Source organism: Lissotriton helveticus, chromosome 7 (genome assembly GCF_964261635.1).
Source record: "Lissotriton helveticus chromosome 7, aLisHel1.1, whole genome shotgun sequence".
Lineage (NCBI taxonomy): Eukaryota > Metazoa > Chordata > Amphibia > Caudata > Salamandridae > Lissotriton > Lissotriton helveticus.
The window spans coordinates 944370357-944658714 of NC_136068.1; positions in this window are offsets into that span (position 1 = coordinate 944370357).

The following is a 288358-nucleotide window of genomic DNA, read 5'->3' on the forward strand; positions in this document are numbered from 1 at the left end:
TTGCTGTGTTACTGTGTCAGCCTAAAGAAAGACGTTGGGCTTGAACTTTAACATAGATATTATACAGGAGATGTTCATCCTGATGTGAGTCCTGCTGTGCTTCCAAGAAGCCTCATGCATAATGTATGAGTATCGAACCAGGAAAAAACCCATGTTCTGAATGCAGTGTTGTATCTAGGTAAAAGGTCAGTCCCTATGAACCGTTATGTATGAAATGTAGGGAAGGACATAGGTGAAAGTTTGCAGTGTTTACCTTCGCCTATATAGGGTACCTAAGTGGAATATAACAGAAGCAACAGAGGTACAGAAAGAGGCAAGAGTGGTACAGAAAGAGGGAAGAGAGGTATAGAAAGACGCAAGAGAGTTGCAGAAAATGTGAAGATGGGTGCAGAAAGAGGCAAGAGGGGTACAGATAGAAGAAAGTGAGGTGCAGAAATAGGCAAGAGGGCTACAGAAATTTGCAAGAGAGGTGCAGAAACAGGCAAGAGAAGTGCAGAAAGTGGCAAGGGGATTGCTGGAAGAAGCAACAGGAGTGTAGAAAGAAGAAAGAGAAGTAAGTGCAGAAAGAATCAAGTGAGGTGCAGAAAGAGGCAAGAGTGGTCCAGAAAGAGGGGAAAGAGGTGTATAAAGAGGCAAGAGAGGTACAGAAAGAGGCACGAGAGGTGCAGAAACAGGTCAGAAAAGTGCAGAAAGAGGCAATTGACTTGCAGAAAGAAGCAACAGAGGTGTAGAAAGAAGCAAGAGAAGTACAGAAAGAGGCAAGTGAGGTGCTAAAAGAGGCAAGAGAGGTGCAGAAGGAGGAATTATTGGTGCAGAAAGAGATGATAGGGGCGCAGAAAGAAGCAAGATAGGTGCAAAAATAAGCAACAGAGTTGCAGAAGGAGGCATGAGAACTGCAGAAAGGCAAGAGAGTTGCAGAAACAGGCAAAAGAGGTTCAGAAAGAGGGAAGATGGGTGCAGACAGAAGCAAGAGAGGTGCAAAAACAAGTAAGAAGGGTGCAGAAAGAGACAAGAAGGGTACAGAAAATTTCAAGAGCGGTACAGAGATAAGCATAGCTACCAACAGAGGTACAAAAGGAGGCATGTGGGGTGCAGAAGGAGGCAAGAGAACTGCAGAAAGAGGCAAGAGAGTTGCAGAAACAGGAAAAAGGGGTGCAAAAGGGAACAAGTGGGAAGACTGAAGCAAGAGAGAAGAGTGGTACAGAAAAAGGCAAGAGGGATGCAGAAATTTGAAACAGAGGTGCAGAAAGAAACAAGAGCAGTGCAGAAAGAAGCAAGAGCAGTGCAGAGAGAACCAACCGAAAGAGGCAAGAGGGGTATGGAAAGAGGCAAGTAAAGTACAGAAAGGAGCAAAAGAGGTGCAGAAAACACCAACAGAGGTGTAAATAGAGGCTAGAGGGGTGCAGAAAGAGGTAGGCGAGGTTCACAAAGAGACAAGAGGGGTACAGAAAGAAGCAGGAGGGGTGCAGAAAGACAAAAGAGAAATGCATAAAGAAGCAACAGAGGTGCTGAAAGAGGCACAAAGGGTGCATAAAGAGACAAGAGAAGTGTAGAAAGAAGCAACAGAGTTAAATAAAGAGGCAAGAGTGGTGCAGAAAGAGAGATGTAGAAAGAGGCATGAGAGTTACACAAAGAGGGAAGAGGGGTGCATAAACAGGTAAAAGGGGTGCAGAACGAAGCAAGAGAGGTACAGAAACAGGCAAGAGAGGTACAGAAACAGGCAAGAGGAGTATTGAGAGAGGTGCAGAAAGAGGCAAGAGAACTGCAGAATGAGGCAAGAGAGTTGCAGAAAGAGGTAGTTGAGGTGCAGAAGGAAGCAAGAGAACTGCAGAAAGGGGCAATGAGTTGCAGAAACAGAGGGAACAGGTGGCCAGACTGAGGCAAGAGAGGTGAAGAAAGAGGGAAGATGGGTGCAGAAAGAGGCAAGTGGGGTACAGAAAGAAACAACAGAGGTGCAGAAATAAGCAAGAGAAGTGAAGAAAGAAGCAAAAGAGGTAGAGAAAGAGGCAAGAGGGGTGCAGCAAGAGGCAAGCGAAGTACAGGAAGAAGCAACAGAGGTACAAAAACAGGCAAGAGAAGTGAATAAAGAGGCAAGAGAAGTGAAGCAACAGGTAGGAGAGGTGCAGAAAGAGGGAACAGGGGGCAGAAAGAGGCAAGAGGGGTACAGGAAGAAGCTAGTGAGGTGCAGAAAGAGGCAACAGAGGTGCAGAAAGAAGCAACAGAGATGCAGAAAGAGGCAAGAGAGGTGCATAAAGTGGAAGGAATGAGCAGAAAGAGGCAAAAGAGGTACAGAAAAAAAGAAAAGTACAGAAATAAGCAACAGATATGAAGCAAGTGACAAGAGAGACGTAGAAAGAAGCAACTGCAGTGTAGTTCCTATATTCCCAATAGGCTCTGCGCATTGGAATAATATATCCTATAGAAGTGACGTAGGACTTATGTCTACTAGGTCGCTATCGAATATATTACACTTAATTGTGAGTGCCAGCTAGCTCAGAAGTCACTAGAAACTTTCTCGAATTCACAAGAAGGGATTTCGTTTCTGACAACCGCATAAACATGACAACTTTGTTTCCCAAGATAAAACTGATCTTCAGAGTCGTGGAAACAATAGATAGATATTTGACTCAGTCATTCGTGCATGCTTAGTTTACCAGAGGTGCAGAGAAATAGAGAGACGGGCATTTTCAATAAAAGTATTTATTGAACAGTCTTCTTTCTCAAGCTGGAGAAATGAACCGCTACAATCGTGATACTGGATGCAAAGTATAATGCATACAGTAAGAAGAGTATTATAAAATAATACTGTAAAAGCGTTGTATGGTTCCTAGACCATAAATAAATACATACATAAATAACAAAGGCTAAAAAGTTCTCAACTGGTGCTTCTAAAATACACCTACCCTGATGTACCTTACCTAAGTCTAGTACGAGGGAAGAAGTGAGGTGTAGCATAAATTTAGTATTCTTTACCAAGAATCTATCCAAGATTTCTCTTAGGGTCTAATCAGCTCCGTGCCTTGGTTTAAAATGAAGGAGGTCTGGTATCTCTCTGTCTCAGGACTCGATTTCTCAACAACCCGCAAGGGTAGCTTGGAAACACTGGGGCTGGATTTCTCAGCCAGAGAAAAGACAGCGTAGCTCTCAGTGTGTATGCTGGAGGGTCGGCTTCCTTCGGCACTTGCTGTAGCGAGATGCGCCGGGCAAGTAGAAAGTCGAACTGCTCCAAACAACCGTGTGTTTGGTTGGGCAAGTGAGGGCATATTTATACCTGGAAGGTGCCGAGTTTGACGTAAAGGTGGACGTAATAACTTCATAAAAGAGTCTCAGTTCTTTGAAAACTCCATGAGTTCATGGATAAATCAATATTCAAGCAAGGGGAAGCCTCTAACTGCTGAAGCCGAGTTTTCCAAGAAATCGTTGTGGATTTTGCCGTATTTAGACTGCATGAGCTATCTCTAAATATGGTTATGATTTCTATTCCTATTAAGGATATGGTGATTTATACCTATATAAAGGCATGAATCGGGAAAATTACAGTAGGGTCCTAAAATGCTATACAACACATCAGTGGTTTGCACACCATTAGTATCAATTTAACATATACATTTAGCAATAAGTAACCGGTGACCATTCTAGGTTTGCAAAGGGCCTTCCACCACGCTGTAACAGTTGTCGCTTCATTTTTGGTAGTGTTTGAGCAGTTTGAGCCAGAAACAAGTTTATATTTTCAAATCTGCAGATTATGCAGCAGATGATGGATTATGTGGCAAGTGCTCAAATTGTATAATTGTGCGAAAGTCAGTGCAGCCAAACAGTCCCATAATTCCAGTGGCCCTGCTAATACCTCCGACTAGGTCCTTAAGTGCTCTTCAGTGGTTCCTTCTTTTTTTTGTCTCATTGAGTTTATGGTTTAGCTTCTGTGGAAATGAGGAAGACTAAACCTGAGGTTTCCACTACACAACACAGACTACTATACCACATAATTACTCTCCATAACACATAATCCCACTCTACATAATTCCTATACACTAAATAGCAAATACTTTCTATCCACATAATTTTACTGCACAACTTACCACATATTTTCCCTACACACAACATACATGCACTCCACTCAAAAAAATAATAGTTAAAAACGTTTACATTTATAACGCCAATAGCCCTAACTCTCGCAAATGCGAGACCTATTACATTGCAAATGCTTCTTTAATTAATAGTCGCATTTGCAGAGTGGTAGAGAAAGGGGGCAGGGCCTCCCACCAGTGCTCAGGAATTCCGCTGAATAGGACTTACAGGGGGTACCAGGAGGGATTCTTGGCACCCAAAGTCTCTCAGGAATAAAGTGGACTTAATCCCTCAACTAGTAGTGTGTCAGGAGGCGCGTTGGCAGAGTGGTGGAGAAAGTGGGGCATGGCCTCCGAAGACCTCTTAGCAATCCCACTGTGTGAGTCTTACTGGAGGTAACTAGAGGGGTAGTTGGCCCCCAAGGACATCCTTCGGCCCAACTACCCCTCCTTTTACCTCCAGTAAGTCCCACACAGCAGGGTTGATAGTTCTCATAGCAGGACACGTCCCCTTTGCTCACCAATCTGCAAACGTGCTCCCTGGCATGCTCTTGAATGGGAATTTTAGTCCCCTTCGCTGCTGGGGGGTTCATAGCCTCTACCTCCAGTAAGCCCCAATCAGTGGGATTGCTGAGAGATGGACACAGGTCCTTCTCCCTTTCTCCACCACTCTGCAAATGCACCTCCTGGCGTGCTCTTGGTTGGGGGATGAAGTCCCCTTGCCTCCTGAGTGTCTCTGGGGCCAACTAGCCCTCCTGTTACCTCTAGTGAGCCCCATACAGCTGAATTGCTGAGAATGGTCAAAGGCCATGGCTCCTTTTAACACCACTCTGAAAACGCGGTTCCTGGTGCACTGCTGCTCGGAGGATGAAGTCGACTTTAGTCCTGAGGTCCTCAGGACACAAGAGAACCTAATCGCCCCACCAGCAATGGGGCAAGCGGCCCGTTTGCAGAGTGGTGTAAAAAGGGATGTAGCCTCACACCACCTCTCAGCAATCCCACTATGTGGATCTTACTAGAGGTACCTGGTGGGCTAGTTGCCCCCTAAAGACCAATAAGATTTTAAGGGACTTCATCCCCCAACCAAAAACACGCCAGGAGGGGCGTTTGCAGAGTGGTGTAAGGAGGGGCGGGGCCTCAAGAGAGATGCAGCTTTTCTTTTCTTTTTTTTGTTGTTAGAAGAGGGCTGTGTAGCCCCCATCTCTTACTATTTTCTCTTACTATACCCCAGGGCATACCCCAACCCCGGGGACTCGGCCTTTGTTTTTTATATTTAAAGGAGGGGTGCTTGTGGCCCCCCTGCCCAGGCCAGTTTCGGCCCTGGAGAACCCATCCCCCGGGGCCTGGAAAACCTTTTTTAACAGAAGTAGGGCCACATGGCCCCCTTCCTGGGGCCTGCCCTCCCTATTTTAAAAAAAATGTTTTATGGGAGTGGAGCCGCGTGGCCCCCTCCCGGGCCACTTTTGGCCCTAGGGACCCCATCCACCGGAGCCTGGCCTCACTGGGACTGCGGGGGGAGCCCCAATGCCCCCCCCCCATCCCAGCCAGCTCCCTGCTTCCTGCGGGAGCCAGCATTGCTTTTGGACAAGGGGAGCTGCTAACATGCAGCTCCCCTTGTCCAAGAAGCAAAGTAGTGTTTGCTATGGCAGGGCTGGAGCCATGCTCCCACCCTGCCATAGCAAACGGCAATGTTACTGGGGTGGGCACCCGGGACATTGCAGGAGCCAGCCCTGTGAGAGCTGGTGGCCCCCAGATCTGGGTATCCGCAACGGACGCCCATATTTAAATAAAGTGCGCACGGGGAGGTGGTGGTCCCCTGGGCAGTGTACGAGGGTCTATCAGCCCACAAAGATTTTTTAATTGTAGCCCCGGGGAGATGGCGGTGCATGGGGCTGTGGGGTGGCTGTGTGGCCCTGCATTCAAAGCATATAGCCCCAGGGAGGTGGTGATCCCCGGGGCTTGGGGGGGGCCCACAAGGCCCCCCTCCCTAAAATATTAAATTTTGCAGGGAGGTGGCAGTTCCCGGGGCTGTGTGGAGGGGAAGGAGCACCCCCCATGCATTATAATAACAAGGCCCAGGGAGGTTGGGGGCCCCGGGCTACGGGGGTGCCGGGTGCCACGTGCACTATTATTAAAGCCCCGGGGAGGTGGCAGTCCCTGGGGCTGCGGAGGACCCCATGTGCCCCCACACCATAATAATACATGCCCACGGGACCTGGCCCACCCAGGGGCTTGAAGAAACGAAGTGCGGAAGCCTGCCTTTTAAAATTTTATTTTGTCAGCGAGATTCAGGGAGGGTCCACGAAACCCACCTAAATATTTTACAAAAATTGCTTTTTTTGGGACTGGGGGGTCCCTGTGTGACCCCCTGAGCAGTCCGAGGGGGTCAGTGTGTTTCTACCCTGCCCCCTTTTCTTCATTTTTAACTTTTGTTTTCCTTTTTCTAGTGACTCGATTCTATGCTTTTCCTATGGAAACTAGGTCCTAACTATAACTACCTACTGGCAGACGCCAATAGGTAATATATATATATATATATGGTCCAGTTGAAGGCATTCACCGAAACGCGTTGACCGTCCTCCTTGTTTGCACTATGGTGTTGTAAAAGAATAAAAAATACCTTAATCCTGAAGGAATCGCGTTTGGATTCCGTTTGTGCTGTGGTGTACTCGAACTGCTGGGCTACGGACAGGAGCTCGGCTGGGTTCGTTCCTTGTTGAGAAATATATATATATATATATATATATATATATATATATATAGAATTCCACAGTCCTGTAGTGAAAGCAGCCAGCCACGGATCCGACACAACACCAGGTACAGACCACAACGAGAGTTTCTTAATTCAAGTAAAGTGCTTTATTCCATCGATGGGAACGGCAACAAGACCCGTTTCGTCCGGGAAACCCGGACTTGATCACAAGGCTGGGTTTGTTCCTTGTTGAGAAATATATATATATATATATATATCCTTTTTACATATAGATTTAAAGTGCCTGTATTTTAATATTGTCATTGTAAAGCCTGAAGAAGGTGGTTGGCCCTGTGGATACCACCGAAACGCATTGCTTCTTGGTCGTTTTTAAATAGAAAGAACTTTCTATGTTTGATTTTTGAACCAGAATTTATTGTTTCATAGAATATCATCCTTAACTTTGATGGACTGCCAATACTTATTTTCATAATTGATGTGCACTTTGTTTTTAACTGGAACAAAACTTTATTAGTGGTTTAAGTCATCACAAAAGTACTTTTAATGTATTGTTTTGATATTGTTTTTATATGTTTGAGTGGATTGCTCTATTTTATCCATTTTCCAATTGTGTTATGATGAATTTTGAAAAATTAATGAATAAACATTGATATATTTGATTGATTGGCTAGTGTGATAGGCTTCGGATGTTTGAGTGAATAGTAAGTATTTGGTTTGCTATTATTGTGACTCCGAGTGACGTAACCCAGGTGCTCCCCATACTACTTCAGGCACTGGGGGGATATAAAAGACTTACCAAGGGACTGATAGCTCCAGTGGCACTTTCAAAACCCAAGGCATTTGATAAAGGTGTAATACCGAAACGCGTCATACCGATTTGAATAAATGATTTTTGCAAGCCTCCTCATCAACTTCAACGGAAGGCGGTGTGCTTTGGATGTATTGCGTGTAGCCACGGACACGCGAGGAAGGCCCTTCCACAAGAGTCCAGGGATATATGGCGTCTTCCCGGACCGCCCTGCATTCCAGGAAGAGAAGGGGACTTGCTGACAGTGTGCAATCCATACTTACATGGAGGGACGTGATTACTTTAATGGCGTCTCCGGTCCTGCTACAGATGGAATTGTAGGGCTGGAAGTGTGGGATACAAAGATCATCATTGCCCAGCACTGCGCTACAGTTTTCTCCAGGTCATGCACTGAACCGGTTTCCTATTTAGGAACGAAAAGAAAATACTGGTACAACAGAGTCACACACCGATGTAAAGAACAGACTGCATCTTGGATATTGCAGTCTTCAAACCACATACTGCCCACAGTGACTCCGTGTGACGTAACCCAGGTGCTCCCCATACTACTTCAGGCACTAGGGGGATATAAAAGACTTACCAAGGGACTGATAGCTCCAGTGGCACTTACAAAACTCAAGGCATTTGATAAAGGTGTAATACCGAAACGCGTCATGCCGATTTGAATAAATGATTTTTGAAAGCCCCGCTGTGTCTCCTCATCAACTTCAACGGAAGGGGGTGTGCTTTGATATATATATATACATATATATATATATATATATATATATATATATATATATATATATATATATATAAACACGAAGTTTGCCTGCAAAAAGGAAGGAGCCCACAAGCAAGGTGAAATCACGGCTTTTTATTCCTGTTGGGAGCAGCAGTGAAATGGATGCAAATTTCCAGCAACAAGCATCAAAGTCCAGCCTGACGCGTTTCGTAGCCTTACTTCATCAGAGGCTTGGGCTTGTACTCGGAGGCAAGCATTTTTATCAGGCAGCAACATACTTCCCGCCTCAGTGGGCATTGCCAATCAGATGGCCTTGTGGTCTTGGTAGTCACCTGTCTTACTCGAGTGAGTAGCCTGCCCCCAAGCACCTAGATAATGTCACAATAAAACCCGAGTGGGGTGTGCTGTTATGCTTCTCAATACAAAGCTGTCCATAGTCTGCCAACAAGTGCCCCATTGCTTCCATACCGGTGGCGTTTTTAAGCGTCTCCATGGGGGGCCAGCAAGCCCCAGGGCCTCCCTCCGCGGCTCAGGCTCACCGCTCAAACATAAACACGAAGTTTGCCTGCAAAAAGGAAGGAGCCCACAAGCAAGGTGAAATCACGGCTTTTTATTTCTGTTGGGAGCAGCAGTGAAATGGATGCAAATTTCCAGCAACAAGCATCAAAGTCCAGCCTGACGCGTTTCGTAGCCTTACTTCATCAGAGGCTTGGGCTTGTACTCGGAGGCAAGCATTTTTATCAGGCAGCAACATACTTCCCGCCTCAGTGGGCGTTGCCAATCAGATGGCCTTGTGGTCTTGGTAGTCACCTGTCTTACTCGAGTGAGTAGCCTGCACCCAAGCACCTAGATAATGTCACAATAAAACCCGAGTGGGGTGTGCTGTTATGCTTCTCAATACAAAGCTGTCCATAGTCTGCCAACAAGTGCCCCATTGCTTCCATACCGGTGGCGTTTTTAAGCGTCTCCATGGGGGGCCAGCAAGCCCCAGGGCCTCCCTCCGCGGCTCAGGCTCACCGCTCAAACATAAACACGAAGTTTGCCTGCAAAAAGGAAGGAGCCCACAAGCAAGGTGAAATCACGGCTTTTTATTCCTGTTGGGAGCAGCAGTGAAATGGATGCAAATATCCAGCAACAAGCATCAAAGTCCAGCCTGACGCGTTTCGTAGCCTTACTTCATCAGAGGCTTGGGCTTGTACTCGGAGGCAAGCATTTTTATCAGGCAGCAACATACTTCCCGCCTCAGTGGGCGTTGCCAATCAGATGGCCTTGTGGTCTTGGTAGTCACCTGTCTTACTCGAGTGAGTAGCCTGCCCCCAAGCACCTAGATAATGTCACAATAAAACCCGAGTGGGGTGTGCTGTTATGCTTCTCAATACAAAGCTGTCCATAGTCTGCCAACAAGTGCCCCATTGCTTCCATACCGGTGGCGTTTTTAAGCGTCTCCATGGGGGGCCAGCAAGCCCCAGGGCCTCCCTCCGCGGCTCAGGCTCACCGCTCAAACATAAACACGAAGTTTGCCTGCAAAAAGGAAGGAGCCCACAAGCAAGGTGAAATCACGGCTTTTTATTCCTGTTGGGAGCAGCAGTGAAATGGATGCAAATTTCCAGCAACAAGCATCAAAGTCCAGCCTGACGCGTTTCGTAGCCTTACTTCATCAGAGGCTTGGGCTTGTACTCGGAGGCAAGCATTTTTATCAGGCAGCAACATACTTCCCGCCTCAGTGGGCATTGCCAATCAGATGGCCTTGTGGTCTTGGTAGTCACCTGTCTTACTCGAGTGAGTAGCCTGCACCCAAGCACCTAGATAATGTCACAATAAAACCCGAGTGGGGTGTGCTGTTATGCTTCTCAATACAAAGCTGTCCATAGTCTGCCAACAAGTGCCCCATTGCTTCCATACCGGTGGCGTTTTTAAGCGTCTCCATGGGGGGCCAGCAGGCCCCAGGGCCTCCCTCCGCGGCTCAGGCTCACCGCTCAAACATAAACACGAAGTTTGCCTGCAAAAAGGAAGGAGCCCACAAGCAAGGTGAAATCACGGCTTTTTATTCCTGTTGGGAGCAGCAGTGAAATGGATGCAAATTTCCAGCAACAAGCATCAAAGTCCAGCCTGACGCGTTTCGTAGCCTTACTTCATCAGAGGCTTGGGCTTGTACTCGGAGGCAAGCATTTTTATCAGGCAGCAACATACTTCCCGCCTCAGTGGGCGTTGCCAATCAGATGGCCTTGTGGTCTTGGTAGTCACCTGTCTTACTCGAGTGAGTAGCCTGCCCCCAAGCACCTAGATAATGTCACAATAAAACCCGAGTGGGGTGTGCTGTTATGCTTCTCAATACAAAGCTGTCCATAGTCTGCCATATATATATATATATATATATAAGTCCAAAATGCCACGCAAATCAACCTGAACTTTGGCAGGGCGGCCGGTGTAACTGGTGCGAGGCTTCCAGGGAAACATAAAGTCGAATCCCCCTTTCCTTTCAAAGAGGCACACCGGCACTGGCTGGGTTGCAGTAAATCATTTATTTCAGTGAAACAACGCGAAGGCAAGAGGCTTCCTTATCCCAACGTTTCTGCTTGTAAAAGCCTTGATCACGGGAGGCAGTCTCTGTGTTTTGAATTACACCCACGTGGTTTGCTTTTAAACAGCGCGGGCCGTATTCTCTTCCAGAGTGCGCAAAGGAAAACTTTTGAGGCTTTAAATGAAAAAGAGCATTGTTTGCTCCAAACTTTCTTATTTTCATGCTTTCTCCAATGCGCAAAATTAATGTCAGCTTCATTGTACAGTTCGTAATTTTTAATGTTCCACTCACTTGATTGAAAGCAGCACCAGCCTGCATTCTCGGATTTACATCCTTCTGCTCCCAAACTCGCCACACACCGTCAACACAGGGGGCAAGCAGGTCAGGTTCAACTTCAAGTAAATAAGTCCAAAATGCCACGCAAATCAACCTGAACTTTGGCAGGGCGGCCGGTGTAACTGGTGCGAGGCTTCCAGGGAAACATAAAGTCGAATCCCCCTTTCCTTTCAAAGAGGCACACCGGCACTGGCTGGGTTGCAGTAAATCATTTATTTCAGTGAAACAACACGAAGGCAAGAGGCTTCCTTATCCCAACGTTTCTGCTTGTAAAAGCCTTGATCACGGGAGGCAGTCTCTGTGTTTTGAATTACACCCACGTGGTTTGCTTTTAAACAGCGCGGGCCGTATTCTCTTTCAGAGTGCGCAAAGGAAAACTTTTGAGGCTTTAAATGAAAAAGAGCATTGTTTGCTCCAAACTTTCTTATTTTCATGCTTTCTCCAATGCGCAAAATTAATGTCAGCTTCATTGCACAGTTCGTAATTTTTAATGTTCCACTCACTTGATTGAAAGCAGCACCAGCCTGCATTCTCGGATTTACATCCTTCTGCTCCCAAACTCGCCACACACCGTCAACACAGGGGGCAAGCAGGTCAGGTTCAACTTCAAGTAAATAAGTCCAAAATGCCACGCAAATCAACCTGAACTTTGGCAGGGCGGCCGGTGTAACTGGTGCGAGGCTTCCAGGGAAACATAAAGTCGAATCCCCCTTTCCTTTCAAAGAGGCACACCGGCACTGGCTGGGTTGCAGTAAATCATTTATTTCAGTGAAACAACACGAAGGCAAGAGGCTTCCTTATCCCAACGTTTCTGCTTGTAAAAGCCTTGATCACGGGAGGCAGTCTCTGTGTTTTGAATTACACCCACGTGGTTTGCTTTTAAACAGCGCGGGCCGTATTCTCTTCCAGAGTGCGCAAAGGAAAACTTTTGAGGCTTTAAATGAAAAAGAGCATTGTTTGCTCCAAACTTTCTTATTTTCATGCTTTCTCCAATGCGCAAAATTAATGTCAGCTTCATTGTACAGTTCGTAATTTTTAATGTTCCACTCACTTGATTGAAAGCAGCACCAGCCTGCATTCTCGGATTTACATCCTTCTGCTCCCAAACTCGCCACACACCGTCAACACAGGGGGCAAGCAGGTCAGGTTCAACTTCAAGTAAATAAGTCCAAAATGCCACGCAAATCAACCTGAACTTTGGCAGGGCGGCCGGTGTAACTGGTGCGAGGCTTCCAGGGAAACATAAAGTCGAATCCCCCTTTCCTTTCAAAGAGGCACACCGGCACTGGCTGGGTTGCAGTAAATCATTTATTTCAGTGAAACAACACGAAGGCAAGAGGCTTCCTTATCCCAACGTTTCTGCTTGTAAAAGCCTTGATCACGGGAGGCAGTCTCTGTGTTTTGAATTACACCCACGTGGTTTGCTTTTAAACAGCGCGGGCCGTATTCTCTTCCAGAGTGCGCAAAGGAAAACTTTTGAGGCTTTAAATGAAAAAGAGCATTGTTTGCTCCAAACTTTCTTATTTTCATGCTTTCTCCAATGCGCAAAATTAATGTCAGCTTCATTGTACAGTTCGTAATTTTTAATGTTCCACTCACTTGATTGAAAGCAGCACCAGCCTGCATTCTCGGATTTACATCCTTCTGCTCCCAAACTCGCCACACACCGTCAACACAGGGGGCAAGCAGGTCAGGTTCAACTTCAAGTAAATAAGTCCAAAATGCCACGCAAATCAACCTGAACTTTGGCAGGGCGGCCGGTGTAACTGGTGCGAGGCTTCCAGGGAAACATAAAGTCGAATCCCCCTTTCCTTTCAAAGAGGCACACCGGCACTGGCTGGGTTGCAGTAAATCATTTATTTCAGTGAAACAACACGAAGGCAAGAGGCTTCCTTATCCCAACGTTTCTGCTTGTAAAAGCCTTGATCACGGGAGGCAGTCTCTGTGTTTTGAATTACACCCACGTGGTTTGCTTTTAAACAGCGCGGGCCGTATTCTCTTTCAGAGTGCGCAAAGGAAAACTTTTGAGGCTTTAAATGAAAAAGAGCATTGTTTGCTCCAAACTTTCTTATTTTCATGCTTTCTCCAATGCGCAAAATTAATGTCAGCTTCATTGCACAGTTCGTAATTTTTAATGTTCCACTCACTTGATTGAAAGCAGCACCAGCCTGCATTCTCGGATTTACATCCTTCTGCTCCCAAACTCGCCACACACCGTCAACACAGGGGGCAAGCAGGTCAGGTTCAACTTCAAGTAAATAAGTCCAAAATGCCACGCAAATCAACCTGAACTTTGGCAGGGCGGCCGGTGTAACTGGTGCGAGGCTTCCAGGGAAACATAAAGTCGAATCCCCCTTTCCTTTCAAAGAGGCACACCGGCACTGGCTGGGTTGCAGTAAATCATTTATTTCAGTGAAACAACACGAAGGCAAGAGGCTTCCTTATCCCAACGTTTCTGCTTGTAAAAGCCTTGATCACGGGAGGCAGTCTCTGTGTTTTGAATTACATCCACGTGGTTTGCTTTTAAACAGCGCGGGCCGTATTCTCTTCCAGAGTGCGCAAAGGAAAACTTTTGAGGCTTTAAATGAAAAAGAGCATTGTTTGCTCCAAACTTTCTTATTTTCATGCTTTCTCCAATGCGCAAAATTAATGTCAGCTTCATTGCACAGTTCGTAATTTTTAATGTTCCACTCACTTGATTGAAAGCAGCACCAGCCTGCATTCTCGGATTTACATCCTTCTGCTCCCAAACTCGCCACACACCGTCAACACAGGGGGCAAGCAGGTCAGGTTCAACTTCAAGTAAATAAGTCCAAAATGCCACGCAAATCAACCTGAACTTTGGCAGGGCGGCCGGTGTAACTGGTGCGAGGCTTCCAGGGAAACATAAAGTCGAATCCCCCTTTCCTTTCAAAGAGGCACACCGGCACTGGCTGGGTTGCAGTAAATCATTTATTTCAGTGAAACAACACGAAGGCAAGAGGCTTCCTTATCCCAACGTTTCTGCTTGTAAAAGCCTTGATCACGGGAGGCAGTCTCTGTGTTTTGAATTACACCCACGTGGTTTGCTTTTAAACAGCGCGGGCCGTATTCTCTTCCAGAGTGCGCAAAGGAAAACTTTTGAGGCTTTAAATGAAAAAGAGCATTGTTTGCTCCAAACTTTCTTATTTTCATGCTTTCTCCAATGCGCAAAATTAATGTCAGCTTCATTGTACAGTTCGTAATTTTTAATGTTCCACTCACTTGATTGAAAGCAGCACCAGCCTGCATTCTCGGATTTACATCCTTCTGCTCCCAAACTCGCCACACACCGTCAACACAGGGGGCAAGCAGGTCAGGTTCAACTTCAAGTAAATAAGTCCAAAATGCCACGCAAATCAACCTGAACTTTGGCAGGGCGGCCGGTGTAACTGGTGCGAGGCTTCCAGGGAAACATAAAGTCGAATCCCCCTTTCCTTTCAAAGAGGCACACCGGCACTGGCTGGGTTGCAGTAAATCATTTATTTCAGTGAAACAACACGAAGGCAAGAGGCTTCCTTATCCCAACGTTTCTGCTTGTAAAAGCCTTGATCACGGGAGGCAGTCTCTGTGTTTTGAATTACACCCACGTGGTTTGCTTTTAAACAGCGCGGGCCGTATTCTCTTCCAGAGTGCGCAAAGGAAAACTTTTGAGGCTTTAAATGAAAAAGAGCATTGTTTGCTCCAAACTTTCTTATTTTCATGCTTTCTCCAATGCGCAAAATTAATGTCAGCTTCATTGTACAGTTCGTAATTTTTAATGTTCCACTCACTTGATTGAAAGCAGCACCAGCCTGCATTCTCGGATTTACATCCTTCTGCTCCCAAACTCGCCACACACCGTCAACACAGGGGGCAAGCAGGTCAGGTTCAACTTCAAGTAAATAAGTCCAAAATGCCACGCAAATCAACCTGAACTTTGGCAGGGCGGCCGGTGTAACTGGTGCGAGGCTTCCAGGGAAACATAAAGTCGAATCCCCCTTTCCTTTCAAAGAGGCACACCGGCACTGGCTGGGTTGCAGTAAATCATTTATTTCAGTGAAACAACACGAAGGCAAGAGGCTTCCTTATCCCAACGTTTCTGCTTGTAAAAGCCTTGATCACGGGAGGCAGTCTCTGTGTTTTGAATTACACCCACGTGGTTTGCTTTTAAACAGCGCGGGCCGTATTCTCTTTCAGAGTGCGCAAAGGAAAACTTTTGAGGCTTTAAATGAAAAAGAGCATTGTTTGCTCCAAACTTTCTTATTTTCATGCTTTCTCCAATGCGCAAAATTAATGTCAGCTTCATTGCACAGTTCGTAATTTTTAATGTTCCACTCACTTGATTGAAAGCAGCACCAGCCTGCATTCTCGGATTTACATCCTTCTGCTCCCAAACTCGCCACACACCGTCAACACAGGGGGCAAGCAGGTCAGGTTCAACTTCAAGTAAATAAGTCCAAAATGCCACGCAAATCAACCTGAACTTTGGCAGGGCGGCCGGTGTAACTGGTGCGAGGCTTCCAGGGAAACATAAAGTCGAATCCCCCTTTCCTTTCAAAGAGGCACACCGGCACTGGCTGGGTTGCAGTAAATCATTTATTTCAGTGAAACAACACGAAGGCAAGAGGCTTCCTTATCCCAACGTTTCTGCTTGTAAAAGCCTTGATCACGGGAGGCAGTCTCTGTGTTTTGAATTACATCCACGTGGTTTGCTTTTAAACAGCGCGGGCCGTATTCTCTTCCAGAGTGCGCAAAGGAAAACTTTTGAGGCTTTAAATGAAAAAGAGCATTGTTTGCTCCAAACTTTCTTATTTTCATGCTTTCTCCAATGCGCAAAATTAATGTCAGCTTCATTGCACAGTTCGTAATTTTTAATGTTCCACTCACTTGATTGAAAGCAGCACCAGCCTGCATTCTCGGATTTACATCCTTCTGCTCCCAAACTCGCCACACACCGTCAACACAGGGGGCAAGCAGGTCAGGTTCAACTTCAAGTAAATAAGTCCAAAATGCCACGCAAATCAACCTGAACTTTGGCAGGGCGGCCGGTGTAACTGGTGCGAGGCTTCCAGGGAAACATAAAGTCGAATCCCCCTTTCCTTTCAAAGAGGCACACCGGCACTGGCTGGGTTGCAGTAAATCATTTATTTCAGTGAAACAACATGAAGGCAAGAGGCTTCCTTATCCCAACGTTTCTGCTTGTAAAAGCCTTGATCACGGGAGGCAGTCTCTGTGTTTTGAATTACACCCACGTGGTTTGCTTTTAAACAGCGCGGGCCGTATTCTCTTCCAGAGTGCGTAAAGGAAAACTTTTGAGGCTTTAAATGAAAAAGAGCATTGTTTGCTCCAAACTTTCTTATTTTCATGCTTTCTCCAATGCGCAAAATTAATGTCAGCTTCATTGCACAGTTCGTAATTTTTAATGTTCCACTCACTTGATTGAAAGCAGCACCAGCCTGCATTCTCGGATTTACATCCTTCTGCTCCCAAACTCGCCACACACCGTCAACACAGGGGGCAAGCAGGTCAGGTTCAACTTCAAGTAAATAAGTCCAAAATGCCACGCAAATCAATCTGAACTTTGGCAGGGCGGCCGGTGTAACTGGTGCGAGGCTTCCAGGGAAACATAAAGTTGAATCCCCCTTTCCTTTCAAAGAGGCACACCGGCACTGGCTGGGTTGCAGTAAATCATTTATTTCAGTGAAACAACACGAAGGCAAGAGGCTTCCTTATCCCAATGTTTCTGCTTGTAAAAGCCTTGATCACGGGAGGCAGTCTCTGTGTTTTGAATTACACCCACGTGGTTTGCTTTTAAACAGCGCGGGCCGTATTCTCTTCCAGAGTGCGCAAAGGAAAACTTTTGAGGCTTTAAATGAAAAAGAGCATTGTTTGCTCCAAACTTTCTTATTTTCATGCTTTCTCCAATGCGCAAAATTAATGTCAGCTTCATTGCACAGTTCGTAATTTTTATTGTTCCACTCACTTGATTGAAAGCAGCACCAGCCTGCATTCTCGGATTTACATCCTTCTGCTCCCAAACTCGCCACACACCGTCAACACAGGGGGCAAGCAGGTCAGGTTCAACTTCAAGTAAATAAGTCCAAAATGCCACGCAAATCAACCTGAACTTTGGCAGGGCGGCCGGTGTAACTGGTGCGAGGCTTCCAGGGAAACATAAAGTCGAATCCCCCTTTCCTTTCAAAGAGACTTATTTACTTGAAGTTGAACCTGACCTGCTTGCCCCCTGTGTTGACGGTGTGTGGCGAGTTTGGGAGCAGAAGGATGTAAATCCGAGAATGCAGGCTGGTGCTGCTTTCAATCAAGTGAGTGGAACATTAAAAATTACGAACTGTGCAATGAAGCTGACATTAATTTTGCGCATTGGAGAAAGCATGAAAATAAGAAAGTTTGGAGCAAACAATGCTCTTTTTCATTTAAAGCCTCAAAAGTTTTCCTTTGCGCACTCTGGAAGTGAATACGGCCCGCGCTGTTTAAAAGCAAACCACGTGGGTGTAATTCAAAACACAGAGACTGCCTCCCGTGATCAAGGCTTTTACAAGCAGAAACGTTGGGATAAGGAAGCCTCTTGCCTTCGTGTTGTTTCACTGAAATAAATGATTTACTGCAACCCAGCCAGTGCCGGTGTGCCTCTTTGAAAGGAAAGGGGGATTCGACTTTATGTTTCCCTGGAAGCCTCGCACCAGTTACACCGGCCGCCCTGCCAAAGTTCAGGTTGATTTGCGTGGCATTTTGGACTTATTTACTTGAAGTTGAACCTGACCTGCTTGCCCCCTGTGTTGACGGTGTGTGGCGAGTTTGGGAGCAGAAGGATGTAAATCCGAGAATGCAGGCTGGTGCTGCTTTCAATCAAGTGAGTGGAACATTAAAAATTACGAACTGTGCAATGAAGCTGACATTAATTTTGCGCATTGGAGAAAGCATGAAAATAAGAAAGTTTGGAGCAAACAATGCTCTTTTTCATTTAAAGCCTCAAAAGTTTTCCTTTGCGCACTCTGGAAGAGAATACGGCCCGCGCTGTTTAAAAGCAAACCACGTGGCTTTAATTCAAAACACAGAGACTGCCTCCCGTGATCAAGGCTTTTACAAGCAGAAACGTTGGGATAAGGAAGCCTCTTGCCTTCGTGTTGTTTCACTGAAATAAATGATTTACTGCAACCCAGCCAGTGATGGTGTGCCTCTTTGAAAGGAAAGGGGGATTCAACTTTATGTTTCCCTGGAAGCCTCGCACCAGTTACACCGGCCGCCCTGCCAAAGTTCAGGTTGATTTGCGTGGCAATTTGGACTTATTTACTTGAAGTTGAACCTGACCTGCTTCCCCCTGTGTTGACGGTGTGTGGCGAGTTTGGGAGCAGAACGATGTAAATCTGAGAATGCAGGCTGGTGCTGCTTTCAAACAAGTGAGTGGAACATTAAAAATTACGAACTGTGCGATGAAGCTGACATTAATTTTGCGCATTGGAGAAAGCATGAAAATAAGAAAGTTTGGAGCAAACAATGCTCTTTTTCATTTAAAGCCTCAAAAGTTTTCCTTTGCGCACTCTGGAAGTGAATACGGCCCGCGCTGTTTAAAAGCAAACCACGTGGGTGTAATTCAAAACACAGAGACTGCCTCCCGTGATCAAGGCTTTTACAAGCAGAAACGTTGGGATAAGGAAGCCTCTTGCCTTCGTGTTGTTTCACTGAAATAAATGATTTACTGCAACCCAGCCAGTGCCGGTGTGCCTCTTTGAAAGGAAAGGGGGATTCGACTTTATGTTTCCCTGGAAGCCTCGCACCAGTTACACCGGCCGCCCTGCCAAAGTTCAGGTTGATTTGCGTGGCATTTTGGACTTATTTACTTGAAGTTGAACCTGACCTGCTTGCCCCCTGTGTTGACGGTGTGTGGCGAGTTTGGGAGCAGAAGGATGTAAATCCGAGAATGCAGGCTGGTGCTGCTTTCAATCAAGTGAGTGGAACATTAAAAATTACGAACTGTGCAATGAAGCTGACATTAATTTTGCGCATTGGAGAAAGCATGAAAATAAGAAAGTTTGGAGCAAACAATGCTCTTTTTCATTTAAAGCCTCAAAAGTTTTCCTTTGCGCACTCTGGAAGAGAATACGGCCCGCGCTGTTTAAAAGCAAACCACGTGGGTGTAATTCAAAACACAGAGACTGCCTCCCGTGATAAAGGCTTTTACAAGCAGTAACGTTGGGATACGGAAGCCTCTTGCCTTCGTGTTGTTTCACTGAAATAAATGATTTACTGCAACCCAGCCAGTGCCGGTGTGCCTCTTTGAAAGGAAAGGGGGATTCAACTTTATGTTTCCCTGGAAGCCTCGCACCAGTTACACCGGCCGCCCTGCCAAAGTTCAGGTTGATTTGCGTGGCATTTTGGACTTATTTACTTGAAGTTGAACCTGACCTGCTTGCCCCCTGTGTTGACGGTGTGTGGCGAGTTTGGGAGCAGAAGGATGTAAATCCGAGAATGCAGGCTGGTGCTGCTTTCAATCAAGTGAGTGGAACATTAAATATTACGAACTGTGCAATGAAGCTGACATTAATTTTGCGCATTGGAGAAAGCATGAAAATAATAAAGTTTGGAGCAAACAATGCTCTTTTTCATTTAAAGCCTCAAAAGTTTTCCTTTGCGCACTCTGGAAGAGAATACGGCCCGAGCTGTTTAAAAGCAAACCACGTGGGTGTAATTCAAAACACAGAGACTGCCTCCCGTGATCAAGGCTTTTACAAGCAGAAACGTTGGGATAAGGAAGCCTCTTGCCTTCGTGTTGTTTCACTGAAATAAATGATTTATTGCAACCCAGCCAGTGCCAGTGTGCCTCTTTGAAAGGAAAGGGGGATTCGACTTTATGTTTCCCTGGAAGCCTCGCACCAGTTACACCGGCCGCCCTGCCAAAGTTCAGGTTGATTTGCGTGGCATTTTGGACTTATTTACTTGAAGTTGAACCTGACCTGCTTGCCCCCTGTGTTGACGGTGTGTGGCGAGTTTGGGAGCAGAAGGATGTAAATCCGAGAATGCAGGCTGGTGCTGCTTTCAATCAAGTGAGTGGAACATTAAAAATTACGAACTGTGCAATGAAGCTGACATTAATTTTGCGCATTGGAGAAAGCATGAAAATAAGAAAGTTTGGAGCAAACAATGCTCTTTTTCATTTAAAGCCTCAAAAGTTTTCCTTTGCGCACTCTGGAAGAGAATACGGCCCGCGCTGTTTAAAAGCAAACCACGTGGGTGTAATTCAAAACACAGAGACTGCCTCCCGTGATCAAGGCTTTTACAAGCAGAAACGTTGGGATAAGGAAGCCTCTTGCCTTCGTGTTGTTTCACTGAAATAAATGATTTACTGCAACCCAGCCAGTGCCGATGTGCCTCTTTGAAAGGAAAGGGGGATTCGACTTTATGTTTCCCTGGAAGCCTCGCACCAGTTACACCGGCCGCCCTGCCAAAGTTCAGGTTGATTTGCGTGGCATTTTGGACTTATTTACTTGAAGTTGAACCTGACCTGCTTGCCCCCCGTGTTGACGGTGTGTGACGAGTTTGGGAGCAGAAGGATGTAAATCCGAGAATGCAGGCTGGTGCTGCTTTCAATCAAGTGAGTGGAACATTAAAAATTACGAACTGTGCAATGAAGCTGACATTAATTTTGCGCATTGGAGAAAGCATGAAAATAAGAAAGTTTGGAGCAAACAATACTCTTTTTCATTTAAAGCCTCAAAAGTTTTCCTTTGCGCACTCTGGAAGTGAATACGGCCCGCGCTGTTTAAAAGCAAACCACGTGGGTGTAATTCAAAACACAGAGACTGCCTCCCGTGATCAAGGCTTTTACAAGCAGAAACGTTGGGATAAGGAAGCCTCTTGCCTTCGTGTTGTTTCACTGAAATAAATGATTTACTGCAACCCAGCCAGTGCCGGTGTGCCTCTTTGAAAGGAAAGGGGGATTCGACTTTATGTTTCCCTGGAAGCCTCGCACCAGTTACACCGGCCGCCCTGCCAAAGTTCAGGTTGATTTGCGTGGCATTTTGGACTTATTTACTTGAAGTTGAACCTGACCTGCTTGCCCCCTGTGTTGACGGTGTGTGGCGAGTTTGGGAGCAGAAGGATGTAAATCCGAGAATGCAGGCTGGTGCTGCTTTCAATCAAGTGAGTGGAACATTAAAAATTACGAACTGTGCAATGAAGCTGACATTAATTTTGCGCATTGGAGAAAGCATGAAAATAAGAAAGTTTGGAGCAAACAATGCTCTTTTTCATTTAAAGCCTCAAAAGTTTTCCTTTGCGCACTCTGGAAGAGAATACGGCCCGCGCTGTTTAAAAGCAAACCACGTGGGTGTAATTCAAAACACAGAGACTGCCTCCCGTGATCAAGGCTTTTACAAGCAGAAACGTTGGGATAAGGAAGCCTCTTGCCTTCGTGTTGTTTCACTGAAATAAATGATTTACTGCAACCCAGCCAGTGCCGGTGTGCCTCTTTGAAAGGAAAGGGGGATTCAACTTTATGTTTCCCTGGAAGCCTCGCACCAGTTACACCGGCCGCTCTGCCAAAGTTCAGGTTGATTTGCGTGGCATTTTGGACTTATTTACTTGAAGTTGAACCTGACCTGCTTGCCCCCTGTGTTGACGGTGTGTGGCGAGTTTGGGAGCAGAACGATGTAAATCTGAGAATGCAGGCTGGTGCTGCTTTCAATCAAGTGAGTGGAACATTAAAAATTACGAACTGTGCAATGAAGCTGACATTAATTTTGCGCATTGGAGAAAGCATGAAAATAAGAAAGTTTGGAGCAAACAATGCTCTTTTTCATTTAAAGCCTCAAAAGTTTTCCTTTGCGCACTCTGGAAGTGAATACGGCCCGCGCTGTTTAAAAGCAAACCACGTGGGTGTAATTCAAAACACAGAGACTGCCTCCCGTGATCAAGGCTTTTACAAGCAGAAACGTTGGGATAAGGAAGCCTCTTGCCTTCGTGTTGTTTCACTGAAATAAATGATTTACTGCAACCCAGCCAGTGCCGGTGTGCCTCTTTGAAAGGAAAGGGGGATTCGACTTTATGTTTCCCTGGAAGCCTCCCACCAGTTACACCGGCCGCCCTGACAAAGATCAGGTTGATTTGCGTGGCATTTTGGACTTATTTACTTGAAGTTGAACCTGACCTGCTTGCCCCCTGTGTTGACGGTGTGTGGCGAGTTTGGGAGCAGAAGGATGTAAATCCGAGAATGCAGGCTGGTGCTGCTTTCAATCAAGTGAGTGGAACATTAAAAATTACGAACTGTGCAATGAAGCTGACATTAATTTTGCGCATTGGAGAAAGCATGAAAATAAGAAAGTTTGGAGCAAACAATGCTCTTTTTCATTTAAAGCCTCAAAAGTTTTCCTTTGCGCACTCTGGAAGAGAATACGGCCCACGCTGTTTAAAAGCAAACCACGTGGGTGTAATTCAAAACACAGAGACTGCCTCCCGTGATAAAGGCTTTTACAAGCAGTAACGTTGGGATACGGAAGCCTCTTGCCTTCGTGTTGTTTCACTGAAATAAATGATTTACTGCAACCCAGCCAGTGCCGGTGTGCCTCTTTGAAAGGAAAGGGGGATTCAACTTTATGTTTCCCTGGAAGCCTCGCACCAGTTACACCGGCCGCCCTGCCAAAGTTCAGGTTGATTTGCGTGGCATTTTGGACTTATTTACTTGAAGTTGAACCTGACCTGCTTGCCCCCTGTGTTGACGGTGTGTGGCGAGTTTGGGAGCAGAAGGATGTAAATCCGAGAATGCAGGCTGGTGCTGCTTTCAATCAAGTGAGTGGAACATTAAAAATTACGAACTGTGCAATGAAGCTGACATTAATTTTGCGCATTGGAGAAAGCATGAAAATAATAAAGTTTGGAGCAAACAATGCTCTTTTTCATTTAAAGCCTCAAAAGTTTTCCTTTGCGCACTCTGGAAGAGAATACGGCCCGCGCTGTTTAAAAGCAAACCACGTGGGTGTAATTCAAAACACAGAGACTGCCTCCCGTGATCAAGGCTTTTACAAGCAGAAACGTTGGGATAAGGAAGCCTCTTGCCTTCGTGTTGTTTCACTGAAATAAATGATTTACTGCAACCCAGCCAGTGCCAGTGTGCCTCTTTGAAAGGAAAGGGGGATTCGACTTTATGTTTCCCTGGAAGCCTCGCACCAGTTACACCGGCCGCCCTGCCAAAGTTCAGGTTGATTTGCGTGGCATTTTGGACTTATTTACTTGAAGTTGAACCTGACCTGCTTGCCCCCTGTGTTGACGGTGTGTGGCGAGTTTGGGAGCAGAAGGATGTAAATCCGAGAATGCAGGCTGGTGCTGCTTTCAATCAAGTGAGTGGAACATTAAAAATTACGAACTGTGCAATGAAGCTGACATTAATTTTGCGCATTGGAGAAAGCATGAAAATAAGAAAGTTTGGAGCAAACAATGCTCTTTTTCATTTAAAGCCTCAAAAGTTTTCCTTTGCGCACTCTGGAAGAGAATACGGCCCGCGCTGTTTAAAAGCAAACCACGTGGGTGTAATTCAAAACACAGAGACTGCCTCCCGTGATCAAGGCTTTTACAAGCAGAAACGTTGGGATAAGGAAGCCTCTTGCCTTCGTGTTGTTTCACTGAAATAAATGATTTACTGCAACCCAGCCAGTGCCGGTGTGCCTCTTTGAAAGGAAAGGGGGATTCGACTTTATGTTTCCCTGGAAGCCTCGCACCAGTTACACCGGCCGCCCTGCCAAAGTTCAGGTTGATTTGCGTGGCATTTTGGACTTATTTACTTGAAGTTGAACCTGACCTGCTTGCCCCCCGTGTTGACGGTGTGTGGCGAGTTTGGGAGCAGAAGGATGTAAATCCGAGAATGCAGGCTGGTGCTGCTTTCAATCAAGTGAGTGGAACATTAAAAATTACGAACTGTGCAATGAAGCTGACATTAATTTTGCGCATTGGAGAAAGCATGAAAATAAGAAAGTTTGGAGCAAACAATGCTCTTTTTCATTTAAAGCCTCAAAAGTTTTCCTTTGCGCACTCTGGAAGAGAATACGGCCCGCGCTGTTTAAAAGCAAACCACGTGGGTGTAATTCAAAACACAGAGACTGCCTCCCGTGATCAAGGCTTTTACAAGCAGAAACATTGGGATAAGGAAGCCTCTTGCCTTCGTGTTGTTTCACTGAAATAAATGATTTACTGCAACCAAGCCAGTGCCGGTGTGCCTCTTTGAAAGGAAAGGGGGATTCGACTTTATGTTTCCCTGGAAGCCTCGCACCAGTTACACCGGCCGCCCTGCCAAAGTTCAGGTTGATTTGCGTGGCATTTTGGACTTATTTACTTGAAGTTGAACCTGACCTGCTTGCCCCCTGTGTTGACGGTGTGTGGCGAGTTTGGGAGCAGAAGGATGTAAATCCGAGAATGCAGGCTGGTGCTGCTTTCAATCAAGTGAGTGGAACATTAAAAATTACGAACTGTGCAATGAAGCTGACATTAATTTTGCGCATTGGAGAAAGCATGAAAATAAGAAAGTTTGGAGCAAACAATGCTCTTTTTCATTTAAAGCCTCAAAAGTTTTCCTTTGCGCACTCTGGAAGAGAATACGGCCCGCGCTGTTTAAAAGCAAACCACGTGGGTGTAATTCAAAACACAGAGACTGCCTCCCGTGATCAAGGCTTTTACAAGCAGAAACGTTGGGATAAGGAAGCCTCTTGCCTTCGTGTTGTTTCACTGAAATAAATGATTTACTGCAACCCAGCCAGTGCCGGTGTGCCTCTTTGAAAGGAAAGGGGGATTCGACTTTATGTTTCCCTGGAAGCCTCGCACCAGTTACACCGGCCGCCCTGCCAAAGTTCAGGTTGATTTGCGTGGCATTTTGGACTTATTTACTTGAAGTTGAACCTGACCTGCTTGCCCCCTGTGTTGACGGTGTGTGGCGAGTTTGGGAGCAGAAGGATGTAAATCCGAGAATGCAGGCTGGTGCTGCTTTCAATCAAGTGAGTGGAACATTAAAAATTACGAACTGTGCAATGAAGCTGACATTAATTTTGCGCATTGGAGAAAGCATGAAAATAAGAAAGTTTGGAGCAAACAATGCTCTTTTTCATTTAAAGCCTCAAAAGTTTTCCTTTGCGCACTCTGGAAGAGAATACGGCCCGCGCTGTTTAAAAGCAAACCACGTGGGTGTAATTCAAAACACAGAGACTGCCTCCCGTGATCAAGGCTTTTACAAGCAGAAACGTTGGGATAAGGAAGCCTCCTGCCTTCGTGTTGTTTCACTGAAATAAATGATTTACTGCAACCCAGCCAGTGCCGGTGTGCCTCTTTGAAAGGAACGGGGGATTCGACTTTATGTTTCCCTGGAAGCCTCGCACCAGTTACACCGGCCGCCCTGCCAAAGTTCAGGTTGATTTGCGTGGCATTTTGGACTTATTTACTTGAAGTTGAACCTGACCTGCTTGCCCCCTGTGTTGACGGTGTGTGGCGAGTTTGGGAGCAGAAGGATGTAAATCCGAGAATGCAGGCTGGTGCTGCTTTCAATCAAGTGAGTGGAACATTACAAATTACGAACTGTGCAATGAAGCTGACATTAATTTTGCGCATTGGAGAAAGCATGAAAATAAGAAAGTTTGGAGCAAACAATGCTCTTTTTCATTTAAAGCCTCAAAAGTTTTCCTTTGCGCACTCTGGAAGAGAATACGGCCCGCGCTGTTTAAAAGCAAACCACGTGGGTGTAATTCAAAACACAGAGACTGCCTCCCGTGATCATGGCTTTTACAAGCAGAAACGTTGGGATAAGGAAGCCTCTTGCCTTCGTGTTGTTTCACTGAAATAAATGATTTACTGCAACCCAGCCAGTGCCGGTGTGCCTCTTTGAAAGGAAAGGGGGATTCGACTTTATGTTTCCCTGGAAGCCTCGCACCAGTTACACCGGCCGCCCTGCCAAAGTTCAGGTTGATTTGCGTGGCATTTTGGACTTATTTACTTGAAGTTGAACCTGACCTGCTTGCCCCCTGTGTTGACGGTGTGTGGCGAGTTTGGGAGCAGAAGGATGTAAATCCGAGAATGCAGGCTGGTGCTGCTTTCAATCAAGTGAGTGGAACATTAAAAATTACTAACTGTGCAATGAAGCTGACATTAATTTTGCGCATTGGAGAAAGCATGAAAATAAGAAAGTTTGGAGTAAACAATGCTCTTTTTCATTTAAAGCCTCAAAAGTTTTCCTTTGCGCACTCTGGAAGAGAATACGGCCCGCGCTGTTTAAAAGCAAACGACGTGGGTGTAATTCAAAACACAGAGACTGCCTCCCGTGATCAAGGCTTTTACAAGCAGAAACGTTGGGATAAGGAAGCCTCTTGCCTTCGTGTTGTTTCACTGAAATAAATGATTTACTGCAACCCAGCCAGTGCCGGTGTGCCTCTTTGAAAGGAAAGGGGGATTCGACTTTATATATGGCAATTCCTGCGAATATCACCACCTGGGGATCCCGATACTATTTTGGTGCATTCTGGGTCCTGTAGTTGTTGCACCGATGAGGCAATCTACATCAGGTGGAGCCCTGAGGGGGAGGAACAGAGACAGCCTATCCATCAAAGCGGGACATTTAAAGGCGTGGACATTTCCCTGCCCATTATTCCACACGGCGCTGATGAAGGCAAATGACGCCGAAATGCATTCGCCCTCTGTGGCATTTTGTGAAATAAAGAGACTCCGGTTTGTCCCCGATGTGGCCTCCGCCTTTTCTTTTGGGAAGGATTGCGTTGCATTTATCCACGCCGGCCAGAGGCGTGTCTGGAGACCCCCGCATTACCAAGTGGCCTCACCATTTCTGGCATCTGCTTCGGCAACTGTACTCGGTCAAGATATTGGCAAGGTTTGGCCCACCACGACGCCTGAGACGAAGAGAAGCGGTGCAGAGGTCACAGTACCTCTCATTGGGCTAGCTGCTTCGTCACATGCCCCCGCGGAGATGAATCTTGGGCTGAGCGGTTTATGCGGTTGGGGACTGAAGGAGAATCTTGAACTCGCAAGTCATGGGACAAGGGGAGGCGCTGCACGCCGTCCCGTTTGCTGGCAATTCCTGCGAATATCACCACCTGGGGATCCCGATACTATTTTGGTGCATTCTGGGTCCTGTAGTTGTTGCACCGATGAGGCAATCTACATCAGGTGGAGCCCTGAGGGGGAGGAACAGAGACAGCCTATCCATCAAAGCGGGACATTTAAAGGCGTGGACATTTCCCTGCCCATTATTCCACACGGCGCTGATGAAGGCAAATGACGCCGAAATGCATTCGCCCTCTGTGGCATTTTGTGAAATAAAGAGACTCCGGTTTGTCCCCGATGTGGCCTCCGCCTTTTCTTTTGGGAAGGATTGCGTTGCATTTATCCACGCCGGCCAGAGGCGTGTCTGGAGACCCCCGCATTACCAAGTGGCCTCACCATTTCTGGCATCTGCTTCGGCAACTGTACTCGGTCAAGATATTGGCAAGGTTTGGCCCACCACGACGCCTGAGACGAAGAGAAGCGGTGCAGAGGTCACAGTACCTCTCATTGGGCTAGCTGCTTCGTCACATGCCCCCGCGGAGATGAATCTTGGGCTGAGCGGTTTATGCGGTTGGGGACTGAAGGAGAATCTTGAACTCGCAAGTCATGGGACAAGGGGAGGCGCTGCACGCCGTCCCGTTTGCTGGCAATTCCTGCGAATATCACCACCTGGGGATCCCGATACTATTTTGGTGCATTCTGGGTCCTGTAGTTGTTGCACCGATGAGGCAATCTACATCAGGTGGAGCCCTGAGGGGGAGGAACAGAGACAGCCTATCCATCAAAGCGGGACATTTAAAGGCGTGGACATTTCCCTGCCCATTATTCCACACGGCGCTGATGAAGGCAAATGACGCCGAAATGCATTCGCCCTCTGTGGCATTTTGTGAAATAAAGAGACTCCGGTTTGTCCCCGATGTGGCCTCCGCCTTTTCTTTTGGGAAGGATTGCGTTGCATTTATCCACGCCGGCCAGAGGCGTGTCTGGAGACCCCCGCATTACCAAGTGGCCTCACCATTTCTGGCATCTGCTTCGGCAACTGTACTCGGTCAAGATATTGGCAAGGTTTGGCCCACCACGACGCCTGAGACGAAGAGAAGCGGTGCAGAGGTCACAGTACCTCTCATTGGGCTAGCTGCTTCGTCACATGCCCCCGCGGAGATGAATCTTGGGCTGAGCGGTTTATGCGGTTGGGGACTGAAGGAGAATCTTGAACTCGCAAGTCATGGGACAAGGGGAGGCGCTGCACGCCGTCCCGTTTGCTGGCAATTCCTGCGAATATCACCACCTGGGGATCCCGATACTATTTTGGTGCATTCTGGGTCCTGTAGTTGTTGCACCGATGAGGCAATCTACATCAGGTGGAGCCCTGAGGGGGAGGAACAGAGACAGCCTATCCATCAAAGCGGGACATTTAAAGGCGTGGACATTTCCCTGCCCATTATTCCACACGGCGCTGATGAAGGCAAATGACGCCGAAATGCATTCGCCCTCTGTGGCATTTTGTGAAATAAAGAGACTCCGGTTTGTCCCCGATGTGGCCTCCGCCTTTTCTTTTGGGAAGGATTGCGTTGCATATATATATATATATATATATATATATATATATATATATATATATATATATATATATATTTTTTTTTTGCACAAAGAAGGAAAACCAGCACTCCGCTCGTTGAATGCAGTTAACTTTATTCACCACACTGTTGTAGCCTACGCGTTTCGAACCAGATGGTTCCTTCTCACGGCAGTGTTACAAAGCTGTCCTATCTCACTTTCAATTATTTATATACTAGTGATTTCAATGGTGCATTTTGGGACATGCAGTCTTGTGCTTGTTATTTAGTTCATAACTTTACGTTTTGGCTCTCTCATTTATTTCACATCCATTTGTGGCTGAGTGCCCATTAGATAATTGTACAGCTCGCACATCAGTTAGGTGTCTTGGCAGTGTATTCTGCTGTGCACATGTTAGGAATAAGTTCATCCTTTTCAGACTCTGCCATTGGTCAATCATATATTCTACTGTGCCAACAGTTTGTGTTTCTAGGGCTGAGTGCCCTTGCCACTGCCCTTCTTCAGACTCCTCAAAGCATATGTCCCCTTTTCCTAAACGCACGGTTAATTTTATGTTCATCTTCTCACAATGTCTCGAGAGTCAGTTATTTTCAGTATAATTTCAAAATACATGAAATGTCAGAGATGAAAATAAAGTTCCTCATCCCCATTCAATCCTTTCGGTTGCTTAGTTCTGAACCGCATTATCAGTTTCGATTCCAGTCTTCTGAGGTTTAGTTTCCTGTTGCCACCACGCTCGTGCTGACGAATCATAGCTAGGCCAAAGAATTGCATGTCTTTCCATGTTTTATTGGTATGAGTTATCATATGTTTGGCCATAGCGTAGGTCAGGTCTTTATTTTGTATGGCACGTATGTGCTCCAGAATTCTTTTCTTCAAAGCACAGGTGGTGCTGCCGATGTACTGTTTTCCACAGTAACATTGTAGCATGTAAACCACGAAGCTAGTTTCACATGTTATATATTCTCTGATCCTGTATGTTTTTCCTTTTGGGTCAATTATTGTCTTGATATTTTTTCCTATTTTACAGGCCTTACAAACACTGCATTTCACAAATCCTTTCTTTGTTTCTGTTAGCCAATCATTTGTTTTCTTGTCCTCATAATGGCTGTGTACTAGATGATCCGAGAGGTTAGGGGCCCTTCTATAGGTCATCAATGGTCTTTCTCCCACATTTTTGCCTATATCTGGGTCTTTTTGGATCAGATGCCAGTATTTGTTAAGTATCTTTTGTATTTTGTAACATTCTTTGTTGTATGAGATGATCATCCTCGGTGGTTCCATCTTCGTTTGTTTCTCATCACTGTCAACAATCAGTGATTTTGGCAAAAGTGTGTCAGCTCTTGTTTTGTTTCTGGCTTTCCTTTCCCCTTGGATAATATCTTGATGTTTATATCCACGTTGTAGGAACCTTTCTTTGGTCTCCTCAAAGTTCTTTTCCATTTCCTTATCTTCAGAGCAATTTCTCCGCATTCTTAATAATTCACCATATGGAATGCTTTTTTTCAATTTGTTGGGATGGAAACTTTGTCCATGCAAGATACTGTTGGTAGCAGTTTTCTTCCTGAAAGTTGTTGTTTCTATTTTGTTGTTATATACATAGACTTTAGTGTCCAAAAATTTCACTTCTTTGTCACTAATGTTGTAGGTGAATTTGAGACCAACTGTGTTGTTGTTCAATTCATCAAAGAAGGTTAGGAACTCAGATTTCGTTCCTTTCCACAACACAAAGAAGTCGTCAATGTAGCGTAACCATAACGCCACATTGGCCATATGCCGGTCATTTTCCTCTCTCCAAGCTATGCTCCTCTCCCACCACCCCATCATAAGGTTAGCATAGCTTGTAGAGAAAGAAACTCCCATGGCTGTTCCACACCTTTGCATGTAGACTTTTTTATTGAAGAGGAATACATTATTGTATAAACATAGTCTGATCTTCTCAATCAACATTTTAGAATGGTCACTTTCTTTGATTGACCGCTGCATGAGAAAATATTGTACTGCTTGGATGCCTATCTCATGTTCTATGGATGTATAGAGAGAAATGTACGCGACAAAAGACTACTGAGGAACGAAACTAATTGCAGTTCCAAGTTTGACCTCGCTCGTTGAAAAAACACACACGCTGTTGATCAATGACATCCTGTCTAGGGGATTCATGAATGATTATTAGTAAATAACAAAGGTGAAAAGCTACCCTGACTCACGCCCAATTATCCGGTTCAAGAAAAACAGAACTGCGCAAACTACCGCGCTCTTTTCCTTAAAAATGCTATGGAGGAACGTGCAGCGAAAAGACAAACAGTCGCTGAAAGCTTATTTGAAAAAAGCACTGAAAAACCTGATCGAGGGAGAGAGGAGACAAGAAAAGAATCGCAACCCACATCAGTGACAGCCAAACAATTGTTCTTGCAACTAGAAAAAGTAATGCGAAAGGAAATATCAAGGTCCTGGGAAATAATCACCCTAGAGAAATACAATGAACACAAAATGGTTCCCAGAGGTCTACGTATATTTACCCTTCCCAATCACCCAGACACTAAACCGGAGATGTTAGAAGAATGGGGGAATGGGGGATGAATAATATGGACTGTTCACGAAATATGATGGCGGAAGGGAGGACGGTGGCAGAGTCTCCCCGACCCGCTTGTGTTATCTGCTGTGATTGTGACAGCGCTCTGCGCTCCCCACTAGCCGGTACCTGTTTGTGTGCTCCTGCACAGTTGTATTTTAAATCTGTATTTTAACTTGTGATTACTACATTTTAAAAATATTGGACACTCACTGCTAATGTTGTGCTGACTTCCTGGGCCTGTGCTCGATTCTTCCCCTGCCCCGCCCCGTTCCGACACGGCAACCAGTGCCGATTGAGCGGAGGGCGGGACAGGAAGAGCCAGTGACCCCACCCACACTATCGCGCTGTTAGCGCTCTAGCAGATCACTTCAGGCAGGGCATTTAAGGCGGCGAGGAGCTGCGGCAGCCTGCGGAAGGGAGGACGGTGGCAGAGTCTCCCCGACCCGCTTGTGTTATCTGCTGTGATTGTGACAGCGCTCCGCGCTCCCCACTAGCCGGTACCTGTTTGTGTGCTCCTGCACAGTTGTATTTTAAATCTGTATTTTAACTTGTGATTACTACATTTTAAAAATATTGGACACTCACTGCTAATATTGTGCTGACTTCCTGGGCCTGTGCTCGATTCTTCCCCTGCCCCGCCCCGTTCCGACACGGCAACCAGTGCCGATTGAGCGGAGGGCGGGACAGGAAGAGCCAGTGACCCCACCCACACTATCGCGCTGTTAGCGCTCTAGCAGATCACTTCAGGCAGGGCATTTAAGGCGGCGAGGAGCTGCGGCAGCCTGCGGAAGGGAGGACGGTGGCAGAGTCTCCCCGACCCGCTTGTGTTATCTGCTGTGATTGTGACAGCGCTCCGCGCTCCCCACTAGCCGGTACCTGTTTGTGTGCTCCTGCACAGTTGTATTTTAAATCTGTATTTTAACTTGTGATTACTACATTTTAAAAATATTGGACACTCACTGCTAATGTTGTGCTGACTTCCTGGGCCTGTGCTCGATTCTTCCCCTGCCCCGCCCCGTTCTGACACGGCAACCAGTGCCGATTGAGTGGAGGGCGGGACAGGAAGAGCCAGTGACCCCACCCACACTATCGCGCTGTTAGCACTCTAGCAGATCACTTCAGGCAGGGCATTTAAGCCCTCTCGTCGCCCAAGCGCGCAGCGGTTGCGCGCAGGGGGCGCCTTAGTCGCGCCTGAGACGAGCCAGAGAGGAGCCCGTCTGTGCCCGTCCGTGACCGAACGGGGCCAGGGGCCATGAACCCTACTTCTGCTGCCTCAACCTGCAGAGTAGTGGGCAGATTAAGGTACTCTTCCTGTGACTTACGTAATCTGTGGCACCCGCCGCCTAAAGGCTGCGCACAGGATGCCGGCCCATGTCCCGGGGGCCCGTTTTCCTGCAAGCATTGTCACTATCAGTCATATCCTTGTCCCCCCCTGGTAGGCACTCCGACCCCGGATGACCTTAGCCCCTTGCCCCCCAGGGGCAACAGCATACTCTGTAACGTACGATCTCTCCCGAAGCATCACTCGGAGGTCTGGGACTTAATACACTCTACCCGCCCTGACTATTGCTTCTGTACGGAGACCTGGCTTAAACCCCACCTGGTCCCTGCTATCACCTTGGGGGTCCCTACGGGGTATAAGATTCTTAGGCTAGACCGCCCTGTCAAAACCGGCGGCGGGGTCGCTGTAATCTATAAAGACACTTTTACGGTCACCGTTCTTGACCAATGTTGGACTAGCGACATTGAGATTCTGGTTTTTAAAATTGGTTCCTCATCTCTAGCCTGCTGGAAGGGAGCATTGGTATACCGCCCCCCGGGCCCCTATACTGAGGCCTCGACTATCCTTCTGGAGACACTAGCTCCCCATATCAGCTCAGGGACCAATTTTGTACTCCTCGGGGACTTCAATGTTCACAGCGAACTATCTGACAATGCAGAAGCACGCAACCTGCTGGTTGACTTATCGGCCCTAGGCTTTAAACAGTGCAACCAGGGTCCGACTCATCAGGCTGGTCATACCCTCGACATAATTCTATCCAACTCACATTCCCTGACCTGTTACCCCCCAACGCAGGTGGAATGGACCGACCACTTTATAATCAATTTCTCCCTCCCTACTCTCTCTGAAGAACGCCCCCACTCTGCCCCCCTTCCGCTATGGCGCAGGCAGTGGCACAAGATGTCCGCTGATGCTTTTAGAACGGCTTTTATACCTCCTGATTTTCTCCCCTCAGACTCCCCCAGTTTGGCCCTGTCCAAATTCAATGATGCCTTGAGTACGGCGGTCAACCTTATTGCCCCCCTAAGACGCTGCAATCGGCGTTCTGACCGCAAGCAGGAACCATGGTACTCGGACTTACTGCGTGCGGAGAAAAAGGCCTGCAGGAAGTTGGAGAAATCCTGGAGAATCTCGCGCAGCACTGTCGATAGAGACAGGTATAGCTCAGCAATGAGACTCTATCACAAAAACATCCGAGCTGCCCGTAAGTCCCATATTATCTTCCAACTCTCTGAGGCTGGCAACGACTCCAAACTGCTGTACCAGGTTCTCTGCACATTCACCAAGCCCGTCGCTTGCGACAGCCCAGAAGTGCTGACCCAAAAACTGTGCGATGACACTGCTGGGTTTTTTTCCGATAAAATTGATACCATTTATCGCAACATCTCCCAATCAAGCCCATCCGCGGATGAGAATGACTCCTCTTCCAGTCTCCAGCCTGGAACAGCCTGTGCTGCTCCAGCTACGCTATCCTTCATCCCCGAGATAACCTTGGACCAAGTCAACTCCCTGATTGGGACTATTAAATCAGGTAGCCCAGTGGATCCTGTACCAGCCCGTGTCATGCACCTTATTGGGAGTGTCCTCAGTCCCTCCATTCTGACGGTGATCAACCGCTCCCTCTCTGAGGGATTGGTCCCCCGGGAGTGGAAGGAGGCCATGGTCAAGCCTATCAGGAAAAACACCGCCATCCCCTGGTCGGACATGACCAATCTGAGGCCAATCTCCCTTCTGCCGTTCATTGGCAAACTGACGGAGAAGCACGTTAATTACCATCTCTCCAGCTACATTGAGCAGACCGGCAGTCTAGACCATTCTCAGTCCGGGTTCAGGCCTAGGCATAGCACCGAGACTGCTCTTCTCTCCGTCACGGATGCCATACGCCTGTCCCTGGACAGAGGGCTGTCAGTGGTGTTGGTGCTGTTGGACTTATCCGCAGCATTCGACACCATATCCCACGCCATTCTCCTCACCAGATTAAAGGAGATAGGCATTGGCAGATCTGCCTTGGCGTGGTTCACCAGCTTTCTCTCAGAGCGTACTCAGAAGGTGAATATGGGCCCTTTTAGCTCCACTTCTGCCAGTATCATCAGAGGAGTCCTGGCTTAGCCCTACCTTGTTTAACGTATATGTCTCCTCTTTGGCCAACATGACGAGGTCCTTCGGGTTTATGCCTATCTCCTACGCTGACGATACGCAGCTGCTGTTTACCTTTAAGACCTTTACCCCGGAGATAAGACAAGCTTTCTCCAACGGCATGACTGCGATCGCCAGCTGGATGGCCAAGAACTTTCTCCAGTGTAATGTGGGAAAAGTCTGAGGTCATGCTATTCGGAGAGGCAAGAATCCTGTGGATCCTGTGGACCCCCGACTGGTGGCCCTCCAGCTTGGGTCAGACCCCTCTCCCGAAACAGGTAGTAAAAAACCTGGGGGTTCGTTTAGACCATGACCTTACCCTTTTCCATCATGCCAGCACCACGGCAGGGTCCTGCTTCCACATCATTAGCCTCCTTCGGAAAGTGTTCCCCCTTCTACCAGACAACACACGGAAGACCCTGGTCCAGGCCCTCGTTCTGAGTCGCCTGGACTATTGCAACGGCCTATTCTTAGCAGCCAATGAAGGAGTGCTCAATAAACTGCAGGTGGTGCAGAACACCGCGGCACGGCTGGTAACTAACACCCCCCCCAGAACGCCGTCCCTCCCCCTCCTCAAGGCCCTTCACTGGCTTCCCATCCGGAAACGGGTGGAATTCAAGATCTGCTGTGTGATACACAAGAGTCTTCACAATCTGGGACCCCACTACTTGGCAGATAAATTTGTGTACCACCGTCCATCTCGCAATCTTAGGTCCAGTAACCAACTGTTACTTCAGGTTCCCAGACATCACAAGACCAGACAGGGAGGCCGTGCCCTCTCCATCATGGGCCCACGTCTATGGAACAACCTCCCCCTCTCCCTTAGAGAATGCTCGAGTCACTCAGCTTTCAGAAAATGCCTAAAGACAGTACTATTCTAGGAGGAGCTTGCTCGACCTGTTCACCTCACAGCTCCGCGCGGAGATACACCTTCGGGTGTGATGCCGGCGCGTTACAAGCCCATAAATAAATAAATAAATAAATAAAATAAATCATCATTAAATATGCAAGGAAGGATGTGGATGAATTCCATCAAAAAATAAGGGAAATTGAAAATCAAATCAGTGCTCTCAAAGAAGACAGCGTAGCTGAAAAAATTGCGTACTGACATGGACAAAAATCTAGACAAACACGAGGAGGAGGTCCAATTGAGAAAACAAAGAAAATTCCGTAGAGATCAAGACGACTATGACTTTGGTACAGTCTTGACATTTGCCAAAAAATATGACATATATAAACAACAATGGAAACCACAGGGCGAACCAACAACAACACCGTCATCCAGTGAACCTGAATCTGAAGTGAGTGAGGGAGAACAACGTACCAACAGAAATATCAGAAAGTTTTCTTTTTTAGACGAACTGACTCTGGTGTACCAGGAACAACAAGCTCCGAGAGGAAGAACCAGAAACAGAAACTACCAACCAATGAGACAAATGGGAAGGGGTACCTTTCAATCAAGAGGACAAAACGCAAAACAAGGAGAGGAAGGAACAAAAACAAGCGGTTACAATTTGCGGAACCGAAAACCCCCCAAAAAATAAATAACAAAAACAAATGTACAAGGAAACCACCTGATCTGATCACAAACCTATCCAGATACACACCCACTGAAGATGAATGTAGATTGCTAAATAAAGGCTTATCATTCTGTCCCGAGATACATCAAGACATAGTGGATACTAAGATAGATCTGTACAAATATATAAGGAAACTTAAACTACGGAAACATTTTATTAAATTTCCACAGAAAAAGCTCACATCCTCCGTATCCTTGAGTAAACAAACCGAGGACTCTAGAGACACAGGGAGTGATATTATGTCAAATGAAATTCCATGTCTACGTACTGCTTACGAACTAGCCAATGAAATAGAAGCCACTGATTTGACAGATACACAATTACTACAGGAAATGGATGTAACAACTGGTAAGAGAAGACCAACTGAATTCAAAAACAAATCGAAGTTTTGCCCAATTATGAACCCTGGCAATAAGATTGATATCTTTTATGAACTAGTACTGGCAGATTTGGAGCAAATGGAACAAACTACAGATACCAGAAGAGAAAATTTATCAAAATCAGAACGATTGGCAATAAAAACTTTGAAAGAAAATCCCCTGATAGAGATTAAACCAGCCGACAAGGGAGGCAATATAGTAATTATGGACAAAGTGGACTATGTTGAGGAAGCCATGCGACAACTAGGGGATACAAAAAACTATGTCTGTGTAACACAAGATCCGACACCCAGACTCAAAAATGAGTTGGGAATTAGATTACAAGCGTGGAAAGAAGAAGGACTAATAACGGAGGAAGAAAAGACATTTCTCATGGTAGAACATCCGATGACACCAACCATCTACTTCCTTCCCAAAATCCATAAGACTCTAAACAAACCCCCGGGGAGACCGATAATTTCCAGTTGTGGAAGTTTATATGAACATTTGGCTGAATACGTTGATTATTTTCTTTCTCCCATTGTACCAACTCTCAGTTCGTTCATTAAAGACACCGGGGATTTTCTACGTATCATAATGGATACGCAGTGGCAACCTACATACATGCTAGTAACCATCGATGTAATTTATCTCTATACATCCATAGAACATGAGATAGGCATCCAAGCAGTACAATATTTTCTCATGCAGCGGTCAATCAAAGAACGTGACCATTCTAAAATGTTGATTGAGATGATCAGACTATGTTTATACAATAATGTATTCCTCTTCAATAAAAAAGTCTACATGCAAAGGTGTGGAACAGCCATGGGAGTTTCTTTCTCTAAAAGCTATGCTAACCTTATGATGGGGTGGTGGGAGAGGAGCATAGCTTGGAGAGAGGAAAATGACCGGCATATGGCCAATGTGGCGTTATGGTTACGCTACATTGACGACCTCTTTGTGTTGTGGAAAGGAACGAAATCTGAGTTCCTAACCTTCTTTGATGAATTGAACAACAACACAGTTGGTCTCAAATTCACCTACAATATTAGTGACAAAGAAGTGAATTTTTGGACACTAAAGTCTATGTATATAACAACAAAATAGAAACAACAACTTTCAGGAAGAAAACTGCTACCAACAGTATCTTGCATGGACAAAGTTTCCATCCCAACAAATTGAAAAAAAGCATTCCATATGGTGAATTATTAAGAATGCGGAGAAATTGCTCTGAAGATAAGGAAATGGAAAAGAACTTTGAGGAGACCAAAGAAAGGTTCCTACAACGTGGATATAAACATCAAGATACTATCCAAGGGGAAAGGAAAGCCAGAAACAAAACAAGAGCTGACACACTTTTGCCAAAATCACTGATTGTTGACAGTGATGAGAAACAAACGAAGATGGAACCACCGAGGATGATCATCTCATACAACAAAGAATGTTACAAAATACAAAAGATACTTAACAAATACTGGCATCTGATCCAAAAAGACCCAGATATAGGCAAAAATGTGGGAGAAAGACCATTGATGACCTATAGAAGGGCCCCTAACCTCTCGGATCATCTAGTACACAGCCATTATGAGGACAAGAAAACAAATGATTGGCTAACAGAAACAAAGAAAGGATTTGTGAAATGCAGTGTTTGTAAGGCCTGTAAAATAGGAAAAAATATCAAGACAATAATTGACCCAAAAGGAAAAACATACAGGATCAGAGAATATATAACATGTGAAACTAGCTTCGTGGTTTACATGCTACAATGTTACTGTGGAAAACAGTACATCGGCAGCACCACCTGTGCTTTGAAGAAAAGAATTCTGGAGCACATACGTGCCATACAAAATAAAGACCTGACCTACGCTATGGCCAAACATATGATAACTCATACCAATAAAACATGGAAAGACATGCAATTCTTTGGCCTAGCTATGATTCGTCAGCACGAGCGTGGTGGCAACAGGAAACTAAACCTCAGAAGACTGGAATCGGAACTGATAATGCGGTTCAGAACTAAGCAACCGAAAGGATTGAATGGGGATGAGGAACTTTATTTTCATCTCTGACATTTCATGTATTTTGAAATTATACTGAAAATAACTGACTCTCGAGACATTGTGAGAAGATGAACATAAAATTAACCGTGCGTTTAGGAAAAGGGGACATATGCTTTGAGGAGTCTGAAGAAGGGCAGTGGCAAGGGCACTCAGCCCTAGAAACACAAACTGTTGGCACAGTAGAATATATGATTGACCAATGGCAGAGTCTGAAAAGGATGAACTTATTCCTAACATGTGCACAGCAGAATACACTGCCAAGACACCTAACTGATGTGCGAGCTGTACAATTATCTAATGGGCACTCAGCCACAAATGGATGTGAAATAAATGAGAAAGCCAAAACGTAAAGTTATGAACTAAATAACAAGCACAAGACTGCATGTCCCAAAATGCACCATTGAAATCACTAGTATATAAATAATTGAAAGTGAGATAGGACAGCTTTGTAACACTGCCGTGAGAAGGAACCATCTGGTTCGAAACGCGTAGGCTACAACACTGTGGTGAATAAAGTTAACTGCATTCAACGAGCGGAGTGCTGGTTTTCCTTCTTTGTGCAAAATTAAAACGGGACCCGGCCCTGGCCCCGAACCCAGCACCGACTCACGAAGCTGTTCCCTCTGTGACAGGACCGTGTGTGAGAAATATATATATATATATATATATATATATATATATATATATATATATATTTATTTATTTTTTTTATTTTTTTTTTTTTTTGCAGTTTACTGCCTGACTTGCCCATGTGGACTAAACTACATTGGGAGTACGATCCACCCGGCAAAAAAGATGGTGCTCGAACATATGAGGGCTATAACTACCCGTGATATGGTGTATCCTGTGGCACGCCACTTTCAAGAATTCCACAAATCTAATTTGAAACTCTTAAAGTATTTTTGTATAGATTGAATCCCGAAAGATGAGAGAGGGGGTGACAGACTTAGAAAGTTACGGCAAATAGCGTCCAGGTATATAATAGAGATGCAGTCAAAGAGTCCCACTGGACTTAACAATGAGGAAGAACTGTGGGCTCACATAAGATGAGACAGGACTGGAGCCCTCACAAAAACAGACATCAGGTCAATTGATTTCACCTAGAAAAGCGTACTGCCACACACCGAGGATCAGGGACACACAAGGGTCTTGCACACACATAAGGGACAACAAGGATTAGAGGAGCAGAGACACACATGCTACCCATGTTGAGTAGGGAAGGTTTGCCTTGTCATCTATACAGTGGTCATGTTAGGTGCCCATCCAGGGCTCGAAGAGTAATCAGGGATAATAATACCCTGTAGGCAGTGGGTCACGATGCATATAAGATCTTGATATGTGTTGCAAATTGCAATAGTTTGTCGAGCCACCAACATCATAGACCTTCTAATGAATTTGGTTTTCGTGTAATAAGCTGTATATATAGCTGTATATATTTGTACATATGTATTTCAAATCATGGATTTGATGTGGAGCAACATTGTATCACATTGAACTCCCTACACACTACAAGATGGCCCCCAGAGTCAGAATATGGAAGCTCGACCTAATTGTCCCCCATCGGTTTCAATGAATTCTAACATCTGAGATTTGTTTCACGCAATGAACTTTATTTGTATATAAAAATGTTTTGAATCACTACCTCCCCGACATTGACAAAGGCGTGTAGCCGAAACAAGGGTCTTGCACACACATAAGGGACAACGAGGATTAGAGGAGCAGAGACACATATGCTACCCACGTTGAGTAGGGAAGGTTTGCCTTGTCATCTATACAGTGGTCATGTTAGGTGCCCATCCAGGGCTCGAAGAGTAATCAGGGATAATAATACCCTGTATGCAGCGGCTCACGATGTATATAAGATCTTGATATGTGTTGCAAATTGCAATAGTTTGTCGAGCCACCAACATCATAGACCTTCTAATGAATTTGGTTTTGGTGTACTAAGCTGTACATATTTGTACATATGTATTTCAAATCATGGATTTGATGTGGAGCAACATTGGATCACATTGAACTCCCTACACACTACAAGATGGCCCCCATAGTCAGACTATGGAAGCTCGACCTAATTGTCCCCCATCGGTTTCAATGAATTCTAACATCTCAGATTTTTTTTCACGCAATGAACTTTATTTGTATATAAAAATGTTTTGAATCACTACCTCCCCGACATTGACTAAGGCGTGTAGCCAAAACGCGTCTGTCGGGCCATTTGTGTTGCGAAATAAATATTTGAAATCACCCTCTTGTGTGCGCCTCACTTTATGCTCCTGAGGAGAAAGGAGCGACGCACAGGAATATATATATTTATATATATCCCACACTCATTGCTCCTTCTGGCACTGTGGGACCCATGGAAAGTGGCACGCGTGCTGGCAGAGCTCACTGGCTTGCCATCATTATTTCAACAAGTTCAGTAAGCAAGATCTCAGGATGCAGCACAAAATGATCCGCTTGTAGCAGGAAACTGTTTAATCACACAACGCGTTTCGGCTGCCCCGCAGCCTTGGTCACATGTGCTTACACGACCACTGGGGTGTCCTTAAAAATGCATGATGAACATATAGAACTGACACAAGAGGAACAAAAATGTCCGCCATATTAGAATGGCATAGGTCTAGTCAGAGAAAAGGTATAAAAACCATAACATGTTGCAAATACAATCCACAAAGAAACATATTAAAGGAAATTCAAACATGTTTGCCACAAATGTACACTTAATAGCAAATTGGTACAAAAGTGGCACAATGCGTGTGGCATTCAAAAGCAACTTGAGGCCATGTACTTAAAGGCAGTTCTGACATAATGCCAAAACCTGGACCAAATAACAACATACAAACGGCCTATTGGTCTACCAATTTGCTATTAAGTGTACATTTGTGACAATCATGCTTGAATTTACTTTGATATGTTACTTTATGGATTGTATTTGCACCATGCAAGGCTGTGGCTTCCTCTTTGGCTGGAGCTTGGGTTAGGTTTTTTATTCTTTTGCAAGTGAAATTCTTCAGTGTAGATATCAGCTGACATTCCTTTTCTGCCTCAATGGATGCTTGTTGTTTCTCTAATAGGTTTGGGCTCTGCTTCCCAGGCGGTCTGCTCTGGCAGTAATCCTTTGGCACGAGTCCTTATTCTTTATAATTGGACTTTCATTTCGACCCAGCTACCTCCTGTTTGGGACTTTAGTTCCAAGGCTACGTAAGACCATTGTTGATGGGTCTTGTTGTCTTTCATGTTTGGTTATGTTTTTTCCTGTGGTCCAGTGCCATTATTCAGCCTGGTGCTGTTCTTCAGGTTGGGGAGTTTGGTTCAATACCTCTAAAGTCACAGGTCAGTTAGTGGGTCCTGCAATTGAGACACAGTTGGATTTGGCTGGGGTGTTCCTCATTTTGTGGTTTTGTTTCATGTGTTTGTCTCTATATTATTTTTGGAGGTTTATTGCTGAATGTCAAAATAATTGTGTTCGGATTTTGTTGATTGTCACTTTCGGGAGGGTTTCCTCCTTGGGCTGAGCTGCAGGCCTGGGGGTTGTTTGCATGCATTAGACTTTGTTGGGCTCATACTTTCACTCATGTAAGGCTGCTCATAATCATGGTCATAGTGGTGATACAGTTCCTGTACTTTGTCTGAAGATCATATATTGGGTGTCTCCATGCGTGATTCCCTCTTAGTTTGGAGGCTTGCTTGCATAGGGTGAGAAAGGGCATTTCTTGGTATCGTACTTTTCAAGATCATCTTGATCAGTTTGAAGTTGTACAATTGGGGGCTAGTGACGTTTTGTACTCTTTTCAGTATGTGGGGATATTTGTTACAACAGCATTCTTGCATTGGTTATTATATAAAGAATGGAAAGGGCAGTGGGTGGGGAGGCAACAGTTTCATTATTTCCAGGTAATATAACTACTTTGAGTCCATTCGTCCTCTTTCTACTCATTGGACCTACAGCCCAACATACAAATGGAGTTTGGGCATACTTTTCTGTACTGCGGGTGCTGTTAGGAAACACAGAAGGAACTCTGAGGGCACACAATCATTGCTCTTAAAGGGGCTTTATCTCTCCTAAAACCCAATTAAGCAATTTGATGTTGAATACATGTTTGGGAATAGATACTTAGATAATCATGTTACTGCTGTTAAGCATCAGCAAGGACAAGGTTCCTCTGCCCGCATTATGAACAATCATCACCAGGGCTCATTGTGATCAACACCAAACACCACTTAGATCATCTGCTTGGGGAAAGAGTCTGCCCTTGCTCCCAAATGAGATACTTTATTTAGTGGAATATCACTTGTAGGTATAAATCTTTATGCATTGGACTCCAGTCCAGGATTGGGGCAAGCTCTGAAACATCGGTCCAATAGAAGAGACCTGGCTACTTTTTAGGTGGAAACTAATTAGATTTGGATTAGTTTTACGTGGAAAATTATTGATGACAGAAAGTCAAGATTTAAATCTGAGGCTATCAATGTTATGGTATTGCACAGAAACATCCCAATAATACACAAAACTAATCAGCATGTTGAAGCCAGTACCCCTGCCCACTTCATCCAGTGGTCCATAAATGGTGGCTGTGAGAGTTGACAGTGACAGAAGCAATGTGTCCTTCAAGAATCGAAAACCCACACTTTAGAAAAATCTTAATCAATTATCTCCCATATGTTATCATAAATCTTTTTGCAAAACACATGAAAAGCTAGGGTACTACCCCACTCATCCAGTCCATATCCTTCAACGCAATCAACATACCTCCAAAATAATACAGACCAGATAGATGTGCATTACGCCATCTGCATCTAACCCTAGGTACATAGTTGGTGGGTAGACAAGCAGAAACTGTGGAAGACAAAGGTTGCAATATCCTCTGAGAGGCTTTGGTAGTCGAAGAAGTGGTTGAAGTGCAGTAGGTGTGTTGAAGTATAAGAGTGTTAAAACTTTCATTATTTTGCTTACTCTTCTTACTACTGTAACCATACTGGGCCCTTTACAATTAGATAGTCGGCATTTCTTCCATTTACCACATAGGCAATGATCATCTGACAAATCTTTCTTCATAGATAGGAGGGGTGGAAATTAGGGTAACCAAATACCACACTAGCTGTTCAAGGAGGACCTTTTATTGACAGCCAACTCAGAAGTTTGAGATTAGAGTTAGAAACAGAACTCTTTAAAAAAAAAAATTTATTAAACAAGCTCTTGAAGTTACATATACTGAAAGATGAGCACATACATTCAAATATTCAAATATATAATGACAAATTACATTCTTACAGGATTAGTACACCATTATCATTTCAGTCTAAATGTGGTAAGTTGCCACTCAGTTCGGTCTGAACCAATTAAATAGTCAGTTTGGCATCATGTCTCCTTCATTCACAGCCACGCTTGTACCCCATGACTCACTACTGTTGATTCCTCGCCCTTGTTTCTGTATGCCTCCCAGGGGGAGAATATTTCATCACATTTTTTATTGCAACCCCTGCAGTCATATATAACCTTTTCCGCTTGGTGGCACCAATCAGGATCGGTCTCCCATTCTGCCACCGTTGGGGGGATGTTTGACCCCCACCTGCGCACTATGTTACGTTTTGCCACTCCGATGGCCAAGGCCAGCCAGGGTCTTGTGTGTCTAGACCAGTCTTCCTCCCCCTTAATCATCAGTGAAAGACCCTTAGCATCTACAGGTACCTCTTCTCCCGTGACCCTTGACATTATCGCCTCCACTCCCTGCCAAAAGCAGTTGATCAGTGGACATTCCGATATAATATGGAAGAAGGGTCCCTCCGCCTGGAAGCCTCTTATGCAGTGCGACAACTGTACGTTTCTCCATGTGCACAACAGTGTGCGGGGGAGTATGAGTGGTGCAGGATCCTGAGTTGTATGAGTCTGAATCTTGACCTAATCGCTATATCTCTAGGACCCTGCAATGCATCAATCCATTCTTCGTCCTCTATATTGCTTTAATTAGCCACCCAGGGCGCTCGTATGGAGGTCAGGGGGTCTGGTGGGTTGTATATTAGTTTTTTTTATATATTGTAGAGGTCTCTTTGTCCAGTATGGGGTCTGCTAGTAGTCAGTCTTCCAAGGGGGGTTGTCTCTTCTCATTGTATATGTCTATTTAGTGTGTGTGCGAGCTGTGTGTAGGGAAAGACCTGGGTAGGTGCTGGTTTAAATTCATTTATCAAGTCCGCGAAAGGCATCAGTGCTGTTCTCCTCCATTTGTCCCCTAGATGGTCAATACCTATTGCCCTCCACCCCGAGAAGTCTGCCAAGGTTGTTACTTCCCTCAGTTGGTCTCCCCCCACAGTGGTGTCATCGCTGTCAAACGGCCATGCCATCCTAAATATTTGTTTGCTTCTGACCAGCATTCTACTACTGTTGAGCCGGAAGATCTCGTGAAGGCCTTAGGGCATATAGAAGGGCTTCATGATTCTTGTTGGGCATTGCCTCTCTATCCATTTTGTAGGCCAGTTCTTCCCTTTCAGTATATATCCACTCATTTATAACCATCAGCTGTGAGGCCCAATAGTACAGTCTAGCGTTGGGGATCGCAAGCCCACCGTCATAGACTTCTCTTTGCAATTTATTCAACACTATTCTAGATGTTCCTCCCTGCCATATTAAGATATATAAGCTCTCTGTCTAAAAAAGGAGGCCGGGACCAGGTAGGGTGTGTTTTGTAACACTTAGAGGAGGCACTGCAGAGTCATCATTTTGTCTAGTGCTTCTATTCCCATCAAAGAGAGAGGGAGCACGCGCCAATGTCTCGTATCTGTGGAGAATCTTTGTAATAAGGGATAGAGATTTTCCTTTTGAAATGACTGAGAGTTTTGGGTTATGTATAGGCCTAGATATATAAAGCCTTCCTCTACCACAGGGGCTGCACAGTTTGCCGGTAGTGTTGGAGGGGGTCCCACTAGGGTCAGAACAATCGATTTTGTCCAGTTGATAGTGAAGCCCGAGTAGCTAACAAAAAACTCAAAAATGTGGAGCACTCGAGCTATGGAAAGTAGGGTCTTGATAAATATGCAAGTATGTTGTAGGCACAAACTTAGATGCCCTTCTCCCAGCCTACCGGCGCCTGAATACCCCATATCATCGGGTCTCTTCTGATCCAATGTGCCAATGGCTCCAGTGCCATAGCAAATATTAGTGGTGACATCAGGCAGCTCTGCCTGGTTCCCCACCCAAGTGAGAAACGGCGCAATAGTGCCCCACTGTCTCTCACCTGTGCAAGCGGGTCCTGATATAGCAGTTTTGCCCAGCTACAAAATTTTGGGCCGCAGCCCAGCTTGGCTAGTACTGCAAATACATAGGCCAATTCTATTCTATCAAAAGCCATTGAGGCATCTAATGCCACAATTGCCGATTGGGGAGATGCGGGGATGCTGTCATATGTAGGACTCCGTAAAGTCGTCGTAAGTTGTGGCGGGTACTCCTACAGGGCATGAAGCCTGACTGGTCTATATGAATAATAGTCTTGAGGGCTACTGTTAGTCTGTTGGCTGGGCCCTTGGCTAATGTCTTCACTTCGAAATTCAGCAGGGAGATTGGCCTGTACCAGCTACAGCTCTCTGGGCGTTTCCTGGCCTTATGTATCACCACTATCGTAGCCATACATTGATCTACCGGCAGTGTGCCCAGTTCCCTGGCCTCTTTGAACATGCCCCATAATTAAGTGATTTTAGAAGCCATGGCTTTGAATAACTCAACCAGGAGGCCATTTGGGCTCATGGCCTTCCCGGATCTTAGGGATATCAACACCAGCACTTCTTCAATCATGTCAGCCTCTAGGGTGTTGCTCATTTCCTCAGTGAGTGTTGGGTGCGAAAAGTCGCCCAAAAGTTCTACACAATCCTGGTCTGTTCTTGGACTCCCGGGGGAATATAGAGTTTCATAGTAGGACGCAAATGCCTCTGCGATTTGGGCATTTGTTGTGTAAATGGCGCCTCCCCCATCTCTGATTCCTTTGACCAACGTTTTTTCTTTGTCTTGTTTGTCTAGCCAAGCTAGTAGCTTGCAGGCTTTATCTCCTACATCGTAGATCCTGCATTACAAAATAAACCCCTTAACTCCCCCCTCCCTGCATCCCTGCTAGGTGAGTTCAGTTTCAGTTTCATACGTCTTTATTTCGATTTTTTACATCATAAAAGACAATCTACATAAAAGGAATAAAACCAGGTCATACATACATATAATTAAAAAAACACCATATTGCTTCCAAAACAGTTCCTCATTTTAAGAAAAAGATTAAACAGTAGTTTTAAAGACGCAGTATAAAAAAATACCCATAATTAAAATTGGTAATCAAGATACATGAAGGTGTCTAGCTCTGATAACCCAAGCCCACCCTAGGTATTTTGCTACACCTATAACCACAATCTCTGAGGTATTAGTTCTTAGAGCCCACAATGCCTCTGTGTTCCCTCCAATATTCATCTGACGACAAATGGGCCTGATCCATTTGTTCCTTGGGGCTGAATAGGCAGGACAAGCAAAGAAGAAGTGACCCGCACTCTCCCTTTGATCATTATACCAGGGGCAGTATTCAGTAGAATGCCCATGCCATTTCTTAGAAAAGGACCTTACTGGCAAAGACCCAACTCTAAACTGATGGTATAATTTTTTTGTCCAGGCTCCTGGTAATAACATCCCAGTAGTTCTCCAGGAGGGGATCCAATTTGTTCACCAAGAATCTACCCGTAAGGGTGGCAGCATCTGACTGGACAACAGATTGGTATCTAACAGATGCCCAATAGAGCATTTTGAATTCTTGTTTGGAGGGGAAAGCAGTAGACCCCGGGTTAGCCCACAAATGGCTAAGTCCCATACTTTCCAAAATTAATTTCACCTCCCGGAGCCATGGAATATTACCAGAACCCACAATTGATCTCACTTCCGCGAGTTCATTAGTAAAGAGGCTTAGATCCGGGGACATCCAAATCCGTCTCCACAATGCTACCAGCCGGTACCGTGCCATCTCATTTATAGGCTTACAACCCATATCCAAAAGAAGTGGTTTAATTGGGGTGGACTGGGGTAATCCCACCAATTTGCGCATGAATTTGTTTTGGACTCTTACCAAGGGAGTTAGATCCATGAAACCCCACAGATCAGCCCCATACAAGATTGCAGAACTAATTTTTGCTTCATAAATTTTTAGTGCTGGTGTTACCCTTTTGGTTAAAGACATTCTTTGCTCCTGGATTAGGCATCCCGTAAGGCGTACAAATCTTAAGCGGAGAGCATCAACCTGGGGCTTCCAGCATAGGCGATAGTCAAGGGTCACCCCAAGGTAGGTCATGACATCCACCTGTTCGAGGCCGACTCCATTCATGCTAATGTGGCTTTTGATAGGGCAATTTTTAGTTAAAACCATAAATTTTGTCTTGCTCACATTTATTTGCAGATCATTTAATTTACAAAAATCCTCAAATCTGTTAATCGCCATTTGAAGATCACTACGTGTCTTGGAGAGGATTAATGTATCATCTGCAAAAATGAGCAGTGGGAACTTACAGCCTGATTCATGTAGCCAATAGCGCTCGCAAAAGGGCCAGATTCTGAGAATCTGGCCCTTTGCGAGTGCGATTTTTGCATTTGGTATTCACAATCCCAAATGCAAAAATCGCTATGTAAGAATTCGCATATTTGCGAGGAATAGCATTTAAGGAATCTCTAATAGAGATTCCTCAAATGCTATTCATGACACCAAAAAAAATTGCGATTTTGCACTTTTGGGGCCGCTATTTACCGAGAGGTCAGACCTCTCGGTAAATAGCAAATACTCAGAGAAATGCTTTTAAAAGCATTTTTCTAAGTTGCATGTTGCACACACACATGTCCTTTGGACATGTGTGTGCGCAACACCTGTTCAAATGTGCTTTTTGGGGGTGCTACAGGGTGTCCTTTGGACACCCCTGGCACCCTTAAAATCGCTATCTTATTTGCGAGTAGCAAATTGCTACTCGCAATTAAGGGATACTCCCCATTCATTCCTATGGGCCTCTTGGCCCATAGGAATGAATGGGGAGTTTTTGCGAGTAGCAAATTGCTACTCGCAAATAAAGAACATGTAGGAATCGCTATTTAATTAGCAATTCCTACATGAATGCCGTTTTGCGTGTCCTCAACAGCGAGTCGCTATGATTCGCTATTAGGGCCACGCAAAACGGCCTGTACATGAATCAGGCTGTTAGTCCCGCCCAATGTGGGTGCATCAGTGGGGGTGTCAGCAAAAAACTTCACCAACTGGTTAATAAATAATAGGAAAAGGGTAGGTGCCAAAACGCACCCCTGGCGGACACCCCACGTAACGGGAAAGCTGTCCGTCACCTGCCCCTGTCTCCCCCACCTCACCTTAGCAAAATTGCTCTTGTGCAATCTTACCATAAGTTCGAGGAGTTCGGGCGGCAGTCCTAGCTTACCCAGGACAGCCCACAATTTTGCCCTAGGCACAAGATCGAAAGCGGACTTAAGGTCCACAAAGGCAGCGTAGATGGACCCTCCGCCCAACAGCACCACCTTCCAGTATATCAGAATGAATCTGAAGACCTGGTTGATGGTGCTGGTGCCTAATCTAAAGCCAGCCTGCAGCGGTGAGAGAATGCTCTCCATCTCCATCCACCCTTGGACTTTGGCAAGGACCATCCTAGCGACAATTTTCTGCATGGAATCTATGCGGCTAATAGGGCGATAATTTCCAGGAACCGATCGGTCCCCCTTTTTAAAGATGGGAAGGATTTCCGCACCTTTCCAAGACTCTGGGATCCTTGCCCCCTTGGCAATAGCATTATCAATCTGTGTAATATAAGGAACCCAGAGTTGGGGGTCAGTTTTGAATAGGTCTGCCGGGATACAATCCATCCCAGGAGCTTTCCCTGCTTGAACCAAACGGAGAGCAGACTCAGTGTCATCATTCGTAAACACCAAAGAGTGATGGGGAGACAGAGGGAATAGTGCCCGAGTCACCGGGGCATCAAGGAATTCATACTCTGGGTCTTTAAACTGGGACAAAAAGAAGTCCACCCATGGTTCTGCAGAGACATAATTTACTGGGGTCTGCGAGTCAGGGTTTCTGCCCCATTTCACAACTTCCCAGAACTTAATCTGGTTAGAGGATAGGCAGGCCTCATAGAGGTCAGACCAATAACACTCGTCCCACTCTCTCATCGCCTCCCACTGAGCCTTCTTATACTTTTGCCGTGCCAGTTTAATATCAACGGTTACCCTAGATTTGATAGCTTTAATAAGCCCACTATGCGCCTCCCTGCATTTTTTATTATAAAATTTCTTGCTAGTACCAATTACTTTCTCTTTCCCATGCTTTATAGGTAAGGGAAGGAGGGCCTTCAGCTTGTTGAAACACTGCTCATGTAGGTCACTGATCTGGTGGACTGCTTCCATATTAGAAGATAGATCATGTATGGCACTCAAGGTAGATGAAACTTCCAAAGATATGCCATCTAACAAGGCGGGATCCGCCATGACCCTGCACCATCTGACCCTCCTTCTATCATTGGATAAGACAGCCTCTGCAGTAATGCACGTACCTACATGAGACCTGCCAGAGCCACCAGAAAGCTTCAAACTTAAAGACAACGGGTTATGGTCACTCTCAGGACGAGCCACGACTACCATGTCTTCCAGGAGACACCAATATTCCATTTTAACCAAAATGTAGTCGATTCTGCTTTTACTAACCCCATTGTCAAAAGTACGATGATCAGCTTTATCAGAAATCGTTCGACCATTGGCCGCTCTCAAACCCCACTCTAAGCACCACCCTAACCACTGCAAGGCAGCGTCTGTACCCTTTTTAATATAGTTCAGTGACAAATTCGGGATATTCCACACAGCATCTTCCTCAGACCACAAGTCCTCGCCCTCACTCATCAGGGGTTCAAAGGTGCAGTTTAGATCCCCCGCTATAAGTATTAAATTATCTCTCCCAATCAATTCAAGGTAGGAGTCCAACTCATCTATAATAGCCGGGCATCGCCCGCCGGGAAGGCCTCGAGCATATATATTGATAACAATAATATCCTGGTGATTTTCCCTACATAACTTAATCCCCAAAATATTGGGATTATTGACTAAAATTTCTACCGGTCTGTAACTGATGGACTGCCTAACCCAAATTACTAAGCCCCCTGACGCTCTACCGTTGGTACCCTGAATTGCAGGTTTGTAAAAATTAGGAAAGCCTACTCGAAAAATTGGTTCAGGAGCCCAGCTCTCTTGAAATAACAAAATATCAAACGTATCTACGAACTATCCCCAGTCATCTGAGCCTATTCGACCCTTTAGCCCTGCGATGTTCCATGAAGCTATTTTAAGTACCATATCCTGAATGAGAGGGGCATCTCGATTCAAAACCCTCAGCTCTCGGCCTAAGTCCCCGCCCTCAGTAGGCAGAAAACCAACCACAGAGTTACCATCTATAACGCTCCCAGCAACCTTGTCCTTCTTCTGATGCCCCCCCTCCTGATTGGCTATACGAGCCATACTGTGTGATCCAACTTCCCCATTTACAATGTTGTCAGAGTGACTCTCTCCGTCGAATACGGGGCGGAGTCAGTCAATGCCCTCCAAACCAGAGAGTGGTTCAAAGCGGTTAAACAGATGGGGAATGAAAGGGGTATGTGTGGTCCTATCTGCTGTAAATCTCCCATAAATTCTTTTAGGCATTAGGGGGTTGGCAAAGGGCACATTATTTCTTTTGGGATAAAAATAACTGAGACCCAATGACTGCACGTCACCCATCCTCCCAAATCTAGCTTCCCTACGTATGAAGTCCACCACCCAAGGATCCCTGAAATGTACTGATACAATCCCCATCCAGGTCCTTCGGGCTGTGTCCCACCCAGTTTACTCTTCTGACACTCAATATCTCCGTGGCAGAAGAGGGTGGAAGGGGTCTATTTTTGTTTAACCAGAAAACAACTTTATTTTTAAGATCCCCATAGTATTCTGGTATGTCTTCCCTAATGGCTGAGACACCTGTTAGGACAATCGTGTAAGGGGTAGCCTCAGGAGGTAAGTCAGTGAAAGGGGGACCCTGTTTATTAACCTTCTGAGCAAAGGCGATGGAGTTTTTGTCGTGACTCCCCAATGCGCTAGTGCTTGTCTTAGTCAGAGGGGTCGGTTTGGAACTACCCTTCGCTGGGTTCGAAGCTTGGGTAACAGTGGCAGACTTGATGTTAAGTATTGTGTCATCTTTCAAGCATCCACCCCTAGAGGTTACCCATACAGGATTATTTATGACAGGCCGAGTATTAGTTTGTTTGGCAAAGGCCTGAAGTGGCTGCTTAGTTGTAACAACAGCTCCCGGGGATTTTAGTATGCTAGATGGAATAGAGGGTGTGACTTGAGCATTTACTAGCTTATTTAATATGCCAGTATTAGAGTTAATAAGATTCTCCAATAAATCCAGTTTTGAGTTCATAAGTCTAGTTAGTTCTAATAAGGGTAGCATAAGTGTTTTTATTAATAATTCCATTTTACTTAAAAGGTCATCATCTTTACTATTACACTCAGAGCTAGTAGCTAGATTCCTAAATGGTACTTGAAGGAGAGGCGGAGAACTACTTGTGACCAGTGGGGGCTGGGGGCAGGTAATTGTTTCCGGGGCAAGGATGGGCTGGGGTATACTATTTATTTTAGGTATTTTAGAAGTACCCCCCCTCTGAGAGCCCTTCCTTCTCTTCCTCTTACAGGGCATGTTCCTTTGGGACTCTCCATTAGAAGAATCAAGTTGGACTGGACTAGCATTTAACACACTTTCCCCACCCCCACTGCTAATAGAGACACTAGATTGTGAGCCACCATCAGGTAAGTTAAAAAATGATCCCTCAGCCGCAGAGTGAACATCTACCAACACAGGGTCCAGAATCTGGTTAGGAATCATGGTGGATGCGTGGGGGCTAACCACTGATGCAATGCGACCTATAGAGGAGCGTTTCCCCGTAATGAGATCTAGGGAAAGATGTTTCTCGGCAAAGGCTATCTCCTTTTCCAAAATACCGGTCGCCTTGATTAAAAAGGCGTCCAGGGGACCAGTTACCACCCCGCTAGAAGTCTGCAATTGCACTGATCTTTCTTTTCCCGAACGTAATGGCATGATTCAAGATGACATAAGAGGGCAACAGTTTATAAAGGGAGTCAAAGATGGACAACAATACCTCCCAAGAAAAGTAAAAAAAAGACAGGATCAACAGGACAAGGGAGGTGGTCCAACCCAACCTCAGCCGACCTCGCACGGCCTCAGACGGCCCGCTCTTTGCCCGGGCTTAGCCCGGCACACGTCTGCGCGCGTTCCGCGTACGCGGATAGGGGTGGGCTTAATAGCGTTCAGCGAAGGCGGGAAGAGGACCAGCTGCGGCTGATGACAGGCCGCACTGCAGGCTGGTCCTCGCAGTCCCGTGATGCGCCTTCAGCAGATGATCGCCTCCCACGGGTCCGATTCACTTCCCCACACGATGGCACAAAGTTCAAAGGTCTCCTGCACAAGCGGCTCCCGCGAAGCGTGGGCCGCGAGAAGTGGCAAAAAAGGTAAAAAATCCAGCTATAGCCGAGATGCACTCTCCCAGGCTCAGCGAACACCAGTTAACAGCAGTGGTGAAGGGGATTATATCCAGGCGTTCGGCGGTGGCGGGAAGAGGACCAGCTGCGGCTGATGACAGGCCGCACTGCAGGCTGGTCCTCGCAGTCCCGTGATGCACCTTCAGCAGATGATCGCCTCCCACGGATCCGATACACTTCCCCACACGATGGCACAAAGTTCAAAGGTCTCCTGCACGAGCGGCTCCCGTGAAGCGGGGGCCGCGAGAAGTGGCGAAAAAGGTCAAAAATCCCGCTATAGCCGAGATGCACTCTCCCAGGCTCAGCGAACACCCTAGGTGAGTTACAAACACCCCACCACCCCAGCGTGCAAAGTGCCTGTCGCCCAAATAATTAACTTCATCACAATGAAATAATGAGGGAGGGCAGCGAGTACCAACTGCTTTAGAAATTCCAGAGCTCAATACGGATATGTTAGTGTCCCTAATTCTATATGGAGGAACGTCTGGTTTGGGCTTGCATTAAAACGGGGTGCATGCTCCAGATGACTTCTCCAGTCCTTTTTGGAGGTTTAGTGTCTAATTAGCTAGGGCCTCTGCCCCTTACCTCAGTCTCATCAAGCCCCAGAGCCCAGGGGTCCAGAAACCTGCAACCCATTTGAGTGTCCCTTGGATCCCAATGTCATTTATCTGTTTCACGTTGTCAAAGTTGCTTTTCTTCAATGCACAGGAGCAGAACGCTGCTAGTTCCAAATGCCTCACCAATAACCCTAAGCAATCAGCAAGTGTTAGCAAAAAGGGACCTCAGGGGGGAAAGGGGATGGGATAGAGAAGAAACTGTCACTCTCCGTCTGATTCTTTCTTCAGCTTCAGACGACTTCTTTTTCTGTCTTCTTTGGCTTGACTGACTTGTATTTAACTGTAAAGGAATTTACTCATTAATATCTATCAAATCCTCAATTTCTTCTAAAATGTAATTATGACTCCTTTTTCTACCTGCCCTGTCTTGCTGTGACTTATGCTCCTCTTCTGTTAGTTTAATTTGGCCTCTATATGCTGCAAAATAAAATTAAACAGTGTTATTTATCTAAGCTGGATATTCCTTATTAATCTACTTTTTCCTTTAATACGTTTCAGGTCCTCTCACCTATTGATTGTACAGCTGTTGCGTATAAGCACTCTGTGTGGTAAGTATTTACATGTGCTGTCTCTGTCTTGCTTCACCAAAAACTGTCTTCTCATGTTTTCTTTAACTCTCTATATTTATTCTTGCCACTATTTCAGATTCATAGTGTCTCTGTACATAAGGCAAATCTCTAGTAGGTATGTCACTCTAGTGTTGTGCCTTCTCTAATTCGTTTACTGTTTGCTAATTACTTCTAGCCTCTCTGAATTCTGCTGCTGTCAGTATGCCGACCTAAACTTGTTCTGACTCTACTTTTGGTTCACTCGTGAATGCGCTACACAATGAGCATGCTCTGTTTTCCCGAACACTAATCTACTGCACAAGACTCTGAGAGTTATGACTCCACTACCGTCTCAATTGCGCATGCCTCAAAACATGAGTTAATAAAACACGGAATGGTCTTACTTGAATTCTCCGGTATCTCCGACGGCTCTCGTCCGGTAAGAAAATGTATTTAGCAGTCGCAAGGCCAAATTCCCTGACTAACTTCGCAATGGCTGTTCTCATGCGACCATTGCTCCTCCAGTTCCAGGTGAAGTGCGCCACAACGCGGATTGGACACCTGGAACTCCGCAATTGCATTTGAAAGCTGAAGCGCTGACTCTGCGCTGAAAATAACCTCTCCTGGCGGCCATCTTAGATTTGCCTGAGCCGACTTCTTGAATTGCCTCAGTGATTTCTTTGTACCAAATCGAGTTTTATACACTATGATAGTTTACCTGATGCCCCCTGTTAATGTGTGACCTGACAGCCTTTGCCTGATGCCCTTTGCTACAGTGTGATCTAGACGCCCTTGTCTGGGGCTCTTTACTACGATGTAACCTGATAGTCCTGACAGTACCCTCCCCCAAAGTGCTTCCTCTATGTTTGGGCTTATGTGGAAATATGTTATGAAAATCTTGCACTAATCTAGGGGCATGAACATCCGTAGATAGCTCCCAAGATCTTTCTTCTGGTCCATAACCCTTCCAGTCTAACAGGTAATACAACTGCCCTTTCCGTATCCTAGCATCTACAATTTGCTGAACCTCAAACTCTTCTCCTTCTTCTCTTTGAATTGGCTGAGGGGGTTTGTTCATCTGTAAATCATCCGCTACCTTTTTTAGTAAAGAGACATGAAATACCGGATGAACACGTAACCCCTTGGGTAACCTCAACTGGTAATTTAAGGCACTTAATCTCTTATATATTAGATAGGGTCCTACAAATCTTGGCTGTAGTTTTCGAACTCCCTTAAGCTTGAGATTCTTGGTACTCAACCATACCCTATCTCCCTCTTGCAATTCTGGTTCTTTTCTTCTCTTCTTGTCAGCATAATGTTTGTAACTCTCTTTGGCCGTAGTTAATTTTTTGTGGCTACCCCATGCACTTTTGTCATATGTTCTACCAAATCTGTGACAGTCGGAACATCTACCTCCTGAAAATGTAAAGACTGATGAGGATGTCTTCCAGTATTTAAGAAAAAGGGGGTGTAGCAAGTAGACACATTCTTTGCATTATTATGTGCAATCTCCGCTGCCCATAAGTAATCTGGCCAATCACCCTCTTGATCTAGCAAACACAATCTCAGGTATTGCTCTAATTCCTGATTTCCAGCTTTATCAGAAATCGTTCGACCATTGGCCGCTCTCACACCCCACTCTAAGCACCACCCTAACCACTGCAAGGCAGCGTCTGTACCCTTTTTAATATAGTTCAGTGACAAATTCGGGATATTCCACACAGCATCTTCCTCAGACCACAAGTCCTCGCCCTCACTCATCAGGGGTTCAAAGGTGCAGTTTAGATCCCCCGCTATAAGTATTAGATTATCTCTCCCAATCAATTCAAGGTAGGAGTCCAACTCATCTATAATAGCCGGGGATCGCCCGCCGGGAAGGCCTCGAGCATATATATTGATAACAATAATATCCTGGTGATTTTCCCTACATAACTTAATCCCCAAAATATCAGGATTATTGACTAAAATTTCTACCGGTCTGTAACTGATGGACTGCCTAACCCAAATTACTAAGCCCCCTGACGCTCTACCCTTGGTACCCTGAATTGCAGGTTTGTAAAAATTAGGAAAGCCTACTCGAAAAATTGGTTCAGGAGCCCAGCTCTCTTGAAATAACAAAATATCAAACGTATCTACGAACTCTCCCCAGTCATCTGAGCCTATTCGACCCTTTAGCCCTGCGATGTTCCATGAAGCTATTTTAAGTACCATATCCTGAATGAGAGGGGCATCTCGATTCAAAACCCTCAGCTCTCGGCCTAAGTCCCCGCCCTCAGTAGGCGGAAAACCAACCACAGAGTTACCACCTATAACGCTCCCAGCAACCTTGTCCTTCTTCTGATGCCCCCCCTCCTGATTGGCTATACGAGCCATACTGTGTGATCCAACTTCCCCATTTACAATGTCGCCAGAGTGACTCTCTCCGTCGAATACGGGGAGGAGTCAGTCAATGCCCTCCAAACCAGAGAGTGGTTCAAAGCGGTTAAACAGATGGGGAATGAAAGGGGTATGTGTGGTCCTATCTGCTGTAAATCTCCCATAAATTCTTTTAGGCATTAGGGGGTTGGCAAAGGGCACATTATTTCTTTTGGGATAAAAATAACTGAGACCCAATGACTGCACGTCACCCATCCTCCCAAATCTAGCTTCCCTACGTATGAAGTCCACCACCCAAGGATCCCTGAAATGTACTGATACAATCCCCATCCAGGTCCTTCGGGCTGTGTCCCACACAGTTTACTCTTCTGACACTCAATATCTCCATGGCAGAAGAGGGTGGAAGGGGTCTATTTTTGTTTAACCAGAAAACAACTTTATTTTTAAGATCCCCATAGTACTCTGGTATGTCTTCCCTAATGGCTGAGACACCTGTTAGGACAATCGTGTAAGGGGTAGCCTCAGGAGGTAAGTCAGTGAAAGGGGGACCCTGTTTATTAACCTTCTGAGCAAAGGCGATGGAGTTTTTGTCGTGACTCCCCAATGCGCTAGTGCTTGTCTTAGTCAGAGGGGTCGGTTTGGAACTACCCTTCGCTGGGTTCGAAGCTTGGGTAACAGTGGCAGACTTGATGTTAAGTATTGTGTCATCTTTCAAGCATCCACCCCTAGAGGTTACCCATACAGGATTATTTATGACAGGCCGAGTATTAGTTTGTTTGGCAAAGGCCTGAAGTGGCTGCTTAGTTGTAACAACAGCTCCCGGGGATTTTAGTATGCTAGATGGAATAGAGGGTGTGACTTGAGCATTTACTAGCTTATTTAATATGCCAGTATTAGAGTTAATAAGATTCTCCAATAAATCCAGTTTTGAGTTCATAAGTCTAGTTAGTTCTAATAAGGGTAGCATAAGTGTTTTTATTAATAATTCCATTTTACTTAAAAGGTCATCATCTTTACTATTACACTCAGAGCTAGTAGCTAGATTCCTAAATGGTACTTGAAGGAGAGGCGGAGAACTACTTGTGACCAGTGGGGGCTGGGGGCAGGTAATTGTTTCCGGGGCAAGGATGGGCTGGGGTATACTATTTATTTTAGGTATTTTAGAAGTACCCCCCCTCTGAGAGCCCTTCCTTCTCTTCCTCTTACAGGGCATGTTCCTTTGGGACTCTCCATTAGAAGAATCAAGTTGGACTGGACTAGCATTTAACACACTTTCCCCACCCCCACTGCTAATAGAGACACTAGATTGTGAGCCACCATCAGGTAAGTTCAAAAATGATCCCTCAGCCGCAGAGTGAACATCTACCAACACAGGGTCCAGAATCTGGTTAGGAATCATAGTGGATGCGTGGGGGCTAACCACTGATGCAATGCGACCTATAGAGGAGCGTTTCCCCGTAATGAGATCTAGGGAAAGATGTTTCTCGGCGAAGGCTATCTCCTTTTCCAAAATACCGGTCGCCTTGATTAAAAAGGCGTCCAGGGGACCAGTTACCACCCCGCTAGAAGTCTGCAATTGCACTGATCTTTCTTTTCCCGAACGTAATGGCATGATTCAAGATGACATAAGAGGGCAACAGTTTATAAAGGGAGTCAAAGATGGACAACAATACCTCCCAAGAAAAGTAAAAAAAAGACAGGATCAACAGGACAAGGGAGGTGGCCCAACCCAACCTCAGCCGACCTCGCACGGCCTCAGACGGTCCGCCCTTTGCCCGGGCTTAGCCCGGCGCACGTCTGCGCGCGTTCCGCGTACGCGGATAGGGGTGGGCTTAATAGCGTTCAGCGAAGGCGGGAAGAGGACCAGCTGCGGCTGATGACAGGCCGCACTGCAGGCTGGTCCTCGCAGTCCCGTGATGCGCCTTCAGCAGATGATCGCCTCCCACGGGTCCGATTCACTTCCCCACACGATGGCACAAAGTTCAAAGGTCTCCTGCACGAGCGGCTCCCGCGAAGCGTGGGCCGCGAGAAGTGGCAAAAAAGGTCAAAAATCCCGCTATAGCCGAGATGCACTCTCCCAGGCTCAGCGAACACCAGTTAACAGCAGTGGTGAAGGGGATTATATCCAGGCGTTCGGCGGTGGCGGGAAGAGGACCAGCTGCGGCTGATGACAGGCCGCACTGCAGGCTGGTCCTCGCAGTCCCGTGATGCACCTTCAGCAGATGATCGGCTCCCACGGGTCCGATACACTTCCCCACACGATGGCACAAAGTTCAAAGGTCTCCTGCACGAGCGGCGCCCGCGAAGCGGGGGCCGCGAGAAGTGACGAAAAAGGTAAAAAATCCCGCTATAGCCGAGATGCACTCTCCCAGGCTCAGCGAACACCAGTTAACAGCAGTGGTGAAGGGGATTCTATCCAGGCATTCAGCGGTGGCGGGAAGAGGACCAGCTGCGGCTGATGACAGGCCACACTGCAGGCTGGTCCTCGCAGTCCCGTGATGCACCTTCAGCAGATGATCGCCTCCCACGGATCCGATACACTTCCCCACACGATGGCACAAAGTTCAAAGGTCTCCTGCACGAGCGGCTCCCGTGAAGCGGGGGCCGCGAGAAGTGGCGAAAAAGGTCAAAAATCCCGCTATAGCCGAGATGCACTCTCCCAGGCTCAGCGAACACCCTAGGTGAGTTACAAACACCCCACCACCCAGCGTGCAAAGTGCCTGTCGCCCAAATAATTAACTTCATCACAATGAAATAATGAGGGAGGGCAGCGAGTACCAACTGCTTTAGAAATTCCAGAGCTCAATACGGATATGTTAGTGTCCCCAATTCTATATGGAGGAACGTCTGGTTTGGGCTTGCATTAAAACGGGGTGCATGCTCCAGATGACTTCTCCAGTCCTTTTTGGAGGTTTAGTGTCTAATTAGCTAGGGCCTCTGCCCCTTACCTCAGTCTCATCAAGCCCCAGAGCCCAGGGGTCCAGAAACCTGCAACCCATTTGAGTGTCCCTTGGATCCCAATGTCATTTATCTGTTTCACGTTGTCAAAGTTGCTTTTCTTCAATGCACAGGAGCAGAACGCTGCTAGTTCCAAATGCCTCACCAATAACCCTAAGCAATCAGCAAGTGTTAGCATGAATGCAAAAAGGGACCTCAGGGGGCAAAGGGGATGGGATAGAGAAGAAACTGTCACTCTCCGTCTGATTCTTTCTTCAGCTTCAGACGACTTCTTTTTCTGTCTTCTTTGGCTTGACTGACTTGTATTTAACTGTAAAGGAATGTACTCATTAATATCAATCAAATCCTCAATTTCTTCAAAAATTTAATTATGACTCCTTTTTCTACCTACCCTGTCTTGCTGTGACTTATGTTCCTCTTCTGTTAGTTTAATTTGGCCTCTATATGCTGTAAACTAAAATTAAACAGTGTTATTTATCTAAGCTGGATATTCCTTATTAATCTACTTTTTCCTTTAATACGTTTCAGGTCCTCTCACCTATTGATTGTACAGCTGTTGCGTATAGGCACTCTGTGTGGTAAGTATTTACATGTGCTGTCTCTGTCTTGCTTCACCAAAAACTGTCTTCTTATGTTTTCTTTAACTCTCTATATTTTTTCTTGCCACTATTTCTTATTCATAGTGTCTCTGTACATAAGGCAAATCGCTAGTAGGTATGTCACTCTAGTTTTGTGCCTTCTCTAATTCGTTTACGGTTTGCTAATTACTTTTTAGCCTCTCTGAATTCTGCTGCTGTCAGTATGCCGACCTAAACTTGTTCTGACTGTACTTTTGGTTCACTCGTGAATGCGCTTCACAATGAGCATGCTCTGTTTTCCCGAACACTAATCTACTGCACAAGACTCTGAGAGTTATAACTCCAATACCGTCAATTGCGCGTGCCTCAAAACATGAGTTAACAAAACACGGAACGGTCTTAATTGAATTCTCCGGTATCTACGACGGCTCTCCTCCGGTAAGAAACTTTATTTAGCAGTCGCAACGCCAAATTCCCTGACTAACTTCTCGACGGCTGTTCTCATGCAACCGTTGCTCCTCAAGTTCCAGGTGAAGTGCACCACAACGCGGTTCGGACACCTGGAACTCCTTGATTGCATTTGAAAGCTGAAGCGCTGACTCTGCGCTGAAAATAACCTCTCCTGGTGGCCATCTTAGATTTCGCCTGAGCCGACTTCTTGAATTGCCTCAGTGATTTCTTTGTACCAAATTGAGTTTTATACACTATTGTGTTTGCCTGATGCCCCCTGCTAATGTGTGACCTGACAGCCTTTGCCTGATGCCGTTTGCTACAGTGTGATCTAGCCGCCCTTATCTGGTGCTCTTTACTACGATGTAACCTGATAGTCCTGACACACGTTGATTGACTTTGCCAGGCTGGGTGGGCAGGCCCTGGATTTTCTTCAGGTGGTCATTGTGGATGGGCAATTGTGCATGGTTCCTGTCTCGCCTAACAGTCTTCCAGCTCTCCAGCAAGTCCCACGCCATTTCGGGAGACATGAAGAAGTGCGATTTTTCATCTCGCAACACTTTGAGTTTTGCAGGGAATAACATATATTTTAAATTTCTTTCCCTCAGGGTCCTTTTCACTGAGTCCCTCCTCTGGCACTGCACTTGTGGTGTAAAGTCCGGAAAAATCGGATTGTGGCATTTTCAAATTGGATGTCAGCTCGTGTTCGAGCAGCTTGTAGAATGGCATCACTATCCCTATAGTTGAGGATACAGGCCACTAACGTGCGTGAGTGGGGGTGCCCCGGGATGTGGGCGCGGGCCCAGCGCACGTGCGCTCACTCCACTGAGAAGACATTTGACAAACTCATTGGCTTGAGGATGTGAGTGATCAGGTGTTCCAGGAAGAGGTCCACGGACGGTCCCTATGCCCCCTCTGGCACCCCCGCGACTCATATGTTATTATGCAGGGCCCTGCCCTCCTGATCCTCCAGTTGGGCCACAATGTCAGTGTGTTGCTTTGTGAGAATTGCAACCTTTTCTTCTAGGTGTTTAGTCTTCGCCTGTAGGTTTCCAATGTTCGCCTCAGCTGTCGTAGTTTTTTCGTAGGTCCACCCTAAGCAGTCCAGTTTCAGTTCAAGGGTGTTTCTGAGGCATGCTATCACTCTTGTGATGTCTTTTAGGAATGTATCCTCCTGTTCTTGCAGCGGACCGGCCTCCTCCGCTCCTCAGTCTCGACTCTTCGCAACTGTGTATTTATCAATTTGGTTCACTTGTCTTGGGCCCTTATAGTGCCCAATTATGATGTCAACCACCCCGTCACTAGGGGGCTTGTGTCCTCCCAGTAAGCCCAGGGGGGTTCTCGGCGGCGATGCATGGACTAGGATTTGTACTGTAGCCCCTACGCCCCGGATGATCTTTTGAATGGGGCGGCACCTCTCAGCCGAGGAACCCCTACTCTGTGGATTAAGGAGTGGGATGAAGAAAAGACCTCAGACTCGCACCCTTTGTTCAGGTCGCTGTACCAGGCACCCACCCGGCCCAGGGTGTGTGATGTTGTCTGTGGGCCCCTGGGCTGCCCACTGGCCCAGAGAAGGGTGGGAACACCAGCAGGACCATCGGGTATCTCTGCTCCGGGGCAGGCCCACCCTTCACCCTCGTGATTACTCTGTGTGGCCTTGAGTGTCTCCTAAGCTCGAAGATGTAATCCAGGGCCCGCGTGCCCTCACACAGTTGTGGTTACAATATTAAAATGTCTCTCACTTACGGCGCAATGTGTAGAAGCCACTGTTTATTCGCACCGGATGACGGTCGGTGCGCACCGCCGAGACTTTATGCCAGGCCGGGGCATCTGCTGGTGATCTTAGAGACCACTCCGTGCTTTCCCCCAATGGCCACAGTGCTCCAGCGCAGCTGGGAATTCTTTCTGGGCCGCTGTGCCCGTCGCTGTGTCACAGGCAGTTACACGCACTCACCTTGTTTGCTGTAGTGCTCGGGTCGCCACGTAGGTACGCGAAGTACAGTGCGCACTACACGAGCTACGCGTAGCACTACGCAAACTGAAAAGTAGCATGTTCGGGGATGATTGCACAGTGCCGGATGCTCGGCGGCACTGTGCAATCATTGAAAACAGCATCTTGCACAGTGCAAGCTGTCGTTTTCTGCCGCACGAGTAGATTTTTACTCGCACTGCAGCTTTCTCAACGCGGACTGGTAGTTTCTCATCGCGAGCAGTCGTCAGCATGCGCAACCACTTGCAATGAGAAACCTGACCTACCCGCGTTGAGAATCTCACCAGAAGGTTTATTTTCCATGCTCGCGATCGGCAACTTGATGTTGCTGAGCGCGAACGAGGAAAAAGTCTCGCCGGGATGTCATTTTGCTTGCTCGCGGTTGCCAATTTGATGTTGAGGACCGCGAGCAAGCAAAAAAATGACCGCTGCACTACGCTAAGCTACGCTATGCGTGTTTGCACTGTGCTATGTGCAATGCGCGTGGTGCGAAGTAGCGCAAACTTCGCAAACTACGCTAGCGTAGTTGTCCGCCGAGGCCTAGTCGCTGCTTCATCTACCTGCATGGGCCTAGAGGCCGCCGTCTTTCGAGGGCCGCATCCTGCAGGTCTGCTCCGGGTGTTTCCCTGCTGGCGGCTCTTCTCAGGGCACGGTTGGTGCCATCCTATAGTGCGATCGGGGCTTTTCCCCTCTCACTGATAGCCCTCTGTTATGCGCCGGATGGGCCATCTTTCTATCGCGCACCGCTGCCACTGCGATCTCAGCCCTTCAGCGCTCCCTTTTTGAATGGATTGTGTTGGATTTAGATGAGGAAATTGCTGATGGCTATAGGAGCGCACTCAGTGTGCGGCCATCTTAGTCAGGAGATACACCACTCTTAAAACCATGCTGTAGAAATACAGAGAAGCAACAGGAAGACCCAACCTCCTGAAGTTAAGTTGAGTTAGGATTATGCAGAGCAATAGCTCTGTAACAGCAACGCAAAACAAAAGAAGTAAAGCTTGATGTTCTGTCAAAGCTTGCTGGTTCTCCCTACAATACATTTAAATCATTAGTAAACAGCACAGTTTACATGGAAGAATCAACAGGATTCAATGATAGACTCAGTCAGAGACTAGATTAATTTGATTATTGCATTTAAGATTCAACGTTCCTTCCCACAAGCAATTTCTTAAAAAGTTCAGTTAAGAATATCACAGCTTTTATAACAATGCCAGTCCAACAGCTACCAACTGTAGCATCAGCAAGGCAGTTAAAAAATAAGAGAAATGTTCATTAGAAATTGGTCAGCATAGCATCCTCTATAATGGGGAAAAACAAAAGTATGACATTGCTCCTCTGGGGTTTCTCCTTTTATAGTCTCTCAAGCACTTTCCAGTGATGTGGCTTCACACCACCATTGGCAGACCATCTTATGTTTAGATTCACATAATGTCGCCTTGGACGCTTGAAACAATAAAAAAGTTTCCCAAGAGAAATGAAAGATTGAGAGTTCACATAGGCTCAGTATTGGTAAAAGAGATACAAAGTAATCATCTGTAGTAATAGCTGAAATTCTGTTCCCACAGGAATATTTCACTGTGCATCTTGAAGAAATATTCATGAATGTCAGGGTGTAGACATGCACCGGACAAATAAGCTACATTTCACTTTTAGAACATGAACTTTCCCTTTAAGAAGGGGGAAAGGTCAGCACTGGAGAAACATATTTGAAAGAGCCTTCAAGTCAGCATTACATTTTTAAATTAAGGGTGGGCGGAGCTGGCATAGTGCCTCTACCCGTAGTTCCAAGGAGTTTGAAAAAAACTATGTGGAGCTCCGCTTCGCTCCATTCCGCTCCCTCCCCCTCCCAAATTCTTTAAAAATGATAAAAGAAGGCACTTACCTGTGTGTCCGCCCTCTCCCCTGCCTGGCCGTGTAATGATGCTGCTTTAATAACCAGCGGACTGCTTGATAGGTTCTGGTAAGTATATTTATTATTTAAACAAGCTCTACAGTGAGGAGCGCCGGCCGGCGCTGCCGTTGCTTCTAGTCTCTCGGCGCGCAATGGGGAGTGCGCGCGCAGCGCGCCAACATGGCCGCCGCACGTCACGTCTGACGTGACGTGCATAAACTAGAATGCATACTCTACATATCTCCCCCTTTTAATCAAAGTTTGCTGAGTCACTTACAGTCCACTGTCCAATTCGAAATCTCGAAACCTGGAGGGCCTTACCACCGGCCTTCCACTTCTTGTGACCTTGACCGGGTTCTCCATAGTCTCTTGGCTCCGCGCCTCTTGGCCTTCTGCTCCCTCGCTCACAGCTCTATCTTCAATCGTGCCTCTCTCAAACCTGTCCCTTTCCGTATCTAGTCTTCCATTCTCTTCTTCCTCTTCACTCTCCATTCCGATACTTCCTCCGCCTTGCTGCTCGCAGGCTTCTTGGCTCATCTCCGCGTTCGATCCTTCCGTGTCTTCCCATTCGGTTCCATGTTGCTCCCAGCCCAATACTTTATTACACCTAGCCATCCGGTCCTGGGACCACACATTCCCATCACTCAGCAAGGCAGCTCGATCATACACCTCCACGACTTGCATCGGCTTGCTGTACTTGCTGTCTCCTTTCTTCTGTAGAGTGGCCAACTTTACTCTCACCCACTCTCCTTTCTCCAATCTTGTACTTTTAACATTCCTCCGTTTGTTGTAGTGATTACTGTAAATTGTCTGTGCTCTTTCCAGGTTGGCCCGCACCACTGCAGGGGACCATTCGCTGGTGACGACCTTTTCCTTCCAAATCCTGTTGTCATGAGTGAACGGTTCCCGTCCCCTCAATATTTGGAATGGGCTGTACCCCGTGCCGGTGGGGGTTATTCTGTAAGCCCACACCATGTTCTCCAACGCCTTCTCCCAACTCTGCCCACTGGATATCGCGGCTTGTATGGCTCCCATCACTACTCTGTTAAATCTCTCCACTAAGCCGTTACCAGCCGGATGGTAGATCGCCGTGTGCTTGACGGTGATGCCATTTCTTTGCATGAACTTGTTCCACCTTTCCGACGTGAACTGGGGCCCATTGTCACTCAAGATCGACTTGGGTATTCCTTCCCTGGTGAAGGTCTCTGACAGAAACTTTACAATGTTTTCTGTGTCCATGGACTCATCTATTCTCACCTCCGGCCACTTTGAATATCGATCCATGAGCACACACACATATTTCTGTGTGCCATGGTCGTCTAGAACGGGTCCCAAAATGTCTATCGATAGTTCTTCCCATGGGTTCGAAGGAGGGTCAAACTTCCCTATTGCTGGTCTCATGGGTTTTAAGGTCTTATCTGCCCGTTGACATTGAGGACACTCCCTGACATGTCTTTCAGCCCTTATGTCCATGCCTGGCCACCAGTAGTTTTGTTTTGCTCTCGCCTTTAGTTTTCCTATGCCTACGTGTCCTTCGTGTAGCAAGTCCAACAGTTTCGAGGTGAGGTTCCTGGGGGGGATCACCTTATCTCCTCTGTAGACGAATACCCCCTTGTCCCCTACTGACAGTTCTTCTCGCACTTCGAAGTACGGTTTGAGGCTCGCCCTCACGTTCCTTTTCTCAGTCCATCCTTGAATAATGTTCTCCTTTACTTCCTTCATGTCCGTATCTTCCTCATAGGACTCTGTCCATTCTTGTAGGCTTATCAACTTTTCTTGGTCCTCTATGAGAGCTACCAACTCCCCTTTGTTTTCAGGGTCTTCCTCTCCAGGTTCCATGGCAGCGGCCCTACTCAGGTAATCCGCCACTCGGTTCCGGTTCCCGGGAAGGTACTCCACGTCATACCTAAACTCGAGTAATTTTAGTGACATCTTGGATATTCTGGGAGTAGCACTGGCGTGTCCACTCGAAGTCAGCACCTTCACCAATGGCTTGTGATCTGTTTTGAGTAGGAAACGTGTTCCCCACAGAAATTGCCGAAATCTTGCCATGGCCCACACGACCGCCAGCATCTCCTTCTCAATCACGCTGTATTTGCTCTCTGTGTCTGTCAGTGCCCTGGACGCAAAACTGATTGTCTCCATTTCTCCTCTTCCTCTGTCTTGCATGAGCACAGCACCCAGGCCCTTGTCGCTGGCGTCCGTTGTTAGTACGGTGGTGCCTTGTGGGTCGTAGCCTTTGAGAGGGACAGCTCCTATGACATCCCTTTTGATTGCTTCAAATTCGGCTTGTGCTTCCGGCGTCCATTGGAACACAGTGCTTTCCCTGGTCAGCAGCCTCATGTTGTGGGTCTTTGAGGCGAAGTGGACCACAAACTTGCTGTAGTACTCCGCCATCCCCAAGAATGACCTGACTTCTTCCTTGCTTCTGGGTGGCGGAGCTTCAGCGATGGCTTTTACATTTTCCGACTTAGGGGTAACGCCCTGTTGTCCGATCTCGTGTCCTAGGTACGTTACCGACTGTAGGCCCAACCGACACTTCGTCCACTCCGCTGTGAGTCCTTTGGTTTCTAGTGTCTGTAACACGTGTCCCAGCTTCTGATCATGGTCATGCCTATCTCGCCCCATCACCAGGATGTCATCCTGGAAATACTGGACGTCCTTGCAGTCTCTGAATAGTTGGTGCATCATCTTCTGGAAAACTGCAGCCGCCGAGGCCAGCCCGAACGGCATGCGGCAAAATTGGTAACAACCAAACGGGGCGATGAAGGACGTGAGACTTTTGCTGTCCGGGTGGAGTGCTATTTGGTGATAGGCCGATGTCAAGTCAATGGTGGAGTACCATCTCACTCCTCTGGTCTTGGCCAACATTTCTTCGATTCTGGGGAGGGGGAACTTATCCACCACGATATTTTTATTAAGTTCTCTCAGGTCCACGCAGAGCCGGACCTTCCCATTGGGCTTCATCACGACTACTAGGGGCGCCAACCATTCTGCGCAGGTTATCGGTTCTATTATTCCCTTCTTCTCCAACTCCTGCAGTTCTTTCTGGACCGCCTCCCTTACCGCAATCGGCACTTTTCTCACTTTGTGAGCCACAGGGATGGCCCCTTCCTTGAGCACGATCTTGTGTTGGAATTTTTCCATCCGTCCCACCGTGCCTCCAAACACCTTTGGATAGTTCTCCTTCCACTTATTCAAGTCCGGCCATTCCTCTTGTTCTGTGAGTAGTATTTGCTCTTTTCCTCCTGGATCCAGTTTTATCCCTAGGTCGCCCTGATCTAACCATCCTAGGACGGAGGGTCCTTTCTCCGCAATGTACAGCTTGCACCATGCTGATCGGCCCCTAAATTCGAACAACAGGCGTCGGAACCCCACCATTGGAATGCGATCGCCATTGTAGGTGACTGGCCGAATGTCTAGTTTCTCCAGCTCTGGGCCCAACTTGGGTCTGAACGTTTCTTCCCACACTGCCCTCTGGATGATGGTAAAGGGGGATCCAGTGTCTGCCACTACAGTGATGGCGATTCCTCCCATAGACATGTCCAGAATTGGTTTAGTGGATTTCTTCCCTTCTACACTTAGTACTTGGTCGTATATGCATAACACGGTGACCACCTCTTCCTCTGCGATCTCCTCTAGATCTTCTTCGCCTTTGTCTATGCTTTTCACCATTTCCTTGGGGTTTTTCTTCCTACACACCTTTTCATAGTGGCCCAAGATGCCGCAGTGCAGGCACTTGGCTCGGAACGCAGGACATCTTCGATCGCGCGCGTCGTGGGACCAACTGCCGCACCTGTAGCACGATTTCTTGCCATCATTGCCTGCTTGCTTTCCTTGCCATCTGTTGGTTCCTCTGGCCACTGGGTCTTTGCCTCTCTGGTCCTTTCGGTGGTCTGCCTCTTGTATCCTGTTCACCATCGTAGGAGGTGCTACCTCTTTCTTGGTCGCCTCAGCACATCTCTTTGCGAGTTCCGCCCTTTTTACGATGACCATTACATCTTTGAGTGTGGTGTCGCCGCTTGCCCATAACTTGTCCTGGACATTTGTGCTTGTGGTATGCATCACAATCTGGTCCTTTATAAATTCGTCTTCCCACAATGCGTATTTGCACGGGGCAGCTAACTTCCTCAAGGCTGCCACATACTCCTCAATATTTTCTCCAGCCCGTTGTCTTCTCTGCTGGAAGTTAAACCTGTCCACTGATACACAGATAGTGGGGCGATAACGTTCATCCAGATCTTCCAATGCATGTGCATATACATCCTTGTCGGCGTCATCCCTCTTTTTGGGCACTAGGCTCTTGTAAATCCTGAGACCCTCTGGTCCCAGGTTCAGTAATAGGATCCGTTTCTTCCTTTGGGGGGTGAAAGCCTCTTCATTCTCATCCTCCAGGACCCCTATGAAATTCTCGATGTATTCTTTCCAGTCCTCCCATTTCATCAGGGGGTCCCCTGGTTTCGGTAGGAATTGCACCGGCGCAATCGCATAGCCTGCTGGCGTGCTCATTCTCACCTCTCTGGTCGCTGTCGCTTTGACGTCTCTGCTAGTGGGACTTCCTGGGGTGCTGTCCCTTATCTCTGTGTTGGTATCTTCCTGGGGACTCTCAGTGCTAGTCCCCGCCTCCTCCTCTTTGGTAGCCAGCGCTGTTTCTCCCAGGCACGGTGTGGTGGGAACGTTGGCACCGTGGGTATCTCCTGTGGGGCGTGCTGCTGCCTATCAGGCCGCTTCGCCGCCTCTCAGTGGTATATGGCTCTGCCACGCTCCTCAGCTTGTCTGGTGGCCCAGCTATGCCCTCCTTTATGCCCTCCGCTGTGTGGACTGTGTGGGGCAGCTCTGCATCATGCTGTTGTCGCATATATATATGTGGGTAGCCTACCCTGCTGCTGTCCACGTGGGGGTCCGTTTTTTTTTCTTTGGGAAGGTCAGCTGGGGCCTCCCGCCCTCGTCACCACTGTAATGATGCTGCTTTAATAACCAGCGGACTGCTTGATAGGTTCTGGTAAGTATATTTATTATTTAAACAAGCTCTACAGTGAGGAGCGCCGGCCGGCGCTGCCGTTGCTTCTAGTCTCTCGGCGCGCAATGGGGAGTGCGCGCGCAGCGCGCCAACATGGCCGCCGCACGTCACGTCTGACGTGACGTGCATAAACTAGAATGCATACTCTACAGGCCGCTCTCCTTCCTGCTCTTCGCATCCTTCTTCATTGAAAAAAACATTACATTGTATGTCTTGTGTGTGCGCATGTGCACTTGCCAGACGTACAACATAGTGTTTTTTTTTATGAAGAGGGATGCGAGAGGAGCAGGAAGGAGAGCGTGCAGGCAGGGGAGGCGGCAGACACACAGGTATGGGCCTTCTTTTATGATTTTTAAAGAATTTCGGAGGGGGGAGGGAGAGGCAAACTCAGCTCCGCCACTGAGGCAGAGTTTTGCCTACCTCCCTGTTCGCAACTGAGCGCGGAGTAGGAAAATCTCCGCAAACTCAGCTGGTAGAGAGGAGTTACCCGCCCAGGGTTAGTTTAAATGAAATGAGCTTTAAATCAATATTAAATATGTATTTAAATCAGTTCAAATGAAGAAGATATAGAACTTTCACAAATTATTATTACATGAAAATAACTAATGTTAAAAAATAACCTGTACCACAATTTTCCTCAACATTCATATGTGTATAATTTTCTAAAGTCACATCACAAAAATTGTTTTCCATTTTTCAAAAACTTTAGAATCTCTAGTATTATTATGTAAAGTTTCAAGCTTGTACTTCATCTCTACACATTTTTGCACCGACTTTTCTAAATTGTGCAGGCTGACAGAAAGCATCAACAACATTAGGCCATTTTACTTAACATAAAAAATTCATCAGTATATGTTAATAAGCAACATGTGGATAAGAAATGTAGTAGTGCCACTTCATTTATATGTACTAGTATTACTTTATATGTGTGTTTTTGTTAACTCACGTTTTAAAGCACACCTTTACGGTGCTTCTACTACACTTGTCTCAGTTTCATGTGTCTAATGTGTGCAATGGATACTTTTGGCTTTTCGTTTCTTCGTTCAATACATGTGAGGAGTATTGTGATTTCTAGAAAACCTGCTGCATCAGGTACAAGGTCTAAAACCTTACGCTGTCTATGTTCTACCACTTTTGCCCACTTCTGTCTGCCACATGCCTTGTGACCCAGAAGCTGCTTGTGTGTATTGCAAAAGGCTGAGGTGCACTCAGTGGAGGGCCAAAGAGCAAAGGGACTTCCCCTGCCAGCACAATGCTTAATTGTGCTGGTACTCATTTTGGAAAGGATGCCTTCTGTGGGTTGCGAAATCAGCAAGCGGTGAACCTACACAAACTAAAATAAGATCATGCTACTTCTTTGGTGAAAATGACTTACAGTCACCTATATTTTTCATAGAAATCTGCTGATTACAGAAATGCCTGATTAGCATTGTTATGACATGATAGTATTGCTTAGAATCATTAGAAGGGCAGCAACCACATGATGTGTCCCTTAAATATGAAAAGTTCACCTGTATCTTAAATTCTGTGTGAGGGCACCGAAACCAACCTAAGGCATACGTTGAGTAGACACTCCTAGGTAATGGTATAAAATCCTACATTCTTTGTCAAGACCTGTCCCCCTCGACCTCCATACATTCTGTTGAAAATAAATGGTGGTTTTGTTAGTTGTGAAGCAATGGGCCTCTTGCAACCACGAGCACAGCAAGCCACACCTTAGCATAAAATGTCACAAAAGTATTCATCCTCCCTATCTTATGCAATATTTTATGCATACAATTTGAAAATTAATTATACTGCCCTGAAATAAAGGCAACCTTGGTCACCGGTCATAGAAGTATCTTGTCAAGAGAAAAATCACCTTTCATGAAAGTCAGTGCTAATCTGATAGATATCACTTGACTGTAGAAAAATAATCATCCTGAGATTACAAGGGCCGATATTCCCTAATTTATGTTATGAGCATACCGTCCAGGCAGTTTCTGGCTAGGCATATTGCTGGTCTTTATAACAAAAATGAGTAAATGCATGTTCCCTCTATGACTGGTAGCCACACACAAAGGGAAATCTTCTACACCATTATTCTTAGTAACGCCTGCTGGAGACATATGCTCGTCCCTGAAATGTGCTCCATTTAGACTAATCCAATGATGCTGCCACCTCTTTCTAGAAGTGATATGGATCAAAGCCTGCCCACTAAGAAAACTGTGAAAGAATGTGATGATTGTAGGATTCTCTCAGAGTGTTGAAACAGGGTAGAAAGTGGAAAGGCTTTGTACCTTGTGTTGTCATGCATTTTAGACGCCCCTATAGATTTGGCCTGTTCCGCCACTGCAAGCGCTTGAACCCAGAAGCTGCTGATTGGCTACAAAGCAGGCTTAAGTATTGTGGTGCACAATTTCTTAGGTATGGCCAAATTGCACAGGGATTTCTCACGCCGTGATCTTGTCTAAATGCACAGCTTCCTATTCTTTGGAAGCATATTTTGTAACCGAGTCAGGGACTTCCAAAACTTTCTTACAACACCTGTAAACAATCATGGCAGTACACTGAAGCACGGTTGTGGGATTTACATGAGAAGCCATAGGGATGAAATGTATTAGTGATCGTTGGGAGTAGCACAAGGAAGCTTGCAATAGACATGGTGGTCGATGCTTGAGAAGGGGAAGGTTCCATTCCGCAACACAATTATGTAAGGCTTGAGACTAAAAAACGGTGTTGGATCTAGCCCTGATCTCTTGACTGGGTGAGAGTACTCTGCTTAATTCAGAGACTCTGTCCATCACCACCCCTTGTTGTAAATAAAGGCTTGAGACTGAGGCATTAGAACTATTCGGTAAAGTCAAAAAATTTGCAGGGAGATTAAGGAGGGTCTATTTCAGCAAACAGGAAAATTAATCCAATTAGACAGGATTGGAGGTGCAATTTTATCTTCAGTCAATATCCCTGTATCCATCACAGCGCCATATTACCTGATGGTAACATGCATATCACACCATGTGATCAGTCAATAAAAGTATGCCGGCACCAGGTGAACTCACAAAGACATTTCTCTAACACAAAATAATTGAGCTCCTAGAATTTGACATTTTTAGGAGTGAGCGAAATTCTCGTAATTTACTGTAGCGTGATCAGCAAAATTTCAGGTAAAATTACACTAGTTATAATCTCAAATCCTGACTCATGCGTCCTGGTATTGAGAAGGCTCCCAAAAACCCACTTTATCAGACTTTACATTTCAAAGTTACAACTGCTTCCCCTTTATCCGTGTTTTTTCCATGATGTGCACTGTTTAACACTTGCTCCGGTAATTCCTGTTGGTATCTGTTCCTTTTGTTATCCTAGTTACTGCACTATATATGCTCACCAAATAAGTAAATTATGCCAATTGGGGTGCAAATGGAAGGATGTGTCCAAATCATCAATGGCGCAGCAAGTGACATAAGGGCCTAGGGCCTTCTACTAATGTGTCTCAGACAAATTTTGTGATTCCCAAAAGGGTTGCAAATGACCTGCCTCATCAATTTTAATGAGTTAGGTTGCAATTTGCGACCCATTGGGAATGGGCAATAACACAGGGATGGTGGACTGCGGCGGTGACATCAAACCAGTCGCTCGTTCCTTTTTTAAGAGCAGGTTGTGGTCACTGGGACCACTGCCAGCTCTTAAAAAACGTATTCTCTGAAAATCACATAGGGGAAGGCATTTCCTGGCTACCCATTCCTGCTTGCGAGTGGTTTCATCATCTAGCCACGCCATATCCGACTCAGCTTATAAATGTCTGTATTAATTATATGTATGTTGATGTATTATATGTTTATGTTCAATCAATGTTTTTCTGAATTAAGTGCTCACCAGTCGTAACTTACGGTGAATACGTTGTATCCGATGTATAATGCACCAATCTGTAATTTCTTTGGCCTTTTTTGTCTTTTATTATGCCCCAATTTTGGATAAATTTAAATAAAGCAAGATTTCTACATGTTTTAAACAGTTCTCTATCTTTTGCACTGAGTCTGGGTTATCCCCCAAGTTATGCTAATAATATACTAATGTAATTTGAATTGCTGTAACTGCCTAGGAAATGTTATTCCATTGTGTCAGTGGGACCACTGCCAGCTCTTAAAAAATGTATTCTCTGCCAATCACATAGGGGAAGGCATCTCCTGGGTATTCATTCCTACTTGCGAGTGGTTTACCACTTACTTGAAGTAGGTGGTAAACTGAGATTGGCTTTTGACTGCATTCCAGTTGCAAAAAATCATAGGGACCCTGCCACTCACTATTAGGAAGGGATGCCCTTGGCACGCCTCTTCCCAATAGCGGCTACTAGGTTACCGGCTCGCAAAATTGGGCTGATACATGCTACAACCTTTATCATGGTGTCAAACCAGTTAGCTCTGGATTGGAAGAAGCCCATGATGAACAGCAGTGGGTTCTCCCCAGAAACCTTGTGTACAAGGGATGCCACTGGGCAGCCGGAATAATGAGTGCACAGGACTGAGGAGACGTTGTCCAATCCCGCTGGCCTGGAACCTCCTCCCTGCAGGGCTGGCAGAGCATCACTCAGCACCCGGGGACTCCAAAGGCAATTCTGAACTGCCTCCACCGCAGGAGTAATTTGGAATTCTGTTTGACAGGGCTTTTTTTTGTAGTTCTTAAATAAAAACTCACAGGTGGGATATTGTGCATGGAGATTATGAGTATTAATTACTAACTGCTTGGAGAGCTCGGCTGGGATCTCCTTCGCAGCTTTTCTTGACACTTTTCTTTCAGTGCCTTTCACTTGAGTGATGGCGCCTTGGAAGTGGCTATAAATGTCACTGTATCAGCAGCACACCACAGCTGTATCTGGCGCAGGGAGACACTTCTTGAGGGAGTCCTCTTGTGTCACAGCAAGTGCCTATTCGTGTCAGGTGAGTGGGCATTACTGAAGGCCGGAGGTTGTGTATTATTCATATATTATCAATAAGAGCAGGAAGCCAGGCTCCTTTAGAAGTCGAATGGAAGTATTACCTCGTGTCCTGATTTGAGCTCACCGCCATGCTGCTTCTTATTGCCACCTTTTTTCTTTGGAACAATTACCTAGTGTGAGACTCGCACTTAAACCTTAATGTTCTTTCCTGCTGTTTATATCTTTCTGAAACTTTTGTGATTTTATGCAATTTTTCATCTGTTTGAGATAGAAACTGATTTTTTGGGCGGCTGCAAATTATGCAACCGATTGCAAGAGTGGCAATTTCATACGTATACAGAAATACCTGCTGCTGCATAAATATATTTCCAATTCACCTGAAAAAACATAACATAACACACCATATTCTAACCCTATAATATGCAACATATCAGGAGGAGCAAGTATTCCAGATATCTAGGACAAAATAACCGGGAATCAAGGAAAGATATTTTGTCACAGAGGTCAACCACCATTGTGTGAACCTGTAAGTAAATTACAAATGATTGCACAAGATATGTGACCCAAACCGCGAGTCCCTTCACCACCTTTAGGTTAAGGGAAACCGAGCACACTGAAAGAGTAAACAGCATGAGTGGAATGCCTCAGTATGGAAACAGGAGTGCTCTGTGCAAAACCTGGAAGGGATCCAGGTTAAAATCTGAGTGATTTGTGAAAAATTGTAATGGCTCAGTGCAAAGGTATAAGTGCTCTGTGAGCAATTGTGTCAAGTGAAAGACGACGAATTAAAATGAGATTGGTTAAGGTGTTTTTTTAACATGCCTGCGCTCAGGAATGGGACCTGCGGTTTACAGTTCCCTCCTTTTGTGGCTGATGTTTCCTTTTACCGGCAGGCGTTTCTTTGTTGACTGTTATTCTAATCTTATAGGATATTTCATTTGATGTTGGCGGGTTCCCCTTTCTTTTAAGGGTGCTTCCTCTTGCTAACTGGTGGTTTCATGCTGTCTAAGGTGATATATTTTGCTGGTGGTGGTGTGGTTTCATTGTTATTAATGGTTCACGGTTAAAGTTTCTCAATCGAATTTCGTGGTTTCTTCTGCTCTTTGAGATTACTTCTCTCCTTTGATGGTTATCTTACTGCCAATAGTAATTGTGATTGCTTTACCTGTTTTGTCACCTTTTTCCTGCTACTTGCCAGCTGTTGTGAATTACTAAAAGTGTTTCTGCCACACTATTGCTGCATCTCTATTGATGTAGGTTGTGTTCTCCCAATGTTTCCCTCCTTATGTTTTGTTGTTCACTCTTGCTTATAATTTCTGTTTGTTTTGCTAACGGTCCCGGTGAGTATTAGTGGTTACTTCATTGTGTTGCTTGTGGTTCCTCTTGCTGCTGCAGTCAATGATCTGTTCTTGCTGCTGTAAGAACCTATGTGGGGTGGGTTGATTCTTCTTGCATCCAGTACTTTGCGCTTGATAATCAGATGTTACCTAATGTTGAAGATTTGTTTGCAAGTTATTGTTGAGCATCCTGTTGATGTTGGCTGCTTCACGCCACTGCTAGTGGCTCTGTCATGCTGCTGTTCTTAACTTTCTGTTTAAGGATCCCTCTTGCTTTGGCCCTCTTGGTATTGGTAGTTATCTTTTGTCATTTGTGGCTCCCCCTTGCTTTTAAATTATGTTTTCGTTTTGCTTTTGAAAGGTCCCTTTTATTATTTACACTTCCCTCTCGCTGTTTTTGGTTCCTGGTTTCTGATAATATTCTCTCTTTTTATAAAAAGCGTCTTTATAAGTGAAGACTACTGCTGTTATATTACTCTTGCCATTTAAAGAAGCCCTTTGCTGCTGTGCTTGGCTTTCTGTTATTGTGAGCAGAGTCATACTGTGCAGAGCAGCCTTCGCTTGGGAATGCACCCTGCCTGTTTGCAGATTCTTCTTACATTGTCTTTGTGTTGTGAGCACTGTCGTGCTGTTGTATGTACTGTCTTGCTTTTATGAATAACGTTTTGCTGTCAGAAAAATATTCTTGCTGTCAAACTCGCTGAAGTAGTGCGAGCACTTCCCTACTGTTGAGAATATGATTGCTCTATTTGTCGAATGGTCTTATCCCCTACACATCCTTGCTAATAGAAATGTTATGCTAAAGAGAGCCTTTTTGTGTGATTTGCATCTCATTCTGGCTAATGGAAGCCGTGTTAGCTATTTGGACTTGTTCCCTTTCAATGTTGAGAACACCAATTTGATTGACTAATTTTCATTTAATTTTGGAGGGGGTTATGTCTACTGTTAGACTTTCTTCTTTTATATTGCGAGTTTGTTGGAGATAATCTTTTTCTGTGTGGTCAGCCCAGATTGTTCGCCTGTTGCTAGGCTATATTTGTGCTGGCTTTAGAACTCGGTGCACTTTACCCGTGCTAAGCAGTAGTAAAATGCCAGTTTTCCCCCTTTAAACATGGTTCAATTGGCATATTACTATATGGTATATTTATCTTCCCGATAATTCTCTAGTATATAATACGAATTGGACCCAAGTACCTAATAGTTAAATACCACCAGTAGACTGCAGCATCTATTGTGCTGTCCACTATAGTGGCCGTGCAAACATGGCTTTAGGCCTACTACTGTAACCTGACTGTAACAGTAACTCCACTAAATGTTACCTATTGAGCTGTTAAATCTTTTTTTACAGATAAAAACCTCCCTTTGTATATAATAATAAGTCACCCCTATGAAAGCCTAGTCGCTCACAAGGCAGTTTGTATAGTATTTAAAGATGGGACCTGTAGAAGGGTAATGTTACTACGTCTCTATAGTGTAAATATCCTAAAAGCCATTTGCACTGTGGTATGCCTAGCTGTCTGTCCTATGTAGAAAACCAGAGTACTGATTAAAATACTAGTACTATATCTCGGAATGGCCCAGCTAGAAAAATAATTAAACAATGATATTAAACAGTTATTAAAAATGTAATTCCATGGTGAATTAGGACCTTCAAGAATTACTACATAAAATGTACTGTTAGAAAATGACTTTTCCCCGCTTGAAATTCATGTAGGTTATTTGCATTGTCTCTTCAGCTTCTCTCAGCTAGTGTTTAGCTTTAAATAGATGGGAAATACCTCACCAGAGCAAACAATAAGGGGAAACGGCCACTACAACGAAGCCGTTTCCACGAAATCCTTAACCACGCATGCAGTATAACGCATGCGTGGTTACCACTAAAGCCTTTACCACACATACCTTTACTACGAGATTTGTAGTAAAGGCATATGTGGTAAAGGTAAAAAGTAAAAAATTGGGGAGCTTGGGGGGTTTGGGGGGGTCTCCCCCCCCAAAAAAAAACCTCACCAGAAGTCACGTCGGGATTTGAAGATAATCAGCGTCGTTTAAGAGAAATCGGAAAAAAAAATCTGTTTCCTCTTAACGATGTATGACGTCACCACGCAAGTATACGAGGTAAAGGTTATGCGTGAAAAACGAATTCCGTTGTAACGCATGCGTGGTAAAGGCATGCGTTGCAACGGAATTCGTTGTAACGCCATACATTCACAATAAGCTGACCTGAATGGACAAAGATGACTCCTCTGAATGCCACAGAATATGGCAGGTGGATAGCGGGTAGAATCTTTCACACTATATAGTCAAATCTGGCTTGATTAGCTTTCTGGGTTCACCTATAAAAAGTGGAGTGCTCTCGAAAGGGTGAGAACAGGATAGAGACACCATTTTTGTGGCGCTGCTGTCAGACTGCTGAAGTAGCCTGCGTATCTCCTATCAGACATTTGCCTATGGATTTACATAAAACACTTGGAGCACACTTGAAAGGGGAGACCAGGATGCCAATGTTATTCTTAAATATTCACTTTCGGGTTGCTGAAGTACCTTGCTTTATTCCTACCAGACTTTCAACTCTGGGTTTGTTCCCGGTAGAGTACCAGCTTCAAACTAGATTTTAGTGTTTTTTGTTTCATTATTTCTTTAGTATTCTACAGCAGTCGGTTCATAGATAAACCCTGTTGAGTACTAAAATGTACATTAACATATTTCTATTGGGAATGGCCAGGCAACACATCAAACTGAGTAAGTTCCAAAAACATATGAAAGTAGTATAGGAGGCTGATATCTCCCTCACATAGCCTCTGACTACTTTGTACTTTATCTGTTGCAACTAGTTTGTTTCCTACCCAGTTAAAGCGAGTCTCTCTTTGGGCTGAATTGGAAAGTGTTTTAGGACCTTTGAGGATCTGTCACCGGCCTGAACTCTAAACATAAACAGATTTCTGTTTATCGCTTCCTCCATTCCACAGCCCCCCTTTAGGACAATGCTGAAGAGCTAAAATGGTTGAACCACGCCTGCTGGTCCAGTTTGTGTATCAGAGACATGAAATAAATTAACCACTTGTTCTCTAATAGTATCCTTAAATCTTTCTGTACCCTCTCTGAGCAGGTTTTCTAATAACAAACCCACGTGCTACTACCATTTATCACATTTCCTGACACTCAAACTGGGCTCAACCCTCACAACTTGGCAAGAAACCTCTACCTTAAAAATCTCAATAACTGGGCCGCCTATAATTGTTTGGTCTCAGTCCTCTATGGTGTGCTAATAGACAAGTTCTCTTTTAAATCTTCCACGGCCATCACCAGCTGATTTTGGCAAAATACCTTCTACATAGCTTCTCTGATGAGGGTGGACATCCCAATTCATAATGCACAACAGTTATATCAGGGTAGCAAGTCTCAAATGTGTATGTTTCAGTTTTCCTACAAAACTAGTACTCAACACCTCTATGATCACATAAAACTGGCCTCTTGTCCCATTCAGATTTCTGTGTGTGTCTGTCTGTCTATCTATCTATCTATCTATCTATCTATCTATCTATCTATCTATCTATCTATCTATCTATCTATCTATCTATCTATCTATCTATCTATCTATCTATCTATCTATCTATCTATCTATCTATCTATCTATCTAGCTATCTATCTAGCTATCTATATCTAGATATATATTAATATTGCTAATATACATAGTATATTAGTATATATACACTGTTCACTTGCATTATACGCTGTTTGGTTTTTATCCTCTTGGGAATAGTCTTTCTTCCTCTTTATCCTTTGGGGGCATGGTCCTCAGCGAGGCTCCTAGGAAGCACAAGATATTGGGGTATTTGGCGTTCTTTCATTTTCTGTCTTGACTAGGGGGACTAAGCACAACACTAGGCTGATCACGAATCTGACCAGAGATACAAAACAATATTATGGGCTATAAAGAAGTGTTTTCTTTTTCTTCATCATTCAACTCCATTTCCACTTCATTCTCCCCTTCCTCCCAATCTTGAGTGGAGACATTTGTGCTGCTCTTAGGCCACTATAATACTAATGTGAGAAGACTACTGCTTTTTGTTTGATTATTGTTCTACTGACCAGATGTGCAATGTAGGTGTGATCTCAGAGGTATGCGGTTCGCATACTAGCACTGCATGTTCTGTGACTGCATTCTTCTCCCGCCCCCTTTTTTAATAAAAAAATTTGCTTTGTGTGCTGTGGAGAGCAGCCTCTCGCTGTGGAGATTTGCAGGTTTCTCAGTGGTGGTGCATCTTGCAGAGGGTAGTTGCCATTTGCTGTTGAATGAGCACTCATGCTACTAGAATTCTCCCTTGTTGTTGACAGCTGTATCTTATCTTATCATTGGTAGCCTTGCGCTACTAGTCTGAAGTTCTTTCTACTCCTGAAAGTATTCCCTTGCTACTGAGATTCATCACTTGCAATTGAAACTGGCCTCCGACCCTCCAGACTTCCATCTTTTGTTGAGTGTTGCCTCTTTCTATTAGAGTTTGTTTTTGGTAGTTATCTCTTTGTACTGAATCTCCTTTTGAAGTTCTCTCTTGCTGGTCAACATTTTCTTTTGCTGCCAGGAGTACCCTCCTGCTGGTATGCATCGATTGATGACTTCACTCTCTTATTGTAAAGTGTCTCGTCTTGTTCTTGAATTCTTCCTGTGTTTGAAATGTGATCACTATTGCTTTTGATACTCTTGCGCTTTTTATGGAAGCTTACTCTCGCAGGTTTCAGTATCCTCTTCTTATTTTAATTGTCAAAAGACAATGTTGACAGGATTTGCCAACATTCAAGGACCAGCCTCCAAATTTTAACTTCGCTATTGTTGTTGAGATCAAACATTGGGAGATCTACTTAAAGCCTGCAGAGACCTGCACATGTAGGGGTTCTTTCTTGTTGACATCAATTCTTTTAACACCCCCTTTATTTTCAAAATCATTTGCTTTCCTTTATGGAATGTGTTGTACAACCATCTTGTGCCATCTTGGGTCTTGAAAACATCCCCCCGACTAAATAAAAAGTGTGCAGTTAATTGTCATACGGTAGGACAGGAACAAGGGAACACTACATATAGTTCTGTGTGAAAGGTGTCCCGCTGAAAAACGGAACCTGGAAAATTAGTGACATATATGTGAAATATATACACGGTTTCCAATGCTTCATATAAACAACCATTTACATATATATGTACAGTACTCAGCGCTAGATACAGTGATCAGTGATGGTGTACAATGGTTCGTTTATGCAACTTGTGGACGGCGTTTCGACCCTGTGTGCAGTGCAGGTTCTCTTCAGGACCTATGATCGTAGGGATACCTGAAGGGTAATGGACCCGCTCATGTGGAGGATGTGGCACTGTGCAAAGGATCTGAAAGGGATACTCACATGGCTCCCAGCCGGCAGCCCAAGTGTGAGGTGGGTGGTGAGCAGGCTATTGCGTGAATGTGCACAATGTAAGGATCCATGTGTGTGGAAGATGGCACGATGCAAGCGCTGTAAAGACAGGTTGAGGTCCGATTCTGAGCACATGCATGGAAGCAGGCTGCTTCTATCTGTCGTCAATCATGACGAGGCCATACTTTTATCACATGGAGTGTGAGAATATTCTCAGTTTGCTGTCTCTTATGGAGAATGAATCATCTGCAGCCTGTGGCAATCCTTACAAGTAGCAGGACAGCGCATGTCTGTCAGCGCTTTGATTATGCCATCTTCCACACACGTGGATCCTTACATTGTGTGCATTCATGTAATAGTCTGCTCACCACCCACCTCACACTTGGGCTCCCGGCTAGGACCCATGTGAATATCCCTTTCATATCCTTTGCATGGTGCTACACCCACCACACCAGCCAGTCGATTACCCTTCAGGTGTCCCTACGATCATAGGTCCTGAAGAGACCCTAGGCTGCATACAGGGTCGAAGCAGCATCGACAAGTTGCATAAACAAACCATTGTTCACCAGCACTGATCACTGTATCTAGTGCTGTATACTGTACATATATATGTAATTGGTCGTTTATATGAAGCATTGGAAACCTTGCATATAATTCATATATATGTCACTAATTTTCTAGGTTCTGTTTTTCACTGGTACACCATTCACTCAGAACTACATGCTCAAATGTATTACTTTGTAACAGTAATTCATTTCAAGGATTATATAAGTATTTTTGATTCAAAAACAAATCAGAGGTGTATTTGCTTCCTTCTCTATCCAATATCACTATAACCCAATATATCGCCATTGTGCTCATATACATTGAGATTACTTCATTAAGTGTCCACAGGAGTTAATTGTCATACAAGCATCTGTCCAGCCTCTCCATACCGACTCTGGAGTTTCTGTCAACTGCTGTGTGTTTCATCTTTCTGTTCCCACTGGATTAAATACTTTTTCTACTTTTTGTCATAGCGCTACTTAAGCATCACTCGGGAAAGTCGATCAGATGGGTACCTTTAAACAAATGTGCTGCATCCCTGTAGCTGGGTGGGTCCTTCATCCTTGCTTTTCCCACAAAATTCTGTGTCGCTCATTCCCATAAGCCGGGTGGCCAGATTATTGTATGTCGAAATTTAGGCTTCGCTGGAAGCAGCATGTCGGCCATGTTGGCAAAGCAGTTGAAGGTGTGATAGTCCCTTGTGCGCAATGAGTGTATGTACCTGTTCAGAATTTCCTTTGAGAGTGCAATCTTCCTTTGAGTCAATCTTGTTTCTATGATAAACCAGACAAGGTTGTATTGCTTCTGTCAGCTGGTCATTGACTGTTGGCAGCGCGAAGTGCGTATTCCATTGTTTCAGCCATTGGCCGGGCTCCAGTGACATCAACACAGATAACATTTGCTGACGCATCAGGCCAGATGTAGATCCCAGTAATGGGATTGATGGTTTCAAGGAGATTGATGCTTGCTTGATTGAGGCTTCCTAATGTTATGTGCAGTCTGACCCCAATCAGCATGTACCTCTAATAGTCGTCATACCAGTGTCTCGAGCTTTACCACCCCCAGTCCATCTTCCCAAGAGCTTTGTGGCTACTGTAGCATCGTCCCGCCTGACTTCCGGTTTGGTACAGGACAGGCAAGCAGGAAGAGGAAGTGAGGTCAGAGGAAACCTTTAGTCTGTAAGTCAGTGTGAGGCTGGCAGGGAATAAAGTAAGACGTACAAACCTTACCCCTGTGTCGGTGTGTCCTTGCGACGAGCGCCAGCGCTGCGACAATGGCGACGAGGGTGGGATGTTTGTAAAGCCCACAAGCAGCATCGCTCAGCCACCCAACGTGGCCGACCACCGAACCCTGCAGCGGAAAGAAAAACCGCCGAAGCCAAGAAACACCCGACTGCTGCCGGCGAGAAGCGCTCGCCGCTACTGCCCAGGGAAGAGAGGCGCGAAGGAACCAGAGCGCGGGTGCTCAAACGGCACCCCAAGCACCCCAACTGCTGCACCAGGAGGTAGACGCGTATGTCAGAGCGCGACCCCCACGTGCCGAGAAGTGAGCAGCCGAGTGTGCAGCGCCGGAGAACAGCACCCGATCCCAGGCGCGAGCGAGGAGAGAAGAGCCAGAACAGGATACAGCGCGAGGAGCGAGGGTGAGTCCAAACCCTGCCGCTTCCCTCACACGCTGTCTACCTGGTCCCAGGGACAGAGACACGAGGCATACTGTCCCGCGCGGCGGCCATCTTGGAGTCAGGCGCCCGCCCTCAAACAAACCTGCACTCTCTCCATGGCGGCCATCTTAAAGTCAGGCGCCACTCGCTAATAAGGACATTGCCAGTATAAAGAGGCAACTAAGACACGCTAATGCTCAAGGAGCTGAATAGTAACATATAAACACTGTGTACAGCCAATAATACGCCAATAAGCACTGGATAACGCTTTATACAGCCATTCAGAGCCAGCTAAGTGCAGATGTCCAATCCAGGCCCTGATAGCTCCTCAGGCACTGCCACCACAGCGTCAAGCACGTCAGGCACAGTGAGTTCAGGAAGCCCAGCTCCCAGTACAGGAAGCCCAGCTCCCAGCACAGGAGGCCCAGCTCCCCCAGCCAACGTACCTGCAATGGCGAACAACCCGGTTGGAGCCTCATTCATGCGCCAACCTCAGCCTTTACCACTGACGCCGGGCAACAGCATGGGCCCATCGTGGAAAACATGGAGTGAAGACTTCGAGGACTACATGGTCGGCTCCCTAGTACAAGATAATAAGCAAAAACTTGTGGCCTTGAGAAACCTGATTGGTCCTGACATTGCACAAATCATCAAAGAACTACCCAACGCTGCAACAGCTACCTATGATGAAACCAAAGCTGCCCTTGACAGACGTTTTCTCCACAAACACAACGTAGATTATGAGCGCCATATGTTCAATCTTGCCACGCAGGAGAAAGATGAATGCATGAGTGACTTCATCATGCGCATACGTAGACTCGCACGATACTGCGACTTCGACAACTTCAAAACGGAAGACGCCCTGAGACTCCGTATCATTGACGGCTGCTCCTCTGAAACCTTGCGCCGGAGACTCCTAAAAAAACCTTACACACTAGACGAAATTGAGGAGCTGACAAGAATTAATGACCAGGCGGAGGACTACCCGAAGTGGATGGGGACACAGAAATCATCGGACCACAAAGACCACGCTCTGCGCATTCAGGCACACAGGTCCTCCAAGAATGCCAAGTCCACCTCCAAATCCCACAGGTCTCAACCCTCGCGTCGAAGCTCGCGACACACGAGGTCCGCAAAAGCCACGCCCACCTGCTATAGATGCGGGCAGGACTACCCACACTCAGGACAATGCCCAGCAATCGGGCAACGATGCCACCGTTGTGGAAGAGACAATCACTTTGAGATTGCATGTCAAGCCAAGCAACCAAGTCACAGATCATCGACCAAAGGACATGAGCCACGTCATCACGCCCGAGCCATAAAAGAGAGGGGAAGCAGGTCCTCCAGCTCGTCCAACTCCAGCACGCAGTCAGCCTATTCGCATCACTCAAGAGGTCGCTCCGGAAGTAGCCACCGCACCAGGCGTCATGTGACGGACTCCTATCGGTCACGTAGAGACACCTCCAGTGAGTCACCATCGCGCACCCCCACATCACAAGACAGTGATGAATACATATGCATGGTAACCACCCCGGATCGTGATGAGTACATATGCATGGTTACAGACCCGGATCGACTGAAGCGGTATCCAAAACTCGACATCCTGATAGGCGACCACCCAGCTAAATTTGTTCTGGACTCTGGAGCATCCTTGAATTATATCTGTGCTTTAGAACATCAAAATATGAAACACAAGCCCAAATTGGAACCAGCTGCTGTCCGTGTGTTCACGTGGATGTCACGCAAGCCACTGCCGTGTTTAGGCCGTTTCCGCACCACTCTCACGTTCAAGGACCGGACAATTGACGCCTACATCCATGTGGTGGAAGGACCAGATCTGGCAGACTGTCTCCTCAGTCTACCCACAGCAGAAAGACTCAAACTCGTAGAACTCCTCTACATGACGGAGGACACTCCTGACATTGTTGCGAAATTCCCCAACTTATTCAAAGGACTCGGGAAGCTCAACCACTTCAAAGTAAAACTTCACATCAACGAAAATGTGACACCCGTTGCCCAACATCATAGGAAGGTGCCATTCCATCTACAAAAAGCCGTCGATGACGAGCTCCAAGATCTCCTTCGAACAGACATCATAGAACGCACGACGGGACCCACCCCGTGGGTATCGCCAGTCGTGGTAGTTCCTAAAAGGGGGCAAGACAACAAGGTCAGGCTATGTGTTGACATGCGCGCGCCCAACACCGCCATCGAGCGGGAACGCCATCCCGGGCCGCATATCAGTGACATGATTACCAAACTAAATGGCGCCACAGTATTCTCCAAGCTTGACCTTAATAAAGGTTACCACCAGCTGGAGCTCCACGACAAGTCGAGATATATCACGACTTTCACCACGCACCAAGGCCTATTCCGCTACAAACGCCTGAACTTTGGCATATCCTCGGCCGCCGAGATCTTCCAGGAGGCCATCAGGCGAGTCATCCAAGGCATCCCAAATGCCTTCAACTACAGTGACGATCTGCTGGTATTTGGAAAGGACCAAACAGAACACGACACAGCCCTGGACAGAGTCTGTCATGCACTGATGACGGCAAACCTAACACTCAATGCCAGCAAGTGTGAATTCCACAAAGACACCTTAAAATTTTATGGACACATCTTCTCGAAGGAGGGCATGAGACCGGACCCCGAGAAGGTAGCGGCCCTGGCCAACACTCAGAAACCCCGAGATGTCACAGACCTACGTTCCTTCCTTGGCATGGCAAGCTATTGCGCGAGGTACATCCGCGATTACGCCACGATCAGCTACCCGCTGCGGGAACTTACTCGCCAAGGTCAGCCATTCGAATGGACGGACGCGTGCCAACATGCGTTCTCCGTCATCAAACATGCCGTGGGGTCGGCCATCAACTTGGCGTACTTCGACACGAAAAAGAAAACTGAAATCACGGTAGACACCAGTCCAGTGGGCCTGGGTGCCATTCTGGCCCAATACCGCGAAGACTCGGACCAGCGACACATCATTGCTTATGCAAGCCGCAGTCTAACGGATACGGAGAAAGCGTACTCCCAGCCGGAGAAGGAAAGCCTAGCTGTGGTGTGGGCGTGCGAACACTTTCACCTTTTTGTTTATGGCAAGCATTTTACGATCATTACAGATCATCAGGCGCTCATTACAATTTTTGGTAACCCCAATGCGAAAATGCCACCACGCATTGAGCGGTGGGGCTTGCGCCTCCAAGACTACGTTTTCTCCATCATCCACAAACCTGGTAAAGCTGAAAACCCGGCTGATTTCATGTCAAGACATCCGCTGGCAGGTGCCCGTTCTGCACTTTCTGTGGCTGACGAATATCTCCATTTTGTTGTCGACGCTGCGTGTCCTCCCACTGTTCCTGTTGAGGCCATCCAGGAGGCATCCGCACTTGACCCCCTCGTCCAAGCAGTGATGACCCGCATTCGCTCCAACTCCTGGAGGGACGTGAAGCAGTCCTCCTCCGAATCAGCCCAACTTCGACAAGACCTAGCCGCATTCCAACGAGTGCGCGAGGAACTCTCCATCAGTGACAATGGTCTCCTTTTAAGAGGGGGGAGAATCGTGATTCCACTCAAACTGCGCCAAGGGGTCATCAACCTGGCACATGAAGGACACAGAGGCATCAATGCAACCAAGAAAGCTCTGAGAGAACGAGTCTGGTTCCCCACCATTGATTATATGGTCGAGACAACTCTGAAAGACTGTATCACATGCCAAGTAGTCAGCCGGGAAGAACCACCAGCACCGTTACAAATGTCAGAGCTGCCGGACGGAGTATGGCAACAGATTGCGGTCGACTTCTTCGGCCCACTACAATCAGGACAGTACATCATTGTTGCCATGGACGAATACTCCCGCTTCCCATTTGCACAACTGATATCATCGACTCGAGCAACGACAGTGATCCCAGTGCTTGATGAGATATTTGCAGCCTGGGGCATCCCACTGCGAGTAAAGACAGACAATGGACCTCCCTTCAACGGTCATGAGTTCACAAACTTTGCAACCCATCTCAACTTCAAACACCAGAAAATCACTCCGCTGTGGCCACAGGCAAATGGCATGGTGGAGCGATTTATGGGGACACTAAAGAGGGCAATCCAGCAAGCAGAACTGACTCACCGAGATATCCAGCAGACATTAAATGAAGTACTAAGAGCGTATCGAAATACGCCGCACAACACCACTGATCAGTGCCCAGCAACTGTAATGCTAGGAAGAACACCTCGGACGAGACTGCCCATGCTAAACGAAACTCCTCAACAACGAAAAGTCACGGTTGATCACAACACCCTCGTGGAAATCGATCACACCAAGAAGCATAGAATGAAGACATATGCTGATCAACGCAGACATGCCAAAGACTCCAACATACACGAAGGAGACTGGGTGATAGTGCGAAGCGATCGGCGATCCAAAGCAGACAGTCGATACCTCGACACTCCTATGCAAGTCACCAAGAGGAAAGGAACCATGGTCACAGCCAAAACTGACCACAAGCAAATAACGAGAAACATCTCACACTTCAGAAAATGCAACCGGCGCGGCTGCCATGAGACTGTGTCAAACTTACCCTCAAGTGACTCTTCCAATCAGAGTGACAACAGTGACCCACGCCACCACAGCCCCACGCGAATGGTGGAAATCACAAATCACCACAGTCCAGCACCAAGACACAGAGAACGGCCGCAACGTCTGATAAGGAAACCTCGACGTCTGGTCGAAGAGATATAGAGGAGGTAAGACTTTGCAAAACAGGGGAGATGTAGCATCGTCCCGCCTGACTTCCGGTTTGGTACAGGACAGGCAAGCAGGAAGAGGAAGTGAGGTCAGAGGAAACCTTTAGTCTGTAAGTCAGTGTGAGGCTGGCAGGGAATAAAGTAAGACGTATAAACCTTACCCCTGTGTCGGTGTGTCCTTGCGACGAGCGCCAGCGCTGCGACAGCTACCCACAACTACTGTTCCTTCTGTGTGCTAGTCTTGGGCTGATCTTGTTGGCAGTGGCATGACCGCCCTTCTCCTGCCAACCACAACTCGCTGGGGTGCCTCTGCTTTACTGTTGAAGCATTTGCTGTAACTGTCGTGTGTGTGTGAGGCTTGCTTGCTACAGAGGCAGTGCTGGATGCTGAGGAAAAGGTTGTACTGCTGGTGTTTTCAATGACGTGTTGCTCTGCTGGTAACCATGTGGTATCAGGAGGATATTTTCACTCTACAGCAGACAAAACAACTGGCAGTATCAGTGCTTAATTTAGCTTTTGCTCATGGTGATGATTTACTCTTTTCGATATGCTAGTTAGAATCATTCTGATGGAACAGAATTGGCACTAAACACAGGATTTTTGAGAAAGGCTGGAGAGTGTTGAGAGCATGCGTGAGGTTGGGTTCAGGCTTACTTCTGGGTTTTTTTTGGGCTGTTTAAGGGCCAATACCTAATCTAATGGGCCGATTTTTCAGTAGATTTCCCTGATATCAAAACAAATTGTACATGTAGCAGGCTCAAATCCATGCAGTCTTTCATACCTTGCAAAACACTTATGCAGCGAGCCTCTCCTAGTTAAAACTGTCCCAATTTGCAAATATGGCACACTTTTTTTTTAGGTATCTAATTTACTAATGGGGCCGCTTTTCTTTTGGTACCGGGCCTATTTCCTGTCCAAGTCCTACCCTGGAGTAGGCCTCAATGGAGAGCAGGGCTGGGTTTCCTCCAGCACCCCGGTCGTGATGAGCTGCACCTCTCAGCCGCCTTCATTTGCATGTGCTCCTTCTTCTCTGCTCGCCGCAGACGCTGCTGTCTGTTATTTGTGACTGCGTCTGATGCACTGACTGGAAGAAGCGAGTGTGATCTGCCTGTCACTGGCAGGTGTATAGGTGGGCGGGAAAGACTCATCGCCTGCCTGACGGGTGCGCATTGCCTTCTGTGGGGGAGTGACACTACGTCTCTGGAGAGGGACAGGTACAGAACATTCTTATTTTTGTTTTCGGAATTTATATTACTTTTTCTTTCTTTCAACATATTTTATTTGTCAGCTGTGTGCTGTCAATGATGGCAGGCTGACAGTGCGGGGAAGTGACGCTCTCTGTTTATCCACAGCTCAGTAGTAGTGGTGATGCAGTCCTGTCCTTCACTCCTCATCAGTGTACATCTAGACTGGAATGGAGGGAAGACAATAACGGAGGAGGGAAGGGGAGGGGGCTGAGTGACACAGAGAAGAGCCACACTGCAGAGCTGGAACTGCAGATTTATTTAATGCGCGCAGACACTGTAAGCATTGAGGATAGGTGAGCAGAAACTGAATCAAGAACCTGCTGTTACAAAATAGTCTAAATAATCAATATATTGTTCTCAAATTATATAAAAACAAGGGGACTTATTTACAAGCCCCTATCACCACCAGAACGTCACTTTTAGTGACGTTGTGGTGGTGATACTGGCTTCGCCTTATTTAATGGGTGTTGGAGTGGACGTTCCACTGCAACACCCATTGATTTTGAAGCTGCCCCATATTTACAAGAGTGCCTTAAATATGGGGCAGCGCCAAAATTAAGACCAAAAACACCTAGTGTTACGTTGGCGAAAGTAGGAGAAATGCTTTATTTCTCCTCGTTTTTGCTGCTTCGATGTGTGCTGCATTGTGCAGCACACAGAGAAACAGCAACATGCCATAGATTGTTTATGTGCAGGAAGGTGTCCCTTCCTGCACATAAACAATCTTTTAAAAAAATGATGCGTCACAACTTCTATGTGTACTGCATTCTGCAGCACACAGAGAAGTTACAAAACGCCATTGGTGATTGTTTAAGTGCAGGAAGGGACACCTTCCAGCACATAAACAATTTTTCCCTGCAAGGCAGGCACCCTTGCACAATGGTGCAAGAGTGCCTGCATTGGTGAAAGGCAGCTGCAGGTAGAATCAGCGCAGGGTGATACGCAGGGCTGCACTGTATTCTTGTAAATACAATGCAGCCCTGCTTTTCTGAAGTGGCATAGAGTGGGGTTAAGCCAAGAAGGCTGATGCTGCGCTCCATCACTTCATTGTGAATATGCCCAAAAGTGCCTATAAAAGCAATTGACAATAAAAAAGAAATAACAAAAAGGGGCATATTTACAAGCCCCTATCGCCAGCACAACATCACTTTTCAGGGCGTTCTGGTGGCGATAGGGGCTTCACCTTATTTACAAAGCAGTGTTAAGCCACTGGACCTGGCTTAACGCTGCCTTGTCAATTAGGCACCCTTTCACGCTATACTTAACATGAAAGCTTGAGGTTCCGAGATTTCGAACCAGACTCCATTTTGTTTGACTTGTTCAAGAAGCCATTTTTGTGTTGCCCTCACGTAGGCCGTGGAGGTAACCGAACGAACAAAGTTGCATTGGCCTCATTGTTCATGTATGCATTAACAGGCCCTTTTCTGACTTGTGAGTGAATTGCAGAGAAACTGACCTCTTCACCTGAAACTGACCTCGCAAAACAAATTTCCCTTAAGTTTGATTCTTGTCGAAAATTGCCAATCAATGTTCAGGATATCGTTAACTTTTAGTTTCTTGCACATATCTTATCCTAATCAACATCTGAATTGTTTCTTTCCTTACGACTTTTCATTAAATGGGTAGTGCTTTCAATTATGGCTTTGACTGGCTTGTGGAAATTGAATTTGGGACAGTCCTAATGATTAACTTTTGGGTTGGGTTACTGTAAATTGGGCTTTTGTTAATGTGATACTCAGTTAGAAAATGTGTCCTATTGGTCAGAATTTTGCGCAGTGGGTGTACATTTATAATGAGAATATGCTGTATAAAAAGTGATGTCTTGCTCTATGAAAATTGAGCAGAGTCCTGAGTTGTACACCGTGTTGTATTGCTTGGTTTACTGTTACTAGCTGCAGCTAATAAATTTGATCTATGATGCCATCCAGAAGTATTCCGTGTCTCTGTTTGCCAAGACAGGAGAACCCGAAGACTTTGGGCGTGTCCCTGGCGCCGCTGGGTTCTAAAACCCGGTTCTTCAGTTGGCGCCCAACGGTGGGGCGACTTCAGCGGTACCGGTCCAAGCCTGAGGATCGTGAGGAGCCACATGAGGAAATTCTGGAGGAAGGCCGCCACTTCATTGACCCCTGCATGTCGACGTGGACCGAAGGTCTTTTCTGCGAGGCTTCCCGCTTTCCAACGGCTACGAAGGACTGCTGCCCTGACTGTCGCCCTGTCTTGGACCATTGATTGCTCCTTTGTAGAGCGAGACGATAGGCGGTCTTCTGGTGGTGTGACAGATATTTTGGTTAAGTATAAGTGGGTCGCTCCCACAACTTTGTTTTGGTTCTTGGTTTTGATTCGGTTGTTGCAATAGCCGAAGCCGAGGGGCTCGTATATTTACGAGTGTATCGATAGTTGATAACCCCTTGAAGTTTGAAGCTAGATTACTGAGCTATAAGATGCCTGGTCTTAGCAAAATTAGGAAATGGTTTAGTTGTGGTTGCAACAGGGATTCCCGATTGGAGGATTTGTGTCCGATACCTCCGGTTGAAACTCCGACTTATGAGCTCTATTCAAAACACGGAGTGGATCCTATTACTTATAATGAAGTGTGGGTCCGCTATACTAAACAAGATGGTGTTTTACGATGGCCCCAACATGGTAGTTTCAAATTAAATATTTTAGATAATTTGGAAGTTGCGCTATTTAAAAAGACAGCCGGCCGGCAATGTTTGACTCTTTCCGCCTTTGGCGTAAGGAAGCCAAACAGCGAGAAATTAAGCAAGCAAAAAGAGATAGGAAAGATAAGAATATGTCAGTACTACAAGCTGCTAGGCAGTTTAGGGAAGATGGAGAAGAGCGCGCAAGTGAAGTTTTAGATAGACAGTGTTGCATGGCCATAGATAAATGTTATCCGGCCTTGTCGTCTTCTCCTCCAAAAGTAATTGAAGACCTTGAAAAAGATCCTTTGATCTCTCATTTACTGCTATTGCCACCCCCTTAGGTGCAGGGTGCTACTGCGCCTCCATTACCCCCGGTTGTTCCACCCTTTGTTGTTCAACCTCCTGCTGTTGTTCAGCCACCCGGTGCTCCACAAATGGTTTTGCCTCCTACTGCGCAACCCACTCTAGGGTTGCCAGCTTTTCTACCAGCTTTGCCTCAAACTCCTTTGCCTTCTACTTCTGCATCTTCGACTCCTACTGCTCTTGTTCCTACACCTCTTTTGCCTCAAAATACTTATTCTCCTGTTCTTATGTCTGCTTCTTCTCCTTCTGCTCGAAAACGAATGACTGAGACTGTTGTTAATTTGTTGTCTCCATTGTTTGGGTCACTGAATATGACCCCTGTTTCGGAACGTAAGCAGAGTCGTAATCAGTTTCCTAGTTCCGAAGAGCGAGCAGTGTTGGATTTGTTGGCTCGTAGATGGATTTTAAATGCTTCCAGGTATAAATTGCCAGCGGTTATGGATGTTTTCTTTCAGTGGGAGCCGCCTAAGCAAAGGTATGTTTTTGATGTGATGTGTGCTTTTCTGCGGCAGGAATGGGAAGATAATGAGTTGGGTCCGATCCCGCAGGAAGTGCTTGATGTTAAGTCAGAATTTGCTAAAGGGACGATAGTGGAATCTGATGTTACAGATGCCGTGGAGACGATACTTGTTTTTAGGTCTAGATTACCGCCTCAGACATTGTATGAACCTGATTCCTCTGTTAGTAGGAAAGTGAAGCAGTATCCTATGAGAGAGGTTCCCCCTGTATGGAGAGAGGAAGTTGTTGCTAGCGTTAATCAGGGTATTCAGGGTGTACCAGCTCATTTTCAGCGAGTATGGGTACATGTTCCTTGGAAAAGAGCAGAGGTCTTGGCTCTTAAGCAGACCTTACCTGAACCCCTTAAGAATCCCGCCGGTTATTACAAGGAGTTGTCTCAGACAGTTGAAGCGTGTATTATGAATTTAGCTGACATAGATATGTTAATGGGTAATGTAGTTCCTCAACCTTTGTGGGTGAAGATTCGTCATGAAAATCATGCGACAGAATTAGGAGATACGTGGGCTAATATTGTTGCTGCAGATGGTCGGCAGGTAGGAGGTGCCAAACCTGAGCCTTTAGTTGCAGAATTACCAGGTAGGATTAATAATTTGATGAAAACTATGATGCCTCCTTTGCGAGTGAATTGGGACAAGTTAGCAGCATGCAAACAAAAGAAAGACGAGAGTGTGTCTGATTTCTTCACGAGGTTTGAAGAAACGTTTATTGATTATAGTGGTCAGGACATGAGTATGGAAGGTGGTCAAAGGTTGTTCGTGGACAAATTTGTCTTTAATTTGCTTCCCGGACTTTCCAATAAGTTAAAGGACTCTGAGAGTTCATGGGCTGTTTCTTCGTTGGCCCAGATATTGGCTACTGCACAATATTATGAGAATAGGGATAAAAATGAGAAGGATAAAGCAGAGAAGAAAACTAAAGGTTTAAAGACGAAGGTTCTTTTGCAGCAAGGTTATCAGCCTCATCAGAATCAGCCTCAGTTTCAGCAACCTCCACAGTTTCAGAGATTGTTACAGAAGCCTGAGCCTTATGCTCAGCGATTCTTTCCTGGTCCTAATCAGTGTGCTTATTGCAGAGAGGAAGGTCATTTCAAGAATAGTTGCCCGGCTTTGTTACAGCGTGCGAATGGCGTATCTGGTCAGAGAGGTCGTGGTGGTTTCCAGCAAGCTCCTAGGGGTAGGGGACGTGGTGTGTTACCCCAGAATGAGCGTTCCTCTCCCCTACAGAATTCTGCGAATTATTTTGACAGACAGAATGTTCCGAGTGGTCAGTCTGCACAGTACTATGTTGATGATTATTATGTCGAGAGTGAGAGTGCTGGTAATAATGATAGTTAGGACAGCCATGGGCAAAGAGAGGGAGTAGTGTCAGTTCCAGTAGACCAGAGTGGACCTTATGTTGAAGTGATTACATCAGGTGTGGCAGAACGTTTTCTTTTGGATACTGGTGCAACGAAGAGTTCTTTTATGCACTCTAAACTTCCTGGCGCACCTTTGTCTGGCTTGACCAATGTTTCCGTAGGATTTTCAGGCGCCCCAGTTTGTAACCCGGTTTCTAGTCCTTTGTCCCTTTCTATTGGTCCTTGTGAATTGGAAGCTCCCCTTATTCTAACGACTGGTTGTGGTGAGAATCTGTTGGGTTTGGACTTGCTGAAAAGACTGCATGCGACATTACATTGCTCTCCTGCGGGAGTACATCTTACCCTAGGTAAGAAAGTGATTTCTCTGATGTATTTGTCTAAAGATTGTCTTCCACTGGAATTGCGTTCTCTTCCCGATACACTTTGGGCTACAGGTCCCAATGATGTTGGTCTTTTGCAGATTCCACCTTATGTTGTCACCCTCAAATCGAATGCCAGGCTACCTCGTATTACCCAATATAAAATATCTAGTGATGGCGAGAGAGCTCTATTGGCGATTGTTTATGATTTGGTTGAGAAGGGTGTAGTTGAAGAAAAGAGAGGTAATATGTGTAACAGTCCTGTTTTGCCTGTCCTTAAGCGTACTGATGCTTCTCAGCCACCTGTGTATCGGTTTGTGATTGACCTTCGAGAGGTAAACAAGATTGTGGTGCCACAGTTTCCTCTTGTCCCTGATATCACTGCTTTGTTGACTCTGATTCCTGCTTCGGCAGCCTGGTTTTCTGTTATCGACTTGAAGAATGCTTTCTTCAGTATTCCAATTGCCGAGGAAAGTAGAGATATTTTCGGCTTCTCTTTAGGAGGCCGAAGCTTCCGGTTTAAGAGAGCTCCTCAAGGTTATTGTGAAAGTCCCTCCATCTATAGTCAGGCTTTGAAAACTCAGCTTGATGATTTTGTGTTACCTACTGGTGCTACTCTTATCCAGTATGTTGATGATTTGCTGGTCGCTGCTGATAACGAAGAGATTTGTAAAGAGGCTACTCTTTCTTTGTTACGACATTTGTCTGACCTTCATCATAAAGTGTCACCTTCCAAGTTACAGTATTGTCGACAAGAAGTAACCAACTTAGGTAATCTCTTGTCGAAGGAGGGAAGAAGATTGACCCCGGAACAAATTCAAGCGATTGCGCAAATGAGTGTGCCATCCACACAGAGAGAAGTGCGTGCCTTTTTAGGTATCACCTCATATTGTAGACAATGGATCCCTAATTTTTCCCTGTTAGCGAAACCTCTGTTGGCGCTGACTCTTAAAGATACTCCGCATCCTCTCCCTTGGTCTGATGAGTGTCAGAAACGTTTTTCTGAATTACGTGATGCATTGTGTTCGGCTCCGGTATTGGGTACCCCGGACTACAGTAAGCCTTTCACGTTGTATGTTCACGAGAGAGAAGGTTGTGCATTGTCAGTATTGACTCAACAATTTGGAGACAAGCAGCGTCCATGTGCGTATTTTTCAGCTATGTTAGATCCGGTAGCTAAAGTGTTGCCGAGCTGTTTAAGAGCTACAGCGGCAGTGGCTGTTTCTATCCGACAGTCTGCTGGTTTGGTATTGGATAATACGTTGATTGTGATGGTTCCACATGCAGTGGATACCTTATTGAATAGGACTAAGACTCAGCACCTTACTAGTGCACGTCTGTCAGGATATGAGTTGACTCTTTTGGCTAGCCATGTTCATATCAAGAGATGTAATGTGTTAAATCCAGCTACGTTGTTGCCGATTTCTGTAGAGACAGATGCGCAAGAACAGCATGATTGCTTTCTTCGGACAGAGGAAGAAACGAAGGCTAGAGTTGATTTGAAAGATACTCCTCTTACGAATGTTGATGGTACCTTATGGGTAGATGGTTCATGTTTTAAGCTCCCGAATGGTGAGACGACTGCAGCGTATGCTATCACAACTTTACATACAGTCGTTGAAACAGCACGTATAGCATATAATTCTGCGCAAGCAGTCAAGTTGATTGCATTGACTAGAGCGTGTGTATTGTCAGAGGGAAAGCGAGTGAATGTTTATACTGATAGCCAGTATGCGTTTGGTGTTGCCCACAGTTTTGGACGTTTGTGGAGAGAAAGAGGATTTCTTACTTCCCATGGCACGAAAATTCAGCATGGGCAGTTAGTGAATGAACTTTTGGAATCACTTGCTCTCCCAAAGCAGATTGCAATTGTGAAGTGTAGTGCGCATAAGAAAGTTGTGGACGATGTAGGTCGAGGGAATGCGTTTGCAGATGAAGATGCAAAGGAAACGGCGAGAGACATGATGAGCCGTATGTATGTGGCAGGTCCTGCAAGATGGGTTGTGGAAAGTGGAATGTGTGAAGACACAATAGAAAGTGTGAAGATGATTCAGGCTGAAGCTCCGGAAAAAGAAGTGAGTGTGTGGAGAGGAACTACGGGTATGTTGGATTTGACGGGTTGTTGGGTTGAGTTGTCAGAACACCAGAGATGGTTGTTGCCTGATGCGCATGTGCTACCAGTGGTTACTATGGCTCATGGAATGGCTCACATTAGTTCGAAAGGGACTATGCAAGTTGTTGGCCCCATTATGGCAGAATGCTGGAATTCCTAAATGTGCTGAGAATGTGGTGAAGCATTGTATGATTTGTTTGAAGTACAATCCTGGAAAGGGAACTCCAACTCCAGCTGGTCATTTTGCCCCTCCAACGTATCCGTTTGAAGTGATACAGCTAGATTACATTCACATGGAGAGATGCAACAATTTGAAGTATGTCCTTGTGGTTGTTTGTGCCTTTTCCAGATGGATAGAGGCCTACCCCCTAAAGGATAATACTGCCTTGTCTACAGACAAGGTTTTGCTTAAAGAGTACTTCCCTAGGTATAGTTTGCCGAGAATTGTATGGAGCGACAATGGGAGTGAATTCGTGGCTCAAACCATGAAGAAAGTGTGTGTTGGTTTGGGTATTAATCAGAAATTTCATGCTGCGAATCACCCCCAGTCTGCTGGACTTGTCGAGTGCTATAATGGTACCTTGAAGCTGAAATTAGCTAAGGTACAAGCGAGCACTGGTCTTACATGGCCGGATGCTTTGCCGTTGGCTCTTTTGTCAACAAAGACAACAGTGCATTCTCGTGTGGGACTTAGCCCATACGAAATAGTTTTTGGTCGTCCAGCGAATGTTTGGGGTGTGCCTCGTCCCAAGGAATACAGCAATATTGAGTACCCTATGTTGGTGGATTACTTACATGACTTGACTGCTAAATTACGTGTTCTCCACCAACAGGTCTATGACAGTTTGCCGACAGCTACTGCAGATCCAGGCCATACGATTCAACCTGGACGTGCTAACGAAAAACTTCCAGCGAACTAAGAATTTGGAGCGGCGATGGACTGGTCCCTATTTGGTTCTGTTAGTAACTAGAACTGCTGTTAGAGTAGCTGGTAAAAAAAACTGGGTACATGCTACCCATTGCAAGAAGGTCCCTTTGCCCTTACCGTATGATAAGTGGGTGAGGGATGGTATAGCCGACGTTGAATGTGAAAGAGTTCCTAGATTTGTGCCTTTTAGTGATGCTCATTTGACATGGACTCGGTCAGAACGCGAGGATGATGATGTTCTGCAAGCTGCTGTGCCTCCACATCTGAAGCTCGACACGACGAATCCGGAGCTCCTTCTTAAAGACCCAATTGTGCTTGGTAAAGAACGCTACAATTTGAGACCAAGAAAGACTGTTCTCATGGACAAATAAAATCTGAATTTTTTTATATAGTGAATTACACCTTGTCTGATCAAGAGACTTTTTTTACTTTTTTCTTTTTCGAGTCACCATCTGGACTCAGCTGCAGGGTCGCGGTACAGCCTTAAGGGGTGAGCCGTGTATTGACATAAGGTCTGTGGTTCAGGGTCGTTAGTACGATCTTGACGCACACTTAAGTGAAGAAGGTAATAGCCGTGAGCAGTCGGTTCGAGGATGGAGTCTCTTGAGTCTGATAAGGGTGTTGAGAGAACTGATTTCAAAGTGAAGATGCGTATATCGGTCCATAGCAAATGTTTTTTAATACTGTGTTTTCTAATGCTTTTGAATATTATATTGGGATGTGTGGGTTGGATTGTCTATGTTATACAACAGACGCTTGCATCTACATCCCAACCAACTCTTTCTTTTTCTACTGTTTCCCCACATGAGTTTCATACGTTGTCTGAACATGAACAGACACGAAGATCAGAATTTGTGAACAATTCATTTATACAGATGTTGCATCAGCATCAGTTAGTTGTAAATACTACGAATTGCTGGGTTTGTGGTCTTATGCCACATACGACAGATAAGGGAATGCCATATTTGGTTTTGCCTTTTTCGCCTAATGGGTCAGTATGGGCACTCCAAGCAATGTTTATCTATGCGAATGAAGCATCTCCTGTATGTTCCGTCAAAGATAATGCGAGTAATAATGCCTTGATACAGGGAATAGTAGATATGATCAGAGATATTGATGCGTATAATGCTATCCCTAAAGATGAGGTACGAGCATATGTTGGTTGGAACAAGACGAGATATAGCCTTAGTCTGACAGAAAAGGTCTCCTCCTATTTGGATTGTACCCCACCAAGGTCATTTTTGTCTGCAAGGTAATGGTCAGAATCTGAGAGCTCAGCTTGGTAAGAGTGTGTGCGTTCACACCTATGTCTATACATCCCAGAAATCTCCACCGTTCGTGCCAGCTACATGCACGTATTTTGTTTGTCACGACAGAGCATATACATGGTTGCCTCCTGATTTTTCAGGCACCTGTTATGTGGCATTTTTGCTTCCCCCTACGTATACAGCTGCTTTCAATTACCATAAGACAAGATATGGTAGAGGTGTTATCGATGCGAAAGATACTGTCGCACAAGAAATTGGGGACTTCTTTAAGGGTTTTCTGCCCTTTTGGGGTCCTATGGCTAATGGTAGAAATATTCGCCAACTTACGACAGTGGTCGAGGCCACTATAAATGAGACTGCAGTTGCTCTTAGTAATATTACAGCTGAGCTTCAAGCGGATCGCCTTATGACATTACAGAACAGCTTTGCTTTAGATATTATACTTGCAGATAGAGGTGGAGTATGTAAATTGATCGGGTCTAGTTGCTGCGTTTTCATACCAGCTAACGCCCCGACAGTGTACCAAGCCGTCTTGAGGTTACATAAGTCCGCTGAGTCTATACATGTAGACGAAGGGAACTGGTCATTGATGGGATGGTTTTGGGAACTGCTGTCCAAATGGGGATGAAAGATTCTGATGTTTCTTGGTATGGCTCTAGCAATCCTTTTCTAGTGTTGCTTATGCATCCAGTGTGGTCCCGCCATTTGTGGCCTTTGTGCTACAATCTGTGTGAGAAGACCTGTCCCGAGAGAAGCGAAGGATAATAAGATGATGTTACAGCAACACCTTGATGACCTGATGAGAATAGATATAGACCTGGATTCAGATTGACGTGAGTTTAGGTTATCGCCAACGTTATGGCAAAAGGAGGGTCTGAGGTTCCTTGATTTGGAACCAGACTCCATTTTGTTTGAGTTGTTCAAGACGCCATTTTTGTGTTGCCCTCACGTAGGCCGTGCATTGGCCTCATGGTTCATGTATGCATTAACAGGCCCTTTTCTGACTTGTGAGTGAATTGCAGAGAAACTGACCTCTTCACCTGAAACTGACCTCGCAAAACCAATTTCCCTTAAGTCTGATTCTTGTCTAAAATTGCCAATCAATGTTCAGGATATCATTAACTTTTAGTTTCCTTGCACATATCTTATCCTAATCAACATCTGAATTGTTTATTTCCTTACGACTTTTCATTACATGGGTAGTGCTTTCAATTATGGGTTTGTCTGGCTTGTGGAAATTGAATTTGGAACAGTCCTAATAATTAACTTTTGGGTTGGGTTACTGTAAATTGGGTTTTTGTTAATGTGATACTCAGTTAGAAAATGTGTCCTATTGGTCAGAATTTTGCGCAGTGGGTGTACATTTATAATGAGAATATGGTGTATAAAAAGTGATGCCTTGCTCTATGAAAATCGAGCAGTTTCCTGAGTTGTACACCGTGTTGTATTGCTTGGTTTACTGTTACTAGCTGCAGCTAATAAATTTGATCTTTGACGCCATCCAGAAGTATTCCGTGTCTCTGTATTCCAAGACAGGAGAATCCGAAGACTTCCGGTGTGTCCCTGGCACCGCTGGGTTCTAAGAAAACCCGGTTCTTCAAGCTGACGGCAATGGGTGTTGCTGTGGGCACTCCACTGCAACACCCATTGATTATGATGCTGCCTCATATTTACAAGAGTGGTATAAATATGGAGCTGTGTCCAAATTAAGAACAGGGAAAACCTGGTCTTACCATCACAGAAACTAGGAGTAATGTTTAATTTTGCCTTGTTTTTGCTGTTGCCATGTGTGCTGCATTTTGCAGCATACATGAAAAAGCCAATGATTGTTTATGTGCAGGAAGGTGTCCCTTCCTGCACATAAACAATCATTTAAAAAAATGACCTTTTGCAACTTCTATGCGTGCTGCAGTGAGTAACAAAATACCATTTAGAGATTGTTTATGTGCAGGAAGGGACACCTTCCTCTACATAAATATTCTTTTTTTTTATTTCAACAATTTTTATTTAAAAGATTATTATATTTACAGTACAGTGTCTATAAAGGGAGGGTAATACAGCTGTGCATTCAACGCCGTTGGGGTTACAATTGGCGTGTTGTAGGAGCATGGTATAGGTCTGTGTTTGCGAATCTGCGCGACATGCTAACAGGGCTAGCTATGGCGAGCTACAGTACTACCCTCAGGTAGAGGAAGATGAAAGATAGTAAGAAGAAAGAAAGGTCGTGGGGAGGGGGGGGGGGCTTGGATAGGACCGGTGGTTCGGTCTTTGTAAGCCGGGCATCCGGGCTTTGTGCTGTGACGGTATGGCTTGTCTACGGGGGTTTGAAAGAAACCAGGTGTTTATCCAGGGCGCTCCACATGTCGCCTCTTGCTAAATAGTTGGTGAGTAGTTCGCTGTTATATTGTCTGCCCCCCTGAGGAAGGTGACCCAGTTGAGCCAACCTTTGAAGGTTGCCTTCCCGGTGTCTTTCCAGTTTGTGAGAATTGTTTTCACTGCAGAGGTGAGCAGGAGGTCGATCAGGTCTCTGTCCTCCCTTGTTTGGGGTACAGGATCCATGAATGCGGTGATCAACCCTATGAATTTATCTTGTATGGGGTAGCCCACTATGTTAACTATGAATTCCCTGACCTTGGCCCAGAATGCCTTGACTTTAGAGCAGATGAGGATCAGGTGTGCTAGATCGCCCTTCTCTTTGTGGCAGTTCCAGCATGTATCGTTCTCACGAATCCCGGCTGCGGCTAGTCCGGCCGGGGTCCAGAACGCTTTGTAAATTAGCCAGTATTTGGTTTGTGCCAGTTGGGCTGAGTTCCATAGGGAGATTTTTTCTATATCGCTGAAGCTTCTGCCTAGCATTGTTTCCCAGGATTCGAGGGCTTTAGCAGTGAGTCTCGTTTTTATGGGGCTGAGTAGTTTATAAAGGTGGGCTGTCTGGTGGCCAGTCTTGTTTAGGTTGGCCATGTATTCTAGGATGGATGGGGAATGTTTACTAAGGTTTGCCCTAGATACTGCAGCTTTGATTTTTAGGAATGCGTAGAACTCCATGTCTGGAAGGTCGTGCAGGTGCTTGAGTGTGTCGAAAGAAAGTGGTGTGCCTTGTTTCTCTAGCTGTTGGGGGATGGAGATCCCCCGACTGTACCAGGCCTTCATGTCTAGTGTCCTATCTTTGTATTTTATCCCAGTGTTATGCCAGATGGATTCCCATCCCGTGCGTCTGATGCTTCTCTCCATTTTCTTGTCTACCTTGAGGAGGGCGGCCCTTGTGTTCCTGAGAATGGTGTTGTTGGCTTCCGGATGTCTGTTTGCCGTTAGCATAGCTATGGGGTCAAGGCCTTCTAGGGATGCTCTCTCTAGTGCCAGCCAGACCGGCGTGTATTCTTGCCCCGGAGCCACCCAGTAGATTAATTGTTTGGCCAGGCATGCGGTGTGGAAAGTTTTAAAGTCGGTGAGGTTGAGTCCCCCTAGATTCTTGTTGAGTCTGAGTTTCTGCAGGCTTATCCTGGGCCTTTTATCCCTCCATATGAATTTGTTAGTCATCTTATCCAGCTGTTTATGGAAGTTGACCATTGGCGTGAGCGGGAGCAAACTGAGCATGTAATTGACCATGGAGGTTATCATCCTTTTTATTGACTCTACCCTTCCCCACCAGCTAATGAACCTCGGTGACCAAGTGTCTAATTTCCCTTTTAGTTTGTTCAGTAGGGTGCTTTCATTATGGTCCAGCGTGGATTTGAGGTCTCTGCCAAAGTACAGGCCGAGGTACTCAGGAATTTCGTTTGCCAGGCGAGCCCCGAGTTCCCTAGGACTGATTTGGTAGTATGGATATTCATGGGCTTGCATTCCGACTTGTCCTTGTTCAGCTTGTATCCTGAGACTTGCGCATATTCCTCAATGGTGGTCATTAGGGCTGCTATGGATGGGCCCGGGTCTTCTGTTGTGACTAGTATGTCGTCTGCGTATGCTGCCAGCTTGACCGTGTTGTCACGTATTGGGATGCCTTTTATTTCCGAATTGTCCCTAATCATGGTCAGCAGTGGTTCGAGAGCCAGTAGAAAGAGGGCCGGGGACAGTGGGCATCCCTGCCTGGTTCCTCTACCTAGTGTCAGTGGCTCAGACGTGCCTCCATTGGCTACCAGCTCTCGGTTCTTTGTAGAGTGCCATAACCATCTTCCTATAATTTTCCCCCAGCCCGAACTTTGTCATACAGCAATCCAGGAAGGGCCACGACACTCTGTCGAACGCCTTCTCGGCATCCAGTGAGATCATGACTGCTGGGGCCCTAGTGTTCGCGTATGGTTGATTAGGTGGCATAGTAGTCGCGTATTGTTATTGACCATCCTGGTCTTGAGGAACCCAACCTGCCTGCTGTGGATCTGGTTAAGGAGCTGCGTGTTTAGCCTTGTCGCTAGTACTTTTGCGTAGATCTTACAATCTACGTTAATTAGGGAGATTGGGCGGTAGTTTTGTGGGTGCTGTGGGTCTTTGCCTTCCTTGGGGATGACTATTATGTTGGCTTCAGACATGTAGTGTGTCATGCTCCCTTTTTGGATACAGTGCGTAAAAACCCTCACCATCGTGGGTTTCAGGGGGTGTAGGAAATGTTTATAGAAGGTGGCTGTGTATACGTCTGGGCCAGGCCGTTATGGCGCTCTCTAGTGATGCCTTCTGGTCCACTGTCAATCTGGGTAGGTTTAGCTTTTCTAGGAGGCTTGCACCCCCATCTGGCTTGAGGTCCTTGTCTATTTTGTAGAGCCCCTCATAGATGTCACTGAAGACCTTGAGGATCTCTTTGTTTGCTGTTTGTGATTTGTTTTTGCTATCTGTTATGGCGGCAATGGCGTGTTGTCTCTGTTTGCTTTTTAGGTAGGAGGCTAGCGCCTTCCCTGCTTTATTCGCAGTGCAGAGGTTTATTGCTTTGTATTTGTTAATCCACGCCCCGCTCTTTCGCTCAGGATTTTGTTTAGTTCGTACTTCTTCTTTGTTAGCTCTGTGAGGGTGTTACCATCCTTTAGGTTGGCACGGTGCCCACTTTCCAGATCCTTAAATTGGTTTTCTAGGTCTGTTACTCTTTTATTTCTTTCCTATTCACTCTGGCTTTAATGCTTAAGATTTTCCCTCTTAATGTGGACTTCAGGGCGTCCCACAATGTGCTTTTGTCTGTGTCCGCGTTGTCGTTAAACTTGAGGTATTCTTTAATGGCCCCCTCGATCTCTATGACATTGTCTGGGTGTTTGAGTATGTCGCTGTTCAGTCTCCATCTTCGACTGGGTCTCTCATTGTGTCTCCCACTAAGTGTTAGGCTGATGTGTGCGTGGTCCGATATTGTTATCGGTGATATTTCTGTCTTGTCTATCAGGTGTGTGTGGGATGTTGACATGAGGATGTAATCTATCCTGCTATACGAGTTGTGTGGGTGGGAGTAGAATGTGTAGTCCCTGGCATCTGGGTTTTGCAATCTCCACGGATCACTAAGCTGGAGCTTGGTACATACGTTCTTTAGGGTGCTTGGTATCTGGACTCCGAGCTTCGTTCTAAGCGGGTGTCTGTCTAGTGTTTGATCTAATACTTGGTTGAGGTCTCCCACCACCACTAGGAGGTCGTCCGAGTTAGGCCCGTAAATATTGGCTATGTGGATCGTCTCCTCCCCCCTTCTAAGGCTGGTGATCAGGAGCCTCCCTTCTTCGTCTGCATAGGACTGGTGTATTGTAAGTCTTGCTTTTTTATTGATCAGAGTGATGACTCCCCTCTTTTTGTGTACTGCTGGTGAGCAAGCCTGATCGCCTATCCAATTCGCCCTTATCCGTAACGCGTCCGCGGCGGAGAGCTTCGTTTCTTGTAAGACGCATACATCGCTCTTTAGTTTTGCTAAGTATTCTATCACCTTCATTCTTTTGGTTACATAAATAATCTTCCCCTGCAATGTAGACACACTTGCACTACGGTGCAAGGGTGCCTGCATTGGCGCTAGGCAGCTAAATTTAGCACCAGCGCAGATAGAAACGCAGGGCAGCACCATATTCTTGTACATATGGTGCAGCCCTGCATTTCTAAAGTGACGGAGAGTGTAGTTAGCCTTCTTGGCTTAATGCCATGCTTCACCACTTTACACTGTAAATATGCCCCTAGTAGATGCAAGTAAATCGGAAACATGAGTAAAGGAACCCCTCACCCAAGTTCCCAATTTCAACAAACAGATTGGTTAAAATATTTCTCTTTTACGTTTTCTGAACACACTATCACTCATACGTTGTTTGACCAATCAAAACCACGAGTTTATCATCCATGCACCAGCAGCGGTCGGCAGTAGGTGTTTCTGTAGGGCGGTGCTGTGGATAGGGGGAGGGGCAGGGTGGGGGGTAGTAATGTATGGGTTACGGAGTTTTACAGGTAAGTAAACATTTAAATAAATAAAACGAATTTCGTTGCGCTCACTGCATCACAAAATGTGATGCAGTGCGCAACAAAATTCGTTTTTTGCCGACCGCTACTGCCATGCACGTGTTTGAGCACCTTACACTCAGCGCCGGCCTTAGTGTCACTACTTAGCCCCTTTCACATATTTATTTATTTTATAGCACTCATCACAGTATAGACTGTCAGAGCGCTTTATATCTCAATCATTATTATAAAGAGACAATGAGTTATACAGTGTTTAAATCAATTTATTAGAAATGTTACTTAAGAGGATGAGAACCACAAGATGTAGGAGTCTCACATCATCCGTACTCATAGGTATAACAGGCCAGATGTACAAAGTGTTTGCCAATCAATAATCAGCCGTAAACTGATTACCGATCACAAAACTAATATGCTCCAATGTACAGAAGGCATTTGCTGTGCTTTTTTGCAAAGCAAATATCTAGAAAGTCATTATTTTAGGAACTCAAAATAGCTAAACCCATTTAAAGAATCTGTAATTGTGATTCACTATCCTTATGTTAAACTAATTCGCAAATTGTGATTAGCCAAAAAAATGATGATCTTGGACATGCAATTTACCACCAATTCGAGAGAAGTGGTATCTCTGTGCAAACTATAAACACAGCCCCAGAATGCGTCTGTATCTTCAACAATGGTGGCCTTATATGTGATGGCAAGAAGAATACATTTACTGGCTGGTTTCCAGAGAAGGAGGAAGTAGGACAGGACTTTTAGAATCAGAAAACCTATTTTCTAAAAGACTGAGGAAGAAATACGTACAAAGTGCAGGCTAAAGTAACTCTGTAATCTTGAACCTCATAGCTGATTTAAAGCCACAGTTTAAAAGTAGTGCTCTGCCAGTGGTGGCTCCTCTGTTATGGTGGAGCAGCGTCACTCCACGCTTTCACTCAGTGCAAGAAGCAAAAACATAAAATGGTAATAACTTGTAGTTATTACCATTTTATGTTTTCTTTGCAGGTGGGCTGCTCTGCTAATGGATTAGGGCTGGAGAGGAGTGTTTGCCCACTCCTAAGTGCGCAATGCCAGTTTGATCGGCCCTCTTGGCCCACCCAAACCAGTCATGCACACTTTCCCCATTCTCCATGCAGATTTCATTACAGCCTACATGGAGAACATGCCCACCCCTCCAGCCACTGGCGGCGCTCAGACCAATCAAAACGCTGCATTGCAGCATTGTGATTGGCTTAGGGGAGGGAGCCTGGCTGCCTGCTACCTTTTTCTGGAGTCAGAGACAGGAGAGCAGGGGCAGAGACACGGGGCCCGGCCTAATGGTATTTTTATTTAAATTATGCTCCCTCCCACGCCCCCCCGCCCCCCACGCGATCTCCCCCACCACTCGTGTGCCATGATGGCTGCAACTGTGCACTGCAAAGTAATTCAATCTCAGCCCATGTTTGGTTTTATGTTTTTTGCACCTTTTAGCATCTGGTAGTTACCAGGGTGTTATAGCTGCATCTGGTTGGTTTTAACTGAGTGCCCTGTCAAGAAGTGTTTATGCATTTTGAATGCAAGGGTAAAGCTATTAAATATGAATATTTATTTTCACAGCATATATAGGAATTACAAAATACTGTAAAAGAGTTTTTGTAGGATTGTTAATTATTTTCCACATGTAATTGGGTGTATAAATGGTGCACATGTGCATATATGTCCACCCTCTAACACGGTGCATTTATTTTGCAATCTAAAAAATACTCATTCACGAAACATACAAGTGGTGTGTTATGCAAATGATGTGATTGGCATGATTTCCAGGCAGCACCTATGATTATTTCATTTTCAGACATAGTGCCATTTACACAAGCATACAAAGAGGAGATGTTGAGGAAAGGTATTTATTGGGTAAATTTGGTTTAAATAATTGTACCTATTCATTTAATATTTTTTAGGGTTGTATGACAGAGGCACACATGGCTAAACTACGTGTGCCTCTACAACGCTTCCCTAACCACAAATACGTCTGAACAAAGCATTCTTTTACCATGCATGCATTTACCATGCATGCCTTTATCACTCAATTTCGTGTTAAAGGCATGGAGGATAAAGGGATATGTGTGGTAAAGTTCACACCCGAGCACTCCCCCCTGAGCCCTAAAAAATACCTCAACCTCCCCTAGCCCTAAAAACGACCCCGCCCCCAAGACATTAAAACTAACCTGACTACCCTGAGTCTTAAAAATTACCCCAACCCCCAGCCCTAAAAAGTACTCTGACCCCCAAGCCCAAAAACTACCTTGCTCCTCCTGAGCCATAAAAACTACCCTGCCTCAGCCCTAAAAACATCTTGACCTCCAGGAACCCTACAAAATTACCCTGATGTCCGGCTCAGCTCTAAAAACTACCCCACCCCTCTGAGACCTAAAAACTAACCCCCCCCCCGAGCCCTGAAAATTACCGAACCCCCCATTAGCCCTCAAAACTACCCAGACCCCGAGCCCTAAATACTTCCCTGACCCCCGAGCCCTAAAAACAACCCAGGCATACCAGCCCTAAATTTACTCCCCAACACTTAATTAACTTCCCCACCCCAAAACCCAGCCCCACTTACCTCACTGCATACTCTCCTGATCCTTCCTATTCCTGGCACCGCCCACTCCAGCATCTAATATAATTGAATGTGTATAGAGAATCCCCTGTTATCAGTGAAATGATGTTCATGGTTGTGACACTTGTTTAAATAAGAAATAATGTTAAATGATTCCTCTAGGGACATCTGTATCTTGTCACTCCAGCATCTAGGCAGCGCATATGCCATAAGCACGCATAAGGCATATGCATGGTTAAGGCAAGGGTGGTTGCACTTGCGGGGAAACCCCATGTGTGGCTTAGCCCTCAATGGTAGGGCCATTTCCCTTTTTTTGAGTGTTGTTTGTTGTTGTAGATGATATTGTCTATGCCTTACGGGCGTGGTAACTCCTTATCTATCCCCTGCTACCCGAAGTGAGTCTCAGTATAATGTTGCCCACAGAAGAACAAGAGATGTAATTGAACTTACCTTTAGATCATTTATTTCAGATGTCTACATAAGAGTGGTGGTGCTCCTATATTCACCAGAAACCTCTTACAAAATTATAGTGACATGTGCAATTCTATACAATGTAGCTACAAGAAATGGCTTTGGAAGAAAGGATGTCAGAGTCGGAGTCTAATGAGGAGAAACAAAGAGATGCCAACACCTCAACCACTTGATGAGTCAAAAGCAGCGGAAGAGCAAGTAAAACGTGTCAAAATAACCAATCATTATTTTTCCAGGTAAGTGCTAATGTCAAGTATTTAGCATATAATAAATAGAAAAAGGCTTTGCAGAAGTATACCATAATATTCCTTTATTTACAGGTATGATAATGTATGCAAGGTAAATAAATACGAACATTTTGTAATGTTTCTAATGTAAAACAAAAGGTATTAAATTTTCTGTGTACAAGCACAAAAACCTACTTGGTTTTGTAACATCGTTTTGTAAGGCTTATATTTGTCTCAAGCAGATGTTATAGCCACCGATATTGTCCCCAGTGCAACTGAGACTCCTGCTTCTAAGTAGGTTTGTACTATCAGTTGCAGAAATACTGCATACACTAGACAGATCCTCACTTTTGGCCATTTCTACTTGAATGCCATTTGCAATTTGTAAATTTTGTATTGTTCCCAAAGAGTTAGTTATTTGAATGAGGCATGTAATTACCTTATCCGCTATAATGTCCCATTGCAGCTTGTAAACTCACAGTGCAGCGTGACAGTGTGGATGTGGCATGTGCAAGGCAATTAATAGACCGACTTAAGTCATCAATACAGGCTATTTCCACCATCTTTGACGAAAGTTATCCTAATGTAATACCAAGCAGAAACTCCTCATAGCATGAGTCAACTTATCAAGTTTCTCATTCACGGATATCTGGTTTTTAGCAAGAGTATGTGCAATGTTTCTTTCACCTGATATTATGCTTTTATCCATGTTTATCAGTTTCTGATTGACCAGTTTTATTTCTTTTTGTTGCAGGCACGGAACGTTCAATATTGAAGCGTCCAATCCAAGAAAGAGTTGGACATTTTTTACCCTATTAACATTAGTTAAATTGTTTTGGGGTTCTTTGTTGGCAATAGGGCAAGTGCGAGCTCCAAATCTCCCAAGTAGTTGTCTAGGCCTCAACATAGGTTCCTGCGTGACACCCTGTGTGTCTCTTCGACACATTTTTTAATTGATTGTTTATATTATTTAACTCTGGGAATCATTGTCCTGGCTGCCAATATCAATAGCAATGTCGATTCATCATGGCCTTGGTTTATGAAAGATCACTTCTTTGAGCAGGAATATCTGTTTGAAAATGCAGTAGCAATAATTACTTTTTTTTCTACTTAACTATGGCTTCTTAAGATTAGGTTTGTTAGCACTAATAAAACTTGTGAACATTACCTAATGGCAATTTGTGTAAACTACATCTCACATGACATAATGTAATATGAAAGTACTAATTTAAATATGTATATATATATTTTTGATTGATTTGAACCACAGATCTCCCACATTTGGTACAGAGCAAGCAAATACATCATGAACAGGTATGACAATATACAAAAAAATTAGAGAAGACATGACATTTGGAGAGAAAAATGTGCAGAGAGACTCAACCACACTGTCCCAAAGACTCCGTCACCCCAACCACCATGCTAATTAGCCCTTTGCAACCATGTGTCTCCATTTAAGGACCAAGGTCTGGACAGGCAAACTTACAGCACAATACCCCTGTATTTGGCCTGATCCTTCCAGATCATATGGCCAGAGGGGGCAGCCTCTAGCCAAATATATGGAGCGTTCAAAACCCATGCAGTAATCAATCCCCACTGCCCATGTATGAGCAGGTGGGGCCTTTATACTCTTTCCCTTTTATGCGATGTCTCGCTTAGTGATCACCAAACCCAGCCAGAGCATTGTCCTCTCATATACCCTTCCAAGTTATCCATGAGATGCAGGAGGATCAATTTCGGTTCTCTGGGGATTGGCCAACCCAGTACTGACTCCAGAGTGCCTAGCACTCCATTCCAAATAAAGCAAAAGAGAGGGACAGTGCCAAAATGTGTGCACCTAATCGCCCTCAGAATCATCGCAGTGCAAGCAACTATCTGTTGCGATAATCCCCATACCAAATAGGCATGCTCTAGTGTATTATGTGTGGTGTAATAGTTCAACTTGAATCAGAGGGAACTGGGAAGCTATCACTGCCTAACGCCTCAATACAATCCTCATCCTCCAGCAGTCCCAGGACTTGCTCCCACAATGCCCTCACCCCCACCATTGGATCAGGTTGGTTACGAATTGGAGTGTGATAAATGGAGGATAATTTATGTTCCTTAATGTTAGTGAGTAAGCCCTTCACTTCCAAGGGAGAGAATTCAGGCAGAGATTCAATTGATTGTTAATAAGGGCTCAGCGCATGCTGGGGTTGAAGGTACCAGAAAAACTGAGTGCGATGCATCTGAAATTTCACTTGAAGGGCCTGAAAAGACTTCAGGAACCTATTAGAAAGCATGTCTCCCAGCAAGGAGAAGCCTATGGTGTCCCAGGCTAAGAACTCTTAGAGTGCCACGACCTGAGCAAGCTGATTCCCCATCCATTGTGAAGTCTCCAGGGTAGGGCCACCAGCCCACCCCATGAACTTCATTGCGTCAACCTAAAACTTCAGCACTACTTTCATAGCGATGACGGGGTAGGTGGAAGATTTACCCCGTGAAGCAATGGCAAAGGTTGGTATGACCAAAGATCCATCTTTCCGTTGTGTAGGCCAGATCCTTAAACCATCAGTCATTCACAATTAGTAGGTGTGTGGCCCATAGTATAGGAGGATGTTGGGAGCATCGATTCCCCCGTCAAAGGTAAACCTGCAGTGTGGGAAACATCCTTTACAACGCAACTTTTACCACACAGTGCCTTTACGACACAACTTTTACAACGCAAACCATTACAACGCATTGCGCTGGGGGGCGCTCTAGGATAGGGAATAGGTTTAATTTACTATCCAACACCTTCCCTACTATCCACGGGGACTGGAGTTGGAATAGTAAATTAAACTATTCTCTATCCAGCGCCCCAAAGCACTATGCGTTGTAAAGGCATGCGTTGTAAAAACAGCGTTGTAAAGGCATGAGTGGTAAAACCATGTATTGTAATGTCATACATCCCTGCAGTGTTTATGGAGGGTCTCCCCAGTTCCACACAAGAAGCGGATCTGAGCGTTAACCTTAACAAAGAAGGTCAGTGACACCGAGAATGGGTACTTTTGGAGCTCATAGCGAAGTCTGGGCAGGGAACCCATCTTAAGGATGGCCAAGCTGCCCAGTAGGGACTGCAGGAGGGAGGATCAAAACATACTGTCTTTGGAGAAATCACCAACCTGGGGTTGGAAGTTAGAATCATACACCCTTCACCCATTCTTGGTAACAAAGACTTCCTGATATTTAAATCCCAGGGGAAGCACCCGCATCTCAGGTGCCCAAGGCATGGTCAGAGCACATGGGGAGATGAAGTAAATGGAGGACTTGGCTTTATTCATGAGGAGACTGGAGTAAGAGCCAAATGCCTGAAGGCTCTGTACAGTATACGGCCCTGTCTCCTGTGGTTTATCTAAGAACAACAGCACTTCATCAGAATAAAGGGCAATCCTATGACTTACTTTCAGAAAACACTGAAAACCTCCAAAGAAGGCATCCACTTGCACCCACACCACCAAGGGTTCTATGGCCAAGAATTGTAATAAGGGAGAGAGGGGACATCCCTGTCGGGTGCCCCTTCTTATGGGGATCAATCATACAGTGCTCCTCCAACAGGTATCCTCACCAGGAGATCAGTGTAGAGGAGGTGCACAAACACGATGAATTCAGGGCCAAAACTGAAGCAGACTAAGAGGGAAAAACATAGTCCAAGTAGACCGAGTCAAACACCTTTTTAGAGTCCATAATCGACCTCTTAGCTCTATGGCATTGAGAATTTTGCGAATTTTGTATTGAGTGGCATTATGGGGCATGAATCAGGATTAGTTTGGATGCACTAAGAGGGCAATCACACCCATGAGTCGGTTAGCCAACATCTTAGCCGGATGACGAGCTTCATAGAGAGTCTTACTGCATGTCCACGCTGATTCTGTTTTGAAGGTAGACACCTAGTCAATTATTTCCTCATAGACACTAGCATGTCACTTTTCAGGAGGTGCCTGGCTCTGTATGCAAAGGCTGTTTGCTTGTTATTATTTCATTTTATGTTTTGCAATTTCACCCTTTTATTTTAGTTTGTGCTTCATTTACCACTACTATTCTTCTGCAGGTGAGCATGCATTAGGATAGAGGGGTTGCTGGACTCCAATTTAGATTTTAGTTCTCACTGTTTCTGACTCACACTGATTCAACATGCCCTCTGACACACCCCCCTAGAGATTGGCTTTACAGTGAGTCTAACTGCATGTCCGTCCTGCTCCTGGTTGAAGGTAAAATATACACAATTGATGGACGGAATGCAGAACAAATCAAAACATTCTCCCCCAGTTAAGAGATCTGGATTGAATCCATTGTTTCAGCTCTACATCCATTTTGACCTTCTGTTTGTTTTGTTCGCCCTAAGTTAGCAGGGTATTCCCAGGTGTGGATCGCTTGCTCACTTTGCCACTGGATTCAAGCTAGCCTGGCTGATGGGGGTGTTACCCCAAAACTGGTCCCAGGATGCATGTTTTCGGTCCAGGAAGCCCTGGCTTGGCAGTTTGGGCTGGACTGTTCCCATGAGGAAAAGCATCAAGACTGATTTGCATTTTGCTGGGTCTGAACTGAGGTGCTGAAGAACGATGATAGATTCAAACCAGATCTGTGACTGGGGGTGAGTTTCTGAAAAGTTTCAGCACTCCATCCATCATCTCCTTGTGTTTGCTTTGTTCACCCCAGATGTGGGTTCCTTGCTCACTTTGGAACTGGATTCAAGCTAGTCTGTCTGATAAGGGGTGTTATCCTGAAACCGGTTCCAGGATCCTTGTTTCCAGTCCAGGGAATACCTGACTTGGCAGTTCAGGCTGGACTGTTCAACACAAACAAAACTGTGCACATCAATGAAATGGCATTGCTGAGTCCAGTTTGGGGTCCTGGGGTCTGTAGGTGAGGATACCTTTGATTGTGGTTGTGTCATCAGTGCAGATCTGGAAGTGCATGTTTTCCATGAACGGCGTAATCTTGTCATCGTTGGTGGTGTAGGTGACTGAATCTTTGTGTATGATGACAATGCTGCCCGTCTCTGTTTGTGTGCTTGCAGTGTTTCATCTTGTAGCCAATGGGAATAGCTGTGGCAAATGTCTGGGACGGTTAAGAGGGTGAGCCAGGTCTCTGTTTTAAAGGTCACGTCAGGGTGAGGGTGGAGATTGTGTCCCAGACTTCAGCAGCGTATTTGCAGAGTGACCAGGCTGTGATCAAGAGGCAGCTGAGTAATTCCGGAGAGGTCTCAGCCGCCGGGGTTGGCGCGACACTGGTTGCTCTGATGGTGGTTGCCGCTGGGGTGGAGGTGAACTGCAGCAGCTGCAGGTGAAAGGTCCTGCTTTGGAGTGAGGTGATGTGAGGGAGCAGTTGTTGTTTTGGCCAGAGTTCAGGGCAAGGCTCGCCAGTGTTTCATTTGTGAAAAAAAGGAAAAAGAGTGCTGTGCCCGAAGCTCTACTCCGAATCCCATGACCGGAGCAATTAAAGGTCAGGGCGCGGAATACCAGGCCTGAAAAGCTTTAAAACCACCTGATGCCTCTTTAATCCACTAATAGACAACCAATGTTACTCTTGCAGGCTCCTGCTTTTCACCTTTGCAACGTTTTTTCCATCTTTCTCCTTTTCTATATTTCCATTTTCTATCTCTTTTTCTCAGGAAATGTCCTGTCAGGAACAATAAGCGATGGTCCCAAAAATTAAGTGCCAGGTGCCTTCACCGGCAACCAGTGGTTCAAATTAAGCACTGTATGTCATTGTCCCAGGGTGTGGTGTCCTGGCCTCTCTATCCGTCCCACTCCCTCCCTTAACTATCAAATCTACCTTTCTTCTCCGGTGAAGCTCAGGGTTGGCAAAACAAGTACCAGTTTTGCGATTCAATAGTGTTTTAATCACTCTCCTCTACAAGTCAGCTGCCGCTGCCCGTTGTAACCACTGTACCACCTTCATTAGTTTCTCGTGATCAGGATGATTTTGTCTTGCATCTGTCATATATTGTTCGGCTGCTAGCCATGTACCATTACTTCAGCAAGATTGCATATACAAAAAAAACTAAGCCTTCTTCAGCTCCTCTCTGAGCTCAGTTGTATAATCTCTCTCACATTACATTTCTCCTGATTCTGACTTTTATGGTCAAAGAACTGATCTTGATGTTTAGGGCACTGAAAGATCTGAGCTGTGTCATATCCGAGAAATTTCACATAGCAGTCTAAGGGGATGGTCAGTTCAGTACAATAACTAACCACCTTGGGTCTTTTTACATTTGCAAGGGGTGCTGAAATAACAGTGTTTTCAGTCCTAATGGTCAGTAGGATGGAGCACTTCTTGAGCACCATTTTCGTAGTGTTTTTGACTTCCTAAAAGCTGGTATTTCAGAGATAGGCTCCGAAGGATAACTAGTTTCAGAGCAGATTCTGGAAACCTACCTATATGCGTGTTGCCTGGTGTGCATGCCAATTTCAATACGCTCATTGCCTCTGTGGGGAGCCACTACAGATCAGAACAGTGCAGTTGTGGTCAAGTTTTCTTGCAACGGTGGCAGGTGCATAGAGGGCTTATTTGAACTAAAGTAGATGAAGTTTGGGAATACCTACCAGTAGGGTGATATTGATGCCCAATTTCAATAGTACAAGGGATTGAATTATTGATTTGAAATCCTGATCAATAGTGCAAGGGATTGAATTATTGATTTGAAATCCTGATTGGGAGTAAAAGCTTCCATAGAGGAGACCACGTTGGGAAGGTGCTTCATTAGTCATTATTTGAGGGTTGCTTAAAGCTCAAGAAATGTCCTAGAAGAAGCCAAAAGATTTGGCACACTCCTCAAGGGAGGGCTTACAGTTTAACACCAGAAGTGAGTTGGGCCACATTTGGATTGGAATGGGGCAATTAATAGGGTCAGTCAGAAGGAATTTTGTTTTCAGTGGGTTAACATTAAGAGGTGGCATGATAACCAGGTTAGAATGTTTTAAAGAGTTTAGGCATGAATTTAGGAATACTACAGAAATGCACGACATTTTGATGCACTCACTGTATTAAATACTACACAGATGTATAACGGAAATAACATGTAGCTAGTCTGAACATGGTCAATGTAGCCCTATTCGGTGATCCTATGAGATGATATATGCCTCTCTCATTCATTGGCATAGGGTGCAGGCATCAACACTTTTCTTTAAGAGCTCATTGCACAGCAGCACAGCAAAGAGGTTTCAAATCTCATTTTAGAAAGAGTGGCTGTGAAAGCTTGTCCACCTGTCAATCATGTCAATGGGCACAGGCATGCCAGTAATAGCAAATCTCAAGGCAAGATTTATTGGTGTTCTCCTCTTACCACAACTAACTTGTCACACTGTAGTAGTGTGAATATGAAAATACGCAGTGAATATAGTAGTAGTGGATATCTATGAACCAATCAAGCATATTCTTGTTATATTAATATGGCCGAAACTGTGTCAATAAGGGCCACTCCTTTAAAAAGATGCTTATTATATTCTTAAGGAATGGCTCCGCACGGTCTCAATGACCGAATGGAATTTTTATGTTATTTGTGATTACTTTATGTGCATGTGCATGCTTTCCAGGTTATACTCTTTCATAATTCCGTATACTTTATTTATTATTTGGCAATTTACACTATCTCCTCCATATGCCTCTTGCTCTCTCACACACTTTAACACACTCCAAGATGGCGCCTATGTTTTTCCTTTAACCGGCATGATTTGAACATCACCTAGCCTTCTTCACTGTTTAGCGTCTTTCACTCGCGCACTTAACCGACACACAGGGCGTCCGCTCGCTTGTTCACAGTGGGAACTCTTCGGAGCCCGCGTTTCGTTAACTTTTACGTGAGTACCTGAAGCTTGATGTAGATTTAGATATAATTGGGATGCATACGGTTTTTCACCACACTCCGCACGAGTTAAGGGTTTTTGATGTATGTATATTGGTGATGGTATGATCACAGTGTCTCACGAAATACCAGCAGCGTTTTTCACACGTTATCAAAATATGACTTGGTATCTTGGTGTTTGGCTGTTTCTTTGTCTTTAACTATTGGTCCATTTTTATTTACTTTGCTACTGAATAGCACGCATGCAGTCATTGTCTCTAGTTACCCTGGAATTGTCAACATGTAGATTTCTAATTATTCATTATGTTTTACTTGCTGAAATAGCGATTCTTTCGTTTTGTTTGTAGAGTGATCCCCTGAAGAAGGGCAGAGCCCGAAATGCATCGGGAATGGGAATCAATATAGCTGTGTACTTTACTCTGCACCTAAGCAGGATGCTTATGAAATAACGCAATTTGAAATTATGGACACGTTTAATTAAAACATGAAACCTTGAATCTCACCATTTGGAGTACATTTGTCTATGGAATAAGACCGGTGTGTCTTTTTACGTAGTGCTTTGAGTCGCTTCTCCCTAGCCAGGGGGAGGCATTGCATTAGTTCTCACTGAATTGTCACTGTCAGGCCAGGCAGCGACTTTCTCAGAGCACACCACAGATCATCACCAGTACGCCCCAGCCAGATTTACCCTACTGCTGTGCGAGTTCCACAATCCATTAGTATTATATTCTTAACACAGAACATACGAGTAATCAAAGTGCAGATGGTGAGGTGCTTGTAGTGGTAAGAAATATGTAAAACTTGACATAAAATCATAGTAACATTCGGGGGTTGTATATTCAATAATGGTAACTTGGAAGACCTTGTGTAATTCATAGGACTAATCCTGGTGTAGTTTTTATACATGTAACATTGACGTTTCAACCTAACCTTATTTATATGGGTCACATCAGGACCATGCTATCTGCCGTTTGCATTCCCTTAAAATTAATTGTGGGTGGTACAATGGTAAATGTCTTCGAATGTTGTGCACTTCTGCTGAATTACCGCTAGGGTATTATTTATTTAGAAGTTTTATATAGCGCTGGCTGGACCCAGAGGTATCAGAGCGCTTTACAGGGGTAGGAGAGAGGTCATATTATGGCACAATAAATAAACAGTAAAACCAAACAACAAGTAATTAAAGTCAAAAATACAGAACACCAAAAGAGAGAGCTAGGGCAATATACATCATGGATATCAAGATGTGGGTGATCATGTTTAGAATGGAGCTGTGAAACAGGGGGGAAAGGTAGGTGAACAGTTGGGGGTGATAGGATTGGATGATTAGATAGGAGGGTAAGGTAAGATAAGGTAACATTTATTATTTGTACATGGTTAATTAAAACCTTTACAAAATTGTAAAAACACCAATATATACATTTTAAAAGACGTGTGTACTTAGGCATATCAAGTTAAATTAGATAAAAAAAGGAAGAAGAATTGAAATCAGTTTGTGCTTATCCTCGGAGCCGTGTAATTTTCGTCAAGCACTGTTTAGTCTTTTCTTTGTCGAATCAAAGAACCTCACGACCTGGCAGTTCAATTTAGTGTTATTGGTGTTAAAACACTGTTTGACTACCTGCCTGCAGGACCGAACGGCATGTAGTTTAAAGAATGGTTGTAAAAAGTTATGCCTCAGGTCCTTTAGTCTAGGAAAGATGCAGATTACATGGACAATTTCCTCCTTGGTGGTTTTACACAGGCGACACCGCTGTGAAGAGTTATTTCTTTCCCAGGGTGGGAGGTGGGGGAGTATGGGGATCACCCCTAGGCGAAGTTTTAGCAGCTTTTCTTTGAGTTCCCTTTTCATACCGATGTTAAGGTATGCTTGCGGTTGTATTTTCCCATAGTCACCCAACGTTATCCAGCCGTGCGCCCTGTTTGCTAGATCATGCTTGTCTTCGATCACAGAGACAATGCGTGCCGATTTTTTTGCGATTTTCTTTAAGGACAAAAGGTCTATTGATGTTTCCCAGATGTCGGTCAGGCCAAGAACTTAAAGTGATTCAAATAGGTAGTCTCTGGGCGAAGATTTGTGGTGCCGAAGTAGCTCTTCCCATACGTTGGAGCTTAAGGAGCCCGTCTCTGCTATGCGGATCTTGTGCCAGCTGGCTATGCACACGCTCCGCCTCTCTAGGGTTTGTTTGAGGATGCCAAACTCTAAACGAATTTGGGCTGGAGAGACGTATTTTGGAAGATTGAAAAGAACCCTGTATGTGTTGGCTATGACTGTGTCCAGTAATGCAATTTGTATTACCCCTGTGCACTCTTAATGGTTTGTGAATAATTTCAGAATTCTTTTAACATTCAGGTTGGCGCTGAATCTGTCGCACGTCGTCAATCCGTGCCTTAACAACAGTGATTTAGAGTGAGGAAGCGAATCCTCACAAGATACGCGCTCAATATTACATGGAACAGGAAGTTCCTCCAAATTTCATCTGATTATAATCCAAATCATTACTCCATGTTTTTATGATTTCAGCGTTTCATTTTCATCTTTCAAATATTCATGATATTAATCTGATATTTTCTCAGCATTAAATTCATTTCTCAATCTTCTGGAAAAACCCAATGCATTTCGGGTCACAACAACAATGGACCCTTCTTCAGGGGTCTGTAAGGAAATCATACAGGACCAGGTTAGTAACCTACATTTCATCTGATCTGATCTACATTGTAAATTCACATACAACCATTTACTTTCTACAGTAACTCAAATATGCATGACAATAATGACAATATGAAAATAAAACATAAGGACTCTCCTAACGTGACGTGCTAACCGGCATACGTTGATTGTACTCAGTTGTGAAGCTCTAACTCATATGGCAGCGATATTCCGCGATATTCCATACATTAAACACATTTGCATGAAACCGCCATGTCGATCGTCATATATACGCTATTTCAAATGCATGCGTTAAAACTCAAAAGTATAGTTTAGAAGCAAGATATTCAACTTACTGCAAGATCGAGAAACAGAGCGTCTCCGTGAACGCTTCGGCAGCCATAGTTAAGAGTTTCACTAACACTTCATTTAACCAATAGCTGACAGGGACCTACACACGTGTGTCCAGTAATGCGGCATCCTTCCCGTGGAGCGATTCGCTGCCATATGTGAGAGTAGGCTGTAGTTTTGCACGCAAGATTTCAAGGAGCGGTTTAAAGGTGAGATTAGGTAGTTTGGCCTTTAATGGTTTTAGTGCCAGGTAGATCATCGTTGCCTTGCCTCGTAAGGAGTCAAGTTAAGCCCTAGACGTGTTTTTGGAGTCCAGGATAACTCCCAGATATTTATAAGAGGTCACCCGATCAAGCTGCTCTCCATTCAGATGCCAACAGAGATTCCTTTTTTTCCTGTAATCCACGGCCATGACCTTTGATTTACTGAAGTTAATTTGGAGGGAGTTTTTTACTGAAAAAGTGTGGGAGGACGATTTTCCCCAATTTGGGAGCGTGGTTAGGGCATTTGTCGAGGACCCAAGGTAGGTCGGCTAGAAAAAGATTAAATAGTAGTGGTGCTAATACGCACCCCTGCTTTAGCCCTTTTGTTGTCCTGATGGCGTTCGAAAGGTGCGTGCCTGGCCCAAGTTTAATTTTGATCCAGGTTTTTGAATGGAGCATTATTAGCGCATCTAGGAGGTGTTTCGGTATTCCCCAGTGGTCCAGTTTCTGCCAGAGATTTTTGCGGTCCACATGGTCGAATGCCGCGGTATAGTCGATAAACGAGAGGTATAAAGATGACTTGATCTCTTTTGCTGCTCCCATCAGCAAGGACAATGCCATGATGTTGGTTGTGATCCCTTGGCCTTTGGTGAAACCCGTTTGATTAATTGGGATAATTGAGTTTTCGGATACCATGAAGTTAGTTCCTCCAGGATGACTCCAGCGAAGTATTTAGCCTCCACGTCTAGTAGGGCAATGAGCCGTTAGCTGCTGGGATGCTTCTTGCTACCGCGTTTGTAAATCGGGCTGATGAATGACCCGTGCCAAGACTCTGGGAGAGTCTGAGTGTGTTCAATATTATTAAATATTGGCGCCAACGATTCACTCCAGAACTCCACGTCTGTTTTATACAATATCGGTGGTATGCCATTCGGCCCTGGTGGATAGGAGGGGGAGAGGCAAAAGGGGAAGCTTAGGAAGGAAGGGACAAGAGAGAAAGAGAACTTGGAGAGATAGAGGAGGAGGGTAGGAGGAAAACAGCGACAAAATGCTGCGGGGGCAAGTGGATGGGAGGGGGGGAAATTGGAACAAGTTGCAGGTTAGTAACCCTAAAATTTATAGAGGAGGTGTAAATTGAGATCTTTTTTGAAGCTGGAGTAAGAGGGGTTACAACGTAGGTCTTTTGGGAGGGAATTCCAGATAATTGGGGCGTTTTCTGTAAAGGAGCGAGACTGAGTGAATTTCTTTTTTTGTAAGGGAGGGACTAGGAGCAGAGCGTTAGAGCTTCTTAGGGGTCTTGTGTTGCCTGCTTTGTGGATTTTGTTGGTGAGGTATGTTGGGGAATTTTAGTGGAGGACTTTATGTGTGATGCAAGCAGTTTTGTAGGCGGACCTGCCTTCGATGGGGAGCCATTTAAGGAATTTGAGGGCAGGGGAGATATGGTCAAAGCATTTGCAGTTGGTAACAAGCCTTGCAGCCAGGTTGAGCACAGATTTAAGTGGCGCAAGGTGGATTTTGGGGATTCCAGTGAGGATGGCGTTGCCGTAATCAATGCGCAATAGGACAAGAGAGTGGACAACTAGTTTAAAATCTTCAGTGAGGATGAAGGGTTTAATCTTTTTTAGATGACGGAGGGTAAAGAGGGCTCCTTTAGCAGAGTTTTTGATGTGAACACTGAGGTTAAGTTTAGTGTCAAGGGAGATACCCAAGGATTTTACTGGGTTGGCAAGGGATAGGGAGCAGTTGAGGGCATTGAGGTCGGAGATCCAGGATTGAATGGGGAGGAGGTTGTTTTTGGGAGAGAAGAGAATGATTTCAGTTTTTGGGGTTTTAAGCTTGAGATGATTAAGTTGGAATCAGGATTGAATCTTGGTGAGGGTGTTGTTGAGGTGTAGGATATCTGCGTGGGTTTTGATTTTGTGGTAGATTTGAGTATCATCGGCATAGAGGTGGTAGTTGATCCCAGCTTGTTTAAGTAAGAGGGGTTCCATAAACAGGTTAAAGAGCGAGGGAGAGATGATAGATCCTTGGGGAACTCCAAGGGAGACCGGATTGGGGATGCATAGGCAGTTGTGTACTTTAATTTGTTGTGATCGGTGCTGGAGGTAGGAGACGAACCATTTATGAGCCATGCCATTAAGGCCGAAGCGATCTCTGAGAACATTAAGTAAAACCGCATGGTTGACAGTATCGAATGCAGCTGTGCAATCAAGGAGGATAAGTAGGCAGGTCTCACCTTTGTCAAGGGAGTGGTGTATGTCGTCGACAATGTTGAGCACAGCGGTTTCAGTGCTGCAGCCTTTCCTAAAGCTAGATTGTAGGGGCTCCAGTAAGTTGAATATATCAATGTGCTTCTCTAACTGGAGTAGGACACATTTTTCAAGTGCTTTGGAAAGCAAGGGGAACTTAGAGATGGGGCGGAGATTATTGAGGTCATTGGGGTCAGCCATAGGGTTTTTAAGAATGGGGGAGATTTGTCCAAGTTGAAGGGAGGTGGGGATACAAACTGATGCCAAGGAGATATTAATGATTGAGGTCCAGGATGGGGTAATTATGTGTTTTAGGTCTTGGACTAGGTTAGAGGGAAGGGGGTCTTTGGTGTGGGAGGAAGGTTTAGGTTTAGAAATGATGTTAAAAAAGACATCATGTTCAAAAACTGGTTGAAAATGATGCCAGGAGGCATTGTTTTTAAGTTGCGAGTTATTCAGATTGGTTTCAGGAGGAATGGAAATGGGTGAATGTGTGGAGTGATTATGGGTGAGCATTATTGAAGAAGTGTGTAAGGGAAGATGAGAGAGGGGAAAAGAAGTAGGCAGGTAAGAGGTGTGAGTATTATGGTCTGGGGGTGTGGGTAATGGGGAGAGGGTTATAGAGGGGATGTCTGGAGAAATTTGGATGTTTGAAGGGATCAGACTGGGAAGGCAGGAGTTCTCAATCTTCGCATCTTTATCCAAAAAGAAATTAGCAATTTCTTCACATCTGGCGGTCGTAGCCAATGGTATAGTGGTGTGGAAGAAGTTTGGTTACGAACAATGTTGAACAGTTCTCTGGGTCTGTTCTTTGCCCGATCGAGTTGGGATCGGAAGAAGGATGATTTTTCGTTAAAAATATGTAGGATGATCTGGCTAGTCTGAGTAGGGCTAGATGTGTGGGAGAGGGATGTTGTCTCCAGGTTCTTTTGGTCAGTCTAAGCGTATGTCTTTCTTTGTTAAGCTCAGTGCTAAACCATGATTTATACGGGAAGGTTCTTTGATTTCTTAGTTATATCGGGGCCAGTTGGTCAAGGGTATCTTAGCTGTGACTGCTTTATTAAAGTGCTCAGTAAGCTCATTTGCATTTTGTAGGAGGGGATAAGTAGAAGTTGATCATAGAGTTTGGACTCTAGTACTTTAAGGGGAATGAGGTTAAGATTTCTGGTCAGTTTCCTAGGTTTTATGGTTTTGGTAGAGAGGGGAGGTGCCATAGCCATAGCAGCTAGGGTGAACAGGACAAGGTGATGGTCCGACCAGTCTATGGGTACAATATTAGATGAAAAGGCCAGGTTTTTGTTAGTGATGATAGCGTCAAGGATGGCTCCTTTGGAGTGAGTTGGGGATTTACATAGTTGTACGAGGTCATTGATCTCAAGCAGATTGTTGAGGAGGGTGATGGAGGGATCGTCAGAATCATTCCAAGATCTCCAAGGAAGAGATTATTGAAGTTAGAAATTGAGGATTGTGTTAGAAGGTTGGATAGCTCATTGACAAAGGGAAAAGGGTCCCCAGGAGGGTGGTAGATATTATGTGGGCAAATTGGGAGGGAGCCTTGGACTTTAAGTTCAGCTTCAAGATATTCAAATGTGGGGTGTTCAGAGTTGTTAACAAGAGAGATCGGAATATCATTTTTGAATATGATTGCTAGACCAACACCCATTCTGTCAGTTCTATCTTTCCTAATAATAGAATATCCTGGAGGGGAGAGTAAGTCCAGGATGCTCGTAGAATGATTGTTAAGCCAGGTGTCCGTTAGGAACGCAATGTCGATGGATTCACTAAGAATAGTTTTGGCAATTTCGGTGGCTTGACGGACAGTGGAACGACAATTAACAAGCATGCATGTGAGGAGATTGGGGTTACATTTGGGAGGGGGACAGGAGTGGATGGTAGTTAGTTGAGTTGTTGGTATGGGGGAGCGGGAGAGAGGGGAATTCTGTTGGTCCCTATTATGACGGGGATGTTGGAATAGGGGGGTGACAGTTTAATGATTGGAGATTTGGGGGGTAGGATTTGCATAGGTCGTTGAGGTCAGCCAGGGGTAGAGGGCAGGAGGTGCGGAGAGGACTATGTAAATGGCAGTGGAGAGGAGTTGTGTTTCCCGGTTTGTCGTTAGGGATTTTTTTGGGCCCGTCCAGAGGGCGTGGCCCCTATAAGGGAGGGTTTAGGTCTTAAGGGCGTTGCAATCTAGTCTAAGACGAGAGAGATCATTAGAGAGAGTGGAGATGACACGTTCTATATTGTGTATCGATTGGGATATAAGAGTGAGATGGGACATAATCGGAAGGGAGGGGGATGATGGGGGAGATCAGAGTTTTCTTTGGGAGTGGATTTGTTAACAGGCATTGGTGGGAGATTCGAAGAGGGGGCAGGCGGAGAGCTAAGGTAGAAGGCTGTGAAAGGAAGTGTGATGCGGGGCAGGAGATGCGAGACCCTATGGGGCGAGTGAACTGAGGTTAGGAGAGTGGGACTGGTAAGGAGCGGGAACTCTTTAGAGGTAGGCGAGAATTTCTGTGGATGAGAACAGGTTATCGGAAGGGGAAGTGGAGGGGCTGGAGGAGGAATAGAAGAGGAAGGGGGTAAGGTGAGGAGAGATGTGTATTCATGTTGGGGAGAAAGGAAGGGAGGTGGAGGGAAGGGAGTCGGGGTAATAGGGGAGGGTGAGGAAGGGAAGTTGGAGTGTGTGGGGGATTCGGAGCAAGGGTGAGTGGAATGAGTGGTGGGAAGAGGAGAGGACTGAGGGGAGAGTGGAGGAAAGGAGGGCAACGAAAGAGAGACATTGGGAGGGGAGATATCAGTGGAGGGGGAGAGTGGGGAAAGTGTGTGGAGGGTGGTGTAATCTGGGTGGGAGGAAAGGGAGGGGATGAGGGGTGTGAGATGCATGGGAGTGGCTGGTAGGGCAGTTGTCAGGATGAGAGGAGGGAAGGTCCAGAGCGGATTTGTAAAGGTTGAGGGTTAAAGAGCTGAAGTGGTGTTCAAAAGTGGTAAGGTGGGATTCTGTCGGCTTGGATGAGGATGTTACCCGTTTTAAAGATGGAAATGTCGATTTCACCCGGAAAGGCAGGTGGGGGGGGGGGTGGTAGATAATTTGAAGCCGTATGGAATTTTAATAGAGTAGGTGACAGGGAGATGATGTAAGAAGATGTTTTTCTATTTGGAGGGGCGTTTAGAGTAAAAGATGTAGTTGGTTTTGATGGGGGATGTGACCCAGAAGTAATTATCAATGATAAGTATTTCTGGGTTTCGAATAAGTAATTTGTGTTCAAAGTTTTTCTTGCCATTTTTTTATTGATTCGGGTGGTAAAGAATGGACCAAGAGTTAGGGCCGTGATTGGAAAGAAAGGGCTCTTGAGGGCTGGGGGTATGATTGATGGGTGGCATATTGAGGGGGAGTAGGAGAGGGAAGAAGAGGTAAGGGATGGGGAGGGAGTACCTGATGGCAGTGTGTGGAGAGGTTAGGGGACGGAGGTGAGGCAAGCATAGAGAGGGAGATGTTTAGGCAGGTGCGGCGGGTAAGGGGGGAGGAGTGGGAAGAAGAGGTAAGGGATGGGGCAGGAGTACCTGGTGGCAGTGTGTAGAGAGGTTATGGGATGTAGGTGAGGTGCGCATAGAGAGGGAGATGTTTGGGCAGATGTGGAGGGGGAAGGGGCAAGAGTGAATAGTGTCAGAGAGGGGAAGAAGGAGAAGGGGTCAGAGCAAGGAAGGAGAGGTGGGTGAGAGCATGAGAGGAGAGGGGATAGAGGACAGTGCAGAAGGAATGAGACTGGGAGGGGAAAAGGCAATCTTCGAAGGTCTTAAGGAGAAAAAAATATGTGGTGACGGGAAATAGATGAAAGAAGGGGGAAGAGTGGGAATGAGAGAAGGAGGAATACTGGACCAAATCTCAAAGCAATACAAATTCAGTAAACATAGAGAATTTCAATAGACTAGAGCGGTAGGTGATAAAAAAATATCCAAATACCACGTAAATTAAATAAACATATAAAATACAATAAACTTGAGCAGTAGGAGAGTAACAGTAGGAGATAGACTAATTAAATAAACATAGAGAATACAATAGACTAGTGCTGTAGGTGATAGAACAATATCCAAATACCATGTGAATTAAATAAACATATAGAATACAATAAACTTGAGCTGTAGGAGAGTAAAAGTACGAAATAGAAGATGGAATAGGCATGGAAGACTAGCTAAATAGATACATGGATAAATTAGTCCCTGAGCAGGAAAGGTGTAAGATTGAAGATGGAATAAACATAGAAAATAAAATAAGTAGATATATAGGTAATTAGTTAGTCCCTGAGCAGGATAGGTGTTGAGGTTATCCCCCTGTAGTTAGGGTTTGTGGGGGGGTGTCCCAGTTCAGAGGCCAAACCTCATGTCATAACAATCGGCATGGGTTTAATCTCATAGGTTAATGCTAGCAGGGGAGCAGCGAAGTAATAAGTACACCCAAGGAGTAATAGAAAAAGATAAGGTGCCTTATTGATTGAGGGAGCATAGAAGGCAGCCCGTAAGGGAATGAAGGCGGTAGGAAAAGAGATAAACAAGGGTTGCCATTTTGAATCTTACGATCCCTGGGAGCCAGTAGGAGGCGGAATGAGAGGAGTTAGATAAGGGAAACCATTTTAAGTCATGCGATCCCCGGTAGCGAAATCTCCCTAGTAGGGGAGCAGTGTGATATCAGGCGCACACACCCATGAGGGCTTACATCAGGCAGAAAGCAGCAGATGGGACTAGTCAGCAGCTCCAAGGTCCAGCACCGCAATGTAGGCGGAGGGCTCCTGCAGCACAGGTCAAGAGACACAATGTCAGGCAAATACCTGTACTAGCGTGAAGCAACGCAGCCCAAGGTACACAAGCGAACAGGGAGGCATGTACAACCGGAGGCCCAGGGGGCACCCGGTCTCTGTTAATTCTTAGTGCCATGGTCTCCAGTTTCGAGCTCAATCTGCCCCTTCAGGAATGAGACAGAATAACTGAGTCAAACACTGTGGCAGTTTTAAGAGCTATTTGCTGACACTGCTTCAAACTAAGCCACTGTTTAGGGGAGTGTACATATTCTCATGTGCATCCTGTCAACCTGAGGAGCTCCCAGTCCTAGTCATTGCGAAGATAACTAATACGAACAAAGCCACATTTCTGTGTAAAACGCCATTTCCCCTAAAATGGAAGTCATCTCTGTGACTTATTCAGTGGTTTCCCCCTTTGCGCTCTCTCTCCCACAAGCTGTGCAGCACACAGTCAAGATGAAATATATTAGGATAGTTTCATTGTTATTTTTGTTCTGCTCATGATGAAGTTTCTCTTGCTGAGATGTAATTTGCAGCAAGTTACTACATTTCTGTTTCTTCACTGAGACCTATTCATTCAAATAGTGTGACACTCAGCAGCGGCCGGTGCAGGTAAGCGCGGTTGGGCAGGGGGGTGTGTGCAGATGACGGAATAGGGCAAATTAGATAAATAAAGAACGCCTATTATGTTGTCTGTCGGCATCCCTCCAACAGCATCCCCCCCGCCCACCTTCTCACCCTGCTTACCTGCACAGGGTGCTGCTGGTGACACTGTAATTGTATCTTCTTTGTTCGAACATCTCCGGACGATATTAGCTAGAGGGTCCTGAATAGTTATAAATGCATTGGGTCAGAGCTTAGGTGTTAAAGTCATGTGATATTTATTTTGAATGTCCTCCGATTTGCCTATGAAATGAAACATAGGCTCACACAAAGATTGTTCAGCAAAAGGTCTTATCTTCTATGCAAGAATTATGTATAAAAAAAGCCCTTGATTTTGGGGATGAGTCCGTGATTTGGAGAAAACATTTCTGCTCTTCTAGGGATGCTGTCCGATTTTATTTCTAATTTTGCTGCCCATTGGATTCAGATTTTTTCTAATTTGACAGCCTTCATGGCTTTTAAGCTGTATCACTTTAAAAAAAAAATGCAATACAATTTGTTTATCTTGTCATTAAACTAGAACTCGGTTGTTGTTAGTTGGGGTACTAGATTTCTATTCAATCTCAATTAATGAATTGTTTTTTTAAATAATTTCGATGTTTTTTGTGGTGCCTTATCACGGGGCACATTTCATCATGAAATTTAGGTTAACATCATCGCCGATCTTGTAAATTGTGAGAAATTTGACTAAGATTAAATTGGGGTTTCTCAATTTTGGGATATCCTTTTTTGTTCCCTCAGCTGAAAGGGGACAGACACACATTGAGGTGCACAACTCATACAGCCACTCACTAATGCCTTATGGTAAAACATATCCAGCATCTTCATGTGGTGCTCTAGGCATGACATGTACGCACACATACATGCACATGCAGAGTTGCATGCTTTCTCCTATGCTCGCTCACGGGGCTCAGAAAGGCCCAGAAGTCCTGCCATCCCTAATTGTACCTCGTGTTCCCAGTTAATGTAGGCAGTCTAACAACACAGTGATGGACACCAAATTGATGGTGAGAGCTGCATGTTTCATCCATAGGCACGCAGTTCAGGTGCAATGACTAAGTCTGGATGTCTTTTGGCAGGCACAAAGAAAGCCCTCGGTGAACTCGCATGAATAAATCTCGTTTCTACTGTTACTGAAAAGTAACATAAACAAGAGCTGGAAACAAGGATTTGTTAATGTCAGATAAACCAGGAAGGAGGTCAGAAGCACAGCAAATGACGCAATGGTCCTGTCATCTCTCCCTGGTTCCAAGCAAAGGATTCTCTCGGACCACTTAACCACAGGTAATATAAGGCCAACAAACTCAGCATCAAATACAACGTAAGATGTTAGGTTATACAAGAGTGTCACAATTATTATTCAAATGCTTTTTTAAATTAAGTTATGAAAATGGGAAATGGAAAAGGAAAAGAAAGACCAGACTATCAGGAGTGAAGAGGCCTCGAGCTCTGTCTTTCAGGATCCTGCTCATTAGGCCCGAGGGAGTCAGATGGGCTGTGATTTTGTGGCGCCAGGAATCTGTTTTTGAAGAGTCTCAGAAGAGCCATGAAAGAAATCGAGACTATTGCATATGTCCTCAAATAGCTTCAGTGGCCCTGAGTGTCTGTCAAGAGTGAAAGAACTATTTGCATCTGCAATGATAAGGAAAGGTAAGTCTTTTAGAGAGCGAGGGCTAACGATATAGACAGTGAATGGACTGGGCCTTGCAAGCTGAGAAGCTTTTCATTCTGTGCATCATGCTTCTATCAAGGATAAGAAATGCTCTGCAGGTAACCACGAATACTCTGAAGTCTCAGTTGCACAGAGTGTTCCAGTGGGCCTCTGGGACCAGCAGCCAGGACAAACTTTTCAGCACGTGGAGTTGAAGTGAGACTAAGAGATGTGAAAGGCTAGTGACAATGTCAACGATGAAACATCCAGTAAAGGATGGCACAAATTAAAATTATACAACAAAAGTGCAAGGTCAAATGCAATGTTGAAACATAGAGGAATAGGCTCAAACCATGCTTGAGATAGGATGCAATACAGTCCTGGAACACGGTCTAAAACAGTGAACAACCAAGCAAAGCTTAGCACAACCAACAAAACATATTGGGCCTCATTTATGAGGCCGTGCGTCACTTTGATGCCGCCGGTGCGTCACTTTTTGTGATGCACCAGCAGCGTAAAAAAGGTGCCTTGTTGCACCATATTTACAAAGTGACGCATCTAGGTAGATGCGTCACTTTGTAAACCCCTGCGCTACATTATACCTACGCCAGGTATAATGTATGCAGGGGGGCGTTCTGACGCAAGACAGGGTCATAGAAGTGACGCAGTGCAGTCTATAAGATTTCACTGCGCCACTTCTAGGACACAAATGCGTCAATTTCTTATGCCTGCCTCACAGCAGGCGTAAGACTGACGCAGGCCCTTTCGCATGGGGCTTGCCCCATGTGAAAGGACACATCGCTGGAGTTGCGTCACTTTTGTGACACACTCCATCAATGCGTCACTTTTGCGCCATACAGATACGTCAAAAATACTGACGTATCTGTAACTCCTTGCACCATGATGCGTCATACTGTAAATATGACGCATCATTGGTGTCGCAAGCAGGGCGCAGTGAAAAGTGACGCATAGCTGTTTTCACGCAGCTATGCGTCACTTTTCATAAATGAGGCCCCTTGTACGGGTACTTCATGTCCAAATAATAGCAGGAAAGATATGGATATTTTTTTCACTGTGCAAACTTGGTGCAAACTCGAATCTCTGCAAGTCCACTGGGGTGGACCTTTATGAAGCTAAATTCATAAGTTCAGCAATTGTTCAATGGCAGTAAAGCAGATTTTATCACACAAGAATGACAAAGAAGGGTACTTTTGCCAATCTTGAAGGTTTATTAACAAATTAGCAAGCTTCATTCTCGAAATCAGTTAGGCATAAATAGGTAGTCGGCTGAACACAGCATGTATGTATATAATCCAGGCAATCCAATTTGGTAAATGCAAGCACAGCTTATAAAAACAGTAGATGCAAAGTTAGATAAATTCTGTTCCCTAATGGGAAGTAGAACCAAATGAAAGTTTCGATTGAGAAAAAAAGCCATGTACTCAGTCTAGAAAGCAAGTCTATGAGCAGAAATGTTCGAAAATGGCAAGCGCAAGCAAGGAAAATCTTACTCCAGACCACCTCCAAGCATGATTTCACAATGCGGGCGGTTGCAGATGGCCATTACCGCTCATGCTGAGAAACGTTCTGTTTGCGTTGAGGAAGCTGCCACTTGATTAGAAAATCTACTCAAGCAGCAGAAAGAAGAAGCACCCTCTTGCACTGTGCATGGTTCAATTTGTGCTAATTTTCAAGTGCAGGGCAAAGATCTGGCACTAATAATCAGTGTGAACCTGCGCATAGCGCAGCAGAGTTTTTGGGTCACTTTGTGGCGTTCCGTTTAGTGGAACTCTGTGAACTTTGCCCAGGGCGAACTCCACCCAGGGCTAGTAGGAAATCAGAGCCATAAGCTCTCCTAGACGGCTCAAGAGTTCTATTACTGTTCACTTCAGTATGTATTTCGGTGGTAGTCAAGATACAAGTGTTGTTAGAGGTGATAGTTTGAGTAAGGAATGTTCAGTAGTGGTCAAAATCCTAGTTTAAGATTTCATTTTGGGATGGAATTCCAGCAGGTTGGGACTCATTACCTACTGCTATCTCCAAGGTAAAGAATCTTTGAGTGGTTTTTCGATGAACAGCTCAGCTTTTCCAAGCAGCTCATGCATATTTCTTCCTCTTGTTTTTGTATTATCAGATTACTGAGAAAGGTTTTATCCCTCTGGACCTAAAAAAAAAAGGTCATGGTCACTCCTTTCTAGGATTGAACATTGCATTGCAATTCTTTGTATTTAGGTATAACGAAATCTCATTAGCGAAACTACAATCATTGTAAAATGCTGCAGCTCGGCTGCTCTTGAAAGCGCCTAAATTCAGTTCCATCACTAAGGAAATACAGGACTTTCACTGATTACCAGTAGTGGATGGGTTTAGATTAAAATCTCTCTGCATTATTCACAACGCTCTGTATGAAAGGGGTCCTTACTATCATTGAAAAAAACTTCTTTTGGCACTGTCCTCAATAGGCTCTACAGTCTGCATCAGCCTATATGACAAAAGTCCCTAAGATAAAGAAATCTAGATTTGGGCATGGGTCTGCACTATCTTGGCTGTAAACTTTGGAACTCCCTTCCATTTGCCTTAAAGAACTCATTCCAGCTTGCCAAATTTACGAAATTGCTCAAAACTTGGATTTTTGTATCACACTTAGGTATAAATTCTGATGTCATTCGGAAGGGCTCCGATTCAGATTCGGGTTTGCCAAATCCGATCCGGAACCCTTGATGCTGACCGAATCATACACAGTACCCAACAACCAATTACGATACCTGAAAACCAGTAGGGCTGTCCGAATCGGTTCCAAAAGTCATTTGGAAAGGTCTTGTCTTTCGGAGCCAAATCGTACAGATCTATGGACTTGGTTTCCGAGTGAGCAAGTACGATGACTGATTCAGACACCTGTTCTGATTTGGTGTCTTCGGAACGAATCGGCTGCCAGAATCTGTTTTTGGGGGCCCATAGCATGCCCCCCTTCACCGAGGGAGGCAAAAAACAACAATTGATGGACAGAATGCAGAACAATGTCATACATTCATCCCAGTACACAGATCTGGGCCTGATTTGCATATGGCTGGGTCCAAACTGGGGTGGCGTAGTGTGCAAAAGAATGATGGATTTAACCTAGATCTTTTGACTGGGGAAGAATGTTTGCACTGTCAGCATTCCGTCCATCATTTGTTTGCTGTAACCCCTACACCCAGGGCCTTCCGAATCGGGCCCGTAGGGGTACCCAATGGACACCGCCTTCCCAACCATGCACAGTGTGGCAGGCACAATGGGGTGCCTGCCACAAGGTGCAAGGTTTTCCCCAGACAGTTCTTTCTTCAATGGATTTTGTGTTTTCGTTCGGAACACAGGCTCCCAATGAAGTCAATGAAAGTCCGGCCGAATCGAGTCTGGAAGCATCCGGATACTTCCAAATTGCTCAGTTGAACTCCTCAGATCAGAGTCGTCCGCAAAGCATTCCAGGGCCGATTCGGTAGGAATGATTGCCGAATGACATCCGAATCGACCCCTAAAAGTAAAAGGAGCACTTGATTGCTGCTAGCCAGTTTCTGTGGTTAGGCTAAGACCCTCGGTATTTGTGCACTTAATAAAAGTTTTACTTGCGCAATTGCAGGGACTGTACTTGTTTTTCTCTTTTCTGTATGTGAAAATGATCTATATTTGTATTTGTGAAAGTTAAAATTGATGTGGAAAATAGTCTTCATTTTAAAGTGTTTCAGTTTCTGATTCCAAGTGTTCTTCTCTTTTCATATATTTTTATAATTTATTATTTTGGTGACCGTGAAAGTTTTGTCTCCTCACATTATTGTGATTATTATTATTTAAAAGTTAATGGACCATTTCATTCTGAACCACACAGACGCCACTATTGCCAGAAAGCTCATAGGCTGCCTGGGGTTTGCTTTCTTAGCGCCCACCATCTTGGGTGAGGAGCAGGCGAGCGGACTAGTGCTCGGCCCCGCCCGCCCCAGCAACTACAAAAGACCCTTAGTCACGCCGGCACCGATTGATAGTGTGCTAAGTGATTGTCCTGATTCAGAAAAGGGGGTGGTGATGAACAGAGTGTCTGAATTAAGCAGACCACTCTTACCCAGTCCAAAGATCAGGGCTTGATCCATCACCGTTATTTAGCTCACTGCCCCATCCCAGCTCAGAACCTGGCTATATGCAAATTAGTCTGTCCCTGGCCCAGTGCATCATGGGAACAGGGCAGACCAAACTACCAAGCCAATTCTTCACCAGAAAGGATACAAGCTACCGGGGACCGGTTTCTGGCATTTCAGCCTCTTCGGCCCGGCTTGCTTGAATCCTGATGGAGCAGTGAGCAAGGGACTCATGTCTGAGTATACCCTGCCACACCTATAGTGGCCAAAAACGATTCAGAAAAGGGGGTGGTGATGAACAGAGTGTCTGAATTAAGCAGACCACTCTTACCCAGTCCAAAGATCAGGGCTTGATCCATCACCGTTATTTAGCTCACTGCCCCATCCCAGCTCAGAACCTGGCTATATGCAAATTAGTCTGTCCCTGGCCCAGTGCATCATGGGAACAGGGCAGACCAATCTACCAAGCCAATTCTTCACCAGAAAGGATACAAGCTACCGGGGACCGGTTTCTGGCATTTCAGCCTCTTCGGCCCGGCTTGCTTGAATGCTGATGGAGCAGTGAGCAAGGGACTCATGTCTGAGTATACCCTGCCACACCTATAGTGGCCAAAAACGATTCAGAAAAGGGGGTGGTGATGAACAGAGTGTCTGAATTAAGCAGACCACTCTTACCCAGTCCAAAGATCAGGGCTTGATCCATCACCGTTATTTAGCTCACTGCCCCATCCCAGCTCAGAACCTGGCTATATGCAAATTAGTCTGTCCCTGGCCCAGTGCATCATGGGAACAGGGCAGACCAAACTACCAAGCCAATTCTTCACCAGAAAGGATACAAGCTACCGGGGACCGGTTTCTGGCATTTCAGCCTCTTCGGCCCGGCTTGCTTGAATCCTGATGGAGCAGTGAGCAAGGGACTCATGTCTGAGTATACCCTGCCACACCTATAGTGGCCAAAAATGATTCAGAAAAGGGGGTGGTGATGAACAGAGTGTCTAAATTAAGCAGACCACTCTTACCCAGTCCAAAGATCAGGGCTTGATCCATCACCGTTATTTAGCTCACTGCCCCATCCCAGCTCAGAACCTGGCTATATGCAAATTAGTCTGTCCCTGGCCCAGTGCATCATGGGAACAGGGCAGACCAAACTACCAAGCCAATTCTTCACCAGAAAGGATACAAGCTACCGGGGACCGGTTTCTGGCATTTCAGCCTCTTCGGCCCGGCTTGCTTGAATCCTGATGGAGCAGTGAGCAAGGGACTCATGTCTGAGTATACCCTGCCACACCTATAGTGGCCAAAAACGATTCAGAAAAGGGGGTGGTGATGAACAGAGTGTCTGAATTAAGCAGACCACTCTTACCCAGTCCAAAGATCAGGGCTTGATCCATCACCGTTATTTAGCTCACTGCCCCATCCCAGCTCAGAACCTGGCTATATGCAAATTAGTCTGTCCCTGGCCCAGTGCATCATGGGAACAGGGCAGACCAAACTACCAAGCCAATTCTTCACCAGAAAGGATACAAGCTACCGGGGACCGGTTTCTGGCATTTCAGCCATTTCGGCCCGGCTTGCTTGAATCCTGATGGAGCAGTGAGCAAGGGACTCATGTCTGAGTATACCCTGCCACACCTATAGTGGCCAAAAACGATTCAGAAAAGGGGGTGGTGATGAACAGAGTGTCTGAATTAAGCAGACCACTCTTACCCAGTCCAAAGATCAGGGCTTGATCCATCACCGTTATTTAGCTCACTGCCCCATCCCAGCTTCCTTCCCAGTGTAAGAATTGGCTTTTGTAGTCTGGTCTGCCCTGTTCCCATGATGCACTGGGCCAGGGACAGACTAATTTGCATACAGCCAGGTTCTGAAACTGGGATGGTGCAATGAGCTAAAAAACGGTGTTGGATCTAGCCCTGATCTCTTGACTGGGTGAGAGTACTCTGCTTAATTCAGAGACTCTGTCCATCACCACCCCTTGTTGTAAATAATTTTGTCCACCCTAAGCGTGGAAGGGTATACTCAGATGTGAGTCCCTTGCTCATTGCACCATCAGGATTCAAGCAAGCCGGGCCGAAGACGCCTGAAATGGCAGAAACCGGTCCCCGGAAGCTTGTTTCCTTCCCAGTGTAAGAATTGGCTTTTGTAGTCTGGTCTGCCCTGTTCCCATGATGCACTGGGCCAGGGACAGACTAATTTGCATACAGCCAGGTTCTGAAACTGGGATGGTGCAATGAGCTAAAAAACGGTGTTGGATCTAGCCCTGATCTCTTGACTGGGTGAGAGTACTCTGCTTAATTCAGAGACTCTGTTCATCACCACCCCTTGTTGTAAATAAGTGATTGTCCTGAGGCGGAAGCCGGGACTTGTGTGCTCGTATTCATTGCATGTTTGTGTATTTTTAAAACTGCACTGTAATTTCGTTTTTGCACACACCTTCGTTTTTTAACTTGTGGCATTTGTAAATTGTAAATTTACCCTTGCGCAGCACTGACCTGACTTCCCTTGCCCAGCTACTTGGTCTTTGCCCCTTTAGCCCCACTGCAGCCAATTAGGCGCTGCCTGGGGTTTGCTTTCTTAGCGCCCACCATCTTGGGTGAGGAGCAGGCGAGCGGACTAGTGCTCGGCCCCTCCCACCCCAGCAACTACAAAATGGTCCCCCCTCATAGGGAGTGCAGCGGACGTGCGCAGCATCAAAGAGATTTTGCTCTTTGGAAATGCACCCCACAGATGGAGGTCTTCTGTTCCATCCAGTCCATTAACTCTGTTTTCATAACCATTAATGGAGGGGCGGGGGAGGGGGGCAGCACCAACAGCGACCTGACTCATTTATGTTAATCAGGTAGATCTATCTGTAACCCCCTGTAAATGGGCATTTTGTGACACATCCCAATAGGACATATGTTGCATCCAGTGCCTAATATACATTTTAAAGTAAAAATAACAGCAGAGGTGTGCAACATTTAATTAGGATAATTAAGAGGTAGTCACTATGGGAGAACCCATATCCACCATGGCACAAGCAGTGCTTAATTTATAATTTGTTAAAACAAATTAATTTCAGGGGCCTAAAGCTTTTTCTTAATACACACAACCAGTAATACTGAATGCAGGAGTTATCAAATACTAACACTGCTTCATTTTGATTCCACTGCATGCCTTCTTCTTCCACCACCCTAGAGTTCCTGCTTTTTTGTCTTCATCTTGGAGGTTCTTTTTCATTTCTGTTTTCTTCATTTGTCACTGCTTTTGTCATTTTATGCTTTTGACTCAGTTGTTCTGGGTCTAGGTCGGATAATGAAAAATCATCTTGGTTCCCAGAAATAAGTTCCAGTGCACATGACTATTGACTAACAGCACAAACTAAGCCTTGTGAATGGGGGTGTGGGGCGTGGGGATATTGAACTTAATTTAGGCTTAAAAATATGATTATGAAAGAAAGGGTGCTCATCGTGGAGATTATGCAAAAAGAACAAATGATGGATGGAATGCTGAACAATGTCAAACACTCCCCCCAAGTACAGAGATCAGGGCCTAAATCCATCATTATTTTGCTCACCATGCACTTCAAGTTTGGACCCAGCCATATGCAAATCAGGCTTGACCCTGCTCCCATTGGGAACAGTCCAGCCTGAACTGCCAGGTCAGTCCCTCCCTGGACTGGAAACAAGCATCCCAGGATCGGTTTTGGGGTATGAAGAAAAGAAACAATGGACAGATCTCTATACTGGGCGTGAGTGTTTGATATTGTTCAGAATTCCGTCCATCATTTGATGGCTTTTCAGCAGGGAGATTATGGCACTTGTTGTTGATGCTTCAGCCAGATGCTAATGAACTTACCTTATGTGTGACTGACTGATTGCCAGCCCTATCGGGCTTACATATGCTCTTGCCTATCCAAATATCCATTCCCCAAAGCAAAAATTCTTAACCTACGGTCCATAGACATCCAGGGATCTGCGCACCTGCTCAGGGGGACTGCTACTGTTCAGAAAATGAAATATGAGATGACTAATAAATTATATATATATATATATATATCTATATATATATATATATATATATATATATATATAGATATATATATATATATATCTATCTATATATATATATATATCTATATATATATATATATATATATATATACATTAACTATTGGGGGTCGCCAGTTTGTAGTTATAGTTAGGACCTAGTTTCCATAGGAAATCCGCAACATTCTATTTGGAATAACTTTGGCGCCGGTTGATGAATCTTCGTGAAATTCTCCAAGAAGATGGCCTGCTCCGCTCCGCTCCTTCTCTGAAAGTTTGGGAGTGATTCGTGATGTGGGGGCTGAGAAAATGTAGCAAACAAGTAGAGTTTGGTTCGTAGATTGTGCTTTTTGTTAAATGGTGTAAATCCGTTCAGTAGTTCCTGAGAAAATCAAAAGTAAAATCATAGATATATTTGCGAAGGTTTACCATACGCGTACCGTCCGAGGATTATACGCGTACCATTACGAGCACGAGCTGCATGTTAATTGGCTGTAAACTGTCTGTCAACAATGTACCTCCAGTATGCGCAAGGGGGCTGCGTTGCAGAGTGGCATGGCCTCATTACACCTCTCTGCAACGCAGCCTCCTGGTGCATACTGGAGGTTCCTGGTGGGCTACTTGGCCCCCAGGGACCCCCGGGATTCAAGGGGATTTAGTTGTCACTCTGGAAACGCGCCAGGGGGCTGTGTTGCAGAGAGGTATAATGAGGCCACGCCCTTTTTTACACGTCTCTGCAAAACAGCCCTCTGGCGCTTACTGGAGGGTCCTGGTGGGCTAATTGGCCCCCAGGGACCCCCAGTATTCAAGGGGATTAAGTTCCCCCTCTGGAAACGTGCCAGGGGGCTGCATTGCAGAAAGGTGAAATGAGGCCACGTACCTTTTTACACCTCTCTGCAACGCAACCCCCTGGCACATACTGGAGGTTCCTGGTGGGCTAGTTGGCACCCAGGGACCCCCAGTATTCAAGGGGATTTAGTTCCCCCTCTGGAACCGCGCCAGGGGGGTGCATTGCAGAGAGGTGCAAAGAGTCCACGCCCCTTTTTACACCTCTCTGCAACGCAGCCCCCTGGTGCATTCTGGAGGTTCCTGGTGGGCTAGTTGGCCCCCAGGGACCCCCATTATTCCAGGGGATTTAGTTCCCACTCTTGAAACGCGCCAGGGGGCTGCGTTGCAGCGAGGTGTAAGGACACCACGCCCCTTTTTACACCTCTCTGCAAAGCAGCCTCCTGGTGCCTACAGGAGGTACCTGGTGGGTAGTTGGCCCCCAGGGACCCCCAGTATTCAAAGGGATTTAGTTCCCCCACTGGAAACGCGCCAGGGGGCTGCGTTGCAGAGAGGTGTAATGAGGCCACGTCCCTTTTCACACCTCTCTGCAACACAGCCCCTTGGCGCATACTGGAGGTTCCTGGTGGGCTAGTTGGCCCCCAGGTGCCCCCAGGTACCCCCATTATTCAAGGGGATTTAGTTCCCCCTATGGAAACGCGCCAGGGGGCTGCGTTGCAGAAAGGTGTAATGAGGCCACGTCCCTTTTTAAACTTCTCTGCAATGCAGCCCCCCGGGGCATACTGGAGGTTCCTGGTGGGCCAGTTGGCCCCCAGGGACCCAGTATTCAAGGCGATTTAGTTCCCACTCTGGAAACACGCCAGGGGGCTGCATTGCAGAGAGGTGTAATGAGGCCACGCTCCTTTTTACACCTCTCTGCAAAGCAGCCCCCTGTCGCATTCTGGAGGTTCCTGGTGGGCTAGTTGGCCCCCAGGGACCCCCAGTATGCAAGGGGACTTAATCCCCCAACTTAGAACGCGCTACGGGGCGCATTTGCACAGTGGTGAAGGTAGGGGGCGGGGCTTGAGCTGATATGTGTGCAAACATGCCCTGTGGCACGTTTTAAGTTGGGGAATTAACTTCTCTTCAATCCAGAGGTCCCCTAGGGGCCAACTAGCCCAACAGGTACCTCCAGTAAGCGCCCCGGAGCTCCATTGCAGAGTGTTGTAAAAAGGGTGCGAGCCCTCTGAACACCTCTTTGCAATGCAGCTCCCTGGCGCAAACTGGAGGTTCCTGGTGGGCTAGTTGGCCCACAGGGGCCCTCAGGATTGAAGAGGAATTAATTCCCCAACTTAAAAGGCGCCACAGGGCGTGTTTGCACACATGTCACCTCAGGCCCTGCCCCCTTCCTTCACTATTGAGCTAAATATTCCTCTAAAAACAGCCGAACTACGAATTCCGATTTACTCACCTGTTATCACGAGAGACGTCAGTGCTTCATCTTTGAGCCCAGTACGGACCCTGAAAAGTAAATCTAAGCGTACTTACCAGTAACTTGTATTTCCTTCCATAGGAATCTATCGTGTGGTTTTCACCAGAAAAGTTTCTGAGTGTCTAGTTTTTGAAACGTACAAATATTCCTCTAAAATCAGCCAAACTACGAATTCCGATTTACTCACCTGTTAGCAGGAGAGACCTCAGTGCTGCATCTTTCAGCCCACTACTGATTCTGAAAAGTGATTCTAACCATACTTACAGTAACTTGAATTTCCTTCCATAGGCTAACATCGACTGGTTTCACTTGGAAATTCCTCTAAGTGTGGAGCTTTGGAACTTAAAAAAATTCCTCTAAAATCAGCCAAACTACGAATTCCGATTTACTCACTTGTTATCATGAGAGACCTCAGTGAAGCATCTTTCAGCCCAGTACTGATCCTGAAAAGTAATTTTAACCATACCTACCAGTAAAATATATATAAATCAAAAAATATAAAATAAAAATAAAAATATTACAATATCTATATTTTTAAAAACATTTTTTTTCTATTTATTTTTAAAATATGTAACGTATTTAAAAAATAAAATATCTAAAAATAAATACTTTAAAACAATGTAGTAGATCAGTATAAAAAAATATAACAATTAATACATTTAAAAATTATCATTTACAAAACCTTTGAAATTCACTGAAAAACCCATAGGATTCAGCCACATAAAGTTAGGAATTAGCATTTAAAAACCATAGGTTTCACACATGTTATAGTTAGCTGGATATTTCACTCATACAAAACCATTGAAATTCCCCCGTTATAGTTAGTTCAGCTAACTATAAATCGCGCGCGAGCAATGCACTGCTAATGACGTCACATATTACATCACTCATGACATGCTCAGTGACATCACTCATGACATCACTGATGACATCTCAAATGACATCACTGATGACAAGCAACCCCTCGCTCCGCCCCTGCCCTAGAAATTACACGTCATTGGTTCAAACACCCAGCTTTTAACCCTTCCAATATTTGGAATTTGCCCAACCTTTGATTCTTAAGAGGTTGATAAGGTGAAATAAGTATTCTGGAGATGGCCATTAAATGCCAGTTCAGATAATTCAGGTGGTGGCGCATATATTCTAAATGGCTACTGCTATTATTAATGGTAGAAATAATACGACTGTTGTTCTAATTTGTATTTTCATGATATCATTTTAACATCTGGTCTTCAGAACTTTACATGAATGCATTGTGTTTGGAATATTGTGACTGACCTATTGGTTTATTTATCATTTTTTAGGGCTCGTGGCGTTAACCGCGCGAAAGCGCGGTCTCGCCAGAGACCCTTTTGTTAGCGAGGCAGCTTTCCAGGAGACAGCACCTGGCCGCGCGCATTTCCGCTGCAGAAGGCGATATGAGCAGGCCACGCGCACGAGAACGCGCTCGCTGTGGCCAGCTCCTGTCTCCTGGAAAGCTGCTTTAACACACACGCATGCGCTAACTTGGGACCACGGGCACACACATCACACTTGGGACCCCCCTCCTGATGCTCGCACTCACCGGGACTCCTGTTGTGGGTGGAGGCCGTCACCTGGCTTCTTGCACCGGCGAGACTCCCTCTTCCAGGCGGGAGCCTCGCTCCCTTCAGCACTCCTCCGGTAGCTGCTCTGGTACCGCGGGCGGGGCTCCTCTACTCCAGAGGAAGTTTGGTGAGTTCCTGTTGTCCCTCGGTCCCGCCCCCCCGGCCTGCCTGACTTCCTACTGCGGGCCGGGGACAATCTTTTGTTTTTGTAACCAAACTCACTTCGTCTCAAGTAAAGCAAGGGGCATACATTTTTAGTATGCACAATTTGTCAATAATATTACAATATTTTAGTCTATTAAGCTGCACACAACGTATGTTTCATTTGTTTTGGGCTCACTCTGAATTGTATCGCTTCAACATGCGTGCAGATTTTGCAGTTACGGAAAGCGAAATACAGTGGGCTAAATCCGTTTTCTCCTGATCACAGTCTGGGTGACTAGTTAACTAACATGCCGCTTTGAGCCCAGGTATCATGATCTGAGTTTCCAGTTCAGCCACAGTGGTTATCTCTAGAGTTGTACAGGAACAGCAAATTGTTAGTGCATAGTTATCTTTCAAACACAACATTACTACACACTGATCAATGACTTTGACTTTCGAAGTATGATTATGTGGTGCATCTACCAAGCACTCTGTGAGACGTCTTTCTGGAACTATGAGCGCTAAATCGAAGGCAATTCCTTCAAAAACGGGCAGAAGAATACAAAATGAAACGTAGAGCGTCATAGCTCGCTCAAAAGAAATGCAACACATACCATGTATTAGAAATCAAACATTTACAATGCAATAGGTCTCGCAGTTACATTGTTTACAGCTATTAGCATTGTAAATTATATTGTTTTTTATATTTTTTGGGGTAAAAAGTAAACAGTATCTATTATCAATTATGCGCCATTAGACTGGAGATTGAGAGTAGTGAGTGCAGAGTAGTGAGTGCAGAGTAGTGTGTGCAGAGTGAGTGTGCAGAGTGAGCGTGCAGAGTGAGTGTGCAGAGTGAGCGTGCAGAGTGAGTGTGCAGAGTGAGTGTGTAGTGAGTAGTGAGTGCAGAGTAGTGAGTGCAGAGTAGTGGGTAGTGAGTGCAGAGTAGTGAGTGCAGAGTAGTGAGTGGAGAGTAGTGAGTGCAGAGTAGTGAGTGCAGAGTAGTGAGTAGTGAGTAGTGAGTGCAGAGTAGTGAGTGCAGAGTAGTGAGTAGTGAGTGCAGAGTAGTGAGTAGTGAGTGCAGAGTAGTGAGTGCAGAGTAGTGAGTGGAGAGTAGTGAGTGCAGAGTAGTGAGTAGTGAGTGCAGAGTAGTGAGTAGTGAGTGCAGAGTAGTGAGTGCAGCGTAGTGAGTAGTGAGTGCAGAGTAGTGAGTAGTGAGTGCAGAGTAGTGAGTGCAGAGTAGAGAGTGCAGAGTAGTGAGTGCAGAGTAGTGAGTGCAGAGTAGTGAGTAGTGAGTGCAGAGTAGTGAGTAGTGAGTGCAGAGTAGTGAGTGCAGAGTAGTGAGTAGTGAGTGCAGAGTAGTGAGTAGTGAGTGCAGAGTAGTGAGTACTGAGTAGTGAGTGCAGAGTAGTGAGTGTAGAGTAGTGAGTGCAGAGTAGTGAGTAGTGAGTAGTGAGTGCAGAGTAGTGAGTGCAGAGTAGTGAGTGCAGATTAGTGAGTAGTGAGTGCAGAGTAGTGAGTAGTGAGTAGTGAGTAGTGAGTAGTGAGTGCAGAGTAGGGAGTGCAGAGTAGTGAGTAGTGAGTGCAGACTAGTGAGTGCAGACAAGTGAGTGCAGACCAGTGAGTGCAGAGTAGTGAGTGCAAAGTAGTGAGTGCAAAGTAGTGAGTGCAGAGTAGTGAGTGCAGAGTAGTGAGTGCAGAGTAGTGAGTGCAGAGTAGTGAGTAGTGAGTGCAGAGTAGTGAGTAGTGAGTAGTGAGTAATGAGTGCAGAGTAGTGAGTAGTGAGTGCAGAGTAGTGAGTACTGAGTGCAGAGTAGTGAGTGCAGAGTAGTGAGTGCAGAGTAGTGAGTAGTGAGTAGTGAGTGCAGAGTAGTGAGTGCAGAGTAGTGAGTGCAGAGTAGTGAGTAGTGAGTGCAGAGTAGTGAGTGCAGAGTAGTGAGTGCAGAGTAGTGAGTAGTGAGTGCAGAGTAGTGAGTAGTGAGTAGTGAGTAGTGAATGCAGAGTAGTGAGTGCAGAGTAGTGAGTAGTGAGTAGTGAGTGCAGAATAGTGAGTGCAGACGAGTGAGTGCAGAGTAGTGAGTGCAGAGTAGTGAGTGCAGAGTAGTGAGTAGTGAGTGCAGAGTAGTGAGTAGTGAGTAGTGAGTGCAGAGTAGTGAGTGCAGAGTAGTGAGTGCAGAGTAGTGAGTGCAGAGTAGTGAGTGCAGAATAGTGAGTAGTGAGTAGTGAGTAGTGAGTAGTGAGTGCAGAGTAGTGAGTGCAGAGTAGTGAGTAGTGAGTAGTGAGTGCAGACTAGTGAGTGCAGACTAGTGAGTGCAGACTAGTGAGTGCAGAGTAGTGAGTGCAGAGTAGTGAGTAGTGAGTGCAGACTAGTGAGTGCAGACTAGTGAGTGCAGACTAGTGAGTGCAGAGTAGTGAGTGCAGAGTAGTGAGTGCAGAGTAGTGAGTAGTGAGTGCAGAGTAGTGAGTAGTGAGTAGTGAGTAGTGAGTGCAGAGTAGTGAGTGCAGAGTAGTGAGTGCAGAGTAGTGAGTGCAGAGTAGTGATTAGTGAGTGCAGAGTAGTGAGTGCAGAGTAGTGAGTGCAGAGTAGTGAGTAGTGAGTGCAGAGTAGTGAGTAGTGAGTAGTGAGTGCAGAGTAGTGAGTGCAGAGTAGTGAGTAGTGAGTAGTGAGTGCAGACTAGTGAGTGCAGACTAGTGAGTGCAGAGTAGTGAGTGCAGAGTAGTGAGTGCAGAGTAGTGAGTGCAGAGTAGTGAGTAGTGAGTGCAGAGTAGTGAGTAGTGGGTAGTGAGTGCAGAGTAGTGAGTGCAGAGTAATGAGTGCAGAGTAGTGAGTGCAGAGTAGTGAGTGCAGAATAGTGAGTAGTGAGTAGTGAGTTTGAGTAGTGAGTAGTGAGTGCAGAGTAGTGAGTGCAGAGTAGTGAGTAGTGAGTGCAGACTAGTGAGTGCAGACTAGTGAGTGCAGACTAGTGAGTGCAGAGTAGTGAGTGCACAGTAGTGAGTAGTGAGTGCAGACTAGTGAGTGCAGACTAGTGAGTGCAGAGTAGTGAGTGCAGAGTAGTGAGTGCAGAGTAGAGAGTGCAGAGTAGTGAGTAGTGAGTGCAGAGTACTGAGTAGTGAGTAGTGAGTGCAGAGTAGTGAGTGCAGAGTAGTGAGTGCAGAGTAGTGAGTGCAGAGTAGTGAGTAGTGAGTGCAGAGTAGTGAGTGCAGAGTAGTGAGTAGTGAGTGCAGAGTAGTGAGTAGTGAGTAGTGAGTGCAGAGTAGTGAGTGCAGAGTAGTGAGTAGTGAGTAGTGAGTGCAGACTAGTGAGTGCAGACTAGTGAGTGCAGACTAGTGAGTGCAGAGTAGTGAGTGCAGAGTAGTGAGTGCAGAGTAGGGAGTGCAGAGTAGTGAGTAGTGAGTGCAGAGTAGTGAGTAGTGAGTAGTGAGTGCAGAGTAGTGAGTGCAGAGTAGTGAGTGCAGAATAGTGAGTAGTGAGTGCAGAGTAGTGAGTAGTGAGTAGTGAGTGCAGAGTAGTGAGTGCAGAGTAGTGAGTGCAGAGTAGTGAGTGCACATCATCAGAGCTGTGTGAATAATAACTATATAAGCCCCTTGCGTGAGGTGCATCATTCACATTGCTCAGGTCACCCAAATTCCTGCACTCTCTACAACACTGCTTTCAAGTACAGCATACTCTTGCACACACTCTCACTGCTCACCAATTCAAAGTTTGCTAAACATTTTATGCAACGCATTCTCATACACAATGCCAATAACTCAAACTTTAATGCTGCGAGCCCTATTGCATTGTAAATGCTTGTTCTGTCTAATGCGATCTGTATTGAAGTAGCAGAAGCCTGTCCGCTTACGTTTTGTATTTTTTTTTTTTTAAATCATTGATGGGTTACTGAATCTCTGAGATCCGAGATGTGTGGGATTGCTTTGATAAAATACACTTAGTTGTATGGCAACATAACACATTAACTGATAATGTCTTTCTTTGCATGCCAGTAACTGTTTTAAGATATCTGATTTGAAATATGCTGGATGTATCCATTAAAAGAGGGGCTTAAGTGGTGTATACAAAAATAGACTTCGCAAAAGGAGTGAAAAATGTTTTTCCAACAACGGCTGGCCGTTACAAATTCGTATTTAGTAAAGAGACATATATCTTTTTAAGTCATTATTAGGCAAATTGCTATGCATGTCAACTAGAAGAGGTGCATTTTTAAAGAGGGCAGAATGCGGAGTTTGTTTATGCTGACATTTTCACAATTTCATGTTACTGTTGTTTCACAAAATGTCTGAGATTATGCCCCCTCGCATATTTTAGGTATTGGTTCAGTGAATATCCTTTCACAGGAAGAATGAGAACAATTTTAATGTGAGTGGCGGTTAGCATGATTTTATAAAAGTAAAATGCAGAAAATGTATCCTAGTGTCCAAACTAGACATAAGGATGCATTTTGAGTTAAAAATTAGCACACAGTTCGAGACAGATATTTCATGTAACAATGATTAATTTCACGTAATTTGTTGAGATTTGCACTTATTTCTGCAAACAAAAAAACACAAATTTCAACCAGGCCTAATTATATAAAAAAATGTTTTTACCAAATTGCACTATCTTTTGCAAATTACAAATTCCTCTGGTGCCTCCTCTCTGTTATGTCACCTAGTAGAAACACTGGGGGATATGCACAAGCCCTTGTCACCATTCAAATGTCACTCTTTTCGACATTCCAATGGCAGGAGGGACTTTGCGTTATATACAAGGCAGCGTTAAGCCACTTAACGTGGCTTAACGCTGCCTTGCAAATAAGGCCCCCTTGCACCCTATGCTTAGCATAAAAGGGGAGGGCGATAGGTGTTGCAGTGGCCATTCCACCACAACACCCATTGATTCTGATGCAGCATTCTATTTACAAGGGAGATGTAAATAGGAGACAGCGCCAGAATTAAGACCAGGGAAAACCTGGTCGTAACTTGGCGAAGCGAGGAGAAATGTTTAATTTCTCGTTGTTTTTGCTGTTTTCATGTGTGCAGCACAGATGAAAACAGCTAAAGGCCAATGATTGTTTAAGTACAAGAAGGTCCCGCTTCCTGCACATAAACAATCATTTTGCAACTTCTGTGTGTGCTGCATTAAGCAACATATAGAAGTTACAAAACAGCATTTCAAGATTGTTTATGTGCAGGAAGGGGGACCTGCCTGTACATAAACAATCTTCCCCTGCACGCAGAGACCCTTGCACTATGGTTCAAAGGTGCCTGCGTTGGCGCTGAGCTGCTAAACTTAGCGGCAGGACAGGGGAAACGCAGGGCTGCACCATATTCTTGTAAATATGGTTCTGCCCTGCATTTTAGAAGTGGCGGAGCGTGTCGTTAAACCAAGGAGACTAGCGAAACGCTTTGCCACTTCCCTTGTACATATACCCCACTGCTCACTGATCGACAGCCTTATATGTAGAAGCAGAGATGATCATTTATGAGGCGAGATACAGGAAGTGTAAAGTGTAAGCACATCTATAGCTAGCGGAACAGAGTGACCACAAAGTGTTTGTGCAATTACCTGTGTAGGTGCCCACACTAGTTCACAGTTCTAGAATTTGCATTCCTAGTACTGACCACCACAAGGAAGGTGAAACATTTTACAATATGTGTTTTTTTTTATCGGATTCTCCTTGTTCATATCTAATTGGTCTGTAACATTATTATCTGAAATGTGTTTCTTTTGGACTGGGTTTGAATGTAATCTGAGGACCAGCCACTAGGGCAGCAGTCATGCTCATGAGCAGGTCGGCCACCAACGCTCATTTCCCTTACCACCTTGCTGTGGTATCATCTCGGGGGTAGGCTCAGGACACAGCATATGCTGGGGATACAGGGGAAGGCAACCTGGTCTAAGAGGCAGCAGCATTATATATAACAGGGGGTGGCTTGATTGGCCCTTTTAAGACTTGGGCACATGCACTAAAATGAATGAAAATACTGAGTATTGAGGGATGAATATCATTTCGTTTGTGTCTGCAATAATATCTTAAATATTATTTAAGTTAGTCTATTCTTTAACAACACATATTCTATAATATCAATTATTCCAAACACTTTTATAATGTAGCTGTAGATACATTTTTAAATACATTTTATGTAGCAAATTTGATTATAACACATACACATACACAACAGGAAACACGCTGTCCTCACATAAAATCTTATCATGTATTGGTGGCACAGAAAAAACAAGCATTTGCAATTCAATAGGTATCGCATTAGGAAAGTTTGAGCTATTGGTATTGTAAATGACACATTTTGTATTTGTGTTGGTTTTGAAAAAAGCGAAATTATTAGCTTTGTCATTTACAATGCCAATAGTTTTAACTTTCGCAAATGTGACACCTATAGCATTTGTAATGCAATATGTGTTGTATTTATGTGACTTAGATGTATTGGTATTACAAATAACAATGGCTTTACATTCTTTAAATAATTAATACTTAAATAAAAGCTATTGTAATTTATAATGGCAATAGCTTAAACTTTTGAGAATAACTTTTGTGAATATTATGTTCAGTGTATTTTATTGTGACGAAAATCCAAGAACAGAAGTGAAATATTAACATATTTTTGTTACATTTGTAATGAAGCTTGAAACATTGAGAGAACATATTTGAACCAGGTGTTGTTGAATGGTTGCACAGATTGATGCTGTGGTGGCCTGAGTGATGTCGTGATGGCTAACGAGTGATGCTGTGGCGTTCAATGATGCTGTGGTAGCACATAGTGATGTTGTGGTGCCCCTGAGTGATGCTGTGGTGGTGTGGAGTGATGCTGTATGCTATGCTATGTTTTGTTTTGCTATCCTATGTTTTGTTTTGTTATGCTATGCTATCTTTTGCTATCCTATGCCTTGATTGTTATGTTATGCTATGCTGTGTTTTGTTATGCTATGCTATGTTTTGTTACGCTATGCTATGTTTTGCTATGCTATGCTTTGTTATGCTATGCTATGTTTTTTTATGCTATGCTATGTTTTATTGTGTTTTATTGTGCTATGCTTTGTTTTGCTATGCTATGTTTTGTTATGCTGTGCTATGCTATGTTTTGTTGTGTTTTGTATGCTATGTTTTGCTATGCTATTATATGTTTTTTTTTTGCTATGCTATGTTTTGTTGTGTTTTGTTAAGCTATGCTATGTTTTGTTGTGTTTTGCTATGTTTTGTTATGCTATGTGTTGGGTTTTGTTATGCTGTGTTTTGTTATGTTATGCTATGTTTTGTTATGCTATGCTGTTTTGTTTTGCTATCCTATGCTTTGTTTTGTTATGCTATGCCATGTTTAGTTTTGCTATCCTATTCTTTGTTTTGTTATGCTATGCTATGTTTTGTTGTGTTTTGTTATGCTATGCTATGTTTTGTTGTGTTTTGCTATGCTATGCTTTGTTATGCTATGCTATGTTTTGTTGTGTTTTGCTATGCTATGCTTTGTTATGCTATGCTATGTTTTGTTATGCTATACTATGTTTTACAATTGGGGGTGGGTTCGCACACTGCTCACACACCAGCGGTATCGCCCCATAGGACTATGGAAAATGTAGTTCCGTGTTCCGCGATGCATCTTCTTTCGATTCTCTGCTATCTTCGCTGTCTTCGCCATCCCTGGACACGTGTTTCGGGGTATCACCCTCGTCAGCAGGGATAGGCCGTGTTCTGGGGTTGCCGGTGGCTGCCAAATATCTGCCAGGTTTAGTACCACTCAGGCACGTAGGTGCGGGGTCCCAGGCTCGTCAGCCAACTGTTCGAGGGAGCTTTAACATTACAATTGGGGGTGGGGTCGCACACTACTCACACACCAGCGGTATCGCCCCTAAGGACTATGGTAAATGTAGTTACGTGTTCCGCGATGCATCTTCTTTCGATTCTCTGCTATCTTCGCTGTCTTCGCCATCCCTGGACTCGTGTTTCGGGGTATCACCCCTCGCCAGCAGGGAGAGGCCATGTTCTGGGGTTGCCGGTGGCTGCCAAGTATCTGCCAGGTTTAGTACCACTCTGGCACGTAGGTGCGGGGTCCCAGGCTCGTCAGCCAACTGCTCGAGGGAGCTTTAACATTACAATTGGGGGTGGGGTCGCACACTACTCACACACCAGCGGTATCGCCCCTAAGGACTATGGTAAATGTAGTTACGTGTTCCGCGATGCATCTTCTTTCGATTCTATGCTATCTTCGCTGTCTTCGTCATGCCTGGACACGTGTTTCGGGGTATCACCCCTCGTCAGCAGGGATAGGCCGTGTTCTGGGGTTGCCGGTGGCTGCCAAATATCTGCCAGGTTTAGTACCACTCAGGCGCGTAGGTGCGGGGTCCCAGGCTCGTCAGCCAACTGAGGGTGAGTGAGGGTGTGTGAGGGTGAGTGAGGGTGAGGGAATGTGAGGGTGAGGGGGTGTGAGGGTGAGGGGGTGTGAGGGGGTGTGAGGGTGAGGGGGTGAGAGTGAGGGGGTGTGAGGGTGAGGGGGTGTGAGGGTGAGGGTGTGTGAGGGTGAGGGGATGTGTGAGGGTGAGGGGTGCGAGGGTGTGGGGGTGTGAGGGTGAGGGGGTGTGAGGGTGAGGGTGTGTGTGGGGTTGTGAGGGGGTGAGGGTGAGGGGGTGAGAGAGTGTGAGGGTGAGGGGGTGTGAGGGTGAAGGGGTGTGTGAGGGAGAGGGTGTGAGGGGGTGTGAGGGGGTGTGTGGGTGAGGGGGTGTGAGGGTGAGGGTGGGTGAGAGGGTGTGTGAGGGTGAGGGTGAGAGGGTGCGTGAGGGTAAAAAGGTGTGTGAGGGTGAGAGGGTGGGTGGGGGGGTGTGAGGGTGGATGAGAGGGTGAGTGAGGGTGTGTGTGAGGGTCAGAGGGTGTGTGAGGGTGAGAGGGTGGGTGAGAGGGTGAGTGAGGATGAGGGGGTGTGAGGGTGAGGGTGTGAGGGAGGGAGAGGGGATGTGAGGGTGAGGGGATGTGAGGGTGAGGGGGTGTGAGGGTGAGGGGGTGAGGGGGTGAGGGTGAGGGTGTGAGGGTGAGTGAGGGTGTGTGAGGGTGTGAGGGTATGTGAGGGTGAGGAGGTGTGAGAGAGAGGGTCTGAAGTGAATGGTGGCAGGGCAGACATCATAAGACAGAGAGAAGAGACTGCGTTGTGACTGTGTTGGTCAGTTTCAGAATCAGGAGGGGCAGAGTCAGCACAGTCTGCGAGGGATCAACGTGTCTAGAGGCAAAGCATAGTGGAGGTAGCATTGCAGCTAGCAAGTCGAGTGTTTTCAAGCTGAGTGTCCCTAGATAGATGACAACACAGCAACAGCATTTGAGGAGCAAGGCTACTGTAAGCAAGCACGGTAGGCTTTCACTTTCGTCCATGAAAAAAAACGAGAAAGATGCAGAGAACGCCGAACAGAACACGGCTTCCCTGCGAAATGGATGCAAAAAAACCAAGCTCTCAGCATTGCTGTGGCGGGGGGGCGGGGAGCGGGAGAGCATTCCTTTGAAGTCTGATGCCAAGGCTCAGACAAATGGTGGAGTGCGATGTGCACGCGGGGGGGCTGGGGAGCGGCAGCCTTTGAAGTCTGATGACGAGGCACAGACATACGGTGGGGTGTGAAGTGACTGGCTCTGTGCACGCGCATAGCTCACATGAACTGTACGCGATCAGCAGGCTAGGTAGACTTTTCTTTTCCCCTTACTATAATCTTGCCTATTTATCCCTGCGGATAATAACGTTCTGTGTTTTGTCCATCCTAAGATAGTCCACTAGTAAATAAAATGATCCAGTTGCCTAATGTCCATATGTTGCACTTGTAATGTGATTACTCTGGTCATCCTTGTATCAAAATTTCTTTTTACATGTCTATTTACATATAGTAGACTCTTTCCATGTGAATGTATACAATGCAGGTGCTGAACACAGAACCAAATCTTCATGCACATAGGTGTCAAAATCTGTCCAATGATGACTGATTGCGGATACCATGCTCCAGGTACCTGTTGGGGCTACTTGTAGGTCCTGGCCATATTAAATCACCTGGAGTATATGTAAGGAGTGACCTTTCATTGGCCACCCTGGCTGTGGGGATGTCAGTGAGTGTTTGTCCCATGTTATTGCAAACATCGCTAAAGTGTTCCAGTACAGGTTGCAATTTCACATATTTATTTATTTATACATTTCTAAAGTGCCTGGTTACGCCGACTGGCGTGTCCCCGCGCTATATTGGACTAGTTACTAGAGACTCGGTGTAGGCACCTCCCAGAACTTACATGGGGGAGGAGGACCTGTCTTTATTTGCATCACAGTGCAGATGAGAAGAGCACAGTTTTCAGTTTTTTTCTAAATGTGGTTTCACATTGTTCCACACTTAGAGTTTCAGGGAGCTTATTCCACTAATTTTGTCGCCATGTATCTAAAGGACCTTGACCCCATTCTAGTAGTCCGTATTCTAGGGATTTTTACCAGTGCCCTTCCTTCTGATCGCAACTTGCGGCCTGGGATGTAGTATACTATTAAAGGGTGCAGGTATTGTGGTCCTTTTTTCGCAAGAATTTTATGGCAGTAACACAGTGCCTTAAATTGTACTCTTTTATCGACCGGCAGCCAGTGTAAGTCCTTCAAGGCTTTCTTTGTAGATGCTCTTTTAGGGAGATTCAGTACCAGTCGCATTTTGTACTACTTGTAGCTTGGTTAGCCCCTTTTTTGTTGCTCCCAGGTATAGTACATTCCCATAATCTATTTGGGAGGTTACCAGGGCATGCACTATGGTTTTCCTAGTGCTGGATGGCAGTAGGTCCAATATCTTCCTCAACGTTTTTAGGGTACCGAAGCATTTTCCCACTACCTTCCGTATCTGGGCATCAAAAGATAGTTTAGTGTCTAGCCAGACACCCACATTTTTTACCTCTGATTTTGGAGTGGGTACGGGACCCAGTACTTCTGGCCACCACGCAGAGGACCATATGCTAGGAGTGTTACCCACTATCATCACCTCTGTTTTAGTTCCATTCAACTTCAGGCAATGATTGGACATCCATTTTGCCACATCCTCCATGCATCTCGAGAAGTTGAGCGCTTTCTGATTGTTGTTTCCGGATAGTGTTACAATCAGCTGGGTATCATCAGCATATGATACTATGTTTACCTGATGCTTTTCCACCAGTTCTGATAGAGGATCCACATACAGGTTGAAGAGCGTGGGGCTCAAGATTGATCCCTGTGGGACTCCCTGGTATAGTGCCACACTTATTGATGTTTGCGATTGTTGCAATACTTGGAAACTTCGCGATGATTGAAAGGAAGTTAGCCATCGTAGAGCAAGGTCTTCTACACCGCACTCTTCTAGTCTGTGCAGCAGCAGCTTGTTTGAGACGCTATCGAAAGCCGCGCTTAGGTCCAGTAGGATTATTGCAGCTGTCTGCTCCACATCCACCCATTGTCTCATTGTGTCTGTAGCCAATAGCAAAGCTGACTCTGTGGAGTGGGCCGCTCTAAAACCAGATTGAGAGTGGTGTCGAAAGCCATTTTCCTGTATATGTACTGTTAACTGTTTGTTAACTAGTTTCTCCCCAATTTTTGCGACATACGGCAGCAGCGATATAGGTCTCAGGTTTTCTAGGACTGCTAGGTCAAGGGATGGTTTCTTTTTCAGTGGTTGTTTCCATTTGTTAGGGACTACACCACTCTGAAAGGAGGTGGTGAATAGTTCCGAGATGAAAGGTATGATAAGATCTGCTCCCATCAGTAATTTCTCTGGGCTAGCCGGATCTAATGGAGATCCTGACGTGCATGGAGTATGATAAGGTATCAGAAGTGGGCGTAAAGTGTCTAGTCCATGTGATACTAAATATTAGTTAGTGGGCACAAATGCGTGTGCATGGTCCAACAACATGGATCATACCTGTATTTAAAAAAAAACAATAAATAGCGGTCTCAAGGAGTTGGCCTAGGGATGAAACATCACACTCTTGACTGATACCTGTAGTTCTCTCTGCAGGGGACAAATGTTTTTTTGCTTTATTGTAAAGGCACAAGACTATGGAGAACTCACAAGAAAGGTTGAAAAGGCACGTAATATATCAAATGCCTCGTAGGTGCCACATGTTACTTACAGTTATGTTTTTTGTCCTTGATGCATTCATGAACGGCTCTTGTCTCGCCTAGGCTTATGGCATTTCCATCAGGATGCCAATGCCAATTCGGAGCTGGGGGATTAAGACAGCGGCTATCCGGAAGTGTGGCTTGTTGCTTTCCAGCCAGAGTATGGGGAACTAGAATGCCTTCGAGTAGAGTTCACTGCATATTCTAGCAGGCTCCATATTGGAGTGGTAATCCTGCAGTGTATTTGTTAAATTATCCCATAAGCGTATATCTATGTCCCTCATAGCCCAGATCCTTGTCAATTACTTATGATGAAGCAAAGCTTCGCATATTTTGCGGCTTGCCGAAATCAAGAACCTCGTTTATGTATAACAAGGTAATAAATGTACGTCTTACTAACATTTATATTAAGTTTGAGTAAAGGTTTAAGACGCTTGCCTATGTGTATTTCTAATGAATTTAATCTGTGTCCTCTAAAATGGCCGCCGCTTGTATTTTAGTTACTGCGCATGCGTCAGCCACACTCACGTGTCCTGACGCGTCTGCAGAAGTGGAGGGAAAGTTATGCGCATGCGTAATTCATAGCTGTGCTTATCATGTGGTACTGCTCGTGCCACTGCTCTTGTGTCTGTGTCAATGTAGCTAACATTTAATGCAATTAAGTTTATTTCTTGATGATGAGTTAAAAGTACAAACCCTGTGATGTGTTTTCATAATGACATTATTATGTATTAATTTGTTTTCGCTTACTTTTCATGTACCGCGGGAAATGGGGGTCTGAGTGAGAGGAGAGCCATATTGGAGGTCCCTTCTGCGCCTGTGCGACATTCGGCAGCACGAGGGACCTTGGCTGATGGAACATAGCCAGCTGGCAGTGATGGGCGAGATGCTCCTGAGAAAGTCACCTCTGCCCTGCGAGAACAGCGAATGTGGCTTCTTATATGATACATTGTTATATTGCGCTACTGTTAGCTCATGGGAACCCCAAATCTGCTAGGCGGTACCCAAATATGTTAATGAAGGCTTCAATTCGCGTATTGTGATTGGTGTGTTACCCAAACCCTACCTTAGGACCAATTGAAATTGAGGGATTCTGACACTTTGCAACATTGGGGGGTGGTACACTGTCCCCAAACTGTATATCTACCCTGGGTTCACCTAGTGAACCGTCCGACTTGTCTGGTTTAGCTGACCTGTCACTGACCCAACGCACTCAATAGGTGACTGAAGATACAGAGCGCTGCGGAGCACTCTGTCCGAATTTGACCATAGACTAAGGTTCTACTGAATCTTAAAGTGCTGGCAAGGCACTTAGCTGGGAGTTCGCTGACCCAATCGGGGTCTTGATCGATAGCTGCAGAGCGGGTGGAGCGCAGGCGTTGCTTCCGAACTGTGGGTTGCGGTCCTGTCCTGAAGAGGGTCCTGTCCTGAGGGTTTGCTGTCCTGTCCTGAGGGTCCTGTCCTGATTCGTTTTCCGAGGGTATCCTGTCCTGTCCTGGGTGTCCATTCTACACCTGCTGTCCTTTGAGGGGTATCCTTCCTTGAGGGTTTCCTGTCCTTAACTGACCCGTGGCCAGGGTTTGGTTTCCACACCTTTTCTAGGTAAATATTACTCTGAACCTCTTGAAATTCTTGCACCTTCTGAATTTTCTAACTTTTGCTTAAATAAAGTTCAACATTGCATATGTTATATTTCCATGCCTTTCCGCAACTATAGAACAGTCATTTATAATTTTGCAAAGTTATTCCTATGTCTTCTCATTTGTTAGAAATCATATTTTGCATAGCAGTGTGTCATTTTCTGATATGGTCTAGAACTTCGTTGCCTAGGTTGTTCAAAGGCCCCTTCACCTTAAGTGAAGCGTGTTATTCATTATAAGCTCTTCTATAGTCACACACACTTAGTCTATCCCTGTCTAGATAATACTGACTTACATAGTATTTTCTCGTTACATTTTATTTAGTACCTTGATGATTACTCTGTCATTATTTCTTTCTGCCTATGTGATTTACGTTATCTTGGTTATTGATTGCCTTATTTTACTGTATCTCATGCAAGAAAATATTGAACTTTAGATAAACATTTTAAAACTTCCAGTTGTCCGTGGTCATTTAAACAGTATTTGAATGATATTGGTTGGGTTTGTATTTTGCTGCCTTTCCTTTACAGCTAGCTCCCTGATTCATTGTGGTCATTAGGCACCCGCATCGGTGGATGGTAAGTCGGGTGCACCGAAATTTGGTAGCAGGGAACACACACACACCAACCTGATAGAGCTCGTGAAGTCACCTGATCGATGTATATGGTGGTTTGAAAAGTATATGGGCCCTGAAGCCGGAAACGGCGAAAACTGTTGGTCGGGTGGCCTCGCGCGCTCTATCAGTTTTCTGGTAGCTAGAGGATGGTTAGGGACTAGCTAAAGGTTAGGCAGGATTAGTTGGACTAGTTAAGTCGGAAGCTGCTATTATATTAATGCTGCTAAAAGAGCGGCTGATTCTGAGGGAACTGATCACTCTCTTGTGAATACGCTGCTGAAATTCATGAATTACTGTATTGCCATTATTCTTGTTCTTATATTGTTATATGTACTAATCCATGCAATTGTCAATCGTCTAGTTAAGTGTTGTCCGAACTCCCCGGGGAATTGAAAGGGCAAGTGGTGAATAGAATCCATTGTCCTGAGGTCACAGGTTCGAGGAAAGTTAGGTGCAGGTTAGGATAACCGGGAAGCACTAACTAGGGTTTTCTGAATACATGTGTGAATAAATGACAGTAACGGGGTTCATTGGCAAAATTCCCATAGTGGCGTAACCTAGTAAGGGTCACATCGGAAAAGTAGCAGGTTCCTCGGAGCTAGCGTGAAAGCAGAGGGGTCCGCTGAGAAACCTTAAACTCGGAATATATCCCGGAAAGAAGTGGATGAGTTTAGGGGAATAACAGGTTCACCGATGCTAGAGTGAAGGGTAGGCGGAAGAGATCTGCCCGCAGCGAGTGAAAAGTAAATGGAAGTAGTTTACTTGCTGTAAAAGAATTCTTTCTCTGTCTAGACACTTGAGCACTGTGGCGAATGTGTATTTGTTGTAAAATAACCAAGCACTGAGCACTTTAAAAGAAAGAAAGTTTCCGTTACCTTGTGAAGGGAGGGAGTCAGTCGCGAAGCGCCTCTGACGTAACTCTGTGCCGCGCTGGGATTGGTAGACGCAGCGGGCGGGTAGCGGAGCTGAAATTGTAAAGGAGGGGTGAGCGCCGGAGCGTGGGAACTGTCTCACGAAGGGGCCACGCACCCATTGGCGGAGCTTATTTTGTGTCGCGCACCCATTGGTTGCACGAATTTCTGAAGCGCGTTCTGATTGGAGATAGTTTGTAAACAAAGTTAGCGCAGAAGTCGTATGTGGCACTCGCGGACTACAGAGACGCGACCTGATCCAAGGCATTTAGGGTTTGAAAGGGATCAGTGGAAGGCTAACAGATACGATATTATGTACGGAACCAAGAGAAAAATGTCCCTTGTAAATAAGGTGAAAAATTATTTTAAAACGGACAAACCGATTAAATCTAGGGAAGGTGTTCTTGTCCCAGCACCCAATACTCCCGCCTCATTCATGATGTTTGACCGAGGGTATAATACCTGTGTGTGGCTGGAGAATTGGGTGAAGTACACAAAAGATGACGGAGTATTGGCTTTTCCGTTAGATGGTACTTTCAATGGTAGGATCTTATTTAATTTAAGAACCCGAATGAATGAACTGCATCCCAGACCGAGACTAACGCAGTATGAGGCATTAGAGGAATGGGAGATTGAGGCTTTTGAAAGAGAAAGACCCCGAATGGACAAGGGTTTGACCAAGTGGTACCCCAGGCTGAAACAGGAGTCCAGGGATAAAAGGATGAAACAGTGGAGGCAGAGCATGATTGTTGAGGGTCTGTTTCCCATGATGCCGGCATGTCATAACATTGGAGCGGGTGAGAAAAGCACTGAAAAATGTAAGCATTGGGGGGCCCTGGGGGATTCAGATGATGAACTAATAGATGACATCTGTACCAGAAGTCCGCCACCTTACAATGAGGGAACCCGACCTTCTAGTGTAGGAGATGTTCCCCGACGCCACTTCCTAAAGGAGGAAGACAGGTCCCTGGGACTGGGAGGGGGTGGTCAAGTATTACCCTATCCTGAGAAACCCGAACAGGTGGAAACAAGGGATATATATCCCAAAGTACCCACAAGTCAGGAAGAAAAATATCCACGTACGAAAACTTTTTTCCCCAGACCCTTGTATGAAAGCGAAGAGAAACCCTCGAATTCGGGACTGCCGTTTGTTCAACCTCCATATGGGGAAGAGCGCAGGTCCTTTAATACTGGAACTCTATTCCCGAAACCAAATTATGGGGGAGGACCAAGTGAAACGCATCCTACTGCCCCGAGTTTTACCCCTCCATTGACCCCACAGATATTACATGACACAACTCTAAGAAGGGTACTAGTGGAAAAAGAGCAAGAGGCTCTAGCTAGACAAAGAACAGAAATAATTCAGAAAATTTCTCAGATAAATACTAGTCCTGAGGCATTGACTATTCCAGTAACTATTGGACCGGTGGTCCCGTTATACGGAAATGGTCAGGGAAATCCGATTACTCCAGTCATGACCCCAGTCATAGCAACCCCGAGACAGGAACCGATCATTATAGATGATCAGTCCAGTGAGTGCGAGTCTGAAGTTGCGTTCTTGGAATTGCCAAACAAACAGACTGGAAAGGGAATACAGCAGAGGTATAATCCTTTTAATACAAAAGAAATTAAATTAGAGACAGCAACAGGTACTAGGAATGTCTCTCTGGTAACTCCGGATGAAATTGAGAGTTGGAGTCGTGAATTAGAGAAGCAGACTCCGCAAACAAAGCCTTTAGACCTCTATAAGCTGAGGGTTGAAATAGAAGAATTAATGGCAGGAAATGTGGGGTTGGATCGATTGAATACCTACTCTGAGGAAGAATTGTCGTTCATATGTAAAAGCTTTACAAGGAACACCAGAGTGCTCCACGAAAAACTGACCGAAACAGCAGTTAGTATGGGGGTAGATATCTCAAAATCCAAGCCCTTACAGAAACCGTACAGAGCAGACTTCTCAGACAAAGATATAGAACACCTGAATGTGGCAGGGAAGAAGTTGCAGATTAAAGAATTAATGGGGGTACTGCAGAAATGGGGAGATGTGGAAAAATGGAGAAGCAGGTGGGCGAAAAAGAGAGAAGAGGTTCGCTCCCGACAAGTGACTCCCGAGTTTGCTTTAAGAGAGGTAGAAAAACCTGAGCAGTTATGCCCCATGCGCGAAGTTCCAGGAGGGAAATATGTGCATGTCCCCTGGTCTAGGCAGGATATTGTGTCCTTCACGAACGATTTTCCAAAATTACGAGAGAAACCAGTTGACTGGTACCGGCAAGTGGAGAGGTTCGTGAAGGTACAGAAATGTCTGTGGAAAGACCTGGATGGGTTTTTCGACATTGTGGTTCCAGTAGATTTATGGACCCAGTGTAAAATAGCCATAGATTGGCCCAGTGAAGAGTATCCCAGAAACAAGGAAACAGGGGAGCCATCAAAGGATGTCATGCGAAAATATGAGCAGGTAATTCAGCACTTGAAAGAAAAGGTGCCCGCAAAGGAAACTGATTGGACAAAAATAGATAGAACAACACAGGAAAGGGACGAGACAGTGCACTCCTTCTATGAGAGGTTATTGCAGGTATTTAAAACATACAGTGGTATTGCCAACATCGACCTGAAGGATATGACGCACTTTATTTACAGGTTTGTAAATGGTTTAAGACCTGAAATTTGTCAGTGGATAAAAGACAATAAAATCTGTTGGCATACTAAGAAAATGGATGAGGTCCTGCGGTACGCTAAGTACTGCGAGGACGAGATGGCAGAAAAGAAAAAGGCCCTTAAGGAGAAGGTTATGTGGGCTCAGGTGAAGCTCGCAGAACAACAGGAAAAACAATTGAGTAACATGGTTAAAAATGCTGAGAACAAAAGTCCTGGGGGAGGGGGTGGAGGAAAGCCCCGGCCCAAATTTAGCAGGGAAGAGGCTATGAAAAAATGTCCCTGCCATCAGTGCGGCGAAATTGGACACTGGCGAAACGAGTGTCCCCAATTAGTCGATGTTAATGAGAAAACTCCTGATTTAATTCCACAGACGCAGAAAGAAAGACCAAGAAAGACTCAACCCCAGGTAAAAACAGTTCAGGTGCCTCGAGCACCCAAACAGGTATACAGGGGAAGACAGGCAGAAAATGAAGAGATAGAGGTTTGGGAAAGCGGGGAGAACAGAAATACAGCAACTTCGCAGTATCTGCTGAATGATACCTTCCTTTGTAATGAACAGGACTGACGGGGCCTGAGAGGGGAGGACGAGGAGTGCGTACTTGGCGCTTCTTTGCCGGTAGACCAGTCTGGACCATATATTGAAGGAAAGGTTGACGGAAATGATGTCACCTTTCTGTTGGACACTGGCGCTACCCGTTCTACTGTAAGAACAGTGGACGTTCCAAACCTACCCCTCTCGGGAGAAAATATCCAAGTAGTAGGTGTATCTAATCAATTGATTAGTACTCCTGTTACCGAACCAATGGAGATTTCAATTGGAAATTTTAAACAGATGCATAGATTTGTCGTCTGTGACACCAGTCCAGTAAATTTACTGGGACGTGATTTGCTGTGCAAAATGAACTGTACCATCTTTTGCACACCAAAAGGTGTTGAAATACAGACCCCAGATGAAGACGGCATTTATAAATTATTGTTGCTTAGACCTGACTCAGAAATTAAAAGATTGACCCTGCAGGACTTGCCCCAAGAACTACAGGAAGCCGTAAAGCCAGAGGTGTGGGATTTCACTGGAAAGGATGTGGGGTTGATGAAAGATGTGGACCCTATACAAATAGCCATCAAGGACAATGCAGTATATCCTAACACTAGGCCCTACCGAATGAATGCTGAAGTGAAAGCAGGTGTCACTCTGGAAATACAAAAATTATTGGAAGGAAACATCATACAGGAAGTGATGAGCAGCCCATGCAACTCACCGATTATGGGCATCAAAAAGCCTAGTGGCAAGTATAGGGTAGTGCAGGACCTGAGAAAGGTTAACAAAATTGTAGTTCCTTGCTGCCCTATTGTCCCGAACCCTGCAGTAATTCTGTACCAGATTCCTTGGGATGCTGAGTGGTTCACTGTGATTGATTTGTGTCATGCATTCTTTTCGATACCCCTGCACCCCGACAGCAAATTTCTTTTCTCATTTGCTTTTGAGGGTCACGTGTATTGTTGGAACAGGGTCCCTCAAGGGTATACAGAGAGTCCCTCTATCTTTAATCAGATCTTGAAAAAATGTCTAGAGACTTTGATCTTACCTGGGAACTCTGTATTAGTGCAGTACATAGACGACCTTCTAGTGGCGTCTAAAAGTCACAGGGACTGTGTAGTTGACACCATTGCCCTCCTAAATCACCTGTGTGAGAAAGGGCATAAAGTGGCCCCTGACAAACTACAGTTCTGTGCAAAATCAGTGAAATATCTAGGACACCAGATAGAAAAGGGTGTCAGAAAAGTCACTTCAGAAAGAGTGAGAATAATTCAAAAAATGCAGTTGCCCCGTACTCAAAAAGATGTCAGAATGTTCCTGGGTGTATTAGGGTATTGCAGGCAGTGGATTCTAGGATTTGCAGCCTTAGCCAGGCCCTTGATAAAAATGACCACGAGAGGAATGCCAGATGTTGTACAGTGGGACGATGAAAGTCTAATGGCTTTCACAAGATTGAAAAACTGTCTGTGTACAGCCCCTGCGTTGGGAATGCCAGATTATTCCAAAGAGTTTGCACTATTCTGTGACACTCGCGATAATTGCGCATTGTCAGTCCTGACTCAAGAACATGGCACGACCAGGAGGCCTGTGGCCTATTTCTCTGCCACACTGGACCCAGTAGCCGCTGGGTTACCAGGCTGTCTGAAAGCAGTAGCTGCTACCTGTGCAAGTTTGGAGCAGAGTGAGTCCATTGTCATGGGACATCCTGTGACCGTGTATGTTTCACATGGAGTGGTAATCCTATTGACCAGAACTAAAACACAGTATCTCACCCCTAGTCGGCTGACTAAGTACGAGAGGATTCTTGTGGGTGCAGCAAATGTGAGCATTGTTAGGTGCGGTATTCTGAACCCTGCCACCTTACTCCCCGACCCCTTGGAAATGGAAGGTGGGGATGATGATGAACATGATTGTATTGATCTGACAGAGTTCAGTACCAAGCCACGCCCAGACATAAAAGAAGTACCATTGCCTGAGCATGATAAAGAACTATTTGTGGATGGTTCCTGCCTAAGACATGAATTAGGAGGCTTGAGTGCTGCTTATGCAGTAGTGTCTTTCACCAAAATTGAACAAGCAGGTTACCTATATAACATCAAGTCTGCACAAGTAGCCGAATTGATAGCCATGATAATGGCTTGCAAAATTGGGAAGGACTTACGCATAACAGTGTATACTGACAGTCAGTACTGTTATGGCGTTGTGCATGACTTTGGCCAATTATGGCTACAAAGGGAATTCATGACTTCCTCAGGTACTCCCATTCGGAATGCAAAAGTTGTTCATGACCTTTTAGAGGCCATCCAGTTGCCCAAAGAACTGGCAGTGGTAAAATGTACTGCTCATCAAAGGAGCATGGACAGAGTATCTCTGGGAAACGATTATGCTGATCGAGTGGCTCAATGGTGTGCCAAAGATCGGTATATTGTAAATCCAAAACGAGGGGGGCCAGGAACCAGCTGCCAGCTTCAGGTGTTTGAGGAAGTGCCTACATGGGATGAGGTGAGAGAGTGGCAGGAGTCGGCTCCTTGGCAAGAAAGAGAGAAATGGAAGGAGGATGGATGTAGACCGAGACGTGTGGATGGTGTCATCATAGGTCCAACTGGTATGCCTGTGTTACCCCGACACTTGCTTGGCACAATGGCAAGATTAATACATGAAGGATCACACATTGGTAGGGATGCCATGATTCTGGTATTTCAACAGACTTGGTACAATAAAAAGTTCAGGAAGGTAGCAGAGTCCCTCTGCCAGAGGTGCCTGTCATGTCAACAGATGAACCCAGGCAAAAGGACAATGGTTGAACTGAGCAAGATTGGGAGGTCAGGGGGTCCCTTTATAAAAATACAGATTGATTTCATCACCATGCCCCTTTGTGAAAGAAAGCGATATGTCCTTGTCATTGTGTGCGTATTTTCGAAATGGGTAGAAGCTTACCCTACTCCCAAAAGTGACGCACTGACAGTAGCGAAGTGTTTACTAAAAGAACTGATACCTAGGTTCGGAATACCATGCATTATTGAATCAGATAAGGGTGGACATTTCCAGAATGACATACTGGCTGAACTCTGTAAGGCCTTTGGAATAAGGCAGAAACTCCATTGTGCATACCACCCAGAGGCTTCTGGAATAGTGGAACAAGTAAATGGAACTATCAAAAACAGACTAGCAAAGCTGACAGATGCTACTGGCATGAACTGGGTGAAGGCCCTGCCCCTGGTCCTGATGGGACTGAGAAGTGTTCCAGACCGCAAGACAGGCCTAAGTCCCCATGAAATCATTATGGGAAGAGTGATGAGACAAGCATGGGTGCCAGGAAGCAAATTGTTGAGCATTACTGATGATTTGGTGCTTGAATACTGCAGAAGATTGGGTGACCAAGTGCGTTCTATCTCTCGCCAGATTGGAGACGACGGCATCCTTAATCCAACGACTCCTCTCCACAACTTGGTTCCAGGAGACTGGGTCAAAATAAAGAAGCACACTCGATCAAGCTGTCTGGCACCAAGGTGGGGAAAGAAACGCCAAGTAATCCTGGTGACAACCACTGCAGTAAAAGTCGCAGGTGTTCCCCAGTGGATCCACGCCGGACACACCCAGAAGGTATTGCCAGACAAAGGATTTGAAGAACCAGGGCAACCAGCAGAGGACCCTGAAGAAGCCAGACCAGTAGCAACTGACAACGAGCAGCCCAGCACCAGTCAGGTTGCAGGAACAGCAGACGTTGGCCCAGGAGTAGTTGACTGTGAACTGCCAAGAAACCAGCCTGCTGAAGAGCTCCAGGAAACTGAGCCAGGAGTAGCTGAAGACGAGCTGCCAAGCATATGGCCAGAAGAATGGATACCGATGATTGATCTGACCGAAGATCCTATCAGAACAAGAGAACGACTTAGTGAAGGTAGAGAGTGGACTAGTCAGGAAAAGCAAGGCACAGGCGAAGAACCTCAGCCACTTGAGATTAAAATCAAAACTGAGGAAGGAGAAGGTCAGACAGGGACAGAGCACGTGATTGATACAGATCAAGTGAACAAGACTGAACAAGTACCCGATACTGAACAAGTGAAGGATACAGAGCAAGTGTTTGATACTCCTCCACTAACTCCTGATGTGGATAAGGGACAGACTAGACATAGAGTAATAGTTCGAGCAGAAGAAAATCAAGAGATCGAAGTGCTTGAACAGGATCAGATAGGGTTAAAAGAACGGGTTCAGGAAACAGAAACAGAAACAGAGACAATCGAAAGCCAAAAACAAAATATTCCTGAACAAGGCCAGATTAGCAACCAGGCAGAAGAATTTGATGCTAGCCCTGGAACTAGTCAGATAAGGGAAGTAGGAGAAGAAAGTGGAGAAGAATTACCACAAGATAAAGAGAACAAGAGAATAAGAAAAGAAAGTGAAATCCAAGTACCGACTAAGAGACTAAAGAAAAGAAACAACCTTGAGCCTAGGTTTGTAAAAAGACTGAGACTAAGGATAAAGACAGTGGAAGAAAAACGTGCAGAAGCAAGAAGAAGTGCTCGAATAGCAGAGCAAGAAGAAGACTCTTCCAAAAGAAGAAGTGAGCGAATAAAAAGACAAAACAAAAAGTACAAATCTCCTGAATGGACACTGGTTTTGGAAGAACTTGAAGATCTTGATATAACTGACGTGAGCGACGGAGAACCTGTCCCAGAGTACTCAGCTGAAGAGGAAGACGAGCCACCGTGAATTTGCACAAAGTAAGCTAGTTGTGTAAAAAGTAAAAAAGAGGGGTGAGAACACTCCTACTGAGCTAAAATGTCTGATTCAACAGTGAATGGTAGACCTAGTTGCAGCCGTTTTAAGACGTGTTGCAAGGTGTGTATATGTAGTGTAGTAGTGCTGATAGTTATCTGGATAGGATTAACAATTTTCATTCCCTTTGCTGTAAGTAAAGATACTAACATTGTCCCTACTGAAGTTGTAAATACTGACAATGAGGAGCTGACAACACAGAGTGTAGAAAGACATGAGAGAGCATTGAGACAAACTAAACGAGACTTAGAAGCATCAGATGAGAAAGGACTACATTATCATGGAATGAAAAACAGGACACATTTGAATGTTTTCGCAAACTTGTTAATACATTATGTAGAGACTATGGAAATTGAAGATTGCTATGTCTGCATGAAGCTACCTACTTCGGTGGCTGAAGGCGTGACATACCATCATCTGCCATTAACATATGGAATTTCCTGTAGCATTTTAGCTAGTTTATTTTACAAAAGGGGACCGTTACAGTATTATTACTCTAACAATGACGTGATCTTTTCTGAACTTCCTATACGTGGGAATTTGAATCCTGTACATACCAAAACTGACACCATAAGATATATGGGGGACTACTTTCTGACTATAGGGAACATTGACATAGCAGACGCACACAGAGATAACTTGACTTGTTCTTTGCGTGAGCAGGAAAAGATGTTCCTGAACATGGCAGAGAAAAGGAGAATTAAAATTCAGAAGAAGGCTAATGACGAAAGTCAGAAAAAGCCAAAGTGGGCAGAAAACATGGAAGGCACCTCATCTGGTGGAGCGGGTCCTGCTCTGTTGCTGGATTTTGAAAAGAAAGGCAAGCTATGTCTTCACCGCGAGAAGACTAGCTATTATAACAATGTTTTCATTGGTTCCAGTGAATGCGAACATAATTACAAGGTAATTGGAGGTTGGGGTTTCAAAAATGGGTCAGAGCCTGTGTTTCCTGGAATTTATTATATTTGTGGGGACAAGGCTTATTTCAAATTGCCGGATCACTGGTATGGAAGCTGCTACTTTGGCATTGTCTTCCCGAAAATATACCATGTGAATGGAAAAGCTGGAAGCAATGAAGATACTAATGGCTTAGTGCGTAGTAAAAGAGAAAGTATAGGTGAAATTATGGGTAGTATTTTCAGTGCACTGATACCTGGAGTGGGAGTGGTTCTGAACACTCACAGAATTTGCAAATTGTCTACTATAGTAGATGTGCTGTCTACTGAAACAGCTCATGGATTTCTGCTGGTCAATACCGAAATGGTTGCGATCAGATCAATGGTTTTACAAAATCGACTTGCTCTTGACACCTTATTAGCGAAAGAGGGCGGAGTCTGCCGCATGTTGAAGGCGCAACATTGTTGCACTTATATTCCGGATAAAAGTGTACAGATCAAAAGATATGTGAAAAACATTACTAATTTGGCAAAGGAACTCAAACCACTCGAGGTTGATAGTGCCTGGAAGAGACTGGTAGATGGTCTCTCAAATGTAGGTCATTGGCTTGCTAGCATAGGTAAAAGCTTATTATTCAAAATTCTGATGCCAATTGGTATTATAGGTCTTATTATACTTTCCATTTTCTTATGCTGTAAATACCGCAAGCGCACCAAAAAGCACGAGGTAAATGCAAGAGGAGTGAAACGAAGTGTGGATGAGATTGAATTAGAGGAAGTGAATGATCAGATATACAAAAAGGTGAAAACTTCTCACCCTGCTAAAACTGAAAGAGAAAAGTTAGAGCGGTTGCTGGAAGAAATAGAACTTTATAAAGTGTGAAAGAAAGTTGGCATCTGGTTCCATTATAATTTGTGATGATAGTAAATATCATCAAAGAGGGGATTGATGAAGCAAAGCTTCGCATATTTTGCGGCTTGCCGAAATCAAGAACCTCGTTTATGTATAACAAGGTAATAAATGTACGTCTTACTAACATTTATATTAAGTTTGAGTAAAGGTTTAAGACGCTTGCCTATGTGTATTTCTAATGAATTTAATCTGTGTCCTCTAAAATGGCCGCCGCTTGTATTTTAGTTACTGCGCATGCGTCAGCCACACTCACGTGTCCTGACGCGTCTGCAGAAGTGGAGGGAAAGTTATGCGCATGCGTAATTCATAGCTGTGCTTATCATGTGGTACTGCTCGTGCCACTGCTCTTGTGTCTGTGTCAATGTAGCTAACATTTAATGCAATTAAGTTTATTTCTTGATGATGAGTTAAAAGTACAAACCCTGTGATGTGTTTTCATAATGACATTATTATGTATTAATTTGTTTTCGCTTACTTTTCATGTACCGCGGGAAATGGGGGTCTGAGTGAGAGGAGAGCCATATTGGAGGTCCCTTCTGCGCCTGTGCGACATTCGGCAGCACGAGGGACCTTGGCTGATGGAACATAGCCAGCTGGCAGTGATGGGCGAGATGCTCCTGAGAAAGTCACCTCTGCCCTGCGAGAACAGCGAATGTGGCTTCTTATATGATACATTGTTATATTGCGCTACTGTTAGCTCATGGGAACCCCAAATCTGCTAGGCGGTACCCAAATATGTTAATGAAGGCTTCAATTCGCGTATTGTGATTGGTGTGTTACCCAAACCCTACCTTAGGACCAATTGAAATTGAGGGATTCTGACACTTTGCAACATTGGGGGGTGGTACACTGTCCCCAAACTGTATATCTACCCTGGGTTCACCTAGTGAACCGTCCGACTTGTCTGGTTTAGCTGACCTGTCACTGACCCAACGCACTCAATAGGTGACTGAAGATACAGAGCGCTGCGGAGCACTCTGTCCGAATTTGACCATAGACTAAGGTTCTACTGAATCTTAAAGTGCTGGCAAGGCACTTAGCTGGGAGTTCGCTGACCCAATCGGGGTCTTGATCGATAGCTGCAGAGCGGGTGGAGCGCAGGCGTTGCTTCCGAACTGTGGGTTGCGGTCCTGTCCTGAAGAGGGTCCTGTCCTGAGGGTTTGCTGTCCTGTCCTGAGGGTCCTGTCCTGATTCGTTTTCCGAGGGTATCCTGTCCTGTCCTGGGTGTCCATTCTACACCTGCTGTCCTTTGAGGGGTATCCTTCCTTGAGGGTTTCCTGTCCTTAACTGACCCGTGGCCAGGGTTTGGTTTCCACACCTTTTCTAGGTAAATATTACTCTGAACCTCTTGAAATTCTTGCACCTTCTGAATTTTCTAACTTTTGCTTAAATAAAGTTCAACATTGCATATGTTATATTTCCATGCCTTTCCGCAACTATAGAACAGTCATTTATAATTTTGCAAAGTTATTCCTATGTCTTCTCATTTGTTAGAAATCATATTTTGCATAGCAGTGTGTCATTTTCTGATATGGTCTAGAACTTCGTTGCCTAGGTTGTTCAAAGGCCCCTTCACCTTAAGTGAAGCGTGTTATTCATTATAAGCTCTTCTATAGTCACACACACTTAGGCCCACATGCATCAAGCATTTTTGTATTCGCAAACGGTGCGATTCCTTAAAATCGGCCGTTTGCGAATGCAAAAGTGCTTTTTGGGATGCATGAAGCAATTTTAGAATTCGTAACATGTGTGCGAATTCTAAAATTGCGGGTGCTTTTAAGAAGTCGCAGATGTGCGATTTCTTAAAAGCAATGCATCATTTTTTTAAAAAGTGTAAATTCGCAAATAGGGTGCCAAATTTACCGAGTGGTTGAACCACTCGGTAAATTTGGAAAAAGTGTGTAAAATGTGTAAAATGTTTTTTTTTCAACATTCATGTTACGGACACACATGTCCTTAGGACATGTGTGTGTGCAACATGATGCGAAAAATAAATTTCAGGGGTGCATGGGGGGGTCCTTTGGACCCCCCCCTGCACCCATGAAATTTTCTAAGTGCCACTCGCAATTTCCATTGACTCCTATGGGCCTTTTGGCCCATAGGAATCAATGGGAATTGCGAAAATTAAGTTAAGAAATCGGTATTTCTTTTGGATTCGGTAAAAATTGCGATTTTTACCGAATCCCAAAAGAATACCGAAAATATTGATGCATATCATTTTGCATTTCTTAATTTGCGATTCCTTATTTTTCGCAAATTAAGAAATGCAAAAAGACACAATGATGCATGTGGGCCTTAGTCTATCCCTGTCTAGATAATACTGACTTACATAGTATTTTCTCGTTACATTTTATTTAGTACCTTGATGATTACTCTGTCATTATTTCTTTCTGCCTATGTGATTTACGTTATCTTGGTTATTGATTGCCTTATTTTACTGTATCTCATGCAAGAAAATATTGAACTTTAGATAAACATTTTAAAACTTCCAGTTGTCCGTGGTCATTTAAACAGTATTTGAATGATATTGGTTGGGTTTGTATTTTGCTGCCTTTCCTTTACAGCTAGCTCCCTGATTCATTGTGGTCATTAGGCACCCGCATCGGTGGATGGTAAGTCGGGTGCACCGAAATTTGGTAGCAGGGAACACACACACACCAACCTGATAGAGCTCGTGAAGTCACCTGATCGATGTATATGGTGGTTTGAAAAGTATATGGGCCCTGAAGCCGGAAACGGCGAAAACTGTTGGTCGGGTGGCCTCGCGCGCTCTATCACTTAAACATACAGCAATTTATAATTATCGTTAGTTGGTAAAGCGGGACTCTACAATCTCTTGCTGTAGAGCCCAAAACATTCAAGTAATATGCTTGGGCGCCTTCAAGGAATGGGGGGCATATGTATCTGTGTAGGGAAATCTGAAGGCAACTCCTTTGATAGATAAATTGTGTAACCCCCATAAGGTGTTATTTCCGGACTGAGTGGTATCCGAGGTTGGTCTTGGTGCCTTAATAATGTTCATACAGTGCACAAATATTACAAAGTTGTTAAGCAAAAATAAGAGAACAAATCAAGTGAGATAAAATACAGAAAAACATGGGTACATATCAAACGAATTTACATGCAAACTGCCATAATTATAGCCACTGGTGTTGTGGATGAATACTTTGTTCTACTAGCTTACCTCATGTTCCAGTGTTCATTGATTGATACCCATACTTCATATTGTTCATTGAGACCTTGGATCGCTGTATGACATCTTTCAATAAGACAAGCTACATCCTTCAATAGGGTTCTCTCGATAGATTCTGCTCTGGCCACTTTAGGTGTCACGGGACTGTCCATTTGATATCATTTTGTGCCTGTCCTGTTGTTTCATAATGATGAACCAGGGGGGCTCCATGTACTTTACACCTCACTCGTGACCTGTGTTGTAAAATCCTGTTTTTCACAGGGTGGATCATCTGTAGGGCTGAGCAGAAATCGTGGAGTTTTGCTCACCTCTAACTTTTGCATCTCAGTGCACGCTCAGTTCTCCCACAGGGCTTTGCATGTGCATGCTCCGAAGGGTACCACAGATTCTGCTCACCAGCACTGCCTGGAATTATCGTCAGTAGCACTATCTAGTATAAATAGCTGGGTGACTTTACGGGCACTGCATAAACCAACATTGCTATGTAGTGCACCCAGGAAATAGAAACAGCAGAAATAGCAGAGCAGAAGAATTACCAATAATGACACATCACATTTGCTTTGACGCAAGATGAAGATTTTTAGTTACAGTGGAGTGGGAAAGAAGGCCATGGGCCCTAACGCAAGAAGAAAGAGTATCCTTCTATCCCCAGTTTTAGTAACGGATTGACATGACTGAAGTTCAGTTGGTCACCAACTCCCTGAGCGACTTTGGGACCTCACCTGCTGCGCTTATGATAGCTACGCTCCTAAGCATTTAATGTCCACACTCACTTTGATTGATGTGGTTTCCCTACTCCTTTTCAAATGTGCTTCTATCACGTGTGCGTCTGGACTAATTAAGCCAAAAATGAATTTGATGTCTTACTGCACATGTGTGGTTTTCATGCATGGCATTCTTGTTTTGGTAGAGCTTATGGTAAGTGGTTCTCGAGACGATTGGTGCATTTTTGCATAATAATCAACACTGCCTTCTCTCAGTGTGAAGGGAAAGGGTTGGATAAACAAGAATTTTAAAGTTGTAAAGGCCGGTGAACAAGGGGGCAGTTAAGTGTACTGAAGAGTACAGATGTTTCAAAACCTATGACATCTGTTGCTGTTGTTAGACTGGTGGCTATCGGAAAAGTTGCACTGTGTCCAGGCAGAAGCTGTGGGTCACCTTCCACCTGCGGGGTCGCCAAATGCAGCGCAGAATGAAATTCATTTTATAGATTTAATTGTCTACTTACCTGCATTCATCTATATTCCGGTGTTTAAGGCCCCTCCCCCACCCCACATAACAGCCCGGCAGCATTCCCACCAGGAGACGCTACTGCTTCCTACCCAAAAACAATCCTGCTTATGTTGGTGCTAGGCAACAATTTGTGGGCCAACACAAGGGGAAAAGACAGGAAAGTACTGTATTTCATAAATATGGTGCATTCCTGCTCTTTCACATTGGCGTAGGGCAGTGCAGCAAGTAGACTTGCAGTGCTGCCCTACTTCAATTCCTCATAAATGAGGCCCTTTGTTTTTAGCAACACCTCTGGCCACGCCTTCACGCTCACTGACTTTTTGTTGGCTAAACACTGTTTAATATTAATTCCCAACTGTAAAAATGATTTGCTGTGAGAATTGAGGGTGTTTATGGTTGTCGATGACGAAGGGTAACTTGTTCTAGAGATTTTTATCTGGAGGGGGTCCTTACGCCTAAAAGATTTTGACAAGGGGGTCTCTGCATCAACAGTTTGAAGACCTCAGTCCTATATGAACATAGGCGCCAGGTTGACATGCTGTAGGAGCTTGTACGTAGGCAATATTACTCTTAAGTCCTGTCTTTTTATTCTTCAGCACAAGGCTACTACTGGAGTTCCTCCGTTGGGTTCAAATGCCCTTCTGCAAAGTGACAAGCAGTAGAAATGTACTTACAGTTCTAGTAAACCGGGAAGCACACTCGTCCTGCCACATCCGCCTCATAGAGGCCAATGCGCACGGACACCGTCTTGATCTTAACCAGTTCTAAGAGCACTGTGACCAGTTTCGGGCCCTGTTCCTGTGTTTCTTCTGCCACCTCTCCGGAGCTCAACTGCTCGCCTCCTTGCTCTCGTTCAGGAGGTGCTTTAACACCCCCTAAGTCCCACAACTGCTGGTAGGCCAGCTCGATGCACAAGGAGTTGCTGCCAATGAAGTGCTGCTAGGTCTTCTCGTCCTACTGGTAGACCCAGTGAACCTCCTCCGGCCCCAGCTTACTCACAATCTCGTACGAGTGCTGTAAGCTGGTGGAGTGGCTCAGTTTCCTCCCAGGAAGGGCCAGACTGCAGCCCTCGCTGGAAACCACACCCTTCTTCTCTCCTGGGGTGCACACCTCAGAGGCAAAGTCAAAGACTGGCAGCCCGAGGCAGAACTCCAGCTGACTAAGTTGGGCAGTGGGTACTGGCAGTAGTGATGATGGTGGCGGGGCTGCTGCCTCTCTTCACCCGGCCTCTCCTGCAGCCATACCCTGACCCGCTCATCCACCCTAATGATCTTTCTTATAGCCGGCAAAGTTTTAGCCGTGCGGCCCGCCTTCTGCGGCAAGTAGTGCCAAAAACCCCACCTCAATAGCACACACCAACCCACACCTTCAAAACCTGCTGCTGCTCAGCTTGCAATGTAGGGGTGGGTTAGCAGGTAAACTCTGCCACACAGAGGTTGACGGAGTTTTGCCGAATTCCGTGCTGTGGTAAACCTCCACAAACCCTGCTTGCAGAACAGAGTTTACTACCCACCACTAATAATCTGTCCAATATGTACCTTATTGCAAGGAGAGTAAGCTACATTATTTGTATCACAGTTGGAGAACACATTGTTATGCCATGTTTGCACATTGAATGTTAAATTTTTGCTGTTTTTTGGTGAAGTTGCAGGCTGTACAATTATTGCACTTTTAATCTCCACTTACAGGTGGTAGTTCTAACATTTGTGATAAGGAACTTTCTTCAGTTTTTCTGGCTGCTTTGACCTGATGCGTTCCTTCCTTTTTTAAAGAAAATAAGGATTTGGGGATGTTATAGGTGTTAAGTATTTTGAGATTAGAATTAATGATTTTCTTGCTTTAGTTGGACATGGGGGAAAAAGGTCAAGACACACATCAGGGGTGTGTTGTCTCTTTCTTTGAGGGTCAACAATTTCTCCCTGAATAATGTTTCTCCATTTATGAAGTACTCCTTTTTGCTCAAGCAATTTATCCAGATTATTTAATAAGTGCCTGTCTATGGGTTTGGTGAATAGGTCTATGATTAGTTTATTATCTTCTGCCATAATCTATAACAAATTGATTTTTTTGTTGTTATATGTCATGGTGAAATGGAGGTTGATAGACCTTTCATTTAGCAAATTCAAAATAACAGACCTTATTGAATGGCTAAACGAAAGGTCCATGTCTCAAAGAACATGATGAAGAATGGGCACTAATCAATGCATAATGTAACATGAGGACAGACAGTTTAAAAAGATAACTGTTTATAGAACAATAACCCTGGGCGTAGTGGGTATAGTGGGGCTACGGAGAGCACCACAGAGTTTAAAAAAAACTCTGCATACTCCGCGTAGCTCCGCTATGCTCCACCTGCCTCCCACCCTCCATATTAACAACTGGGAAACATCGTTTAGAACGCAGGGTTTACACCGCACTACCTTTACCACGCTGCCATTACAACGCAAGTCGTTACTACGACTTGCGCTGGATGGCGCTGTTGGTTAAGGAATATTGTAATTTTATATTCCAACACCTTCCCTACTGTTACGTGGGCTGGTGTTGGAATATAAAATTATAATAAAACACAATCCGCGCCCACCAACGCAAGTCGTTGTAACAACTTGCGTTGTAGAAACCGCGTTGTAAAGTACCGCGATCTAAAAGATCGCGTTGTACTGCCATACATCCTAACAACTATTTAACAAATTTAAAAAACACAATATAAAGTAGAAAAACGCCTTACCTGAGCTGTGGCGTCACCAGGCTGCCTTCTAAGCTTGTAAAATAGTTGTTAATAGGGCAGGTGGCAGGTGCGGGGCTGGTCAACTCCGCCCCATCGCGGAGTGTGCAGAGTTTTGCCTACTCAGCTAGGCGCGGAGTAGGCAAAACTCCACACACTCCGCAGGCGGAGCATAGCTCTCTGCCCACCCTTATAGAACAAAATATTCAGCCACAACACCAGTGGCTAAAGTTATGGTAATTTGCATGTAACTTACTTTGCTTTGATGCTGTGTCCATGTTTTTATGTATTTTAAAATCCTTGATTTGTTCTCCTATTTTTGCGTGACAATGTTGTAATATTTGTGCATTTTATGAACATAAATCAGACTCCAAGACCAACCTCGGATACCACTTGGTCCGGGACTAACACCTTATAGGGACTGCACAATTTATCTGTTAAAGGGAGTTGCCTTCAGATTCACACTCAAAGCTACGTGTGTCCCTCACTCCATGATGGCACCCAAACATATAACCTAAAGGTTTGGAGTTCTTTAGCGAGAGATTGTAGATTCAAGCTTTACCAACTAAAGATTTTTAAAATTGCGTTACTTTTAAATATTTGACAAGGATCTGTGCTTTGTGCGACATAGAGATACCCTTATGGGATCTTTTAACTTGTACACCTCCGGATTACCACTCCAATATGGAGCCTGCCAGAGTAAGTACTCAAAGGCAGTCTAGTTCTCATATACTCTGGCCGGAAAGCAACATGCCTCACTTCTGGACAGCCGATGTCCTAATGCCCCAGCCTTGAGGTGACATTGGCAACCTGGTGAAAACACAGTAAGCCTAGATGACACTAGAGCCGTTCCCATGTTCATTGAGGAAAAAGCCCATAACTGTAAGTAACGTGTGACCCCCTCAAGGAATTTGATATTACGTGCCTTATCAATTTTTCCTTGTGATTTCTCCCTCAACCTGTTCCTTTACAATAAAACAAAAATATTTTTCCCCTGCAGAGAGAGACACTGGTGTAGGCTGAGAATGGTGATTTTTCACCACCAGGATGACGTCTTGTGACTGCACTTCTCTATTTTGAAAAATGATACAGATATGATGCATGTTGTTAGACCATGCACACCCATTTGTGCCCGCTAACTAATATTTAGTTTCACATGGACTGGAGATTCCACATACACTTGTGATAACTTTTGATGCACCATGCACTTCATCTGATTTTGTAACTCACACTGGAATTCTTTAGCGATGTTTCGAATAACATGGGACAGACACATCACACACTGTAGCCCCCAGAGCCAAGGTACCCAATGATGGATCATTCCTTACTTACAGTCCGGGGAGATTTAGTATGTCCTGGACCTACAACTGGTCCTAATAGATATCTGGTGCATAGTATCCGCGGTCGGTCATCCTTTGGCAGATTTTTTTCACAACATATTTTATTGGATTTTGGAACAGTATGGTCATGCTGGATCCAGATAGGATACAGTAGATCCATTTGTACATGAATATAACTGAATGTCCAGGTCATGGGTCATCGTTGAGAAGACAATTGACAAAAAGCAAAAGTAGAATATAGCAAATCAGAGCATTGCACAATAACCCTCTTGAGTCCCCACCTTCCCCTTCTTTGGCTACCCTTCACATGTACAAACAATGGTTTTGGGAGTAGTGTCTGAATCTTGCCCATCCCATATAATTTCTGCACCAACTCGTGATCAATTGTAGAGTGAGTCAGACCTCTATAATCTGCCCATCTTTGCCATATTATTGAATGTTTCTGTAGGCAGCCTCTTGCCTTAAACATCAGTATCACCAAGCGCATGTTGAAATCCATACCCCTGTTACACGTGCCCAAGAGGGGTGGGCGCTCCACCTTCCATAGTGTGGCTATAACTTGCTTAGCGAGTGTGAGGCCTATAAACAGCAGATGTTGCATATATCTGTTGCCCCCCACCTCATCGGTACTGTGCAGAAGTTTTGATGACTTGGGGAGATCCCATGCCAGTACCTCAGCTAGACATGTGACCACCCCTTCCAAAATCTATCCAAAGCAGTACAGGACAAAACTGTGTGTATGAAAGTGCCCTCGTCACTACCACACCACAGACACATAGGGGAGGCGACCAGTCCCATCCTCTAAAGCCTATGTCTAGTATAGTATGACCTATGCATGTATTCGAATTATATCAGCCGCAGATGCAACAAGATTGCTGTCCCACTTGGAGATTCCAGTGCTTCCTTCCAATCATCGTTATCTATGGGGCCTAAATCTGTCCCCCAAGCTGCCCTCAATCTGCCCAAGGTGGTTGACCTGTTTAAAATTAAGGACTGGTAAATGTATGTCATTTTATGGCCGCTCAAGTGACCCATCAAGAGTTTACCCTCCAATGGACTGAATTTGGGGAGGTCCGGGAGGTGTCCTTTGACAAATTTTGTTGCCTATGTGCATGCCCTGTTCTTGTGTGCTCAGGTTATAAAGATTCAGTTCAGTGTACAGCACCTGCATTGTACATATTCACATGGAAAGAGTCTGCACTATGTTAATAGACATGTACAATTTTTATTTAAAATACCCATACTGACATGGGGTAGTTTTCTTTCAAGTCACAGGATTCACACTCGTTATAAAGGCCTGAGGAGGCCAGAAGTTGACTGGCTGAAAAGCGTCAACTACTTCTAAAAAGGAAGTCCACACCAACAGAAAAGACATTTTGATGCAAGAATGACCTGCCTAATCACATTACATGTGCATCACTTGGACATTAGGCAACTGGACTGTTTAATTGACCAATGGACTACCTTAAGGTGGACACAACACAGAGGAATATTTTTTCTGGGCAACCTATACAAGATAAGATCATATATGAGGACAGTGTGGTTTGTGTTGCATATGTGCATTTGTAATAATCATCAAGTTTACTTCATAAAATGAATGCAAAAAATGATCTACAGCTACATTATAGAGCTGTTTAGAATAATTGATAGAATATGTGCTGTTAAAGAATAGCCTAAGTCCAATAAAAATTTAGTGATCATTGTAGACACAAATCGATAGACAATCAGCCCTCAACAGTCTGTTTTTTTGTTCATTTATGAGGAAGCAGCATGGCAGGAACAGGCCTGTTGTTGCTACTACCAAACAAATGTGCCGTTACTCAACCAAGTCCTGGCTGTACGTAGATTCTGAGATCTGTCTTACAGTCTTGCCCAACCCTAGCTAGGCCACAGAGCAAGCAAATTTTGTTTTTGAAAAACAATATTGCCAGCAGGACCTAGGACAACGAGCTCCTCATGAGAACTAGACCTGGGCGGTGAACTTCGCTCCCTTTGCGGAGTTTGCTGAGTTTTCTGCACTCTGCACTCCGCGGAGCACGCAGAGAGCAGAAAACTCTGCTTCACGATGTGCAGCGGAGTTTTTTACCCACTCGCAATCGCGAATGGTAAGTTTGCGTGCATGAGCTGCAGCTCTGGTAGAATTTCTACCGGAGCTGCAGGAATACCAGCACAAACTGCCGTTCGCACTGCACTCCACCACTCGCGTAACTTCGCTGAGTTTTTTTTTGTAACTTCGCAGAGTTCTCCGTAGCAAAACTCTATGTACTACTCCCAGGCCTAATGAGAACTCATGGGACTTCAAAGCAAATTATTTGACACTGGTGACGCGTCAGATCATCCAGCCGAATATCACCTTCATTTATTTATGATGCGTCTTCTATGTCTGGCACTGAGCTGGGCATTTGGAATGGTCAGACATGGGGACTTTCTCTAAGAATTAAAACTTTTCTGCAAAGTTTTTGGAGAGCTGCATCCATAAGAAAAAGAAAAGTGGGAGAAGGAAAAAAAGTCTGCCTCTTGGGAGAAAAGAATGGCAGTACCACCCACTGCATTCACTGGTTCAAATTAAATACTGCTCACATTGGTACTGTTTTTAAACATTGTGTGATGTAAAGATGTTTTAATTGCAATGATTTTTATTAATCGAGCATTAAAGATGTATTACTATTACTGCTCACACTGCCAAAATTAAATTTGATACACAGATTGCACCAAAAATTTGCAACCTTGCTTTTCATATATTAGTTTAACATATTCATGCTTTCATTCAACAAATCGGTGCATTCTGGGCTGGCACTGTCTGCCTTTGTTTACTCTAATTGACCAAACAGGACTAAAGCCCTGATTTAGATCTTTGCAGAAAGGGAACTGTGTTGTAACAATGATGGAGTTCCCTCCCTAGCAACACTATGGTCCTCCGCGCGATTTAAATGAGAATGGACCATACTTTGATGACCCAGGAGACTACTCCGTCTCCACCGTGGTCAAACTTCTCCAATGGCCCGACAGAGTAAGTGTCATAGGAGGTTTGACTTTAAATCCACCCTCCTAGTTTAGATGGGCAGACATATAGCTGTTTTTCAAATCCCATCACCCCAGGAATACCTGGCTGTAAGGGGCACTGAATAATTAACTCCCATGGCAAGAGGAGCTTTGTAATTTTTATTTTCAAACAGAAAATTGTGGTTTGGGATTTTCTTTTTGAAAATAAAAGAACTTTGTAAGTTTCCTTTATGACTCCATCATGTTGACAGAGCCCTATGGCTAAATGACAATCTATAAACAAGATCCACAGCAGGGTGGTCCCTGTCAATGCTAGAAATATCAGCTGAGTCTGCAAACATTTCTAAATGTGGCAGGTGGGGACTCCTTCAGGGCGATGGAGTCATTTACTATGTCACCTTGATGGAGTTAACCTCATCCGCCAAATGTTTAATTAGGACGCAAGTCACCGCATGATAAATTATAGAAAACCTAAGGCTGGAAACATGGTGTTGGGATGTTTGTAACTGGATCACCTTTTCAGCTAGTTTTTTCTAGGAATTTAATTGTCATTGCATTTGTCGGGGCCAGACTGACCAAATCAAGCAACAGGCATTTCCCCTGGAGGCTGACAGGGTGGGGGACAGTTTTCCAGTTGTGGGGTCCAGTTTTGCTACTGATGCTAGGTTGTGCAGCACCACTGCAATCTCGGCCCCCAGCAACAAAGGCAGCAAGAAAGCGTTTCCAAACTCCCCGACCAAGCATTGGTTCCCCAGGGGCTGGGCTGTGAAAAGTGCCAGGGCGTTTTTTGAGTTCCTAGTCCGGCCTTGGCCTTTGTACTATCTATCTGATACAAAACTCAGAAAGGTGGGTTGCTTCCAGTACTGCTTTAACGTCAGGGCCTGGATAGATCTGACAGGTAGCATGCTAGCATTTTTTACAGGTGCTTTTTTAGGGTGCCGATAGAGGTCGTACTGCTCCACATAGGTACAAAACCTTCCTCTGTCATCTTTATCTGTTACCGCCCAAATCTAATGGGGTAAGTTGCGAGCTTCTTCAAACAGTTCAGGTTATACTCATCCATTGCGATTGTTTTCCAAATCCTATTCTATATGCTGCTGATGTGAGATAGACAACAATCACAATGCTGCTGACACACAACAAGACTATCTAGTAATTTATTAAAACTGAAAGAAAGGTAGGCCCTCAGTGTAAAAATAACAGAAATGCCATTTTAATTTGCAGTTGCAAAAAGAACAGGAGCAACCAAAGTGTAGTGTGTTAAATATTGTGATGGGGAAGAATGTGAATCAAAAGAAACAGATGTTGACAATGGAGTTACCATCTAGACACCCAGCATATCTTTGGCATGCAGTTGTCCAGAGAACGCATGGCTGACTTTTTAATATTTCAATGCAATGATTGATAAGAAAGGAATCAAAATAGCATGCTTTAACATCGGGGGTGGGGGTCTCCGGGATGGCCCTCAAGTGGTTTGCCTCTTTTATGGAGGGTCGGACATTTGAGGTATGGGAAGGCCATGAGAAATCATCTTCAGTCCCTCTCCAGTGTGGTGTGCCACAGGGCTCATCGTTGAGCCCTACTTTATTTAACATTTACATGGCCCCTCTGGAGAGTGTGGTACTGCCTCTGGGTATTAAGATCATCAGCTACGCTGATGATACTCAGTTGGTGGTAGGGCTTTCCCAGTCGGCTTACCATCCCGACCAGCTGCACACGTGTCTGGATAAGATCTTCACGTGGATGTGTAGCTCAGCACTCAAGCTCAACGGCTCCAAGACTGAGCTGATGCTGCTGGGGAATTCCCCTCCGTCCTTACCACCTGGCAGCTGGCCTAGCTGCCTGGGAGCTGCACCCATCCCCAAGCAGGAGATCAAGAGCCTGGGGGTGTGGTTGGAGCAGGACCTCTCCTTCAAGACGCACGCTAAAAAGACCGCAGGCGTGTGCTTTGGTCTGCTCCGATCAGCTCGGAAGATCCTACCTCTCCTCCCAGTCGCCGCCAGGAGGCTACTTATTCAGGGGCTTATCATCTCGCGGCTGGACTTCAGCAACGCGCTGTTTTTGGGTGCTCCTGAGTCCACCCTAAACAAACTGCAGCAGGTGCAGAACGCGTCCGCCAGGCTCCTGACAGGTCTCCCTAGGCGTCAGTCAGCACGTCCTGCGCTGAAGGCGTTACATTGGCTCCCTGTGAGGGAGAGGGTGAGATTCAAGGCACTTTGTATGGCCCACAAAAGTTTGCAGGGGAAAGGCCCTCCGATCCTTCGGGATTTGGTTCAACCGTATAAGGCCTTCCGCTCCCTCCGTTCTGACCATCAACACCTATTGCAGGTTTCGAGGGTAAGGAAGGCAAGAACTGGTGGTAGAAGGTTTTCTATAAACGTGGCCACTCTGTGGAACTCTCTCCCTTTTTACTTGCGCTCGGAACCGAGCTTTTTACGTTTCCGTAAACTTTTAAAAACTTATTTGTTTCCTGCCTAAATTTTTTTGTGCCTAGTAGGGTGACGCTATCTCTCTGGATGAGCGCGGGGATGCCCAAGGGTAACCAGGCGCTATACAAAATTCATTAATAATAATAATAATAATAACATAGATTGACCGCTTACCAAGGAATCCTTCTATTGATCCTGATAATCTTTCTAACTGTGGACTGATCTTTCAGCTTCCCTTTTTGGCTAAGTTATTCGAGGAAGCTGTTTTCCACCAGCTCTACAAGTTGGCAGAGGCTAACAATGTTCAACAACCTGCCGCAACGGGATTTAGCCTGGGCGGCTATTTACTTAGGGCAAAAGGGTCTCACCCACCTCTTGAAATATTATCTCCCACTTTATTTTTAAAAATGTGCAGCCATTGAACGTTTTGGAACATCTGACCCTCGTTCTCTGCGAGGGTCAGGCAAAAGCAGGCACTTTTAAAAGACACATGCACTAGTGCGCACATGTCTTCAGTCACATGTTTTACAGAGCTTACCCGATTGAGCCTGGCCCTATGTACCCTCTAATGCTGTAAGGTCACTGCCTCCTACGACACACTGCTGCCCTGCTGAATAAAATATGCCAGGCCATTTCAGCTTATGCCCCTGGTTTCATAAGGCTGTTAATCAATCAGCGAGAGTGCACTGCACCACACCCATTTCCGACCTTGTCACAGGGTGGGAGGAATAAGCAAGCATCCATGGCCCAAACTCATCCTGGGAGGAGTTTGGATATGTGTGAGATGCACACAAACCTGGCTGTGCATAATTGGATATCTTGCACACATGGCTCATAAGGAGCGAAACTTCAGGGGCTTTATCCCAAGACACAAATTGAGAATCTAAGGGGGATATTCTCAAGAATGTGTGATAATTATCACAAAATTAGCTTAACGGAACTCTGCACATCGCAGTCTATTGCGACAAAATAACTGTGTTAACATTGTATTCCCAACCCGGCTGCACCGTCCGATAGTCTCAGGATAACGCGCCAAATGACCGAGTAATATTCAACACTATGCCGAAAAAATGCAAAACACGAACGCGAAAATAGTAGCGATGAGGCCAATCACAATACAAAAATCAGGGATAACCAGCGACAGGCCTGCAATTCCCATGCGTCATGTGGGAAAATGCACCATAAAAGCAGAACAACAAAAAAGGGAGAAAAAAATAAACTGGTTAATATCATGGATGCACCCGGACCGAGCGCAGAGGCTAACGCGAACCCAACAAGCCCCACAGACCACGAGCAAGGAAAACCCGGGGTCGGGGAAGGCCAAGGAGAAGAGGAAGACGGGGTTCAGTGCGCAGGAAAACCGGATATTCGTCATGGAGGAGATAGAACACTAACAACAACTGTTGGTCACCTCCACTGCGTCATTGACAACACAAACAGAACCATGCCAGTCCATCATGAACAACGTCAATGCAGTCGGAGTGTCGAGGAGGTCAAGAGGTGCTGGCATGATGTGAAAAGCCAAACCAAGCTGAAACCAGCTGCCAACAGGAAGTCAGCCAAGGTGACTGGAGGTGGGAGCCCTGTGCCACTGGAGGAGCTGGAGGAAATGGTGGCCTCAAACACATTTCATAACCAGGCATAACAGTGCTGCATCGTGGAGCACCCTCAAAGATTAATAACATTTAGAACACCTTCTCCTACTCTCTCAACCCCCTCATCCTCTGCCCTTGTGTAGCCAGTCATCATCCCGGAGTTTCTTACTCAAAGCTACTATATCTGTAGTAGAACTATTGATAAAGTGGTATGTGTTCCCTTTGCTTTGTTTTTCTTCAAAACCAGGTCATGGCCTAACTGTTTCCTGGACCCAGGCACTCCTTGTTGCTTGCCATTGGTCTCTGCTGCTGCTCTGTTATTGGCACATTGGTGCAGAGCGGTGCAGGAGATGCTATCATCAACGCTCCGGTGAAGCACTTTTGAATACAATGATTATGTGCCTTCTGCCCATAGCTGGCAAGTTTCCCAGGTCCATGCATGAGGTGTTACTCTAGTCCAGGTCTTTTCTTTGAATTATGGGCCGTGTAGTCCTGTTTTCTAACGGAATAAACACAACTTGAAGTCCCACCATTCAAAGGAAAAAACCTGGACTGGACCAACGCATCACACTGCCCTGGGAAACTTGGTAGGGTGGTTTGCCCTTAATTGGTGGTGTACCCGGGCTCGTGGAGGAACCAGGTCATGTTTTAGGTGTTTCACACTGGTATCCTCTTGGCATGTTCTTACCAGATTACCTTCCTAAATCTGCAATGCAGAATCCCTCCCAGTGTTCAAAAAGGTGATGAAGACTTGGCTTTTTTCATCTTAATCAGCAACTCTGGATTCTTCTCTTTCTTCTCTTCCGCTCAGCACCATGGCACCTGCCAGTATTAGTGTGCTTTATAAATCCTCATCCTAGCCTATCCTACCGGATCAGTTGTTCATTCGGCTCCGTAATGTTACTTTTTATCCCCTGTTGCATAGCTCCCATGTTTCCTAGCTCCATGTGTGTCTAGCAAACCCAGTCCAAGTTCTTTTTCTTAGAATTCTGGGACTTGTAGGCATGGTTTATACTAAGTTAAATGAGATGTAGAATTCCAGGATTCTAAGAAAAAACAGGAATGGCCTAACTAGTCATGCATGGATCCCGGAAACTTGGCAGCTATGTGCTTGTTACAGGCAGCACTGAGTGACTGGCGATCGTGACTGCAGGAGAACTTGCTAGAAGCAGCACTTGACGCTCTGAGGATGGTGCCTATAATAGCTGTAGCTAGGTGCGGGGCAAAATAGCAGTACATGGCTCTTGCTCTTTTCTTCTACACCTTAATGTGCGTTTTCAGTGTTTGACTGCAGGAGAACTTGCTAGAAGCAGCACTTGACGCTCTGAGGATGGTGCCTATAATAGCTGTAGCTAGGCGCGGGGCAAAATAGCAGTACATGGCTCTTGCTCTTTTCTTCTACACCTTAATGTGCGTTTTCAGTGTTTGGGTTGGTTGATACGATTTGGTGTTTGCCTTTTCACATGGGATCAGAGTTCATGCCTGGTAGTGTTGAAATGTTCATCATAGTAGTCTAGTTTTGACATGCTTTTTTTTGTTCTCATTCTGCCATTTACTCCGCATTTTATTCCACTTGTGTGGTAAAATGTGTTTTCTGCATTTGACTACTGCCATCTCCCGAGTGCATGATTACAGTGTCTCCGCAGTGCGCCTAGGGCTGTCACAGTGGCCCCGTTTGTTACAGTGCATAGGGTCAGTGACTGTCCTCAGTCTTTGTATAGCTGCAGGGGGGCGAGGAGGACTCGAGGCTACAGTCCGAGATGTAGGTGGATGTGTGAGTGTGTGAGATGTGTGTTTATGAATGGGTGTGAGTTAGCCTAGTGTTAGCATGTGGCTTCTAATAATTGCTTTTGTGTGTACATGTGTATGATTGTTTTTCGACTGCGAGGGTGAAGGGGAAAATAGCAAGAATATCAGCAAGACAGTGTAGCAAACCTTCTTTAACATATCTGCGGGAGAACACGCATGCAGGTTATCCATTTAGGCTCGAGAGTGTCCAAATGTGTGTCATGCCAAGCAATGGGACCACGGTTATCAGTGGAAACAAAAACAACAAGTATGGACCTGGGTGCTGTTTAATCGTGAAGTTATTGCATGAGGCAGGCCCGTAAATGTGATAACTGCTAATAGAGTCCTGGAACTTCATTCGTAAATAAACCATTCTAATCAGATGAACGGGGGCAACGTAGGGGGAGCTAATATTTGAGAGCTTGCGATACATGACAATAATGTATTGGTTTAAATTTGTAATTGATTTTGCCTGATGGACTTTTGTTCTTGCTTGCACTTAGTGACATTACTTTTCTGGGAGTGAAGATGCATTTTAACTCCATCCTAAGGATGCACTGGCGGCCCAAGAGTGTGAAGACCATAGTTATTTTAAATTCTTTCTTAAACTGTCGGGTTTTAGTATGGGAGCAAACACAAACTGTTATCCAGCTACAAGAAGGCATGATCTTACAGCGAAAATAATCATCTAAGACAAGCAATGACTTGAAGCACCTCTCAAGGTGACTGTAACTTTCATGCACACTTCATGTACAAGAATATCACTGACTGTTTCACAGAATTCTCTTGTGCAGTTAAAGAAGGGTGAAGCTGTAGATTTGTTTAAACTGAATGTGCTTAGGCACAGTTACTGCTGTCACCAAGGAGTAGGAAGTGGGGAAAGGGTGGAGTCAAATCTTAGATTTATGTGTGTATGTGTGCGCAGTGTGTGTGTGTGTGTGTGTGTGTGTGTGTGTGTGCATGTCCGTGTGTATGTGTGAGACTCGGCATTTGTGAGTGTCTGTGAGTATGCATATGCGAATGTGTGAATAGGAGCGTTTGGTGAAGGAAATGGACACAGCCATACCTAATGGGACTCATCCTTGAAAGACTTTTCTTGGGGAGAAACTATCAAACTGGATTTGAAGGGTCATCCATGATGTCTTGTGGGCACTCCAAACCTATTGAAATATATCATTAGTGCCTCCTTAGAATCTGCTAATCTCATTTTTTAGGTCTCGCCTTAGCCAGAACATGCATTGTCCTGGCAAGACATTTAGAAAGTGGGGTTTAAAAGTCTCACCACACGCTTTTGCTGGCCTCAAGCTTGCAGATACACACGTGCAAGCACGCGCAGAGCTGCCAACTGGCTTTCTGTCATGGCTCATTAAGACTTACAACCCTACAGCGCGCGTATCACTTTCTATTTCTATGCTACTCCATTCCCTGCTCTATGCTCTCTCTACCCTCTCCCTTCTCCCTCTCCCTCCTCGTATACCGGGCTACAGATAGTTTTTTTTAAAACTATCAGCGTGAGGCGCACCGCTTGTTTTTTTTTGTTTTGATGCGCTTTCTTCCCCAGAAGCTATTGGCATTGCTATCCGTTGGATAACAAATACATTCTGGCAGGAAAGGAGAACCCTAACTCGTCATCAGTTTATTATTATTTTTTTTACTGCACGTGTGTACATCAGTACAAAACATTGTAAGGCATCAGCAACCAGCCAAGAACTGGGGTGCCCGCCAAGGCATCTAAGCACACATCCAGTATTATAGCGCCTAATTCACCTCTCCTACCTATCTCCGCTAGCTCTTTCCTCCTCACCGCATTTCTCCCGCCAATCCTTTCCTCCCAGTCTCCAAACAACACTGGCCTTTTCCTGTTTGCTCTGTTCTTGTGCGATTCCAGTTGTCAGATGTCAAAAGCTGCGCAGCGTTTTCTTAATACATATCTTCTGATAACATTGAATCCGAATTACAGGAAGAGTACGTCCACTCTGAAAACAAAGGAAGTGCGGCCTATAGGGGCCGCTTGCCAGCCAATAATAACAATTCCTAATACATTCCAAGCACGTTTCTTGTTAGCCGCTTCGGGCCTTTTAGACTCGAAAAACGGGACCCTTTCACTGTTTTTTAGGGCAACACGCATTTTTTATTCATTTTTTTCTGTGATGTTAACACTATAGATGTGTAATGACCTGCCATTAAAATTATACCCAGTTATAGCTGTTCCTGGGGTGCATAGACATACTTGGAGACCGATTTAAAGGTGCAGAGTACAAGAACCAAAGGAATAATGGCCCCAAAATCACAATTGCCAGTCTCTGTACCCTGCAATTGCGGTACAAGGGGGGAGGATGTGGCCTAATGGCTAGAGCGGTAGCCCGGCAGGGACCTCAATATCCTGTGATTCTGGGCAAATCACTTTATCTCCCTGCGCCTAACAAAAACATTTTCCTGCTCGCGGTCGCTTTCACTTTGCCAGACACACGCCTTCGGAGCAGCCAGTTCAGTGGGGCAGGTAAGTCGCAGACCGTACTCTTTCTGACCTTTTAGGGAACATGTTAATTGTTAAGATGGACCATATTCCCGCAGCATCATACGTTTTTGGGGCCCACATTGTAACATGTTGGCATAGTGAGCATGTTTCTATGTGGATGCGTGTTGTTTGTCTGCTTCCTCCTGTTTGTTCAGATGTGATGGCCAATACAGGGATACTGCTGTTCATTTCATGGTGAAGGATCTTATTCTACGTGATGTCTTTGTTTGGTTTCTGGAACACTGGGCTTGCATATACAAATACATTGGTTTTTTTTTTAGTTTGCAAAGCACATGCATGCTTTTATTTATTCTGTGTTCTGCAGGCAGTGCATTTTTCAGTCGTTTTGTTAGTGTGTGTGGGATATCCACAGCTGTATTTGCTTTTTGGTAAATGCCTCATTTGTAGGCTTCGTTATAACTTTACACATTTTTGTATTACCGCTGAATTGGCTGAAATGTCACATTTAAAGTATATATTTTAATAACAGATGGCATTAACATATCTAAATCGAGTCGATTTAATAGCATTTGTTCCCGTTTTAGCCATAGTGCCTGTTTGAGGCTGAATACAAATTGCCTTCGCTTCTACTGTGCTCACGTACATGCCACCAGGTGGTAGCTAGTGCTAAAGGCATGCTCAGAAAAACAAACAAGCGAGCTCGAATCATCCTTTCATGTAGTGTGCATCCATTGATTTATTTCTTGACACGTTGTATCTCGATCGCAAGAGGAATCAGATTACATGTCATGATATAGGCAGACAATTTCTACTAGTGGGGGCCATTATTTGATCCATTTGTCAAACCCACTTGCACCACATTGGTGTTTGCTGTCCTTGTGGTTCTGAAAGCGGGCTTAGTGTCGTTTTCTAGATTTTCACAAAACATTATTAAGAGTTTGTTCAAATGGCTGGAAATTAAACTACATATATTCTGCATCACCTCTTTGTCTATGTACCCTTCCTGTGCGCACCCTGCCCACACCCGCGTCTTCAAGGTTGTAAAGCATTGCGCCCTGATATTGTGGAGTTGCCTGTATCTCCTTTTCCATCATATTCTTTCCTATTGTACAGTCAACCTATTGTGAACAGTTGTTTTGCTGTGTTTTTCTGAAAGGTGCACTTATACCAGTGTCCACCGCTGCTGTACAACACTGCTAGGTAGAAGGAGTAACATAAGTACATGGTTAGTCATTTGTTCTACCTGTTCTTAAGCTATAGCAAGGACTGCCATAGGAAGGGTACCAGGGGTCACGATGCTAGCACAGAAAATGGGCCTTCAGCACCGTGGCATGGAAGGGAAAGGCTATCTATAATTGGGTTGCAGTGACTGCTTATCACCTAGAGGTTCTTCTGTCACTGCATTTGCGGCACTGTTTATAACTACATCATTGATAATGCAGCAATTCAGAAATATTTAATTATGTAAGTACAATTTCCAATTCTCTTAAGTACCCAATGAAACATTGTTTTATTACTTAACAATTATAAATCGTCATATTTTTCTGCCTTCTGTGTTTTATCTGTGGAGGTTTTTTTTTGTAAACTGGTGCACCTGTTGGTATTTATACTCTTGTTGTCAATTTTTTATTAAACATTTTGTCTTGGTACCTAAAATCTTATTTTTTTTTTACTTAGCACGGTTTCTTTTATAGTTTATACAGTAAAAGAATAACAAGCACTGGCATAACCTATAGGTCTCACTTTTGGGACCTTATAAGTACTTAGTTATGCAGCACAATATCCTTAGTGCAACAACATCAACTGTTGCATGGCTAAACAGTAATAAGTTCCCAAAGGCGAGACCTGTTGGCTATGCCAAAGCTTGTTTTCATGTGTTGTAAAATACACCAACTAGCCCTGATTTTTATGCCAATATTTCCTCGAAAGTGAGAAGACTCCTGGAGCCTCTGAATGTAAGCTGGTTGTGCACTTTTGCTCGGACTAATTCAGGGAAGGTATTTACACCCCATCATGTGCAAAGTTTACCAGTCACCACTGGATTTCTCCCAGGGCATAGCACAGAATTAACTGCCTTGTCTGCGCTGTATGATTTACGTTGCTCTGGAGACTCATACATCTCAGCCACCCTGATCTATTAGATCTCTTGGTGGGTTTTGACATTGTGAGCCACCATTTTATTCTGACCGCGCTTTCTAACTTAGGGATAAAATACCTGTGTCTGTCACTGTTTTCAAGCGTTATATCCAAGAGATCTTTCCAAACCTTGCTTCCACTTTTTGCTTGTTCTGTTAGGCCATGTATCTGGGATGTTCTCCAACGTTCCATTTTGTCACTACTGATGTTTAACCTGCATAGGATCCTAATAGCACATTTAATTCAGTATGTTGATTTCTGTCTTTTCCTTAACGCAGATGATACCCAAAATACTGTTATCAGGGAATCTTTGCTCTGTCGCACACCAATTGCATGACTTCATCCAACAATGGATGAGCTTCAAATGTTTAAAACCAATGAAACCATTGACTCTTTGGGTACTTCATTTTTGGTCCACTTGCTTGGGACTCCTGCCCACCCCTGTCTGGTGCATCGAACCTCTTGGTATAAAACATAGATCCTTCTCTTACAATGAGATCTCTTCAGTTATGAAACCCACTTTTTTCTTAATGCATGATCTTTATCTTTTTTTCTTCCACCACAAGATCCAGATCTTGGATCCTTTTGAGTCAGCTTAATTGGATTAATGCAACTGCATCAACAATGACCTTTCATCAGCCGATTCATACAATGCAGTAAATTCAGAATTATGTTGTGAGACGTCTACTAAGCCTCTGCACCTGGGACCATATTTCCCTGTCCCTTGCCATGTTACACTGCCTACGAGTAAAAGAGCTGCTTTTTTAAATGTATTTCTTTGGAGCAAAAATTAGTTTCCACACATAACTAATCTCCTTTACAACACTAGCTTCTCTGGTATTCTATTAGCCACATATTGAGATCCAAAAACGAATTTCTTTGGGACATCCCCAAATTTCATCCAGAGGCTGTGGGAGGTAGGACTTTATTCCATAGCAGCCACCATTTAATGGAATTTCCCGCTATTACACCATTGCCAAGAATCCAATCTGTATACAGCCAGGAAACTGTCGTACGCATGGCTGCTTCTTTCTCCTTGTTAATCAAAGGCACATTATTCCAGTATGCTACTACTTTCACTAGTGCGTCAGTTCGGTAGAGTGAATTTGCGGTTTTCAGTGCCAAGATGCCTGATGTTGGGAGTTTGTTGCGCAATTTAAATGCCTACCGTAATTAGCATATGCCGGAGTGTCCACCGCAGACCTCAACCAACATCGAATGCACCGAGGCAGACAACCAAGACCCGCACAATGGTCTGTGCAAGTGCATACCCCTGGGAACCCAAAGCAGCCCTGGCAATTTAGTCGGACCTGCCCTCACCCGGGTGGGTGGTGCAAGTGTAAAGCACTGCTGCTTGAGAAAAGGGGGCTGATATTGCTGAATCACTGCAAAACCGGGCCCCAGTAACACAACCTGCCCCCACTGCTCCAAAACCGGCCACCACCCTTCCAGCCTCCCGGGGAAATGCCTGATGCCAGCTATGGCCAGTCTGGCCCTGCTGAGAGTGACCACAGATGAACCACAAACCAGTCTTTTTGCACTCTCTTTTACTGTTACAACACATTAGTATTGCCAATAAATGAAAAAACAGTATGCACAAAGATGACAGGCAGAAACAATTCAGTGAGTCTCCTTCCCGCACACCTGGATTCATGTGGCATATTTGCATTGTGCAAGAAGATCTTAAGCAGATAAAAACTAACCATGGACGAACTTAACCCGTAAATTAAAAGCACGTGGTGAAGCAGACGGGAATAGGAGGTCAGCAAACATAATGAACGGCGGCAAGACGCCTGCTTGTCTGTGAAGCCGAAAGCAGCGGGTCCTTCCGCCTAATAACGACTTTGTCCTCATTCACAGCGGCAGGAAAACGTCCAGCTGACAAGCGGTGACCGGGACACAGCATCCTTAATTAGGACCACGAGACTCGGGGGGTCGGGACGTGGCTCCCAATCCAGGTGTTAACCAGCAGGCCTGTGCTCGAGTCACGCCATTAAACCGAACGTCATGCTGGTCCCTAATGAGAACTAACAAGGTGATGGACCAAATGTCACCCAGCGTCACGATGCATCCAACATGTGGCTTTAGGTAATTACACTCACCAGAGCCTTAGAAGGTGGCTGGGCACATGGACCTGGCATTGTCATGGCCGAAATGAAGCTACGACACCAGGAGCTGCACCCAAAGACAATACCTGGACTGAAGTTGAACCCTAAGGGGCAGATTTACAAGCCCCTTGCGCCTCATTTACGCCGCCGTTGCGTCACTTTTGTGACTCAGCGGCAGCGCAAACCCTGCTCCATGCTGCAGAGGTACTTACAACAGGACGCATCTGGGAGATGCGTCACGTTGTAATGCCCTGCGCCACATGTAGGCGTTCCTGTGCAGGGGGGGGGGGGGGCGTTCCGGTGCAGGAACACCTCCTAAAAGTGGCTGAGTGAAATCTAAGGGGCATATTTACAATAAATGGCGCATCCTTGCAAATCAGCAGGGATGCGCCAGTTATTGTGCGCCACAGCTCCGCCATCATGGATGCGCCGCATTTACAATGCGGCGCACCATGGTGCAAAAACGGCACAGATGCATGATGCATCTGTGCCGTAAAAGTGACGCATTGCTGGAGTTGCGTCGCAAGGGCGATGCAGCTCCAGCAATGCTCTGGGGGCCCTATCTAGTTAATGCAGCATCAATCCTTACGCCTGCTTCAAGCAGGCGCAGGGTTTTGACGCAGCATGGGCCTAAAAGTGACTGAGTGAAATCTTTTAGATTTCACTCAGCCACTTTTAGGAGGCGTTTCTGCGCCGGAACGCCCCCCCTGCAGAGGAACGCCTACATGTGGCGCAGGGCATTACAACGTGACGTATCTCCCAGATGCATCACGTTGTAAGTACCTCTGCACCATGGAGCAGGGTTTGTGCCGCCGCTGCATCACAAAAGTGACGCAACGGCGGCGTAAATGAGGCGCAAGGGGCTTGTAAATCTGCCCCGCTAAGATTTCCCTCAGTCACTTTTAGGCCCATACTGCGTCAAAACCCTGCGCCTGCCTGAAGCAGGTGTAAGGATTGACGCAGCATTAACTAGATAGGGCCCCCAGAGCATTGCTGGAGCTGCATCGCGCTTGCGACGCAACTCCAGCAATGCGTCACTTTTACCGCACAGATGCGTCACACATCTGTGCCGTTTTTGCACCATGGTGCGCCGCATTGTAAATGCGGCGCATCCATGATGGCGGAGCTGTGGCGCACAATAACTGGCGCAACCCTGCTGATTTGCAAGGATGCGCCAGTTATTGTAAATATGCCCCTAAATGTTGCAAGGTTGATGCATACATAGGCACCGAACGCAGCATCCGCAGAATCGGACAAAAAAAAAATGATTTTGCTTCAAGTTCATGCAGTACTGTACAATGTTTAATGGACGGCAGAGCATGCAAGCAAAGGTCTGTGCACTTGAAAACACGCATTTTTTTTTTTTTTTTAATAGTAACACTATTTGTTCCGTCTTCCTTTGATAACCTTTGTCAAACTGAAAAATGTAGACTTGTAACAACATCTTTTGCAAAGTTGGACTTCGCGACAAGAGCAGTTTAGCATAAGGCAATATTTTGAATAAGCTATGGAATTGATTTGATGTAAGCTATCATCAGTGCAGCTGTTGCTAGTGTGTCTGGCCCAAAAGTCCGAGGCATGGTACAGGCTCCAAGTCCATAAAAAAAGACACGTGTCGTCCATTGTTCACCCCCTTAAGCTCAAGAATGATTTGCATGAACCTAACGCAAGCAAAGCCAAGGCAAAACAAATGAGAATTAATTTTTTTCTATTAGGAGTTAATTATCCTTGTAATCTTCCAGTTTCGTTCTGATTACTAGAAAGTTCCAAATTTCTGCCCAAGATATGTGAAATTTCATGCTCTCGTTAGCTCCTCAAATTATATCATTTTGTTGACTAACTCCTCGTTGTTGAACCGGGCAAGGACCGCAGCCCCAGACTCCATCGGGATTTGCTGCACCCGGGCCGCGTCATCCCTTTCACACCAGAAGGCGCTTAATTGAAGCTCGGGAGCCCCGCTGCACGGGACGCGACCGGGCGAAGCATGGGCCAAGTGTCGGCCCATCCTGCACTCATCAGCAACAGGAAGAGGTAGGGCAGGACCACCCCCTTGGCTCAACGCTTGGACCCCAATGGACTACTGGAGGAACGCTTGCGGTCGGCGGAGGAGGTCTGTGGCGCCTTCTGTTCATGCTATGTACATTTGTAGATTTTATCCAAGCACCACGAGATAGAGCACTTTATATACAGTTCAGAGTAGGTTCACTCCCAGTTCGAGAGCTAACTGCAAACTGGAGCGCCCAATACCAAACACCAGCGGGGTGTCCCTGCTGCAAAGCGCCGACTGAGAGCGTAGCCCATCTTATGTTTGCCTGCCCTGCCTACAAAAATGCAAGAACAAGATGGCTATAGCCCATTTGCAGACATTTGGGCATGCATGAACATTGCACTGCAGTACGCATTTTAAAGTCAGATGCACCAACCCTTTTTGCCTGCAGCGTGGCCAAGTACCTTTGCCGTGTCTGGATAAAAAGGTTCAAATTTATGCGCGGGGCATTTTAATGAATAACTATGTTTTTATGTTATCTTTTATCCTAAATGGTTTGCACAGCTCGTATTGCAATGTCACTTTAATATTGCAGCCCTCCTTTTATAAAATAATATCAAGGGAAAAAAAACAAATGTTTATATTATGTGGGGAGGGATGGAGTCAATTTTAGTTCTAGCAGTGTTGTCAGGTACGTCTGCCAAAATTCTCTGTCAGATCGTGCTCTTCCGATTTGCACGGAAGCAGGATGTCACAAGTTCCCAGTTCTCTCCTGAAACTCCCCAGCCACACACAGTTCGTAGCGTGAAGGCTGACAGAGTTCCATGGGGGAAAGGGGATGGGACAGAGAAGAGACTGCCACTCCGTATCTGATTTTTCTTTCACTCCTTCAGACGTCTTGTCTTCTACTAACTTGAAGTGTTAGCTGCAAGAAATAACACAAATTAAATACAAATCACCCTACGCGGCGCTTCAAAAAGTAACGTCCTCTCCTTCTCGCTACTCAGGTGAAGTGCGCCACACAGCGGGCGTTCCACCTGTATCCCTGTAAATTGTCTCCACTGTTAGACCGCTAACCTGCCGAATCTGCATAAGATCCTTAGCTGCCATCTTAGGGTTAGATCGTGTCAATCTTTTAATAGTCCTGCATCTCTTTTTGTTTCTTCTGCTAACTTTGAAGTACACTACATTAATGGACTGTCTTTTATGTCTTCTAGATTTAGCGATCCTGACAGTACCCTACCTCAAAGTGCTTTCTACCTGTCTGGGCTTGTTTGGCAATCTTCTATGGAACTCTCTTATTAGACAAGTGGCATGAACTTCTGTAGACAATTCCCAAGACCTTTCCTCAGGACCGTAACCCTTCCAGTATAACAAATAATACAATTTTCCTTTCCGTATCTTAGAGTCCAAAATTTGTTGTACTTCAAATTCCTCTCCTTTCTCTGTTTGGATTGGTTTTGAGGGTTTGCAAATTTGTATAGCAGAAGTCACCTTTTTTAGTAAGGAAACATGGAAAACTGGATGAACTCGCAAAACCTTAGGCAGCTTCAACTGATAGTTTAAGGCACCTAATTTCTTCTCAATTTGGTAGGGGCCTATAAATCTCGGTTGTAATTTTCTGACTCCCTTAAGCCTAAGATTTTTTGTGTTTAACTAAACCTGGCCTCCAACCTGTAACTCTGGTTCTTTTCTTCTCTTCTTATCTGCATAGAGTTTATAATTTGACTTAGCCTTAGTTAGATTTTCTGTAGCTAAACTATAGACTCTTGTCATATGTTCTACCAGATCAGTAACTGCAGGAACATTCACTTGCTGAAAATGTAGTGAGTGAGGTGGATGCCTTCCTGAGTTCAAGAAAAAGGGTGAATAACCCGTGGAAGCATTTTTTGTGTTGGTATGCGCTAACTCTGCCGCCCACAAATAGTCTGGCCAGTCTCCCTCCTGGTCTAGTAAACATAATCTCAGGTAATGTTCTAATTCCTGATTGGTTCGTTCTGTTTGACCATCGGACTCTGGATGATAACTAGTGGAGTATCTAGTTTCAATATTCAACCTCTTAGTGAAGGCCTTCCATAAATGGGACAGTTATTGAGAAACCCGGTCTGATATTAAAACCATGGAATGCCATGAGCTCGAACTATGTTTTGACTAAAGGTGCATGCAAGAGTCTTAGCAGTGGGCACTCCCTTTAAAGGTACAAAATGGGCCATTTTAGTGATAGCATCCACACACTAGAATGGTGTCAAACCCATGACTAGAGGGTAAATCCACTATTAAATCTAATGTAACCGTATGCCATGGGTAGGGTGGTGTGGGTAAAGGTTGCAGTAACCCTTGTGGAGCTCACCGCTCTGGTTTTTCGTTAGCACAAGTCTCACACGTGGCTACATATTGATGAACATCTTTTATCACATCTGGCCACCAAAAGCGTCGTCTCACCAAATCTTCTCTCTTAGTTATGCCCTTATGTCCTGCTAAAATACTATTGTTACATTCCTCAAATGCCTTTTATTGCATAACTGGTGTAGGCAGGAAAAGAGCTCCATCATGATACTGTAGACCTTTTCAAAGCTCCCATCTTGAATCTTCCTTCAACCAGATCTCCATCTCTTCCCTGGTCATGACATTCAATTTCTCCAATTACTCTTTCAGCTGGGATTATCGTCTGATCTGCAACTTCTTCTGTGATTCCTTCTGTACCAATTCTGGATAAAGCATCTGCCTTACCGTTTTGGGCTCCAGGACAGTAGGTAATGACAAAGTCATATTCAGCGAAGTACAGACACCAACGCAACTGCCTGGGTGTCAATGTTCTTGCTGACTTCAGGAATTTCAAGTTTCTATGATCAGTATAAACAGTCACCACATGTTTCACACCCATTAAATAGTGCCTCCACTCTTTAAAAGCATCCTTGATGGCTAATAACTATTTTTCGGTGATGGTGTAGTTGACTTCTACTGCTGTCAATTTTCTAGAACAAAATGCCACGGGATGTAACTGTACCGTGGTCTTATGTCTCTGTGACAACACTCCTCTCAATGCCAGATTAGAGGCATTTGTCTCCACAAAGAAGGGCTCTGCCGGATCTGGATGCAGTAATATTGGTGCTGTGGTGAAATCTTCCTTTAATTGGATAAATGCTTCCTCAGCTTCACTTGTCCAATTGAACTGAACTCCTTTCTTCAAAAGTCGGGTTATGGGAGTCAACTTTTTGGAAACATTTTGAATGAACCTTCGATAAAAATTTGCAAACCCAATGGAACTCTGCACTTCTTTAACTGACTTAGGGGACTCCCATTCAATCACTGCTTTGATTTTTTTTTTGTCCATGGGGATTCCACCTGGTGGCAGTACAAACCCTAGAAACTCTACAGTGGAAACATTGAATGCACATTTCTCTAATTTGACAAATAAACTGTTTTCTCTCAATTTCCACAGGACATTCTTTACATGATCTTCAAGTTCCTCTTCTGTGTTAGAATAAATTAGCATATCATCCATATATACTATGGCATACTGATCTACACACTCTTTCAACACATCATTGATAAAATATTGAAAGGCAGCTGGAGCGTTGCATAAATCGTAAGGCATTACTTGGTATTCATAGAGACCATGCTTGGTACTAAATGCCGTCTTCCATTCATCTCCTTCACAAATTCTGACAAGATGATAGGCCCCTCTCAAATCCAATTTAGTGTAAATTTTCGCTCCTTTCACCTGGTCCAATAGCACAGATATCAAAGGCAAAGGGTATCGATTCTTGACAGGTTTTTGATTGATGGCTCTATAATCGATGCACATTCTCAATTCCCCACTCTTCTTTGGAATAAAAAAAAAGGGGGGAAGAGACCGGAGACTGGGAAGGTCTAATGAAACCGTTCTCCAAATATTCCTATAGATACTTTTTCAGATGCTCATCTCCCCATTCTATCAATGCATAAATTCTACTGCAAGGGAGATTGGACCCTGGTTCCAGATCGATTTTACAGTCAAAATCTCTATGCAGAGGAAGTTTCTTGGCTTCCACTTCATTAAATACCTCTCGAAATTCATAATACTCTTCAGGTAGAGGTATTGTACTTATTACACAAATCGTGGTCTCATTTTTACTTAAATAGAACGCTGATGATTTCTCGGAATTCTTCTGACATTTTCTGTGACAATTCTCTTCACAGTACTTGGAATTCAAGGTGATGGACCTAGCTCCCAAATCTATGGTAGGGTTATGTTTCGTCAACCATGGGAGACCTAGTATTATTTTGGAATTGTGGGACATCTATTATATTGAATTGTAAAATTCAAGATGCCCTTCTTCAGTTTCCACCTCTACAGGTTCGGTATGACTTACTATGGGTCCTGACGAGAGATTTGTGCCGTCTACCGCTTGGACTGCTTCACTCCTGTCTTTCTTGATTGCCCTCAATCCAATCTTATCGGAGAACTTCAAATCACAGAAATTGCCCGTGGCTCCTGAATCAATCATGACTGTTACGGATTTCAAAATCTTCTCTCTGAACCGCAAAGTCATCATTAGCACTAAATGTGGGGCCGCGGATTGCAAGGTATTTGCCAAGGTATGGGCTTCTGGAGCTGTCTTTGAATGTGCAACCACCAGTCCGACTCCTTCTACTGGTGGTGCAAAGCGTTTCCCGCCGATGTTGACTTGGGCTTCTTGGGGCAGTTTCTATCAAAATGTCCACTACCTCCAAAATAGAGACATTGCTTATTTAAACTTCGTTTCTCTTTCTCTTCCTTAGAAAGAGGTCACCGAATTGTCCCAATTTGCATGGGTTCTCCATTCCTGCTTGAGTCATGTTCCTGCCGCTTTCATTTCTGACTCTATCAAATCATGGCACACTGGAACGATACTCTCTTCTCCTCTCTCCTTTTCTTTCGCTCTGACGAAAATCAACCTCTAAAACCAGATCTAATAAGGCTGAAATCTCTGTCGGTCGATTTGGTACCTGCACTAAGGCATCCTTCAACTCATCCTTTAAACCTTGATAAAACACAGCTGCTCGTTTATTTTCTGACCATTCTGTTTCCACAACTAACTTATTGAATTTGGCCAGATAAGCAACCAATTCACGATTGCCCTGTTTTATTTCCAGCAACTCATTGTCGGTAGCTTGTGAGACCCTTCGTTTATCGAATATGCGATGAAATTCTTTCTTGAATTCATCCAGATCATACCATATAGGATCATTATTGGTGACCAGAGGCATAGACCATGATGCTGCGTCTCCGCTTAAGTACGACAACATAAATGCCACTCGAGATTGTGCGTCAGGAAAAACTGCTGGCCGGCACATGAAATGTAATGTACATTGTGTTAAAAATACTTGAGCCTTCTGTGGGTCCCCTATAAATCGCTCTGGTGGTGCCAAGGGAATCACTGGGGACAGAGAATGTATGACTTGTGTGGTAATTTTGGGTTGAGGGACTGGAACCTCACCTACATTCTCTTCAGAAGTGGCAGAATACCTAAAACTGGGACCAGTTGCTAGACTATTCATCTGTAAAGTCAAGTCCATTGTTTCCTTTCTGAGTTCTCTATTCTCTTCCCTAACTGAAATTAATTCTCGTTGTATTCCTTCTAATATTTCTCCTAACTTCTTCAAATCCAGACCTTCCGCCATCCTGCTTAGGTGCCAATCTATTTCGTAGGCACTTCCCTCTGTCAGGTACGTCTGCCAAAATTCTCTGTCAGATCGCGCTCTTCCGATTTGCACGGAAGCAGGATGTCGCAAGTTCCTAGTTCTCTCCTGAAACTCCCCAGCCACACACAGTTCCTAGCGTGAAGGCTGATAGAGTTCCATGGGGGAAAGGGACAGAGAAGAGACTGCCACTCCACGTCTGAATTTTCTTTCGCTCCTTCAGACGTCTTGTCTTCTACTAACTTGAAGTGTTAGCTGCAAGAAATAACACATATTAAATACAAATCTCCCTTTGGTTTTTCTATGCTAAAGGATGTTTGCCCTTCTCACCTACCCGCCTTGGATGTGGCCTATGCTCCTCTTCTGTTTAGGTAGTCTTGTTTTCTTTCTTTTCCTCAATCTGCTGTAACTAAAGGTTTTTTAAATAAAGGTTAATGTAAATTTGTATCTTGTCCTTGTCTTTCTTATTCTGTGTCTTTTTACCCTTACAGGTCTTCTCACCTATCAAGTCACAGCTGATGCCTTATCTTTGGATTCTATTCGGTAAGTATTGGTTTTTATATTGATTACAGTGTTGTTTCACCTTTGCAAGTATTGTACTAATCTTTCCTCTGTTGAATTGTTCGTGAAAAAATAAGAATTAAAACTAGGCTGCAGTTAACATCACTGTAATGGGTTTGCTTGTGTTTTTTCCTTTTCTTCACACTGTGTATTTGGTGCAAATACTATGCGAGTCCTTAACAAATTAAATAACACTCGAACTAAATTCAACTCAATTCTTCGGAAGTTAAATATACACAACCCGACATTTACTAATGTCGCTTGTGCTGACTCTTGATTATTTGTTAGCATGCCGATTACTCCACGCATGCTCCTATTCGTGATACTTTCAATTTGGACAGCGCAAGCCTCGAATTACTCTCTCTTCAGAAACAACTTGCGCATGCATCAAGGAACAGTCTTGCTTGAAACTGCTGACGAACTCTGCAATGAAAACGAACTCGGGAACAGTTCCAAAGGTGACTGAAGCGTGACGCCGTTTTTTCCCTAACTGTCTACGCGGCGCTTCAAAAAGTAACGTCTTCTCCTTCTCGCTACTCAGGTGAAGTGCGCCATACAACGGGCGTTCCACCTGTATCCCTGTAAATTGTCTCACCTGCTAGACCGCTAACCTGCCTAATCTGCATAAGATCCTTAGCTGCCATTTTAGGGTTAGATCGTGTCAGTCTTTTAATAGTCCTGCATCTCTTTTTGTTTCTTCTGCTAACTTTGGTGGACACTACATGAATGGGCTGTCTTTTCTGTCTTCTAGATTTAGCGATCCTGACAAGTGTCTCTGTTACAGTTTGCTTCTGTCATTCTTTGGGTAATGAGAATTTAATTAATTTAATGAACTGACAGATTTCTTATACTGTAAATTGGTGCTTTTTGATAACTTGTATTGTTTTTATATATTGGTGAATGTAAGATTGGTAATGCTTTTAAGATACCTGTTATCGAATAAAGCTATTTTGATTAACATTTTAAGTTGCCATTGACTTTCTTTGGATCTTACCAGTGTTTTATCAGGCCATTTGTAACTGTAACTCCTAGGGGAGAGATTTGTTGTTCACTGTGTCAAGACGTTTTTTGATTGTATAAGGGTGTTAATTATGGTGAAGAGGAAACAGCCTGGGGGGGTGTCGGGAAAATCACCCGCCTCAGCCTGACCCTCGTCCTCTATTTTTAATTATATTACTGGGGTCATGGTGACGATTGAAAGCAGATAATGAACATGGAGGAGTCTCTAACCATTTTTACTGCAGAGAATCCAGGGCAGAGAGTGACTAAGGGAGATCAAAATTCCTCTGCCAAACCTGGGGATCAGTCAGGTAACATACTGCCAGGAGAGATGGATTTGCATGAGAGCGATGATATTTCCTCCTCTCCCAGGCTCCCGGCAACGCAACTGCCAAGGAAGCAATCTAAAACCCTTTCTAATGCCCTCACCCAGACCCCCTTACTTTTTAGGTCTCGCCTGACCTAGCACATGCGCTGCTCTGCTAGACATTAGTAAGTGGGTTTTTCACAGTGCTACTACACACTTTTGCTGGCCTAGTGCTTGCAGTTAAGTGCCCGTGCATGCGCGCAGCCAACAGCTTTCAGCACCCACGCTGCACGTGCACCACTCACGTGGCTTTTTTTTAACTTGAGCCTCTGGCGCGAACTCATTTCCGCTCCTGACTCCCATGCTTTCCCTTTCCTCCCCAGACCAGTCCCCGCCACATCTTTTGTGAGGTCGTCCGAGCCTTGGCGCTTAATGGAGTTTCTGAGCGTGAAGGCTTTTGTGGGCTCTGATTGGCTTGACTCTGTTCACATAAGAATCCCCCATTTTATTGTTGTGACCACTGCTACATGTTAAAAGTAAGTGTGAAATAGGAATAAAAAAGTGATTTATCTTGCTGCTTTTAACATTTAAACTCTACACTATGAACTTTTTGAAGAGGGAAGAGTTTTTGGCTCTTTAGACAACAGGCCAAATTTATTTTCTAATAATACATGTCAGATGCGTAACAGAAAATACCCCCACCCCGCAGACTATGATGAGAGGCTTACGAGACGGTCATGTTTGCACAGATATTTATTTGTGTTGAGATGAATAACCGCCCCCCACCCCCTAGAGTTGGGGGAGTCTCCCGGCACTGCAGTGGGGAATGCTCGACACCCCTGATACACCAATGCCGCATTATTACATGACCTGTGCTATACCTATGTGTTCTTCCGGGGTCCTTTGAATTTTAACTTCTACAGAGCAGCATTATGGTATCCTTCAATCCCAAGAAGGTCACATTCACAGCCAATGAGAGAAAAAACAACACAAACAAAATTAACACATGACACCCTAGCCTGGTGCTCATAGCGACAGCCACCTGAAAACTACCAGAATCAAAAGTTGATGCGAAAACCGAGATTGAAATCAGCCGTCTTCTGGCACATAATACCATGAAAAGATGCGTATGGCGCTTGCCACACCCCCTGACCTCACTGGGTTATTATTTGTAGACCTGTCACGTGGTTTTCTGCGCCGTTTTGCCCTTCTCCTGCTGAACTCTGTAATCTGGTCATGCTTCATAATCCTTTGAGGCAACCCCAGTACTCATAGGCAAACAATGCCAGGTGATTCATCCGTGGCAGGTAAGCTACGCCCACTCTCCTGCACCCCATTTTCCTGACAATAGTGTTTATGGGAAACCCTTTCTTCATCTTAACTGGGAGCGCATGCTTACTTGAGTGACAGCCACGCACCACGGGGAGTGGAACTCCCTGGGGTGGCAAATCAATGGAGAATACCTGTTAGACATCCAGAATGTGCTGCAATAACCAACCTGGCGGCTCAGTGGGAGACATGCAAATACCTGATCCCTAACCGCATCCTTACAGGCCAAGAGATATATATATATATATATATATATATATATTCACTGAAAAAACCATAGGTTAGAGACCATATATAGTTAGCTGGACATTTTATTGACATAAAACCAATGAAATTCCATATATAGTTAGTTGCACTAACTATATATCGCGCACCCGCAATCCACTGCTGATGATGTCACATATTACATCATTCATGACATGGTCAGTGACATCACTGATGACATCACTGATGACATCTCAAATGACATCACTGATGACATCTCAAATGACATCACTGATGACATCATCTAGTGTCTGTGTGTTTTTGTAAAGTTTAAATATGTTTTACATATTGAAGAATGAGTGGATGTATGGAAGACTGAGTGTGTGTGTGGCTGGCTGGGAGGTGTGTGACTCTGTGCATATCAATGTGTACTTGTATCAGTGATTGTATAAGAGAGTAAGTATGTGTTAGTATATGTGTGAAAAGTATGGTGTTCTGTGTTTAACTGTATAGATGAGGAAATCGAAGTGTGATTGATTCTTCACAGGACTGACTAGGTGTATGAGTGCATATGATAGTGTTGTAATAATGAGTGACTGTATGTATGATTGATTGTATGGGTGAATGAGTGAATGTGTGTGTAGACGTAGGAATCAGTGAGTGCGTATGTAGTAACTGGTATTGGTGTGTCATGATGTCATCAGTGATGTCATTTGAGATGTCATCAGTGATGTCATTTGAGATGTCATCAGTGATGTCATCAGTGATGTCACTGAAGTATGGTGTTCTGTGTTTAACTGTATAGATGAGGAAATGGAAGTGTGATTGATTCTTTACAGGACTGACTAGGTGTGTGAGTAACTCCATGGATGAGTGGCAGTGTGTGAGTGTCTGCATAGGTGTATGAGTGCATATGATAGTGTTGTAATAATGAGTGACTGTATGTATGAGTGATTGTATGGGTGAATGAGTGAATGTGTGTGTAGACGTAGGAATCAGTGAGTGCGTATGTAGTAACTGGTATTGGTGTGTCATGATGTCATCAGTGATGTCATTTGAGATGTCATTTGAGATGTCATCAGTGATGTCATCAGTGATGTCACTGACCATGTCATGAATGATGTAATATGTGACATCATCAGCAGTGGATTGCGGGTGCGCGATATATAGTTAGTGCAACTAACTATATATGGAATTTCATTGGTTTTATGTCAATAAAATGTCCAGCTAACTTTATATGGTCTCTAACCTATGGTTTTTTCAGTGAATTTTCAAGGTTTTGTAAATGCAAATTCCTAACTATATGTGGTCTATAACCTATGGTTTTTTCAGTGAATTTCATTGGTTTTTTAAAAGCTAATATCTATAGCTGTAAAATATATTCTTTATTACGTGACGTATCACGTAGCCACGTGAGACGCCTCATGACGCGTCGCATAACCGTGACGTATCGGCTCTGCAGCGCAAACAAAACCCGTAACGTAAGCGTGCCGGAGCACGCTTACAGATATATATATTTTTTTTAACCTTAATTAGACAAAATCCACACGTGCACATATCTTGAGGCCTTGCAAAGGCACATCAAACAAACAGTACCTACAATTTTGCCAAGTTTGCTGGAAATCTATTCCCTTAATTTTTTTTTTACTGTTTCTCTTGGTTTTCCCCTTGTTACGCTTACCGGGACGCTACCCGGTACGCGAACCGGACGCTCCAAAAACACAAGATGGCGGACTCCCGCTACGCTGCCGGTTAGCTGCCCGGTTCGCGTACCGGGAAGCGCCTCTACCGCGAAAAATCGCGGGGGACTTTAATATCCCCCTCATCAATCCTAGGGGGTCAGGAGGGGTTTACCTTGCCCCCTTTCCTTCATTTCCCCCTTCTTTTTTCACCACATCTTGTCTCTCGAACCTACCGAGAGACAAGATGGCGGCCGCTCCGGACTGTTTACAATGTTGACAGCTACGCTGCCGGTTAGCTGCCCGGTTAGCTGCCCGGTGAGCTGCCCGGTTCGCGTACCGGGACGCGCCTCTACGGCGTAAAATCGCAAAAAAAAATATTTTTTTATTTTTTGCCCCGCGGGGCACTTTAATATCCCCCTCATCAATCCTAGGGGGTCAGGAGTGATCTACCTTGCCCCCTTTCCTTCATTTCCCCCTTCGTTTTTCACCACATCTTGTCTCTCGATCGTACCGAGAGACAAGATGGCGGCCGCTCCGGACTGTTTAGAATGTTGACAGACACCGGAGAGCCAATCAGCTTCGCTTCGTGAAGTTCCGTTACGCGTCAGGTACGCGAACCGGGGCGCTAACCGGAGCGCTGTCAAAGATATATATATTTTTTTAAACGTTAATTTCTCAAAATCCACTGGAGCACATATATTGAGACATAGCAAAGGCACGTCGGGCAAACCATATCTACAATTTTGCCAAGTTTCATGTAAATCTATTCAGCCGTTCGAGCTAAAAGTGAGTCCAACCGCCCTATGGAAAAATGAATGGGAAAAACGCATTTTGGGACCCTGCTTTTTTCTCGGCCCCCCCTTGACGAAACGCCCCCAAATTTTCAGGGGCTGCTCAGAAACAACATGTGCCATTTTCCTGGAAAGTTCAGCCAATTCCGTCCACAAACGCCAAAGTTATTAGACATAGAATTTTCAGAAATCCCATTGAGTAAAAATCCTAACTATATATACCCACTGGGGGTAGTGTTTTAGGGTTTAGGGTTGTGTTGTAGTGTTTTCGTAGTGTAGGGTCATGCTGGGGGTAGTGTTTTAGGGTTTAGGGTAGTGTTGTAGTGTTTGCGTAGTGTAGGGTCATGCTGGGGGTAGTGTTTTAGGGTTTAGGGTTGTGTTGTAGTGTTTGCGTAGTGTAGGGTCATGCTGGGGCTAGTGTTTTAGGGTTTAGGGTAGTGTTGTAGTGTTTGCGTAGTGTAGGGTCATGCTGGGCGTAGTGTTTTAGGGTTTAGGATAGTGTTGTAGTGTTTGCGTAGTGTAGGGTCATGCTGGGGGTAGTGTTTTAGGGTTTGGGTAGTGTTGTAGTGTTTGCGTAGTGTAGGGTCATGCTGGGGTGTAGTATTTTAGGGTTTAGGGTAGTGTTGTAGTGTTTGCGTAGTGTAGGGTCATGCTGGGGGTAGTGTTTTAGGGTTTTGGGTAGTGTTGTAGTGTTTACGTAGTGTAGGGTCATGCTGGGGTGTAGTGTTTTAGGGTTTTGGGTAGTGTGGTAGTGTTTGCGTAGTGTAGGGTCATGCTGAGGTGTAGTGTTTTAGGGTTTTGGGTAGTGTTGTAGTGTTTGCGTAGTGTAGGGTCATGCTGGGGGTAGTGTTTTAGGGTTTTGGGTAGTGTTGTAGTGTTTGCGTAGTGTAGGGTCATGCTGGGGGTAGTGTTTTAGGGTTTTGGGTAGTGTTGTAGTGTTTGCGTAGTGTAGGGTCATGCTGGGGGGTAGTGTTTTAGGGTTTTGGGTAGTGTTGTAGTGTTTGCGTAGTGTAGGGTCATGCTGGGGGTAGTGTTTTAGGGTTTTGGGTAGTGTTGTAGTGTTTGCGTAGTGTAGGGTAATGCTGGGGGTAGTGTTTTAGGGTTTAGGGTAGTGTTGTAGTGTTTGCGTAGTGTAGGGTCATGCTGGGGGTAGTGTTTTAGGGTAGTGTTGTAGTGTTTGCGTAGTGTAGGGTCATGCTGGGGGTAGTGTTTTAGGGTTTAGGGTAGTGTTGTAGTGTTTGCGTAGTGTAGGGTCATGCTGGGGGTAGTGTTTTAGGGTTTAGGGTTGTGTTGTAGTGTTTGTGTAGTGTAGGGTCATGCTGGGGCTAGTGTTTTAGGGTTTAGGGTAGTGTTGTAGTGTTTGCGTAGTGTAGGGTCATGCTGGGCATAGTGTTTTAGGGTTTAGGATAGTGTTGTAGTGTTTGCGTAGTGTAGGGTCATGCTGGGGGTAGTGTTTTAGGGTTTTGGGTAGTGTTGTAGTGTTTGCGTAGTGTAGGGTCATGCTGGGGTGTAGTATTTTAGGGTTTAGGGTAGTGTTGTAGTGTTTGCGTAGTGTAGGGTCATGCTGGGGGTAGTGTTTTAGGGTTTTGGGTAGTGTTGTAGTGTTTGCGTAGTGTAGGGTCATGCTGGGGTGTAGTGTTTTAGGGTTTTGGGTAGTGTTGTAGTGTTTGCGTAGTGGAGGGTCATGCTGGGGTGTAGTGTTTTAGGGTTTTGGGTAGTGTTGTAGTGTTTGCGTAGTGTAGGGTCATGCTGGGGTGTAGTGTTTTAGGGTTTTGGGTAGTGTTGTAGTGTTTGCGTAGTGTAGGGTCATGCTGGGGGTAGTGTTTTAGGGTTTTGGGTAGTGTTGTAGTGTTTGCGTAGTGTAGGGCCATGCTGGGAGTAGTGTTTTAGGGTTTTGGGTAGTGTTGTAGTGTTTGCGTAGTGTAGGGTCATGCTGGGGGGTAGTGTTTTAGGGTTTTGGGTAGTGTTGTAGTGTTTGCGTAGTGTAGGGTCATGCTGGGGGTAGTGTTTTAGGGTTTTGGGTAGTGTTGTAGTGTTTGCGTAGTGTAGGGTCATGCTGGGGGTAGTGTTTTAGGGTTTAGGGTAGTGTTGTAGTGTTTGCGTAGTGTAGGGTCATGCTGGGGGTAGTGTTTTAGGGTTTAGGGTAGTGTTGTAGTGTTTGCGTAGTGTAGGGTCATGCTGGGGGTAGTGTTTTAGGGTTTAGGGTAGTGTTGTAGTGATTGCGTAGTGTAGGGTCATGCTGGGGGTAGTGTTTTAGGTTTTAGGGTAGTGTTGTAGTGTTTGCGTAGTGTAGGGTCATGCTGGGGGTAGTGTTTTAGGGTTTAGGGTAGTGTTGTAGTGTTTGCGTAGTGTAGGGTCATGCTGGGGTGTAGTGTTTTAGGGTTTTGGGTAGTGTTGTAGTGTGTGCGTAGTGTAGGGTCATGCTGGGGGTAGTGTTTTAGGGTTTAGGGTAGTGTTGTAGTGTTTGCGTAGTGTAGGGTCATGCTGGGGTGTAGTGTTTTAGGGTTTTGGGTAGTGTTGTAGTGTTTGCGTAGTGTAGGGTCATGCTGGGGGTAGTGTTTTAGGGTTTAGGGTAGTGTTGTAGTGTTTGCGTAGTGTAGGGTCATGCTGGGGGTAGTGTTTTAGGGTTTAGGGTTGTGTTGTAGTGTTTGCGTAGTGTAGGGTCATGCTGGGGGTAGTGTTTTAGGGTTTAGGGTTGTGTTGTAGTGTTTGTGTAGTGTAGGGTCATGCTGGGGGTAGTGTTTTAGGGTTTAGGGTAGTGTTGTAGTGTTTGCGTAGTGTAGGGTCATGCTGGGGTGTAGTGTTTTAGGGTTTTGGGTAGTGTTGTAGTGTTTGCGTAGTGTAGGGTCATGCTGGGGGTAGTGTTTTAGGGTTTAGGGTAGTGTTGTAGTGTTTGTGTAGTGTAGGGTCATGCTGGGGGTAGTGTTTTAGGGTTTAGGGTAGTGTTGTACTGTTTGTGTAGTGTAGGGTCATGCTGGGGGTAGTGTTTTAGGGTTTAGGGTAGTTTAGTTGTTTAGTGTATGCTAAAGGCATATTCGTTCTAAAAGTTTTCGTTATTTTAATTTGCGGCCTAATAGTACATGCGGGATTTTTTTTGCGGACTGATGGTATGCGGGATTTCGTCATATATTCGCTAATCATACTTTCTATGGCAAAATGAACCCCCTCATTTTGTTCATTTTTAAATTAAATGTTTTAAGAGTTACCACTTTATTCCAATCAAGATGGCTTCAGGTGTGCCATACCTTTTTAATAAGTAGGACTGTTAGCACTCTAGTTGTTCTTTAGAACACTCTGGGACATTCTGTCATTGGGCTATAGTTGGGCTACATCTGGCTGATATTTGGGCTACATTTGTTTTTGTTGTCTCTGGTGGCCATCTTTGGGCTACATTGGGCTACATTGGGCTACATTGGGCTACATTTGGGCTCCAACATATATATAGCCCAATGTAGCCCAATATATATTTTTCAAAGTTAATTTTCGTAAAAACCACTGGAGCCTATATCTTGAGACATAGCAAAGGCACATCGGGCTACCAGTCCCTACAATTTTGCCAAGTTTGGTGTAAATCCATTCAGCCGTTCAGGCTAAAAGTGAGGCCAACCGCCCTATGGAAAATTGCATGGGAAAAACACGTTTTGGGACCCCCCTTTTTTCTCGGCCCCTCCTTGACGAAACCCCCCCAAATTTTCAGGGGCTGCTCAGAAACAAAATGTTCCATTTTCCTGAAAATTTCAGCCAATTCTGTCCTCAAACGCCAAAGTTATTCGACATAGAATTTTCAAAAATCCCATAGGAAAAAAATCCTAACTATATATACCTACTGGCTATCGCCAGTAGGTAATATATATATATATATATATATGTATCGCAACAAACTCCTCTGCCAGCCGGCGTTTGTAATTCCACAAGAAACAGGAGCACGGACCACCATTAAGTGCACAGAATCCTTTATTAGGTTGCGCTCAGTCGGCCATTACACGTTTCAGCACCAAAGTGCCTTGATCATGTATATATATATATATATATATATATATTGCAGCTCCAAAAAACACCAGAGCGCCGCACTCCCAGGCGGGTGCTTCCGTTGCGAGGGTGCACTCGCAAATCCAGTACTGCTCAACCTCCCAGTAGCGTATCTCCCGCAGGGAGAAAAGAAAGCACTCACGGAGGTACAATTTTCCAATTTATATATATACACACACACACTCTGTACATTGACTGTGCCTACAAACTACTTACACACACACACATCCATAGCTGACTTCTGTACACTGACTGTGCCTACAAACTACTCACACACACACATCCATACTTGACTTCTGTACACTAACTGTGCCTACATACTACTTACACACACATCCATAACTGACTTCCGTAAACTGATTTTGTCTACAAACTACTTACACACACACATCCATACCTGACTTCCGTACACTGATTCTGCCTACAAACTACTTACACACACACACACACACACACACACACACACACGCATCCATACCTGACTTCTGTACATTGGCTGTGTCTACAAACGTCTTATACACAACACATCAATACCTGACTTCTGTACATTGACTGTGTCTACAAACTTCTTATTCACAACACATCCATACCTGACTTCTGTACACTGCCTGTGCCTACAAACTACTTACACACACACATCCATACTTGACTTCTCTACACTGGCTGTGCCTACAAACTACTTACAGACACACACACACATCCATACCTGACTTCTGTAACTTGACTGTGCCTACAAACTACTTACCCACACACACATTCACATACACATCCATATCTGGCTTCTGTACATTGACTGTGCCTACAAACTACTTACACACACACACACCCTTACATGACTTCTGTACATTCTGTGCCTACAAACTACTTACACACACACACACACATCCATACCTGACTTATGTGCAATGACTGCACCTACAAATGACTTACAGTCACACACACATCCATACCTGAATTCTGTACATTGACTGCGCCTACAAACTACTACACCCACACACATGCATACCTGACTTCTGTGCATTGAATGTACCTACAAACTACTTACACACACACATCAATACCTGACTTCTGTACATTGACCGTGCCTACAAACTACTTACACACACACATCCATACCTGACTTCTGTACATTGACTCTGCCTACAAACTACTTACACACACATCCATACCTGACTTCTGTACATTGACTGTGTCTACCAACTACTTACACACATATCCATAACTGCACACACATCTATGCGGTACCAACATCACTATACTCAAACAAGCGGGAATAACAGCAAAAGTGCCTTGAATACACAGATCACCACGCTGCTAACCTCGCCCTGTCTACTGGCCTCGCCCTGTCACACCCACATTTCAAACACCGAAGTTCCACACACACTCTTCACACCAGTACAACTCAATCTACAGTGAAAGCACGCCACCCCTAGGTGTAGAGAGGAATCCGTGTTGCATAAAGATGAGCATAAGAGGCACGTGCGTCGCACTAGCAGCCCCAGATTTTCATACTACAGAGCAGCAACAGCCACAAGTCCTAAAAATGCACAGTGGCACACCACAATTAACAGTCTGTATTCAATTACGTGCATGTCCCACCTCACACAAACACATTGGCTCGAAATACCACCACAACTCAAGATGGGCTCACGTCCTTGGTCAGGAGCATATGTGTTCCAAACACTCACATATGTGCAAGGCGTGCAGGACGGGCATTAGTGTCCTAATTCCTAAACACAAAATGGCACAGAATTATTTAGATATGGGCGAGCCATTGACTGCTCAAGACTGAAGTGTGACTCTGGCTCAGCTCGAAGTCCTGTTGGAGCCTCGAGACAAGCTTTTATATCGCTTCTGCCTGCCTTCCTCCCTCTATCCCTGATGTGGCCTTGGGGCTAGGACTGGGGAATTGGGGTCCCAGGTTCGAGTCTCTCTACCCCTCTCTCTCTACCCCTCTCTCTACCCCTCTCTCTACCCACCTCTCTCTACCCACCTCTCTCTACACACCTCTCTACACACCTCTCTCTACCCACATCTCTCTACACAACTCTCTCTCTCTCTACACACCTCTCCCTCTCTCTGTCTACACACCTCTCTCTCTCTACCTCTAAGTGGCAGCCAGAGCCTGATAGCACTGCTTGTCCTTTTTTAAAATAAAAAAGCATTGGCATAGCCAATAGGTCTCTCCTTTGGGGCCTTATAAGTATTTAACCATACAACAGTTAATGTTGTTGCACCAAGGATATTGTGCTGCATAACAAAATACTTATAAGGTCCCAAAAGCGAAACCTATTGGCTATGCCAATGGTTGTTCAAGGTGGAGGGAGGCACCCAAAGTTAACTACCACCCGCAATCGAACGACCATTAAGAAATCCTGCAATGAGCTTGCGAATCCCTCAGTAAACCCTCCACCTGTACTCCTAGAGGATCCTTCCTGCCTGGCAGTGTCAATCCAGGCCCTCTCAGACTTGATCAGGCTCTCCTTTAGCACTCTTACTGAATGCCTAAATGTCATAGAGAATAGTGTTAAACTGGGCTTGGATCAGATGGGGAAGGGCAATGTGTTATCTCCCCGGACTCTCCCAGTTAGGGATGATGCGCAGCATCCTACTGGGCCTAACACTCCGTTACTGGCCCGAGCTGAGCCCTCCTTAACTTTTATAGATCCTGCTATTGCCCCAGCTGCACTTCCTTCTAATATATTACCCCCTAGAACAGTTTACAACAGATGTAGTCTCAACCCCTCTTCCCTGGATTGTCAACCTCACATCGAGTCTAGCAACCTTTCCAGTATACCACGTGGCACCTATCCTAATTCATTATTAATTAAGGATGTTAATAACTCATCCATACCTATTTTTAAATTTGAACGCTTGAAACGCCCTCCGGCAGCCAGACCCTATGTGGTAATCCTAGCTAACATCCCTCCTGCCCCCATTTCTTTACCTGAATCATAGGTTTTATTAAGGAACAAATCCTTAAACTGGATATATACGAGCTTTGGGCTAGATGGAGTACTATTTTCAGATCTTAAGATGATCAGGAGGGTTGAATGGGTTGGGTCAGGGAACAAACAATGAAAGGTGATTGTGTGGTGCTTTACATCACCAAATCTAGTTGATACTACATTAGAGAAGGCCAGTTTCTTACCATGTGCCATGAACCAAATAGTAAATAGTAGTCTTTACTCTTGTTTTTTTCTATCGACCCGTGGTCTTCCAAAACTCCTCCCAACAGATAGTTCAACTTAATCAGGCTCAGTTCACTGCACCTTTTCCTTCCTTCACAACTTACAATAGATTTGAATGTCTATCTACTCTTAATGGAGTAGACTGTCTGAAGGATTCTCCCATTTCCGGCAGTGACACTCAACGTGGGAGTTCTACCTTTTCGGACCCTGTTTCGGAGGTGTGCCTGAACGCATATGTTGAGAGTGACGTTTTTTCCCCCATTCTTATTCTAGCATGGCCCTTATGGGTAAACAGTCTCAACTACCTCAGGCTGCGCTTCCTGACCGCGCCTTTTCGGCAGTATTTTAGAATGTCACAAGGCTACGTGTGAAAAGCCTTACTTGTGAATGGGTTGCGTTTGTATCCAGGTTTCATATGCTTTGCCTACAAGAAACATGGGCTCTGGATCCAATACATCTTTATGGCTTTAAAACTTTCCACAACCCGGCAATCCCCTCAACTTGTGCGAGACCTAAAGGGGGATTATGCATTTATGTGTCTAATAAGATGCTCTTACTGAATATTGTGACGATTGTGACCAGATTGTGTTATCACATTATCTCCATACAAATTAATCAAGTTTCTTCTCTGTTCATAATTAATTTATACAATAATGCCCCCACGGGAGAAATTCCTAGAGCCCTTCGACAACTGGATGCTGACTTGGAATTAGCTTTCCCAATTGGGTGCAGGGACCCCATTTTTCTTTGGGTTGGCGATTTTAACTTACGTACTTGTCCTCACCCATCCAATAAGATAAGTCGGCTAACAGCGATTGATAATGGCGATGTCACTCATTTTTTACATACAGAATATGGGTATACTTTAAATGATTTACTTTTCAAATATAATCTATCCTTCTGTAACAAGCTTACTAATTCTCCAACGGAAGCAAAGTGCACGTTTAACGGCAGAGGTCTGCATAGTGTTATTGATTTTTTGCTGTTTCCCGTTATTCTGAGTTGGTTTTAGAATGTATAACCCACGACTTTGCAATTAGCGACCACTTTCCTCGGAGTGTAGCATTGAACATTAACTTACTTTCCCAACAGAGGGATCCTCAAGGTGTGTCTACCATGGCGAACATGGAGATCTCTCGGCGTAATGGGTATGCCTTAAGATGGTCACTGGTTAATCCCAATATCTTCTAGGAACAGTTAATTTCCAAGCAAAAGGTGGCTTTTGTCACCTATCTAGATGAGAACACCAAGACCGATTCAATCATCACTGCCTTCGAGCAAATAAAACAATGCATTACCGAAGGCCTTTTTGCCAATCAGAACAAAGCTGGAGTAAAGAACCGCGGGTGGTTTGATTCCGCCTGTTCGAAGACCCTGAGAATTTTAAAGTAAGCAACCAAGGTCTACTCAGGAAGTGCAGGACTGTAGGCTTGCTTATAGGCTTGCCAATAAACATTGTATGAAGACTCTGAAAAAGGAGACCTGGAACCAATTACTCGAGGCTAGTGAGTTTAAATGATAATACAACCTTCTGGTGCATTATTACTTCTCCTTTTTTTTAATACCGTTGAGAGCCCTCGCTTGGAGATTGCCATTACTGAAACAGAAAGGGTAAACCATTTTCCTACTCTTTACTCAGACCAAGAGGTCATGACTGCACCATGTCCTAGCTCTAATTCTGTACATATAACCTCTTACATTTCCATGGGGTCGGTTCCTACTTACCCCGTATTTTCATTAGAGGAGGTAGAAATGGCCCTAAAAATGAGTAAAGGTGGGAAAGCACCAGGACCTGATGGGATTTCCATCGACCTGTACAAATCATACACTGATCTTTGGGCTCCTCTATTAACTCTACTTTTTAGAGCCTGTGGGAACAAAGCAAAGGTTTTTTACATACCTGGTCAGGGTCCGTCATAGTTCCCATTTTTAAGAGAGGCAATCACAACAGCCCAGCCCAATATCAACCTATTTCCCTGTTGGACTAATTAATCAAAGTGGCGGGACGTATCCTACTAGGCAGACTGCAGTACTGGGCTGAGTCCACAAGTGTTAGTTCTGATCTACAGTATGAAATCCGCCCACGTTTGGTGACAACTGAACAGGCTATTAACTTAAATTTACTTATAGGGAAATACATGCTTATTAAAAAAGGGAGCTTGTTTTTAGCATTTGTTGATATAACCTCCGTATTCGATTTTGTGGTACACAATAAACTCTGGTCGGTTATGGTTAGTATGGGTGTAGACCACTCTAATTTAAATTTCCTTAGAGGTTTACATGCATTGGGCCGGGGTAGCGTTTGCTATGGCTTCGAAGGTGGGTGAAGCAAATCTTTCCCAATAGAAAGAGGCGTACGCCAAGGCTGCATACTCACTCCATTATGGTTTAATCTTTATCTTCACAGCTTAAGAGACACCCTCGCAAACAAGTGCACCGACTTGGCCCAAGTAGGACAGCGCCGATCCCAGCACTTTTATACGAGGATGACAACATTTGAATGGCCGGCACCCCATCAGGCTTATAGCGAGTACTAGATGAGTTTGCACATTTTATGCGGACCTGGGGTTAAAAATTAAAATCAGTAAAACTTTTATTATAGAGCTTGGGAAGAAGTCTTTCAATTGTAGAGAAATTTACATAGAGGGTTCGAAGATACTAGTTACACCCACATTCTGTTACCTTGGCATTCTATTTAGCATAGATGGAAGTTGGTCCAATGCAATTAAATCAAGGAGGCATAATTTTGTTAAAAGTACCACAGCCTTGCTGGACTTTGCCAGGAAATTGAGCATAAAATTCCCAAGGGAAATTATGCATGTTTATAAGGCCAAGTGTAAAACGACTGCCACGTATGGGGATACTTTAATGTTGAACCACTACAGTGTGCAGAAAATGATTTCCCACACACTCTTCATGCACTGCCAAAAAGCAGTCCTACTTATGTGTGTCACCCGGAATTGGGAGTGCCATACTTTACAGATATGATCAGGGTACAGCCAGTTTTGCTCTGGCATAAGATCTGGTCCCCAGAACATACCACTCTTAACCGCTCTATTATTAAGGATTGTCTTACATTTATATCAGCCCTGAAAATCCCAAGGCTCAGATTCGTACGTGATGTCTTGGTCGACATTGGTCACTCTGAAATTTTTGTACATCCGGAGCTCACCAGCGACATTCAAAGAAAAGCTCTTAAATTGAAATGCTTTTCCCATCTAGAGGATCTGAGGTTATCCACCGAAATTATGAAACCGCCGGTTAAGAAGAACCAGTTAAGATTGTCTAGCTATGATATGAAGCCTTACCTAGTTAATGTAACCAACCATCGGACAAATTTGTGCTGACTAGGTTTCGGCTGGACATTTTCCATTATTTAACGACCTTCCCAAATGTTAATAACCGGGCCTCTGATCTCCCGTCATGTCCCTGTCATAATATCTCCAAGCAAAGTACCATTCACACTCTGTTCTTCTGTTTGTTTTATAAAGAGTTGAGAAAAGTTTTATCAAACAACTTGTGTTTGTGCAATGTCGCCCAGCTTTCATCTATTTGCAAACCTTACCAAGCCTGTACATATGTTTTATGCTGTCAAGATGTTTATCGGCTGTGATAAAAGGAAAAAAGCAGTTATAGAAATGTTATTGCCCCTCATGGAGGTGCATGCTTGTTTTTTGTCCATTATGCACATACTTTTCTCATTTAATGTGATTAATTCCTCTTTTTAATCAATAGTTTTTAACCAAGTGATGATGTTTTATGGAGCTTTTATGATACACAATGAGTTTTCGAATAAAGCTTATTTGGCTTGAGTTGACTTGGCTAAACTATGTCTGATGGATGAAGTTACCTATTCTGCTTCAGAAGACCAAATATTGATTTACGTTGAAAGTGCATGGGCCCATGTTGCTAGTTATCTCAAGATAGTCCAATTTGCTTCTGGATAAGTCTCTGTTGTTGTGTTACAGCTCACCAATGCCTGGGTGGAGCCCCCAAAACCAGAAATAGTAAATTGGGGATATGTGTCTGATGCTGATACTCAAGAATCAGTCAGCATAATGCCACATTTGTGTTCAATGTGTAGGTTCCAACTATTGGTAATTCTCATACAGAATCTGAGGCCATTAAGATATATTTAGTGTTCATTAGTATCATCAATATACTTGTGTATTTTAAATGCAAAGAGAATAGAACTTAAAATAGAAGGAGAGAGCGTAGCAGAGATATCATGAAAGACTGAACTTGATTGAAAGATGATCGGCAGAAAACGTTTTGCCATATCTGAGGTTGTGATGATTACTTTACTGAAGTTCCTACAATGGAAAGGGAAGTGAGTTCAAAGCCAACATATTTGTACCCTTAGGTGCACAGGCCTGGGGCATTCTCAAGTCTCCCAAAGGGACGTATGATGCGCTTTACTAAATGTCAAGGCTGGAGGTCGCTTTAAATTAGCTAACTCGCGGCCGGTAAGTTTTGGAGGGAGGGGGGCAGACGGTACACACTCTAATGCACACACACACACACATACACATAACACTCAAAGCAATGTATTCACACACACACACATGGACACAAACACATCCATTCACAACACTCTTCACCAAACATTCATACATACATGAACGCATGCACACACGCACACACACAAACACATCCATTCTCAACACTCTTTACCAAACATTCATCCATAAACGCACGCACACAAACACATCCATTCGCAACTCTCTTCACCAAACATTCATACATACACGCACGCATACACCAAAGAGTTTAAAAAAAAAAAAACACTTACCTGCAGCCAGCTCTGCCTCGGAGGTTCCAGGAGACTTGGGACTGCTGCCTGAATGAGGGAAGGCAGCAGTCCCAACGTTATCCCAGAGTGAGATGGGATCAGTAGTAGTAGTAGGTAGTACTTATAAAGCGCACTGTGACCAAAAATGGTATCCTGGAGCTAGTTATTACCAATATGTAAGAAAAAAAACTGATGGAGATCTGAAGCTAAAACTGGTAATTAACGAGGAAACAGCCAGGTTTTCAGTGCCCTTCTGAATTTTAATAGGTCAGAGTGAGATCTTAATGCAGCTGGTAATTTGTTCCATATCTGAGCTGCATTCGCGGTAAAAGCATTTCCTCCATGTCGGACTTTGTGGAATCTGAGTTCTTGCACATCGTCGCCTGTGGCCGATCAGAGGTGTCTGCCAGGAGTATATTTTATTGGTGTGGCTTGTAAGGGTTTTGGTCCTTTGTTGTGTAGTGCCATATGTACAATACAGAGAGATTTTAAAATGATCCTCTGTTTTATGGGTAGCCAGTGGAGGTCTTCCAGAGCCTTTGAGGTAGAAGAGTATTCAGGTCTGTTCAGTGTCAACTTTACTGTAATTATCTAAATGTGCTCCAGCTTCTTTAATAAATAGCTGGGAGTTCCTAAAAAAAGAGCATTGCAGTGGTCCAGTCTACTTAGTATTACACCTCTAGAGATCAGTGATCGGAATGGCAGGTCGAGCAGAGGATATAGTTTCCTATGGGCCCGGATCAGTGCGAAGCAAGTCCCGGTAAGTCACTTCACTTGTTTTTCCATAGAGAATCCTTCATCTATAGTCACACCTAAGAGGGAAGAGCCCTGGGGAACACCATTTGATGTCATTCTAAATTTAGATAGAAAAGGGGGAAGAGATACCGCCTGACAGTGGCCGAATAGATAGGACTTTAGCCTGTTTAACATTGTGCCTCCCACACCCACTGCTGTAAGCCTGGACAGCAGAGTGTAGTGCTCCACCATGTCAAATGCAGCCGACAGATCCAGGAGGAACAGTATAACAGATTGTCCATTGCCTGTTATCCTCCGTATTTTATCGGTAGCACAAATCAGAGCAGTCTCAGTTCCATGACCATGATGGAATCCAAATTGTTCTATCTCTAGCCAGGCATAGTCCTCTAAGTATTGCAACAGTATTGAACTTACATGGCGCTCTAAAATTTTCATTGGAAAGGGAAGAAGGGAGATAGGTCTGAAATTAGCTAGATCTGAAGGGTCAGAGAGGGCTTTTCTTAGTAATAGCTTTTTTCCAACAGTCAGGCGCATTCTCAGTTACAAGGGAATGGTTACAAAGCTGTAGGAGAGGGCCTGCCAACTCATCTTCTCATTTTAGCCATTGCTGTCATAGAAACCCCTGATATCATGGACCTATACAAAGTTTTAAAAGACTCACCAGAGATAGGATCCAGTCTAGTCAATGTCGCAAAGTAAAATCTGAAAGGAGAGGAAGCCCAGATTGAGCGGGACTATTGGTGTGTAAAATAGTGTTTTTAATGCAGTGGGTTTATCAATCCCATCTAAAATTGTTTTGATCTTATTTTCAAAGTATTCCTAGAGATCGTCACATAGTTTCTGTGAGGGTTAATTTCTCGCTTACAACAGGATGGATTAGTGAAATGTTTGTTTTGCTTTATTAGGGGGTCAGTGAGACTGCTGACCCCTCCCCACTCTGTGATGAAGTGTTACTGATTGAAACTCGCACCTGGGCACTTCAGGGCTTAAAACTGAAGCTCCCAGTGCGCCCAGGTGCGAGGAAATCAGTGATGCTGTCCCTCGTCACTGGGGGGAGGCCTCAGGGACCTTTGCTAAGCTGGGGACGTCACACCCACAGGAGCTGTGACTTCCTAAGTCCAGCAAAGTTCAGCGCAGTCAGCCAGGAGCCTGCGCTAAATGTGCATGTCTGATTTCTGGCTGCTAGAACTGAAAGTGAACAGTGTCTGTCAGGCTGACTTTTGTGCAGCCTGACAGACACTCTTTATGAGGGGCAAAAGGTGGAGTGGTGTGGCCCCGTAGCCCCAATTGACCAGCCTCTCCTGTAAGAGAACTCTCAATGAGATGTAGGGATCACAAGTTTTTGTTTTTTAAGTCTGTCACCATAAATCGTGTATATTCTTTGTTACAATGCTTTTGCATCTGTTGTAGAATATGGAACACAGTTGCTCAGCATTTCTTTTTGCATTTGGCTAACGTGACTGTTCTCATATGTTTTGAAGTGGAGCTGCAACACACCCAAACCTCACATCCCTAAACTACAGGCAATTACTCTGTCACTTGTTGTCCTACCCCTAGCAGTCCCTCACTAAACATATGTTCATGCATGTACCTAATTGCCACCACAATGATCACAGCTGTTTCCACCTGACAGAGGGACTGACAACCTAGAAACTCTTTCAATTACATTTATTCACCTCTGAGCAATTTTAGCTTTTCACATTTTGAGATTATCTCTGCACCCTTCCACCACCATCTCTGTTTAGGTAATAGACTGCCCTTCCTCCCACCGCCCACTCCTCAAGATGACTCTGGGAAACGTTACTTCATTTCTTAGCATCAGTGTATTATGGAAAACTGTCTAATGGGAAGGAGGATGTGCCTATGTCAATGTCTTTGGGGGTTGGTTTTTTGACAGTATCAGACTCGGGATCTGTAACAGTGCCATACCCCATACACATTCAATAACTTTGTAAATATAAACACATACACTCATAGGATCAGGTTTTTGCCTGCTCAATTTGTGGCATGGGCAATCAAAACTCGGAAATGGGAATACAATATGAAATTGAAATTGTTAAAATCTCTACCCAAGGGACAGATAAAAAGAGTGGAGACACATCGGCTGAGCTGAGATCTGTTGAACACAAGCAGTTAAGGTGTATATACCCTTACAATGTTGTGTGACCACAGAGGGGGGGATATTCACAAGAACGTGTGATAATCATCGCCAAAATCGGTTATTGCAATGTTTCAGATCGCCATCGATCGCGGGAAAATAACTCTGTGTAAACGTCCTATTCACTCAAGAATTTTTTTTTTCTTTTCGGCTAACAGTGGTTGGTTTCCACCCAATTGGTGAACCACCCATATGTCCTTGGCTGGGTTCTTTTCATCCGTCATCCACGGATCCTTTTTGCTACGCTTTGAACACATAAGAGGGTGAACCTAGCCCCCTGTTTTTGATTGATATTCAACAGCGCAAGCTGTGGGAGTTCTTCCTCGAAATCCTTTGACATTCGCACTACCAGACGCCATGCACATACAACAACATCATGGCAGAAATAACTTGCCTGACATTTACAGAGGAGAAGTAGAAAGGATTATATCCTCTATGACTCGCCTTGTAGATACACCAAACAGAGACAGCAATAAAGCAGCCCATTGTTGGGATGAGTTAACAGAACTCAAAAGAAATCAGGTAAAAATGATCATCCATGGAGTCATGATGACCGAGTATCTAAGGGTAAATGCAGCCTCAAGGGGACTAATTGTGCGTAATAAGGCTTTCAAAAGAGACTGGTCGTTAATCTCTTGGCATTGAACAAGAGATTGGATAGCACTAATTATTAGAACCGCAACCCGCCTTTCACAAGAAATGAAGGAAGGAATACAAACCCTAGAGGTTAAACTTTAAACATTCCAGACGCAGGCAGAATTGAAAAAACGTTTAGATGAGCTAAACAAGACCATGACAGGATTTGAAATGACACTCAAAGAGACCAAATACCAAAAGTTTAAAAAAGATGGAAAAAACGTCAGCCACAAGAAGGCCTACCCTTACACCAGCGATGACTATCACCTGTCGGGGAGGAATCCGGGATACAACACGACACAGACGGGTCGGACACTAGCTCAAATGGCTCTGATAGTAGTTCTGGACAAAGAAACAACTCAAGAGGCTGCCGCAATTTCAGAGGGAGGATGAGAAACAGAGGAGGCCAGGGAGGCTACCGATGGCCCCCTTACCAACCACCTCCATTCCCAGCCCCACTGTTCTTCCACGGGCCTCCACAATACCAACCACAACCGTATTCCTACTGGGAGTCAGCCCCTCAAGCAGAATATTCACCAGCTCCTTTTTTAGGACAAGGCAGAGGGGTTCAAAGAGGCAAGACGAAAATAGGACAACAGGTACAATGGGCACAACCACTGGAGTCAGCGCAGTCACACAAGGAGTATGGGCCCACCGAATCTACCAAGCACCAGCAACAACCGAGTCTAGTTGTAAACTGATCTGGAATTACATTATCCACAATACAACTAGCAGTTTTGGAGAAAGGACTGGGTTTCGTGCCCATCCCAACATTAGACAAATTCCTACTCAGCTGTGAGCTGAATGAATTCATCAGGAAAATAAAATTACGGGTGTTCTTCGAAAATAAAGAAGGTTAGTGAGATCCAGAACGGAGACACTGGCCTACACCGAAGTCAATATTTACACCTCCTGCAGCCAACCTGCCGGTTGAACTACTGTCTTTTGAGAAAGCGTTCTTGAGAGAAGTGGGAGAAATGGACCCGACAACCATAAAAACATTACATACTACAACAAAACAGGAACACAAAGCCATTAAAATATTGGCCAACAATAGGGACGTTACCCTAAAACTTGCAGACAAGGGTGGAGGCATTGTCTTACAATGTACAGGAGCATACCGCCAAGAATGCCTCAGACTCTTGTCGGATGAAAGAAACTATAGACGCATCAGAAATGATCCCACTGAACGGATCAGGATCGGAATCACCAGCATGGTCGAAGAAGCACTCACCCATGACTGGGTAACAAAATAAGAGGGGGAGTTTATGATCAACACCCACCCGACAGTTCCCTATCTCTACACAATCCCTAAGATACATAAATCAGTGGAGAATCCACCGGGACGACCTATTGTTTCCGGGATCGGATCCATCCTGGAACCACTTTCCAAGTTTGCAGATGCCTTCCTACGTCCACTGATACAAAACACTAACACCTACCTGAAAGACACAAAAGTAGTACTTGGCCTACTGAGGGACCTCCAGTTTGATCCTACATGCTACATCCTGATTGGCCTAGATGTGGAGAGTCTTTACACAAGCTTGCTACACAAAGAAACTGTGGATATTCTTGAGGAAATCCTGTATGGGTCAACATGGCCCTACCATACACCACAGCATGTGGTCCTAGAATGCTGCAAATGGGCGCTGATAGACAACTACTTCCATTTTGAAGACTCCCTTTTTCAACAACAACACGGTACCAGCATGGGTAGTACTTTCGCGCCGAGTGTGGCTGGATTGTACGTCCATCATCTAGAGAAACAAAAAATCCTATCAGACCAAAACCCACTTTGCCATAAGATTGTGGAATGGAAGAGATATTTGATGACATCATGGTAATATGGAGGGGAGATGAAACAGAGGCCAACATCTTCCTGGAGTGGCTCAACATACAAGACCCCTTTCTAAAGTTCACCCACACAATGAGTAGGTCTGAGTTAGTTTTTCTTGACCTTAACATCTATGCAGTATATGGTACACTCAAAACCACAATACACTTTAAACCAACAGCGAAAAACTGCCTCTCACTTTACGACAGCTTTCATCCGCGACATATATAAGATAATCCCCCTTTGGACAGTTCCTTAGAATTAGGAGAAACTGCACAGAAATATCGGATTATGATAAGCAGGCAAAAGACCTAACAGAAAAACTAAAAAAATTAAAATACCCTTCCAAATCATTGCAAAGTCAAGGAAAAGGGCACAAAATAATAATAGATACACCTTTCTGGAAACGTATGATAAACAAGAGAATGAAAAAGACAAAAGACCCATCTGTAATACTACTTTCAGTATAGCATCAGACAAAGTCTCCAAGCTAGTAAAAAAAATTGGAGGATTCTAAATAGTGGTAACTTGAACATACCAACACCAATGTTCTCACATAAGAGGGGCAAAAATCTGAAGGATATATTGGTACACACACGTCCGAAGCCACAAAACAAAAGTAACCAACAGGTAATCAGTACTTTACCAACAGACCACCACCCATGTGGTAACTGTAGTGTACGCCATCCCACCACAACTACCAAGAGGGTCACTTTCAATATATGGAAATCATGGGAGTTGCAAAATATTACCATTTGCAATACTATAGGAGTTGTATATCTGATTACATGCTGCTGTGACCTACCCTATGTGGGTATGACCACCAGGAAAGTGAGCACAAGATTTTGCGAACATTGGAGCAACATCTGATGCCATAGGACAAGTACCAGCATGACATCTCATTTCAATGAGAAGCATACACCCCAAAAGACATGCAGTGGGTAGTGTTGGAACACATTAAACCCTATGATAACTCGGAACAAATGCTCTTGGAGAAGGAGCAAAGATGGGTTTTTAAGTTATGCACCAACATCACTGGCTTCAACGAGAGTATACCATGGTGCCAATTCACTAGATAAATGAACCCCAATACCTCAGACAGATGGCAATCTCAAATTTAAGATGAAACCTCATCAATTAACAAAACTTTCACCCAGCAAGCGTACAACCATAGGACAATTGCTCAATATAAAACCTATCTTAAGACTAACAGACCGAAGTAATAGCCGTATTTTTGAAAGTAGGTTGTTTTGTAATAACCAAACTTATGTGTGAGAAAACATCCGCAGGCTGTCTATTGATGTACAACCACACTAAAACAGCCAGTATTTTTGAGACCCAAATTCCTATACCTCAGACATGGGACCACTCTACAAGAATAAAAAAATAAGGAACTTTGATATTTACACCTCATTCTTGTAAACTGGAAGCTGCATGAGGAACAGCCTCTTGCTATTTATGACCACTCTAATATGGCCGCCCTTGTAGAGCCTCACAGTGTCCCTAAGAATAGGGTTTAATACCAACCCCCCTCCATTTTTTTATAATGTTACATGGCGTCTCTCTATAATTCGAAGGAGGGACTACTGTACATAATTAAATAATTTAGACTTTCAGAGATGACTCAGTTTTTGCAGTAAGACGAGAAGAGACACAAAAATACTAGCAACATGGCGGACCATTTCCAAACGAAATGAGACACACACTAGTCTTTAATAGCATGAGGACATGACTCAGCTTTTTAAAAGACTATTTCTACTGCTACCGAGGCACAGACACGCTAAGATGCGGTCCACCCTGGGAACGAGTAGGTCGTATTTACGGAGGGTTGCTGAGCACAGTAAGACTTTTCCTCCCTACAGGAAATTCAGAAATTCTTTTACCAGTATTCTCACCGCATTTCTTACCATTTTTTAGGACCTGTTCAAGGGATGCTTAAAAGAGAGGAATGGTTTGAAACACATCCCTATAATTGCACTTCTTTGTGTATTCTTCTTATTACAATCTAGGGTTCTACAGGCCCCTCCACTCAGACAGACCACGAGGCAATATGGCCATAAAATAAGTATGTTGCAAAAAGAAATTGTTATTATTTTTTTTTTTAAATCTTTATTTATTAAGTTTTTCCTCGTTGAACATCACAAAGAAGAAACAACCAAATAGGTCACACTTGTACATATCACAATCGTTTGATTAACATATAGGCACTATACATGGGCGAGTGGTCAGCCCGGGCAGACAACTGTCACATAGGAGAACTTATGCAGTACATTGGAGCAAACAATACCTAGTAATAAGCAATCATGGACATTCATATAGATATGTAACATGGTCAGTGGCATCTAGCGGTCACACAACTGGTAACAGCATTCGAAAGTCATTTCAAGAAGGCAGATCCTTACGATATCAAGGCATGAAGAGTGTAGCGTGTGTAGAACCTTGAGTAGCCTCCTATCCCGGCTGTGGTCTGGGATGGGCCATTTCCTCCCCGTAATCTATTCCCTACAGCGTCTCGCAGCAGTGTACACCGGTGTGCCTCCTCAAGTGTCCTCGATGAGGGTCTCGTCTAAGTGATAGTTATAGCCGTAACACTCAACTGTCGGCCTCTGAGTCTGTAGAAGCTGCCGTGTTTCGTAACAGATATATTTGCAGCGGCCCCCAAATATCCTTCGGCCTGCTCTGCACTGGTGTCAATTCTGCATAAGTAGTATTCTGATCCTGACAATAAACCAGGTCATCAAGCCATTCCTTAAACTTAGGAGCTCTACCCCGTCCCCAGCGACATGCAACTCGCCTCTTAGCTAGTAATAGTGCGATATCCGTGAATTTCCGAATAGACTTAGGCACATCCCAAGTGTATCCCAATAGCATAAGTAGCGGGTCTTTGTCAATTGCCCCGGACGTCATAACCTGTAGCGCGGCCTGCACCCGCGTCCAATAGTCAAAAACCCCTGGGCACTCCCAAGCTAAATGGAAGAATCCCGCCCCTGCTGTATTGCAGCGGTCACATCTATCGGTATCTGCCAAATGAGAGCGTAGTTTTCTCACAGGTGTATAATAGAAACGTTGTAAAAATTTGAAATGAATGATCTTTAGCCTACTGCTAGACGCAATATTGGCTGTGACAGCACAGCAGTAGTGCCATCGGTCGTCAGTAATGTCCCGGTCTAAGTCTACAGTCCAATGCCGCCGCGCCGAGCTCTCAGGCCCTTGGCGCTCTGTCCTTATGTTATTATATAGTCTAGAAACAAGATGGCGGCCGTCCGACAAAAGCATGGTATGCAGTGGCAAGACCACTTCCGGTTCCTACGGAAAGTTGGGCAACACTTCCCTCAATCCCTGTCGAAGGCGGATGTAATAGAACACCTCCAAAGGCGTAGGTGCAACTGCATGAAACAGCTGTTCCTTGGTACGGAACCGTCCGTTGATGAACAAGTCCCCCCACACGGAAATTTTCGTGCACCTACACATCAATTGAAATCCCGTTTCCTGCAAGAGCGATATGCGAGGGTGGTACATAAGAGGGAGTACCGGGGAATATAATTGCGTGGCACCGACGAGCCTTACTATCCTACTCCACACGTCAATGGTGCAGGTTACCGTGGTAAACGGCGTTTCTATTTTCTTGACCGTACCCATTATGAGGCCATTAAGAGGAAGAGGACGCGCGATCCAATCCTCTGCGGCGATTTGCGGCATACATGGCGTGGGTTTCAACCAATGATACGCGTATTGCGCTTGGGCAGCGACGTAGTAAAGTTCAAAGTCCGGCACATCAAAACCTCCTTTCTCATAAGGCTGGGTAATGATGGTCCAACGCAGCCGAGGTTGTTTGCCTCCCCAAAAGAGACGTAGGAGCTCCAAGCGCAGTTGTTTAAAGAAAAAAACGCCAGGAAAATATGGTACATTTTGGAATAGGTATAAGAATTGCGGTAACACCACCATCTTTATAAGCGACGCCCTCCCTGCCATTGACAGCGGCAAAGCCTTCCAACGCGTTACATTATCAGCTAATTTCGTGATGGCCACTCCATAGTTCGATCTGAGTGTCGCGTCCTTGTCCAAAGATATTACGATACCCAAGTATCTAAGATCTGTATCACACCATTCGAGCGGATAGTCCAGCTGGAATTTCGTAACGGCACTCGTGAGCGGGAAAAATTGGGACTTCTTCCAATTCACGTGCACCCCAGACAGCCTACCAAAGACATTGAACTCCCGTAGAATAGGATTAAGGTTGGTTTGAGGATGTTTCACATATAGAGTGATATCATCTGCATACAGCGATACCCCAATTTGGCGTTGAAAGCAGTGAAAGGCACTGGCTCTATGCAGCTGACGGACTCGACATGCCAAAGGCTCGATTGCCATAGCAAAGAGCAGAGGGGAGAGAGGGCACCCCTGCCTGGTGCCCCTCGTTATCAGCATCGGGGCCAACAGTAATCCGTTAACTACCACTTTGGCAGTCGGTCTGGTATATAACAGCTCGATCCAATTAACAAAGAGTTTGGGGAACCCCATCCTATGTAATATAGTAAATAGGTACGTCCATTCGACCGAATCGAACGCTTTCGTGGCGTCTAAAAAGACAGCAGCGACAGGCAGTTCCGGGGCAATCGTCTGAATCAAAGAGAACAGTGTTCTAAGATTATGGGTAGTGGCGCGGCCCGGCACAAGTCCAGCCTGATCCGGCAGAACGATTTTAGATATAATCAGCGAGAGTCGTGTTGCCAGCACCTTGGCAAGGATCTTCACATCGCAATTGATGAGAGATAGCGGTCTATATGAGTCCGTGTCCGTTGGTTCCTTACCCGGTTTCAACAAGGAGGTAATAACCACCTCCCTCATCGCTCCCGGCAATTCCCCAACTTCCAGCAACTCCTCATAGACTTCCTTAAGGACCGGTGCCATGATATCGATATAACGTTTATAAAACTCCGCGGGGAGTCCATCTGATCCCGTCGCCTTTCCATTGGCAAGCGACATAATTGCGTCTCGGATCTCATCAGTCTCCAATGGTGCACTAAGGAATTGTCTATGCATATCGCTGAGCCAGCACAGTGCAATATCATCGAGAAAACTTCCCATATCTACCTCGGTAGTTTGTTGAGAAGTATACAGCTGCTTATAGTGTAAAAGAAATTCCTCCTGAATCCCTCTCGTATCCTGACAGCGTATGCCGTCTGTTGTGACAATTTCTAACATAGTGGCACTGAAACGTGGCTTTCTTGTTATCGTGGCCAGTACCTTGCCAGGCCGTTCCCCTTCGCAGTAACGCCGCGCTGTCCAATACTTTCCCTTAAACTTAACTTCTCTCGCTGCTTCCTCTCCAAACTCGGAAAGTTTTTCTCTAAATGTATGATGTAGTTCCGAGTCACCTCTTCTTGTCATCTCGAGTTCAAGCTCCTTAAGCTCGCGCTCTAACCTGCCCAACGTCCTCTGAATGTCTTTCAGTATCCCCCCACCCTTGGATATGCAAATTCCCCTGACCGGGACCTTGAATGCCTCCCACACCATCTCTACACTATTAACTGAATCCTTGTTCCTGGGGAAGAACTCCTCGATTTCGGCACCCAGCTCTGTTCTAAAGACTGTGTCTAGGAGCATAGTAGGGAGCAATCTCCATGGAGGTCTTATTCTATCATGACCCGGAATCCTTAGGGACAACAGCACTGGGCAGTGATCTGAATATGTTCTGGGCAAGTGTGTTACCTTATCTATACCCGTACAAAGCCCCCTCGACACAAAGCAGTAATCTAATCTAGCCCATGTATTAGCGTATGACGTGAAGTGCGTGCCCTCTCTTTGTGCACGATGTGTGTATCTCCAACTATCCACCAGCCCCGCTTCCTCTATGACGCCCAATAGCACATCCCTCGCCTGCCTGTTATATTGACCACAACCATCTGATCTATCCATGCCAGGCACTAGTGTAACATTAAAGTCCCCCCCCCCAAATAATATGTGTAGCACCCGTCCCCAACACATGTCCCCAAATCGTGGTGAAAAATTCTGGTGTGTCGACATTCGGAGCGTAGCAGTTTACTATAGCAACCGTATCTATGCCAAGTCTACCCCACAATATCACAAAGCGTCCATCAGGATCAAGAATCTCTTCCAACAACTGAAAGGCAATTGATTTTTTGATTAGAACAGCAGTACCTCTAGAGTACGAAGAATATGAGGAGAACTTTCTGACCGAGGCCCATTTACTAGCATATTTAGGATCAGATCTAGGGCAGAAATGTGTCGCTTGTAACAAGGCTATATGCACATTATGCCTATCCAAATAGGCAAGGATATTTCTACCTTTCCTAGGATCGTTAATGCCTCGCACGTTCCAGGACAGTATCATCAGTTTGCTCCCTGCCATATCAGCCATCATCATTGGCATCAGCTGCAACAATAGTTACCCCCACCCGTACTCCCCACCGCCCATACGTGCCAGCCCATATATTCCAAGTACTCTGCAATTTCGTGTGGATCCTCTGTACAGTGCAACCAAACTCCCACGCTCCCCCCTTCCCCTGACTCCCCCCAACTAGCTCAGGCATACCCCAGACCAGCTCCCAGTCCAGACCATTTACCCACTCATGTCTCGTGCAGTCTATCATCTTCCGATTACTTTCCCTTTCAAACGGACAGGGCCCATCCCACCCAGCCCACCCAATCCGGTGAGTCCAACTCCTCGTAGTCTGCAACATCTTCAACCATTCCCTCCCATCCCGCCCCTTGAACAGCCCCAGTATTTTAAAGGATGAAAGCCCAAACGCCTTACCAAGGGGTCCTACCCCACACAAAGCAGAGGATATATCAGTGCTGTCAGGAATAAGCATGTCAACTGACGCCTGAGATGCCGGTAGCCCAAGTTCATTGGTTAAAAGGCAATAGTACTTAGCTAGGAACCAGGCATACGCATTCACTCCTGTCTGCAATACTGTAACAACACTACCTGGAACAGAAGGCCTCAGGTCATGCATTTCGATCATTTCCCCGCCCACCTCCCACTGAAGCAACCCCAACTTGCCAGAATCCCCGTCCCACCCTCCACCCCACACAATTAGTAACCACCCCAACAACTGCAATGCAGTAACCATAACCAAAGGGGTACACCCTATTGGGGTCATCTAGGGAGACACATAACCACCCCCTACACCTTGCCCTCCGTCCTATGCGGCCCCCTGAGGGCACAAGTAAGGGAAGGGGGTGGTGCCTGAGATACTTCACCACCAACAGTACAATTCTTGTCCACGGTACACTCGATCAGCAGCGGTGTTCATGTCCAAACGTAGTCATCCTAATGGCCCCCGGCTAGTGCCAGTGAGTGAAAGATGCATCTCCTCAATCGGCCCTCTCGCCTAGCCATCTCCATTTATCGAGTGCGCTCCGTCTTGTTCTTCATCGTCATTCCTTCCATTTCCAGCGCGTGTATGTCGTAGGGTTTTCAAAAATCTTGCACTCGTTGCGGATTTGTGAAGAAGTGCTACCTTGCTTGGTGGGTCACTCTGAGCTTTGCTGGGTACAGCAGTGCGTAGTCTATTTGTAGCGCCCTAAGTTTCCTCTTAACATCAAGGAATTTACGTCGCTGTTCCTGCACAACGGGCGTGAAGTCTGGGTAGATGGAAAAGTTGACACCATCACATGAGAGATTTTGGGTAGTGCGTGCAGCCCTCAAAGCAGTATCCCGATCTCGGTAGTTTAAAAGCCGCGCAATAATTGGTCTTGGTGGGGCTCCGGGCTTGGGTTGAGGGCCAATTGATCTGTGTGCTCTTTCAACGATGAACTGTTTGGAAAAGGCTTCGGGTCCAACCGCTGTAAGAAGTATCTTCTCTACGTACTCTTCCATTCGCCCCGTGTTGGTGGATTCGGGCACGCCTATGACGCGGATGTTGTTGCGGCGGCTTCGCGCTTCCAACTCCTCATTTTTGGCAGCTATAACTCTGAGGACATTATCCATCCTTGAAAGCTGTGCGGTATGGGAGGCCGTGATATCGTCATTATCGGATATTCTTCTTTCCGTTGCCGTGATGCGCTCTTCATGGACATCAATCTTCTGCGCAATGGCGTCCATTCTTGATGAGATTCGGTCGACCTTGTCAACTATCGTGGCAAATCCTTGTCGCATTTCCTGCATTAGTTGTTGTATGTCCGCTGGAGGGGAGCTAGAGCTTTCTCCTGAGTTCGCTGGACTTTGGGCTCCTCCCGCGTCTGTCACATTTCGCAGTCCTTTTTTGGAGGCAGCGTGGTCGAAGGATAGCTTCGATTGCCTGTTATCGGGTTTGCCCATAGTGGATATTTGCAAAACTTTGTGATGGGCAATTAATGTTCACAGATCCGGGTCGTTTTCAGAGAGATCAGAGGCAGGCACGCATGCGCACCAAGCAGAACATCAGTGTGCACTCTCCACTGGAGCGCCAATCCAAGCTGATGGTGCCCTATGTGTCGTGCAGGCGGGAAGGGGGGCACAATATACTTTGTACAGTGAATTAGGCTCAATATCGTGTAACTCCGTGGGGTGCAAAGCGAGAGCAGGGGGGGGGCAAAGGCGCGACGTGCAATGAGGCCTCCGATGTGTTAGTCCTCAGCTCAAGGGGACAACAGGGGCCCAACCGTGAGGGTAGTTGTGCAGGTCGAGGATTCAGTTGAGATCTGTCTGCAAAAATAGGCTCCTCAGCTATCAATGCCAGCGCCCTGCCCACACACTGCGCAATATCAAGGACGGTGTCAGTGGGACAGCAAATATGTCAATGTGGCGGACCAACCAGACAGCTCTCAACCCCCTGACTCACATTTGTCTGGCGAATGAGCAATGTAGCCTTATAAGGAAGAGTTCATGGGTCCTGGCATCACACTTAGAGCATTGTCCTTCACAGTGCACCCCCTCCTGGCTGCAGATTGTCGGATCTAGGCCCTAAACCTTAGTGCAAGAGCACAATGCAGGCTACATATAACTTGCTGTTTATATTCGTGTCTAGATCTCGGTTCGCCCCAGCGCTGTGCACATCCACCAGTCCTCCATGCCAGCCGTGTTATCAACTCTAGCATCTGCCGCCTCTCTCCACCACATTCGACCGTGTCCTCAGGATTGCCTGTAAACCCCCTCTCTCTGGGAGTAAGTTTCGCCAGTAGCTGAGAAATAGTGCACTGCGACTCCGCATAAGCCGTACTTCTGCGGGCCGAGCCTCACCTCTCCGACGTGGCCCAACCGCGATCGCCGGCCCCAGGCAGACGCGGGCCGCACACTGGAGGCTCCCCCCTCTCCCCGGACAGATAACGCTACCAGGTGCGGGCCGCTCCCGCCGATGCCGTTCACAGGGTGGGGGGGAGAAGCCGGGCCTCCCACAACGTCCGCTACTCGCCTCCAGCCAGCGAACCCCCCAGCCCGGGGGGCCTCCCGTCAAGCCTTCTGTGTATCCGCTCGCTGCAAAGCAATGCTCCGGTCAGCCCAGTCTAGCCGTAACTTCACTCCTATACGATGGTCAGGAGCTTGGCGGTCAGCGAGCACATTTCAGTGCCGATGTCTTGGCCCAGCGATGCGGCTACTCGCGGGTCTGTTGGCGCCTGGTCCGCCGCGGCCTGCACGCCTCGTGGTCCGCCTCGGGCTAGCGTAGCCACACGCCCCCGGCAGCGCGTACCTGCAGTTTCCAGTCCAGCTCCCGGTCCCACCCTGCTACAGCTGTATCTTCACGGCGGAAGGTCGGATCGTTCCCAAATTTGCACCGAGTCTGCAGGTCAGTGTATCACGCAGTCATGCAGTGCTTTCAAAGTGTTTGGTGTCGGCGGTGGAGGATCATGAAAGGATAAATGGGACAGGCAGCAGGAGCCTCACTAAAGTGCGGCCATTCTGCGTGTGCGCCCCCTAGCGCCCCAAAGAAATTGTTATTATGTTTCATGTTGTGTGCTTCCTGTTTTGTCCATGATCACAAGTGTTTTTAAAATATTTTTTAACCTTGCTTTCTCACAATAGTGATGTCAAGTCTTGTATATTAATACACACAGGATCTAAGCACTCATTACTGTTACTTTCAAGGGCACTTACACCATTTTATGAATTACCTTCATTTAGGCACAGCGGAATGCCATAACCTGCCCACAGGAGTGGTGGGCAAGCAGTATATATTAACTTGCATTTTGCTTTTTCTTCTCCATGACAGATACTATGTGTTCAGAATCAACCCTATGTATTTTTTTGAAATGCTCACACAATATGTGTGCATTCATTATCTTTATTTTCATTTAACTATAGGTCCTGCACGGAGTGGTACACAAGGGGCTGGTTCCTTTGTTGTCCTGAAGAAGGGGTTTTTGGGATACCTCAAAACATGTCAATACAATACTAGGGATTATAATGACATAAAAGTTATTTTTCCCTTTTATTAACCCCTTTTTATCCTTGCTAACTGGGAGCATGAATAAAACTTTGGCTCACAAGTTAGGTATATTTTTAAATATCACTTACACCACTCCCCCTACACTGCACTACACGTATCCTCACAAAATAGGTGCTCCTATGTAACTCCGCAAGTCGCAGCATGCCCCAAGCAGTAGATGCTTGGGATGGCCCCAATGATGAAACATGTCACCTAGGGGCAACCCTGGGTGAGTGAGGGGACTCAAGAAAATAATTTTTTCTTTTCCGCTAACAGAGGTTGGTTTCCACCCAATTGGTGAACCACCCGTATGTCCTTGGCTAGGTTCTTTTGATCCGTCATCCACGGTTCCTTTTTGCTACACTTTGAACACATAGGAGGGTGAACCTAGCCCAATCCTCCTTCTCCCCCTGTTGTTGATTGAACGTCCTATTCACAACATAGCGGTAACGGTAAATGGTCAAAATATCGATTCCAAAATATAGACAAACCAAAATATCGAGTCCAAAATATAGAATGGACAAAATATCGAATGGACAGAATATAGACATCAAAAATATCGTTTTGAAGGTAAGTAATGTAATATCGATTTTAAAAATATAGACAGTCAAAATATCGAAGTACATAATATAGTTTATTAAAAATATCGAATTTTTAATAATATTGAATTTTTTAAGTGTTTTTTATGTTAGTATATGTGTGAAAAGTGTATATATTTTTATAATTTATTTTAAGTAATTAATTTTATGTTATTTAATTATTGCGTAATTTAATTCTGTAGCGGGTTGTGGGTTTATAGGGGAATAGGGTGGGAAGTAATTTAATTATAATTATTAAATATGTTCATTAATTAATTGGTATTTATTTTGATTAAATTGTTAATTAATTTTTAATTGGTAATTAATTAATTCTTAAATGATTATTTTTTATTAATTGATTAATTGATAATTATGTGAATAATATTAATTTATTTTCTGTAGCGGGTTGAAGGTTTATAGGGGAATAGGGTGGGAACGAATTGAATTATAAATCATTAAATATGTTAATTTATTGGTATTTATTTTGAACAAATTGTTAATTAATATTTAATTGATTAATAATTAATTCTTAATTGATAATTAATTTGTATTAATTGATTAATTGATAATTATGCGAATTATATTAATTTATTTTCACTAGAGTGGGGATAGTAAAATTTACCCCTATGCTATCCAACGCTTTCCCTACTGTTGCACTCTCTGGAGTAGGAATAGTAATTTTTACCCCTACGCTATCCAACACTTTCCCTACTGTTGCACTCTCTGGAGTGGGAATAGTACATTTTACCCCTATGCTATCCAACGCTTTCGCTACTGTTGCACTCTCTGGAGTGGGAATAGTAATTTTTACCCCTACGCTATCCAACGCTTTCCCTACTGTTGCACTCTCTGAAGTGGGAATAGTAATTTTTGCCCCTACGCTATCCAACGCTTTCCCTACTGTTGCACTCTCTGGAGTGGGAATAGTAATTTTCACCCCTACGCTATCCAACGTGTTCCCTACTGTTGCACTCTCTGTTGTGTGAATAGTAATTTTTACCTCTACGCTATACAACGCTTTCCCTACAGTTGCACTCTCTGGAGTGGGAATACTAAATTGTACCCCTACGCTATCCAACGCTTTCCCTACTGTTGCACTCTCTGGAGTGGGAATAGTAATTTTTACCCCTACGCTATCCAACGCTTTCCCTACTGTTGCACTCTCTGGAGTGGGAATAGTAATTTTTACCCCTACGCTATCGAACGCTTTCCCCACTGTTGCACTCTGTGGAGTAGGAATAGTAATTTTTACCCCTACGCTATCCAACGTTTTCCCTACTGTTGCACTCTCTGGAGTGGGAATAGTATTTTTTACCCCTGCGCTATCCAACGCTTTCCCAACTGTTGCACTCTCTGGAGTGGGAATAGTAATGTTTACCCCTGCGCTATCCAGTGTTTTCCCTACTGTTGCACTCTCTGGAGTGGGAATAGTAATTTTTACCCCTGCGCTATCCAACACTTTCCCTACTGTTGCACTCTCTGGAGTGGGAATAGTAATTTTTACCCCTACGCTATCCAACGCTTTCCCTACTGTTGCACTCTCTGGAGTGGGAATAGTAATTTTTACTCTTACGCTATCCAACGCTTTCCCTACTGTTGCACTCTCTGGAGTGGGAATAGTAATTTTTACCCCTACGCTATCCAATGCTTTCCCTACTGTTGCACTCTCTGGAGTGGGAATAGTAATTTTTACCCCTACGCTATCCAACACTTTCCCTACTGTTGCACTCTTTGTAGTGGGAATAGTCATTTTTACCCCTACGCTATCCAACGCTTTCCCTACTGTTGCACTTCCAGGAGTGAGAATAGTAATTTTTACACCTCCGCTATCCTACTGTAATAATATTGTGTATTTTTTATTAATATTATGTTAATATATATATATGTTTTAACAGATATGATTGTATTTTTTTATATAAGTTAAATTAGTTATTTCATAATTTTAAGGTACTTTAAGTATTTTTAAGTATATTTTAGCTATTTATTTTTAATATTTTTTTAATTTTACATTAATTTTAAGAAATTCGATATTTTTATAATGTATATATATATAAACAATATTTTGGGGTCGATATTTTGGTACTTACCTGTTTGTAGATAGGAATTCAATATTTTGTCTGTCGATATTTTGGAATCTATATTTTAAGTAGTCTATATTTTGTCCCTCGATATTTAGTCAGTGATCAGCGGTAACATGCGACCTCGGGGTCAGGGAAGGGCAAGGAAAAGAAGAAGAGGAGGACGCAGTTCAGTCCGCAGGAAAACAGGATCCTGATAACGGAGGTGATAGAACCCCATATTCTACTGTTCGTCACTTCCACTGTGTAATTGGCAACAAAAAATGGAATATGGCAGTCCATCGTGGACAAGATGAATGCAGTCGGAGTGCTAAGGAGGACAATGGAAGAGGTCAAGAGGTGATGGAATTATGTGAATCGCAAAACCAAGCTGGAACTCAGCAACAACCAGAAGGCAGCAATGCAGACTGAAGGTGGGAGTCCAGTGTCACAGGAGGAGCTGGATGAGAGGGAATAAATGGTGTCCACAGTCATCAGTGTGAAGACGGTGGCAGGAGTAGGGGGACCGGACACTGCTCAACATGACCTGACACAACATCACCAGGGTGAGTAACGACCAGGGACTGGTGGGACAGGGGTGAAGGGCACAATGGCACACATGCACAATTAAGTATAGCACATCTGCAGACAAACCATGCCCCAGACCCCCAACTCACACCAAGTGAACAATGTACCCAAGTATGCAACATCTCAGCACTGTATAAGCACAGAAGTGAAAGGCACACCACATGAAAGGGATAAGGGGCAGCAAAATCAGAGCTGCAGGGGCGACTTTCCCAAAATGCAGCACACATAACATGCAGAGCACATCAACATTGACAACAATGTGGTACAAACCGCAACAAGTACACAACAGAACAGAGGACACAACTGGTGCCACGTGTGTGTGGAAACTGGGCAATCAATTTGGCATTGCAGAGAAATGTGAGTTGATAATGCACAAGTACAAACACATATTTGTGATGTTGTCGAAATGTCCACTGTCCCCATCAAATAGGCAGCTCCTCCCAAACAGTCACAATGTACCATGTCATGTAGCCTGTATGTAAACATGTACAATGCGTCCACATACATTTGAACACAATGTTAAACTGCATCTCCCCTTCACATTGCAGAGGGAAAATCAACACCTCCTGCAGAGCAGACCGAACCTCTCTTCTTTGATGACAAAGAGGACCACCACACCTTCGACACCGACGCCCTCCAAGAGTTCCTTGACAGCTACATCAACCCACCTCCAGGAGCAGGGCAGCCCAGCTGCATCGAGGAGACCCCCACCCCCTGCACAGATCACAAAGCAGGCAGCACCCACCACCACGGCTGCCTCCCAGGACCCCCACGAAGAACAAATGACCTTCCAACACCATGTGTTGGGGTGCCAGGAGAAGCTGGCTGAACAGGTGCGGGTGGGGTGCTACCGCATGGCAGCCAAACTAGATGCCATATGTGGGTTTCTAAGTCCCATCAGGGACCACTCACAGTCCCAAACAGACACCCACTGTCCGCTCCATGGTCTCCAATGGTCCATGCCTGACATCACTGGAGTCCTGACTCTGAGACAAGAACATCTGTCTAGTCAGAGTGGCTCCAGTGATGTCACACGGGAGTTGGGCGGAGGATCATGGAGAACATGGAGCGGACGCAGGCGGAAAGAGCGGCTGCCATGGCTGCACACCAGCGGGAGGTAGCTGGATTCCTCAATGCCCTAAAGACCCTGCTCATGGCATGGCTCAGGATGCAATCAAGAGAACAATTTCAATAACGTTCAAACCACTGTTTCTTGAATTTTCTTTGTTGCATTTATTCAAGTTTTTTCTCTTCCACAATGATTGCATTCATCAAGTATTTCATATAATGCGCCCAATGCATTTCACATACTTAGAATTCATTATGTCTTGGTATTATCCAAATTGGGAGTCTTTCTTCCCCTTTTTGATCTTTCTACCGCGTTATAGTCTATCCACTGTTTTTACCCAGTCATGTGAGACAGACCCGTAGAGGTTCAAATCAGTGTTTGTAAATGGTAGAACACCTACTTTGCGGGACCCGAGGAATCTCGCGTTTACAACACTCGGGGTAAGCACTTAATATTTCTTGCTATATATACGTCGCGTAGACGAGAAAGCCAGATGGATTATTCACCCTATATCTTTTTATTCAACAGCTGACTCTGTTTCGAACTTGTAACATTATGGGACACAACGAGCAGCAGAACACTACACCATGAGTTGTTCTTTTCAAAACTTCTTGAACTGCATTTGAGACTGACATCTAACTGCTGACATTCTTATGTTCCTTTAGCAGTTTTTATATTATGTTTTAGGTTCCATACTGTGTAGTTTGGATATTATACTTTCCATGACATTCATGGACTAATGATTAAAAAGTGTAAGTAACCAGTTATTAAAGATTGAGTAATTTATTCTTGGCGGTGTTTTGACTGCTTTTTGACGATAACGTGAAGCACCGTTTATTCTTGAATTCACTTTAAGTTGCACCGCGTTACTACTTCATCTATTTCTTGCATGACATATACAACTGTTGTTTTTACCAAGTTCGTTTTCAAATCGCACTCACTTTTGTATCAGGTCATCTTCTTGCATGTTTCATCATCTTGGAATCTCGTTTCACGATTTCTTTACTCTTTCTTTTTTCAAAGAAAACTTTATTGAGTCACACTCAAAATAATTTAAATCTAAAGACCATCACAATGGATTTCACACCACAGGGCTATAAGGTTTCTACCAGCAATTGAATGGTGAACTCTTTCCGACATTATATAATAATGGTATTGGCAATTTAAATTGAAAAGTTGAGGCTGTATGTTTAACATTTGCAGAAAATAAGTCCCCTGAAGAAGGGCAGGGCCCGAAATTCATTGGGAGCAATTTTTGAAATACATGCAACAAAGAAAATTCAAGAAACAGTTGTTTGAACTTTATTGAAATTGTTCTCTTGAGTCCATCCTGGGGACGATTTCCACTGGAAGGGATAACGCAAGCCTTGGCATAATTGTTACCCTCACACTCAGGAGGGTTTAACATGTTGCACAGACCCACCTTCATCACACAATCTACCTTTACTTACCAGGAGTGCGATTGCCCTAAAATTGACTGGAAAGATTGCTGCCACAAGGCCTGGTGCCGATGAATGCTGCTACTACCACGCCATCCACATCTCTGCCCCCTGAAGTGTCAGTGCCACACAGTGCAGCACACATTCCACCTCCTGCCCCTGAGGTATCACTGCCACACAGTGCTGGTGACAGAACACCACCACCCACATGTGAGGCGCACGAAACAGCAGAGGACGGAGATGCGAATGATTCTGCCTTTGTAGTAAGAAGGATGCAGTAGCATTCTTCTCCGCCATATGGCCGGTTTCTGCTTGGTTCTGCCCTCTGCATCATCACCTTCCACTTTCCCCCGATACACTCTGCGACACTCACCTTGGACCTCGATATGGACTGCCATATTCTGTTTGGTCTCCAATGACACAGCATCAGACTGCGGACTGAACTCTTCCTCTTCCGATGAACTAGTCATTCCCTATAGGACTCTGGCTGGCCCTCCACGGGCCAACAATGTAAAGTGGGATTGGCATGGCCCTGTACTGTTCCAGCTAATAAGCTCAGCTGAATATGCATTAAACATTCATATTCACACAGAAGTGTCATGTCTATGATCATTCAAGTGTGGAAGTATGGATGAATGAAGGGTCAGTGATTCCTCTTTACGTCCATGGTGCTCATGTTGTGGGACTTGAGTCACAGGGTGACACATTGCCAACTGCGGTCCGGGTGGCGCCGACATTACAACAGAGACATACGCATTAGCTAATTCCTTGCCAGCCCTAGACGGAACCACGCCCAGAGCTCCGAGGTCATTTTTCACACCCTTACACTGGACTGGCATACGCCAGGCCAGCCCACTACGCTTACGCTCATGGGGGGACGGACAACACTACATGTCCCAGGTCTCCTCTGTAGTAATCTGCTGATCACAGGTCTAGTTATCAGCATGCCACAGCCACTCCCTCACGGCTGGTTTACACCCACACCACACTCATCCAGTACACGCATCACAGGACATGTGACCCTGCCAATTAAAAGGGCCAGGTGAACGTGCTTGACGCCATTTCCACTGTCTATCTTGATGTATACGTATATTATTATTAATGCATGAGGGCCTTGGGCCCTACCACATCACAGTCCCCACTGCCGGAGGTGACCTGATGGCATCCGCACCACAAGACCTAATAATAAAGGGTCCATGACTTGCGTTGCACAGACTTGGTGGCACTGAATACACTGCGGCAGGTACGGGCCTACCGCCACTGGACGGTGACTTTCGGTGCACTGAGGTAGGGGCCCCTTAAGTGCTGAGCTAGTGTGTCGCCTGTGATGATGCCCCGTCCTGGCAGGCCATATTGGTAAGGATTTGTGTGAGCCCTGCTGGACCGCATGGTAGGCTTGAGCCAGCGGGCAGCGTTGGCCTATCGCAACGTGGCATTGCCTCGCGGTTCACAGAGTTAGTGGCACCTAAAGAGCTGAGCAAGTGTGCAGCCCTCAATGATGCTGTGTGTACTGATATGATCCCTGCCCTTGTGATATAAAAACACAGAATCAAGTGTGTGACCAGGTGGCCCGAGGTGCGGGCTGCATAATGTGGAGGCTGCCAAGGTCGCGGGCCCCGTGCTTGGAGCTTGCACCTGCACATGGTGGGTCCTCTTGGAGATACACCAGTGGTGGAAGTTGAGCAGTGAGGCCTGAGTGCGCAGGGGCGGGAAGTCACAACTGGGCAGCGGGAGGGGCTGGGGTGCAGCAGCCTGTGTGCCCAGGGGCAAGCAAGCGGTGACAGTGTGTGCAATTGTATGAACTCTGCCATTCATGAATCTGGACTCTGTTTCAGATAAGGGACCTGCTGGACTGCAGTGTTTACCGGAATGTGGTTGAAGACACACCTGTGGCAGCAGGTGTGCAGTGAGGCCTGGGTCTGTAGTGTCAGCACTCTCTCTCTCTCTCCCTCTCCCTCTCTTCCTTTCACTGTCTCTCTCTCTCTCTCCCTCTCTTTATCTCTCTATCACTCTCTCTCATTCACTCTCTCTCTTTCTCTCTCTATTTCACTCTCTCTTTCTCTCTCTCTTTCACTCTCTCTTTCACTCTCTCTCTCTCTCTTTCTCTCTCTGTCTCTCCCCCTCTCCCTCTCCCTCTTTTCATTACACTGTCTCTCTCTCTCCCTCTCATTCTCTCTCTTTCACTCTCTCTACCTCTCTCTCTTTATCTCTCTCGCCCTCTCCCTTTGTTCCTTTCCCTGTCTCTCCCTCTCTCCCTCTCTCCCTCTCTTTCTCTGTTTCACTCTATCTTTAACTCTCTCTCTCTCTCCCTCTCTTCCCTCCACTGTCTCTCTCCCTCTCTTTCTCCCTCTTTCACTCTCTCTTTCACTCTCTCTCTCTCTCTCCCTCTCTATCTCTCTCTTCCTCTCTCTTTCTCCCTATCTCCCTCTCCCTCTCCCTCTCCCTCTCTTCCTTTCACTGTCTCTCTCTCTCCCTCTCTTTCTATCTCTTTCTCTCTCTCTTTCTCTCACTCTTTCTCTCTCTAACTTCCTCTCTTCCTTTCACTGTCTCTCTCTCCCTCTCTTTCCCTCTCTCTTTCTTTCTCTCTCTCTTTCTCTCTCTGCCTCTCCTTCTCCCTCTCTTCCTATCACTGTCTCTCTCTCTCCCTCTATTTCTCTCTCTTTCACTCTCCCTTTCACTCTCTCTCTTTCTCTCACTCTCTCTCAATTTCTCTCTCTTTATCTCTCTCTGTCCTTTGATGAGCGCATGGCGCACCTTCTTATCTTGAATTTTGTCTTGCAGGCTGTGACTTACAGATTGTCCAGCCATGACTCTTCCAAAAAGTTGTTTTGAGTTTGATTTGAATAAAATGTTTTGTTTGGTGATTCAAAGATGAATGAGTTATGTTTATGTTTATGTTAGCAGATTTCTAGAGCGCATGGCTGCCCGCGAGCGTCCCAGCGCTAGTGATAGAGTAAGTGAGACAGATGAGACGGAATTAGGGGAACAGCCAGGTCTTCAAGAGTCGGCGAAATGAAAGCAGGTTAGGCTGAGCACGGATGTCCATTGGGAGTGAGTTCCATAGTTTGGAAGCATTGTATGAGAAGAGGCGGCCTCCTGATTGCATCCTTTTGATCCTAGGTACTAAGGCCAGGAGGAGATGTGTAGAGCGAAGAGTTCTATTGATATTATATGGAACAATGAGATCTTTAAGGATGGGGGGGCCTTGCCCTGCATGATTTTATTGGCCAAGCAGAGAGCTTTGAAATATACTCTTTCACATATGGGAAGCCAATGAAGTGACCTAAGGACTGGCTTGGCGGAACTGCGGTTGGTGGCGCCCGTGAGGAGCTGGGCAGCGGTATTTTGCACAGCCTGCAGTTTAGCCGTCACTTTCTTTGGAGCACCGAGATAAAGGGTGTTCCCATAATCCAGTCTGGACAATATGAGGCCGTGGATCAGCATCTTCCTCGACTGGGCAGGAAGCAGGGGAAGGATTTTGCGGGAGGTACGGAGAAGGCCGTAGCACATTCCAGCAGTTTTTCTTGCTTGGGTGTTGAGCGTAAGCCCTTGATCCAGCCAAATCCCTAGGCTTTTAATATCAGACTTTGGGATTGGAGGTGGACCCATGCAAGGGGGCCATAGAGTCTCGGGTCGGAAGTGTGCCTGATTGCCCATGACTGAGATCTCCGTCTTACCGCTGTTGAGCTTAAGATGGGACCTGTCCATCCAGCTCGTTATATCCTCCAGACAGGAGTAGAGATCGATGGAAGGGTGATCATGTTGACTTAGTGATACAACAAGCTGGGTGTAATCGGCATAGGTCAGAAGTTTGATACCATATGGCATGACAATTTTTTCAAGTGGGGACATGTACACATTAAAAACCGTAGGGCTCAGGGATGAGCCCTGAGTGACGCCACAGTGTACTGGGGTTATGTTGGAGGTGAAATTGCCCTCTGCCACCTGAAATGTATGGTTGTGTATGAAAGACTTCAACCAGGACAGGGCCAGTCCAGAGATACAGAGATCCCTGAGCCGATGGGCCAGCGTGAGATGGTTCACGGTGTCGAAAGCCGCGCTCAAGTCCAGGAGGATCACTGCCACTGATCTCCCTGAGTCTATGATCTTTCTGGACTCTTCGACTACCGCGATCATGGCGGTCTCCGTACCCTGGCCCGGGCGCAAACCGGTTTTTGAGGGTTTAAGTAAGTTACTTGATTCCAGATAATCAGATAGCTGGTGGTTGATAATTTTTTCTGCCACCTTGCTGATGCTAGGCAAGAGGGAAATAGGCCGGAAGTTGTTCAATTCCAGGAGATCCAGGTTGTTGTTTTTTAATAAGGCTTTAACTACGGGCTGCTTCCAGCTCGGTGGTACGATGCCCTGTGAAAGGGAGGTATTGATCAAGTTCACCATAGGGGCCAGGATGTTAGGTGCCACTAATTTTAAAATCTTCAAAGGAGCAGGGTCTAGTGGAGAACCGCTTTTAATTGACTGGAAAATGGGAGAGAGAGTGTCGTATGTAATGGGGGCAAACGTATCCAATCTGGGTTCAGCTTGCTGTGCTACTAGTGAAGGCAGCTCGAACAAGTCATCAGAGTGATGCAAAGGGAGATGCTTCAGAATTTTTTTAATCTTCTGATCGAAGAACTCCGCTAGTTCATTACAGCGGCTAACCAAAGGGGCCACGGGGCTCGGGGGATCAGGGGTTTTTAAGAGCTTTTTCACGATTTGAAAGGTTTCTTTTGATGAGTTAGAAAAGGATCTTATCTTTTCTTCAAAGAAAGAAGCTTGCGCTGATTTGAGAGTCTTTTTATAATTTTGGATCATACGTTTGTAGTCATGCTTTTTAAGAGAATCAAAGTTTTTTCTCCATACCCTTTCGGATTTTTTACACAGTTTTTTTGGGAGACGGACCTCCTTAGTAAACCAAGGTGAGGTCATTTTGCCCCGTGGTTTGAGGGTCAATTTCTTCGGGAGAACTATGTCCAGGGAGTTTTCAACCCACTTAGAGAACATAGAATCCTCTAATACTGGATCTGCTTCACAATTTGGAGAGGAAAGCTCCAATAGTTATTCTCCTTTTTATGACAACACATGAATGTTAAGTGTTGTGATTGAGCGACATCAGGCGAATTGTTTTGTTCATGATTTTGTAAAGTGGATGTAGCATATCTTTTTCCAGTCGGGGGGAGCCGGGGGGTGGCGAGCCTGGGGGTGGTGGCGGTGGGTTTTGTGGCCCTCTTAGGTGTCCGAGCTGCATGATCGTTGGCACAATGGCATCTGTTGTTCTTCAGGTGTAGCTCTGGGCTGGGCTCCCTTTTATGGTGCAGGTTGTCGTCCGACTTTACACCAAGGAAGAGCAGGTGTTAAATCCCTGCTGCTAACGTGTCTTATCGCCTGTTTTGGGATCTTATCGCCGATCTGTCTGGTCGTTGAGAATATTGCGAAGTGCTGTTGTCGCCGCTTTTTACACGGGATCGCCTACTCTGAATCTCATTAGCGAAAGTTGCCGGGGTCATCTGTGGCTATGTTTTTTTGCAGCTGCTATAGCAGGTAAACTGGTAATATCGGCTGTTAGCACCAGCTTGTGAATGGGGCGATACATTTATCGACACTTTGGCTATGATAAAGTGCCGATAACTCAGTGATAAGTCCTTGAGAATATGCCCCAGTGTTTTTTATTGTCTATTAGAAAGACCATAGGAAGGAATCTTGACTGTGTTTCAGTGGGTCTTATACTGAACATGCATTGTACATCGGGGGGCTGTTTTGTGCCAGAGGACGAGTTTACTATGTCAAAGTGACATCAGCTGTCTTCAAGTAGTATATAATGCCCTGTCATTTTTGTATAAAAAAAATACGTAAGAGGGATATACAGTTGAGCCACTTCCACTTTGGCTATTTTCAAAAAGTTGCAAATCTCTCGTTCTGTTGTTCCTCAATTGCGTGCAGCGCGACGCAACTCCAGCAATGCTCAGGGGCGCCCTATACCTAACATGTTGCGTCACTCCTTACGCCTGCTTCAAGTAGGCCTAAGATTTTGACGCAGCATGGATGTACAAGTGACTGTGTCACTTTTACGGAGCTTCCTTGCAACGGAACGCCCACCCTGCATACACTATACCTGACGCAGGTTTAATGTAGCACAGGGCTTTACAATGTGACGCATCTCACTAGATGCGTCACGTTGTAAATTTGTCACATAGTGGCGCATTGCTTATGTTGCCGCTGTGTCACTTCTGTGATGCAACGGTGTAGTAAAGATGATGCAAGGGGCTTTTTAAGCTGCCCCTTAATGAGTACACTGGGAACTTTTCTTCCCCAGAAAGAACAAAAACTGAAAGGGAAAATGTGCGCACGTCCTTCACAGGAACTATAATAAACGTTTACGCCCTGAATACTCCTTCACCGGAACTATAATAAAAGTTTACGCCCTGAATACTCCTGCGCCAGTACGGGTTCCCGGGTCACTTTTTATCTCTACAATATTCATCTTTGACTGCCATCTATATATATAAAAACGAATGTATGTCTGTCTGTCTATCTGTTTGTCCTTTATGCATTACTACACCATTCATCCGATCGCCGTGAAACTTTGGGAAGTGGTTGAGTACACTCCCGCAAAGGTTTCTGGCATATTTTTTTTTTTTAAATAAAGCAAGATTAGAAGCTGCTCGAATACAAATTGATCAAGACCGTTCTTCTCAAATGAACGACCATCGAGAATCGCTCCGAAGGTGAATTCCTCTAATGTAACCCGGCCCTCCGAAGGTGAATTCCTCTAATGTAACCCGGCCCTCCTCGAGCGCAGATACGCGCGTTGAGGGGGCCGGAGAAGCTGCACAAACATGTCGAATTAGTCTTCGTTGTGCCGAGACGGAGTGTTGGCGAGATGGTGCGGGATCAGGAATGAACCCGAGTTGTGATGGGGGCGCAAGGTATGAGCGTGTAAGCGCGGTGCTCTCGCGTTCCTAAGTATACCAAATGCGATGAGACCTAATCCGGTTCGACATAGAACCGGAGGGAAAGTAGTCGGTATGAGCGTGTAAGCGATGTGCTCTCGCGCTTGCGTTCAAAAGTATACCAAATGCGACGGTGTGGGATCGGGAATGAACCTGAGTCGTGATGGGGGCGCAATGTATGAGCGTGTAAGCGCTGTGCTCTCGCGCTCGCGTTCAAAAGTATACCAAATGCGATGAGGCCTAATCGGTTTGACTAAGAACCGGAGGGGAAGTAGTCTAGGGTGAAAGACACAGGGGCCAATATCGAGTGCGAGACACAAGTATCATTTGAAAGCGTACACAAACCAGAGAAAAAAGTTAAACTTTAACCTTAAAAGGCCATTCTGAGATATTCAGAAGATATAGGCCAATCACAGAAAACATAGGAAACTCTTAATACTAAATAACATCCTAGTTACATATATAAAGACTGTTAATACTAAATGACATCCTATTTACATATATACAAGTATCAGATAAGCAAAGCAGAGTAAATCAATAACAAGGATGTCGGAAAGATACTTCTCTTTCTGAGCAGTAGAAACGTTCCTTTCTTATAAGATCGCAGCAACGCGCGACGGGTAAGCTAGTCTTTTATAAAAGAAAGTTACATCTAAATATGTTACTACTGAAAAATGAGTGTCAGATTAAATGTTTCACGAACGTTTTAATTCAAACAAAAGAGAAATGTTGAGCAATGTAGCTAGATAGCAAAAAGCCTCTAAAAACTGAGAACCCTCTTCCTTCAAGGCAGACAGGAGCACCTGTACCCGAGTATGCCACCTTGTGGCAGTTTCTTTAGTTTGCGTTTACAGAAGCTTAGGTTCAATACAATTACAATACAATACCACATTGAGTACATTATTGTTAGAAATGGGGGTCTCTAGTTGGCAGAGGTAGGTACCTCAGGGTAAGGGTGATACACTCCTAGAATAACCCCCACTCACCCCCTGGTAGCTTAGCATGAGCAGACAGGCTTATCTTAGAGGCAGTGTGTAAAGCATTTGTGAACACATACAGTAATACAATGGAAACACTGCAAAAGTGCACCACACCAGTTTAGAAAAAAAATGAGTCATCTTCATCTAAACCAAACAAGACCAAATGACAAAAATACATAATACAGTAATATAAATATGACTTTGAAATAGTAGAAATAGTTCAGTTCAAAGCAAATTGCAGATGTGACACTTTTCTCACAAAGTACCTTGGATATGTCATGCACACAAAGGTCTGCAGGGAAGGTGATGTGTCGGTTCCTTACACTCAGGGAAGGTGATGCGTCAGTTCCTTCCTCCGAGGGGTGTGATGCGTCAGTTTCTTACTGCTGCACAGGGGAGGTGATGTGCCGGTTTCTTACCAGAGAGGAGGTGATGGGTCGGTGTCTTAATGCATGGGGAGGTGATGTGTTAGTTCTTACTGCGTTCCCCAATGATGCAACAGACCTGGCGCCCCCATGCAATGCAATGATCCGGAGCGATGCGTCGGTTCTTGCATCCGCACAGCACGGATTGCGTCAGAATCGGTGCGGTGATCTCGGACTTCGGAGATCGGTGTACTCAATGCGGAGTGCGGGAATTTCTCGAGTCGCTGGCAGGCGCTGCGATGATTTCTTCATTGATGCATTGGCAACAGGTGCGGATTTGTCATGCTTCTCATTGTTGCTTTGCTTTTCCAGCTCCCAACAGCAAGAACAACCTCCAGAGGCCCAGAACAGCTACAGGCACCTCTTGGCAGATCAGAACTACTCCCATCAAGGATGTTCAGGGGAGCTGGGGGTGAAGTCTTTGTGTCCCTGAGACTTCAAAACAGGTGGCAAGCTCAGTTGTTTCAAGCAGGGGACACAGCAAACAGCAAAGTCCTTTTCCCCTCCTTTGGCAGAAAGTAGCCACTGCAGGCCACCCCCAGCCAGCAAACAGCACAGGATTCCTTCTCAGTTTCTCCAGCTCTTCTCCTTGGCAAAGGTTACTCTTGATTCCCAGAAGTGATCTAAAGTTCTGGGGTCTGGGCCCCAATATTTATACAGCAAAATCCTTTGTTCTTTGAGAGATATGAACCTCCTGAGATGTTTACCGGCTGTGGCTACTGCTCTGCCCGATTGGTAATCTGACACATTGTATGGCCCTAAGAGTTAGAGAGAGAGATAATCAGAGAGGAAGAAGTGACATCAAGTAAGACTAGAGCTGCCCAAAAATATGTGTATATAGTAATACTATTTCCAGAGTATTATGATGATGATGTGATGTGTGTAGCTCCCCCCACTGTCTTGTGTCCAAAATTCCAGAATGCACCTCACCTCTCGCTGCCCTTCTGTGCACACACTGCTATGTCTCAAACTGCTCTCTATACATAGCGCTTTTAACTAAAACACTTCACATGGTACATTTAGGTATGCATTTAATACACAGCCTAATCTGATGGAACCAGCAACTCCTTTATTTGACCTCATACAGATTAAAGTCTCTTTTGACCATGTCTATATGTGAACCTGCAAACTACAGTGTCACAGAAAGACGGATCAAAGCAGTCAGTGCTTATCTCACTAAGCTTTATTAAAACATAGGTGAAGGGTTTCAATTCATTGTTCAAAACAACTTCTACCTTGCTCATCTATTTGTCAATTCAACATCTATCGTTGTTCATTATTATATACCGTCTACAATTTAAGAAGTTTTTTTCCGATCTGGAGACGGTTGAGTGTGCAAAATTTGTATAATTTTCCACATATTTAGTTAATTAAATAAAATTGTTTGAACTTGTCTGTACAATGCACTTGCAAAATCCTTAGCATTTCTGCTGCCTAGATTCTATAATTACAGTTACACTCATTCGCTGTTGTAAAAGACCGGTTTACATCGAAGAAATGGTATTGCAAGTAAAGAACATTCCCATCTTTATTAAAGTTGGAGTTTGATTCAGCTGTGGACAAGGAGCTGAAGACTAAACACTGAAATTAATTTTTCTAGTGCTGTTTCGTGGTACCAATCTTACAAAGCTAAGATTGTGAGTACCAAAATTAGCCAAAGTTGTCCTTAATTTTGCAGACAAATGTTGGTGCTCTTAAAACAAAGTAAAGTATGAATGCATACAAATTAAGAGCTACCTCTCAAAATGTTTCTGATTGCAATATGTCTTGGGATTTTCAATATAATAGAAATGAAATGTGTCTCATGATCATTCATCTTAGTATGCGGTAGCACAGCTTGATGAAGATTCCATGTTTTTCATTACAAAAAAATAAATAAGCATGTTAATTGAAACATAGCTAAAGGTTAACAACTCTCACAGGTATTCACCAGTCACATCTATTTACCTAGGTGAAGATTGAGCAATGTTATCTGTTCGCTATTCCATCCTCCCAAATAATTTATTCAACACAAAAAAGTCTAGTGGATGTAGCAGATATATGACTATTTCATAGAAATACATTTTAATGCGTTTGTTGGAACGACTCAACCCTATTATTTTGATCCATAACTAAAAAATGTATACAAATAGATCTGGTTGTGCATGTGCACGCCAGACATAATATGGCTATGAAGATACGTCCATAACACCATCTGTACACATTACTACGGATCACGTTAGAACAGGGGTCGGCTACTAAGGATCCAGAGCCGCACACACCAGGAGCCATTACATTTTGATGTAATGTCACGTCCTGACGTCCTATCAGACCCAGAAGCAACGTTCTTGCTTCTTCACTCTAAGCGTTGTCTTTGATTTAATTATGGGACAACTTAATTAGCATCTTTAATATGCAGATGTGCAGGGACAGGGGGCCGAATAGGTACACCTGCAGACTGATTTATTTGTCAAAGTAAGCCATGGAAAGGTTTACTTTGGAAAGGCTTTGACAGGCTTATCGATACTTAATATAACAGGTATGACTGGATTCTGATAAGTTCTAATCCGTTATATGTTTATAGAGTTTGAATATAGGGTGAAGTCTCCCACCCCATGCCCTTTTATATATAGATATATATATATATATATATATATATATATATATATATATATATATATATATATATATATATATATATTTTTACAATACAAGAAGGGCGGCACAACCGGATACTTTTTAAAGGGTATTTATTTCACCAACACTCCACCAATTAGGTGGAGTGTTGGTGAAATAAATACCCTTTAAAAAGTATCCGGTTGTGCCGCCCTTCTTGTATTGTAAAATTAATTTTGGGGCTCTGATCCAGCCCTCGGGTCGAGCACACACTGCTGAGCGCGCTCATGCCTGAAAGGATCGTTTTTGTCTAACAATATATATATATATATATATATAGCCATATTCCCACGCGTAGGATGAGTTAGTATATTTGTTTTGCATTAGGTTGTGTATTACACTATGCGATTTGCCATGCAACAAACAGGTGAATTTTTGTCCTTCGGAATTTGAACAAAACACATTCATTGAGATCTGTGTCAATATATTGATTGTTAATAATCTCTATTCCCTCTTCTTATCAACACATTCCTGGACTATCACATATGAACAGCGAGTTTTTTCATTTGTTAATTTATGTTTAATATCACATACCACGTACACTAAACACAACCTAGACATTAGGTAGAGAGATTCAACATGTGGGATCCTAGTCCTGAAGAAAGCCACTGACCCTCACAAGCTTAGTTGTTGGCTGAAACATGTTGACTGATCAGGCGATGCAGAAATAATTGGCATTCCAGTGCATCCTTTTGTTTGTTTTGAGGTGGAGCCTCGCAGCAGCACCCATGCACTGCTTGGTCTGCAGTAGGGGAGTATGGCTTTGAAGCCCCACCCACTATCCGCCCATATTTGTGATTGGCTTTTGTCATTGTCATCCGTAAACGCTAGCTTCCGATTCATTATGAGGTTTGTTAGTCCCTCCTTGGTACCACCTCATCTCCATTTGTTACTGCCCATAAGGACTGAACCATTTACCCGTGTTCTTACTGTATTGCTCACATGAGCCCTTCGGGAGAACTCATTGATTAATCAATCTATAGACCGCTAGTGGGAGGTCAGCTTTAGCAATGGCAGCCGTTTTTTTTGTTACTTTGCAATTTTCACAATGTGCCACATGCAGCCACAGGACGAGCCGCTGCAGCTGCACCCAAAATCAGGGCCGGACTGGCTACCGGGCAGTTGTGTGTGCTGCCGAGCAGGGGGAAGATTTCTCCGTGGTGTGAGCTCATTTCGCTGATGGGGACCTGCGTGCGCTTTGAAATAAAAAAAGCAAAACGAATTTTGTTTTGCACACACAGGTCCCCATCAACGAAATGACCCCCCTGCTCGGCAGCACACAAGACTGCCCGGTAACCAGTCCCTGCCCAAAATCAGATCGCTGTTTTTCTTTGATTTAAATGAGTAGAGCTGCGGGATCGCTGCTTTTCTTTAATATAAATTAGAAGAGCTGTGCAATTTCATATTTTGGATAGAATCGCAGGTCGTTGAGCAGACACCAAGGTTCAAACCCTAAATCCCCTGTTCAAAGTCAGCAACTCTGGTGCTGTGCTACACGTTATTCTCTTGATGGCAGCTGTCCTTTTCGGTAATTTAGCAACTTTCACAATGTGCCACACGCACCCAAAGGACGTCCGCCGCAGCTTGCCCAAAATCAGAACACTGCTTTTCATTAATTTGAATGAGTAGAGCTGCGAGATCGAAGGTGCTTGGTGGCAGGAGGTGAATGGGCAGGGCCCCTTCTTGGTGAAATCACAATACATCGCCTACGCAGGCCTGGTTTCATCTGCAATGTTTGTCAACCGAGTGACAAGTTGTCACTCACAGCACGGTAATGGCATACACCAAGTTTCCTTACGGAGGATAGTAGTTGATGAATGGCCAAAAAGTCAGACTTATAAAACGTGCATCAGGAGTTAGCACTTAAGGATAGTGTTGGGGGTGTACAGTGCTGACAGGTGAGGATGCGTGACTCATTGATGCTGCATTCAGAGTGTCGCCCTCCCCTTCTGAGCACAATGATTACTAGGCCTGTGGAAGTGACACACATGTGCTGATCAGTAGCACGGCCTGCTACTCACCTGTGAGTGAGAACCAATGAGGGGAGACTCCTGCAATGTCTCTGGCCCCATCAGGTAAGCTAAAGACTGTGGGGCACATTTACAACAGACTGCGATAAATATTGCAAAGCACGCTTAGTGCTTTTATATTTATCGCCGTCTATCACTGGAATTTATCTCCATGCTTGTGCTGTATTTACAACGCATAGCGCAATGGCGATATAAATTCCAGCGATAGCGGGGTAATCCCCGTTTTGCATGGAACATCGCTGGTTTTCCAGTGATCTCGCCATTTCACTTTACTTCACTCCACTCTTTGCCACTCCACGCCACTCTATCCTACTCCACGCTACTCTCAGTCACTGTATGCCCCTTTACGCTATTCCACTCTATGCCACTCTACACCACTTTGCTTTACACCACTGCACTGTACGCCAGTTCACTCTACTAAATGTCTCTCCACTCCACTCCACTTTATGCCACTACACTCTTGTGCTCACTTTGTCTCAGAGAAATATATAGAATAAATGGTTTTAGCACCGACTGAGTAAAAAGGTGGTAGAATTCTACCATAATCTTAAAACAATAGATATATGCTGGTGTGTGAATACATGACAGTTTACCTAGCATGTATGTAGGTGTATAGCCAAGAATCCCCATAGGATAAAGCCAACCCCATTTCCTGCTTTGAGAGAACAAAGGACCCCCTCTTAGTCTCGAGATGGACACCCTGTGAGGGATGTCAGATCACTGCGTGGTGGAGTGTCTGCGTGCAAGAGTCTCAGCGTCTCTCATCAGTGTGTCAGCATGGAAGTCTTTTTCTCCTGTCTGCCCCAGCAAATATATGGTGCTTATGTACCCAAAAAGTACTGTCAGGGTTTCTACCTTGCTGTGTTTTGTCGGCCGAGGATGACGATGGTGATGAACCTTATACACAGTTATTATGCTGAAGATGGTAATCCTGCTGTGATTCTGATAATCCTTGTGCATAATAAATTAGGCCAGTTTTCGGGAAAAACCACACAACATTTATGCAGCACCTAACTAGGTAAAAGGTCAGCAGTAAATAAACGTTATGTAGTACAATGGCAGGGTAAATGTAGGTAAAAGGTTAGGAGACTACCCAAGCCTATATTGGGTACATTGTGATTCATAACACTCTATGCCCCTTCACTCTACTCCACTCTACTTATGTCACTCTACTCCCCTCTATGGCACTTCACTTTCTACCACTTTACTCTACTCCACCCTCCTCCAATTTATACCACTCCTCTCTACTCTACACCACTCTACAACACTCTAACCCAGTCTACTTTACTCAACTCCATTCTACACCGTTCTACTCTATGCCACTCCATTTCACTCTACTGCACTCTATGCCTCTCTACTCTATTCCACTCCATGCCACTCTATTCTATGCCATTCCATGCAACTTTACTCTACACCACTGTACTCCACAGGACTCTACTTCATGCCACTCTATTCCACTCCACTCCACTTTATGCCACTATTCTCTATGCCACTGCACTCTTTTCCACTCCACTCTATGCCATTTTACTCTATTTCAGTCTATGCTACTTTACGCTCCTCCTCTCTGTGCCACTCCTCTCTATGCCATGCCACTCTATGCCATGCTACTCTATGCCAAGCCCCTCTATGCCACTACGCAACTCTCCACTCCGCTCCACTGTATTCTACACCATTCCTCCTCACACAATGCCACTCATATGCACTCTAAAAAACCCTACTCTATGCTACTCAACTCTCCACCACTTACTCTATGTCACTCCACTCTGTGCTACTCCACTCCGTGCCACTAAAGTCTAGGCCACTCTACTGTACACCACTGTATGAAACTCTACTCTATGCCACTCCTCTGTACTCAATGCCGCTCTAAGCCACTCCACCCCACCCTACACCACTCCACTTTACACCATCTCGTTCCAGTCTACGGCATGTCACTCCACTCTATGCCACTATACTCTATGCCACATCACTCTATACCACTCTTTGCCACTCCACTCCACTCTATGCCACTATACTGCACTCCACGTCACTTCACACCACTCTAGTGAATGCCACTCTACTCTATGTCATTCCACTCTATGCCACTCCACCCATTCCACCCCACACAAAGCCTCTTTACAGCACTCTACTCTATTGCCCTCTCCTCTACTCTAAGGCACTCTACTCTACGTCATTCCACCCAACTTTATGTCACTCTACTCCACACCACTCTAATCTATGCCGCGCTATTCCACTCACTATACTCCACTTCATTCTATCCCACTCTTTGACACTCTCCTCCACTCTATGCCAGTCCTCTCTCCTCTATACCATTGTCCTCTGCACCACTCTACTCCACACCATTCAATGACATGCCTCTCTACCCCACACCACTCTAAACCACTCGACTCTACCCCACACTACTCCATGCCACTCCACTTCACTCTACTTCATGCCACACCACTCCACTTTACTCCACTCCACTCTACTTTACGTTAATCCACTCCATTCTGCTCACTCTGCTCTACACACTCCCCTCTACGCCACTCCACTCTACACTATACTCTCTGCTACACTACACTGTATGTAATTCCATTATACCCCACTCTGCTCTGTACCTGTCTATTCTCTATACCGCTCTACTCTGTGCCACTCTACTCTATGCCGCTCTACTCTACATCACTTTATGCCACTTTACTCTGTGCCACACCACTCTACTTTACGTCACTCGACTCTACTCTATACCACTCCACTTTACACCACTCTGCTCCACTCTCTCCTATGCCACCCTACTCTCCTCTATGACACTCTACTCCACTCACCTCTAAGACACTCGACTCTATGCCACACCACTAACTTTTAGTCATGTTGAACAGCAGTCACACTGCTGTACAACATGGTTAAAAAACATTGGCAAAGCCAATGACTCTCACATGGGCGAGGCCTGTTGGCTTTGCCAGTGCTTTTTTAGGTTTTGCTATAGATTGGAGCAGACCAGTGGCATTAGCATGCTGATGGACACATGGTCAGAGCCCATTCCGAGATGAGACTTAGCCCCGGGGTTATGGGCGAAGCAATCCCAGAAGTCAACAATGGATGCAGTATTGTCATGCCGAACAGTAGAGGGAGTTGCTAAGATCTTGTTTGTGAAGCAGCCTCTAGACGACAGGTGTAGCTGTTGTTCATTGCAGTGCAGCTGCATTTCATCATCAGAGTTTGAGCACACTGACCCTATACTTGAATGTAATATGATTATAAATGTAGCCCAGAATAAGCTGCTTGTTCAGTGAGGAGGTGGTATGCTGTAATGAGGTGGTTGAGTCGTTGTCAGTAGATGATGGCATTCAAGGTAAGACCAGACCAGAGGAGATTCAGAAGTACATTGCCTTTAATGTCGGTTTGACGCCCTGGCCACTCCCTCCTTTAAACCCAGGCTACTTGCTACATTTTATTTCATTCTCCACTCTCACTGCAAAAAATGAAATTCTCATCTGATAATTTTAGATAACTCTGTTGTCCTTGACGCTTAGCTTAAGCATCCTCACTTCTATCTGTCTGGGTACTCATGGCCGTTTTTTGGTTTATTTGTTTTTCAACAGAAGCTCTGTTTGAGGGTTTGGCTGAAATATCTCTTACCATTTCCGGTGAAAAATGGTAAGTTTTACACTCTGAATTCGTGCCTACATCTGTTTTCAATGAATGCCATAGATGCAAGTACTATTGTTGGTATAAAACATTTTAAAAAGTGAACTGTTCCTGTACAGCATTTCGATTCGAGCCCTGGTCTGGTTGGCTCTTAAGCTTAAGAGAACCATATAATAAAATAAGTAATTATTCCACTGGACACTATCTCTTCCTCCCAGTGAATCAATTCCATGCCCTGCAGCATCCATCCTACCTTCTTTAAAGTTCACAGATACATTATAACATCTTGTATGAGCCAGCAGGGACCGCCAATCAAAATCAGAATGCTACTGACGAAGCCATGAAGGTATCTTCACTAACCTTCCCTTCAACCCAGATTATATCTAGATATACTTTTTATCTAACCTCTGAGAATGTATGTAATAAAATGAGTTCTGCAGCTTGCAGTTGCTATACATCATGCCCGGATCTAAAAACGCGAAAGCCTCTTAGCAAGCAGCACTCCTTTGCCCTTCACGAGCAGCAGTTCCTCTCAACTTAACATATATCAGGGTATAGGTGATTTTGATAAGTAATCTGTCCCTCTTACTTTTTTAGCATTCAAAGCAGACCTCTACTGGATGCAGTTTAACAAGTTCCTCTCAATATGACCATATAATTGATGTTATATTCGGGTAGTATGATGCGGAAAGGGTCTGAAGACAAATGCTACAAAGAGGGGAAAGAAGGGATCTATATGAGATCATAGCATTTTTCATACCTTCATACCTTACACATTTTGGGTCAACACAGTTTGATTTATGAAACTCATGGCATCAATTTAATTGTTGGGAAGGACAGAACAACATTCAGAAAACAACAGAAACCATTTTCAGAAAAGAGCATTGTGTAGAGATTGATCACTAAATGGCACTTTTCCATATTTAGAAATATGTTCGTCAAGAGAGAATCTACATAGTAATATTATTTTCCCAAAACAGAAACAGGGCATCACAGCAGTTTTAGTAATTTCAAAGACAGCATCCCAAAGCTTGCAAAGTGGTTAGTGGAACATACCTGTGGAACATATATAGTTGAAGTGGGACAGACACTTACAACATGATCCACATAGGGGTTATGTGTTATTTGGTGTTCTAACACTTTTAGGCACCACACCATCATGTGACATGTAAAGGAGATTGACACTTGTAATCTCAGATGCAACACTATACATTCACACAAGCAATCTCAAATATCTGCAACTGATAATTTGAGTGTTCTCTGTTATGAATATATGTGCAGAACATATTGGCAACAGCTGAATTGAGAACAAACAGGACATTGAGGATTATTGAGACTTTGCAATGTTTAATTTACCTGTCCCTACTCCACCAGGTATTCCTGACAAGCCTTCTGTATGGACGATCAGCAAGACCATCTCCTCCTACGGCATTAGGTGTATTGGGGCCTGGGAGAACCACCAACAGTCCTATTGGTCTCCAGGTGATGCTTGGAGGCCAGGAAATACACCTCCCCTGCAAGTTATTCCACTTCTTCCTAATTTCATCCTGTGCGCACAGGTTGTTTGCTACAGCATTCACTCTGCTGACAATTCTAACCCACATTTGCCTTTTCTGAGATAAAAGTGTATTTTGGACTTTGGCTTTAAACAATTGTGGCTCTACTCTTAAGATTTCATCCACCATGACTGGCAATTCTTCCTCATTAAAACGTGGATTTTTGGGGCCTGGCATTGTGCACAGAAATATGATTAACTTAAATAATTAACAATATGGTACTAAATGAGGGAAGATAATAGGACAAGAAATAAGGAAAAAGAACAAAAACTCTCACTTAATTGGCAAAGACTTGGTAGCAAATGTTGTGGTGCAGTGGAATGGCAAAGGATCATGGTCTGAAATGGGGTGTGTTTTATAGTGTGGAATTCAGGTGTTTCCATTTGGCGAATGGACATCAGGTGTGTTCTCCTAGCATCCATCAAAAGACCACGGTGACAGTGCATTGTTGAGCACCTACCGCAATGGACTGAGGGTTTTAAAATTGCTGTAAAGATGGGTGCCTGCTGATATTTCTTGAAAAGGAACAAAGAAGTCTCTGTGTCTCTGAAAGGGTGTAAATCATGGACAAATAAAGTCTTATGAACATGGCAATGTTACCTTCCACTAACTTCACAAATCATCCTTTTAAACGTTGCCAACTTATTGACATTAGGGAAGCTATAAACAAATATTATTGGATATCAATCACATCAAATGTAGACTTTAACTGGAGAATATGCCTGCAAAATCTAATGTTTGCATGAAAGATTTCCCCAAAAACTTGTTTATTAATAAAGTTGTGTACAGCATATTGATGTCAGTGATGGATTCTTAAAAATGTAATGTAACAGCAATGCTTCTTCCAAGCCAGTCGTGAAAAGGTTTGCATATTGTGTTCTAAAGCACATCCAGATAGCTTTTCACATTATTTTTCAAGTGTGTACATTCAATGAGATTTGGGACAGCTGGACTTGTTTTTTTTGTCATGCAGCAATTAAATCCAGGAGGGTTGGGGATAAAGCTCACCTATATTTTTGTTCTGTTGTGTAGTATTGGTTCTTCCGAAAATAGTTGCTTTTGGATGGTCCTTATGAAATCTTCACTCTCACCGCACAGCATTCCATTAAGGATTAACTTTAGAGTATTGCCCGAGTATTTTTTTAAACCGAGACCTATCTTGAAAGGGTTTCAGGGCCTGACCTTGCTGTGTCTGGGCTTCCACTATCAAGATCATCCACCTCATTGTGGGTTTCTCTACAGAAGAGGTCTCACTGTTATTAATTAGCTGTCCATGCTTTAATATTACCAATCTACATATTCTCATCTTTGGCTCCTCCAGCTTGTTTCTGATCTGTTACCTCCTGGGTCTTATATAAGGCTTTTGCACAACTCCTGCAGACTTTATAGCTCTGCATATCCTTGATGCATCAAAGCGAACGCTTCTAGAGGACTTTATCATTTCAGCAGAGGAACCAAACAGCACTGGGGTGAGTAGCCTCCTTGACACGTGCTAATGTTGTGTTGTTCAAATTGCGTACATAGTAATTTACCATGTAGGACACAAACATATCTTCCTCTTCACCTTTCATGATTCCTTGCATGACCAGTTTGGGGTGCTTCTTTCTAGGATTGGTCAAGCAGTACTGTAGTCTACCATGGCATTCCTTGGTAAAACCAACCCACCTAGTAAACCTCATTCTGCTTATCCCACACGCTGATCTAAAATGACCAATCCAAATCATCTCACTTGCCAATGGCTGGTGCCCTTATCTTTGTGTTTACATTTTGTGTGCTTCCTCTAGTCTGTCTGATTGACTTGCTACAACTTTACACAATGTGGTCCACTAAACATGCCTTTCTATAGCCAATAAGTCTGGACCTAAGAGAGCTACAGGCTTTAGCAATGTTTTGTCATAGCGCTGGGTGCATCATAGTCCTTTTTTATTATTATTGTCAGCCATGTTGCATAACAGCCACAATGCTATCCAGCATTGCTACAAGTCATTGCCGATGTAGGCACTACCCATGCTGTACAGCATAAACAAAAGGAATGACAGAGCCCGTAGTCTCAAAGGCACGATCTATTGGCTTTTCTAATATTTGTTAGGTCCCAGCACAATACCTCTATGATTCTGAACCAATCGGTTAATCTTCTCAAGCTTGAATAAGAAAAAGATCCTATCACATAAAGAAAGCACTTGCCTCCCTACCCATGTCTTAGTGAAAATACATTTGGAAGCATATAACATCTGTTATCACAATAAACATCAGTTGTAAAGGAGAAAAGGGATCCTTTGAAGTGTGTGTGGCATAGTAATATATAGCTACAAATGGCAAGTGGTTCAACAAAGATGACAGTGAATAAAATAAAATAAAAGTTGTACCTTAATCACAGCATGAGCAGTGGAATGACAGAAATCAAGCTGAAGCAATCAGTAGTTGGTCCATGCTCAAGCCCAAAGAAGAGGAAGTGAAGCTAGCATGCTCTGGCCAAAAAGAAGGCAGCAAATAAGAATGACAATGAAGCCAATGAATGTTAAGCAATTGCGGGCTTTTAGCCCATTTTTGTATACAGTATCTCTCTCAAGTGAGAGCGCATTCAGCACATGCAGAGGCGCGGGTGAGCCCTTAAATAGAGCATCTTTCACCGCCTCTGCTCTTGTGCAGTCTGTTGTGGGGATGATCTTAAGAATCTTTAAACATTAAGAAGAACGTATGTAATGGGTGGAAAACCTGACGTGCTCCTCTTAAAGGGATATATTTCACTGCCAGGTACAAATCAAAAGTTTGATCTCAATAAGGTATACTCTACCTTTTACCAGAAGAATATTAGCTGCTCATCGAATTCCTCCAAGGCGGAAGGTTATAATGCTTGCCAATCCTGTCTCCTGCTAAATGAATATTCCTGAACTTCCATATTTTCACGAGGATCTTTCACTCTTCTTTTTGTATGATAGAAAATATTCACTCTGCTTTTTCCCACATTAGCATCCAGCTCCATAAAGCTATTTCATTCTTACATATACTTGTCGCTGTTCCAAGGTTTCTTTAACGTCAAATTTAGGATTTTACCTTTTCAATGCAAATTAGATCAGGGTTATGTCTGGAATCATGCTGAATGAAAATTGCTGTGCTAGTGGCCAGCACTATTGCCACCACCAGCACAACTGTATAAAATCTCTCCATAGCGGTGGCGGCCAGGAATGTGAGCGGGGATGGATGGGTCATTCATGCACACATAGTTACTCACACTCACCCAGCTACATTAACACTCACTCAAACTCATGCTTTCACAAGCATGCACACATACATGCACCATTTACAAGCACATACACATGTGCACACTAATGTACATTCATTCAAAAATACATGCATGCATGCACCAAACATTTTTTTTTTAAACGTACCGGGCCACAGAGGTGATCCTGGGTGGTGGGTGGGAAGCCTCTGAGGATCCTGGGCAGTTGTGAGGGATAGGACTGCCGACCTTGTGCCATCCAATAAGAGGATGTGCCAGTCCCTTATTTGTCATAGAGTGGGATGTGGTCATTGATAATTGCTGACCCCACCCCACTCTGTGAAGAAGTGTCACTGATTGATCCTTGGCTCTGGGCACTTCATGGCTTAAACCTGAAGCAGCCAGGTCCAAGTCTATCTATGACGCTCACCCTTGTCATGAGGGGGAGAACCTCGAGGCACTTTGCCAGGGCTCAGGAGTTCATGCCAAAGGGCTTTGAAATACTGCAAAGCTCAGCTCAGGCAGCTAGGTGCCTGTGCATTTAGTGCATGTATGGAGCCTAGCTGCCTTGCATGAGCAAAAAGAGTGTCAGACTGAACTTTGCTCAGCTTGCTAGACACACTTCATGTCTGCAAAAAGGTGAAGCGGGCGGGGCCCCTCCGCACTTACGGAAAGACCTTGCCTGCCTCTTAAAAGTTATAATTAACTCATCTAACTTGAACCCACAATAGAGATGATACAAGTCATGGGCAAAGTGGATAATTGGCTCCTTGGAAAAGTGAACTTTTCCTCTTTCACATCTGTCTATTTTATTTCTCTATCTTAACCTCTCTCCCTCTTTGCCAACCTCTATCTTTATTTCTGTTCCCTGTGTCATCTTAAAGATTGTTGGGATCCTGGGTAAGACATATTTCAAGTGTTTTGTATTTGACCCTGTTAAAGTTCCTAACATAATTTAATATTGTTTAGCATCATACAGGCGTGAATTAGCTGGAAATTGGTAATAACATTCAAAATGTGTTCCATACTGGTGCCTCTAAAATATGTCCAGCCCTGACTCCCCCAAATCCTTAAGATGACACTGCTCCATTACTTACATTTACTAACCCTACTGTCCTCTTTGACCACAGGCCTATATCTCTGCTTCCTTTTCATTTAAAGACGATCGAATTGCCTAGTGTTACAAATCGCCTACAGTTTCTTTTGTAACAATTCCTGACAACGTCCCAATTCCAGAGAAACTGCCTTTGAATGGAAATTCTGGTTAGGCCGTTGCCTCGGAAAGGCTGTCTGGGGCTGCTGTAGAGCCCTATGCATGCTAAGATTAACAGCCGCCATATGTAATTCAACCTCTATTTTTGATGCATTCTCCCATAAGAACTGCACTCATGTAAGAGCGGCGCGAACTCCAGTGAGCCCCACTTAAGAGAAAAGTCTCCTTAACAATGCCAAAACGGAATTGACATAAGATGCAGAAAAATGCTCCCTCAACAAGTGTCTGCATTGCTCTCTTTTTCCAACATTTTGGTCACATTTTTCAGCTGCTTATTATTATTATTTTTTTTATCTTTCCCCATCTGTTCAGGCTGCGCCGCGTACATGTGACGGTTGTACTGCCTATCCTGTGGGAACCCTCCAACTGCTCCGCCACGCGCCTTTCTGAGTCGACACATCCTTTCATTCCCGCCTGACTGCGCGAGCGCTGTCCCACTGGCCCCTAATCCATCCTAATGGGCTCGGAATCCTTTTATTTTTATTTTTCGAGTTGCATCTGTTTCTTTATAGATCTCGCTCCCTGGAAAATGCTTTCGCATTTAAATCCTGGCATTACAGTCTGAGTGTCGTGGCAAGCACTGCTGCCTAGCTGGAGGTGTACAATGTGGAGCAGCCAGCGCCCAATCACTCCTCTCTGCTCCTCTCCCTCGAGGTGACGAAAAAATTGTTGTAATTCATGCACACCTTCTGCTCCCATCTGCAAGAAAAACATAATTCAGGAAAAACACGAATATCAAGATGAAAAGGAATAAAAAGAAGCTAGGTAAAAAGGAACCATGTTGCCCTTTTCAGTAGTGCCTGCTTCTTATCCGCTACCGGAAGTATTGCAGAGGGCTCAATTATTGTTTGTAGAAATCGATAAAAGGTTTCTAGCCTGCTCGTGGTATATGTACCCTACTAATCTCCAGCTTTACACCCGCTCGTGCAAAATTATTGCTACCCTACGTTATTTCCTCTTACTTCTGAGCCTCTCCATTTTATTGATTGAACCATGACCTCTGATTCTGTGGGTGCTCATCAGCTGAAATACACAGCTGAAAGTTCACCGAGGGGGTCCACAAAGCAATGTGCACTGTGCCTTTATCTTGCACTTCCCATCGCCCCTATTTTTTAGGCTATTTGAAGGGATAAATCAGATACCACTCTCCCATCTATCCTATCTTCTTGTCCCTTACTGAAAACATTGTGACACTGTTTGTTAATTCCTGCTGCTTCTATACAAGAGGCATGCACAGGGGAAAGGGTGGTGGCACGACTTTACATCTGCACGACAACAGTATATTGCATTGACCTCATTCTTCCATGAGGTTCTGCTTTTTTCCTCTTTGTATAGAAGAAGAAGGACGCTTACTGATAGACAAGAATGTTCAAAATATTTTCTTCACAAAGGTCCTTTGCCCCCAAAACTAACAGTATTCAGCCATTAGCAATACACAGTACACTGGATTGCAAAATGTAGTCTCCTGCCTAGTCCTTCGCCCAGCTCCCATGCCCATGGAACCCTCTGTGTTAACCCTCCCTGCCTAGAAACCCCATACCGTGTGGCCATTGGCATTGTGTTGTGCGATCTAGGCGCCACTTTCTGAACCCAGGTCATGTGCCCATTAGCACACTTAAGCTTGCCATAGTTTTTTTTTTTTTTACAGCAGTCTCTGAGCACAAGAACTCATACCCTGCACTCATCTTCCGTGCCCACAGAACATGCCGCATTTAAATTTTAGCTATGCACAACTGGCTGTAAACCCAGAAACAATGGGGCAATAAGCGATTCACCTTTGTTTATGTATTTCTTTGTTTTTTTTTAATGTGTGGCTCTCAAATCTGAACTACAGGTCCAATATAGAGGCTGCCATGGTTTCTGAGATCTGAGTATCCCGTGAAGTAAAAACACATGATTGTTAACATTTTGTGGGTAAGAACCATTCTTCTGTGGTCCTTCAACATTATCAATGTAACTGTGGAATAATGTCCTGGCACTCGTGTCTCCCCTAATTTTCTTTTCTGTGACACATGTTCTGCTGCATTGTGTAGGAGCATCTGGACCAACATTTTTTCCCTTTTAGACCAGTCATATTGCTCAGATTATTATGTAAGACTCAACCAGGTATAACAAAACAGAGGCTGAATACTTCTCTATGTTTTTGCTTGAATTTTCCACAGATTCAAAATCCTTCATAATATATTAAGCAATAGTCAAATAAATGAATTAACTGACAGAGACTTCTAGCCACAGATTCCTTACCATAGAAGTATCCTCAGGCGTCAGGATGGCACTGGAAATGTCAAGCAGTAGCCCTGCGCGCTGATAGGTGGCATCCTTCGGCTCCACATTGGCATTGTCTGCACCAGAAGTTGCGTACACGGTAACTATACAGGCGCGCTGACATCAATTCTTTTCTTTCTGCTCCGATAATGCTGATCCATGAAGAACTACCCCTTAGTCATTTTTGACTGGCTTTCTTCAATGTTTTCAACCTTATTTGAAGAGTGAACACTCAATATCAAATAATTGTATCCTTCTATACAATTTCAAAACAATTCAATGTGTCATTTAGAGATTCTTTTCCAAATATGAAGAGGGAGCAAAAAATGGATTTTTCAAATATAAAATCTTTGTTCATTTCCATCAACACTGCAGACTTCAAACAACCCAGCTAACGGGTTTCATCCTGTCAACATCTTTATCAGGGTTAGCAATAGTGTGTGAAATGATCCAAAGCTGGCCAGTTCCTGTGATTAGGAAACCCATCAGTAACTCCCTTGTGGCAATCAATATATAGGGATGCGGCGCTCCGAATCAAGTCAGTCTTTTTGTGTTGGCGCACAAGCAATCTCTACCCTGTGGTATCTTTCCAACAAAGTGATTGTGTTGTGTTCCGGCGTCCTTGCTGTACATGACACAATCACTTGGTTGGACAGACCCACAGGGGAGAGACTGCTTGCACATAGACATGCATTGAATTATCTTAAAATTGCATAGAAGGATACAATTAGTTGATACTGAGTGTTCACTTTTCAAATAAAGTGGTGTACACATTCTGGCAGTTTCTGAGCAGTGGGACTGCAAGAGGTAGAACACTACTGTATATTTAAATTGATACCAGTGTGGTTGTGTAGAGCCCAACACTCTCTTTTTTTTAATTTATGGATCTTCAATGTTTTGTCAACTACTTTTTAAGAAAAAAAAATCTTTCTCCTGGTGTGTAAGCGATGTCTGCTAAGAAACCAGCTGGTTTCAAACCATGTGGCATCTGTCACAGACAAATGTATATTACAGACCTCCATTTGGTCTGTCTGGTGCCTCAATACAGACCATGACTCAAAGGCCTGTGAGGATTGCTGCATCATGTATCCAAAGGCACTCAGGGAGTGTTCCTTGAAGATGCTCGTCGCCCCACATAGGACGTCTCTGCAACGATCAAGATCACGTTGAACCTCACTGGATCCCTAGCAGGGCCACACTTGATGATCGCCATCCTGGTCCAAGTCATCGTTGGGTAAGTTGCATAAAAAGAAGAAGCCAAGGAAGGTGAAGAGGCCTACGACTTCTCCACATCCGTAAAAATCTTTGGATGAGACGAGGGAGTTTCGGCACTTCAGGCACGCACCTCTGAGGAGCCCTAACCAGGGTCAGCTCCGTGCTTCCCTGATTTTCCCAGAGCTGGAGCAACCCCCACACAATTGCAAGAGTTCTATGAGAGCATGCACCTCATTATTGGGAGGCCCAACCCCTCTGGATTGCCTTTGGGCCTCATGGGTTCATGAGGAGGCCATACTGGGTTCCTGCTGGTGGGTACGCCTTTAGCACTAGTTGGGCCACATGGTTCTAGTGCTGGATCCAGAGAGGCACCAGCAGAAAGATTGAGAACTTCCCCTGCACCAGATCCTGTGCCAACCCACTAGGCAGCATTGACGCCTATTGATGATGCCATCCCCATCATGCTTGACTCTGAGATTGAGCACAACTAGCATCACACGACATGGCATCCAGCTGCGTCTCGAGCCATGCTTTCTAGTCGGACCCAGGACCTATTGTCTATAAAAGGCCTGGTACTAGGGTTGAATGATAGAGGTATGTCAACCTTGCTGAATAACTCCACCCATTAGATAATACCAAGGATACCTGATATGAGAATCTGGCGGATGTCAGTGGGTTAGATGCCTCACCTGACACTAGCTTGGTCTCCCCTCCTACTGTGGCCATGGAAGAGGGGGCCTCTTTCAGTATGGTGACCTCAGTGGCAATCAAAACTAATGTCTTGACAGAGGTGCTGCATCTGGGGACTGCCCACTCCTGCGCTCCTTTAACCACTACAGCGCTAGCGGGTTTTCCCGCTGTGCGCTGGATGTTCATAAATCACACTTTACATGACAAAGCCAGCTCGTCATGCGCGCAGTGCAGGTAACGCCCATGACGAGCTGGCTTTGTCATTAGCGTGGAAGGGGTTAATGAAGCCCTTAAGTCTGATTGGGTCCTTGTATGAGCCTTCACAGGGGCTCATGTGTACATGACCGTTGCCTGCCTCCTCTGCCCTGCTCCAGGGACCTCAGTTTCCTCACCTAGCACCCCACTCCGGAAAGCTTGGTTGCCCAGGCCTTAATTTCCAGAATTAACCCTGGCACATTCCATTCCACTTCACTGAATAGGGAATCCAAGAGGCTGGATACCTTTTTCAAGAGAATGTTCTTTTCTGCCATCCCAGCACTGCTGTCGGTGAACACTGCATGCCTGTTGGGCCAATACTCTCACATGATCTGGGAATCAGTTGCACAAGGGATGCCATATGTCTCGGAGGAAGCCTGAGCCATTCTACCGTGGGCTATTGCAGATGGGAGAGATGCAACAAAGTTTTCCATTCATTATGGTCTGAACACAAACGACTCATCAGGCAGAACGATTACCTCATTGGTGGCTCTTCGGTGCCATGGCTGGCAGTGGACTTCTGGCTTTTCCAGGGATGTCCAAGCATTTCTTGTGGACATGCCCTTCAATGGCTTCTGTCTCTTTGGAGAGAAGGCAGACTCAGTGCTAGATCCGTTTAGGGATGCTCTATGGCCCCATGCCACTCCCTGTCTGCTTTTCGCCACTTTCATGGCCACACAAAGGGTTTCCAAATATGTCAATACAACCTACCATGGCCAGTAAGCTTCCACACCTTACACATGCCACCCACTTATGACCGGTTGATGGACGATCATTGTTCCTTATGTTGGGTTCCAACTGCTCAGCCCACGCACCGCAGGAACGAAGTATGCACCAATCCTCTCCCCCTGCCCATATGCCACTCACAAGACAAAACTATGAGTGTGCCGATGGACCTGGAAAGAGGGTAGTATATGAGGAGACACCAAGTCTTCCACCCCTGTTGGAACGAAAGGGCACTGCTCCCTCCTTCACGCTTCTGCATCTATGTAAACAACAAAAAGGAACACACTTCACAATATATGTAACAGTCCCAGATACCCCAAAACCAGTGACCATGTCCTGCCACAGCAATCACAACTCGCTTACCAGTGGAGGATGCAGGTTTAGCCTCGTGTAGACACCGGGCAGCAGACGAAGACTAATCCAAGATAAACTCTCTTGGACTCAGGTAAGTAACTCATACGTTGTATGGTGTCCCTCATATGGTTTGGGGCGTTTTAGGGGAAAAAGAACATGCCTCTATCCTGACATGAGCCAAAAAAACCCTATGTTTTGGATTCCATAAAGAAAATGGCACTAGGAAGGGGACAGAAGAGATGTCTACGACATAACCGGCTGTTCCAGTACTCGAAAACAAAACCAAATCGCGGAATGACCTAAAACGTCATTTCCGCGTATAATGATGTGGAGCGGTAAAAAATAAGGGACGCATTAAACTAAGCAAAAGCCCCTTGATGTACCGTGTCTCCCCTGAAATACACCGCTACTAAACTAGACGAAGGCTCAACAATAGGAGGGAAACAGGGGCCCCTGTTAACCCCCTAGCCTCCAACAACAAGTACTAGATATAAACCAGGAAAGGGGAAATAGGAGGGATGAGAGGAAGGGGAAGATACCAGGACACGAAGTAAAGACTTCGAAGGGGAGCAACGAGATCCTCACGAGCCCGCGAGGAATACACAAAAAGGCTCTGGGAAAACCAGGATTCAGCAACCAGCAACCAGGAACCCACGCAAAAGCAATAACAAGCATAGAAGTAAAGGTAGGACAAACCTTTATCCCTTGCCTGGTTGATCATGTGATGTCAGTCCATGGTCACTGAAAAAGGACTAAACCCATATCCTAACAGTTCCTTACTCTACGAGGAAGTGTTGGCTCCCTTGGCTATGGTATCTATGGAGAGGGTGCCGGCATTAGAAGTAGGTTGTGGTTGCTATTCCCGCTACCTTCTGGTGCCCAAGAAGGATAGAGGCTTTCATTCTATACTGCCTTCTCAATCTCTTCCTCAATCAGGAGAAATTCAAAATGCTCAGCTGGCTCACATTCTGTCTGCCCTAGGTCCGGGAGACTGGATGATAGCGTTGGATTTGCAAGATGCATATTTTCACATTATCGCCCTGCCCCCCACAGACATTACCTGTGGTTCATGGTGGGTTGCAAGCACTCTCAGTTGCTGTGCTTACCTTTAGCATTACCAACACCCTCAGGTGTTCACCAAGGTAATGGATGTGGTTGCCCCACACCTGCTGAGGTCTGGAGTTCCATTCTTCCCCTACCTCAACAATTGGCTGTTAAAGGCGGGCTCACCCCAGGCAGTCGTATCTCACCTCCAGACTATGGCAAGCCTTCTGCACTCTTTGGGATTCACTACCAACATGCCAAAAGACAGACCTGACTACCTCTCAGATGCTCTTTTACCTCAGAGGTGTTCTGGAGATGATGTAGTTTCATACTTATTCTCCAAAACAGCAAGTGCAGGATATTCAGGTTATGATACCAATGTTTCAGGCTTTATCCTGGATTTCAGTGAGACAGTCTCTGAGGCTGTTGGGTCTCATAGCCTCCTGAATTCTGCTGGTAATACTTGCTCATTGTCATATGCTGTCTCTTTGGTGCGACTCAAAGTTACAAAGAATGCAGCATCAAGGGAATCTTTCAGACATTTTCCAGATCTTAAAGGCACCTGCAAAAGACCTGCAGAGGTGGCTAATGAACCACAATTGGGTCAGTGGCAGATCTCTCTTGCTTTTTCAACCAGAGCTGACAGATGTGTCACTCTTGGTAAGAGGTAGAGGTGGAGATCAGAGTCCAGATTCCACATAAACTTGTTGGAGCTTCAGGCAATTCACTTGGTGTTAAAGGCCTTTCTACCCTCAATCAAGGGTTGTGTGATGCACCAACGCATGCCTCAACAACGCAATCTTGAACCACGATGTCTCAACCACGACCACGTCTTTATCACATATGCCTTTACCATGCATGCCTTTACCACGCAATTTCATGGTATAGACATGATTGGTAAAGAGACGTGTTTAATAAAGATCACACTCCTGCCCCTCTGCTCTGAGCCCTAAAATTAAACCCTCCTGCAGTGTGTTCTACCTACCCCAGCCCTATAAACTACCCGACCCCCTATCCAGAGCATTAAAACCAGACCCCCTACCCACAAATAAATACTCTGACCCCCGCCCAAGCCCTTAAATCTGCCCCCAGCCCTACAAACTACCCCTTTCCCACCGCTCTGAGCCCTAAAAACTGCCCCATGCCTGAAAACTGCCCCTTTCCTGCTCCCCTCTCTCAGCACTAAACCTCCGCCCACTAAAAACTACTCTGACCACAGCCCCCTCCCTGAGCCCTAAAATCAGCCCCCCACCCACTAAAACCTACCCCCTCCTCCTCCGCATCCCAGCAGAACTGCCCCTAGGTCTTAAAACAGCCTCTTTTCTGACACCTGCCCTGAGCCCTAAAACTCAGCCCCCTAAAAACGACTCCGACCCCAGTCCCCATCCCTGAGCCTGAAAATTATCCCCCACCCAGCCCAACTTATCCAGCTATTTCCCACTCCGTTCTTCCTGCTGCATGCCTTTTGTTTCCTCTCCCATCTACTGAGACAACTAGAACGCTGACTGCCTTAAACTCTCCTATGCATTGTTAAGGCATATGCGTGGTTAAGGCAAGCGTTGTTTAGCTTGCGGGGAAACGGCATGCATGCTTAAGGCTGAGTTGTTAAGGCTATTTCTCTCCATCAAGGGAAGGCTAGTGCAGGTGTCTATAGATAACACCACCACCATATGGTACAGCAACAAGCAGGGTGCTGGGTGGAGTTGTGTCAGGAACTGTCCAGGACTATGTCGGGAGCACAGTCAGGGACTTGGGCAAGGACTGGGAACTGGATAGGAAACGTACACAGTAAGAGGAGTACAGCACTGCCCAGGATCACACTGGAAGTCAGAGGAGAAAAAAGATCCAAAGTGGAAGCCTGTACAAGTGAACAAGATGGCTAAGACTCAAAGGATAGGCACTCAAGAGGCAATTTAGCATTCCGAATAACTATACCCAGGATGGACGTGCAGGCATATATACATATATATACACACACAACAACATTAACAATAAAGGAAATGTGGGGTAAAGCACTCAGGAGCTCCAAACGGTAAGACTGAAGCTTGATAAGTTCCTCATCCACAATAGCTATTGCAGATACTGACTGCAAATATCCACATATAGGATATGCATGCAAAGGCAGGGTCTGTGGAGCTGATACCTATGGTGATGTGATAAATTTAACTCAAACACTATACTCACAGTGAACAACAAACACCACCTAGGTTGTCATCTGTGCCCACGGATCCTGGCAATCAAACAGGGCTAGCAAGGAGGAATGCTTAACAGAAAAAGAAGGAAGGCACAGGGCACACTTGGCAGACACCGGACTAGAGAGACTCGCCTGGCATTACGCCGATATTAGAGTATTGCATAGGATACCCCATTGTTCAACGACGCTGACGGATTACAATTAGCTTCAAACCCCCCTGAGGAAGACCAGGGCCGGATGGCCATGTAAGGGGTGAAACACGTGTTGGCTGTTCACTCTTCTCACCCACTCTGGCGAACAGAGTGCCAATAAATGCTCAAATATTTCACATTAATAATTGGAATTCTTTCCAGGAAAAATCATAGATGAAAAAATATCCTGCCGTAACAAAAACTTCTTGCTTCATACTTGGCAGACAGCAGGTAACAAACATACAAGGTAATAGAAGCAAGAGAGCAGTAATAGAAAGACAGCAAACTAGGAACTGGAACCAAGGAAATAGGAAGAAAGGCGGGGAATGGAAAAGGATACACAGAAGGGGAGGCTACAAGGGTATACTAGAATAGTGCTGTATTAGGAGTCAAGAAAACACAGTAGCACTGAAGGCTGTGCTGGAGCAGAAACAAGAATTGAGCAAAAGCTCAAGATCCAAGGTAGCACTGCAGGCAGTGCTAGTTCAGGAACAGGAAATTACTATCGCTCAGGAGTAAAGGTAGCACTTCAGGCAGTGCTAGTTCAAGGAAATATGAAATAGCTACAGCTCAGGAAACAAGGAGTCAAGAGAGTACTGCAACCAGTGCAATTCAGAAACAAGAAATAGCTGAGCCTCAGGTACAGGAACAACGAATGACTATAGCTCAGGAAACATGCTAATTCAGGCACAAGGAATAGCTTTTAATCACGAATCAAGGAACAAAGATTAACTATCGCTCAGGAATCAAGGAATATCAAAATCTCAGGAAACAAGGACCAGTCTCACTGGAACACAGCTACAATGACCAACCTTGGCCTGAAGGGAGCTGGGGTTTAAAAGAGCTCACAGTAATCACATACATGAGGTGTGCGCAGGCTAGCAGCAGCCAGCCACAGGTGAGATGAATTCACCCACCCATCCTTGGCCTGCAGGGGTGGAGACAAAGCAGTGAACAGGGAATTCTAGGTAACATGGTCAAACATTAGCAGGCTGGCTTCAAGAAGAAGCAGGCTGGCTTTCACAAAAACCCAAACACAAGGAGATGTTGGACGGAACACTGAAACCTTTCAGACACTCACCCCTGTCACTGATCTGGGTTGAATCCATCATCATTCTTTAGCTCACTTCGCCACCTCAGTTCAAACCCAGCTATATGCATATCAGCCTTGTCCCTGTGCCTCATGGGAACAGTTCAGCCCAAAATGCCAAGCCAGGTCTTCCATGAACCGGAAACAAGCATCCTGGGACCAGTTTCTGGGTAACATCCTTCATCAGCCAGGCTAGCTTGAATCTAGTGGTAAAGTGAGCAAGGGACCCACGGCTGGGCATACCCTGCCCACTTAGGACGAACACAGCAAACACAAGGAGATGATGGACGGAGCGCTCAAACTTTTCAGACACTCACCCCCAGTTACAGATCTGGGTTGAAACCATCATCATTCTTTAGCTCACTTCGCCACCTCAGTTCAGACCCAGCTATACGTAAATCAGTCTTGACCCTGTGCCTCACGGGAACAGTCCAGCCTGAACTGCCAATTGCATTTCACAAAACCCAGCATGGATTGGGAATGGATGTCAATTATTAAATAGTGACCAAATGGATGGAAGTCAGGATATGCATGCATTGATAGTGAGTGGCAACAGTTGACAGCCTCCGACCTTCCTCCCGAAGTCTGTGATGTTACTCTGGCAGGCAGCCATCTTGCCACCAAACTCATATACGCCTTACGATGGGACAATAATGTGACATGGTGTGTATCAAAAAGTGCTCATACCGTATCTGCTCATCTTTCTAAGGTCCAATTGTTTTTCTTTCTTTGGTCCAGCAGTGCTCTGGGCACAATTAAAGAATATCATTCATAAACCTATACATTTTTGAAATTCGCAGACCAACCTTCCTTACTTTTTGTGATGAGATTCCTCAAAGGTTGGCAACATATGCCCCAGTGGAACTTAAACCTGGTCCTACTTTCTGAGATGTGCTCTCTTTGAGCCATTACACAACTGCACTCTTCTGTTATTAACCATCAAAACCAGCTTCCTTGTGGCCATTAGTTCGGCCAGGGGGGTTAGTGAGTTGCAGGCTCTCTTGGAGCACCCACCTTACACTACTTTTTCTCATGACAAACTGGTTCTCTGGATTCTGCAGAGTTCAGAGAGCAGGCAAATCAGCACATCGAGCTGATTTTTTGTACTGGGAGCTTATTTCATGATGTAAAATCAGCACAAACAAAACCATGCTGCTCGAGTAGATTTGCTCGACAGACAGCATTGAGAAAATCTTTCAGGGTGCCTTTCTAGCACCCGCAAATTGTGCTAGGGAATGCCATTTCTTGCTGGAGCTGTCCAGACTAGCTTGAATCCAGTGGCAAAGTGAGCAAGGGAGCCACGTCTGGGTATATCTCTTTGCCACTCGATTCAAGCCAGACTGGCTGATGAGGGGTGTTACCCCAAACCGGTCCCAGGATGCTTGTTTCCAGTTCAGGGAAGACCTGATTTGGCAGTTCGGGCTAGATTGTTCCCATGAGGCACAGGATCAAGACTGATTTGCATATAGCTTGGTCTGGTCTGGGGTGGTAAAGTGAGCTAAAGAACAATGATGGATTCAACCCAAATCTGTGACTGGGGTTGTAGGAAAGTAGGATCTGCTTTTATGGTCACCCTCACTTTTTGCACTCTACAAAAAGAGCGAGGTTCACACCCCGGGAAAACCTTTTACAGGTTGAAGAGAAGAAAGAACTAGAGAAGTTGGTTTGTGTCACTACATTTGGCCCAGAGACTAACAAATTTAGACAGATTATACTTAAAAATTGGCACCTCCTTGAAAATCTTGAATATCCTCTCCAAAAGCCAATATTTGCTATGAAAAAGAATACATGTATTGGACAACAGATAATACGTGCAGACATTTCTTTACCGAAACCAAGAAGCGATTTATTATCTAAATGGAACATGAAACCAGTACAGGGACACCGGAAGTGCGGCAATTGCGTGGCATGCAGTGGCACAATAGAAGGCACAGACTTTAATCACAGTGGGGTAAAGTGGAAACACACTGACTCTACTAATTGCAAAACTAGGAATATACACCTAGATTCATCAAAGTCCCGTTTTGCGAGTCTGTAATAGCGATTCATAAGGAATCGCTATTACAGACTCGCAAAACGGGAATCATGTACAAATCGCAATTTATTTTGCGAATCCTACAGCTTCCTTACTTGCGATTAGCAATTGCTAATCGCAAATAAGGAATGACTCCCCATTCATTCCTATGGGCCCAAAGGCCCATAGGAATGAATGGGGAGTCATTCCTTATTTGCGATTAGCAATTTGCTAATCGCAAATAAGGATACGATATCAAGGGTGCCAGGGGCGTCCAAAGGACACCCTGTGGCACCCCTGAAATGTAAATTTAGCCTTATGTTGCGTACACACATGTCCAAAGGACATGTGTGTGTGTAACATACCACTTAGAAAAATGCACTAAAGTGCATTTTTCTAAGTTTTCGCTATTTACCACGAAATCAGACTTCGCAGTAAATAGCGGTCAGAAATAGCGAATTCCCAAATAAAAATTGGTTAATGAATTGCATTTAAGGAATCTCAAATAGAGATTCCTTATATGCAATTCCTCGCAAATATGCGATTTCGCTATTAGCGATTTATTCATTTGGGATGATGAATCCCAAATGCAAAAATTGCGCTCGCAAAGGGCCAGATTCTCAGAATCTGGCCCTTTGCGAGCCCATTTTTCAATGATGAATCTAGCTGATAGTTTATGCTATATTGTGCTCCTGCAAAAAAAGTGTATATAGGCAAGACAAACCAGCAGGCAAATACCAGAATCACGCAGCACAGATCAAGAATTAAAAAAAAGGGTAACCACTGCGCCAATGGCAATTAATGTGGCTAATAGACCAATTGATTCTGAAAACACACTGCTACAGAAAGAAGCATATCGTATAATGAGGTTCAACAGTACTATCATTGGATTAAATAGCATGAGCGAGCTAAATCGAATATGAGACTTCATAATCCAGAATGCACCGTTTTGGAGAACTAAAGCGGTCTGACTTCGATTGGATGACATACTTAGAAACACCTACCAATCCTCAATATAGCAAACCAAGGTCGAAAAATGGTTGCCATTGCTGTGGGCACCTTGAAGTTGTGCGATTCACTGAGAAAATACGTTCCTTTATGGTGAGTACCTGGCAAAATAACCCATGATAATGCTAAGACAAAACACTATAGTAGTTTGCCATCCAACTAGACTTGCATTTTTTAATTGCAGGTAAATGCGAGAGTCACGTAAAAAAAATGTTACGAGGAAAACGGGAAGTTCGGAAAGCGGCGCCTTTCGTGTGAACAGAGTCCGAAGGTAGATTTCAGCAACTTTGTTACCGCAAGGTTAAATACAACGTTGCATGCTTAGATTATCAACAAAAAAGTTTCTCCCCGCAGACACGAGGCGTCACCAGAAACTTGATACATACTATATCCGGCTGGATAGAGCGCGTTTCAACCAGGTACTGAAACGTTGTTCATTTAAACTGAGTGTGAAAAGCTAAGACCCAAGCCAGTAACGATTAATAGAAAGAGCTATGCACATCTTTTTGCAGGGGCCAATAAATCCGTATAAAAGAAGACTACAGACCGTAGCGCTGCAACATAAAAGGTATACAAAATTGCCCATAATCGCGTATGTAAGCGCAATTTGATATTAAGCTCAATGCTAAAAAAATCTGCACTGTCATATTTAGGATAATGAGAGGCTGCTGAACCAACAGTGCACCGGCTGACCAGCCAGCTGAATTTTGGGAGAGTTAACCTACACTATTCAGGTACAATGACTTACAGATACATATACGTAGAGATAAAAGATCAAGAGAGGGAGAAACTGATTTATGTTTTAATGTCACAAAAATGTATTGCAGATAAGAAAGAGAAAGCCCTGATGAGAGTCATGTGAAGAATATATCAGTACTCGAAACGCGTTGGCATATTCGCCCCTAAAAAATTTGTGGTTAAATTAAATTCCACTGTATAATTAAGTGATCATTTGTAAAAATTAGATGGAAATTTAGATACTAAAGGAAGGCATAAGATGATTGTCCTTCTTCTTCGCATACAATTAATGTGACACAATATAAATAATTGTTGTTTGTTGGGTTTTATTTGGTTATTGTTTATTCACAACTGTTATTGAAAGATTTTTTGTGATGTTTTGTGTAGAGCGCGATTTATTACTTGTAAATTTGAGATATTTTATGAAATATGCTATGTGATTTTGAAAAGACAATGGTTTCATTCTCCATGTGCTAATGTATGAAATTCATAAACTAATGGCATAAGTAAATGGTAAAAATAAAAAATACAGAGATAAACATAAGTATAGGTGTTTGTCTAGTAAGAAGTTCCACATAAAAAAATCAAGGTACAGACTCATTCCCAGTTGTTCTAGTTCTCCCCTAGATTGGCATGGTATTTACTTAGGTACATCCCAGATTGGATACTGGTGTAACCTTATCAGTCCCTAGTATATGGTACTGAGGAACCCAGGGCGTAGGTACACCAGGGGTTTCCCATGGGCTGAAGCATGTAATATGCCACCCATGAGGGATCACTCAAACTGTAACTACTTGGCCTGCCATTGCTGCCTGTGAAAGCTAGAGCTAGCACTACTTACGAAAGATATAGGTTTCCCTATATCTAATGTCACAGCACTTAAAACCTATGAGTCACCCTTAAAGCAGGCCTTTCAATCCTGAAGACATGGTGCTCGGTTCTAAGTGTGAAGGTGCCCTTGCATGAACAGTACACCCCTTCAGCCTTCGGAGTCCATCCTCCCGGGCTGTAAGTGCATCAGCCATTACGATACATAGATTGGCTATGCGTCATTACCTGATGACCATCTCTAAACTGGCTGTAACAAGACCTATCATGTTTGGTTCGAACGTGTTGGAATCATACCCTCATACCATAAACAGTGTGGGAGGTATGATTCCATGCACTGTAAAACTCCTCTGGGAGGCCCTCAGTGCTCCCGGTACCAGTCTTCTAGACCCCGACAGCACAACATGGCTGCTGCCGACAAGAGACATGATTCTGCCCTCCTGCTACTGAGCCAAGCTCAAGCAGGAGAAGGAAGAACAATAGGTATCCTGTCACAGGGAGGGGTGACCACCTCTCAGACAGGGTTTAGTGTATTGGGGCCGATTGGGAGCGCTTGCCAGCACCACTCAGTCTGCTTGAAGGGCGCATTTGGTGCCCTCCTTGCATAATCCAGTTCAAACCAGCTCACGGAGCCATTGGCTGCCGCTCTGGCCCGGAACTGGACAAAGAACATGAGACTATCCTCCCCACTGTCCGACCCCTCTCCTGGGAGGGAACCCTGAATCGTCCCAACCCTTTCCTTAGGCTACTTAAGGGCTTACCTGAGGGTGGAACCCTAGATTCGTCGTGTGGCAAGAATCATTTCAAGACACCACTTCTTAGACCACCGGGGCACTCTGGACTTCGCTGGACTTAGCTCTGGGCATCAGGGCTGCAACTGGGAAGACTACTGCTGCTCGTGATCTCATTGCCCTGCTCGTCTGCTACAACATCCATACGTGTGATCCATACAAGAACCTTCTAAGTCCTATGGGCATCCAAGACACCTGAAGGAATCTCCCTTGAAGTGTAGGAGTCACTTCCCTAAATCTGCAGGCACCACAACTAAGCTGACTGGTCTGCTGATCCTGGGCTTCCACAGACTCTGAAAGGCTCAGAAACACAGGTGGTGGTTCTTCACATCCCTTGAGGCCTGCCCTGTCCTCTCAGCAAGTTAGAGACCAGTATCCCTTGTCGGAGCTGCAGGAACAGTACCCAAGTGCACTGAGTTGACTTGCAGTTGTAAAGGCTTGTTGGCTTCCTTCCACCAAGATCTTCAGGCTTCGAGTAGCCCCCACATCAATCATCTCCCTTGACCAAGATCTTCATCTTTAACATATCACTTGCACCGTGGGCCTGCATCGTTGGTGAGCTGCTTGAGGTCATCTTGCGACTCCAGTGCCTCTGACCTGTGGGTCCTCTTGTGGATCATCTTTGATTTCTGTGGACTCCCCTGTTTGCTCAGGCCTGCCCTGACTCCCCTGCTTGTGGTGAGTCACCTGGACCTTGCTGTTCCCGACACTCTACCTACTTTACTTTCCACGTTGGTTGATGTTGCAAAGGCTTGTTGGTGCTTCCGGCGGACACCAACCCTTCAACTCTCGACATCCAATGTGGGACAGCTCCTGCACAGCTCTTAGTCTTCCACAGAGTTGCCTGATCCGCACAGCTGCAGTTTTTAGGTTACCGTCAACTCTCCTGCGGTACCTGCAAACACAACAATGATGGACAGAATGTGGATCAATGTCACACATTCACCCCAGTCCAAAGATCTGGGCCCAAATCCATCGTTTTTCCACTCCACACCACCCTGGGTTAGACAATGGCGATATGCAAATCAGCGCTGACCCTGTGCCCCATGGGAACAGTCCAGTCCGAACTACAAAAGCCATGTCCTTCCCAGAACGGAAACAAGCATCCGAGGACCGGCCCGGTTTCGAGGTAACACCTCTCATCAGCCCGGCTAGCTTGATTCCAGTGGTGTGGAGTGCCTGGGACTCACGTCTGAGCATCCCCAGTACACTTAGAGCGGTACCTGCAAACACAACAATGATGGACAGAATGTGGATCAATGTCACACATTCACCCCAGTCCAAAGATCTGGGCCCAAATCCATCGTTTTTCCACTCCACACCACCCTGGGTTAGACAATGGCGATATGCAAATAAGCGCTGACCCTGTGCCCCATGGGAACAGTCCAGTCCGAACTACAAAAGCCATGTCCTTCCCAGAACGGAAACAAGCATCCGAGGACCGGCCCGGTTTCGAGGTAACACCTCTCATCAGCCCGGCTAGCTTGATTCCAGTGGTGTGGAGTGCCTGGGACTCACGTCTGAGCATCCCCAGTACACTTAGAGCGGTACCTGCAAACACAACAATGATGGACAGAATGTGGATCAATGTCACACATTCACCCCAGTCCAAAGATCTGGGCCCAAATCCATCGTTTTTCCACTCCACACCACCCTGGGTTAGACAATGGCGATATGCAAATCAGCGCTGACCCTGTGCCCCATGGGAACAGTCCAGTCCGAACTACAAAAGCCATGTCCTTCCCAGAACGGAAACAAGCATCCGAGGACCGGCCCGGTTTCGAGGTAACACCTCTCATCAGCCCGGCTAGCTTGATTCCAGTGGTGTGGAGTGCCTGGGACTCACGTCTGAGCATCCCCAGTACACTTAGAGCGGTTCCTGCAAACACAACAATGATGGACAGAATGTGGATCAATGTCACACATTCACCCCAGTCCAAAGATCTGGGCCCAAATCCATCGTTTTTCCACTCCACACCACCCTGGGTTAGACAATGGCGATATGCAAATCAGCGCTGACCCTGTGCCCCATGGGAACAGTCCAGTCCGAACTACAAAAGCCATGTCCTTCCCAGAACGGAAACAAGCATCCGAGGACCGGCCCGGTTTCGAGGTAACACCTCTCATCAGCCCGGCTAGCTTGATTCCAGTGGTGTGGAGTGCCTGGGACTCACGTCTGAGCATCCCCAGTACACTTAGAGCGGTACCTGCAAACACAACAGTGATGGACAGAATGTGGATCAATGTCACACATTCACCCCAGTCCAAAGATCTGGGCCCAAATCCATCGTTTTTCCACTCCACACCACCCTGGGTTAGACAATGGCGATATGCAAATCAGCGCTGACCCTGTGCCCCATGGGAACAGTCCAGTCCGAACTACAAAAGCCATGTCCTTCCCAGAACGGAAACAAGCATCCGAGGACCGGCCCGGTTTCGAGGTAACACCTCTCATCAGCCCGGCTAGCTTGATTCCAGTGGTGTGGAGTGCCTGGGACTCACGTCTGAGCATCCCCAGTACACTTAGAGCGGTACCTGCAAGCACAACAATGATGGACAGAATGTGGATCAATGTCACACATTCACCCCAGTCCAAAGATCTGGGCCCAAATCCATCGTTTTTCCACTCCACACCACCCTGGCTTAGACAATGGCGATATGCAAATCAGCGCTGACCCTGTGCCCCATGGGAACAGTCCAGTCCGAACTACAAAAGCCATGTCCTTCCCAGAACTGAAAAAAAGCATCCGAGGACCGGCCCGGTTTCGAGGTAACACCTCTCATTAGCCCGGCTAGCTTGATTCCAGTGGTGTGGAGTGCCTGGGACTCACGTCTGAGCATCCCCAGTACACTTAGAGCGGTACCTGCAAACACAACAATGATGGACAGAATGTGGATCAATGTCACACATTCACCCCAGTCCAAAGATCTGGGCCCAAATCCATCGTTTTTCCACTCCACACCACCCTGGGTTAGACAATGGCGATATGCAAATCAGCGCTGACCCTGTGCCCCATGGCAACAGTCCAGTCCGAACTACAAAAGCCATGTCCTTCCCAGAACGGAAACAAGCATCCGAGGACCGGCCCGGTTTCGAGGTAACACCTCTCATCAGCCCGGCTAGCTTGATTCCAGTAGTGTGGAGTGCCTGGGACTCACGTCTGAGCATCCCCAGTACACTTAGAGCGGTACCTGCAAACACAACAATGATGGACAGAATGTGGATCAATGTCACACATTCACCCCAGTCCAAAGATCTGGGCCCAAATCCATCGTTTTTCCACTCCACACCACCCTGGGTTAGACAATGGCGATATGCAAATCAGCGCTGACCCTGTGCCCCATGGGAACAGTCCAGTCCGAACTACAAAAGCCATGTCCTTCCCAGAACGGAAACAAGCATCCGAGGACCGGCCCGGTTTTGAGGTAACACCTCTCATCAGCCCGGCTAGCTTGATTCCAGTGGTGTGGAGTGCCTGGGACTCACGTCTGAGCATCCCCAGTACACTTAGAGCGGTACCTGCAAACACAACAATGATGGACAGAATGTGGATCAATGTCACACATTCACCCCAGTCCAAAGATCTGGGCCCAAATCCATTGTTTTTCCACTCCACACCACCCTGGGTTAGACAATGGCGATATGCAAATTAGCGCTGACCCTGTGCCCCATGGGAACAGTCCAGTCCAGTCCGAACTACAAAAGCCATGTCCTTCCCAGAACGGAAACAAGCATCCGAGGACCGGCCCGGTTTCGAGGTAACACCTCTCATCAGCCCGGCTAGCTTGATTCCAGTGGTGTGGAGTGCCTGGGACTCACGTCTGAGCATCCCCAGTACACTTAGAGCGGTACCTGCAAACACAACAATGATGGACAGAATGTGGATCAATGTCACACATTCACCCCAGTCCAAAGATCTGGGCCCAAATCCATCGTTTTTCCACTCCACACCATCCTGGGTTAGACAATGGCAATATGCAAATCAGCGCTGACCCTGTGCCCCATGGGAATAGTCCAGTCCGAACTACAAAAGCCATGTCCTTCCCAGAACGGAAACAAGCATCCGAGGACCGGCCCGGTTTCGAGGTAACACCTCTCATCAGCCCGGCAACTTGATTCCAGTGGTGTGGAGTGCCTGGGACTCACGTCTGAGCATCCCCAGTACACTTAGAGCGGTACCTGCAAACACAACAATGATGGACAGAATGTGGATCAATGTCACACATTCACCCCAGTCCAAAGATCTGGGCCCAAATCCATCGTTTTTCCACTCCACACCACCCTGGGTTAGACAATGGCGATATGCAAATCAGCGCTAACCCTGTGCCCCATGGGAACAGTCCAGTCCGAACTACAAAAGCCATGTCCTTCCCAGAACGGAAACAAGCATCCGAGGACCGGCCCGGTTTCGAGATAACACCTCTCATCAGCCCGGCTAGCTTGATTCCAGTGGTGTGGAGTGCCTGGGACTCACGTCTGAGCATCCCCAGTACACTTAGAGCGGTACCTGCAAACACAACAATGATGGACAGAATGTGGATCAATGTCACACATTCACCCCAGTCCAAAGATCTGGGCCCAAATCCATCGTTTTTCCACTCCACACCACCCTGGGTTAGACAATGGCGATATGCAAATCAGCGCTGACCCTGTGCCCCATGGGAACAGTCCAGTCCGAACTACAAAAGCCATGTCCTTCCCAGAACGGAAACAAGCATCCGAGGACCGGACCGGTTTCGAGGTAACACCTCTCATCAGCCCGGCTAGCTTGATTCCAGTGGTGTGGAGTGCCTGGGACTCACGTCTGAGCATCCCCAGTACACTTAGAGCGGTACCTGCAAACACAACAATGATGGACAGAATGTGGATCAATGTCACACATTCACCCCAGTCCAAAGATCTGGGCCCAAATCCATCGTTTTTCCACTCCACACCACCCTGGGTTAGACAATGGCGATATGCAAATCAGCGCTGACCCTGTGCCCCATGGGAACAGTCCAGTCCGAACTACAAAAGCCATGTCCTTCCCAGAACGGAAACAAGCATCCGAGGACCGGCCCGGTTTCGAGGTAACACCTCTCATCAGCCCGGCTAGCTTGATTCCAGTGGTGTGGAGTGCCTGGGACTCACGTCTGAGCATCCCCAGTACACTTAGAGCGGTACCTGCAAACACAACAATGATGGACAGAATGTGGATCAATGTCACACATTCACCCCAGTCCAAAGATCTTGGCCCAAATCCATCGTTTTTCCACTCCACACCACCCTGGGTTAGACAATGGCGATATGCAAATCAGCGCTGACACTGTGCCCCATGGGAACAGTCCAGTCCGAACTACAAAAGCCATGTCCTTCCCAGAACGGAAACAAGCATCCGAGGACCGGCCCGGTTTCGAGGTAACACCTCTCATCAGCCCGGCTAGCTTGATTCCAGTGGTGTGGAGTGCCTGGGACTCACGTCTGAGCATCCCCAGTACACTTAGAGCGGTACCTGCAAACACAACAATGATGGACAGAATGTGGATCAATGTCACACATTCACCCCAGTCCAAAGATCTGGGCCCAAATCCATCGTTTTTCCACTCCACACCACCCTGGGTTAGACAATGGCGATATGCAAATCAGCGCTGACCCTTTGCCCCATGGGAACAGTCCAGTCCGAACTACAAAAGCCATGTCCTTCCCAGAACAGAAACAAGCATCCGAGGACCGGCCCGGTTTCGAGGTAACACCTCTCATCAGCCCGGCTAGCTTGATTCCAGTGGTATGGAGTGCCTGGGACTCACGTCTGAGCATCCCCAGTACACTTAGAGCGGTACCTGCAAACACAACAATGATGGACAGAATGTGGATCAATGTCACACATTCACCCCAGTCCAAAGATCTGGGCCCAAATCCATTGTTTTTCCACTCCACACCAGCCTGGGTTAGACAATGGCGATATGCAAATCAGCGCTGACCCTGTGCCCCATGGGAACAGTCCAGTCCGAACTACAAAAGCCATGTCCTTCCCAGAACGGAAAAGAGCATCCGAGGACCGGCCCGGTTTCGAGGTAACACCTCTCATCAGCCCAGCTAGCTTGATTCCAGTGGTATGGAGTGCCTGGGACTCACGTCTGAGCATCCCCAGTACACTTAGAGCGGTACCTGCAAACACAACAATGATGGACAGAATGTGGATCAATGTCACACATTCACCCCAGTCCAAAGATCTGGGCCCAAATCCATTGTTTTTCCACTCCACACCACCCTGGGTTAGACAATGGCGATATGCAAATCAGCGCTGACCCTGTGCCCCATGGGAACAGTCCAGTCCGAACTACAAAAGCCATGTCCTTCCCAGAACGGAAAAGAGCATCCGAGGACCGGCCCGGTTTCGAGGTAACACCTCGCATCAGCCCGGCTAGCTTGATTCCAGGCCGGTCCTCGGATGCTTGTTTCCGTTCTGGGAAGGACATGGCTTTTGTAGTTCGGACTGGACTGTTCCCATGGGGCACAGGGTCAGCGCTGATTTGCATATCGCCATTGTCTAACCCAGGGTGGTGTGGAGTGGAAAAACGATGGATTTGGACCCAGATCTTTGGACTGGGGTGAATGTGTGACATTGATCCACATTCTGTCCATCACTGTTGTGTTTGCAATTACCGCTCTAAGTGTACTGGGGATGCTCAGACGTGAGTCCCAGGCACTCCACACCACTGGAATCAAGCTAGCCGGGCTGATGAGAGGTGTTACCTCGAAACCGGGCCGGTCCTCGGATGCTTGTTTCCGTTCTGGGAAGGACATGGCTTTTGTAGTTCGGACTGGACTGTTCCCATGGGGCACAGGGTCAGCGCTGATTTGCATATCGCCATTGTCTAACCCAGGGTGGTGTGGAGTGGAAAAACGATGGATTTGGGCCCAGATCTTTGGACTGGGGTGAATGTGTGACATTGATCCACATTCTGTCCATCACTGTTGTGTTTGCAATTACCGCTCTAAGTGTACTGGGGATGCTCAGACGTGAGTCCCAGGCCCTCCACACCACTGGAATCAAGCTAGCCGGGCTGATGAGAGGTGTTACCTCGAAACCGGGCCGGTCCTCGGATGCTTGTTTCCGTTCTGGGAAGGACATGGCTTTTGTAGTTCGGACTGGACTGTTCCCATGGGGCACAGGGTCAGCGCTGATTTGCATATCGCCATAGTCTAACCCAGGGTGGTGTGGAGTGGAAAAACGATGGATTTGGGCCCAGATCTTTGGACTGGGGTGAATGTGTGACATTGATCCACATTCTGTCCATCACTGTTGTGTTTGCAATTACCGCTCTAAGTGTACTGGGGATGCTCAGACGTGAGTCCCAGGCACTCCACACCACTGGAATCAAGCTAGCCTGGCTGATGAGAGGTGTTACCTCGAAACCGGGCCGGTCCTCGGATGCTTGTTTCCGTTCTGGGAAGGACATGGCTTTTGTAGTCCGGACTGGACTGTTCCCATGGGGCACAGGGTCAGCGCTGATTTGCATATCGCCATTGTCTAACCCAGGGTGGTGTGGAGTGGAAAAACGATGGATTTGGGCCCAGATCTTTGGACTGGGGTGAATGTGTGACATTGATCCACATTCTGTCCATCACTGTTGTGTTTGCAATTACCGCTCTAAGTGTACTGGGGATGCTCAGACGTGAGTCCCAGTCACTCCACACCACTGGAATCAAGCTAGCCGGGCTGATGAGAGGTGTTACCTCGAAACCGGGCCGGTCCTCGGATGCTTGTTTCCGTTCTGGGAAGGACATGGCTTTTGTAGTTCAGACTGGACTGTTCCCATGGGGCACAGGGTCAGCGCTGATAGGCATATCGCCATTGTCTAACCCAGGGTGGTGTGGAGTGGAAAAACGATGGATTTGGGCGTAGATCTTTGGACTGGGGTGAATGTGTGACATTGATCCACATTCTGTCCATCACTGTTGTGTTTGCAATTACCGCTCTTAGTGTACTGGGGATGCTCAGACGTGAGTCCCAGGCACTCCACACCACTGGAATCAAGCTAGCCGGGCTGATGAGAGGTGTTACCTCGAAACCGGGCCGGTCCTCGGATGCTTGTTTCCGTTCTGGGAAGGACATGGCTTTTGTAGTTCGGACTGGACTGTTCCCATGGGGCACAGGGTCAGCGCTGATTTGCATATCGCCATTGTCTAACCCAGGGTGGTGTGGAGTGGAAAAACGATGGATTTGGGCCCAGATCTTTGGACTGGGGTGAATGTATGACATTGATCCACATTCTGTCCATCACTGTTGTGTTTGCAATTACCGCTCTAAGTGTACTGGGGATGCTCAGACGTGAGTCCCAGGCACTCCACACCACTGGAATCAAGCTAGCCGGGCTGATGAGAGGTGTTACCTCGAAACCGGGCCGGTCCTCGGATGCTTGTTTCCGTTCTGGGAAGGACATGGCTTTTGTAGTTCGGACTGGACTGTTCCCATGGGGCACAGGGTCAGCGCTGATTTGCATATCGCCATTGTCTAACCCAGGGTGGTGTGGAGTGGAAAAACGATGGATTTGGGCCCAGATCTTTGGACTTGGGTGAATGTGTGACATTGATCCACATTCTGTCCATCACTGTTGTGTTTGCAATTACCGCTCTAAGTGTACTGGGGATGCTCAGACGTGAGTCCCAGGCACTCCACACCACTGGAATCAAGCTAGCCGGGCTGATGAGAGGTATTACCTCGAAACCGGGCCGGTCCTCGGATGCTTGTTTCCGTTCTGGGAAGGACATGGCTTTTGTAGTTCGGACTGGACTGTTCCCATGGGGCACAGGGTCAGCGCTGATTTGCATATCGCCATTGTCTAACCCAGGGTGGTGTGGAGTGGAAAAACGATGGATTTTACCCAGACCTTTGGACTGGGGTGAATGTGTGACATTGATCCACATTCTGTCCATCACTGTTGTGTTTGCAATTACCGCTCTAAGTGTACTGGGGATGCTCAGACGTGAGTCCCAGGCACTCCACACCACTGGAATCAAGCTAGCCGGGCTGATGAGAGGTGTTACCTCGAAACCGGGCCGGTCCTCGGATGCTTGTTTCCGTTCTGGGAAGGACATGGCTTTTGTAGTTCGGACTGGACTGTTCCCATGGGGAACAGGGTCAGCGCTGATTTGCATATCGCCATTGTCTAACCCAGGGTGGTGTGGAGTGGAAAAACGATGGATTTGGGCCCAGATCTTTGGACTGGGGTGAATGTGTGACATTGATCCACATTCTGTCCATCACTGTTGTGTTTGCAATTACCGCTCTAAGTGTACTGGGGATGCTCAGACGTGAGTCCCAGGCACTCCACACCACTGGAATCAAGCTAGCCGGGCTGATGAGAGGTGTTACCTCAAAACCGGGCCGGTCCTCGGATGCTTGTTTCCGTTCTGGGAAGGACATGGCTTTTGTAGTTCGGACTGGACTGTTCCCATGGGGCACAGGGTCAGCGCTGATTAGCATATCGCCATTGTCTAACCCAGGGTGGTGTGGAGTGGAAAAACGATGGATTTGGGCCCAGATCTTTGGACTGGGGTGAATGTGTGACATTGATCCACATTCTGTCCATCACTGTTGTGTTTGCAATTACCGCTCTAAGTGTACTGGGGATGCTCAGACGTGAGTCCCAGGCACTCCACACCACTGGAATCAAGCTAGCCGGGCTGATGAGAGGTGTTACCTCGAAACCGGGCCGGTCCTCGGATGCTTGTTTCCGTTCTGGGAAGGACATGGCTTTTGTAGTTCGGACTGGACTGTTCCCATGGGGCACAGGGTCAGCGCTGATTTGCATATCGCCATTGTCTAACCCAGGGTGGTGTGGAGTGGAAAAACGATGGATTTGGGCCCAGATCTTTGGACTGGGGTGAATGTGTGACATTGATCCACATTCTGTCCATTACTGTTGTGTTTGCAATTACCGCTCTAAGTGTACTGGGGATGCTCAGACGTGAGTCCCAGGCACTCCACACCACTGGAATCAAGCTAGCCGGGCTGATGAGAGGTGTTACCTCGAAACCGGGCCGGTCCTCGGATGCTTGTTTCCGTTCTGGGAAGGACATGGCTTTTGTAGTTCGGACTGGACTGTTCCCATGGGGCACAGGGTCAGCGCTGATTTGCATATCGCCATTGTCTAACCCAGGGTGGTGTGGAGTGGAAAAACGATGGATTTGGGCCCAGATCTTTGGACTGGGGTGAATGTGTGACACTGATCCACATTCTGTCCATCACTGTTGTGTATGCAATTACCGCTTCAAGTGTACTGGGGATGCTCAGATGTGAGTCCCAGGCACTCCACACCACTGGAATCAAGCTAGCCGGGCTGATGAGAGGTGTTACCTCGAAACCGGGCCGGTCCTCGGATGCTTGTTTCCGTTCTGGGAAGGACATGGCTTTTGTAGTTCGGACTGGACTGTTCCCATGGGGCACAGGGTCAGCGCTGATTTGCATATCGCCATAGTCTAACCCAGGGTGGTGTGGAGTGGAAAAACGATGGATTTGGGCCCAGATCTTTGGACTGGGGTGAATGTGTGACATTGATCCACATTCTGTCCATCACTGTTGTGTTTGCAATTACCGCTCTAAGTGTACTGGGGATGCTCAGACGTGAGTCCCAGGCACTCCACACCACTGGAATCAAGCTAGCCTGGCTGATGAGAGGTGTTACCTCGAAACCGGGCCGGTCCTCGGATGCTTGTTTCCGTTCTGGGAAGGACATGGCTTTTGTAGTCCGGACTGGACTGTTCCCATGGGGCACAGGGTCAGCGCTGATTTGCATATCGCCATTGTCTAACCCAGGGTGGTGTGGAGTGGAAAAACGATGGATTTGGGCCCAGATCTTTGGACTGGGGTGAATGTGTGACATTGATCCACATTCTGTCCATCACTGTTGTGTTTGCAATTACCGCTCTAAGTGTACTGGGGATGCTCAGACGTGAGTCCCAGTCACTCCACACCACTGGAATCAAGCTAGCCGGGCTGATGAGAGGTGTTACCTCGAAACCGGGCCGGTCCTCGGATGCTTGTTTCCGTTCTGGGAAGGACATGGCTTTTGTAGTTCGGACTGGACTGTTCCCATGGGGCACAGGGTCAGCGCTGATAGGCATATCGCCATTGTCTAACCCAGGGTGGTGTGGAGTGGAAAAACGATGGATTTGGGCGTAGATCTTTGGACTGGGGTGAATGTGTGACATTGATCCACATTCTGTCCATCACTGTTGTGTTTGCAATTACCGCTCTTAGTGTACTGGGGATGCTCAGACGTGAGTCCCAGGCACTCCACACCACTGGAATCAAGCTAGCCGGGCTGATGAGAGGTGTTACCTCGAAACCGGGCCGGTCCTCGGATGCTTGTTTCCGTTCTGGGAAGGACATGGCTTTTGTAGTTCGGACTGGACTGTTCCCATGGGGCACAGGGTCAGCGCTGATTTGCATATCGCCATTGTCTAACCCAGGGTGGTGTGGAGTGGAAAAACGATGGATTTGGGCCCAGATCTTTGGACTGGGGTGAATGTGTGACATTGATCCACATTCTGTCCATCACTGTTGTGTTTGCAATTACCGCTCTAAGTGTACTGGGGATGCTCAGACGTGAGTCCCAGGCACTCCACACCACTGGAATCAAGCTAGCCGGGCTGATGAGAGGTGTTACCTCGAAACCGGGCCGGTCCTCGGATGCTTGTTTCCGTTCTGGGAAGGACATGGCTTTTGTAGTTCGGACTGGACTGTTCCCATGGGGCACAGGGTCAGCGCTGATTTGCATATCGCCATTGTCTAACCCAGGGTGGTGTGGAGTGGAAAAACGATGGATTTGGGCCCAGATCTTTGGACTTGGGTGAATGTGTGACATTGATCCACATTCTGTCCATCACTGTTGTGTTTGCAATTACCGCTCTAAGTGTACTGGGGATGCTCAGACGTGAGTCCCAGGCACTCCACACCACTGGAATCAAGCTAGCCGGGCTGATGAGAGGTATTACCTCGAAACCGGGCCGGTCCTCGGATGCTTGTTTCCGTTCTGGGAAGGACATGGCTTTTGTAGTTCGGACTGGACTGTTCCCATGGGGCACAGGGTCAGCGCTGATTTGCATATCGCCATTGTCTAACCCAGGGTGGTGTGGAGTGGAAGAACGATGGATTTTACCCAGACCTTTGGACTGGGGTGAATGTGTGACATTGATCCACATTCTGTCCATCACTGTTGTGTTTGCAATTACCGCTCTAAGTGTACTGGGGATGCTCAGACGTGAGTCCCAGGCACTCCACACCACTGGAATCAAGCTAGCCGGGCTGATGAGAGGTGTTACCTCGAAACCGGGCCGGTCCTCGGATGCTTGTTTCCGTTCTGGGAAGGACATGGCTTTTGTAGTTCGGACTGGACTGTTCCCATGGGGAACAGGGTCAGCGCTGATTTGCATATCGCCATTGTCTAACCCAGGGTGGTGTGGAGTGGAAAAACGATGGATTTGGGCCCAGATCTTTGGACTGGGGTGAATGTGTGACATTGATCCACATTCTGTCCATCACTGTTGTGTTTGCAATTACCGCTCTAAGTGTACTGGGGATGCTCAGACGTGAGTCCCAGGCACTCCACACCACTGGAATCAAGCTAGCCGGGCTGATGAGAGGTGTTACCTCAAAACCGGGCCGGTCCTCGGATGCTTGTTTCCGTTCTGGGAAGGACATGGCTTTTGTAGTTCGGACTGGACTGTTCCCATGGGGCACAGGGTCAGCGCTGATTAGCATATCGCCATTGTCTAACCCAGGGTGGTGTGGAGTGGAAAAACGATGGATTT